This window comes from Numenius arquata, chromosome Z (genome assembly GCF_964106895.1).
Source record: "Numenius arquata chromosome Z, bNumArq3.hap1.1, whole genome shotgun sequence".
NCBI classification, from domain to species: domain Eukaryota; kingdom Metazoa; phylum Chordata; class Aves; order Charadriiformes; family Scolopacidae; genus Numenius; species Numenius arquata.
In genome coordinates this window covers 74,234,450-74,443,809 of record NC_133616.1, presented here as the reverse complement: position 1 = coordinate 74,443,809, position 209,360 = coordinate 74,234,450, and the positions used below count along the sequence as shown (strand labels likewise).

The window sequence follows — 209,360 nt, the reverse complement described above, 5'->3', positions numbered from 1 at the left end:
CCTTTCCCCCCCACCCCCCTCCGTCCCCGCCCCATGGCGCGAGCTCGGCTTCCCCTCAGCGCAGCGGCGGCGGTGGGGGCTCGGTGGCGGCCTGCGAGGGGCGGGCGGTCCTCGCCTTCCCGCCGGCTGCCGGGGAGCAGCCACAACAGTTACCAGAAAAACTAAGCAACAACAAGCCCCTGGGCTGTGGGAAAAGTGCTGTGTAACGCCGAGCAGGAAGTGTTTCGGCGGCGCCGTCCCCCATCCCGGCTCGCACCGTGTCCCTCCTCCTCCTCCATCCCCACCGCCGGGCCAGGCCCGCGTTACGGGAAGGAGGAGGGCTGCTGCTTCTCGTAACGCCGAGAGAGCACGGCTGTTGCGAGGTTGGGAGGCCTGAAAGGGCCAGATCGGAGGAATAAAGCGGGGGAGTGCTTTTTTTTTTTTTTTTTTTTTTTAATTTCTTTTTCACTCCCGTTTCCCCCAAAAGCAGAGGCCAGGGCTGCAGGGCAGCTCTGTTTCGTGGTGGGTCGCAGGCTTTCTGCAGCACAGAAGTGCTGGCTGACGTGAGCCGTGAGCGATGCTTTCCCGGTGGCAAGCGCCAAAATTAATTCAGATGCTTAGAGACCCTGTGAGCATTTTCAGTAGTTCCCCTCTTGGAGGGAGTCAGCCAGGACCAGAAACAGTCCTCGAAGCAATACCTTTAAGCTTTCCCAGCCATGGGAACTCTGTCATGGAAGGAGAAATTTCCATTTCTCTCATTTATATCTCTTGTGCTTTGGAGAGGTTCTTTGTTATGCTGCACACTGCTGCCCTACTGCCCGACCCAGAGCACGAAACGGGGCTGTCGCAGCCCTTCTCTCCTTCTGTTGGGCTGGTAAGACTTCATGTTGGCATACAGGGTTACCGACTCCAGCTCCTGCTGCGCTGAACATGGGAAAGACGACGTTAGGTTTTGGGATACTTGGTGCTGCCTGTGTCATGACTGGGGTATTTCTGCAGGCTTAGTAGCCGGGTTGCCAGCCCTGAGAAAAGTTTGTTCTGGGTTGCAACTGAGCAGAGGACGGGTAGAGGAAGGAAGGAGCAGAGGAAGACTTAGTGGAGGCCCTGGATAAAAACATGCTTCTTCATTGAAAAAAAGAAAAAAAGGACAACAAAAGGCAGTTTGTCCTGGATACAGGTACCAACTCATCCCAACAGGATGTGCCCTGACGTTGCTTTGCTTTGCTTTGTGGTAGACATTGAAAAGCTGGTAACACCCCTCACACTCTCAACACTTGCCCCATGAGACTTTTGTTGGAGATCTCTTGGGTTAGAAATTTGTACTGAGAATAGGACAATTTTTATTTTGGAAGTATATGAAGTGTGTGACTTACTACCGTGGCAAAATTACAACAAGCACTAGGCTCTGTTTTCTGACCCCATGGTGCCATCCCCTTTCCTTTTCTCCCTGCTTGTGGGTGCAACTTTTGTGTGCACCATGGTGCACTTCCCACCTAGCCCTTTCCCAACCTGGTTTTTCCTACCTGAAGTGCTTCGGGTACTGCTTTCCGTGTTCTTTTCCGTGTTCTTTCCCCTGCCTGTCCCATGCCATGAGCATCCCCTTTTTTCTTTGGTGGCAACACCGGAAGAGCTAGGATGTCCACGGGTAAGAAGCAGCACCAGAAGGGCTTGGTAGCTCCTGCTGGCTTTTGCTTTTTCTTCCTGCTGGTCCCCGCTGCCCTTGTGTCCGTGTGCCCCTGTGGCAGACAGAGGCAGCTGGTGCATGTGCTCTGTGCTGCTTTGGGGAGGTTCAGCTGCTGTGGCTGGCTCAGGAGAGGGAAAGCAGGAAACCCTTATCAGCCAAGGCACCTTGCTTTGAAACACGCTGCCGGGCAGGATAAAATGATAGATAAACTCGGACTGCCTTCAAAACCCAGCTCCCAAATGCCTCCGCTCAGCGTCACACGGCTCTCGCAGAAGCTAGTGCAAGCAAAGGAAGGAAACAACCCACCCAGATAATAAATTCCTTAGTGCCCCTTTCTGTAGGCGAGCGTGGATGGATAAACCCTCTATGAACTTCGAGGAGAGGTGCCTACGTGCCCCCTGTCCTCAGATCGCAGCTGCAGCCATGTAGTCCAAAAATGTTGCTGTGGGATTGTTGTACGAATGCCTAAAATAACTGAACAGTAATATAATTTATATGAGCTGCACTTGATTCTTAGAGCGTACTAGTTAGTATCATGACAGCATGTAATAAAAATCATACAGAGGAATGTGGGTCCTCTGGCTGGGAAAAAAAAAAAACCACACACACCCAAAAACACACCCTGTTTTCTTATTATTTCTGTCTTTTTTCTTTTTTTTTTTTTTTAAACTATGGAGTGTCTTGTTTTTTAGCTCAACAGTGCTGTAGCTGTCCCACGCACACAGTCACTCGACTGTGGGGGCCTTTGTTTCTCATGTGCCCACCCACCTTCCTCACGGCCAAAAATGCAACATACTTCTCTCCCTTGAGCCGTCAGAGAGGGAACGTGGCTGTTAAAAATAAGCAAGTTGACTGTGGGGAAGTTGGAAATTAAACCAATTTTGTGCTTCAGCAAATTGCTATATGCCATGTCATACCCAGGAGTCACTTGATAGGACGGCGAGCCAACAGAAGTCTCTGAGCAAATGCAGGGGGGAACCAGGAAGCACTTTTAAAGACACGTCTTTGCCCTTCAGGAACATGGTTTTGCTTGCTCCGTAAAGTCAGAGAACTTGGCTCGAGGAAGGACAGAGTAGAAATGCAGTGAAGACTTCAACAAGCAGTCCTTAGACAGTTTCTCTTGCAAAAGCTCTGGAGGCATTGATGAATGCTCATGCCACCCATGCACGATTGGAATGAATTGCTACACTCCTTTGATGTGTGGAAAGACTGTGGGAGAGAAAGTTGGCAGGTCTAAATTTAGGTGCCCTGAAGTGAATTAATCAGCATCACTTAGATGTAGGCCAGTAAAAAGGGCTGTGTTTTTGGAGAGCCTACACATCCCATGACCCTCACAAACATCCAGGTGGGAATTCAATGAAAATTTGACCTCTTTTAATCATCTTTAAAGCTCCTGTGACAGAAGTCACCCGTTTTTGTTTTGATTTTTTCTTTTTTAAACTCTGCTTGTGGTGATTTATGTCACCTGTTAGGTGAGAGCAACATGGACCAGCAGTGGGGACGGACTTTGCCCGGAGCCGGCGGGGAACCTCAGTGCGCTCAGGGTCAGGCCCGTGGGAGGTTTGGGAGGCTGAACAAATTACATTTTCAGTTCTTTCCAAGCTGCTGGGAAAGGTGGGAAGCAGTGATCCATGGTAGGATGACCAGTTAGGTATGGCTTAAATCATAGCGTCCATCTGAATGAATGAACCACAGCCGTGTCCTGCAGTCCCAGTGTAATGCTCCTGCAGCTCTGAGTGTCCTTCCACCAGTGGCTTTCCAGCTGCGTTTCCCTGTTGGCAACAGAGCGAGCAAACCTGCTGGGCTTTGGAGACGTGGATCTGCTTCCCAGGGCTCACTTTTGTCTTTTCTGCTTCATGAGCCACTGAGCATTTGTGGCTGGAGGAAGCACTGTCGAGCACTGAGACCCAAAGTGGGCTAGGGGTCTGCGGCTGGACATCCTGGGGGTGGCATTGCAAAGCATCCACCAACAGAAAGCTACCTCTTGCAGGCTTTGGGCTCTGGTGCACAGTTAGCCACTTATGTTCCATTTTCCCATAGGCCTGTGATGGAGAGTGAGAAAACCTGCAAATAAGGGAAAAAAAAAAGAGAGAGCAAACAAAAAGAGAGCAGGGACCTGGATCCAGCACCGTCTGCTAACTTCTCACAAGTTAACCCCTCCAAGCTCCTGTGAGCATATCTAAGACCAGCTTCTGCCTCCCCAAACACTGTTAAGTCAGCCAACCACTCAAATGTGTGATGCAGTAAAAGGGACTGCTACAGAGAAAATACTACAACAGCCATGGCATAGGAGGTCAGTCACGTCCAGCATTAAGCAATGGTGTAGAGAGTTGCAGAAATGAGGAAGCTGCTAGAGGCAACACCACCAGGCAGAGCTGCATCAGATTTTACCATAGGAAGGCCGGGTTATTTGCCACTCCCTTACAATAGAAATTAGGAGAGTTGCACCTGGCCCTGACAGTGCGACAAAGCAGCAGCCTTTAATTGTACTTTCCCTTTCCTTCCAGCTTGCTCTTCTGGAAGATTTTGCTTTTGTAACTGACCTATTAAAGGTGCAGTAAATATTTAATAATTAGATAGGTGTTGTGCCAGCATAAGTCATGGAGCAAACACACTTCTCTCTCCCAAGAGGATGTACTACCAGTGTAATTACCCAGAGTCTTTTCAAAAGGTGAGATGGGAAGCTGAGGGGAAAAATAGGAAAACAAAGATCTTGGCCACAGTTCTTCTCCCCTTACCAAGCACTTGGTTAATGAAGCACTTCCTCCTGAGAGGCAAGAAAAAAATGCATGTTACCTCCCTCCCACTCATTATTGCTCCATTTTCAGTAAGTTCTTTGGACAAAGGATCTCAAAACCCTAGAAATGCTGAAGGTGGTAGTTTTGGGCCTTGTATTAGAAGGAACCTGTTCATTTCATTTTAAAGAAACTTTCTGTGAGCTCAGCTGGTTTCATGGACAAGAGGAAGTGGCCTCAAGTTGTGCCAGGCAAGGTTCAGATTGGATATTAGGAAAAATTTTTACACTGAAAGGGTTATTATGCATTGGAATGGGCTATCCGGGGAAGTGGTTGAGGCACCATCCTTGGAGGTATTTAAAAGACAGGTTGACATAGAGCTTAGTGACAAGGGTTAGTGATGGTTTTTTATCAGAGTTAGGTCGATGGTTGGACTAGATGATCTTAAAAGGTCCCTTCCAACTTAGACAATTCTATGATTCCATGATTCTGTGATTCTATGGCATGCTCTGGGTCTCCAGAAAGGAAGGTACTGCTGGCACAATGTTTGCAAACACGGGAACACTCATTCGCGATCTCTGGTGTGAATGCACTTCAGGTCTTGAGCTGAGAGACTTACACTTGTTTTATAATTGCCTTAAATATCTCAAACTCTGCCTGAGATTTTCAGTCACCTCCTCCATGCTCACAGCCTCCATCCTTCCTCGGGGAGCAGGGTGCGCTGGAGCAAGCAGACCCGTGTTTTTCCTGGGGGACCCTGCATTTTTTCTAGGGGATGCTGCCTGATTTGTCTGTGCCCCGCATCCCCCAGTGCGACACAGGAACAAGACCCTTTGAGGGGCAGGAGACTAAACGCCCAACAATATTGCAAGATACTTGTGCTGGAGGGCAGCAGCACCAAAGAGAAAAAGAGAAGTTCAAGGCCTGGCCAAAGCATGAAGCTGGAATTTTGCACTTTGGGGTTGCTATGCTTGTGCTGGGTGTCTGCAGAGTGGGACATCAGGGCTGCACCAAGAGACTCCTGGACAGAAGACAATGAGAGATTTTTGCCTTTTTTGGGGACGTTTAATTGTCACAGCTTTTTTTCTGTGGGAAAATATGTGCTGGTTTTGCTGATTATAAGCAAACGCTGGCATATCAGGACAGCGTATGTGGAGATGTCTTTTAGGAAGGGAGTCGCGAGAAGAAAGTGCACGTGAGATGTCTGCAGGGAGGACTGAAGTAGCCTGGTGTGTGTTTTGCTTCCAGGTGTGGTGGGTTGGCCTTGGCTAGCTGCTAGGTGCCCACCAAGCCGCTCTATCACTCCCCCTCCTCAGCTGGACAGGGGAAAGAAAATAGGACGAAAGGCTTGTGGGTCGAGAGAAGGACAGCAATTACTGTCACGGGCAAAACTTGTGGAAGTTAATTTAATTTATTGCCAGTCAAAAGTCAGTGTAGGATAATGACAAATAGGAACAAACCTTAAAACAGCTTCCCCTCACCCCTCCCTTCTTCCCGGGCTCAACTTCACTCCCAATTTTCTCTACCTCCTCCCCCCAAGCAGCACAGGGGGACAGGGAATGGGGCTTGTGGTCAGTTCATCACACGTTGTCCCTGCCACCCTTTCTTCCTCACGGGAGGACTCTTCACACCTTTCTCCTGCTCCAGTCTCTCCTTCCATGGGAGACAGTCCTCCACAAACTTCTCCAACATGAGTCCTTCCCATGGTTCTCCACGAACTGCTTCAGTGTGGGTCCCTTCCATGGGGTGCAGTCCTTCAGGAACAGATCACTCCAGTTGGATGCACCATGGCATCACAAGTCCTGCCAGTAAACCTGCTTCAGTGTGGGCTCTTCTCTCCACGGGGCCACAGGTCCTGCCAGGAACCTGCTCCAACACAGGCGCTCCACAGGGTCACAGCCTCCTTCAGGCATCCACCTGCTTCAGCATGGGGTCCTCCATGTTCTGCAGGTGGATATCTGCTCCACCATGGACCTCCACGGGCTGCAGGGGGAGAGCGTGTTTCACCATGGCCTTTACCACAAGCTGCAGGGGAATCTCGGCTCTGGTGCTGTGAGCACCTTCTCCCCTTCTTCACTCACCTTGGTGTCTGCAGAGTTGTTTCACACATTCTCATTCGTCTCTCCAGCTGCAATTGCTGTTGCACAGCAGTTTTTTCTCCCCTTCTTAACTATGTTATCCAAGAGGTGCTACCACCATCACTGATGGGCTCTGCCTTGGCCAGTGGCAGGTCTGTCTTAGAGCCAGCTGGAGTTGACTCTGTCGGACATGGGGGAAGCTTTTGGCAGCTTCTCATGGAAGCCACCCCTGTAGCCTCCCCACTACCAAAACCTGGCCATGCACACACAGTACACCAGGAAATCACAGAATCATAGAATGATATGGGGTTGGAAGGGACCCCTGGAGAACATCTTGTCCAACCCCCCAAATCAGTCCAGTGCTTTTCATTCAGAGTTTGTCTGAAATGAGGTGAGAACCTAAAGGTGACTAATGTATGTATTCCACCCGAGATAAGGCTGCTTTTTATTTTCTGGGTGGGACCCAGTTCATCAGAGGGTTCCTAGGAAATCAACAGGGCTTATGCAAGGACTGACACATCCCGCTCATCATCCGTCAGCACAGTCTGCTGAGTCGTCCTGATTTTCTTCATCTTAAATGGAAGTTCTGTGAATTAAATGCACTAGGTTGGTGTGTTATCAATGAAGTGACACTCTCCTCTGTGTTAAAAGCAGTGCACAGGATCAATGTAATGGCCGGCTGCTTTGTAAAGCAATGTAGAGAAGTTGCAAGCTGTATTTATGCTTACGTGCCTTCTAGAAGCTTGGTAACCAGCAGAAAAAATTCCGTATGCACCAGAGGAGGTCCCCTGCAGTTTCACTGAGTGTTTGCTCTGGCTGCAACCGTTCAGATATCCTCACATCGAGCCCAGGTCTGATGTCCCAGGTGAACGCTTACTGGTCTAATGCCTTTTGGCAGCCTGCTGCGGCAGAGCACGCCGTGCTGCCTGCAGGAAGCAGCATGTGAGAAGTGGCGTGGGGAAAATGGAGGTTCCGTTCTTCATTTCGCTTTGCATCGCATTCAAATTACGAACTGGTACCAATGAGAAACTTTGCTTTTGAGTACCCGATGCTCAAAGTTGTTCTGCTTTGTTTCTCTTCCCTTCAAGCTTCCCCTCCTCCCCTGCCTTGCTTTTTTCTTCATTCCTGACGTCTCCTGGGATTTTTTTCCCCTCTCCTCACTGTGTTCTCTTTCTCTGGAAGTAAAATACTGCACTTCTGTGTAGTTCTGAATCTGCTTCACACACCTCTGCCTACCTGCACAACCTGCAAGCTGAGGGACCCAGATGCTGGGCCTCCAGGCGTTTCTTCTGCATAAGCCGCAGAGATAACTGGTGACTTTGACCTTCAGCAGTGATGCATTTGTCAGGGCTGATGTAAAAATATGTGATGTGGTTTGTACGCTGAGGCCAGAGAGTTGTCCAGGGCCTTGTCAGGAGGGTGTGGGGCTCACATACCCCCTTTCCCTCCGATGCTGTGCACTTGCTGGACCACTGCAGAGACAAATTCAACACAAGGGTCCCTATGCTGAGGACCGCTGCAGTGCATTCTGTGGGAAATGGCAGCCCCCAAAAAACCGGATTGGATGCTAGGCATTGGGTCATCCTCAATAGCTTCAGAAGGGCGTGTGGTATCTTTCTTAGGACCTCCATACAGTTCTTCTTTCATGCTCCAGTTGGACCATGATTTGGGACCCCGCAGTGGGGTGACCTGGTGTCTAGGAAGATTTCCACAGTCACAGTGAGGGACTGCCAGCAAGGTGGAGGAAAAATGATGGAAAGAGAGGGGCAAGCTAGCTCTGGGTCTCCATCCCAAGATGTCTCAGGGCCTCCACATCACCTTATCTCTAGGGTGACATTTCATCCCTCCTGCAAGGTGGACCTCAGAGCACAATAACATTGCCTCAGCACTGCTTTCTGCCCTTGCACCCTTGGCTGTCCCTAGGCTGGGAGGTTGGTGAGACTCTCAAAACACAGATATATGGTTGCCTCTCCAGTCCATAAAACATGAGTGTTTCGTTTCCTTATCCAAAAATGAGAGTGTTCCATCTCTGGTGCTGCCATGGTTCAGGGGATGGTTGTGTGTGGTATGGAGCTAAGTTTAAAAAACATAGCCTGTGATTTCCTGAAGGTTCATTAGCAGAAATGTAATCCTCACTGAAGGGAGATGTGCACAAGCTCCAGTTTCCAAAAGTACACATGCAATTGCATTTCTGTGCCTGAACAGGTGATGCTGACAAGCCCATGTTTATGCTGCAGGAGTGCTCCAGCTGACAGTTTTCAAAGCAATTGTATTTTTGGTTGTGAAAATTATGCAGTATCCAACAGTGACCAGTTTTAGAGTGCAGGGATGGGTGGGAAGACAGTCACCACATCCTGGAAAAACTTAGGCTCCTTGAAGGTACCTGTAATAAAGCATTTGAAAAACAGGGCAACCAAAATCGCTAGCCAGAACAAAACAAGTTGAGGCCTTGTCTTGTGCTGAGATGCCCTAAAGCAGACAGGAAGAAACAACATGAGCTGGCTGCCTCATGAGACATGCATCTGCTCACTTGCCTCTTCCACGTGCTTGGGGTGGCTGTGATTCATGCAATGACAGGAAAGCTTGAGGAACCACACAGCCAGAGCCCTAAGATGGAGGAGCCTCCCCTCTAGTCTGATTTATCCATCTCAAGCCACTGCTAAATCTGGGCAGAAGAGATGCTGTAAATGGTGTCACATCCACGCTGGTGGCAGGTGTCATCTACTTTGTAAGGCTTTCACAGCTGCTTGGCCAATGCGTATGTGGGGCTTGTGGGTCTGTCCATATGACCAGGGTGACCACCAGTAGGCGGTCCCCAAGTGTATGCCTGGCCACAGGTCATGCAAACGCCAGTGGTGCGTTTCAGGCATCTGTGGGCACCAGGTGTCTTGTCTATTGGTGCAGAGGAGGACGGGGGCCCTCCTCCTCAGCAGCCTGCAGGGCATGAGAAGACAAAGCCTTGGCTTTCCCCACCACGTATGGAGCCCTGTAGTCCAAGCCATCATTCTCTGCTGGGACCCTCAATAGCTATGGCAGTGCCTGATGGAGATCGGAGCACCGGGTCACTCTCCAGCCTCCACTCTCCAGGCTGAACCTCAACCTCTGACTGGTATAGGCTTTCAAGTTACTTGGCCATGCTGTCAGCAGACCATGGGCCTGCCAGTCAAGCTGTGGTCGTGTGCCCAGTGAAGATGCAGGGGAATATGTGGACCTTCCCTTCATTTTTTGTTCTGTTGGAAAGGTGAACACTGCCATGGCCAGTGCTGTCATGCCAACTCCCTGACCCACAGGAGGGCAAAGGATGTGACAGTGATTAACGATGCAGAGAGGTGTAGCTGCTGCTTCTCTTTCCCGTGCTGCACATATAACCCCCCACTCACGCATGCTGCCATGTCCTAGAGGATGCACGAGACAGCCCACCTCCAGAAACCTCCAAATGAAAAAAACCCCAAACATTCAGCTGAAAGGGGGACTTGAACATCTGTATGCATCACCTGATTCTCATGGGTAGTTAATGTTCACCACCTTTCTTGCTAATTAACAGGAACCAAACAATTCTCTTTTATTACCGTGCAATTTCTTCTCCTGGCAACACCACAATGACCTATGAGGAGTTTCTGAGAAGTCTGACACTCATTAACAGCCCTTGGGCACCCCGGACCTAATGAGAAATGCTTCTGGATGAGGGCAATGCTACTGCCACCAGAGACAAATGGGTGGGACACCCCTGCCTGGGCTCGGGTGCCCTGCTGCAAGGAGAGGCATCAACTTCATCCATGGCCACCCCATGGTTGGTGTCGGTGGATGGTGTTGGCGCAGTGGAGGTTTCTGTAGCAGGTTGTCTGGGGAGTGGCCTGGGGGAGATCCTGCCTCAGTCACAACTGCTTTAAGATTTGGAGATTTTCTTCAGATTTGACCCAAATTCACATTGTGAACTTGAACCTTGCTGTGGAGGTCAGCAGGGGCCCTTCACTTGTGTTTGTGTTGCACAACAGCAGCATGGCAGCCGTGCTGTCCGAGCTTCCTCTGTCCTAGGCTCACCCTTTAGCATGGCATTTATGCATTTTCCTTCTAATGCAATCACAGCCCTAGATTTTTCCCAGAAGCTACCAAGCACAGAAACTTAGCAATACAGAAGCCGATAGAAATGCTAAAGTTTGCTCTTTTTTTTTTTTTTTTTCTTTTTGTTAAGAACTGAACGAAGAAAAAAGCTGCAGGCAGGAAACAGGGTGTTGCAACATAAAGAGAGGAAATTCAAAGTTCTTTTGTGTGGTCCCACTCTCTAATTTCAACATTTGCAATAGAGGCTGCAATGACAGCGTCCAGACGTGGAGTTGGTCTAGACAGGCCAATTATTGGAGTCCTCCGAGCTCTTAACAAGATTAAGGGCTCTCTTGACTCACTTCTCCTTTCAGTATTGGAAAAAAAGGCCCAGTTTTTGTCAACAGCCTCTTACAGAGAGCATGCTGTCACCGCAGCAAACTGTTTTATTTTGGGGGGGAGGGTTGTGTACAGAAAGAAGCTGGTCCAGTGGGGACTCCCTGCTCATGTCAGAGGGAAGCCTGGCCCCATTCCCAAGTGTTGTTACTTGGCAGCTTTGCTCCCCATCTCCTGCTGAAAATCAAGTGTCCGGGAGGGAGGAACGGGGCTCCTCCAGCCTTTCACTTCTCTGGGCACCAGGCTTGCACGGAGAGGTTTGGGATGCTGGTTTTGAGGTTTAAATTGGTGGGTCATGGCAAACACACTTCTTTTGGCAGCTTGTTGGGGCAGGCAGAAAGCAAGGCCATGGTTTGCTGTTGGCTTTTGAATTCTCAGGACCCAGGCCAGGCTTGCTTCTCTGAAGAGCAAGGCCAGAGGGCAGCTGGATGAGAAGGGTCAAAGGAAGTTTGCTGAAGTAGCCAAAATGGAGAGAACAGGACTGTGAGGGCACCCACATCTGGGCTGCTGCTTGTCCAGTGTAAAAAACAACCCAGATGATTGCAATACCTGAGAGTATTTCCAGCCTTCGGCAATCTCTGGACCAGCCCTGCCCACGCCGGGGCAGTCGGTGCGAATTGCCTGGTGCATGTTGACTCAAAACAAAGCTGGTGTTTCCAAGAGGAGCTCTGCCCTTGATTTACATTGACTGGTCACTGTTCATTTGTGTTTTTGAACAGGGCAGGAGGCAAAGGCTACTGAATTGTACCCTGCTCTCCTTGTGTGCGTACCTATTCTTTTGTCGTGGCTGGGTCACACTGCTTTTGGCTGCCATATAGGTTGGAAACCAACTGATGTACATAACTTTGGGCTGAAAGGTGCCGAGGAATCTCTAACATCTGCTCAGGGCTCTCATTTCTGCAGCCCTCACACAATATTAAACCATTCCAGACCCTGTGAAAACGACTCAGTCCTCATTCTTTTTTAAATTTAATTTAGTTTTTTTTACATAGATTAAACCCTCAACATCAACATTGTAGCTCAGGCTTTCAGTAGCAAAACGGTATTTGTTGGGATGCAGTCTCATTGAAAGGTAGATAAGAAAATTCCTAAAGTGATGCCATTTAGTTCTGGAATTAAACACTAACCAGGCTTGGAGCAGGACACCCCAAGGTTGTGCGTGACCCTGCATGTAGACTTTTGAGTTTCTGGCTCACATTGACCCAAAAGGTAGCTTCCCTTTTCCCCCATGGTCTGTTTTTGGTCCCTCAGGACTGAAATAGTAGCAAAAGAGGTGTCTGAGCTGCATGCAGCTTTCTGTCAAGAGAGCCAGGTCCGGGCCTGGAGAAGTTGAGGCTCCAATTACTCATTGACACAGGTAGAAATAAGTGCCCACTAAATACAGAGACCATGAAAGGTTGCTGCAAAGCGTATTTTGGAGAAAACTCACCACCTTCTCCGAGTGCAAGATGTGTCCACTTCCAGCCGTAGAGACTGCTTCCCCACTCCCAGTAAGAGACTTGTTTTTTTTCTGGTTTCTTCCCTGTTTTGCTTGTTTGGCACAATTAAGAGATTTGCCCATTACAAGAAGCAACCAGCTCTCCCAGGTGTATACCAAGGTGGAAATTAAAACAGCGATAAAAGTTCAGGGGCTCTGAAACAAGAAATGCCCAGCTAATCCTACGTTAATTTCCTGGCAGCTGGCCCAGAACCCTCTCCTATTTTCAATAATAAAACATGATGGGCTGTAGTTGATTTGGATTTGCTTGGCCCTCTTTATTAGCTGATGGATCTGGTGACTTGAGTAGAACAGGGTTGTTTTCCAGAAACTAAGGATTCTTACCAGAAAACCAAAGGAAAATTTATTGTTTTTTATTTGTTTTTTATTTGGTACGTTAATATTACCTGTTTAGTTGCTGTACACTCTGTTACCACTAAACCAAAGGGGGCAAAGATTGGCAAAATTATTACAAGTGTGTATTGAAATCCCCCTTTGTTATGCATACCTGTACCAGGAATGACCTCTACCAAGTAGGACCTAACTTTGATGGAACTTCCAAGGACGTGAAACAAACTGCGCATTAGATGCCCAGTGTCTATTTCCAACAAACCTGAATCAGTGGGTATTTTGGGGTGTTTGGTGCTGGAGTCACATCCCAATATACATGAGGTTTGGGTCATGCCAGGATCAAAACCAGGAGCAGTTTGATTCCCGTTTTCCTTTTATTGCAAGGCTCAATTGCTGGAGGACAGGGGGTGCCTTTAGGAAGAGGAGGCAGCCCATAGAAATGCCTCTTTCTTCATGCCCTTACATCTTTATGCCCAAGTTGCTAAATATTACATGCAGAAATTATTTTGCTTATTGGACTGACCCTTGAAAAGGCAGCCTTTTGCAGTCAACAGGACTGCTTTACTTGGATGAGTTGGCGATGTTTTAAATTCTTACAGTCTGGGGAGGGGGGCTTAAGTAGTTTGTTTTTTATGCTTGATATCTAATGTTGTAGCACTTTATAAATAAAGATGACTCAGTCTCTGTTTTCTGTCACTTAACCACCGCCAAATTGACTTCAAAATTACAGAACATCGTGTCGCTCATTCCTCTTGAGTAAGCAGAATAAATGGATTTGCCACAATGACAAGTAATAAGCCCAGCACTTGTCAGCGCTCTGTCTGTAGCACAGAAGCTGTGCTCTTTTATCTGCGTGCCCTGTCTTCAGTCCATAGACTCGTAGGCAGAGGAGAGCTGCGGGGTGTCCTTGAACGTGGTGCATTTGGGCAGGCTTCTCCACTGCAATTAAGCCCACAGCACTTACAAACCAGCTGCTCCTCTGAAGCGCATTTCCTTGATTTGCTCTGAGCTGAGAGGCGGAACTTTATTTGCTCCCCAGGAGAGAGATGGTTGTGGCAGGGTGTTGCTAAAGCTAGCTAGTGAGACACAGTCAGGAAGCTTCTTGAGGTACCACTTGTGCTGTGCCTTCTAAAGACAGAGGCTCCTTGCAGCTCTGTGGTGCTGGCAGTGATGGTTTTCTCTGTGAGCAACACACCCAGGTCCATACAAATGCTTGTCCTGCCTTTGGGTGGGAAGGGGGGGCGATTACTGGTGAAGAAGAGAGGAAAGCCTGAGCCAAACCTCTTGGAGCAGTTCCCTCCCCACCCCCCGCCCAAACTTTGGGGAGCTTCAGAGCTTGGTCCTGAATCCAGGTGCTGCGTTTCACCCTGCATTTCCCTTTATCTCACCCCGTAGCCCCAGAAACGGCCTTGCCTCTCCTGAGCGCTCAGGGTTTGGGGTTTGCTCTGAGAAGCTGCCCGCAAGTGAGACCCATGTGGTGCTGAGGGATGACCCAGGCCAGGGTGATGAGCAGTAACCCCAGCTGCTTCTGTCTGGATCAGGGGCACCACACCAGGGTTCCTGCTGCTGCTGGGATGAGCACTGCAGCACAGTGCCCTCCCCCTTTACCTCCTAGAGCAGCGTGAGCAGCCAGGGGTGCTCTCTGGGGTCAAAGCTGATTACGATGGCTGGACTTCCCTCTCCCACCCTCTTCCTGGTGAGAGGGGACCACTCATGGCCTTCCCAGCTCAATGCAGGTTTGTGGACAGCAAGCCAAAAAAAGCATTTGCCCCGTCAGCTTCCTTTTCTGCTGCTTTAAACACTGCACAGGAGGCCCCAGCTCTTGTCTTGACCTGCCTGTTAGCAAAAGAGCAGCAGCAGGAGAAAAGTCCCAATAGGTCCCAAGAAATCAGAGATTTCCCCAGGAAATGGCACTCCCTCCACCTGATCCCACCTTCTGTCCATTGCTTACTGTGCATCAGCGGATCTCTGCCTGACCCCGCAGCAGCTGGTGAACACGGTCCAGCACAGCACCCACCATCACAAGGTGCTCCCAGGGGCCCAAGTTGTCCTTCTGGTGCCCCCCACCTCCTATGAGGTGAGCAGACCCCAAACCTCCCCCCAGGTACAGGGTGCCTGGAGGAGACCCTCCTTCTTCAGGGAGGTGTAACAGCGCAGCAACATCCAGGGACAGAGAGACAAGGATGAAGCAGTTTAATCTGTTCACACAGTCACAGAATCACAGAATGATATGGGGTTGGAAGGGACCTCTGGAGATCATCTAGTCCAACCCCCCTGCCAGAGCATGTCCACCCAGAGCAGGTTGCACAGGAATGTGTCCAAGTGGGTTTGGAATGTCTCCAGAGACGGAGACTCTACCACCTCTCTGGGCAGCCTGTTCCCATGCTCTGCCACCCTCAAAGTAAAGAAGTTCCTTCTCATGTTTAGATAGAAGTTCTTATGTTCAAGTTTGTGCCTGTTACCTCTTGTCCTGTGATTGGGCACCAGTGAAAAAAGACTGGCTCATTCCTCTTGACACCCACCCTTTAAGTATTTATAGGCATTGATCAGATCCCCCCTCAGCCTTCTCTTCTCCAGACTGAAAAGACCCAAGTCCCTCAGCCTCTCCTTGTAAGGGAGATGCTCCAGGCCCTAATCATCTTTGAGGTCCTCTGCTCTACCCTTTCCAGAAGTTCCCTGTCCTTCTTGAACTGGGGTGCCCAGAACTGGACACAACACTCCAGATGGGGCCTCGCCACGGCAGAGTAGAGGGGTGTTCCCTCTGGAGGACCCATTTTAGGTAACTTCACCTCTCCAGCATGCGGTAGCACCATGTGCCCCGAGACGTCCCTCTTAAGAAGAGCCAGTGGGTATTTTCTGAAAAGGTGCATGCTTTCCCCTCATCCCCCTTCCACAAATTTTTAAACCCTTTTTACATCCTTTGAACCTTAAGCACGAACACAACAGCTTGCTGCAAATAGCCAAACCACCCAGAGGGACTTGGTTCATGTGAGATATTTCCACTCTGGGCATTGCTTTAATTGCTCTGCCAAAAACCCATCATTGCGCTTTGAAGCAGGGCTGGAAAAATATCCATTAGTGGCATTCTCAGCCTAACTGATGGTTGTTTTACTATTTCGTAGCATTAATTGTCTTTATTACAGCTGGTTATTAACCCTGGAGAGCCGGGACTCTGCTGGGCTTTCATCCTCAGCAGCAAGCGTGGTCCCTGGCTAATGCCCCGAGAGGGGTGGGTTGGGGGTCTCTGCTCCTGCAGGCTGGTGGCCACGCAGGGGTTCTGCTGGGTGCCTCCACGCTGCAGCTCGGCTCTCTGCTCCTGGGGCACAAACCAGCTGGTCATCGTGAGTCAGCAACCGTCATGTTCACCCGGAAATGAGCACCACCCGCGGGGGGAGAAAGGATGCTAAAAGCCGCTGGTGCTGCTCAGCTAAAGACGGCTGGCAAACACACGCTAGGTGAACAAAATACTGGTCTGGGAAGAACTGAAGCGGGACACAGTGAGGGACGCAGACACCCTCCCACATCCCTCTCCCTTTCTACGCTTGAGCACATGAATCCGCAAGCCCCGCCAGTGCGGGCACAGTCCTGGCAGTCACCACAGCCACCGCTTTGCTTCCTGCAAGCCTTGGTCAAACATTATCCCCTGCCATGCCATACCACCTCAAAACCGTCCCGTAGCCTGGAAAACAAGCCTCCAGCCCCGGCAACAGCGTGCTGGTTGCTGTAGGGAGGAGAGTGTGTGTTCACCCCATGCCTTGTTGCTGAGCACAAGGCGAACGGCAAAGCAGGGAAAACACAAACCAAGTGCGTTATGAGGAAAGATTGCAGGACAGCATGTGATGGGAGGGAGCTGGGAAAAGTTTGCTCAGGAAAACCCGCGCTGCTCGCTCGCAGATGCTCAGGACACGCACGAGGGCTGTTGATGTGACAGCGTTGCCCACCTGTTCTCGAGGGGCGAAGGAGCCTGCTGGGGATGTGCAGGGTGTGCAGGACAGGTCCCCAGCATCTCCCCGCTCTCCACACCCCTGAACCTGAGGGTTTGGTAGTCCACACCAACGGCTCTTTGGGAATCTGCTGTATTTGCAGGGTTAGTTTGCTTTTACCAAGCAGTAGCATAATCCTAGGACAATGCCCCAGATCTAAAAAAGGTGCCCTGGTACAAAATCTTCGGTGCTAGCTGGGCGGGCTTTGCAAAATCCCAGGCAACTGGCTGTGATTGTACTCCACTCTTGTACCAGCTCAGCTTTATTGCCAGTGCAATGGCTCTCTTCCTCTGTTGCTGAGCGAGATCAGAAGGAGGGCTTGTGTAAATCCACAGGAATGGTGTGCAGCACACACCCATCTACCAGTCTGTTCCCAACAGCCTTCTCGAGCCTGGCAATCCGCAAAACTACTGAGTTTTTCTGTTTAAGTAATTCAGTATCAGCAGAGTTAAGAGATAGTCAAGGTATGTGATTTTATCGGGTGACTCAGAAGTGGGAGTGTTTATTCCTTCTGAGCACCTTTACATCATCCTGACTCAGCAAAACAAGTCCAGTTCAACGTTTTTGGGTTTTTGTTTTGTTTTGTTTTTTGTTCTTCTCATTTAGCAGGTTACCTGGGGATGTTTGTTTTAATGAGGACCCCATGCTCCAAATCCTGACGCTCTCACTCAGCAAAGCTCCTGCTGCAGGCGAGGCGCTTTGTCCAGGTGCCGACACCAAAAAAAAAACGAGTCACAGTTTGAGAACAGGACTCGGCACAGGGTTTTCGGGTGCGGAGCCTCCTTGTGCCAGCAGTCCATGCCCCGCGCATAGGTGTGCCTCCACACGTCTGCCCCTGCGTGCGGGTTATCCAGTGCGTGATGGATGGTGTGTGCCACAAACACCACTGTACCAACACCACTGGAAAACCCTGAGCTGGGACACTGGACCAAACAAAGCTTTTCTCAGTGATTACAGCTGGCTGTCATTTACCAGGAGAAAGAATTTCTAACCCATGGTGAGATATGAGATATTTCTTTTTCCTTTACTTTAAAGGTTCCTTGATAACAATCGGTTCATTATTTGCTTCTTCCCCTGCCAGGTCAATAATAAATTATTCAGACCTTTTTACATTGTGACCCACCCAGCATGTAGGTCAGGATCAGTGAACTAGGAGGTGATGAGATACCAGAGGAGCTTGTGTCAACCACGGGAAAGTACAAACCTGCAGGGAAAAAAGGCTGATCTTTCTTCCCCTCCTTCTGGTTTTGGTTGTTTTAACAGCACTGAAATCTCTTGTGATTGACAGCCCAAGAAGTCAGCTCAGGTATTAAAGAAGCCCTTTTCTGAGGGCTTTAGGGTAAAACATTTGCAGTGCTGACACATGCATCCACAGTGCATCCTGCAGCCGCTCTGATTTTGGGGACGGGGTGTACCCTGCTGGGGTTCTCAGACCAGGGGACGACCTGCACCCCGGGGCTTGGCAGGCAAAACTCCCTGTTTTTTGGGTGGACTTTTTTTTTCTAGAGTTCCTGCAACTTCAAGAGGGAGGTCCCAAAGCCTGTGGGGTTTTGGAGTCGGCCTTTCTTAGATCACACGCTCTCGTTCGCACCACAGCAAGATGTACTCACGATAACCCCCCTCGGGCCTGGGACGTGGGGCTGCGAGGTCTCCAGGTCTGGGGTGTTGTTTTCTGCTGAGTTACAGGCTCAGGAGGGCTAAGGCTTTTCAGCCAGGGATCTTTCCACATCCTCATCTGACCATGCATATGCATCTCTGGGTGTGTGCACATACGTATATGTATGTATGGGTGCGCATATGTGATCACAAGACAAATTTACATGAGAGAAAATGTAAATGTAAATGGCTGAAGAGAGGCTTTTTGGCTCCAGCATCTCCTCTGGCATTGCATCGGTGTAAGGGGGCTTCCTCACCTGGAAATCCAATTTGATTGCAAAAGGGAAAGAAAACAGCATTTACAAACTGAATCCAATACAAGTCTAATGAAAAGCTGGGGTCATTAGCCACAACAAGTGCAGAGCTGGAGTTAGGGAAGCCTGCCCTTTGATTAAGGCTGCTGAACACGTGGACATATCTCTGGCAAGCAGGATGTGAACAACCAGAAAGACTCCTTAAATGCAGAGTCACACAGTGATGGGGCGGTTGGGAGTGGAAAAGGGCTAAAGGATGGAAAATTGCTAACTCTTACTGAGAAGGCAGAGGTGCTCAGTCAATATTTTTTTTTATACTTGTCTCTTTGGTGTGCTCTGCAGCAAGAAACAACTATTTTCCATGCCACCACACACTGGTGGTATTAAATAGGGGAATACTAAGGGTGAACAGGGAATGGGTATGAGATTATCTTTGCTAGACAACTGTTTCTGGCTTCTCCATCTCCAGAGTTCCTAGAAAGATGCTGAAAAATGGGGAGGTTTCAAAGGGAGCTGTAAGAGTGACTTGATGTCTGCAGCAATCCTTTTTCTGAGGTAAGGGGCACAGAAATGGCCATGCTGAGCCACACCAGAGGCCTGGCTACCTTGAGGTCCTATTGCCAGCGGTGGCCAGGGATGGTTGCAGACAGGGACATGCAATGGTGCCTCAGCAGGTCAGGATGGGACCATGCTGGTGCTGGGACTGAGGGTGGGGAGTTGCAGTTACAGGTATTTCTGAGGGTTTCTGTAGATCCTTGGGGCTGTTGTGGCAGTTGAGTGGCAGCAGTGGAAATGATCCTTTCATTGCTCAGCTGAGTTAGCTGTTGCCACTTCAGCCATCATCCAGGAAAAGGCTGGATTCCTGGTACAGCCTAGCCAGCTGTGGGGTGGATCATGCACAGGGACCTGTCCCTGTCGGTATAGGGCCAGTTCTCACCACAAGGCTGCGGTACCGAAGGTTTTAGGTGAAAGCTAATTTATCACCCCAAGCCTTTAAGATCCCACAGACAGGGGATGGTGGGATACAGGATGGTTCATCTGGGTCTGCAGGCAGCAAACCCACCGGCAACCACCCAGCTGTAATTCACTTCATGGTGGAGACTTGAAAGCCCTGTAGCAGAGAGATAAAAAAAAAATAAGAAAAAAAGAACAATTAAAAAAAAAAAGGCAAGAAAACAAGAGAAATTAGCAAACACCAAGAAGGATTCCGTTTGACTGGCAGAGAAGCTGAGCCCCTGGGACTTGGCTGGAGAAGCGGAGGCCCTAACCCTTGTGCTGCTGGGGTGGCTGTGTGCAACTGCTCCCACTGCCTGGGATGGGGCAGGTTGCGTCAGCCCAAAGGTGCACCTCCAGCCCTGGCCTCACGTTAGGAAGGAAATAGCTGTTCTGCCCCATGGAGAGGAGTGCTGTCTTCTGCAGGAGCTTTTTTGCCCAGGGTTTTGGCGGGTGAGTACTCCTTGGCTTGGGAGCCACATCTCAGCAGCTGATGCTGCTGCAGTGTGACACCTGAGGTCACACTGGTTTCTTCTTTCTAAACTCTGCTTGACATTTTTGCATCTGCCAAAGGCCGATGATGCCAGCAAAGGGCATCGCTTTCCATTGCCTTCAGGCCAGCTGCGTGGGTGCCAATGGCCATATGCATCAGGGGATTCCTCAGGAGACCATCTATCCTTGCAGATGATCCTGTCCACTTTTGTCAGAGAAACAGCAGTCCAGCAGGGATGGGTGGTGATGCTGGAGCTCCCCATAGTGCTGGGCCTATCGGTGGTGCCTGAGTGGAGGTGCCCAGCACTTTTGCTTTTGGTAGAAATGTTTAATTTCTGCCTTCTTGGCATTGCGGTGGCCCTTGCTGAGATGACTGGGGGGGGAAGCAGGGTTGCCCCACCCATGCAAGGAGGAGGGAAGGTGCCACACATTGTGAAAATTGGCAAGCAAAATAATCTCTTTTCATGATATAGGCACAAAACCACAGCACTGTACAGGTGAGAAAACTGGGCATTGGGCAGACAGGACATGTGACTGAAATAAAAGGTGAAAGTCACCATTTTGGATGATTTTCAGCATCTTTTTTTCAGTAGAAACTCTCCAAGTTAAAGCCAAGATGGTGAACATTTCTCATTTCCCTCCTGTCATCCTTATTCACCTGCAGTTCTTGTTGTTTTGCTACCAAAAAAATTTAAAAAAGCAAGCCCCTTCCTCTTCTCTCGTACAAACCTCACTTTGTGCTAACTTCATAGATACTTGGTGGTGCAAGAAGGTGTCACCGTCACCCACAGTTACACCATCACTATATTTTTATGTGGTTATCTGAATATGTCTGCCCAGCGTAGCAACACATCTTTATCCTTCAGTGACAAAGTCCTTGTAAACCCAGGTCACCTTACCCTACTCGTATGGACAACAAGGCGGTGGCTTTGTATTTATAAACCCAAGTTCTGCAAATCTCTGTTCTTTTACAGCTGAATGGGTTTTGGAGATGTGCTGCTGCTGTGCACGCTCCCGAGCATGCACATACCTTTTTCTGGCAGAGTGGTTCACAAAATTGGAAGTCCCAGGGCTGAGTTTTCAGGAAAATGGCCAGCTGAGAGCACGTCCCCCCCATGCCATGCAGCCACTGGGGTAATGTCCTTGTTGCTGGATTTAAACAAGACCATGCAGTTGATCTGGCTAGTAAGGAAGCGACTGCTGGCCAGCATCTCAGAAAACACCGGCCAGATTTTGCCCGTCACTGGGTTTAAATGTGTCTCTTAAATATTTGGAGTCCTCTGCTGAGATGTGCTGGGCACTGAGGGCTCTCGATTAATTTGTCAGCTCTGTGCATGATGCATGGCCCGAGCTGGTTTAGGGAACTAAAAAGCAAAACCATCTGGGGGTCTGCTCTCTCCCACCTCTGCCCGGGGCTGCACTGTGGTCCCCCATGAGGGGCTGCCTTTTGGTGCACAGAGGTGGTCTCGCTGAGGACCTCTGGAGCAGGAGAGGAGTGATGGTGCCGGGAGGTGGAAACTCCCTTCATGGGAGGCGTGCTGTGGGGAGGTAAAACATGGGGTGCAGCCCAGGGGGGCTTTGGGGGTGAGTGCTGCCTTCCCAGGAGCTGCTCATGGCCGGGCAGGCTGGGGACAATGCTCTGCATGTTTTTAAGGAAACAAAGCTGCTGCTTCCTGAGTGGGTGGCCTTGATGGCGCAGCATCTCTCCACATGCAGGAGGTGTTTTAGATAGAATTCGGCAGTGACCAGCGGTCACGATGAGCCCGAACAACCAGCTTAGACCAGAACCCTAGGCAGCGTAGGATGTGAATTTGCCTTGCATTTAAAAAACATTTCCTTTGGAGGATGAGTGGCTCAAAAAATGCAGCTTGATGGGGACAAAGATTTTTAAAATGAGGCATAGAGATTATTTTTAATACTGCTTTTTTACTAACAACAGGTCCAGAAGCTCAGTTAACAGCTTCAGGAAGAGCCTTGTCAGGTAAAATTGCAGACCTATTTTACAGCCCACAGCTTTTCTGATGCTTTGACATGTCACTCGTGTTTGTAAGGAGCACAGACAAACTTTTCACTCTCGGGAGGAACTGCACGAAAGCCCCTCGAAATGGGCAGGTACTGGGCTCATCAAGATGCATCCCAGCCCTCACCTACGAGCAGGTGTTCCTCTTTTGAGCCTGTTTCATTGCCGAATGCCTCGGGCAGACCCAAAACTTAAGTTTTGTGCTTTCTGTGCTATTTATGTGTTTGTGTGCATGCCAGGAAAAGACCAGTTTGTTGCTACACATTGAAAGTGTATTTTCCATAGAGAAAAGAAATTTCTAAGAAAAGCGTGGAAGCTCTTTCTTTTTCTTTTCTCTCTTTTTTAGTCTTTAATACGTGAATGGTTTCAGTACCACAGCCCAAGCAGATCCACTGCCAGTCCTAGTCAATATAGTGGTAGCCTCCCATGAGACTCAAAGCGAAAAAAAAAGGCAGCAATGGTTTGCCCTGGAAGGGCCAAACTGGTTAGTGCTGTTTTTGCATCAGTCTTCATTTTGAGGTGCAGGCTGCATTTTTGAGCTAGGTATTACAATGAACAGCAATAACGAGCAACGAGATCTCAGGCAGGAGGAGGAGAAGAGGAACCCACAGCTGTTAAACATTTACAGGTTGTCATGGCCAGAAAAAAATTAATCTTTAAACAGTGTAAGAGTTGGCTCAGTCAATCCCAGAACTGTTTGTAATTACCACTGAAAATTTGTGGAGGGCAGGTAACGTACCAGCAGACTCAAAAAGTGCATCATGGCACCTGCACAGCAACCATGACAGATTGTACTACACCAGTCTAATTTTCTCCTGTAACGAGGCAAGGGGTGATGCTGACAAGTGGGAGCAGGACACGTGGCACATCGCTAGGCTCCACCGAGGCTTTTTACACCTTCACACACGTGGTTCGCTGCCACATGGTTTAAATGAGATTACTAGAAGGTGGGTGCACACTTTGTTGGATGGTTACATCTGGTGCCAATGGCTTGTGGCCACATTGCAGAGATATTTCAAGCAAGGTCTAGGGTTGTTTGTTTTTGTTTTTTTTTCTTTGTCAGCCTGGTCCCACTTGGTATTTTTATAATAGACCTGAATGCTGTACTGTGGCATGTGATTCTGACCTCTGCAGGTGACGACAAACTGGGAGACACTGCCCTGGGGCACATGAGTAGGACTGAAAATGATCTTGGCAAACTGGAAAAGTGGTTTGGAAAATGAAAGGGATTACTCTGGAAACTGAAAAAGGACAGGCACAAACACTTGTTTGTGCAAATTATTCCTTTGCATCCCTGCAGCATGTCTGGGAAACTTCCTTCTCTTCTGATGGCTGACAAGCTGCTCCTGGGCACATGGAGTAGAAAAGGAAAAAGATAAAAGCCACCCTTACCAGCACAGGACATGAAAAAATGGTGTCTCATACTGCTCATACCTGCTGGCTGGAAATGGCCCAAAGATGGCCTGGAGGTGGTCTGGGGTGAGGGGTTGGGGGAATGAAGGTGCCCGTTCAGGGTGCTCAGCTGTGTGTGACAAGGGAAAACACAAGAACACTGTTGTATGTCAAGTCCTTGAGCGCTGGGTGGCCCTGAGACCACCTGATGCTGGAGACCTGGCCTTGGAAGTGCTTGGGCTTGGAGGTAAGTGCTGGGGAGGGGAAGAGCAGAGAAGTTTCCCTTCTCCCTCTCTCCTTCTCTCTCCTCCCTCCTTTCCCCTCCCCTTGTTTATGTGCAATTAAAATTAAGACAAAGAGGAACAAAAACACACTGGGGGACCACGAGCAGATGTGATATAGAGGAGGAACATAGTAAACACAGATGATTTTGGAAGGGATGGGACCCCTGCCACCCTCCTTCTCACAGAGACTGGTGTGCCGGGGGAGATCGTGGGACTGGGGGGCTCTTCCCACCACACCGTACAGGGGCACTGAGGCTTTTAAGCACAAAAAGCTCTTGGGTACTGCACAAAAAAATAGCAGAAAGTGGAAAAGTGTGTTGACAGCTAGTTTTAGGGACAGGATGTCACATCCGAACCAGGGCTTGTGTGCTCTGGACATGGTAGCCATGGAGGGACACCAGCACTGCAGGCATTGCCAGGGGCAGCAGGAGGGGTGGAGAAGCAGACCAGGAGCGTGGGTCAGGCTTTAGCCTTCAGCTGGGGCTCTGCTGCCATCAGGAAAAAGTCTTTTCTCCGGTGCAAGCCCCCATGTGACCCACACTTTGGAGTGGGTCTGTCCATGCCCACCCACCAAAGGCGGCTCGTGCCCAAGGTCCGCATGGAAACCGACAGGGGACGAGGGATTTGCCTGGACACACGCTGTGAGCCCTTAACGGGGCTGGCAGGAGCCTTGTGAGCCCCGTCCAACTTGCCCGGCTGCGTCACTGCCCTGAACAGCGGCTGCTGAGGCATTCTGTGGGGACCCAGGGCTGCTGACACCACATGTAAAAAAGCTTTGGCTGGATACGGTTGCTGGGTCTCCTGGGGAAAGAAAAGCAGAAGCAGGATAAAAGAAGGGGACAAAAAGACCCAAAAGCTGTATGAGATGTTACAGAGTTGAGGACAAATGTACAGCTCAGCTACACACAGCGCAGAGAAAGCCAAACCATGTCTTGGGCATCCCCTCCTTGGCTGCAAGGGCAGTTCAGCTGTGGCACAGACAGACGGAGGCAGGGGCAGGGAAGGGGGTGCTGCAGAGAGTGGCAGGGCACAGGCAGCAGTTTTGGGCTCCCAGGAGAGTCCTTGTCCTCCTGGGAGATTGAAGGCAGGGTCCAGGAATGTGACCAGCTCACAGGACCATTTTATTTGGACATATCAATCAGATCACGTCAAATCCCGGCCGAAACATCACAGGGTTGACAGGGAAACAGAATCATCTTCATCTGGCTTTTGGCCAAGCTGGAGCAGCGTGCGCTTGCTGGGTTCCTATCATAAAAGCACTCCTTCCTCCCAGAGGATGCTCTGAAGAAAGAGCCTTGAGAATAGCCTGTTCTAGGAAAAAAACAGCAGCTGAATGTCAGACTGTTTTCACCAAGGCCAGAGCAAAAAATCCCTCAGAAAAGGACCCTCAAAGGACTGTTTTACCCCAGGGAGCAAAGCTCCTCAGGGTCCCCTTTCGGCCCAAGAGGACCCAGCCCAGCCCTGATGTCCCTCTTTTGCCCTCTCCGGGGTCAGCTGCTGGGGCTGCAGGCAGAGGGTATTTTGCCGTCTGCCCTTGAGATGACGCTTTGCTGGAGCCCACCCCAAAACTGCAAGCAATGGGCTCACACGGGGACGGCTGATGCAACCCGCTGTAACTGTAGCCTGGCAGCTCCCTGGGGAGCCCCTTCGCCAACCATGCCGGTGTGCAAGCACCGCTTTCGGGGGGAAGGCAGAGGAGCCTCCCCTTGGAGCCTTCTCTCCTCTGCGCTTCTGTGGGAGCAGTTCATTGCTTGGGTTGGGTGCAGGGTCCGGTCCCCCACCAAAACTCTCCACAAGCAGTGCCAGCAGGCAAAACACAGGACCCCCAGCAGATGGGTATGGGTTTGTGTGGCTATGGGAAATAGCTGCGGAGCTAAAAAGCCTGTTCTCACAACTGCCACTGTTTCTCTCCTGGGGGGGAGGGGGCAGATGGGGGGTGAGGGCGGCTGCTCCCCACATGCCTCCTCCCAGCACGCAGGTATACACCAGGTCTGATCTGGATCTTTCCAGACAAACCTGAACATCACAAAACAAACTTCTGATGCATCTGGCTTCCTTTGAGGTTTTTTTTTTTTTTTCTTTTCCTTTTTCTTTTTCTCCCCCACCCTGCCACCCCGCCCATTCTAATAGGTGTCTTCTTCAGCAGTGGATATGCAGTTGCAGTACTTCCCATCTGCTTGCATCAGTTTCACAAACTGACCTGGTGGGCAGTGCTGCTGATGCAGTGACTAATGAGTACGAGGGAACCTGAAATCCTGCCACTTTCCAGAAAGTTTGAGAAGACCGATCTGCCAAGAGCCCACCCTGGCTGTCAGTCTGCAGAGCTGCACCAGGGGAGGGTCTGCATGCACTTCCAAAAGGGCAATGATAAGCCTGAAAACCCAAACCCACCACTTCTCAAGACTCATTTCTTTTACCTATTGCAGATCTTTTCTATTTTTCCTTTTTGTTTTAGTTATTTGCTGCTTTTATGGTCCTGGTGAGCCCCTATGTAATTGGACATGTGGCACTCCCAGGGTTTCTTGCATGCTCCCCTGTCTGCCTTTGAGGCAGAGGGTACCCAGCTAGTGGTGACATGTGGGACTTTTCTCCTGCATCCTCAGACACCCCACCACACCTCTGAGAGCCCCAGCAGCTGTCGGGTGCAAGCTCTGCTCGGCAGACATGGGCAGGCAGCAGAACAGCCTGGGAGAGGAGTTGCAAGTCCCAGCTCCAGCCCAGACCGTATCTCTCCAACTCCAGCACACGGCTGGGCAGATTACTCAGTGCCGGTGCTTTAATTTCCCCGTCTTTGTAGATGACATCAGTACCTGCAAGCCTTGCTATGGAAATTAATTACACGTGGCCATAGTCTGCAAACAGGCCAAGCTCAAGCCCATCTGCAGAGGATCTGATGAGTGGCACTTGGGGCAGCAGCCTGGCATCGCAGCGAGCGACAGCCACGTGTTGTGTTGGCAGCAGAAGATTGTCAAACCAACCCAGCTGCAGCGATGCATTGGTGCATGCAGCAATAGAGAGAGACAGGAGGGTCTGTCCCATCCACCCACCACATCTAGCAGAGGTGGCAGAGGAGCCAGAGCTCCTGGCACCCCTGTGTAAAAGCCTGGGCTGCTACCCCGGCAGCCAGCTCTGCCTTGGAGTGTGGGGGGACAGTGGAGTTGTGTAGTCCCAGCATGGGATACCAGGATGCTATACAGGACGAGGCAGTGCTCCTGGAGGCCAGCCCTGGAGTTTGACGTGACAGCTGCATGCTAGTTTGGGGGGTGTGGGGGGGGGGGGGGGCAGCAGCTTTTTTGACCAGGGGAGGCTCTTGACTTTCCTCACGAGACCCACCAGGGTGTCTGCTTGGAGTTCCACTCACCCTGCTCCCTACCAGGAGCACTTTTGGCCCAAAAGCACCTCTCTGGGAGGCTGGTTGCACTATGGGGATATGCACCCCAAATACAGGTCCTCCGAGGCAGCCAAGACAACATTCTGGGCATTGCTTCTCTGTGTGGCTGCCCCCTGGAAATGGTCTCACCATGGGGCAGAGCAGGGCAAGGCTGCTGTGGGTCTGGCTCAGTGCTTTGCAGCCCTGGAGATGCCTGCCTGCCTGCCTCACCGTGCCTGCACAGGCAGGGCATGAATAAGCCTCCCACCAACAGGCTTTCGCTGTTTTTAAGTTAGAAGAAGTCACTTTGGCCATGGGCAGCTGATGTGGACCGCCCCTTGCAGCCCACAGCCCGTCCAGCCCTCGGTGCAGCGCGGGGAGACGTGGAGCCCGCACAAGCGCAGGGGCTGCTTCCCCCGGCACGGAGATGGAGACACTGCCCCTCTGTGTGCCTGAGGGATGTATAGAAACAGCTCATGGCATGGGGATTATCAGCCATGAAGGTTTTCTCATGGCAGAGATTTTCTGTATTAAGTGACGCCCAAGTTCGATGGAAATTTTTGAGGTGTTGGACAATGTGGAAAATCCAGTTGTGCCCTTTGTTGTCCTTGGGCAGGTACTCACCCCAGCTGTTATTTCCTGCTCTAGCCCACTGATGCCTCAGATAGATTCTGATCCTCTGTTTGATTTGAATTTCATTAAACTCCACAGAAGGGCCTTCACCCAACGCCAAACATCGATCGCCAGGGATATCTGCAGCTGCTTTGGGGTCCAAAGGCACCCACCAGTGATGAGAACAGGGCCGAGGGAGATGGTGTGTCGAGCACGTCTCAAACGTGACAGGGTTCTGAGCCTTTTTTGAGTCGGACTGGGAGCCTGAATCTGGCAGCAGTGAAGGAGAGCTCTTGTGCAAGCCTGTACCTTCACTTTTGCTGCTCAGCTTTTATCTCTATTTCCCTAAGGGCCAATTATGGATTTTCTTGGAAATGTAGGTGGAGGGACATGGCTCCTGCTGCTAATCCTTGGTGCTTAAGTGTTTGATGGTTTCCAAAGTGCCATTGTCAGTGTAGACTGAGTCACGCATCCCCAGGCAGACTGTCTGCATTGTTCACTACTTTTGCATCTTTTCATGAATAACCTGAAAGACTCAAAAAGACCCAGTAGCTTCTTGAAAGCAGAAATATAAGCAGCCTGTTGGAGTGAGCTCTCTGGACTGTATGGCATGTTTTATCATGCTGTAGCATGTCTACTTTTACTCTGAACTGATTTCTCAGAGGGACCCCAGCCCACAGGTACCCCGAAAAGCCCATACGCTTTTCGGTGCAATGGGATATCTGCTCTATTTATCTTCAGTCCTGTTTTTATATATATTTCTAGAGTCACACACAGTGACTCCTCTCCAAAGTGTCCTCAGACACAGATCTGTACATGGCAGCCACTCGTGTCTGGCTTATTAGCCCTGCCAGGGATGAAATTAGGAGCACCCCATACTTTCAGAACATTTAGGTTGCAAAATCACGCTCTGAGCAGGAGGGAAATGCTCGAGCCAAGGCTCCCAGCAGGAGCCAGCTCTCCCAGTTGTGCTGTGCAGTGCGATCCTTGGTGGCACGGCCAGGATCTGCTCCCTCCGCCTGGCTGTATTTACCTTCCCTTATTTATCTGCTCTTTCAGAGCCGGGCACCTCCAGTCCTTGGGAGAGTCCTCCTCCTGTGGGGACACCAGCTGCCACTTGCTTTATGTGCCAGCACGAGCAGGAATGGCAGCATCATCATCCCCCTGGTGCCAGCCAGAGAGAAATCGTAACCTTGCTGGCACCAAAACCCACACAGGCTCTGTTGCAGCCTCACCGCTGCGCTGTGGGCTGGTCTTTGTTGTACTCTCATCTCTCATGCCAGTATTGCTTCTTCCCAGGTGGGAAACCCACACCTGCTGTGGGTGGGAATAGCCAGGACATCAGATGCCTTCACACCTCCCTCCCTCCCTCCCTCCCCAGGGGCACATTCATTTTGGGTTTTTTGCTCAGGAAGCACTGACTTGTCATTTCTAACTTTAATTTCACGTCATTTCCCCTTAACATGATTACTCTTCCTTTATGTAATTTATTCCCACAGGTGCTTACAACACCTCCCTGCTTATTAGCAGCAGGATTAATTAATGAGCTGTTTATCCCTTACCCCAGATTGTTAACCAAGCTATTTAATAAAATCAAACCAGACATCTGGCCTAGCAACACCTGACTGGGCAGCCACCTCTTTTATCAGCCTTCTGTATTCAGCTGACGGCAAATATCCAGTGCCAGGCACTTAGCAACCATCTCAACTGTGTCTGCAGGGCAGGCACAGTTTTTCATATTTATCATAATCCCATAATGACTAAGGCTGCAGTCCAGAAAAATGCTTAAGCTTGTTTTTAACTGCATGGGTGCAGCTAAGTACCCCTAATGGATGTATGACATGACCATATACTTAAGTGCTTTCTGAACTGCAGCTTTATTGAGGTTTCCGGTCTTGTCATACCACATATCCTCCCTTTTGCCATCCTTTTTTTTTTTTTTTTTTCTAGTGTGGAAAAAGGGCATTGGCAGGGCATTGGCTCCCCTTACCAGAATTCCTGAAATGATAGGTCTGGAGTTGTGCCCAGGCTCTCCCAAGCAGCTGGGAGGCTGACCCTGTCTGACTGTGGGGTTTTTTGTCCCTTCCCGACTCCCGGCGGGGTGGGAGACAGCCCCTCCTGGGCTCCCACACCTGGTGCCTGGTGTTAGTTCCTGACTGGACCCTTCTTCTTTTCCTGGGGTGGACAGGCAGCGGCAGAGCCAGGACCAGGTTCCCCTGCAAGGTTTTGTTTTTTGCAGAGTGTGCTGCGAACCTGCCCTTTGCTTGGGGAATCCGCTGCCTCCCTGGCTCAGCCGGGGGTGGCCGTGCAGCCTGGCTCCCATGCCGTGTGTGGCTTGGGGGCTCCATGTTGACGTGACAGCCCTGCCGAAACAGCCGAGAGCAGCAATTCCCTTTACCATTCCCTTGGCGCTGAGCAATATCTGGGACCTGCCTGGGGGTACGGGTGTGAGGCAGACGCAGGAGGTCTCTGCACATGGCTGGACCCCTATGCCCATTGCAGCAGCCCAGGACCCTGCCCGTGGTCCCATCCATCACCCAGTGCCCCCCTGCTCAGAGCTGCACAAGCAGAGACTCACAGATCTGCCGTGAGCCAGCCAGCAGAGCGGGGTGCCAGGGAGAAGGGAGATGCCGGGCTGCTGCGGAGCGGGGCGGGGGGAAGAAGGCAGCAGCATCTTTTCCCCGCCTGCTGCAAGCCCGTCTGGATAAGCCTCTGCTCCAGGCTTTCCGCGTCCGCCTGGCAAGCGCAAGGGCCCGTCTCCACCTGCGGCAGCCGCCAGCGCAGCCTGTGCCCGTTAAAGCGGCCAGGGGAGCGCAAGGGGAAGGCACAGCACGCCGAGGGAGGGCAGCGGCAGCCGGAGGAGAGCTCGGCCCCCACAGGGCTGCGGCTGCCTGCTCTGCCAGCCCTGCCTGCACACACACGCCCCCCCCCGGGGCAGCGAGGCCGCTGGTCTCACGTCGCTTCTGAGCTAGCTGCAAAAAAATCACAGACGCTCCTCTTCCCACCGCCGTGGCCGTACAAACAGCCAGGGTACGGAACAACAGCAGAATGAGCGGAGCGTGCTGAGGAAGCAGGTGGGAGGGGAAAGGAGGGTAAGGCACGACTGAGAGCTGGCGGGGAAAGGATTTGTTTGCAGGGCAGGGACAAGCAGGGAGTGGCGGCTGCAGCGATTGCTCTCTGCCACCTGGTTGCATAAGGACAGGCTGATGTCCCGAGGCTGCTGGGATGAGGCACAGCAGCATCCTCACGGAGGAGAGGAGGGCGCTGGGCGGAGGCGCGGGATAGGTTCTCGCCGTGCTCCTGGCCTGCTAGATGGTGCAGCCCAGGAACATCACAGCCACAACCTGTCACTCACCAGCAGCCTCCGTTTCTGGCCTTTGCTGCGCACGCAGGCTCTAGATGCCACCAGAACTGGTGCTGGCCTGGGCTGGCTGACATTGCCATAGCCTCAGAGTTTCTGGAGATAAAAAGAGGACTCCCGAGTTTCCAGGACAATCTGCTCAGCAGCTGTTGCCTGCAATCGACAGCCTGAAGGAGGAAGATTTACATTCAGCAAAGGGACTAGACTGGGAAGACTCAGGTTAGTGCTCATCCACTGGGCTAGCAATGAGGTGTATGGATGACATCTGCAGAAGGGCTGCCATTAATAATGATGATAGTCACGCTTAAATCTCAGCCGTCTACTTTCACCTGCAGCACTTTGGTGAAGAAGGAACGACTCATCTGACCCGTAAAATGGGAAGACTTGAAGTGACTTTCTTACAGAATCATAGACTAGTTAGAGTTGGAAGGGACCTTAAAGACCATCTAGTTCCAACTCCCCACCAAGGGCAGGGACACCTCCCACTAGAGCAGGTTGCTCAAAGCCCCATCCAGCCTGGCCTTAAACACCTCCAGGGATGGGGCCTGCCACTGGCTGGGAGAAACTGTGTCATATCCACCAGGCCATGCATGGTGCTTCTTGTAGCACAAGGTGGTCATGCTGGTCCACCCATGTGAGCAATGCCTGGCAGGATGGACCAGCCTGCATGAAAGAACCGTGTCAATCAGCTTGTGAAGCGCACCAGCTTTCACAGTGCTCCAAGGTTGGGTGGGAGAGGTGGCAGGCCCTGATATTGGCAGGAACTAGCAACGCGTCAGCCTGGAAAGCAAAGGTAATGGAAATGCAGCCCTGGTCCTGGGAGAGGAGCTCGTCGTAAATGGGCCAGAGATGTGAAGAAATGCTCTGCTTCATGTGCATGAGTGGAAATAACCTGAGAGAAAGAGATCAATAATGGTGCTGCATATTCCACCTGGCCTGCCTCTGGGTACTGCAGTGCCCGTCTCTCACTGCTGGAAATGTGTGGTCAGGGCTTGTTCTCCCAGAAAATCATCTGCAGTGTGGCAAAAGCAGCAGGGATCCTTCCCGCCTGAGGATCCAAACTGCTCTGAGACAAGTCTGAGACGCACAGACTGTTCCTGCGCTGAGATGCAGAAGAGATCGCTGCTCAAACTGTCCTCCAGGTACAAAGGGAACTCCTCACGGTAACATCCGCTGGCACACATGAAACCTGTCCACTGCCCCCCAAGACCAGAGTCCACACTCGTACCTTTCCCACTGTACTTCCACCAGCAGAGACACCTGGGTGTCAGCAGGCTGCCTTCAACGCTTGAGCCTGTGCAGTTTTCATGGCAGAGGACAGGGCCAGGGAAAGAGCCCTGTTCTTTCCACACTTACTTTCAAATAAAGTTCCTACGGTACGTACAAGATCTGAGTCCACATCAAATTTCAGGGCTCCATTAACAGCACTGTCTGCAACCTCACACCACCTTTGGGGGTGCTGGTTTAGGGGGAAGCTTTGAAGCACGGATCACCTTTTGCACTTCAGAGCCTCCCCTTATGACGATGTATGAAAACACTGACAGGCTTTACCAATATTACCTTAAAAAACGCCACACCCTAAAACTTTTGACTGCTATGTCATTTATATTCCTTATTTGGAGGAGTGCTGCTGGAGTTACAAAGGTTTTTTGGTAACCTCAACTGTCTTTGAATATGGGTGTCTCCATAGCTTTAAAAATTCCAGTACTGGTGCAGAATAAAACAAGCTGTGTCTTCATCTGGTGTGAGTAGTGAGTGAAGCAGGTTTTAAGGCATCTGTTTAAGCCAGTGGTAAATGAGTTTTAAAATATGCTCCAGCAGAAAGGACTCTGAAAAATTAGGTGCTAACTGCATTTTTATCTGAGGATCAAACCTGGACGAAAGCAGCAGAACCTTTTAAGATTACTAGCAGTTACTTCGTCTTTTCCCTTGAGTGGAGTCCCATTCCCCTGATACTTGGGCTTTGCCAGCAGGTCCTAAAGGGTGGGTTGATATTTTTGTTGGGAGGCATTAAGAAAAGAGTGCAGTGTTGCCTCTGTATGGGTACTAAACAGGGTGCAACTTTATTTACAGTGTAAAGTGCATCACACAGAAGTCGTTTAAAACACACAACAAGCAGTGACATAAATGACAATACAGTACTGGGTAGGGAGGGGAAAATGTTCCAGCAAGTATCAAAACATCATCAACAGCACTAATATAACAGCCTCTAGTTTCAGCTACTCTGTCCTACCACCACATTTCCTTACAAAACATCTCGACTGGCTTGATCCTGGGATTCCATGTCCTAGTTACCAGTGTGACACTGGGGTGCTAAAAGCCATCCCGCAGCCCTAATGTCTCTTACAATGTCCTGCCAGCTCTAAACACTGTCCTCCCTGCTGCTGTTCTGCTCTGGAGAACACCAGGGCAGAGTCAGGGCACACACCAGAGGAGCACACTGGAAAAGGGACCAAAACACGAGAGTGACACATAAATAAAGATCTGCTTTTCTCACCCATGAACTCCTCTTGAGAAGTCCTGCAGCTTCCATTCATATGCTGTTAAGGCAGCAAGGAGGTCAAGGAACAATGTGCCTACAGATGGTGGTGACTCTGGGTTGAAATGCGGACATTATTTACTGAGCACTAACTTCAGACAGAGCTGTAAACATCGATGGCTGTGGAGCAAGCTGGGAGACAGAAGATTGTTGCTACGTGCTAACAGAGTCCATTAGAAAAAGAAGGTTGTGGGAGCTGAAACGACAACTCTTCAGCTGGTTGCAGCTCCCACTGGGAAGGAATCTACATTCACATTAATCTGATCCCCTAATGACTCCTTTACCTATTTGTTTTTCTTTTAATTGGATGAAAGCCCTCATTGGCTCACAACTGCATTTGTTTCTTTCTTCCCCATTTCTGGTCTTGGGCTAACAGCCATCAGTTATGTGTCAGTATTTACTAGTGCCCTATTACTGTAACTGTTAGCTCATTTCGGTGTCATATCACTTTCCTGCGTCCAAGTTCATGCATTCATAAAGGGAAGATAAACTATAAAGGAGGGAGGGGTGGGGCAGGGTGTGCACACTCTTAATCCAGAGGGTAACTAAGCAAAAATGCTATGGAAGGTAAAATTTATTTCTCCTTCTTCTTTCCCAGTGCTGACTGCAAGTCAGGCTTTTCTATTATTACTGGGAAAAATGGAGCTTCTGATCAACGACTCTTAGGTTCTCACTCTTACATATTCTTTCATAGATCAGACTTTTTGGTAACTGACAATACTACCAAACATTTGACCTCAAAAAATGAATGTGATTTCCACCTTGTAATTCCACCACCCTGCTTAATCATAGGTAGACCTCAGCATCTCAGTTCATTAGAGCATGACTTAATGGTGGCACTCAGGTGTGTGTTATCCTCAGCTGCAATGGGATCAACAGTGTGAGAAAGAGAAATCTGACAGCATGTGTGCTCTCAGTATTTCTCACTCAGCCGAGCACTTCTGCCTGTGTGTGTGTACTCAAGAGAGGCCTTTTCCAGTTCTCTGAAGGTTCCGCACAACATAAATACAACCTTTCTGTAAGGAAATAGCAAAGTTTCACCTGTAAATGTAACTGGTGCTTTGTCTTTCCATCTTAGGGGCAGTCAGACTTTGGGACCCAAACCCCATGTACCAAAAGCATCCACTTGGCAGACAGCTGCTAGACACGTATTTCATAATTTACACAGGAAAGGGATGTTGGTTACAGGCAGGTGGTTCGTCCCATGGCAAGCGGGGAGCACAAGTTTCAGTGGTCCTCCTGCTTCCCACTGCTGGATTATCCAGCTTTAGAGCTACACCTGAACTGCCCGTAAGCCAAAAAGCCTCAAAGGCTCTGGCTGGCTAGACTTGGTCCATCTTTCTCTGAATGACACGATGTTCTCTCATCTCTTTCACATTTTGGACTATTTTACCAATAAATCTCAGGTAAAATTCATGCTGATGCCTTCCATTAAGTCACTCCCTAATTATGTTAATGCCACATAAAATACTTTACAGAATCTTCTTCTTATGCCCACCAGAAACTGTGGTTACAGCATGGACTTTATCACATGGTACTTCTAATTTACATCAGCATGAGTTCAGAAATAGGCCCAATGCAAAGTTTAGCGGCTCAGTTAGCCTTGCGTAACTATCCTTTACTGTTGAGTTGCCGGACAGCAGTATGCTTTGGCAGATGGTAAGCGGAATTGCCACATTCTGTTTAATCATGATTGGCAGTATACTATTGTTTAATTAGCTGACAGTATGTAAGAAATGGGAGCGGCCTCACTGTACACAACCACTTCCTCAGTGGACAGTAGGAATCTTTGTATGTGTATATGGTGTGTGTTTGTAGCAGCATATATTTGATAATACTTTTGTAAATGAAAAATACAGATGAATTTCTTTAAAAATGGAAAGGTATAGTAAAAATGTATCACAAAATAAAATACAAAACAAGGGAGCTGGGGGGGAAGGGAAGCAATGGATTTGATTTACGATGCATTAGATTCCAAGTCCTGGTGCCTAGGCTGAAGAAAGATATCTGAAGGTAGAACTGCTGCTCTGATGTTAAAAGGGAGAGAATCCAGCCTTCCGTTTCCTGCGTCAAAAAACCCAAACAAAATAAAATCAGTGCTGTACTGAACATATCAAACAAGACCAACAGTGAGGCATGAGAGGATTGAGTCTGCTGGTACACCAGGGATTAGGGTGCCACAGCTGGAGATGGCATATTGAAAGGGAAAAAGGGGTGGGTGTGGGGCATAGAGATATCTGGCATTTAATGTATGTCATGACTCATCACAGAGTGGTTTGGGGCTAATCTTGCCCTGGATGCTGACAAAACCTTTTGGGCCTTTCAGCTTCCCCTTATAATCACACCTAGTTAACCTGCAGCAGTGAATCTTTGATAACATGGCATTTACTCCCGTTCTGCCTGTATTGTTTTTGAGTCCTCAGCACAGCATCATAACCCATAAAGAGCCACCAGTGGCTGAGGGCAAACCTTAACAAAATATGAAACAGATCTTAGCGCTTGTTTCTGTGCCCTCTCCTCTACCCACCCCAACCCCAGTTCTGTGTGGAAAACTTCCTCTCAAAGAGCTCTTGAAGGCATCAGCTGCTGGACCGCAAACCTGTAGGGCTAATCATCCACACTCTCTCAGACTTCACAATGCTGCACAGAGCTACGGACTTGGATGAAAAAACAAGAAGAGTCCAGTTTGTCAATAGCCTGAAACTTTGCTTTGCCTCAGTGATAGATTCCGTATTTTTTGGCTGCTACATCCACTGGATCTGGGCTTCTCTGCTTCATGTCCTAAATGGAAATGCTATCAGACTTTATAGGTGGAGCTTACATTCTAAAGCTGGATACTGTTTGTTGGCAGTACCTTTGAGTTGCTTCACTTAGGCACATATAATCACAGCTGACAAGTGAAAACTATTCATGTTGGACAATGTAATTTCTCAAAGAAGCATCTTTTCTGTAGCGTTAGGATAAACAGCATCTCAGAGAGACAGGGAGGAATTTCCGTCACCACTTGTCCAGAAAGAAGAATAGAAAAAATGTACAAGGTCTTTGGCTGTGTCTGTATCCCAAAGAAAAATAGTAATATTCAGCTGTTATTTATTTAGCTCTCCAGGATAATGACCAATGTGTTCAGTAGGAGCCTGTGTGAGTTGAGGTATAAATATTTTTGCTAGCATGTGTTTCATGGCCCTCATTAATATTCCATACAGGGAGGAGGAGAGCTCATTCTGCATGTTTTGTTATTACATCTGATTCCTGACCACAACAATATCATCACTGCCTCCCATCTTCAGGGCTGTAAATGGCTCTTAATAGCAGCATGAAATAAAATAGCTTTCCAAAGAAAAACTGCATCCTGTTCAGACCAACCTCAAAGGCAAACACCCAAAATTCACAAGCTAACTTTAAAAAAAGCTAAAGCTACGTTTAAGACTTGTAAATGCAGCCTTACATGTGACGGGGCTCACTGATTTGAAAACCTAGTCTGTTATGGGCCTCATTAGATGTGAATCAGCAAACCCAAACACAAGCACTGGTGAAACTCTCTAAAAGAGAGCACACGTGAACTAGATCTAAGCCCAGTCCTTGGGCCTCTTGATACAGGGACTACACTGCCAGGTGATGTGAACTGCGACTTGACTCAGAGGCACCGTGTTGTACTCTTTAAATGATGACACCACTCAACACTAGGTGTAACAAGAGCTATTATTTATAGCATCTGTTGCATGACCCTAGTCTTGAACCTGGACCCAGCTGAGGTATACGCAGTTCAAAATGCACACTTGTACACAGTAGGCCACCCAAACTTCCTGAAGAACTTTCTGTATTTCATCACAACAACCATTTTGGTTTACACCATTAAAAATAAGGCTAAACCTTGCAGGTTTGCCTGTCTGCTTACATGTAAATGTACCATTTCCTGAGTTTTCTAGAAGTTTGGCAATCATTTTGCAGACTACTCTCTAAGGTCTTTCCAGATTGCCCATAAATCACAAGCCATCCAATGACCACTGATTTACAGGACCTAGAGATGCTCAAAACATGCAAAATTAGCTGCACATTCTTCAGATTGAGAGTTCAGCAGGGTGTGATTCAGCCTACCTATGGGGCAGCACTCAGCAGCACTTACCTGGAGCAGTCATGGCCAGTCCATGACGAGGGACAATAGCACCGATTTGGGCGTATGCACTTCCCTCCATTTAAGCAAGGCAACTGGCAAACAGCTGGGTACAAATAGACACATAGAGAGTCACATTAATGAGCATACCCACAACAAGCGGACTGAGGAACAGGGCACTGAAAATCCAGCCTGGGAGATTCTGTTAAGAACAGGCTACTCTCAAAACTACAACATTAAATATCAGCTGTGAGTCTGTTATAGAAGACGTCTTGCTCTGCAAAGGGCAGACTCTGAAGCACATCTCTGCTGAATGGGATTTGACACTCTCTGCTGCTTTTGCTGCCTGCTGCAGTGTGTGAGCTGCAGGAAACAGCTAGTGTGTTATTTTATGTTGCCTTAAAAATGCTGTTCTTTTTGCCTCAAGTTGAGGCAAAAAAAGGAATGCAAGCGGAAGCAGGAGGAGGAACTAGAAGAGCAAGAAGATCAACAAGAGAACAGGCCTTCCCATTTCTGGGAAGAAAATGTGGGTTTATTTGAAAGGAATGTGACAGCTAAACAGCAGCCAGGACAAGCAGACACCAGATGTGGTAGAAAAGTAAAGAATGAGGCAGAATGAAGAGAGAAAGCTGAAGGTCAGAAACCCATTTACAGATCAACAGCTGGCAAGGAGTAAGACTTCACACAATGGCAACCTGTATGGAGGCAAGGAAAGGAAGCAGAGAATGACAGTAAGTTCCTGAAAGACACTGGATAGCCATAAGAGCTGTGACTAGGTGAATGTGAATTAGAGAACAAACACTAGGCCACATGGCAGGGTTGTGCTGGGCCAGCTGTGAAATGGCTGCATTTGCTTTTGGGTGGCAGCCTAACCCAAGGACAGCAAGTAGCCAAACAAAAGTCAAAGCTTCAAGTCTTCCTACCAATTTTAAGACTAGAAGATAAAGCACCAAACAATTTAGAGAACAGAGTTAGAGACTCTCTTAATGAGGTCCTTCAAACACAGACATTTGTATCAAAGGAAAGCTGAAAGACATGAAGTCTTTTAATCAGATAATGCCATATCTAGAAGACAGATCTAAAGATACCAGTGAGGACAAATGCTGGGTAGTATTTTTCCAAGGGATATGCATCAGGAAATACTGATTAAAATGACATTGCAGGAAATGGAAATGAGTAATCACAGGAATGCGAAAGGGGATGGAAATACATTACTACGACTCCTCTGGGCCAAACACGAAAAAACAATGGCAGGAGGTTATGGAGATGGACCATCCCTGTGCAATTAAGTGCACCAACTTTGTCACGTTGAAAATGACTTCTGATTCTGGAATGAAACATCTTTAGCTCTCACTTTATGCACATAATTATTCCTGGGAGACCAGCAGTTAATCGAAATATTTCTCATTTCACTTTGGTCTGTCATGGCAAAAGGTCATGACCAGTAAGTAAAATGGGAAGCGGTTTAGTAACTTCACAAGCAGCGCTTTTGAGCTTTTATGAATTGGCTTTGACACAGATGCAGTTGCTCACTGGAATTTTTTATTCAGCTACCGAAAAGCAAGTCAGCCTGAACAGGTTTGAATTGCTGGCCCAAAAGTGAAAAAGACATCTATCCTCCTCAACCAGCTATGCTGTTATAGTAAGGTTTGTGAAACACGAGAGGAAATGATGCATTACATGCTGGGCAAGTGTCCCTTCGGAAGACAGTAGTTCTGAGTTAAAATGTTCACTGTGGAATCTCAATTTGCTGAAAGATGGTTGGGTTTGCTGTGTATCACACAGCTTATCCCCCAGGCTCATTATTCTTATCAGTTGAACAAATAATATGAGTATTCATTAACAAAAGCACGACTTCCTCCTCCAGTTCACCCAATCAGCCACTGCAAAGCCTTGCAGGAAGGCAAAACAAGGTTTTCACATTAAGGCCCTGTTAACAATCAGTTAAGGTGCACCTGGACAATAAAAATACAGTGAACAAGCTGTAAAATAATTTTTAAAAATAGTTAACATTTATTAGTGATTGCGATTTAACAATGATTGAAAGATCTTTCAACGATTACTCAGTTGTTCTGAGTTTTACTGGCTATTTTCACAGGGACAAGCCTTTCAAAAACTGACGTTTGTTTAGTCTTGATGTGGAACCATGCGAACTTGGGTTCAAATATTATCCCCATTTGCAAATCAGCCTCATCTGACACAAGCTGACATGCCAGGACATAAGTCTGGAGCCTACAGTCACTCTCCTCACTACCCCTCACTCTTTTGGTGTGCTACATGCCTTTCAGCTTCAGTTAGGTGCATGCAAGAGATTTAGTAAAACGTAGCACACAAGAGAACTTAGGTGATACCCAATGTAAGGTACCGATGTACCATGTACCCATTGAACTCAACTACCTTTAAGCAAATCCTTGCTTTGCTCTGCCCTGCCCTCTCGCCTCGCTCAGCACTCAGGCTGTGAGTGGGAATCCCCCAAACCAGACAGCTATGTGGTTAAAAACCTCTGTAGTACCTGCAGCTAGTTTGTGAATTTAATAGTGACCTCCATGTGCTGAAGATGAAAATGAAATTTTAACTCTTCTTGGAATGGACAGTCTAGTTTTATTCTTCTCTTTGGAAATCCTCTTGCCTCTGCACTGCTTTTTGCAGAGAGCACTCTTGTGAATGCTGTCTGTCCTTTCTGGGAGCAAACTTTTCTGAGGATTTTAAAGATCCACCAGGGACTACTCTGAAAATAGTTTGCAGCTGGGCACAGCAAATCCTCCAGGATTATTATCGCAGGCCTGGGTTTTCCTGTGAGCAGCTCAGTAGTTCTACAGAGTTCTTAGTGAACTGTGCTAAGTATTGATAATAGAGTCATAAGAAGTGAGAAAAAATACACGTGAAAGGAGTTTTACCTGTATGGCAGCGCGATCCAGTCCATCCAGGGGGGCAGTCACACTGGTAAGGGGCCACACAGCGACCTCCATTGAGACATGGCAGAATGCATATTGCTAAGCGGAGGAGAAGAGAACCAGTGAAAAGAATTACCTATGTAAGCAAAGAATAAAATGTGCAAGAAAAGAACTTATGTTTAATTAGAAACTCTGCTTCCCCTTGAAGTGTTTGCATGCAGTATCAGCCGAGCTGAGTATGATCCACCCACAAGGCATGAGGAGCAAATACAACTGGCGTGACAGTCAGAAATGAGAAGGAATGATGACAAACATATGGACAATGCTGGAGTCATTCTGATGCCTGTAGGCTCTGTGCTCACTGGAAATGAGCAGGGCTGTTTGCTTGTTTTGTACCTGTAATATCCGCAGACATTGCCCACTTCTGTGACAGCGGCTAACAAAATCAGTTCATGCTTTAATTAAAAACAACTGGATTGTTTGTGGGTCCTATAAAGGAACATCCAAACCAAGTTACTCTATGCACTGCCCATAGAAAAGCACTTGGTCTGGGACAGAAAAAACATGCTGAGACAGGTGACACCACAAAGTCCCCATGGAAAGACAGCTTTGATCCAAGGCATTTTGGTGCAACAGGCTGTCTGTGGCTGGAAGCTTTGAGAAAAAAAAGAGCAGATACAAGCAGCTGAAGGCCTCAGGAGTGAGCACCAATACACTGCTCTTGTGAGCAGATCTGCAAAATTGTCCAATGTGCACAGTTATGACTTAAGTACCTTCACAAAACTACCATCTCCATTACCCTAACGGAATGAAGTATTGTGTGAACATGCTCTAATAAGAGCAAGAGTTGGGCTGGGTCTCAAATCTGGACCCCTGAGTGGCATTTCCAGTGGAGTTTTTTACTGGGAGGGTGGATGGAGGTTGCAGAGGACTGATGCAGAGGTTCTTCCTCTTCCCCTGCACAGCAGAGGTCAAGCTAAGCAGGTGCAGTCAGCCTGCATAAGAAAAGAACAGTGAACTTCCACAGAGCACCTGGGATTAACCCGTATAACCCAGAATTACTTGTTTATATTGTTAAACTAGTAGTGCTCTGCACGTTTCTCAGAGTGGCCAGGCCTCTCTCAGGAAGATGAATCTATCTTGTTATCTGTGAAATGTACTGTGAACCACAAGGTGACTGAATTCAGCCACAGCTCTGTGGCCTCACTTGTAGCCTGATCATGACAGATCAGTGCTCAATGCTAGCACTCAAAAATCCCTTTGACTTCCAGAACAGACACCCAACTCCAGAGACTAAACCTATCTTTTCTGTTTAATGGTGCACCCTACTTGACAAGCAACACTGCAAAATTGAGGTGGCACTAACCAATTGTGGGTATACTTTTCCCCACTACCTATGCCAAAGTAAAGAAAAAAAAAAAAGAGAGAGAGAGATAGTGCCTGTATCTGCATGAAGTGATGAAGTGTGATCTGGCTAGTCAGCTGCCTGTTCATTTTCCTCATACAGGAAAACAGGGTCTGAATTGGGATGACAGATCAAAACGACTAAGGGCAAAAAATTTGTCCTCTGGTCCTGAAGAACGCATTAAATATCATTACTAATGGTAAGGTAAGGAAATCAACTGTGGCATACCAAACACAGTTCTGCCAGACAGAGGCTCACCCCTCTCCTGCTGAAACTGTGAAGCATGCAGGGCTGAGTGTGCACGTCTGGCTATGGTGGCAGTGACAGACACGGGGACAGCAAGGGAGGGGCTGTGTGAATGCACAACATAGCTGGAGTTTCTGTAAATGCAGGAGGACAAAACTTGCTGAACTACTTCTCCTCATTCTGTATCTACAGCTAATTTGTGCCATGTGGGACTGACACTGCCAGAGCAGACTCGAAAGGTGCAGAGGTAGATTCAGAGGATCATTTTAAGATGTGATACACCTGCTTAGCAAAATGCGTGAACTGCATTCCTCTCCATGAACTACAGGAGGAGGTGCCACATTTTTCTGTGGGTCTCCATGTATACTTGGAGCTGTGACAGTGACACCACCTCAGCTGCAGGTGTTCTTGGACAGGCTAAAACTTTTAAGTCAAGGCCATACTGAATACTAAATACAGTAAGGGTTCTTTCCTTTTCTACCCACATAGACCATGCCTAACTATGTGTACAGTAATGAGGCTTCCCATGCAGCAGCTACACCAGCACGAGAGGGTTAGCTCTCCCAAATTCCTTGTGCTAAGATCATCACGAAGAAAACGGGGAACATGGCATAAACTGGCATCCCCAGTGTCACTCAGGGAATCTCTGACTGACTCAAGAGTCAGATTTTGTTCTTTTCAACCAGAACAGATCCAGTTCTTTAAATATTCAGAGACCAAGGCCACAAAAGGCCAGCCCAGAGTTTGTGGGGTACAGGTACGCAAGTCAGGAAGGACGGCATGGAAAAGGTGACACAGTTGTATTATTTGAACATGAATTGATCCAGTTCATAACCACAGAATGATAAAAAAGGAAGCCAAGAAACAAATGCATCCACCAGCAAAACACTCACATCTCTTCTGTTCTAACTCCTGTTCTTTCCCCCAAACTACTATAAACAGACTTTGGAGAACTGAAGCAGGCTGTTCTTCAACTGCAAGTGAAAGAGCACCCACAAACAAAATCACATCAATTAAAAAAGTGCTTGTTTTGGTTTAGAGATGTCAGGGGATGGTCATTTGTCCAGAAACAAGCAATCAGTTCATCCCTTCTGTTCTCTCTAATTCGTCAAGCAGAATAAAGTAATGATTTTTATGGTTTTGGACCTTAGGCCTTTAATTTTCCCACCCGGTTCACTGCAGTAAATTCACCTGTCTTTCCTACAACATCCTTAAAATTACACTTAGGGATGGTATACATACGCTCTTCACAGAGACGACCCATCCAGCCATCTGGACACGAGCAGGCATTTGGTCTCTCACAGATGCCACCATTCTGACATGGGAACCGACAGACAGCTGAAAACAATACAATTTCATGACAAACGCAAGACAGCTAATTAGAAGCTTAGTAATTCAGCATCTCGCACATATCTTCGCAGTTGTAAAGTTTAGAGTAGAACGAACAAATGCAGTGAGGTTCAGAAACATAACTTGACTTCGATTTCAAGGGCTATATTGTTTTCTGGCTCTGTATGTCTGAGTAGGCACTGTGAGCAAGAGCAAGGGAACAGAGGAAAAAATCAATTACCTCTGTGCCTGGGAAGATCATGGAACAGATCCTCCTTGAAGCTATGCTAAAGCACATGGAGGACAGGGAGGTGATTTGAGACAGCCAGCATGGCTTCACCAAGGGCAAGTCCTGCCTGACCAACCTGGTGGCTTTCTATAATGGAGGGACTACATCAGCGGTCAAGGGAAGAGCTACAGATGTCATCTATCTGGACTTCTGTAAGGCCTTTGACATGGTCCCCCACAACATTGTTCTCTCTATATTGGAGAGATATGATTTGTATGGATTTGATGGGTGGACTTTTCAGTGGATGAGGAATTTGTTGGATGGTTGTGTCCAAAAAAACTCCACCCCAAACAAAAACTGTTACCCCTTTTTTTTTCTCTCTTCTAAATTAACTCTAAAATAAAATCACACTTTCTTCTAACCTTGGTATGAAATACCAAGATAATGCTGTCTAGCATAATATAGGGTTTGTTGACAGTAAGATTAAACACTGCGGTAGAACAAGCAATTTCAATTGCACTATCATCCAGCGTAATGAGGAGTGACCAACAAGGGTGCAGCAGTGGCACAGTGAAGTGTTTACCCGTGGAACCCAAAGTGTGATTATAAACTTCACTTAGCATCCACGCCAGCTGGTGCTCCTTGGCTCACCCACCTGTTAATAAGCACCTGATCATAAAAGTGAGGAATTTGAAGTGCACTCTACCAGGCTAGCCCAATAGGTTACCTGAACGGGACAGTCTTTGGACTTCATCGTTTGTATCACATCGCACAGTATCTTGGCTAATACACCCAGGGAAGCCAGGACTACTTTACAAAATCAGGTGGCAAGCTAAGTACAAACATATTAGACTTGAAGATCATTGGAGGAAGTACAATCCTTGTCATGTTGGTGTACATACTATATACAGAAGATCAAAAACTGTGGCTTCGAGACGATACTACAGAACAAATAAGTAATCAGACTAACTTCTAATTAGTGGTAGTTATGTACACAGAGCAACCTCGGGAAACTCAGTGTGAACTGTTAATTGCATCCTATCTTTAATTAGTTACTAGGTGAGCAAAATAAGAGTTTAGGCTTTGAGTGTTTCAGATCTTGTCCAATGTTAGTATTAAATACAAGCAGTGGTTTAGCATACTGAAACACTGTTCAGACCTGAGCCCCACTTTGGAAAGAATGTAAATCTTCCCCTGATAGAGCCAAACTTGAGTCACTCTTGCAGTTAAGCCATGCCAAGCTGCAAGCTACAGCTTGGAGTCTGTTGAAATGAGGCCAAAGCTTTTGCCATTTTATTTTTCAGTTTCAAGAGCCTTCCCATCAAATGTCTGCTGATAACGAGAATGGGAAAAGACCTTAGGCCCTGGCAGGTTCGCAGAAGTTGCAATATTTTAACAGGATTTTGTACGATTTTTTTTGTAAAAATACCTATGGCTATGCGGACAGCTTGTCTCTGTGTGTTGACTAAAGCAGAATAGTGTGCCAACCAGACTTCCTTTGTGCAATGAAAAATTATGGAAGTTGAATCAAAAACTATTTAAAGCTTGGTGTGATCCACACCACTTTAACAATATCCCGTGAACATATAGTGGGATGGGAGGTAAAAGGCTTGTGTATAAATGGTAACCCATGTTAAATTCAAAGCCCATGAAAAATGGTCTCTGAAATGTATTTTTTCTCTCTCTGTCAATGGAGATGATGTGGATATTTTCACAAAATTCACTTTGGATGGCAACTCCATCCTGCTCAGCAATCCAGGATCTCAGGCACAGATAGGTTTTTCCTGGATTTCTGCCCAGGCCCTGGTTGTGAAACTGAATGAGTAAGTATCATTCCTAGGTGTGCACTTGTTATACACCAATTTAGGCAGGCAGAGACTGTGTGTCTGTAGCTGTGGGGATTATTCTTCACTCGACAGACAAGACTCGAGAAAGGCTTGGGGCAGGAAGTTAGGCTGGGATCTCATTCTCTTTTTTGCCATTGTAAAAGCAAGCAGGGCAAATGCAGTCCTGATGTGCTGGAGAGAGAATGGGAACCATTAACCGTGACTTCGGTTAGTGGTAGCAGATCTCACATCCATGGTATCAATCTTAATCTTTGAGATCCTCTTGTAAATCCATGCCTGAAAGTTATCTCCACAGGATACAAAAGCATTGCACCACTGCAAGACAAACATGGGTTCTGCTCTCAGCTTTGCCACAAAGCTTTCCTGTGGTTGCAAGTGAACAATTTCCTCCATGTCTCAGCTGCCCTCACATAATCCTCTTGTTTGCTGATGGGGTACAAACTGTTTGCTTGGTGATTTTAGAGCATTTGAGAGAGAAAAAAAAATTGCCAGCCAGACAAGCCATGTGCATGTGTGCAGCCTGCCGAGTCCTGCGGGTGTTTACAATCGGGAGATCCAGGCTAATACTTCTCACCCCTGAAACTCAGATCAGAATCTGGCCTGCAACCTCTAACCAACAGTGATTCAGGCAAGTGCGGCTGTGGTGAGAGCTCTCCCAAAGAAGCTAACAAAGTCTGCTTTTTAATTATAATATTTATGTTAACTAACCTGTTCAACTGGGCAAGAACGTTTCAAGCAGGCTTAGGACACGTTAATAATCAACTCTCAGAGCCAAAAACAAGAAATGCAGCATGAATCATTACAAAGAGTGCTTTCATGTCGCTTCTGATGTAGACCACAAAGGCTTGGGTCCTGTAGGCCTTTTGTTAGGCAAATCCCTCAAATGAATTATAAAGCAGTTTTGAAGGATTATTTTGACATGTGTCATGAAAACTCAGGTCAGTCCTCTCAGAAACATCTTTAGTCCTTTTTAGTTCCCCTTTTAGGTGAAAGAAGGGGGAGAAATTGTTATTCCTCTCCCTTAACACACCAAAATGCAGGTTATTCTGCTTTGTTTTCCTGCCCTACACCCTGATCTTCTATCCACTCATCACTTTGTTTTTTGAAATAATTTTCCCTAATACTTATTCTTCTGGACAGTCCCAGTAGACCATGGTGTTGCAAACAGCACACGTTTGACAGTGCTTTGCAGATCAGCCCTTCCAGGTTGATACTAACCAGCGGCAAGAACCTCTCCTAGCAGAAAACTACATCCCTTGGCATAAAGTAGGGTTCTGTGTATCTAATAAATATTAAATAAAAAGTAAAGCTAGCAATATTAAAGGGGAAGCTGAAGAAGTGTTACAATCTGAAGAGATAATATCCAAATAATTTTGCTAATGAATTCTATCTTAGGTAGAGCAGCTATTATGCAGAGATGCCTTGATCATAGTTTAGAAAGAAATGACGAGATACTTGGCAAACTTTTCAGAAAGGGCTCAGTGCTTTGGGGAGTGTAAATTTCTAACAGGACTTTTGGATACCTCTTAACATCTGAAGTAACTCAGTGCTTTCACTGTAAATCTTCTCTATTTGGCTACTCAAGAGGTGATTCTTCATGCCAATGGCAAGCCATGGTCACATAACCAGGAGAAACCTGCTTTTCAGGAGCCGTCTCTCTATTCCTGAAACATGCAGAAGTTACAAGCCCACTTCTTTGGGCTCTGGGTCTCTCTCCTCAAAATGATCTACTGATCTGTGATTTTTAGGCAAGGCAATTACAACTATCAGATACAGAATTTTAACAGAGTGCCTCCTTTCATAGAGTAGGGCAACTCAGCTTGTTTAGGTCTTCACATTTATAATATTTTGCTGTCAAAATTCATATAAAAAATTGATGAGGGAACCCTGAATACCCAGGCTTGGCCCAGCATAGAATTCTGCTGTTCCAAAGGGCTTCTGACCTAAACAGAAAATTGCCAAGGAGGGAGGAAGTATTGTTGCTTCTATTTTCAACATAGGGAGCTGAAACTTGCAGGAAGAGAGGCAGACCTGACAACTTTGATGATGGCGGTAATGTTCTCAAATGAGCGTTCTGGCACCTTTCCTCTTCTGTGGGAGTTCTCGAGCTGAGCGAATGGGGCTGCTTGTAACTGGCCACTGATATGCCCTCAGGTTTTCCCCTTTTAATACTCACATTTCTAAACAAAAGACCTAGGGGTCAGTTTGTAGCACGGTTGCTGTTACATCATCTGAGATAAGACTTCAGAGTGCAGCTACCGCCCTGCTCTATAGCTACCCAGCAGCAGCCAGCTAGTCAAGCTTCTGATATGGAAATGGCAGATGGCAAGCTCTCTTCCATCAAAGCCCTGTGATCCTGGAACCCTTTTGCTATGCCTCATCCTTGGTTTTATTTAGTGTTTGAAGATCCTTATATCTGTTTTTAACTGTTCAGTTTATCATCTCTTCTACGTTTTGTGTTGGTTTCCCACATTTTCTGTTTAAAACTTCTTATTCATTTGAACCTTCTGTGTAGAAGAATTAATTCTATAATTTAAACAAGTAATTTTTTTAGCTCAACAAACCAAAAACTGACACTTTCCTGCTAGTGGAAAGGCTACGCTTTGTCTTTGGTAATTTGTTAAAACTATGAATTTTCTGCAGTACTTAGTGTGTATTATTTAGTGAGCTGTATCAACCTATCCTTAAGTATTTTATTGCAAAACTATATTCAGGAGCTGCCAAGTTCTAAACACAGTGGGAGACACTAAGCACCCATTGGATCTCTTGCTTTTGTTTTCTGCTGTACTTGATCTTTGACTGTGAAAAATCGACTGGCGGTGTCTATGTGAAACAGCTCAGCATGTCAGAAAGATGACTGGTTCTGTCATTTTCTCACAAAAGATGTGAGAAGAGAGGATCTTGGGTGTGGGATACAAGGTTGTAGCAAAAATACCTGTAAGATTACGAGGGACTAAAGAGAAAAAAATTGTGGAAGCCCTCTCTTTCACTTGGAAATAAAGCAATACTCTGCACTTTAAATGCCCTGGGTGAAACCATGACTGAACTGAAACTAGCAAAAATTTCACTTTCATTTTTACTGCTCTAGGATGACATCTCTATGCTTATGGCAAGTTAAGATGTGCTTCTATTCATAAAAAAGACTTACCTTTGCAGGTAGGTGGTGTTGTCCATGTTCCATTCTCTAAGCAAATGCTCCGCAGAGGCCCCTCCAACATGTACCCGCTGTAGCATGAATAGGTGACCATGTCTCCATACTGATAGAAGCTACCACGAATCAGAGCATTCTCTGTGTGAGCTGGGGGGCCACAAGATATCTCTAAAGAAAAGAAACCACCCTGAGGCTGGTAAGCTGCAATGCCTACACGATACAATTTCTAACCCTGGACACAGCACTTTGCACAAAGGACTTGGGAGGTGCCAGAGAGACACCTCTGATGGGACATCAGTAAGTAGGACGTCTTCATGGTGCAGACACTCACAGGGAGAACCTGTACGTACACCCAGTGAGCAGGGAGATGGCCAGGAACAGCAGTTTTAGGTAAGGCAACAATGGCTATATTCACCAAATAGACCAGAAGCTTTCAGATGGTCCCAGCATACACATAAGACTGGGTTTGTAGAGTGAGGTGATGTCATTGTCTGAACTAAACAATATCGCTTGCCAGAAGCCAAAAGCTTTCATATATGCCTGCAAAGGGACACTATGCATTCTGTTGATTTCAATAAACACAGTAAAAGGCATCACCTCTCCCTCCAACCCTCGCCTCATCACCCATAATTGCACACAATCGTTCTTGGGATATTTAGGGTATCCAACAAACAATCCCAGCTCCACTGTTTGCAAAAGGTAAATTGAGAAGAAAATTACAGCAGGGCCTACTAGACAGTAGGACGAATGCTCTTGGGGCATCAACCCACATAGACATATACTGGATCCTTTTAAACAACTCTGTTAGAAAGAAGAAATAGTTCTTCTGTAAAGCTTATTAGGTCGCCTTTATGTGCCTGAATCTCTTGGAGTGACCCACTTCTCCAAATGGGAATAGCAGACAAAAGCTCTCTTCTTCTAGAATAACCGCATCTACGTGGAGAGCTATGTTGACACATCTGTGCTGTCACACTCCTGTATGATACAGCTGTGGCCACCAGCCCTCCGGAAAGTACTAAGCCCCTGCAGAACGTTACCTTGTGTACTTACTTTCACACTTAGCTGTTGCTGGAGTCCAGGTCTCATCAGCGTTACAGGTGATCACAGACTGCCCTTTCAGCTGGTAGCCTTCCCTGCACCTGATGGATATGTTCTGACCAACATAAAAATCCACCTCGGACAGAAGGGCGTTCTCTGGGATTACGAACGGCACAGGACAAGGGTTTGCTGTTCAAAGAAATGATGTGGAGAAAAAGGAGAAGGGAGGAAAAAAGGGACGGAAGGAAGAGAATACTTTAGAATAGTTTCTGCAAATTCCAAGATCAATTAATATGAAAAACAACAGAAATGGACGCTGCACACAAGTTCAATTTGTAATTTGATTAAAGTTATGACATTTGGGTCGTAAAATAATAACAAAGGTTTGATTCTCTGCTGTTACATGGCTTGCTACCTTACTCTACTGATGCCAGTAGAAGATATACTAAGGATTTAAGCTGGGAATATCTTACTTGTTACTGTCAAACCATTCTCTTGTCCTTCCTGTTTACCATAACCTTACAGTAAAAAAGAGCCAGAGCTATCCTACTTCTTTTTCTGCAGGGCTGAACCAATAAAGAGTAGCAAAAATCGAGGTGTTTGAGTAGAGACTTACAATAATATTCACCAGAGTTTAGAATTTCTCTGACAATCTTATTTATTGCTGGCTGTAAGCTTGCTGAGCTATATTTGTACAGTCTATTGATCTTGTCATGAATGTGGAAAAGATTGGACTCTATATACAGCAGAGATTGATGCCAATTTCCTGAAACTAAAATCCTATGAGTCCTTTGTAATACAAAAATGAAATGTCTCAGTTAGTCACCCTAAGACTGCTCTGGGACCTGACCAGCTGAAATTTGAGTGTCTCCAAGATGGAGATTCCATGTTCTCTCTGGGTCCCTGTTCCTGCCTTTGACTGCTATGATGGTGAAAAGTTTCTTCAAATACTTAATTGAAATTTCCTTTGTTGCAACTTGTGTCAATGCCTCTCATCCTATCACTATGCACCTCTGAGAAGACTCTGGCCCTTTTTTCTTTATGGTCTCCCAATAGTCAATTGTAGACAACACTAAAGTCTCCCTTTTGTCTTCTCCTCCAAACTTTTCTCTTACCTGCTCCTCATATATCAAGTGGTTGACTACTATTGACTCCATTTCATGTCACCTTTCCAACTAAAGGGAGCTACACAGAACACAGCTTGGTCTTTTACTGTCGCAAAAATACACTCAGACCTAAGTTAAGGCTTTAATGTGTCTCAGTAACTGCTCCCTTTATTCCTCTCTAAAAATGGGATACACACCAACAGATCTCCCAATGTAGACGAAACCAATTTTTTAAACTACAAGTGACAATTTCTGCTTATGGCCACTCCAGAAGAAAATTACAGTACATTTCCACAAAGATCTGCAGAAGTTGCTCTTATTTACTGTCAGTTTAAATGAGGAGCAGCGTAGCCTTTACTGCTTACAAATTGAGATAACTTTTTCATTACAAAGTGAACACACACGTTTACAGAGAGGCAAGGGGTTACTCCATCTTCCATCTCTTGTGCACTCTGCCGCAGGTTCCCCTTCCAAGCTGTATCCCCTCTCACAGAAATATGCTATTGTACTGCCAACCGTATTGTTTTCATAAACTGCCTTCCCATTGAGCAAGGAAACTGGAACTTTGCATCTGGTCTCTGCAAAGGAAGAGCTCTCATTAATTCAGCTTGATATTAGACCTGGACTTCCAACACTTCGTGAATTACTCATGCAGTATGTTTAACGTAGCAGCCACAGACTAATAAATCATGAAGAGCATTGAGGGAGAGTTCAGTAGCCCTGGGAAGGAAATGTAGCCAAGCTAGGGAAGGAGCACCTCCAAGTGATAGAAAAAAGCCACAGCCATGTGTTTTCAGATCAGCAAGATGTGGCAGTGCTGGGGAGAAGAGGACACATTTATGACTTCATATTGGGGTCAGTGGGGCAGACCATGGAAATGCTTCTTTCTTGCCACTGACAAGACACCCCAGAAACTTGCAGCCCTTTGTGCCTTCCTTTTCACCTTACAATAAATCCAGATGAGGTGCGGGACCAATTTGGTGCAAGATGCTGACACTTATATTAATAATTGACCCCCACAAGATTCTCAGCTGGGTTTCTAAAGGCAGCAGATAGACGGTCCAAGTGGGGTTACCACTGCTACACAAGAGACTATGTTGTGTCCCCCATTTTCTTTTTGATTTTCCTACATGGTCTGTGTAAGGGATGACTGAAGATTAAACTATCAGACAGACACAAGGCCGTCAGGCAAGAGGAAGAGAGGAGCCGGTGAAGTGGCTGTGCTCAACCTTGTTCAAAATGTTCTTCTTGACATCTGTTCAGCGATGCTAGCGTGTGACTTTTCTTAGGTGCCTGACTAGGTACTAGAGACTTCTTTCCTGATGTGAATATCCCCTATCAACATTCCAGGGTGCTACTCTAAGGTCTGCAAAGCATTAGGGCACAATGATCTGTGCATTGTGTAGTTGCCCAACGTTCATGCAGTTTTCATGGCTCTGGTGACAGGAACCTAACATCTGCCTTGAGTGGAATATCATTACCTGTCTTACTTCGGTGAAGCTGTCACAGTACACTGCTTCTCCCTGAATCTGTGTGTACAGCTGAGGTTGGAGACATCAACATGTCAGCTCCATGTAAGAATGCCAGGAGCAACTATGAAAAGCAAGGAGGACGCTGGGTCTAGAGCTTGTGAGACCTGGAGTATCTGCAGCAGGGACAGGACACAGGCTGCCCAGAGAGGTGGTGGAGTCTCCGTCTCTGGAGACATTCAAACCCGCCTGGACACGTTCCTGTGCAGCCTGCTCTAGGTGGACCTGCTCTGGCAGGGGGGTTGGACTAGGTGATCTCCAGAGGTCCCTTCCAACCCCATATCATTCTGTGACTCAAGAACAGCCTGAAAGGAAGTGTGATGGGAGAAAATGTAGTGTGTTTCTGAGAGAAAAGGAGAAGCATGAAGTCCAGACTTGGTATTTTCATGGCAAAAAGGCCAGGAATGGAGAACACTCATACTTAATGATATTGCAATTTAGTAAGTTTCTGTACGCTTTGTATTTTCGAACAGAGTCATTCAACAATACAGGCTATCTGTTCAAACTTGGGATCTTAAGTTTTTGTTCTCTTTTTGTGTTGACAGCCTTGCTTCCACCCACTACTGTGCACTCTATTTGACACAGACACTTCTTGCTCAGCTCTCACTCTGCTTTGTGGCATTAGCAACAGGATCTACTGAGGGAGCACCCGAAAGCAGTGATTAGCAAACCAGTATATATCATGCATTTGTGGTGTTTGTTCATGTGAGAAGTGTGGAGGTTAAAGGCTGAGCTGCTGAGACTGTTCTTGGGGTCCAAAGTTCAGAAAAAGAACATCTACTTAATCATTGACTACAGACGGCCGCTGGGAGAAAAATCACTTGTCCTCACAGTCCATCACCATTTGTTAGGGGTTTGATTTTCTGAGATGGCAAGTAATCTCATCTCTCATTAAGCTTGTTAAACTGCAGTTTAAAATCTTAGGAAAAAAGATGTCTAAGCTCCTTTTGGCTTGTAACAGGCAGCGAGTGCTTCTTGTGATGCATTTTGTTTTTCAGGCACCATTTTTAATGCACATCACAGAATCGTTTCCCCAAAGCAGGTCAGTCCCTGTATCATATCGTATGCAATGCATAAGGAAGGAGTTACTGCTCATCCCACGACAGAATGTGCCAGGCCATGAAACCAAACAGTTACCTTCACACGAGGGTAAGGGTTTACTCCAGCTCCCATTGGCAAGACATGTGATATTCTGGGGCCCAACAAGATGGTATCCAGAGTTGCACACAAAGGTTACATTACTTCTGTATGTGCTCCCTGTAGAAATGGCCTCTGCTTTTTCTATTGAGGGATGTATTCCACAAGTAATTCCTAGGAGGGGAGAAAACCTTTTCGTTTTATACAGACAAGAGAGGCCATTATATCTGTTACACACTGTCCGACACCTCTGTTCAAACACTGAATTATTGGAAAGATGGGTCGAAAGAAGCTGTGAAGTATTAGATGGAGAATGGTTATACAATGCCTTGCATGCCCTCTCTTCTGGGGTTCTGGCTGCAGACATGTGAGAGAATGTGCCCAAATGTATCTGATGGTGTTGTAAGCTATGAGGTGTGTTCCATCAGAGTGATCCAGAACATTTCTTCTGAGCAGCCGAGAGGTTGCATTTGCAGTCTCCTTTGCTGCCTCTACAGTGGAAGGTGATCTCAATATATCCCCCAGAAAAATGAGTGAGAAAAATTGCCCCTATCCCACACGTACTGTGGAGAACAGGAAAACTGGTAAAAGATGAGAGAGAAGAATGCAAGGGGTAGGACTATGACATCACCATGAGAAGATGTGAAATGATTTATTGGTAAAGACTATAAAATCTTGGCATTTTATTTATAAGTTGTATGAAATAAGTCATAATTCCTTCTTTCCATACTCCCATAATTAATCATCCTTCTGCTGCACAGAGAGCCAAGATTTGGTCCTAAGGAGCAGAATCTTAATCCCCAGATACATACAGCAGCCAGGATATATTAGCCTTGGCATGGTAGAGATGAACCATCCAGCACATGGTGTCCAAGGGCCTGCACACCACAATGCAAGGAAAATCAAGTACAGCAGGCCACACTCCTCCCCTGCTGACCTGAGCACGACTCTATGCTTGTGCCATTTTAATGTGCCAAAATGAGCTCCCTTCAGATCAGAGAGGAACTGCCAATGAGAACTTCTCTGCTGGCTTTTCCTCTGGCTCCTTCTGTTACAGCCCTCCAGCTGGAGGGGGAGACTGTGAGGGAGCCAGCAAAAGCACTCTCTCAGTTTGTTCCCTGGCTCTCCTGGAAAACTGCCGCGGTGTTGTTCCCTTGCTACTTACGTGTGCATGAAGGGGCGGAGGGGCTCCACTTCTTGTCAACGTGGCAAATCCTTCGGCTCGGTCCCTGTAGCTCAAAGCCAGGGTCACAGCTGTAAAAAACCTCACTGCCAAACAGGAACTCCCCTCCCTCAACAGATCCATTTTCTATCATGTCTGGGGGTCCACATGATACTCCTGTAACATAAGGAATATGTTCCAATCAGGCACAATGTATATGGCCTCTCTTGTTCATAGCTCCTCCACAAGTTTCACTCTGAGAAATAGGGAAAGAACAGAGCATTTATCTGGATATTCACAGATATTTGCCCCTGAGTAGCAGAACAGTATCATGCTTGGTGCTTCCAGTTCCTGCTAAAAGACAAAATCTATTGTGGCTGTGCTGGCAGGAAGCCTCAGGAAATTCCACTGTTGCTACTTACAGCCAACAGCTGAAGTTCAAAGTATTTAGGTAGACAACTTCTATTTTGGCACTGCAGTCAGAGTGCATCAGACATCTCACTGAAGTGAGAACATCTCACTGTGCCTTTGAGAACAAGTGTCCATAGAGTTACATTTGAGGATGTTAACTGCTGAGTACCTGCGACTCCTGACAACGTGTTCAGAGGTCCTCAGTAACCCCAGAAATCATGGCCTCAACCATCAGAACTATTTAAACTTGGAAGCTGTCTACTCAGCTTTCTGAGGGGTACTGGAGCAAGGCAGAAAGGTGTAGTGATTTCCCTCACACTATTACCTGCACACACCAGCAACTCTGCAACTCTTCCAGGCTGTTATCAGTCGTACTTATCAAAAATGTTTAGGCAAATGCAGGCAGTATGATTATAAAGCAAAAAGAACATTAGTGTTTTCTACTGTGTAAAATTAACCCCAACCAATATTAAGTGATAAACTCAGGTGGAACATACTTCTGCACGCTGGCACTGTGCCATTCCAAAGCTTGTCTTCTTGGCAAGTCCGTTCTGCATCACCCTGTGAAACAAAAGAAAATGCTCAAAAGAACAACTTCACTTAGTCAACAGTTTTCTCCCATCAACTCCAGTATCCTGCAAGGCCAGGACGTTTCCCCTCCACATGTAACCCATGTAAATAGATAGTTAAGTGCTATAGCCCAAGTCTACTGGCAGAGTTTAGGGAAGAACTCTTTCCTGCAAAGTGATGGGTATTGTTTATAAACCAAAAATTTATTGTTAAGTTAGTCAGTTCTCCTGTCCTTCTCCCTGGAGTATCATCTTTCTTGTCAGTTTTACCACTCGTGTTCCCAGGAATGTGTATTGATGACAAATTTTCTCCTTCCAGGACTGACTTACATAAAACCTAACTCGCTTTTTTTTCAACAACAGTGCAAGCTTGTGTTTTATAAACATAACATACTGATTTTGACCACATCCCAAAGACTCATGCTTTAAATGTGCTTATAAATAACGTTATTTCTTTCTTATGTATGGGCTTTACAGCCAGATTAATAGCCCAGGATTTATTTCTTTTTTCATTCCAGGACATAGAGAACAACATCTAAATTTGTCTCTTGAAGTAATGTACTTCCATTACAAAGCAAACCCACTGACAAGGGCAGCTGTTTGACATGAGTGTTGTATGGCATCACACCCAACAGACTTTGCTTCCCAAAGGAAAAAAAGCTGGACTTCTCTTCAACAGCAGGGAGACAGATTGGCGCTAGGTGGCGAAGCTAGAATACAAAGCTTGGAAGGACTTTTTACTGCATGAAAGCAACGGCTTATTACCTCCAGAAATTACTTGAAACAGCAATTCTGCCTGTCTAAATACCAACACATCCCTCCATCCCCAGTCATATTACATACACGGCAACATAATGCAAATTAAATTTATTGTTACCTAAGCATTCTCTAAACTCTCCTTATTTTCATACTGAGTGACTGAGTGAATTCACTCCTGACTGGGAGAATTCACAAGTGTGAAGTTCTTAATTTATTACCGGTGTTATGACAGTACAAAGGAAGCACAATACTGCATTCTGCTTGGTACTCACAAAACACAGCATTAAGAGCCAGCCTTTGTCCTGGAGATACCTCACCACTTCATACCTCTGGACACGACTGTGCCCTTCTCTGCCATCATGTGGGTATGGTTGAGGCCATGCTGTGACACAGCAACGTACTTTCATTTCTGAACTCACTGAAGCTTTTGAAAACACACCTGAGGCAGCTCCGAACTGGCTAGCCTGGGTCCTGATAACTGGACAGCAGTGCTGCTCCTGAGCTCAGGTGGGGATAAGAGCCCAGTGATCATAATAAAAACAATGGGTAGGTAAGAACTTTGTTCCCTTCTCCATCAGGAAATAAAGCTGCCATTCAACAAACTGGAATCTCTTTGCCTTACTAGAACAAGAGATATAACTTTCATACCATCTAGCAATGCCATAGAACTGAGGGCAATGGAGTTTATCAGGAGTTTTGAGGCTGAGCTTTGAGTCTGAGAGCCTGTATTTGCAGAGGACTGAAAAAAAATAAACAACCAACACCGAAAGGTATCTGCTGAACATATATCCCTGAAACAGGTTGCTTACATTTGCTTCAATTATACCCTTATTTTATTATTATATACCCTCATTCAAGGACTATCCCAAATATACCAGGAGTGTTCAGACAGTACAGACAATACCAACAACAACTGCAACAGATATCCAACTTCCGTGGCAGTTAAGGGAATATATCGATATGGCCCAGACATAATAGATTCTCACAGTCATCATATAAGAGCCGAAAACGACAACTAAAGGTTTAGAGTGCTGGAGATTTGAGATTGCTTACTTGTAATTCATAGCCAGAATCACATTTATAAAGAACCACGTCTTTGTAATTGTATTTAGTGCCAACCACAAATCCATGCTCTGGAGACTCTGGGGTCCCACAGGACACAGGAATGCAGATGTCATCAGAAAACAGTGGCACCCAAATGCCACTCTCCTGAAAAATAAATGTAATTAGAAGTGTGAAGACACCACTTTATATACTTAATTCATATCTAAATGAAAAAGCTAGGAAAATCATAGTAGAAGTATCCAATGGCTGTGGGTGTTTTTACATGTGATTTACTGTGTGATTACATTAATCACACAGATGTGATTAGCGTAATATTATCTGTGCAATCCTTAATAAAACTCAGTAATTTAAGTAACACTTTCATGATGTCAACATAGACTGGAGCTCAGCTTTGGAAGGAATGTTCAGCTTAGACTTACAAGACAGAAGGAACAAAAAGTAAATGGGGAAATACCAGCTTGAAAAAACCAAAGTTCACGTGTACAAGATCACCTAATAGCTCAGGGAACACATCAGGAGAATAGTGCAAACTACAGCTGCCCGATTCCATGTTCTTTATTTCTCTCCTGGCTGAAAGTCTAAGACCATGACTAAGTGCTTCAGCTGCCTTCCCAGACTCTCTAAGGGAAGTCCGATACCCAAAAGAGACACTCATCAAACACACCTACTCCTACCTCCACACATCTTTAAAGCAGCAAAATAAATGGAAAACCTTTCCTTATGAAGTGCTGCTTCTGCAAAAACATGCATTCTCAGCTTTTCTCATACGAGCAGAACTTACTGACTTTAAAGAGTCTATTTACAAACCTAAATCAAGGTTGTCCACAGCTAATGCAACAAGAGGTTACTAGCAGAACTGATGAGGATGCTTGCTCTTTAATGTACAGGTTCATGTTTCTGCAGCTGCACATGTGTGCTGCCTGTTATTCAGGCAAAAAAGAGCTCTGCACAGAGTCCTCAAAATACATTAGAAATTGCGGACATAATTTTTTAAAATCTCAGACATGACTTTTTCTCTGAAATGTGATAAAAGGAATTAGCATTAGTTTTTGATGGAAGAAGAAATCAGTAATTTCTAGTTCTGAAAGTCTATACATGGAAAGCTGTCCCGGTTTGAAGTAAAACCGAACCAATTTTCTGTTCTGTAACTTTACACCCCAGCTAGGCCTCCTCTAACTCTCTGAAATTAACGGCATATTGTGGAGAAAACTGCTCGTTCTCAGAATGATAAGCCCAATGTTTGTGCTCCATGCCAAGGAATGGTATGCAGGGAGGCCCTTGCTTATACTTATTGCTATAACAACCAAGGTCAGCCAATTTCGTTATTTGCCCCCTTAGAGGGTCGGAAACGGAAAAAATGTAGAGGGGTCACATCGGTGGGGAGGAGTGGACAGGACAGGTGACCCAAACCTGACCAGCTGGGGTATTCCATCCCATCTGCCCCATGCTCAGTATAAAGGCTGAGGGATCAAAGGGTCAGCCCCCTTCCTGCGATGGCCGATGTCCAGAGAGGACTCTGTCTGTTCATCTGCCTTTGATCCCGATCCGTGTGTTCCTGACTCCAGAGCTGGAATCCAGTTCCCATTTGTCACTGAGTCCAGTCTGGGACTTCCCCAGTGCCTGCCGGTGATGTGACTGTCATCCTGGGAGCTTGATACGGTTTTGTATATATTGTATCTATTTCATTATTTTTCTTCTTTATTTTTATTTTAATATTAATTCTTCATTAAAGTAGTTTAGTTCATTCTAAACTTCTGAATCTCCTTATCTCTTTCTCCTCCTCTCTCCTCTTTTAGGGGGGGGGGAAGTGGGGGGAAGGGCCATCTGCCGGTCCGGTTTTGGTAAATTCAGCCGAAACCACAACAAAAGCTAATAATTGCTCTTACCAGGCAACAAGGAAACATTATATTTTGCAGGACATGCCTTAAATTTTTTCTTGTGTGCAATTAAGGGCCAAAAGCTAACAAGGGCATGAGGAGGACTATTGAATTAAACAAAGCTGGCAAAATAAAACAGTGCAAGTAACACCATACCTTGCACGTAGATGTGCTTGCTCCCATCAGAGTATAGCCTTCTACACATGACAAAGTGATGTTTGCATTCACAGTGAAGTTGTCCCCAAGTACGATTACACGGGTGATATTTCCTGGGAGGGGACACTTTCTGGGGCAACAGGAAACACTTTGAGGAGACCACTGTCCATCTTCCTGGCAAATGCATACATCCACCTCTGTTGCCATTGCGTAGCCCTCCAGGCATCTGCAACACAGCATGAATAGCCGACCACACAGTCACAGCTAGGGAAGAGCTAACCCATAAATTACAAAGTCAGACAGTGATTTTTCAGCAGCAGTTGTTCATAAGCACACCTTGGGATTTCTCTATTATTTCAAGATAACCCTGTAAGAGGCACGCCTGGACTGAGTTTATTCTGTTGCAAGAACTGGAAGCTTCAGACTTCATCTCCAGCTGCTTCATGCTGCTGCAGCACTGCAATGGAAAGTGAGTTGGTGGCTTTAGTGCTTGGAGGGTACTAAACGCCTTGGTGCAGCTCCTGCACTGCCCTTCCCTTTGCAAGGAGGGCTTTTGGTTAGGTATACAGTGTGTGAGTGCCAGGCAATTCTGAAGATGATCTCATTTCTTCCAAGAACAAATCAAGCCTTAGGCTGACCTCAGGCCATTTGCTTAGACACTTAAGGCTGATTCATTCTTTCCACACAGTGCTTCACCTAGAGCAACTCAACTGGCTTGCACTAGTGGGTTCACTTGTAGAAAGCCAGACACAAGCACCCCCTTCACCTTGTTAAAGATGCATGGAAATGACTGATACTGTTAAAGTCATCCACATGCAATCTCCCAGTCCTGTCCTATACTGTTATTTGCTTTTACTGCCAAAAACCACCTCCCCTTCTGCCATGGAATTCCTCACCTTGGAGAAAGATTAGCACTGTGCACACTTCAAGAAATTAACAAAAACCTTTTTCATATCTGACAAAGGAGTAACTTTGCATCAGCAACACTTGCTGACAGTGCAGTGCTGCAGTACAGAAAATGGGATAAGAGAGAGATCAGCCCTTCTGTATTACAACAGGCACCTGAAGCAGGAGAAAGACAAATGGGGTGCCCAAGAGGGGAGAAAAATTGCACACCCTGCTGACTGTTGCTGCCACCTGCTAAGAAAGCCTCAATGTCCAGACCAGTTTCTCAGAGCAGAAGAGGAATGCAAAGGGGAATGGGAAACTAAAGGTGGTGGAGGAGTGCAGCCCAACAGGCTGAAATACCTTGCTGCAATTTTGACTGTGGTCCAAATTACATTCATATGTGCATCAGAACATGGGCTTTGTCAATCTGAGCATGTGATAGGGCATAACTTTTCTTCCAGGTCTTTTAAAAACTTGCACTAACTGAGGGTGCATAAGCCTTACATCTTCATTCCTTCAGAGATTTTATGGAAACAGAATGGCAGCAGCATTCTTACCTGTACTGGACCTTGCTCCCATAGGTGTAAGTGTTCCCAAGAACCTCTGCATTTGGGACAGAAGGTGGTGGGCCACAGCTTAACAGCTCACAGCTTGGGTATGGTTCCTTCCAGACACCAGTCTCCACGCAAGTCAGTTCTGGACTCCCTGACATGACAAAACCTGTCAAGCAGGTATAGATGATGGTGTTCTCATCTGTAGCGCTGCTCCCATTGATAAATGTGTTGGGGATGATGGGTGGAGAGCCGCAGGAAATCTGCCCGCAGCGAGGAAACCCAGAGCTCCACCTGCCAGCTGCCTCACAGGTGACTTCAGAAGGCCCCAGCAGTTTGAAGCCCTCCAGGCATTGAAACTGGGCACTTTTCCCACAGCTGAAATCTGTACCAAGAACGACCCCATTTGGAATCTGTGGTGTGGGACACAGACAGGGTAGGCAAGATGGAAGGCTTCCACTCCAGGAGCCATTGGCCAAACATTGCCGCAGAGGATTGCCATGCAGCTCGTAACCAGGGAAGCACACATACTCGGCAAATTCCCCATAGGTAAAGCCTGAGCCATTCAGAAAGCCATGGGAGATGTCTTCAGGAGGTCCACAAATGACCAGCTCACAGTGTGGAGCTTCTGAATCCCAGGTACCATCACTCTGACAAGTAAGCACAGACACTCCTTGCAGGTTATATCCTCTGTTGCAGTGATAGTGCACTTCTTTCTTAAAGCCAAAATCCGAGCCACTAGTTCTCCCATTGGGAAGAGGCAGTGGCACAGGGCAGGTCACTGGTTTGCAAACTGGAGCAATTCCACTCCAGCTTCCGTTTGCAAGGCAGACTCTACTGCTGTCCCCATCTAACAGGAAACCTTCATTGCAGCTGTACTCTGTACGTCTCTGGAACGTGTACTCCTCTCCAGTCACCTGACCATTCTCCAAAACTGGTGGTGGGCTGCAGGAAACAGGAATGCAAATTGGTTCACTGCCATCCCATTTCTGGTTCTCTTGGCATCTTCTCTCTGTGGGGCCATTTAACTGGTATCCAGGATCACAATCATAGTAGACAACACTCCCATATGTGTAGTTTTCTCCTCTTATGTTCCCATTCATAAGCTGGGCAGGAGAGTTGCATGTTATTGCTTTGCAGTATGGAGCAGTGCTACTCCACTGCCGACTTGGCAAACACAGTCGTGTGTCAGAGCCAACAAGTGTGAACCCCGGCTTGCAGGTGTATTGCACCGCGCTGCCGAGTGTGTTCTCAGTGAAATGTAAAAAACCGTTCTCTGGGGGTGACAGCAAGGCGCACTCTATTGAAATGCAGGCTGGGGCAGTGCCGTTCCAAGCCCCGTCTTCTTGGCAAGCTAGAACAGGGTTTCCCAGCAGCTCGTAGCCAGAGTAGCATGTGTATAAAATGATAGTTCCAAATAAGAAAGTGGTGAGCTGCATTGCACTGTTCTCCTTCAAGGAACTTTTGAAGTCTTTCAAATTGTCAGCCAGTAACATATGCAAAAGGGAGGGACTCTCTGTAACACTCTCCTGGTCAGAACGTCTTTCCCCATGTCTCACCTGCACGTACTCCCCAAAGTCAATGTGAGGAGGCAGGCCACAATCTGTTGGGAGGCAGGTTGGCGTGGAGCTAGACCAGCCCGATTCTTCACAGGTCTGCATGGCAAGGCCAGACAGCTGGAAGCCTGGCACGCAGCTGTAAATGACCATGGCCCCATAGCTATAATCTGCACCCTCCACAAAGCCATTCTCGATGGGCTGAGGGGGCTGGCAATTAATGGCTTTGCAGGAGGGAACCTCTGTACTCCACTCCCCTGTCTCTAGGCATCTCAGCGTTTCCTCCCCTTGGAGCTGGAAACCCCTGTCACAGAAATACCTAACTGTCTGCCCATAATGGAAGTTTGTGCATGAGTACTTGCCATTGAGGATCTTCTTAGGCCTTGGGCATTGAATAGGTCTGCAAGCTGGCCTTCCTCCAAGCCACTGGCCATCTTCTCCACAGAGGATCGTTGTATTTCCCACCAGTTCAAAGCCTGGTTTACATGTATAGAGGGCTGTGCTAAGGAAGGTGAGGCCCTGCACATCAACAATGCCATTCTGAATTTCTTCTGGTTGGGGGCACTCCACAGGAATACATTCTGGCAAAGGCAAGCTCCAAAAGCCATCAGCCAGGCATCTGATGGTAGACTCACCCTTCAGTAAAAACCCGTCCACGCAGATGTATTTCACAGTGCTACCAAAATGAAGGGATGATGTCAAGGGGTCACCGAAAGGGATGTATGGAGGTGCAGGACACTGTACAACCTTGCAGAAGGGAAAGGAATCATTCCACTGTTGAGAAGGCAAGCATTTCAGCACAGATGAGCCATGCAAAACATAACCCTCCTTGCAGGAGAACTCTACAACACCGACTTGGTAAGCCACTTCCCTCAAGACCAGCTGGTTTTCTGTCAAGGGTGGTTCTGGACATTTTGTTGGCACACACTTCGGGCTTTGCTTTTTGCTCCACTTCCCAGACTTCTGACATGTCCAAGACACATCTCCAATCAGCTCATAGCCTTCATCACAATAAAACTCAACTTTGGAGCCCATATCAAAAGTTTCTCCCTTGGAGTAGCCGTGCTGGATGGGTGGCGGTTTTCCACAGCTGAGGGGAACACAGGAAGGAGGTGATTCACTGTACCATTGCCGATTGGCTTGGCAGATAAACATGGAGCTCCCAACCAGCTGGTAGCCAGACTCACACTGGTAATTTGCCTGATTCTCAAAGAAGCGTCCAGTTGTCTCCTGCAAAACAGATAAGATGGAGACATGTTTGAAATGAAGATGCATGACTGGGGCAACAGGAGGTTGATTTCATTTCTTGTGTTCTCTTGGTCTGCCTTCTAGCTGAATCCCAGACAGCAGTAAAGGCTGTCTGCAAAGGAATGAATGCAAATAACTGACACAGAATGTCTTGCTTCAAATGATGCACTCTGCTGTCAGGAAATCTGAGAGCATCATCCAAAGAAAACAGAAAAATCAAGGCTTACAAGGTAAATGCTAGAAAATATTTCCCCTGCTTTCCCCCTTCCTGACCCACGAGGCCAAAAAATGTCTAGACAGGGAGACAGAAAAGAAATGGGTCAGGAGAAGCTGCCATGAAATGGCCTATTGTTGTTATGATTCTTTAGCTTTCAGGTGTATTCAAGCCTGGAGCCTTCAGATGTACCGCTACTAGGAGACATTTATGTGCTCCATATGCAACTGCAGGGCCTTGAGCAGGCTGAGCTCTGACAGAGGTATTAAAAAATGTCTCTAACTGGAAGGAATACCTGGATGAGTGATTCTACCTATGGAAAACAACACAGAGTGATATGTAGTAATTAAAGGATGCATCTGTGTGGGAGTCCAAAAAGAAATTACTGCTATTACTGCTGGAAGCCCATGTAGGAACCGGGATGCAATCCCCTCCCAATTTTTAGCAAATGAAGATTCCCTGGTGGCTAGATTTAAGGAAGGAGGGGGGATGTTCAGGAGAAAAATGCTTTAAAAATTCGAAGTTGAATCTTTACAAAAGTGTTTTTGAACTTCCTTACCACAATATACCCCTTGTGCAACAAAGCACAACACAGGTTAAGTAATTCTTACAGGTCTGGGCTGCCACAAGGAGATTTTTAACTTCAGGTATTGTTGCAATGTAATTTGATAAGAGAAGTTCTGACTCCATAAAGAAGCGTGCTTGCATTGAAAGGAGAGAAATTATCCCAAGATGATTTATCTATTGCAAATCAGATTTTTTTTGCATAGCAGTGAAAAGACAAAGGCTTGTGAACCAGCAACAGTACTTTGAATGTCTCCAGATGGCTCTGAAAACCACCCATGGACCAAATAAATGAAGATTAAGATATTAATGAACTGAATTGATTGTCATATGGCACCTCGAGTCTCTTAAATGAAAACCTTAAGACAGGAAAGCTTTAAGACAGGAAATCCCATGAAAGTGTCCATGCTTTTCAGACATCATTCTGCTGCAAATCCACCCATTTCTCCCTCTGGTTATTCTATCCAGTCATGTGCTTCCTCAATTTTAACAGGAGAGCAAAACAGAAGAAAGAAAACCCCAACAGCAGCAATTGTGAAGACATATTCAATTCGCAATGGTATGAGGCAGATGAGAAAACTCATTCTGTACCTTAATAAAGCCATTCTGAAGCTGCGGTGGTTCTCCGCAGGACACTGGGTGGCATGTGGGCAAACTGCCACTCCAGTTGCCAGTGGCCTCACAGGTCCGCTTCTTCTCTCCCTTGATGTAGAACCCCTTGTGGCAGCTGTAAGCCACCACTGCTCCGAAGCTGTAGTTGGCCCCACTGGCATAGCCATTGCTAATGCGGGGAGGCTCTCCACAGCGAACAGGGATGCACTGGATGCTCAAAGGAGAAGGGTTCCACTGTCCCCCTCGAAGGCACTCAATCTTGGCTGACGTGTTCAGAACAAAACCTTCCATGCACTTGAAGCTCACGATGGAGCCAGCTGCAAACCTGGCTTTACTAACGGACTCCAGGATGCTGTACGAGACAGTGGATGGCTTTTCACAGAAATCAGCGATGCAGTGGGGCATCTCTCTGCCCTCGGGAGGCACCCACTTCCCTTCTGCATTACAAAGCAGCTGAGAGTTATCAGCCAGGCTGTAGCCATCTGAGCAGAAGTAATAAGCTATGTCACCAAAGAGGCGGTGGCCACTCTCTGGTGATGCGTTTTCCAGATGGGGTGGTTCATCACAGTTTACTGCCAGGCACTGCTGGTGGCTCACACTCCACTCGCCGCTGGCTAAGCACTCTATGGTGGCAGGGCCATGTAACGTGTAACTGTAGATAAGGAAACCACATAAGAAGTCAAAAAGACAAGCATTGTCAAACGCTACCTACAGTTTCCTGAAGCCCCTGCGGTACAAGCTTGCTTGCTAGCACCCTGGAGGAATAGGATCCTTTACAAAAGCTATGATCAACTTCAAAAGGAAAATCTTAAAGCCTACATGTCCACAAGTGAGGTATCACAATGAAGGATACCCTAGTACACCCTGTGTATATTGCTCCTCTCTCACCTGTCCATCTGACGACCATTCCTGAACTTCCTTTTTGGTTGAAACTTCTACAACAAACCTAGTATTGTGCTGCAACAGTCCATACAATCCCCAAAGAAACTATCCCATCTAGAAATTCTTCTCCTTTAGTGGAACTGAATGGAGAAGAAAGAGATGAAAAGCCCATAAGGCCTTTTGGGCCCCTGTATCAGCCCTATCAATCTATTTTCACACTTGCAAGTAATGAGAAACTCCTTAGTGAGTTACCCTAAGACGTTCTTGCCAGTAATGCACACGGCAATTTTGTAACAAATTCTTCCTAAAAAAATACTGTAAAAATTATTATGAAAGCCAATAAAAAAATTAATGGTGAGCAGAAAAAAGTTATCATCTTTTACAATAAAATTCTACCACATGATTACTGGTAGTGTAATTTTATTTCTCTATTCTGTCTCCGGGATGCAGTGATCAGCATTACTCCATGCTGCTCACCACCCCACTTAAAACCCTGCTGCTTAAATATGCAGCAAGACAGTCACAGTACCTGTGACCACCTTTTTCCTCAGTTTTGAAATCTCTGTGGTGTACTCTCACAGAAAGCAAAGAAACAATAACTACTGCAAAGTTCCCAGTGACTCTTTCCAGCTGCATGCTGGAAACTGATGGTTCAGATTTTGATGGCAATGTTTGTAAATATCATGTTTGTAAAAATCACATTCGCAGGATTTGTTTTCAAAGCCTCATTACTGGACTCCAGAAAAGGAGCCTATTATGTTTCAGTGTTTAATATGATCTACTCTATTCATTGTCACAGACAACTGTGACATTCTTTAAATGCTGCTATCCTATCCCAATCAAAATGCTTGCACAGGAAAAAGAAGCAGTTTCTTAAATCACACTACAGTTAAGAAAGAAAACAGAACAAGGATGCTTTACTTCAATTATGTTTCAAATGATACTGCAAAGTCAGTTTATAAGAAAAATGCTGGTTTATCAATCTAACTTTTTACATCAAGAAGGAGCACAAAATCCTTCAGTAACTTAGGTCCCAACCTGGCAAAAGCTCTGCATACCTGCTCTGCCTTTTGGACAGAACAGTTTCAAGAAATTCAGTGGGATTGCTCACAGGCTGTAAAGATAAGCATGTGCAAAGGTTCTCGCAGGATCAGAGTCCAGCATTATTACATCCATGCTTGACACCACCAAAATGGAGCCCCATCTTTGATGAAACTTGGTCTGAAAAGGTCACTACACTAAGCAGATGGAAATAAAATAACGCACCTCAATAGATGAGGAGTCGAGAGTTTTAAGGAAACAGAATTTTAAACACCAGATTAGACAATTCTCAAAACACAACACACAGCTTTCTTATAGCCTGAAGAGATGTAGGGAATTCTTTATGATCCAGGCCTTGAGCTTACCACAGAAGCACTAGTTTTGTAGTAACTCCAAGGGAGAGGGCTTCCCATTGAATTAGTCTATCATTCCCTGTGACTCTCCATTCTCCTCTTCCAGAGTGAACTCAGGTGCTGTGAAACTATTTTAAGAAATGCCTATGTGTCTTGGACTAACTTCACAGCCCACAAAAATTACGCCACCACATTTAATTTCCAGAGTTAAGGCAGAAGCAGTAAAAATGAATTAGTGTGCAGCTATAAAGGACCTGCGAAGCAGTGCACCAGATTTACTCATCCTGACTATTAGTCCAGTAATGCTAATCTACATACCCTTCCTTACACGTGTAAGAGACCGTGTTTCCAAAAGTAAAGTTATCTCCATTGATGACCGCATCTTTGATGGCAGGAGGGGATCCGCAAGAGACGATGTTGCAAGCTGGAGGTGTGCTGTTCCAGTTCCCCGAAGACACACAGACAAGTACAGAAGGTCCCTGAAGGCTGAGACACAAAGACCGTTATTAAGGCTGCCATTTCCGTCCAGGTGAGGAACAGAAAGGGAAAGAGGTGCTTTGCTTCTCACTGGCTTCTTTGCCCCAGTGAAACCAAGGGTAGTCTCTCACTGACTTCAGTAGAGGCCAGAATCTCACCCTCTGTTCATGAAAAAGCACTCTGATGCTGTCAAAAAAGCTCATCTTCAGATTATTCTAAAGAGAGAGCTGGTGGCATTCATGTGGGGCCTCAATGCACTGTGTGGACACACATATGACTTCTGCTGTAGCCTTCCCCATCTTTGAGCCATAAAAGAGAGTCACGGCGTGCTAATATACTTACTTAAGCTTAAAAATTTACTTGTATGCCATTAACACCATGCCAATCTTGAGACTTGCAACCAGGCCTCCGTTTGAGACCTGATTCACTCTAGGACTTAAATGCTATCTGCACTCAGAAACCTGAAGGAAATTCTCCAGTTCAGGTGTGTTTGCAAAAAGGCATTCAGGTCCTTCAGGAGGTAAAGGATTTTGCTTGAGTGAATGGCCACATACATTTGAAGTTGATGGTATAATTTGGTTTCCTTAGCTGAGGAAACAGCAGTGCATTGACACAAAAGGTGCGAATCAGCTGTCTAAGCAGAGGTATTCAACACCACCCTGAGATGCCCTGACATTGCTAAAAACACTGTCTGGTTTAGTGGGGTACAGGTAAGCCCACACTGTGGATCCATGACTTAACATTGCACTGGACTGCAGCCGAGGTATCCATTTGTATTAACACGATTAAAATATTCACCAACTGAACACACCTCACCTACCTGCCTGCATCTGGACAAGGGAATGCTTGTAGCAGGAACATACAGAAAGAATTCAGACCTAAACAGGTCTATATGAGACTGCTTATGTCAGAGTAAATCTGCTAGAGGTACAAGCAGGTATCAGGAGAGGCAGAAACTTGCACTAAAAGCCACATCCTTGGACACAGCACTACTGTATTGATTTTAAATTGTAGCATTTTAAAAATGTATTTCCAATATAATTGCTTACAAATGTAAAACAGAATAAAAGCCTAGAATAAATAACTACTACAAAGAGTTCAAGAAGTAAATGAGTAATTTCCAGAAGGTTCTTTCACCAAGGGCACTGTAAAACAATAGCAAAAATAATATTGGTTATGCACTAAAGATGTAGGGGTATGATAATCTTTAAAGACAAATGAGAACTTTCAAAAATAGTAACAACTATTTTTCTGAATATTCAAAATATGTCTTTGAGCTTGATGGCAAAATGAAAGCATTAAACATATATATAGGAAATCCTGAATGACCTTCTTGAACTGCTCCAATTTAGGATGAAATACTGAAATTACCTTCAAGATATAAAGACGTCTTTTAAAATTCTACTTTAGTATTTTATCTTTCTAAGCAATGATCCCAGCTTTGTCTCCTTCAGACGTAAGTTAGTCTTTCCAGCAAGCCTGCTGCCTGCATTTGGCTCAGGAACGTTCCTGCACTTACCTGTATCCATTGTCACAGGTGTATGATACAGAGGAAAGGTAGGCTGTGCCAGTGAGTGTGTATTTTCCATTGCTGATATCCTGTGGGCTAGGACAAGTCACTATTTCACAGGAGGGGGGAGGATGATTCCAAACTCCACTAGCCAGACACAGAATTTCCTTTTCACCCACTAAGTTGTATCCATCATTGCATCTGAGTTAGAAGAAAAGAAGTGCTATCAAACACAGAGCCGTTTATGCACATCATCAGCCATTCCTTTTCTCTCTTCACCCACACCTGCATACACCAACTTTCTCTGCAGGGCATGGAGAAGCAGTACTGAGTGAACATTCTGCTCTGCTAGTGAATATTACTTTAATCCTGTCTAGCTCCTCTCCTTCATTTCAACCACTCTCTCAATTCAGCCATACTCTCAACCAATTTGTTGCCAGATTCTCAACCAATTATTAATGTAGCACTTCAAGTGTACTGAATTCCTACCTGTACACCACCTTATTGTGGTATGTAAAATTTGAGCCCAAAATGGCACTGTTCTCTGGAACAACTGGACCGCCACAGGATATAGCTTTAAAAAGACAGGATGACAAGAGAGGTTGATACAACGCAAAATAAAAAAGAACAGAAAATCAGGATTTTCTCTGGTTTCTCTAAATAGGTCTGAAGAGGCAAAGCCCTAGGTAACACTGGGTTCTTGACTAAGCTATAACTTGACATTTAAGGCTCTTTATCTGACTTCACCTTTCTGAGAAATTTGACTATCTGTAAATAGGTAGTTGGAACTGTTCTACAAACCACACAATTGACTGTCAAGAGGACTCCATATCCACCCCTCCCTGTGGACAAAGTAATTGTTTTTTTGACATTGTCTTTGTCACCCCTTCATTCTACCCTGTTGCTTCACCTCATTAGTTCTGGTTTTCTTAAAAAAAAAAAAAATTATACCATGTATATGTACATGCACCAGCCTGCCCTCTTTGGTTGCTTTTTATCCACTGAAACACAGTTAATGATCTTTAATACATTAAGTTCCCACAAGCTCCTTGAAAACAGGAGGTTGGGTGGAGAAGAAAGACACTTTTAATGTTTGCATTAAAATGAGATGAGTCACTGACACTTTGGAGAATCTGCTTAAGAGAGTAACACTATGAATATAGACAGCTGTTGGAAAAGATTCAACTGGTGCTTACATCTCCTAAGACAACAGAGACTCCAACACTGAGACCCAGGTCTGCTGGGACAGGGTTTCACTAGCTGCCATGGTCTCTACCAACTCTACACTACTACCTTCCCCCTTCCATCTCTCTAACAACACACATCACAATGTGCAATCTACCCAGGAACCACACCTTCACAGTATGGTATTGGGTTGCTCCATTCTCCAGACTCCATGCATGTAAGTTTAGTCGCTCCCATCAGCTGAAAGCCTTCTTCACAGGAAAACTTTACTTCACTGCCAACGCTGTAAGTGTCCCCATATAAATGGCCGTGCTCTGGATTTCCTGGATTGCGGCACTTCACGGGTTCTGAGAAGGAAGAGAGAAACTATAAACAACAGAACAGAATACCAAGTTTTATAAACAAGTTGCAGGAGATATCCTTGAGAATTTTTGAAAGTAGGAAGGCAAAGCACGTGGAAAACATTCATAGTAGATAACTAAGTGGATAACTCAAGTAGATAACAGCCTTAACATCTTTTCTCTGTTCTGTATGTAAGTGACAGGCACTGGAGACTTGTGTAAGCAAGCTAATCTTGGTATAGAAGAGCCTTCTGTAACTGAGTTTGCATTCACTGTCAGAGCCAAACATACCCTGCAGTCATTTTTCCCTCTATGAGGGAAAGCCCACTCCAGCATATCCAGCCCTGAACATGAAATCAGCTCAGGTGCCTTTTATCCCAACCTATGCCACTGTCTTGTCATCTTTACACAAAGTTACCATGCTTAGTGTTTCCACAGGCAGCTCAAGCCCTACGCAGATGTCTCCAATTAAGTATTTCTTCACCGCACAGCTCTGCTGTGAGAAGCGACACATTGAAGACCTTCCCAGGTCTTCAGCACGCTTCATCTATGTGCAAGAGGAATTTGCATGTGGGTATGTCTCGGAGCAGAACCCCAATGACAGTTGTCTCCATAGGGAGAGGTGAGTTCTCAAGAAACAAAAGGAGACACATCATCACAGCCTCATTCAGGCCTGGAGATGAGAGCATGCCTGCTGTGTACCTCCCTAGATATCAGTTATTGGCAACTGTCTTCCACAGCAGGAGGCAGCATACTGGCATACACAGAACCTTGGGAATGCTTGCCTGATGTTTTTCTTTCCCGTACCTGCACATTTTTTACCATCTCCAATGTAAGGAGGGATGCAAGTGCAAACGTAGGATCCATTTGTATTGAGACAAGACGCATGCTCATCGCAATCTGATCCAACAGCACATTCATCAACATCTACAAAAAAAGAAACACAAGAAAGATGTCTCTAGGGTGGTATTTGTAATAAGCATCTGCTTTAAATTTCTGTCTCACTAACTGTCAAGAGGAATCACTTTAATTAGTATAATTAAAAATCACTCTTACTTCAATCACGTTTTTGACACACTAGTAACAATAATTAATATTTAATATTTATGCTTTCTATATAATTTACTATACAATATTGTGAAATGTGTGAAAATCAGAGAGAAAGCCTATTAACCTTCAGTCAATACTTCCACAAAAAGTATCTTGTTTCCAAGTAGTAAAAGAGCAGACATCATAACTCATGTGCTGTTACTACTAGTTTGGACAGACACTATGAGGGAGGACTTTACATTAAACAGTTGCTTGGGAAATCCGCTATATTTCAAACTTCCCACCTGTAAGAAAGGAAAACTTAGCCAAGAGGGGAAACACTCTCAACATAAAATATGATTAGAGCCCCTCATTCTCCTCATTCAGCTAGAAATGAGGAAAGCCTGCAGTTGCCAAAGAAGTTGAAATGAGTTCAAAATATATTAGTTATTATAATTAACCATTTATATGATAGGAGTGCCTAGAAATGCTAACTGATGATTTACACTCCATGTGTCTTGGTACTGTACAGCAAAAAAAATTTCCCTTGGTCCAGAATACTTCCTTTCAGCTTTCATATCCTGACTGCATGGAAGTGTTCTTGGTATGTAAACAATGAGTCACAAATTGCAAAGGCTCAATTTGTAAGTATCAGGGATTATTTCTCATATAAACCAGACTGTTAGGGATAGATAGAACAACTCTTCATTTAAGAGCCCTCCTACAGGACAGCTGATGAACTAGGTATACCATGCAGACACACAGACACACAGCTGCAGTTCTTTGCCCATCTCAAGGCAAAAGAAAAGGCAACTTGGTTAAAAAAGCAACAAAATGTACTGAATTGGTGTGTTCGTTCTTCACTGCTGAATGAGTCTGGCCACCACGAAAAGAACCTAAAAAAATGTTCTGAAAAGAAAAGGGAGTTTCTTTCTGGCATGCAGGATGGAAAGTGCACATTCAAATCAAAACAGTTGCCAATTGCACAAGCATCAGGGGAAAGCAAAGTGCTACCACAGCAGAACTGGAATGACTGCTCCTCCTGTAATGTCTTGCAAGGCAAGGAAGAGTGGAAGGACACTATGAATCAGATCCATAACAGCAAAAGGAATGCCCCAGGGCATAGGTGTACCAGGCTTTGTTAGCACCTGCCTGAGTATGAATCAGAAAGGTAAAGGGTGGGTCAGGGTGCCAAAGCCATGCTGGTTTACATTTTCTCCTTAGTCGACTCTACTTTATGAGAGACAAGGCAAGTTCGAAGGCAGGGCACGGGGCTTTTCCTTCTCAACATCATGCTGCCTACTGCACAGACATCAGCTATTTGGACAGCCTTGTAGTATCTGCTCTGAGCCTGTTGATCTTTAGGCCTTGGTATAAAGTGCAAAGGAGAAAAGCAAAGAGAGGAAAAACAGACTGGATGGCCTGTTGGAGGTTCTGAAGGCGTGCCAGTAGACAGGATGCTATGAAACCAGATGGATCCTACTCCAAAGTGAATTTTGTCAGAACTAAAAGCCTGTTGGCTTTGCTTTTACTCATCTTGACTAAAAAAAATACGTGCTACACCTACATAAAATAAAAAGTCACATCAAACACAAATCTTGCCAGGTTGCCCACGAAGCTCAGGAAATAATGGAGGGTGACGGATCCCTGCTGTTACAAAGAAGCTGACCCAACACAAGGGGACGGGAAGGTGGCCTTTGTTCTAGGTTAACAGTGATCAACAGTTGAGTGGATCAGCTGCTGGTGTAAATGTCTCTTCAGTGTGGGTTCATTAAAGGAGTGTGAATGTCTCGCTGAGTTAGGCAGACCAGCATGGAGGAGAAGTGAATACATGGCTTAGGCTGACATAGAGTATAAAAACCGGACAACTAGCAATGGACTTGAGCTAACTTCAACCCAGGCAGTCATTCCTGGCTACTGGGGACGCCCAGTGTCATGACAGTAAGCATATTACAGCAACTGGTAATGGGAAACACTGTGGTATTGTGACTGAACTGTGCATTGCAACTGCTATATTTTGCTAAGAGTACTTGCATTTATTTGTGTTGTATTATGCAGTATATTTTGTATCACTCTGCTAAATTAGAAATCATGTGCGGCATTAACTATCTTCAAATAAGTAAATTTGACAATATTACAACCTCCAGGCATGGAACATCTAAAAGAGTCTGGTTAGAGAGCATGGGACACTGACAGTGTGCTGAAACACAAGGAAATGCACAGGTTAGAAGCAGAGAATGCAAGGACTCCAGGGCTAAGTGAACCTGGAAGGAGAGAGGCTGTGACTGTAGTGCAGGGTTATAGGATGTGGGGCCTAGAGGACTGATGGAGAAAGGTGTCAGAATATAGTTTTGGTTTCACATAATGCTGAGCACAGTATTTCAGAAATGTGAATATCTTGGGTGTGATTTCTGAGACTCTGGTCAGGCTTCATAATTTCAGAATGAAATCCCACCCAAACCCAAGGATAAGTGCAAAATGGCCAACCCATGCAGTCACATGTAGGGCACACCTCACCAAGGCAAGATGGTGAAATGCTGTTCCAGCTCCCATTGTCCTGGCACAGCATCCTGGAGTCGCCCAACAAATAGTAGCCATTGTTGCAGTGATAGGTAACAGTACTGCCAGCAAAGAAGTCCTCTGCTGAATAAAATCCATTTTCTAAAGGTGGAGGCACTCCACAGCTGATTCCTGCAACATGAGTGAAAAGAGAGCACAGACATTAGCAGAGCAGACACAGATCAACTTCAGAGTAATCCCACATGACAGCGAACACTGGAGATTTTTTCTCTGCAACTGTGGAATCCTATCCACAAGAGGGCCCAGACATTTTCTGATAAGTGATTCCAGTTCTGGCGGAGGGTCTTGTTTTATGGGCACTTGTCAACCAGAGAATGAGCAGGACTCTCCAGCTCCTGCTATTCTGCTAGCTCTGGAGGAGACATCTGTGACTAAGATCTAAGCAGATGCTCTTCAGTCACAGGACGCTTCTCCTGATAATGAATGAAAAGGAAAACTAAGTTTGCCTCCATGGACGTTTCTCTTATTTTCCTTCATTGAAAACCAAGCTCAATGTTACTGTGTTTGAACACTGCAAAACTAGCTAAGAGATTACTGCCAAGAGGTTACAGTACTGGTCTGAGACCAGGGAGTGCATGAATGATGGAGAGGTTGGAACTGACCTCACACACAACTGTGAGCATCACTTTGACTTTGACTATAGCAAATAAGCCCTTCTGACCCCGCCTGTACCAGCAGAAGGCATTACTGTACTTGCCTGCCAGAGGTTACCATTTATTCCAGCAGAGCTGCTTCTGGTCATCTTCATTTTAATCAAGATGACACGAACTTATTCCAACAGCTACATAGCTCATCTTTCTAACTACATGGGCTGTAGCAACTCCTTGCTCCCCAGCCACATGCAAGGATCAAACAGTAAGACACTGTGAGTGTTTAGAGCTCGTGGTAATGGAAGCCAAGTACTGGCTATAGAGGGATAGAACTGAAGAGCCTGTAACAAAGACAGGCTTTCAGGGGATGGGCACCTGTGGTTTTGGGGTTCTTTGGCAGCCTGAAGAGGAAAAGAATCTTGGGGGGTGAAGGCAGTGATTACAATGAGCCTGATTCAGTCAGTAGAAAACCCTTTTCTACACTACACCTTTCACCCTAAACCCTGTCTTTCTTTTCTTTATGCAGGAAACACCTATCTTCAACTCACTTTCATTCATCAGGTACTTGTGGAACAGGCTGAGACAGGCCAGTGGGAGAACCTGGCCTTCATTTTTTCAGTGTGTTTGTGGCAGGTCAACCCTGGTCTGTCTGACCTCTGTGCTCAACAGGTAAAACTGCCTGGCCCAACAGAGAAAATTCAGGTGACAATACTAACAGGATTCTGGTGGCTAGTCAGTGATAACACACCAAGAAAGAGAAAAGCTGTCTCTGCCAGTGAACTTCTGCTCTGCCCAGCAGAACTTACTTTTGGGTAAGTTCCCACAAGCATGCTATTCTTTAGGCAGAAGAGGAGAGATCCTGGATTCATGCTATGAACAACTGAATAAAGAGGAAGACATTGAAAATCACATCAAATCTAGATTAAACTATTTTTAAGGTATTCTTAACAAATTTGATGATTTTCCCCAAACTGCTGATCAAGTTTGGGATTGTGCAATACCTGCTTCTGGAGTTAATTTACTATTCTGCTGAAATGAAAAATCTAGTCAGCTCTACACATGCAACTGCAGTCACATGTGCAGTCACAGCAGAGGAGAATCAAAGGAAAGGAGAAGGCAGGGGCAGGAAAGCAGGAATCAAAGAACTCTGGCAACCTGAATGTATACAGCCTGGTTTCTTAGAAGAAATTCTGTAAGTCTTGGAGCACTTCTAAGTCCCAATAGAAATATATGCATTAAAGGAATTATAACATACTAATGCCAGGGCTTTTACTTCATACCAGGTGCTCTCAGTGACACTTAAAAATCACAGGGATATTCTAGCATTTCCTGTGCATCCTCCTAGTGCCACTGGGGAGGAAAGTCTGAAGTATCAGACTGCTGATCCAATTAGACTCACTTCTAATGAGTCTAATGCCATAGGCATTAGAAACTGGCTGAAAAAGGCAGAAGAATCCAACTGTGGTGTAGTTCCTGCTCAGTAGAACAGAAGTTTTGTTTTAAGCATATATGTATGTGCTGTAATATGGATGGATTCAAATGCATCGCAGCTGCAGGGATAAACAAGCCACGAATAGTGATAGGATCCAAATAAAAGCTGGGGTTTCCTAATCCTGTTGGACCACTGAGACAACTCACTTTCACAGCGGGGAAAAGGCCGTGTCCACTGTCCCAGGTTAAGGCAGTGTTGAACAGAGTTTCCCACTATCTGGAAGCCTGGGTCACAGGAAAGGCTCACTTTTGACCCTGGCTTTAAATCAGCAGAAGAGGCCCGCAGATGTGGTATGGATCCTTGCAAAGATGGACAGTCTGTGGACAAAATATATGCATACAGTAAGAGATACAGCTGTGTGTGGAAACAATTTTTTTATCTAATAGTTTGATCTTGTATAATTTTATCCATGAGAAAGCTTTGGGAAGTGTTATATATGCTACATCCTGCTCAGGTTCAAAGGTTTTTGAGAACCATTGACATCTAACATCAGAAAAGGAAACTGTAGGAAAAGATGTGAGAAGGCAGTAGGTATTTTAGTACCATACAATTATTTTTAGAATAAAAGACAAGAAACACTTCTTTATGACCCAACACCATCTTCACTCTTTCCCCATCTCAATTCAGGAAGCAATAAATCTCTGTCAGAGATTCCAATGAACTTTTATTACAAAACCTTGGAATTTGAGGAATGAAGGACTGAATGTTCTAACTGTCAAATTATCAAAATAATTTATTCAAGGTTAGTAGGGCAAAGGCTGCAAGCTAGCATACTTGACCTCATAAAAGAGTCTTATAATATTGTTCAGAAAAAAGGGGTTCTAGGAAATAAAGGTCTAACCAGCACAAAATATACTCTTGTAATCTATCTTCACTCTTCCAACAACTCCTGGCAGGAAATCTGGCCAGGCTAGTACATTTCCTTTTTGGAGTTCTTCTGGACAGGACGTAGCCAGAGATTTTACCTATGGATTTAAAACAGTTGATTAGGTGCTGTTGGAGGACTGTGTAGGAAAAGAATGTAAAAAAAATATTCCTTCCATGTCTGCATGCAACACTAGAACAAATCACTGAATAAGCAATGTTCATCCTTTTTAGCACAAAAGGCTTCTGGCTGAATGACTTGCTATTCTGCACTTACAAGGCAGCTAGCTGTGGACAGGCATGTACTGAGGAAATACCTGAAGCAGTATTTGTCATACAAACAAAATATAAAACATAGTTCTTGAAACACAATTGTATTTGTTAGTGTGAAAGAAACATGTATTTATACCACAGAAAAAGGCAGATATGACGATGCAACCTGAAGAGAAAACTTGATGTATTTGCAGAAAAATGTCAAATAGGAGCCAGAAGGAACTTAATGTTGAAGATCTGCATTCCTCAAACTCTGCTAGCACTGCACCATGTTTAAGAAACGGGTTTGTTGTTTCCAGGATGTGAGTTTTGTGAACTCAACGGACTAGTCTATTGTGTGGCTTTTCAAAACACTGCAGGCAAGGCCTACCCATCCCAATATTAACATTGGCTATTGGTATTGGCATTGACCTCAACCAAAGCAGGACAGGGCCATAACTAACCATGTACTGAAACAGGAATTATATAGGCAAACTAAGGATAGGAGAAAGAAAGGAACACACTGTTAGATCATCAGCAGATTAATATCTTGAGAGCAGATCTAGTCAAGTACCTTTGATGGAACATTTTCCATTTAAAACACAACTCCTTTAATGGCACTTTTTTTGCATTCTTACTACAAGCAACTGAGATGCCAATGGACTCCTTAAGCTGTTTCAGTACTGTATTTTTACGTAAAAACAAATATTTCAGTAAGGTAAAAATATTTTTACTCTTCACTCTGACCCTGTGACCCCATAGTAATATTACTATCCCAGATAGCACAGAACTTTTACGATATTCACACACCAGTGTAAACTATATGAACAGTAAGAATATGCAGACAGACCCTTTATGACGGGATGTCACGTAAATATTCCACAATGGTCTCTTGGAAGGAGCTCAGATGCCCTGACCCCAAAATTTATGAAAAAGAAGACCATCTAGTTCCATTGGATGCTCACGGAGATTTCTACTACATTGAAATGTTTTAAAACTGCAGATGAAAAACCAGGGCTTGGATTCACTCTGCATTGCCTTAATTCACTATAACTCCAGGAACAGAAAGGAAACACAGCCCCTGAGGGTGGCTGGGACTAAGGTGTATTATTGACACAGTACTCCCCATTACATTTCTCCTTGTCAGGGCAGATGCAATCATATCTCAGCCACTGAACTGCTGAAAAAACCATATGTGCCCCGAGAAATATAAATGCGTAGTAAAAGGGTAATTAAGGATTTCCTCTTCTTTGAAGATACCAGAGAGGGAAATAGTCTATGGAGAATAGGTGGTTATTCAATTAAGAGAACACGTTAGTAATTAGGCTACTGAGACTACTTCCTACTCTTTGACTTTTCTGTGCTGGAGGGTAATTCCAGTTATTCCTTGTTGGAGAGAAAGGAATATTTCCTTCAGCACTGTGAAAAAATGAATTAAGAAGAGCAAAGATGAGCAGGTCAGTGGGCTGTGTACATCTCAGCACAACCAGCTTACCCATACAACACACGCAGCATGGCTTCAGGGTACAGCTAGCTCGTTAGAAAGCATAGGTGTGCCCAGTTCATGCCCAGCCATTGGGAAACTGCCTTTCTCAGAAGGGTGACCAGCTTCTGACAAGTCTCCGGTGGATAAAATCAGCTCCCAAGAATATTGTACTATACTGTCTTTGTGAGAAAGGAATGTGTGCCATGAACCTCAGGCTGAATTATTCTCTCATTCTCCCTACCCTGAACTCCAGTGAGGCCGATCAGACTCTTCTAGAGTCAGCTTAGCTGGAGAAGAGAGCAACCTACTCTGCTTATTCTGAGTCCATTTCAAAGATCTCACTTCAACAGTATGCGCTGATGGAAACTGTTTAGGCCAGGGGCTGCAAAAAAGCTGCAAGGAATCTGCAGGCAAAAATTTCCAATGTGGAAAAGGCAGGTTTGGGAATCGGCCCTTCCACGCCATACCATGGAGAATGGAAAGCTGGAAAGGACCTCACAGCCCCATATAGACAACTCATATTTCTACTACTGTCTGCTCAGCAACCGAAGAACCAGACTGCTGGTTTGCTTCTACAAAACTAATGTGCAAGTGGATGAGCAATTAAAGCACACAAAGAAAAATCTTTAAGAGTGGACTTTGCCCTACTTTCCTTTATGGCTGAGAATAGGAAGGTAAGACTTACTGAATAGTTCCAGCTGGCCACAACAAAACTGATAGTAACAGATTAACAACAGTGATTTACTATCCCAAGCTCTGAAATGAATGAGGTAAAAACTTTAAAGGAAGCTTACTTGGCTCAGCTCCCTGTCTGGTCTCACATCTGTCTTTTCAGATGAGTAATATGGATGCCAAAAATGAAGGGCAGGATTTTCTTTCTCGTCCTAACTACATTGCATTTGAAGCAAATGGGAATTTTATCAAGCCTGTCATTAAAGACCAGCAACTGCTGAGAAAGACTCAGAAAATTGCACTTAGCCTCTTCACCAGTGTGTCCTGTAAAATCACAGGTTACTTATCAGCTTCAAAACTGATAGTGAACAAAAACCTGAAGATTTAACTTGGCAATGCAGCAATTGGTGACCCCAAAAGCCAAGAAGAGTAACACATTCCTGGGCAGTTCAAACCTTGCAGAAAGCCAAAGTAGCAAAGAAAAGGAGAAATAAGCAGAGGAGACATGTTGGATACTGGAGACAAAGATTCTACTTTACTTCTGGTTTCTGTTCATTTCATTATTTCTTATTTGGATCATGGACAACAAAAAGTGACAAACCACTAAGTAGTGGTAAAACCTTAAAAAACCACCAGCCAAAGAGCAAAACCTTTTAATCCAAAGACTCTTCCTCTAAGAAAAGCCTCTAACTTTGAACATTATCCCTTGCTGTTCAAGTGTAACCAACAATTTCATTGTTTTTGACCTTCACAATTGAAATACTGATGTCCAGGAAGTCGTGATGGAGCACACTGTCATCAGGTTTGCAGATAATATCAAACTGGGAGGCCCAGTCAGTATGCTTAAGGACAGAGCTACATCCCCAGGGACTTTGACAGGCTGGAGGAATGGGCCAACACAGACCTCATCAAACTCAACAAGAACAAATGGGAAGGAAAAACCTCTGAATGGTACAGGCTGGGGAAAGCCTGCAGAGGGAGCAGCTCTGTGGAAAAGCACCTGGGGGCTCTTGCAGGCACCGAGCTGAGTATCGGTCAGCTGTGCGCCCTAGCAATAATGAGGACCCACAGCACTCTTGGCTGCGTGAATAGGTTCACAACCAGAAAACCAAGGAAGGTATTATTCCCTCTTCTCAGAGCTTATTAGACCACATCTGGAGTATTGCAGTCCAGTTTGGGCTCCTCAGTACAAGAAAGACATTGACCAGCTGGAGCCAGTTCAGGTGAGGACATCAAAAAGGTGATGGGCTGGAGCATTTGCTCTGTGAGAAGAGGCTGTGGGACCATGACTGGTTCAGCCTGGATTGGCGACAGCTTTGGGGACACCTAATAGCAGCCCCTGGTAGCTACGGGGAGATAATCAAGAATATAGTCAGGCTCTTCACAGCGGTGCATGGTGGAAGACAGAAACAGTATTCACAAACTGAAGACAACTAGACATAACTAAATAGCTTGAATTTTTCACAGTGTCTAATGCATCAACAGAAATTCTGATGCAGCCCCTCTGAAGTTTTACCGGTGCACACAGCAGGATGAAGGACCTATAAACTGTAAAACAAGCCCTGAGCTCATTTCATCGGGTTTTCTCCCTCTTCTAACAGGACTGCTAGATTATCTGTAGGCCTTCTTTTCTCTTTCAAAGCTACATAATACAAAAAGGCTCAGTCAAAACAGAAGGTGACTTCAGTGTTGATTTTACCACACCTAGTTTTGCTTAAAGCTACTCTACTTACTAACCTAAGCTTATTACCCTAAGCCAGAGCTTCATCTGGTCCCCAGTGACTTCCGAGGGAACAGAGGTCTATCCAGCATGCTAAGTTGGAACGCTTTTTCAAATGTTCATCCTATGCTCAGAGCCCTGTGATCAAACTCTGCCGTAAGGACTTACCTGCTGCGGAGACAGGACGTGGTCCCAAATGTTGAGCTGGCTGATGGAGCCCACAAAAGATTCAGCTGGGTTGAATCCTTCTCCTTTCTGATCTTGCTCTTGACCCAGTACAAGTGCACCACCACCTACGCTCAGAGAGAATTAGAACAGGCATAGGAAGCACAGCCTTATAGCAGGGATCCCCGAAGGAAGATTAAAACCTAAGCAAAACAAAACTTTTTGCTACATTATGTTAGTAAGATTTTGTAGTGCAGGACATCAGCCACCTTCAACAAATTCTCTCAGCAAACCTCTGGGAAGCGTTGTGCTAGACTGAGGTAAGTGAGCATAACAATTTGGAAATGACTCTCGAATGTGCATTAATGCTAAACTCATGCTGATGAGAGCAGAAACTTTACACGGCTGCTTCAGGAATGGTATTGGCTCCAAGAGGCCACTTCTAGCTCAGTATCTGAAGCATATTACAGAGCAATGCAAAATGCAGTTTTGAGCAGGTGGGGGCATATTTTACAGTGCTAGCTTGCACTTCTTGCTTTAAACAAAAGCTTAGAAAGTCAGATAGAACAAATCTGATTCAAAACCTCAGCAGCACATCGGTGGTTGGTCAACAATCTGACAGGCCATGCAAGTTAAATTTCGTCTCCTTGACAATAACACAGATGATGCAGACATGCATTTTGTATGTCACAAGGTGTATGGACGAGGGCAAAAGTAATGGAGACTGCACACTTCCTCAGATCTTGTCTATGGAGATAGTTGCAATGTAACTGGGAAATACAGGGGCAAGCATAAAGAACACAGACTAAAATGCTTCACTATTTTTTTCTTAATATGGGTAGTTTTTGAAGCTGTGTAAATTCAGACGGTGGTAGTATGAGAACACTATCAAAACAAAATCTCTTTGCAGCAATCTAACATCAGGCCTTTCACAGCTCTTCAATGCTGATGATACTCCTTTTCATGTTTTCTGATACTACTGGAAAGACAACTGATTACAAGAAGCAATGAAATAGCAAACCCCACCTTTTTAGGAAAAAATGCAAACAACTTTAAGAAAGGGTCTGAAAGTAACAGGAGAAGGCTAATTCAATCAACTGAGTACATATTTGTAAGGAAAATGCCATTTGAACTTATGTTTATTGTATGAGAAACCTATTCCCCATTCCAAAATCAGCTCAGCACAGGCTCCTTTTTGGACTAAACTCTGTCACCCCCAAAACAAGTTACCTACTAATTTATCCTAGAAATGTGCACTTTGTCTTCAGTGAGGCTGAGGGAGCTGTCCCCATGAACAAGAATAGCAAATATGAGCCCTGCATAAATGCTGAAAATGTGAAAATATGCTAAACCCACAAAAATAAACATTTCCTTGCAGGCACAGCAAATTCTGCAATAAAAACAGAATGAAGGCAAGAGATCTGGTGTAATATAAATAAAGCATACCAGGGATTTTTGAGCCAACAGAGAGCCCGCTGCCTCCATCAGACAGTTTTCCATCGATGTACACTTTCCATGCCCCATCTGTGCATGTCCACGTGACTGCAATGTGATGCCAGTTACCGTCGTTCACTGAAGGACAGTCTGTGATCCTCTCCTTCCCATTGACATAAAGAACCCAGCTGCACAGAAGGAAGATGAAGGCATACTCATTTGCACACAGCAACTTTAAAGCATTGTCTGTCCCACATTACTCAAAGACACGTTATTTGCCAAAGGAGGTAACTGTGTCTACATCATACAAGAAATCTCTCTTGAAAGATCATCATACAAGATATCTCTCTCTCAGATGACTTGGAAGTCACAGTTATGATGTGCAAAATGTGGTGAAATAAGTGATGTGCTTTTGTACCAAAACACGAAGACTCAGATCATGCCTGCATAGTGGATTCTTAAACTTGCCCCTTGGATCTACCCCTGCTTTTGGAGTCACATTAAAAGTACTCTGAGTGCTGAGCTCCATTTTATTCAATCATTGTCTGAATGCGTCATTTAAATACGATGTAAATGTAGTCCAGAAAAAAATATTCTGCTTTCTAAACTTCACTGCTTTCTTGCCATTACTCTTCTACTTGGCAGAAAGTGAAGGAATCAATGCAAGCAGAAGAACAAAACAAAGAGGCAACTCCAGCGATGGAGTTTGGATGCAGATTTTTCTACCCCAAAGTAGATAAAGCTGATATTTGGACTTCTGGTCTATGCTTTCTTTATCAATTCAAGACATCTGTAAGCTACAGAAAGGTAGAACTGTGATTTACCCATTATAATCAGTCAGAAGAAATGCATTATCACTTCCGTTCTCCACTGCATAAGAAATGGGAGTCCCATAGTTTGTGGTGTCAGTGGATTTCATCCAGAATGTACAGGTGATGTCACCAAGAGATGGGAAGATACCATCAAGCATGACGTATCCATAGATACCAGAGACTTCAAAATCAAGATTGAAACCAGAGGACTGTTCTGCAACAAAAAAAAAAGGGTTTGCAGAGCTACACTCCTGAAAACCCAGAAAGACAATCAAGTACAATCTAACAAATGCAGTAAAATGGAACGCAACCCATCTACAGAAATTATTCCTTTTAAATTGATCAGAGGTAGAAAGAATGTGTAGCAGCCTAACATCAGCCACCATACAGAGCTTTCCAAGGCTAGAAAACACACAGGGTTTGAAGAAAAATGACTGGAAAATAAACTGATTATCTAACAAACAATGAACATGAACCTTGGTTTTCAGTCCCCTGTCAATGAAATGACATATCCATCTGCCATCCAGCAACCCAAAGAGCTGTGATCAGCGCTTCCATTTTAGTCACAAAAGTCAAGATTTAAAAAAAAAACAAAACAAACAAACAAAAAAAAAAGAGACTTTTTTTTCTGTTCTGGACTTACTGAAATACACTTCACTCATATGCAACAGCACTTCTGTGCTGCTCTTTGATGCAGACTGACAGGCTTTGCAAGCATTCTACATGTATCCACTTGGTAGTAGAGCTCTCCTGAAAGCTGGGTGTTATTAAATTCCAACATAGGATGGCAGGTCTAAATGACCTGTATGCCCTCTACTGTCTGCAAGACCAACACGGGTTCTTCAGCTTCTGTTTAAAGATTCAACAGTTATTTGTATAACACTTCATAATTTTCATAGAGTGGCTAAAAGATAAATGGATTTGAGCCTCACGGTTGTGTGGCCCAACTCCAGCATTATGCAAGAGGTTGCACGATGCACGACCCATTTTGCCTGAACACGCAGAACTTCATGCCCTTTTGCCCATAGGGAACTTGATGCCTTTAGGACTTCTAAAGCTGCGACTACCACATACTAATCTCTACCTCTGTGATGCAAAGCCCTACATGAAATATAAGAAAGAGAAAGAGCTAATTAACTCAGATACACAAAGCAATACATATCAAACTCGATAGACTGACTAGGTATTAAAAAGATAGAACTGTGCCTTAGCAAAAAGAAATGAATATGACATAGCACACATGCTGCTACTTGTCTGCAATTACACATATTAACACTGCAGTCACACAGGCTCCACTCAGCCTCTCAAAGTCCCACCACCCTGGCTGCTTTCTGGGGAAGCCATGTGAAATCAGACCACCCAGTGCAAATCTTGCCCAGAGACTCAGTCAAGCCATCTTTTTCTGACACTTGGTCCTGTGTACCTGTTTCACACCTGCTGCCTGTAAAGCCAGGGGGACATTTACAAATGTACGAGTTCAAGGCATCCACACAGGTGGCTTGGTTTAAGCAGGGACTGGAGTCACACTCGTTAATGTTCACTTCACAGTTTGGTCCTGTGTACCCTGTCACACACAGGCACCTGCAGAGAAAAAGAGAAGCACACATCAAAGGTGGCTGCTGTCATGACAAAGAATCCCGGCCAAGACACCAGGTCTGCCAATGAGAACGGCATATACTGGAAAAAAAAAAAAATCAATAGAAGAGACACTGGAATCAATGGAGTTTTAGTTTGGTTGTTCCTCTAAGTATCCTTGAATTCTATTAGCTGTATAATATTTCTTATTGATCGCGACAACACAGTATTTAAACACAGTGTCTGCATTTCTTCATATGAAATTGGGAGAAGCAATCATTGCATTCTTGTGAGTGAAGCATGCCTTTTAGAGTCAACAGAATTATAGATGAGAGGTTCTTGACTTTTCAGGCAAACATGCTTACGCAGAGGAAAAACCAAGGAAGTTGAAAGGCACCAAAACCTCTGGTACTTGGAAAACTGAGGTATTTGAAAGGCACCAAAATTTCCAGGGCTTTGAGGAGGGAGAGTTACTAAACCTGGACAGTAACAGCTGGTCCATCTCTCTACAGTGATCTAGGATATGACACTGCTATTAGTATTTTTAACTTATAAAAACCTCATGAGGTTCAACAAAAGCAAGTGCAGGATTCTGCACCTGGGAAGAAACAATCCTCAGTATAAATACAGACTGGGGGATGAGGTGTTAGAAAGCAGCCCTGAGGAAAGGGACTTGGGGGTGCTGATGGACGAGAAGCTGGACATGAGCAGGCAATGTGCTCTCGCAGCCCAGAAGGCCAATCACATCCTGGGCTGCATCAAAAGAAGTGTTGCCAGCAGATCCAGAGAGGTGATTCTGCCACTTTACTCTGCTCTGGTGAGACCTCACCTGGAGTACTGTGTGCAGGTCTGGAGCCCTCAATATAGAAAGGACATGGACCTGATGGAGCGGGTCCAGAGGAGGGCCACCAAAATGATCAGGGGGCTGGAGCACCTCTCCTATGAGGACAGACTGAGGGAGCTGGGGTTGTTTAGCTTGGAGAAAAGGAGGCTCCGGGGAGACCTCATAGCGGCCTTCCAGTACCTGAGGGGGGCCTACAGGAAGGCTGGGGAGGGTCTGTTTACAAAGGCCTGCAGTGACAGGACGAGGGGCAATGGTTTTAAGCTGGAGAAGGGGAGATTTAGATTGGATATTAGGAAAAAATTCTTTACCGTGAGGGTGGTGGAACACTGGAACAGGTTGCCCAGGGAGGTGGTTGAGGCCCCTTCCCTTGAGATATTCAAGGTGAAGCTCGACGAGGCCCTGGGCAACCTGGTCTAGTAAGGAGGTGTCCCTGCTGACTGTGGGGAGGTCGGACTAGATGACCTTTGGAGGTCCCTTCCGGCCTGGACCAATCTATGAATCTATGAATCTATGAACTTCTGATCTGAGTTCAGATACCCTAAGGCATAAAAATAAATATTTGGAAGATACTATAGGTGTTTGTATTTTAATCTCTATATTCTCAATATGTACAGCTATCTGCGTCTTCCAGGCTATAGAAATATAATATTATCATGTACATAACTGGTCATCACCTATTCTTCTAGTGGAAAGCAAGACAAGACCCTGAAGCTTGGGAAAGCGGATTTGTTTTGTTAAGATCACTATTAAAACCATGCAGTCCTACCTTGCTTACAAGTCAAACTCTGCATATTTTCTTTGCTGTCTACTTTGGAATTTTTTAAGAGTGAAGACACTAGGATTTATTTCCTTGTCTTTTCAAATCTCCTTTAGTGTGCATAAGGGGACAATTTATATTGGATCTGGCTGCCAAATGCCTTGCTGAAATCTAAGAAGGCCGAAGCACTACATATCTGACTTTCCACATTGTATTACATCAATCATCTGTTTTTCACCTGAAGCTGTTGATACCATCTCTGCACGAAGCTCCATTCCTACAGGGTCTGCTGAGACACTCATCAATGTTTCTTTCACACAAGACACCAGTAAAACCTGGGAGGCACTTGCAGGAGAAACCGCCAACTCGATCTTCACAAAAAGCCCTATTAAGACACGGGTTTGAAAGGCATTCATTGACCTCCATTTCACAGTGAGCACCTGAGAAGAAAAGAACAAAGTCACAGCTCCACTTTGAATTAACCCAAGAAAGAAGATTACTCACCCATCTCTGTTTTTTAAGGACTGTTGCCAATCTTCCAGGAAATGGGAAACACTGGGGTGGCCAGGCAGGATTTACTCCATTTGGGATTTACTACACTAACTGAGGCTGTGGTCATAGAAGAGTTCAGGAACCATCTTTGCAGTTGCAGAAATTAACACACAGAAACTGTGGGGAATTTATATGGATATTGCCCATCATGTGAGTAAGGTGCACTAAATCAGGAAATCATCTGAGACACTATTCTGAGCAACTAATGAAAAGATGCTACAAAAGGTATTTAGCTAGAACCTTAACTCTAAGGAGAAACATGAAAGCCAGAAACACATGACTGGGATTTCTGCTGCGAAAGAGGCTCTATGTCACAAACACCGAAGAATGAAGAAATTGCATGTGATTTTATACTGAAGCTCTTTGGCAACACGATAATCAACAGATATGTCTAGTTGTTACAGAAATCTACAAAAGCAGTAGAGAGCTGAATATGGGGATGGGAAATAGTTTTAATATACATCATCTTGGCTACTGTTATAATATTTTTCTTTTCTTTTTTAAACAAAATTAAAAATAACAGTTAGCACCCATGTGAATGTCCTTATTCCTTCCTCAACGCCACATAGTAGCTTCATGGCAAAATCAGGAATAGAAAATCAATCACTCACTGAATCCTTCTGAAGCCACCCTTACACTACAGGGACTCCGAGAGATTACATGGACCTAGGGAATCTAATACACCCATGTGAAAGTATAAGTACCTAGGGAATCTAATACACCCATGTGAAAGTATAAGTAATACATAGAAATGAGATTGAAATATAGTGGACAGGGTAGGAACACATCTCTTTTGGTCAGGAAGAGTGAAGGCTGATTTAAACAGAAAAAGGTGTACCTGTGAACCCTTTCGCACAAGTGCAGCGGTAACCGTTCTTGCCATCAACACAGTGGGCTCCATTCAAACACGGACTGGAACTACATTCATTTATGTCTTCCTCACACAAGAGACCTTCAAACAGCAAGGGTTACAAAGCATGATCAAGATATCGTCAAGGTGTGCATGCTGCCGTGGCCCAAGGGAGAAGACAGAACAGCACCACATTGCTTGCATAACAAAAGTCTACTGAGATCAGGTGATAAAATTCCATGTTTGACTGCACTACTGCAAACATCTATAGAGATCATCTGCATTATTTAGACGCCAGGATGTGAAAGATGTGAAGTCTATGCTTCGTCTTTATGAAGTTTAATAAATAGCCAGCAAGTGTTGCAGTTGATAAATGTATAGCCATAAATATGAAAAACAAGTGACCCGACTTCTGGAGGAAAACACCAGGCCTTTTTTTTCAGTCACACAAAATTCCCTCCTCAGTAGCTTATTTCAATATTTAGAAATTAGGTGCTGTTTTGGCAAAGTACTCAAGCATGTCAGATTCCCCACAGATTTCAATACCTTCAACACAAAAAAGACTGAGAAAAAAAGAAAACGCCCACTCTCTTACTCATAGGGCTGGAGTAAAGCAACCGCATAAATGCTTTGTCTAGTTATGCTATATTCAGTCTCACAAACATTTCCCCTGTAATTATTTACTAATTCCCTAAAATTCATTCCATTTTTTTTTTCAGACCAGCAATGTCACAAAACAGAAGCATACATGCACACACACACAGACTGTCCTTGAACGCTCATCCTTTTATTTCAAAACCTATTCACGTACAGTTGAACCTTACTCTAACCTGTAGATCAGGCTGCTTTCCTGTTGTAATTCCATGGATGTGAAATTATATAGCCCTTGTGTTTTGTGTTATCTACTTGGCACAGAAACAATGCCCGTCTGAAGAAGAGCTATGAAGTGAAACAAATTACCTGAATAGCCTGGTTGACAATGGCAAACAAAGGTCCCAATGCCATCTTTACACATCCCTTTGTTGTGACAAGGAGAAGACTTACACTCATCAACTTCTGTTTCACATTTCAAGCCTAGAATGCAAAATAAAGGACTGAAAACACGGAGAAAAATTTGAAATTGTTCAGAAACATAGCAGTCATGACTACTCAATGTAGGAAAACATGATTGATTACTTGCGTACGTTACCAGATGTTCATGTTTATTATCTTCTCTTTAGGTTGTGTTTTAACACCAGACCTGAGACAAAATGCTATTAGAAAGGTAAGGTGCACATCAGGCACCAGACTGATTGGTCCAAATAGTGGCACTTAATACCTATGACAAGTAACAAGAGATCACTCTGTTGTAGTAAAACTGATATTAACTAGAAAAATTAAACATAACATGTAATCGAAGAAAACAGGGGAAGCTGCCATTCCTGCTGAAAGTCCTCTATATGGCCCCAACATCATTTATAGAGAAACAGTAACTAGACATGATTGATCTAAGAACTAATTACTAGAAAATGTAGCTTTGTTGATAAGCAGGATATTCCTGTCAAGAGAGTGATGAATTGTAGGCCTGGTCAGCAAACCATGAAAACCACTTGGAACTGCCAAGAACAGAGGAGAAACAGGTAAAAGGTAATTTCTTCAGGGGGAGATCGCGACCACCAACTCATTGACCAGCTACCCAAAATTATACCATTTACTCAAAAGAGAACAATGGAAGAAAACAGAGTCTGTGCACTACTTTACATAGGAAGCAAAGAAATCTTGACCAATCATTACAGAGAATAACAATGAATATGTATTAACTGCTAGAATATGTAATAATAACGTATAAACAGGGTAATTTTTGAAACGAAGGTGTGCTTCCTTGGGACGACCACTCCATTTCTGCACATTAATGGAATGAACTCTGAAATACGTCTGCTCTGTGTGTTATTGGCTTGCACACTGGGTAAAGAACCCAGATTTGTAACAACAACTTCGTGATAATAGCTGAACAGTAAATCATCTATTCGCTTTGAAGCAATGTGGTGGTGCAACTCCCCCCACACCTCCTTTAGGCCACTCGATGCTTTGTGTGATTTGCCCCCCAGCATGGAACACTTAACAGTACAATGGACCAGAATTGTTATGTCAGCCCATTAACACCTAATGGGACACACAATGGTCCAAAATAAAAGAAAGAAAGTGAAGGGTGATGGACCAGAACGTTATGGCAACCCCTTAGCTCACCAGACTCCTGTGCCTCCTATCAATAGTGGTAATTGATCACTCCTGACAATTTATGGATTGTGGCCCAGAGAAGGGAGTGATACCAGAACTTCAAGATCTAACAAGTTCTGGGCTTGTGCAACTGGTGGAAAGTACCAGAATATCCCATTGTCTGAGTTGGGCTGAAGTGGAAAAGTACCTGACAAAAGTCAATTACCTTGGACCCTGTAAGCAGCGATTCTAGCAAGACCCTTTGAGCTCTTCTGGATTGCAGTGGGCTGTGACCAGCATCTCTCCTGAGCTGGGATGCCACTGCGGCAGATATCTCAAGGATTAAAAGGCCAGGGTGAGTCAACCGTCTCAAGTCTCTGTTACCATCTACTGACGAATGTCGATGCATTGTCAGTATTTACTCCAAACTCTAGAAGAGGGAAATTTTAACTATAGGCTAGCCTCTCTTTCACCTACCTCTCTATCCACATGTCTCTAATATACACATGAACTTTTATGAATGTGGGTGTTCTTATACTTTACTGGATCCAAATACTTTCTGTCTGTCCATTTGTCTGTGCACATGTAAGGAGTCAAAAGGGGAACCCATTGGCTCACTGGAGTCACGCACTGCGAAGGGATCTTTGGTCCTAGAAGTTAAAGACTCGTGTGTGTGTGTGTGTGTGTGTGTGCACGCGTGACCCCCTTGAGTGGTGCATGCTTGTATGTTTGTGCTCATATGTATATGTGTTGATTTGGGATACCTCACTGTAAGTTAGTGTGAACCTTGTCATTTTTTGAATCTTAACTAAGTTGCTGTTCAATTATTTTGTTAAACGATCTTGTAAATCCTTAAATCGGTTAATGATTAAGTGCTGCTAAAATTCAACCCCTTGATATGCCTCAAATCATTACTAAATTTTGAATTGCTGCTAAATCATAGTTGTGTCAAATATTTCCATTCGTGACAAGCAACTGGGAAGCTAACAGTAAAAAGGAATACAGGCAGATCTGGTGGAATTAGCTGCTAAGAGTGCATATTTCCAGCTTTTGCTAATCATAAATATTGTCAAGTGATAGGATTTTCAAATCCACTTACTCAACTAAAAGAAACTCCATTCAAAAGCCTTTTTTGCCAAACACAATATAATTCAGTGAGAACATTTATTTTGAGGAACTATTTCTTTTCTTACTACTTATCTATGGTAAATCTGTGATGGATGTTGCAATTAGTTAGGCTATACTCTTGCACTGAAATATTTTGCTCCCTTATGCTTGCTCATGTTAAGGTATGCATAGACATGTTAGCTCCTCCACTTGCTTCTCAATTTTCTACCTGTATATCCACGTGGGCATATGCAAATATATCCAGTTCCCAACTGTTTGCATGTCCCATTGTTGTGGCACGGTTCCAGGAAACACTCATGAAAGACCTGCTGGAGGCAAGAATAATACAATTACAGTGACGGTGGAAATACAGACGGAACAAAATATTGTAATTTTAAACTGCACACCCTATAGTCATTTTGGAAAACTGGGAAAATAAAGTCACTGATATTAACTTCTAGCTCTTCCTCTGTGCCTCCTCAGCCCAGCAACCATTCTTTTTTCTAGAGAAAAATACCAGGAATCTGAATTATTTTTTTTTAACTGACCTTTTACTTAGCAAAATGTGATCATCGCAGTTGTTCCCTTAGAACTTTCTTAGCTATGATTAACTGGTGACGTTTTACATACTATCTTTTATATGACAGTTCTCCACTTTGCATACTTCTACACTGGCTAATCACTTCCTGCTACTGGTCATCAGGTGAACTGGTGGGGAACTTCACTGTACAGCATTATTTTTTTTCTAACATAGCAAACCTGAATTCAGCCCTTGAGTAAATGGTCAACTAAAACCACAGGAAATTAGTTTGCCACCTCCCCATATATTTTATAAAGGTTCAGGCCAAATTTACCATCAGTCATCTTTGCTCCTGTTTACACAATATCCTAACTTTAGACTCAAACAAAGCTGTCTTGTCAGAGTTACAGACTCGGAGGTAGATGGCAGGGGAAGGGGGGCATCTCTGGCAAACACTGTCTCTGGAGCAGTTTCTATTACATGAGGAGTTGCCTGTGTTTCAAAGGGGGTACTCACTGCATAAGGGAGCTCTGCTCGCCTCCCCTCAAGTGTACCTATGTTGCAATATGTAAAACAAAGATTTTACAACGGGGACTCAGATGCCTGGTAAGATTTTCTGGAATTCAGCATATGGAAGATATCAGATGACTGACTGTGGTAAACGTACTTTCTATAGATTGGCTGAACGTCCACCATGGAGTTTACACTTCTTTTATAAGAAGTGTGATATATATTTCATGCATCAGGTGAAGGCTTCAAGCCCAGAATTTGAGATTGCCAACAGCTGATGCAGCCTGCTTTGTTCAGCAAAAGTGCTTCTATGACTAGAAAGAGAATAAGTCTGTTCCCCTCATGACCATCGCTCTCATCTCTTCAGAAAATACAGTCAGCATAACAATTACATTTAAAAAGGTCTTAAGTTATTTACAGCTGCATAAGGCACTCTTTCTTTCATTTGAGATAACACTGGAAAATATATCTTGTCCTTGCCTGACTGCTGACTTTGTACTGCTTGCTGATATTTTCTGGAGAGGCTGGTACCATCATTACACTTTCCTCAGCTGCTGAAAAAGTAGAGCCAAAACCTAAAAAGGAAAGACACGAAAGTGCTGTTAATAATACTGTATGGCAAGGTCCCTCCCTATTCCACGAGGGTGTAATAATTGCATGTTAGTAATGCAGCTAAAGATATGCTGAAAAAAGTGAATTTGTGGGAATAAAAAACAAACTTTACAGTAACCACACAGTATTTTATATATATTTTACACATATATGTATTTGTAAGCACACACGTTTCTAAAACAAATATATGTGTGTGTACCTATAAAATAGATTTTATGTGTATTTATACACACATAGATGCACATAGATATTTGTATATATATATTTGGATGTTATATAACTCCCTCTATAATGTATATATCGCAAACACGAACAATGTGTGTGTGTATATATACACACTCAGTACATGTATACTCTGTTATTAAGCTTTGGTATGTATCACAGAGCCACTCCTACATAACACAGAGGCAACAACCAGCAAGCAAAACCAGCTGCAAACTTCACTGGTTGAAATGGGAAGTCTGCATCTGTTAGGAAACTGAGAGAGATGTTTTCTGCTAAGACTACTGCCTGGCCACCCTTTTGGTGTTCCCTTTATTCACTTTCTCCAACAGAGCTAATTTGACATACTTGAACAATCTGTGATGGACCTGGCACCAATGACAGTTGTTGTTCCATAAAAGGGACAAGACAAGCAGTAAGACTTTCCCGGGTCTGGTTGATAGTAGTCTCTGGGACAAGGGTAGCAAGGTGTCAAACCTGTGCGAGAGAACTCGCCTGCAAGACATGGTACTGCAAGAACAAAAGAACACTTTTTGAGCGGTCACTTGCACCTCCACTCTACCTCCCCTCTACCTCTTACTTCTCTCCTCCCCCCATAGTTCCTCCTCAGACTTAAAGGAATAGGGTGAAACCTACCAGGAATTCACAGCTCTAGGAAATGCTTATTTAAATTGTGCTGTTAGGTGACAAGTGGTTCTCAAAGAACTATGGAAATATCTGGGAAGTATTTCTATCTATCTATCTATCTATCTATCTATCTATTCCCTATGCTGCTCTGGGGACAGCTTTCAAATGCAACTTTCTTTCCCTTTTATTTCTCACACCTTTTTTTTTTTTTTTTTTCTAATTTTTTTTTCCTTCAAGACTATTTCCCCTGGGAATCTTTCTGACAAAGCTTCCCAAAAACAGTTGAGGACAATTTCTTGAAAAAAGTTACAGAAGAAATTGTGTAAAAATTCAGTATTTTTGTACAGAAGATGTGGAAGCTGTTCCAGCGACAATAGTGACAAACATCCCGATATACCCTTTCTCTTCTGTAAGGAAAAAAGTTTTATTTTCATGTATCATATATCTTATTTTATTCATCTTTAGATGAGAATCCATCTTGGAAATGAGAAAGACGGCATTTGAAATAATCAGGGTATCAGGAAACGACCCACAATTTTGCTTGGAAATCCTGCTTGGTCCACAATTAATCAGAAGCGGGATTCAATCTTAGGCAGATGGATTGGATTAGATTAGATGATGTTTAAACAACATCTAGAAATTCCTATAATTTAATTTAAAAAATTTCATAGCCCCTTTTGTTACAAACCTCCACAAGCTGAGATATCCACTGCGCCTCTTTTAACTGTTGATGTGTTTTCTGGACAAGAGATGCAACTCCTGGATCCAAATGCTGGCTGATACGTGCCAAGTGGACATGTTTCACAGGTCTCAAGACCATTAGGTGAATATGTTCCCTGCTTGCACTGAGCTATAAGGCAGAAGAATTCGTAAAGATTAAGCAATGTCCAACAGGAAACAAGGCTCCTAACCTCTGAAAATAATGCTGCAATCACAATACATGACACAGGGACTTTAATTTCTAGAGTTTACTCTACTCTGAAGGACTTCATGGGTACAGAGAGTCAAAAAAAAAAAAAAAGGAATTGTGGTACATTACTGAGAGTGCATTGTGAATTATTAACCAGCTAATTATATTTGTATCAGCTTCACAGATGATTTATTGCAACTCAGTTACTCATTTTTAATCAATAAAATTAATGATAAGACAATACACATGAAATAAAACTAGAAACTTATTTTTCAGAACAAGTAACAAAGAGATAGTGGTGCTGAGGTGCTCCATGCCAGAGCACTGTGGTGCAGGATGCAGAGATTTCATCTTTGACCATGGGAGGATGGAGAGAGGCTGGCAAGGAAAAGAATAGCATTGCTTTAAGTGTCTTAGTCCATGCAAAATAGGCTCAATCTCACAGAATGAAGACAGAAATGAAAAAAAGCTTCAAATACCAGCTCTTCTTCAAACATCTGCCCAGGTATCCTGCATGCCACAGCAGCGGTGAAGACCCGGATTTTTCTCTTTATATATGTATCAAGGGGCAGTTAGGATTGCACATTTCACAGGCTAACGTCATTCCAATGGTCTGACGGACCAAAAGGATGCCACCAGGCACTCAGATGTGGCTGTTGGAAGAAGACAAAGTTCTTACCTTTGCATTCAGAGACGCTCCTAGAGTGCAGATACTCTGTATAGCTACCAGATGGACAACTTTTGCATTCCAGCTGCCCTTCCTCATCTTGGTAGGATCCAGTCCAGCAGCTTTCACACGTATGATGCTCCAGGGAATAATAGGTACCCAAAGGGCAGTTGACTGTAACGTTGGAAACATAAGGGTCCCCTCAGAATGCACAATCATACACACTTGTCTTGCCTATAGAGTCCCCACTTTGTCATATTTCACATAACCCTGTTGTGTCATTTTTCACATAACCCTGTTTATGTGAAACGTGACTCTGTTCCTCAGCAAATGGGGTACCTCTCTGGAACACTGCAAAGATCTCACTATGCACAGAAAATGGAATCCAATTCCCTATCTTAGCTACACATCACCCACAAGACTAATAGGGTTAAAAGACCACATACCAAGCACTGTTTTCCTGTGTATCAGCAAGTGTGGATATGCCTGACTTCCCCATGGGAGCGGAATCCTGGGTACAAAAGCATCCCTTTTCCACAGGCCTTGGTTAGGAACATAAACATTCTCTGGAAGTCAAACTGCGCAAAGCATTTTTGCAGTTTATTGTTCTGGGAGACCACAAGCCCTGGACTGTGTCAAACCATAACCCTCTGGAAACATCCTCTAAAACCTTGCTTTTCAAAAGGATTCTGAATACACGTAAGGAGCAAGTCATCTGGCTTACCACACATTCTTCCTCTCAGCACAGAACCGGGCCTGCAGAAAAGAAAGGCCTTCTCAGTCTCCAGTGAGTTGCTGTCAGCTACAATGAGTTCGGATGCAAACTGAAAAGAATACATGGGTTCCTTATTGAGAGTCCTATTCAGCCTGTTCGTGATCGTCTCCAGAGTTTTAAGGAGCCGCTGCTGGTTTTCCAGTTCCAATGTATCATTCCTTTCATCAGGCAGTGGCACGCTAGCTGGGATATGAACAGAAAACACAAAAAGCACCAAGATTGTACAGTCAGCATTTCCAGTGTACTCCGGAGTATATCAAGAGTGCGACACTCAAGCTTGCCGATGGAAAGTGGAAAGGAGGCCATGTGCACAATGCTCTCCATGAACATGAGACTATGAACTTGCCCCCAGGCAGAAAGTCTGTGATGAAATGGGGCTGTGAATAACTCCAAAAAACTGCCTTCTGCGTCTCCAGCAGACTTTGTGAACTGAAGGCTAAGTTTTACTGAATGCATTAGAAACATGTTTCTTAAAAGGAAGCAATAAGAGAAGGATGATATTTTGACTCCTCTCACCTGTGATGTTAAATATTAACTTGATTTTGTGGTCGGTCATTGGAACATTCAACTTATGCCTTTTGACTCGAGCAGGTGCTGCCTTTACTGAGGCAGAGAGATGCTTGTATAGATCTTCTTCTTGCGCTGCATCAACAAAATCATCATAGGAATAATCCAACTGGTTTGCTGTCCCCCAGCCAGCAGGTCCTGTGAGGCATTAAGAAAGAACAAAGAAAGAAGCAACATCATGTGGAAAACAAGTGCCTGTACGTATTTCTAAAATACATCCCCAATAGAACAGGGTCTGTTTAAAGCTCCAGAGGCAAAGCGTGCTGGCTTTGCCTCCACACACATGTCTCTTGTACCAGTATTTTGACTAAAGAAAAATGAAAAACCAGTCTCACTCCTTGCTGGTATCCTAGAGATCCTGAATCTTGTGCAGTTAGCCAAAGCTTTAAAGAAATACTACTCTAAAATTTACAGGCTGCAACTCTTTCTCTTCCCCTATCTTGCACAGATCCTCCCATGCCAGCAACATCTTAAACAATTCCACTTTGCTCTCTCTTCCTCTTCCTGCTCAATTACAGACAACATGGCCTATGCCACATGTCTCCATCGCTTCTTCTTCTCACAACTCCTGAATAGTTCTACCATTACTTGCCCTCTCAGAAAAGTTGGTAGCATTACCTTATGTCTTTATTCCCCCCAGACATGCACTTCCTGTTATACGTAGTGAGTAAAATTCACCCCCTGTATAACATTCTTCACCTATAACACGCTTTCAACCAGAAACCATTAAACAATTGTAAATGTAAAACACAATCTACCTTTTCATAATGACTAAATCTAGAGCTGCATGGTCTATTTCATTCATCTAGCTCTTTCAAAAACATGAAGATAAAAAAACTTCTGTCAATTACTATTAGCAGTAACCTAGATTATGCTTAATTTACAGTGGAAATTAATGTCACAGCTTTGCTGTTAACACCATGTGAGTGTTCCACACGTAATTTTCTAAACTGCTGCCTCATATAAACTGAGGAGAGTTCTCCTCTCCTGCCTCCCCAGTGTAAGATCATGTGAAACTCTGGCAAAAACAGCAACAAGGTTATTCTGATAAGCAGTTGACGTGACCCAGAAGAGAATAGGACCCTACACCCTGTATCCTCAACACTCTTTCCTCCAAGAGCTTTTACAAGTTAGCTCCAGCTGCCATCAGTATTCATCCTTACCATGATGACAACTGCAAACTGAACACCCAGGCCCTCCTTCCTCCCAGCTCCCCCCATGCCTGATTACAAACAAATGTGCTTTCAAACTCAGCGAAGCATGTCTAAAAGGTGAGAATAAGCAGGAAGGTCTATCAAGTAACTCTACCATAAACCTGTGAAAGAGCCACAGTCCTATGACAGATATGTATTCTGATGCTGATCTGCCAAAATGCCTCCTGCTAAGATAGATAATGTAAGTTACCTGGTTTTAGCCTTTCTACTCTGAGCACCCCCATGGGACTCAGAAACGCCTAGAGTAACAGCAGTACAAATGTGGACACTAACATGTCCAAAAATGGACTGAAAATGACAAGTTACTTGGCATAAAGCAAAGTGAGAACAATCACCAGGACTAGTCACAGTTTTCACTCTGATATAGTGTCAGTCATCCTGCAAAACCTGCCCTTGCAGACAGGAAGCAATTTCATAGCTAATGGGCAAACTTAAAATTGTACAGCTCTCCACTGTGAAGGTTCTGAGCTGATCTGAACCAGCATCAACGATGGTCCTGATTTTCTTAATAATATCCAGAACCATCTACTGTACTTTTTCAGTATTTTGAAACTGTATGTTTTAAAAAAGATACTTTCCTCCAGGCTAACCAATCAGGTTTGTGCTTTTTTAACCCTTCCCATCATGAGGCATCTCAGTAAACTTTTCCTCTACACTATATAGGAAGCAGTATCAAAACCAAACAGCAAATATTTCCATAATATTGTTATAAAACCTATTATGTAATTGCTTAGTATCTTAAGAGCTCTATAGTTATTTTAAAAAAGTATCTCACACAACACATTGTGTACTTCAGAACAAAAGGAATTATACTGTGTTAAACCTGGATAGCTAAGAACCTGGGCAATAAATAATTACCAATGGCAAATCCATTTTCGTAATCATAATTATATTCCAAGCAATGCTTCTGTGTCTGATCTTCCAATCTGCAGTCAATATCATCAACATCATTACAGAATGATGGGACCTTCCAACATAAAGAAAAATAACATTAAAAAATAAAACCACATAGACCCCTCCCCCAACTTATAAAAACTTCTAGTTACAATGTAAAGTACTGGTCCTGCCAGAGACACTAGATTTCTCCTTTCATATCTCTTATAACCCTGGCAAGGTCTGCTGAAGGAAGTATGTTCTATTGATACAGCTGGGAAATAAGATGGCAACTTGTAGGCATATAAGCTCTTTGTTATAGAAGATCTTTTTTTATAACATGTTTCTTCAGTTAACTACTCTTACATGTGAAGTCCCAAGATAAAGAATTAAGTTCAGGCTTGTTTTTTCCTGCTGAAGATGACAGGAGAGCTGACACCTCTGAAAACATCTGTGGTTTTTCCAGCTATGCAACTTGTAATTCTGTCAAGTTTAGGACAATGCCGTCACTTTGTTTCTAGCCTTACTTATTCGTATCCAACTCTCCCTACCCATGGAAAGGGACGTAATGCATTCCACAAGTGACCTCAGAGGACGAGGGAAACCATCTGAGAAGGACAGAAATTACAGAACAGAAAACTCGACAGAAACCTTTCTGGTATTGTTGATTTCTTCTCTCCACAAAAGCAGTGGAGATTAGATAAGAACAGATGAATGCATGGTTTTTGATAAAATCTGTGTTTCTTTGTTTTTCCACAAAGATTTCAAAAAAGCTGGGCTCTAGGTCATGTTTTGGAATTGCTTTGCTTTTTCCGTATCAATTTTCATTGGAAAGATGACTCCTGCTGATTCCTCCCCTCTTTTCGGATCTCTGCTAGAATTTCAAATGCTTGGGAATAGGAATAGGCCTATTCACAACAACTTTTTTGATTGTTTTCCCAGATTGTTGCACTTTGATGTAATTGCTTGGGCAGGTCACTAAGCATTTTTTTCCTTATTATCTTTTTCTTGCTGATAGTAAAAGTCGAAGCACTGGTACCTGGTCATAGCTGGCTCTTAGGGGAAAGGAACAGAAATAAAACCAGCCAGGATTTCTCTACTGGAAGAGAACAAACGTGAAGCAAGGCAAGAAAGTAACAGATATTTAGGCCCGAGTGTCAGAGATTGCCTGAAGCATTATGTAAGTTTTCAGCAATTTGACAAGGGCTACTGACATATATCCCAAAGTTGTAGGAGTTTGTCCATTAGCTGCATTTGCTAATAGTGCTTTTTAGTTAGTAGAGAAGCTGTTAGCGTGTGGGCCTCGACCTGCAAAAAAGTCTGTAATTGTCCAGTGTTCTCTTCTGGAAGGATGCTATCACACTAGAAATTGACGCCCATTCCTGAAACCACAACTCAAAGTCCTGCTGCTTCTGCTTTGCAGCTGAGGACAGACAGTAGATCAAGAAGGCAGACAGTGATATTGAAGTGAAAAGCAAGAGACAAGATAGAGAAGGAACATGTTACTCCTTCAAATTCAATGCCTTGTAGTTCTTAATGATAAGAGTGAGAACTTAAAAACTCAAGAAACTCAAGAAATCTAAGCAAATTATTTAAATCACTACTATAGGATTTAAATGCCTGGACCAGATGTGGAATTTATCACGTATATTCATTTATATTATATGGATATGTTATACATATTTATATAAAAAACAGATATTGTATAATCACATCCAACTTTCAAAAACAACACTGAGGTTAGGGGACAATTGACTGGGGTTTTCAAAACTGTAGAGGTTCTCTTTGGAAGTCTACTGAAAATATATGAGTGCCAGGCACTCCAAGTTCCACACACAGAATTGGACAAATCTATGAATTCTGTCCTATATAGTTTCATATTGAAGATTGAACTGAATTACATTAAAATGCCAGTGAATCATTTATTTTTAAAGGAGACTTGTCATCTACTGAAAAACCACAAATTTCATTTAGTGGTTTCTGTTTTCATACAAGCATTTTAGCGGTTTCCATCTTTCATACAAGCATTTTCCTTGTATGAAATTAGTTGGCAGGGAAAAGTAACAAAAAGAGGTACATTTTTTAAAAAGTATGTAAAAGGAAGGAGTATTTACTAACCTACCATTTTACCAAGTGCACTCTGGAATGCATCAGTAAAGCTATTTAGAAGACTGTTGTCATCACATCGTGTTGCTTTGTAGAGCATCTCAAATGATTTGAACCCATGGTTTGCAAAACGATTTACTGAAAAAATGTTGGAGAAATAAACTTTTACTGGTCAGTGCAGGAGTTTCACAGCTAAAAGCAAGATCATTAAGGCTAAAACTGGAATACACTAAGTTAAGAAGCATTGTCTTTAAATCAGCAATCTGCATTCCCCGTGTTTCACACATCAAAATGGATCACGCACACCTCAGCCAATGCAGCTGAATATGACCATTTGACAGGTATCAAATTTATTGGGGAAGCCAACAGACATTTAGAAAAGGTCTGTCATTGATCTACTTCACCATTTTGTTAATGGGAGAAATCAGTAAACTGTCAACTAAACTCCATACTTACTTTCTACTGAGACAGAATAAATAAATATTAGACCTATCACTAATGCTGCTAGGCTAAATAAGAAAACTCTCATCCAGAATTTAAGCAAATCGAAGTCCCTAAGTGTCCAAGTAACAGATTTTGAATTGATAGATAGCTCTGAAACATAACTCTCATTTGGTCATAGCTGAAACGCTGCTCTCAATTGCTGCAAGCAAAGAATCCACTCTGATGGAAGTAGATGCAACATGGTGCCAAGACTGGCTTCATATGTAGCTTTAATACATTATTAAAATGTCACCAAAGCTGGGAAATTCCACAGACAAAGTTTTGCAAATATTCACCTCAAAGCAAATACATAAATGCTTCTGATTTGGTGATAATTAGCATGTAAGCGCAGCAAGCACTGTGCGTTTGGACCAATAAGTTGCAAATACGGTTGAAATTCCTATTGAAAAGACACTGCTTGTGTTTGTAAACAAACTGTTTCAAATACCAATTCAAAATAATGACAGACCTTTTCTACTTTACCATATTTGTTATTTTTTGATTCTCAGGATTCAAATTCACAACTACTTTTGTGTTTTAGACAGCTTCTGAAATAATACATTTAGGGACTTTCAGGCATTCTTTCACAATATTTGTAACAGTTTGGGGGCAGAGGACAGAGATCATTAAATAGAAGACATAATTTCTAAAATATTTTCATTTACTTCCTCAGTAAACATAGCGTTTGATGAGTTGCAGATTCATTTTAATAACTGTAAGACATACAAGAGCAGCCAGGCCACTCTGGAGAATAAGGCGGCTTCCAGACACCATCCTCATATGCACAATAGTAGTTTTCACTCGATCCTTCTGAAAAGCTATAACCCTCTGCACAGTGCAATGTGCAATTAACTCCTGCTTCATCTGATGTGCATGTAAAATCACCATTCACAGGCTCAAAGGAGATTTCACAGGGTGAACCTATGAAAAATACAAAGATTTATATATTGATGAATGTGGTGAAGTAAGAAAGCACACAGGAAAACAGCACTGATAGGATTTCCAAAAGTACCTAGGATCAACCTGATCTTCCCTCTCTTGAAGTCTGTGGAAGTATTATTTGTTAATTCTATGAAGGCAGGATCAGGATACTGAATAATAAATTATTCTCAAACTCTGCCACTGGAATTTGAAATCCAGAAACGTGAAGACTTAAAAAAATTATGATACATGTGAGAAATGAAAAAAAAACACCCAGGAATGCAAGGGCCAACCCTTCTGTACTTCTTCTTCCAAAGTATGTACTTGCTAAGATAATACAAAACATTAATCTAAGTTTTTACATGAACTACATTACGTCTTGAATTCTGAAACTAAATATCATCCATTCTGCAACATTGCAACAACACATGGACTTGTCAGAATCATCTTAGGAGAGACTGTAAAATTCCAGTTATGATTTATTTTACAGACCAATTGTGAAGGAGATTGTGAACATTTGAAAACATTATGTCAAAAACACCGAACCACAAAGTCTGAGGTGGTGTAGAACTTAAAATAAAGCCAATTTTAAGCACTGGCTTGCTCTTGCTAAGATTTACAGCAAATCAGAAATCAGCACATCCATTTGCAACTTACCTTTTCTAAAAGCTATAACCAAAGTACCAGCCTGCATGATTTTAAATTCTTTGTTCACTAGCAGATTTTTTTATACAGATGTCCAACTGAGACATAAGCACCAGAGAGCAGAAATGAAGTAGAACTTTCATCCTTAGTACTTCATCTGCCAAATTATTGTTTGTCCTTTAAAGAAGAAAGTGAACTGTGGGGGAAAGGTGCCTATGCAATAAACACAAATGCACCTGAATATCTACAGGTACAGACAGCTTTTGAAATCTAAAGAGTGTACTAGTATCTGCTACAATATTTGTAGCTGATTACAGAAATATTTCCATAAAGTTTCCCTTTTTAACTACAGATTTGACGTAAGACTTCAGTAACACCTATTAATTCATTTCACATGACATCTGTCACTGCGAAAAATGTGGATCCACTACTGTAAGTTCTACTGCTTAATGAATCACAATTTCAGCGCTCTTGCACCTAATTTGAATGTATAGGACCAAACTCACTGCTTTATTCATTGGTACTAACAAATATCCTGACTGCCCTCAAGTTACCCCAATATAAAACAGGAATACATAAAAGAAAAGGTGGAGACTAAATGAAAAAATGGAGTCACATTGCATCCTTTATGATATCCAGTTGAAACAATGCCATACGCTCTTGACCAGAAGATATAGACAACAAACCTTTGATGACAATGTGGATCTCACATGTCCTGTTATTGCCAGAGGGATCCACAGCTGTGTATTGAACTGTTGTCTCTCCTTTGGGAAAGAGATCTCCAGGTGCATGAGTTCTAGTGACAGTCAGTGGAGCACCTGGAAGAGTTAAAAGACAACCTAAAACATCAGTGCGTGATAGAGGGTTGCTCACACCCAACCTTGACAAATGGAGAAGGAAATGACAGAATGTCTTCCAAATTATGTGTTCTTAAAAATAAGTAAGTAAAAAAAAGGTCAAAAAATCCTAAAATCCAAGGGATCAAGGGTGAACGTGTTGAAGTTCCCGCAGCCTTCCACTGTTGTGTGCACTATCTCACCTGAATTGTCTGAAAATTGTGGTTCTTCCCATGTTGCTGGGTACTCATTCTCTACTGCTTGCATCGGTGGTGGAGATCTGCATCTGTCAATTACAGGAGGTTCTGCATCTGCAGAATTTGAAGGGATAGCATGATATTAGCTTACTGAACTGCCACCATAACTCAAATGAAATCTATAATCAGAAAATGCCAGGTAAACAGCAGTTGCAAGTTACATCAGAAGATATAACAGTTAGGTGCACACTTGTAAGCTGCTACAAGTAGTAGATGCTCAGGGAATGGACAATAATTCTTCCGCTGAACTCACAGTTTCTGCATTTGTTTGCTTCTTACACAGCAAACCTTGTTTAACAGGACTGCTGAATAACACAGCTGTCAGACATACTTGAACAACGATTTGCATCAGCAATGTGTGAGAACCTTGGAAATTTTGTTGGACTCTTTCAAGAAAAAAAAAAAATATATATATGATGAAGGCAGTAAGTGACAACACAATAAAGCATTTAATCTACCAATATGAGGAGAAATCTTAGCATTCAGAATGAACAACAGAACAAAACACAACCCAAACCGAAGATCTGGGGGCAATGACTGCATACTATGCAAACTGTGACCCAAGATCAGCTAGGCATTCATGGAGGTGATATTACTCCTGGGCTTATACCTGCACACATACCGGCCACAGTGACTCATAGTCTCTTTCTGCACAAAATCAGTTGTTTTCAACCATGACAGACTCTTCCCCAGTGATTTTTACCAGCACTTACCAATAACCTTGACACTGAACGTACAGCTTGCCTCATTGCCCGACTTATCAGCCGCTGTGTAAGTAATGGCAACTTCGCCAATTGGCAGAAGAAATGGTGGTATGAAAGCTGGGGTAACGCGAACTGAGACCTTTTATAGGAAAACACTTGTTATTTAAAAACCAAAGCTGTTTAGTAATCACAACATTCGTGTTTCAAGAAATGGCCACAAAATAGTGTTCTTCAATGTCAAGCCTACTCATTCTTAATACAAATAGCCTCTTCAAGTAATGACGGTGGACTTTGCAACACAGTGCTCCGTTCCCCTTCTCAAGACTTGCCTCCTCTGTAGCCACAGGGATTTACTTAGTCAGGATCTGGACCCTGACCTGCTGCAGTTTACAGCACTGTGCATTCAGAAAACTCAAAACTTACTCTTGTCTGTCTGATTGCACTGACCACATACTAGAACACACAGCTCAGAACCCGCGCTGCCTGCAGTTCAGCTCTCCAGATGCAGGGGCAGCAGACCTGGGAGGTGAGTGGGGCAGGCAGTTGTGGGCTCTAAGTACTTGCATATCCAGTTTTAATCTACCTATCTTTACAAGTCAATAGCCCACAGATGCTTCAAAACATTCTGGCACAGCCAAGGAACCCTACATTTGGAGTAAATGACATTTACATGCTGTCTACGGCTCTTTCATATGGGTTACAACTGTCTTAAAGAACTTAAAAGGACCGCTAAGGCACCTGGTTTCTACAGTTCACTGAATGACCCCGTGTCAGCAGAGCGACAATACCTGACCATGGCTATGCTACAGTAAAAAATGTGTGAATTTAAACCTCTTTTACTGGGATAGCTCACAGTTTCCAAGTGCAAGAAAATCTTGTGTTTGCAGAAAATTAGAAGCACACACACAGTCACTGTTCCTCTGCTGACTCATGATAAAGCATTCGGCTGCTGTAACTTGATCGTGTCTGAGCCTGTAGGGAATGTTACTCTTTACAAAACAGCTCTGGAGCAAGTTTTCCTTATAACTCCATTTCCAGACCTCTGATACCCATAGTAGCCAAAGGCCCACATCTGAACTTTGCATCAGATTGGAAAATGAGATTTTTCTTTCTCACTTGGGAAGCTGAAACGAGCTTTTACTTATCACAGTGAGTTCTTGTTAGCCTTTTAGATTAATGAACTGGTTTACTTCCTTCTGAGAAGAGTTTATTAAACTTCTTCACATTCTAAGAGCTCATTTTTAAAGCAGCTGTCTCCATCTTATAAACAAGGGCACATTCTTTCTTTTGACTGCATAAATTAACCATATGAGATTTCATGCACTTAAACACCATGCAGAGTGTCCTGTGACTGCATAACCCTAACCAAGACAGAAAATACTGAATTCTCAAGATACAAACTTTTCAGCAGATTTTTCTTCTACTCCTACTTATCAGAAGAAAGAAATTCCAGTGGTTCAAAAAACTAATTGGAAATAGCTAGTTATAGAAAGACTTCCTCCAGTGAAATGTATAGATTTTAACTTGCCTCATCTCCAGAGTTATCCTCAGCTGTTGGTACCTGCCAGCTGATATTAGCAGAGTTATGGTGTTCCAGAGTCTCAGTCTCAATATTTTCTGGACAGTGGATCCGAGGAGCTTCAATATCTGATCCAGAAAAAGACAAACTACTTTTATCCATGGGATTATAGAAATAAAACCTCTATAATGGTTAGACTGCAACTTGTTATAACCATTGTTTTTTGTGCTGCCTGGAATACAAATGCACATAATTTTGCAAACTTCCTGTCACTGACCCGTTTTAATTTTTGCCTACACACTCATACATAAACAGTAAATTCTCCTGGGGAAGGGACTGTGTTTTGCTATATTTTTTTACATCACTTAGCATAATGAGACTCTGGTTTCTACAAGCAACCATAAAAGAAGAAATAAATAACACAGAATGAATTTGTTTCTCTTACTCATCCATTCGTTACACACATATACTCATTAAGAAAGAATGGCTTTTCTGTCCTTTCACTGCCCACACACGACAGGTACAGATGTAAACACTTGTTTCTGATAATCAGTGACTTAAAAAAAACGGTATTTGCGACATGATATATGTACAATCAACAAGAGAGTAGTGACTCTCAAATTCCCTGGAGCATGGGGTGGAAGCAACTTGCAAGAAACAATGGTAAGATTTCTGGCACCAGTTGGCGGAAACGTTCCTTAAAAAACTCACGGTACGAGGTATTACGTAGGACAAATGTAGTCTTCTTGTGACATATGTGACAATGCTGGATCGCTTCAAAGGACTGGTGGTACCACATGGGTAACATCACCACCAACATTTAAGCCTCAAGGTTCTCTGACATACTTAAAGTACTTCTTCATTTCCCTAGCACAGGGCCTCTCAAAACATTTGTGGTCAGGTTATTTTATTGCTGTAGTGTTGTTTGATAAATGGCCTCTAGACTCATGAGACAAGGACAACAGCATTCAGCTCTGAACTCATCTATGCCCCGGAGGCTTTACAACAACTCAGAAGTGGTATCACTTATATTTTTATTGCTAAATAGTTCCAGTAAAGACATAACTTAGGCAATTAAACCTCTATAATTAAAAGTGCAAAGCAATAAATACAAATGCTTTTGCCTTCCTCTGAACTCATTCTGATGAAAATTTTATTAGAAATGCACTCTTTTAAATAATTAACAGTTATAGTTCACACTCCCCTGACCACAGCCTTCAGGCTGGGTCAAATTCCACTTAAAAGTGAAATTCTGTAAAAAGACTAATAAATAAGTCAGAAAGAAAATGGCTATTTTGAACTGGTCAAATATGTTGGCAGCAAAATAGAGAGAGACAATAACAAGAATTAAAGCAATTGAAATGCAACTGTTCATTTTTGCTAGAGAAGAATAATCTTCAGAGTTTCTTGGTGCCTCTTATTTCAGGGTTTTATGCACTGGTGATATCTATAAGCTTGAATCCAAGCCATGCTGCTTTATCTTGATCCAAACACTTCAGCTTGCAGCCTTGTGCTAGGATCCCATCAAATATTAAAAACTGTGGTTTGGCACAGGTTTACACAGAAGATTCAGAAAAACAATGTGGTACATCACAGAGTGGGAAATAATATGTTTAAAGAGAGGGATAAAATCTTCCTGGTCATTACAGAGAAAAAAGTTCCCACCTCAGTTTCTGAAGTGACCTGGCATGATGACTGTCATTACTGTTTTCTGTACTGTTCTTTCACCCAGTGGCTGGTGAGGGCCCCAGTTTGGGGTGGAAGCATTAGTTCTAGGAGCACAATAATTCACGAAGATGTGAATAACATATTCTGAAACAAACTTTTACTTCTATCCTCCTATAATCTAAAGCCAAACTCCTTCCAACCCAGTATACACGTGCATAAGGGAATAAATAACATTTCTAGAAGAGATGGGTAAACATGGCAGAACCATACTCAAATGCACATAACCATCTTCTGCCCATCTTTATATTCCTTGTACTTGTTTCAGGCAATTTTGGCCTTAACTTTTAAGCACTGTAGCTCAGGGCATGTCAATAGCCATAGTTAGTTCAAAGACAATTGAAATGAACCATCCCTCTATAGTCTGTCTACCAGCCAGGGTTTACACAGTGTGTACAGATTTGGTCTGACTACAGGGCTTACATAAATCCGAGCTAAACCAGTAGTAGTATTATCATTGTTGTTTTACTAGGAGTATTATCATTGTTGTTTTACTAGGAGTATGGGTTCCACTTTGACTTCTTTAAGTTAAGAGCTTTAACTTCTACTTTGAAATTTCGAATTTACCTGCACATCAGGCCTTTTAGCAGGCAGGTTCCCAACAACAGACTGATGAGACTGATCCCAGGAGAGACAGCTGATGATGAGCACTGTAAGACGGTACTCAAGCAACATCTGAATTCCACATTTTTATTATAAACTACAAGTCAATCTGACAGCCAAGCTACAATGGCACAGGCAACACTTCTTACAGACTGTTTAAATCATGCTTTCACCAGTTCAAACCTGTCCTCGCTCAGTTATTTGCTGTGTGCTTCCCTTCGATCCTGCACGTGTACACAGAAATGATTTTGTGTGGGTCTCTACCTTTACACAGAGCCTCCTGGATGTTTGCACTCCATCTTCCAAACGAAATGCACCTTAGTTCTTCTCTAGCTCCAGACAAGATGAATCCTTGAGGACAGCTCAGCTGGCACACAGTCCCAGAAATGGCAGGCTCCAGCCCACATCTGGGAGGGAGAACTGTTACACCTGCTGGTTTCTGGAGGACTGGGCAACGCATTTCTACAAAAGAACAGTAGGACATGTCTTTTGACTTACATACACAAAGCATACATTTAAACAAATCTGCAAATAAAGGTCATACGGCAATTCAGAGGGAATACAATACTTTTAAAGATTCTGCATGTGCTATGAGTGCATCAAAAGAGCAAGCCCTTCTGAAGCTTTGTACTCCATGGCTGACTGAAGTAAACAGCACCCCGTATATCAGGTCTTCTGTTTTCTTGCTCATGCTTTTCAGTGGGACAGAAACATGGTATTTTTCACGCAGCTCCACTATATCTTACTCTCTGTCTGTTTTTTTGAGGTTTTGGTTTTTGTTTTTTGGACTTGGTCTTGACTGTGTTCAAACCCAGATGTGAAGACTCGGGGTGATGGTAAGTGGCAGCTGACCACCTCTGTAAAGTCAGGAAGGGCTGATGGTGGCTAGAGGCCATCATCAAAGCCAGATTTGAACTATTTCATGACTAGCTCAATTGTCACAAAAGCTTTGTTGAATTTTTGAGCTGTTGTTTTTAACATGAGAGGCAAGAAATGATATTTTTAATTCAGATGTGGAGGCATTAACAAACAGGGCAAAAAGGGGTATCCCAGGAATGCAGTTTGTAGACTTTCAGCAGTGTTTGTTACAACCGATAATAGAAACACACACAAGAAAAATACTTCGTTATTTATAGCAAATGAGAAGACTTGTAAATCTTTAGCCAGGCAGCGAGAAAGCAGACAGGTTTTTACACAAAGGACACACAAAGAACAACCCAACCCAGCTACAGAAGGGAAAGCCCTGTTCATCTCTTAGCAATGTTTTAATGACACAGAAGTGATCCACATTCAGAATGCTTCATATCACTTTCCTCTCCTCTCCCAAGATATGCAGCAAGTAACTGAAAACTCGTTCTTCGGCATGAAACAAAATTAAAGAGTCTAAATGTTCTAAGTATTTCCTGCCCTTTAAACTCTCAATACCAAAATTGTGTTTAAAGTCCCAGCAATTAAAAACTGCACTTCATTTTAACAGGATGCAAAGATCACAAATGCTAACAGATTTCTTCACTTCAGGCAGACACTGTTGGAGAATGCAGTATAAAACAACTCCACCAGAAAAAACACCCCAAACCCTAACTTTTTGTTTCTCACCACAGGAAGGTAACTGACAAATAGCAGAAAGATCAGAAACTGGAAAAAGCAATATTTGAAAAGACAAGGTAAAAGCATTAAAATGCATACTTCTCAGGGAAGAAGTAGAAAAAAATGCTATGAAAGGTGCTAGCATGAAAACCAAAGAAAACTGCAGCTTTTGGGGAAGTAGTACCAGACCTTCTGGTTGAGACACTTCCAACTATACCGGTAAAATCCTAGTAGAGCACAATCCTGAAACATCTGACAAACATTCAGGATAACCTTTGGTATACCTAGCCCGAGTGAATCTCTTCTAAGTGGGACAGTTTTTTACCAGAAAAAAACCTGTAATAGTGTCCTTAGCTTTTTTATCTGTGTTCAATTGCAGAATTTGATCAAACTGACTCAGGAAGTCTGGACTTCATGAGGAGCAGAGTGATAGTCATATGCATAGGAAAGTAATAGAGAGACAGGAAAAAAGTATTTCTAAGGACAGACAAGAATTTTCTTTCATCTGCAACTGCCTGTCATGAATCACAACACTGTATTATAATTCTTACCATCAAGAGGAACTTCAATATGGTAACAAAATAAAAGATTACCAAGCAAATCACGCCCCTTTCCTTTAACCCCTTTGCAAACACAATGTTTCAGGGAAAGAATTGGCCAACTCCAATTAAAGTGTAGAGAAGAAATTATTTCAACACTAGGTGGCATCAACACTCTGGATGTCATCTATATTTTTACCTTTACTAAGCTTTGAACAAAGCAAGGAGAACAGTATCTTGCAAAATCCATTAATTTTAACGTGCTGGATAATAATCGTTTGCCGGGGGGGAAGGAAACACAAGAACATGACTGTGGAAATATTTTTTTCAAATTAGACAACTGACAAGGCTTTGCTTTTCAGCAGATACATAAAAATGTAAAACATATGTAATAGCCAAACTTGCATTAACTTCCAGTCTATTGGAAAAAGATGCATATGACAACAGACCTCACAGAATTGACTGTAAACAATCCAGGCTATGTTATGGTATAGTGTCAGTTATGGTTACAGATGGTTGTAGTACAGTCTCAGTGAGCTAACTTTTAAATATGGTAAATTTTGCACTAATGTACACTCCCAACTGAAGAGCATTTAGAAAGAGAGCTAGGAGAGTACCCCAAGGTCCAACAAATCTGTTTCAAGGTAAGAAACTGAAGGCAATTCCACTTTATTTTTCTAACAGGAGAGTAGGAAATGAATAAATCATCAATTAGAAGTGCCTAAATACAGCAGGATTTCTGGTATCTTTTATGTAGCAGATGATAAATAATAGTCAGGAGCTGTTCAGACTAAAAATAAATGGAGAATACCTCCATGATAATGCTGAACATCCAGAAAATAAGTACAAAGGGTAGTTTGAGGAGGACGAGATACTAGTCTTCTGATTTGCACCCTTCCCTGAATAAAACTCGACACATCTATATTGAACAGGAATGTTAGCAAGCTTCTTCTAGACACCAGTCACAACAAGAAGCAGCAGAGATGTCTTCCAGCTAACACTCTTCTCTCTGTGACAATCAAAGGTAACTTTTATACTAGATTTTCAGACTCAGCAAAAATAAGCTATTGCCATGGGTAATCCAGCAATGGGGGCAATATAGTATGGTGTGAAGAAATCTTCTCATACAGAGCAGAGCTGAATTTTAATAATCAAAATGCTAAGCTAGGAAGGATGAATTCAACTGATGAATACAGTTAATCTTCCAATTATAATCTTCCAACAGGATTTCAGGGTCCCTTCCTTTTGAAGTTAATTGAAGTTTTTCCAGTGACTTCAACATAAAAAAGATTAGGATCTCTTAACGAACTCTCTTGATAAACTAATACTTGTGGATTATTTTCATCATTTTAGAGAACATATCTACAGTTAGAAATTTATTCTTGTCTTGTGCAAAGTCCACATTTTTAAGCCTGCAGTAAAACAGTAAAAAAACCCCACAGGTTCAAGCCAAGTCACTGTACAGAAACCACATTTACCAGACCCAGGCGACACATACTTCACCCTGACTTTAGTCAGCTTCTGAATTGCTGGACTTTAAGATTGTGCGCTTTTTTGGCAGTCTACCCTTGGAAGTGTTTCTACTGTATTTTTTCCTCTTACCTTTCTACTGTATTTTTACCTCTTACCTTAATTTTCAGGTTAATTCAATACCTGTCACTAGTCCTAAATGGGTACTTCTGAAATCTACAATTCTTTGGTTCTGGAACTGGAATATATCCTTACCTATCCCTGCGCAGCTGGTATGACCTCTGAATCCTGCCTTAGAGGTACTTAGTCCTTAACTTGCCTAAACCCTTCTTTCCTGCTGGGAGTTCAGCAAAAGTGACAACTGCCACATCTCTACTTGGCACTGACAGTGCTTGGCTAACATATCTTAGTCCTTGTCTGGAGGTCATCTTTGCTTTAAGATGGTAACTTAAACTCCTGGTTGTTCCCATTTAACCTGTAACTTGCATGTTTCCTACAACACATTGTGTGACAGTGCCCTAACACTCACCAGATGCAACCACCACGTATTGAGAGTTATTAGCTCTCCGTGCTGGATTACAATGATAATATGCCCACTTCCTCCATTTACAAATTCCTTTGCCCCTCCCCAACTTCTAAAACTTGTATAAAACATCCACAGGCAAATAATTTTTATCTTAGCTTCACCAGATATTAGGGAGAATTTCTCACTCGTGTCTGCATGTCAGAAAAGGCAGCACTCTGACACAAAGAGAATGTGATCAGATACCTACCCACACACTTTGGCTCCTTGGAATCCCACTGTGAGGTTCCCTGGCAGATGAGTTTGCTGTTTCCTTCTATTTCATAGCCCTCATTGCAGGTCACAAAACATACTGTCTTATAGGAGATATCAGCTGTTGAACAATTAATTTGTCCGTTTTCAGGGGCCCGAAGTTTGGGACATGTTCGAACTGCAAAGGGAAAAAAACACCAGTTCACTCTGCAGCACTGAGAATCAGTGGAACTACACTAATTTGTCCAGTTTTTCAGGGGTGGGACAGGTACTGGCTTGTACACTAGTTACAATAGTTTGTATAAATTTAGGGAATAGAGCTGGAACAGGGCTAAGTTTTTTTCAGAGGCTTGATGCCTTCCTCTTCCTGAAACAGTCTTACATAGCATGTATGAGGTTGGGCACACAATTCCAAGCTCACCTAAGTTCTAAGTCCAGGCTAGCAAACTAACTGTGCTCAGAAAAGTTCCTACCCATTGAAGGCATCTGGCACACAGTACGTGGCCTGTGCTAGTAATGTCTACCAGTCTTCAAAACAGGGCAGCCCCAGGCAAATGGCATCCGGTGGAAAAGTGTGTGTCTCTGGAAGTTTCTAATCCCCCAGCCATGCCTGAGAGTTCTTTGGGGGATTTCCAACTGGCAGCCTGGTGCGGGCTGACTGCACACCAGGGAAGAGGCTAAGAGCTTATTAATAGGGCAGGTGACAGTCGCAGAGCTCAGAAACATTCTCAGGCACTCTGGAATGTATTGATGTAGACACAGACACCTGTGAGTATCCACAGATCAGAACAGCAGACATTCAGCAGACATTCTTTCTCCCATTATGGTGGAGAGAAAGAGAGAAAAGGAATAGAAGGCATTCATAGACAATAGGATCACTGGAAATGAAAAGGAATAAGTTAGGGTGTTGCTGAGAAAAAAAAGACCCTGCCAGGTGTAGGGCTTCCCACGAAGGCAGTCCTAACTGCTGCTCAGCGCAGGGGCCTCTCTCCTGCCATGTCTCACAAACACTGCACACAGCATGACGCCAAGGAGAATGCAGTCCTGTGCAGGACTGCAATTTTAACACAAAGCTACTCTGTAATTAAGACTGATCCCCAAATAGCTGATAGTAAGAAGAAAGAAGTAGTAGCACTGGTCTGACCTGGATTTATGTTCTTTGTTTCAGTGTCATAACCTCAAGATCTTCTGCAAGGACCAATTTCCTTTGTACCGCCTCCAGCTCTGCTGCTCTTTCTGCCAGTATCTTATGCTTCTGCATTTGTTGGCTGAGGGGCTCTCCAATGCCCCTTCCAACCCCTACTATTTGTGATTCTGTGGTCCCCTCTGGACACAGCTCTGAGCTACATACATACTGCCTGGCACTTGGGTCCCTCGAACAGCCAAGCTGTACACACCTACTGCCTGGCCATGATTACGGGATGATGATACATGTATGATAACTGGGTGATAGCAAACCCCAATATGCAGATGCCTGCTGGGGTCCTAGACACCTTTTCCTTCAATAATCAATGCCTCTCTTCAATAACCAGCTACTGATTTACCAAAACCAGTGGAAAATTCATATGGTTGAAAACTCTGCTCAGCTGAAGCTGGCAGATACCGCTCAGTATGTTCAATAGTTATTATGGGGAGAAAAACACAAGAGCAAACAGTGTGTCTGCTCAGAAACATAACTAAGAAGACTGCAGTTCCCTAAACTCTCTCTCCCTGCATTGTCTTCCACAGCTCCTGTTGATCTTGCTGGCACGAGGGCAAGCTCTGGTGACAGGTGGCTTCAGAGACCTGGACGACTTCTTTGCTGTGGTTTGGGATGCCGATTTTACCAACTAACCCATCCTTGCTGCCACCACGTAGGAGGCAAAACATGAGCTCCTCTCTAAATGCACTCAAAAGTAAGCCAACTTGGCCACTTTCTCAGTAGTTGTTTACTTTGCACACTGATGAGACAGGACATGCCTACACAGACTGAACAGATCAATCGCTATACACCCTCACCCTCAAACTAACAAATAGGCAGATATCCTCAGCGCTGCTTCAAATGAAAGCCAGCTGTATAAATGCCAATAACTACAAGGCCCTCAAAGCCACAGAAAGAACATGTTAAATAATGTCTTTTTTGAAAACAGTTATAGTGGTACCTGAGTGGAAAAAAAAGCCTGTAGCAAAACCTATGTATATTGCAAAGGAAAGAAAGGAAAGAAAGGAAAGGGAGAAAGAGGAGAAAGAGGAGAAGAAGAAAGCCATTCAGATGCACTTCATGTATCTTGGCATTACCACTGTCTCATGTTTACTATTCCTCTTGTGCTTGCATATACACAGGTATCCTCTAGGAGGTGCATTTAAGAGTATAAAAAAGATCTTGAAACTTCCATTGTGTGAGAGGTGCTCTGAGCTTCAGAGCATCTTAACTGTATCTTAACTGTAGTAGAGTCAGTAAGAAAGACTCTTTTACAGCTGAATCCCTAATGCTTTATACAGAAGAGAATCGGTTTTCTCTTTTAAGGTTTCTATGAAAGCCTTTAATACCCAATCTGTGGCAAAAGGAAGTAAATGTTACTGAACTCTACAGCGTTATTGAGGAAACCTGAATGAATTGAGAGCACTGAGGAGGCCCTCAGCAATATTAATGTGCCTACAGAGAAGGTACTGCCACTACCTGGTAAGTCTAGCCACCTGTTCTGGAAGGATGGCACAGTTGTAGTGCTCCTGTCTCCTCAGCGTTTCAATGTTCACGTTTACTCAGTGTCTCAGTATGGCTCTGGCAGAAACTTTTAATTGAGCTTGTGTTATCCTGGTTATGGTTCCATAAATTAAACAGAAAACCATCCACTTGTCAATAAGGCATTTTCCATGACCAAGAAATGTTTTCATAAAGCTAGTGAAAACAACAATAATGGTATATTTTGCTAGCTCTCGGTTTTCTCCCAATACACTTTTCTGGATTAAATACACGTTTTGTAGTTGGTTTTTTTTTCATGGGTCACTGTTAATTGCATGACATGACTGCATTAATCACTTTCCAATAGCACAGCAGATTTTAGCTAGCAGAGCAACTGAGGAGTGTTTAATGTCAAAATCCAAAGCAGTGCAAAGGGATTTTCCTTCACTCTCCCTTCCTAATTTATGTGATAAAATAGTCCTGGGATTAACAAGACAGATAGAAACTGTGCCTTTGATCTTGCTCCCTTTCATAGTCTGAGCGAATCAAGACTAGCAGATCCAGCACATGTAAAGGTAGGATTTTAATATATTTTTTTAAAAAATTAGAAGTCTTCAGTATGATGGAGAATGGCACAAGAAAAATCAAAAATATATCCTTTCAATGCTTCAAACGATATTAATTCAACATCAAGATAATATCTCAAGGCAGACTTCGCTTCCCCCACCTTCCAGACAAATTCCCTGTTAAAGGAAGATCATGCATCAACATCCAATATGTGAATATTTTTAAATCCTCCAGAAAGTTTTTCATGTTTCAAGTTTTTCAAACCTTCCACTTCTCTGTAGACAGTGACGATGAAGGATCCTTTCTTTGTGGCTGACTGCAGTTTTCCCCAGATTTTTTGCACTGTGTGGGAGAAGCTTTGACAGGCAGGTCCTCTTTCCCATATCCCAGGCTACCTGGAGTAGTCTTCAGCCTATGTTTTGACTGCTGGAAAGTCAACAGCTCTAAATCTAACTTCTCAAGATACCCTCATGGTACTGGTCAGCAATTTATTTTCTATTGGAAGCTTCTCCTTCCTGCCTTCTGTCACTGGAAGCTGCAAAGTAAGTCTAAATTTTCCAGGATTATCTGAAGAAGAGTCGTGTAATGTAAACAGAAGTGAGCTGCAATAAAAGAATGGCCTGAGGAACCGATCTCTAGCTCAGACTCCTCCTTTCAGAACCATGACTTGCTGTTTCTTTAAGGGCTGCAGTGTCTGCTGTATTGGCATGAAGTGTTAATGCCTCCAAGGATCTATCCTACCTCTTTCCCTGAACTCAAGCGCCAGGGCAAGAGTTACAGAACAAGCTGGTGACTTTTTATTTACTAGCTTTCAGTGCAGCATACTAATGTCAAGTGGATCCAGCTCAAGTTAAACATGTGGAACTACAACCTGTGGCTGCTGAGGAGACGAGGGCTGCTACCTGTTTTTTCAGGCCCTCCTTGGAAGACATACCATACAGGGCTACATGGGGATGCAGCTCCCCTTCAAAAGCATCAAGAACGCAGACTCAGGCAGAGACAAGTGATCACAAAGGAAAACTGTGTTCTGTGTACTTGTAAGAGCTCCAGAAGTAATGTTTTTGAGGATGCTCTTTCCCATCTCTCCTCCCTTTCACACCTTCTATTTATTTCTTCTCCAGCTGTCATTCTCTTACAGTGAACTTCCAGGATACTGCCAGTTGTTCCTTAGTGAAACTCCACTCAAAATTCTTCTGAAGACCATGCCCAAGGCCCAAGCTTTCCTATTTTTCATGAGAAGGAACTGTAAGAATGTAAAACTGAATTCTTCCATGGTTAATGTCTACCAATGCCAATACCCACCTAAGCCTGGAGTCTGCTGGATAGTCTCAAACACCCATGTGGCAAGGTCTTGTTCTACATTTGACTACTTTGTATATTCTCTGGATTTACATAATGTAGATAAAAAACTCATAGAAATTAGGTGGAGAGAGGTTCAAGGAAGGAGAGTAGATTCACTTGCAAAAGACTGTCTGCATAGTACATGTTGCTCTGCATTTTCTAGTTGTCTTCCTTCCACTTGAGGAAGGAGGGAAATGGAGTGATTGGAGTGGGAGTTTACCTTTGGAATATTCTTTCACCCAAAAGCTAACAGGATCAGATCTGCATGCCCAACTATTTAGTGAGCAGAGAAAACCTCCGTTAAGAACCAACTAATCCAACAGAAAAAGACTTTTCAAACACACAATGTCCATACCTCTGCAAGTAGCCTCTGATCCAGACCACTGGCCGTTTGGCTGACAAAGCCGGATGCTGCTTCCCACCAGATCAAATCCTGCTTTGCATCGGATCCCACAGGCAGCGTTAAAGTAATTGTTGCAGACATTCTGGACAAAGTACCCATTTTCAGGGGGCTTAAGTTCAGGGCAGTGAACAGCTAAATAATTAAACAACCACAACACAGTTATGATGCTAGCTGGAGCGCAATAGGCTACTGAAGGAAAATAATTTTTTTCATTTCCTACTTGACTTGCATCTTGGTACTTTTGTTGTTTCAGAATGTCACAGAAAACCTTGCATGCAATTTGACATGTCCTTCACAGTGCAAACACAAATAACAAAATTACCCGAGAACTGCGTTGTGCATTCCAGGGGTATTCTAGTCCTGTACAGAAACACTTACCTTCACAGGTTTGTCCTACAGCACGATATCCCTCGCGGCATGTACAATCCTCAATGGAGGTACTTCCTGGTGGAGAAGTATGATTCTTATCGGGACATGAGATGCAAGTGCTGATTCCACCTGGTGAACCTTCAGGTTTGTATGTTCCTGGAGGGCAAGCTGTTGAGCAAAAGAAAACATGACAGAAAGGAGCTCAGGACATCCACCTTTCACAGCTGGCATCATTTTTCAGGTGTTTTGCTTTACTTTTTTACATTATATTTTTCTACCTCATAAATCAAGTGTCACTTAGGGCATGAGCATTCTCCACTTAAAGCGCTGTAGAGTTCTTACAGGGGTGAACTAAAGCCTACCAAACTTGGTGGAGATCTCTCCAGTCTGGGGGACTGTCTCCCCAGCCTGGGGACTGATTTTATCTGTCCCTGACTAGTCCCTGATTAATCTTCTTGAAAAGAAGCCCAGTCCCAGAAGACATGCTTGATTTTCACTGATAAAACCTGTGCTGACCTCACAAAGACACTTTTGATTTAGAGGTGTAAAATATTAGTTCAGACGTAATCCCTGCCATTCAAAATTACAACAAAGTTTAATACATACAAATTCTTAGTAAGAAGATAACACAAGCTAGCAAAAAAACCTGCCCTTGACGCATCATGATTATACAAGATCTACACACTGTATTTGCTAAAATGTATGAACCACAAACAATGAAGCAATTAATCAAAGCAGCTGCTTTGCACTCATCCATATATCATTTAATATTTTTAACTCTGTGCATCTACATGCACAAGCCTTAAAGAGATTTAGGAGATGTCTTCAGAGACAGGGAAAACGCATACGGGAGTCACCTCTCACCTGAGAACTTCAGATTGGTTGGATAAGGCTGCGTCTTATCTCTCTCTAGCTTGAATGCTGTTCTTCAGGAAACCACCATAATTATCTTTCTTATTTCACAAAGATGATGTGGGCAACAGGGGAGTGAGTAATCAACAGATACTGCTAAAGTGAAGTACTGATTGATCAGATTACCACTTGAAATAGAACTCGAAAACTCTTGTGCTGAAAAACACACCTCCTGATGTAAAGGTCAGTAAATATTTTAAGCAGGTTACGTAATATTAACACTGAAAATCAGACAAAAAAGCTCTCATTTAAAAAATTTCACTTTCTACAAATTTTCCTAATGGCCACACTTTCTCTTGCAGACTGCCAGTCAGCCTCTATTTTCCCCTCCTCAGTACAGTCCCTTTGTACCACCTGATGTAGGTCTGGATGGTACAACCATGTCCTGGTTTGAGGTAAAGCAGAACTAATTTTCTGTTCAGTAATTTTACTTTTTAGCTGGGCCTCTTCTAACTAACTAAACTCTGAATTTAACAGCATTTTGTTCAGAAACTGCTCGCTCTCATAGTGATAAGACCTGATTATACCAAGGAATGGTATGCAGAGAGGCCCTTGCTTATCCGTATTGCTATAACAACCAAGGTCAGGTGAATTTGTTATTTGCCCCATTGGAGGGTCAGAAGCAGAAAAGTGTAGATGGGTCACACCTGTAGGGAGGAGCGGACAGGACAGGTGACCCAAAACTGACCAACAGGGTATTCCATCCCATCTGCATCATGCTCAGTATAAAAGCTGAGGAATCAAAGGGTCATCTCTCTTCCTTCAATGGCCAACGTCCGAGGAGGACCCTGTCTGTTCGTCTGCCTTTGATCCTGATCCGAGCATTCCTGACTCCAGATCCGGAATCCAGCTCCTGTCCATCACTGAGTCCAGCCTGGGACTTTCCCCTGTGCCTGCTGATGACGTGATCATCATCCTGGGGGCTTGATACGGTTTTGTATATACTGTACACTTTTTTTTTCTCTTTTTTTATTATTTATTAATATTTTCATTAAAGTAGTTTAGTTTTTTCTAAACTCATAGATCTCTTTTATCTCTTCCTCTCCTCTCTTTTCCTTAGAGGGGGGAGGGAGGGGCCATCTGTCGCTCTGATTGGTCAATCTGGTCAAAACCATGACAAACCATAAACACCCTCAAGTGCCTTCCTCCTTACATAGTCAGGTGTGCTCTGCTTCTGGAGCAAATGTCTCCTATTGAGGTGTATTTCCTAGAGTTCAGAGATTCTGGCAGTATCAGTCTTTTCTTTGGTAGATACTGAACCAGCTCTGTTTGTTCTGTGAGTTAGGTGCTAAGAAACTCTGACTCTTGTCGTATTATGAAAACAACTTCATGCTTTCTAGGCAACTGCAAAAAAAAAACAACCAACCAACCCAACACAAAAACCAAAATCAAAAGAAACCTCAGCCTCCTTTTTCCTCACCTGTCATGGGAGATTTGACTTTCATAAACCAAATGTTACGGATCCTACTCTAAAAAATCAACCCATATGAATAGTTAGCACTTCTTCTTTCCAGAAGGAGCAGGGTCTTTTGAATAGCTTCCAGGGACAATATTTTTGTTTTCTTTTCAGAAAAATTTGCAGTTTTATTTTGATGAAAGCAACTAATTGGCTCTCAGCTAAGAGGTGGTTTTGGGTGCTGTAAATCAGCTTCACAAATCTGTATTTTAAATAAACCTTTAAAAATACAATTAAAATAATATTTAAATATTTAAATATACAATTAAATAATATTTAAAAATACAATTAAAAGCATTAAAAGATATAACTACAAATTAAAGTATTTCTGGAGGGAAAAAGGGAAGAAAAATCCAATCAGAATTAGTATTTTTCATTTTTGTTTTAGGACTTTCGGAAAAGCATTTGCAAAAAATATCCCTTTCCTATAGTTCACCTGCTCTTCCCATCCAAGACATTCCCCTTGGACTCTTACTGCTTCTTTCCTCTCTTCTGTGCAGAAATCCTCTCCTTGGACATTAGGTCTCTCTGAAATATTCTCTCATGCTTGGAGATAATAATCTCCAAAAAGTATCAGAGGTATGACTCTGAAATCTCTGAAATGGATCCCTCTGGCACTTTGTGGAAGTCTCTGTGCATCTTTATTAAAACTAATCAGTATCCAGCACAGAGTGATGAACTGCATCTAAAATGATACAAGAAAGAAGAGGCAAATTAAGCATCACAAGGGACCTGCTGTATGACAAAGCTGCTTTCCATGTGCCAGCAGAAGTAAATTAGTCTCTTCTGTTCTATACAGGGCATATAAAATGACATCTAAAATAAGTGTTTAATTTTAAAAAACCCAACAAAAACCCAACCTAACTTCTCTTTTTCTTGCAACCTCACCTTAGATGAAGAAGCAGCAGTTCTTTTCTGTTTCTGCTTTGTGAACTATGGGATAAAAATAATCACCCATTTGATGGTGTGAACATTTTTAACAAACCCAGTAATTTACTTCAGGCTTTGAATCAGTCTGGATTTGATAAAAATGGTTCATTCTCAAATTACACTTACAATTTGCTCTTTCCAGTGAAGCAGCAGGAGGTAAATAATACTGTTAAAATGGTTTTTAATGTCTCTACTGGGAAAGACAAGTTTCCCCAAATGTCCTGATTCTTTTTGTATGCTTCAAATACTTCCCAACACCTTTCTGAAAGTTGAACTACACCCTATCTTGGCTTTCTATGTAGAACTTTCTCCAAGCCTGAGTCCCTGAACTGCTCATTGACCCCACATCTGCCCTAGATGTATTCAGCTATTAAACTCCACACAAGCTACACTCAAAATTTCCACAAGATAACACTTGGTTACGGAGCTACTTCCAAGTGTGTTGAGAAGAGAGAGTCTATCCCTTGATGTCAAGAGATGGTTCAAGAATGGAGCATAAGCATGCAAACCTCTGTGCATTTCCATCACAGCTGTAGAGTTTAACATGGCCACAGCCTACGTTAAAACTATCCAAAATTAGCTGTGGAAAAGCAGAGCTTCAGCCATCTACTGTAGACTGGACTTGTCCATATCTGACCCAGCTAGACCGCAGACCCATGCCTTCCTGCACCAGATAGCACTACGGCATGGCCCAGGTCTACACACAGCGATGCATTCAGAGGCAAGAGAGATCTTGATGGGCAAGCACCTCTGAAGAGCACACATGGCCCCATCCATGACTGATCATAACAATGTCTCTCTGGAGTCTCTTCTGACAATCAAGCAGTGCCAAATTTTCCCTACATTCTAGTCACTAGTGTGTCTGCAGTCACTGCCATGCCCTCTGTACCTGCAAAAACTAACTGCAGGGAGGGATCATCTTCTCCAATGATAATCTGTAAAAACAATTCAATTTTTTTTTTCAAGGCTTACTTTGCCTTGCCAACAATGTGATGGTACAAAAAGGTTCAAAACAGTATGTGAACGAATGCTAGTGTAAATAAGCATCAATCTGGCACTGCCAAGAATGAAAAAAAAGGCAAGAATTTTAGAAATGGTAGGATGTGGTAGGATGCCAGGTGCCCACCAAACCACTCTATCGCTCCCCTCCTCAGCTGGACAGGAGAGAGAAAATATGATGAAAGGCTCATGAAGGTTGAGTGAAGGACAAGGAGATCACTCACCAATTACCATCATGGGCAAACCAGACTTGACTTGGGGAATTTAATTTATTACCAATCATACCAGAGTAGGATATTGAGAAATAAAACCAAATCTTAAAAATACATCCCCCCACCTGCCCCTTCCTCCCGAGTTTAATTTTACTGCCGATTTTCTCCATCTCTTCCCCCCCCGAGCAGCAAAGGAGGACAGGGAATGGGGGTTGTAGTCAGTTCATCACACATTGTCTCTGCTGCTCCTTCCTCCTCAGGTTGAGGACTCCTCACACTCTTACCCTGCTCCAGTGTTGTGTCCCTCCCACAGGAAACAGTTCTTCATTAACTGCTCCAGTGTGGGTCCCCCACAGGGTACCAAGTCCTGCCAGCAAACCTGCTCCAGCGTGGGCTCCTCTCTCCATGGGGCCACAGGTCCTGCCACGAGCATGCTCCAGCGTGAGCTTCCCACAGAGTCACAGCCTCCTTCAGGCATCCACCTGCTCCACCATGGACCTCCATGGTCTGCAGGGGGACAGCCTGCCTCACCATTGGTCTTCACCATGGTCTGCAGGAGAATCTCTGCTCCAGAGCCTGAAGCACCTCCTCCCCCTCCTTCTTCACTGACCTTGGTGTCTGCAGGGTTGTTTTTCTCACATATTCTCAGTCCTCTCTACTGGCTGCTGTTGTGCTGCAGTTTTTACCCCTTCTTAAATACGTTATCCCAGAGGCGCTACCACCATCACTGATGGGCTCAGCCTTGGCCAGTGGTGGGTCTTGGAGGCGGCTGGCATTGGCTCTGTTGGACATGGGGAAGCTTCTAGCAGCTTCTCACAGAAGCTGCCTCTGTAGCCCCCCTGCTACCAAAACCTTGCCATGCAAACTCAATACACAATTTTAATAGTATCAGCCTTTAAAAAGAGAGGACACTTATATACACATCTGCATGTATGATCTCAAAAAAAGATTTAAGTACTGCCTATATGTGAACCACATGGCTGCCCAGGAGCAAGGGGAGGAGAATGGAAATGCTTTTTTAAAAATGTAATTCTCCTCTTGAGACCAGAATAGTGAATATTGAGTTACAACAAAGGATTACCTCCTTGTTACAAGAACAAAGGGATATCTGGAAGCAGGGATTAGTGTGCTAACTCAAACAAGCATGGGCCCCGAACTCCCCAAACACACGAAGATGGCTCACATCTTGTCAGTTGTCATCAATAACAACCTGCTTTCACAAAATGGTGGATATTCACCAGCGATTCCCATTCAGATTCTATTGCCTGTGGTAACGACAGCTCAATAACCTTCAGATCAGAAATGCGAATGAAATAGTACATGCCTACTTCAGCAGGCCTCCTGCATTTTCCTCTTCAGTTATGCTCTCCTAGGATATAAAACTAGCTGAAAAAATGTCAGAAAAAACAGTCTCTCTCTTCTGTTGATGCCTTGATGACTTCCTAAGCTACCAATGGAACACATTTTCTTACTCGTTTATCTAAAAAAAAAAATAATCAAGTGGCACATAGAAGAGAAATCAGTAGAAAGGAAATATGATGCAGGTTTGCTAGAAACAAAGACTCACAGGGCAGGCAGAAAAACATTTCAGTCAATGTGTAAGTATTGACAGCATAACTGTATGTCCATATACTAACATATCAGCATATGTTACTAACATAACAGCATAACATTATGTGAAGCTGAACAATGGACATGGAAAGTTAGGAAAGTCCATCAAAAAAATCAAAGGACAGACTTTGAAATTCAGTAGGAATTATTCTTCTCTGCCTGCCTACAGTAATCACAAATTTGATATTTTAATTCTCAACCAGAATAATTTAACATTGTAAAAGTGACAACATAAAACAAGGTACATTTCAGAGATTCACCAAACACTTAGCACTTATTTTCCAGTTTGGCTTTTTTAAATTGCAAATACTAAAGCCACTGGCAAAGTTAAGCCAACTGGTATTGAAACCATACGATGGCATAAAGACTCTGAATTTAAACAGGTAGAGATCATGTGTCAAAGGGTTCTACTCTGTGACACAGGGTCACAGTTTTTCCTTCGAATGTACAAGTATAAATTTTAATGATAAACAATTTTTCCTAAAAATGTAAATCTTAAAAAATCCTGGAAGAGCAGACAAGCTCAATTTCCTCTCCAACTATACTAGTCTAAGTCACTGAAATGGAATTATTCTTCATTTATTCCAGTGTAAGAGAGTGGAGAGTCAAACTCCATGTATTTCAAAGATTAATTTGAGGGATTTTGTATTTTCTTCAATGCATAATTTATCCCAGTAACTACACTTACTAAGTAATCCCTGGCATGAGCTGTTTTTTCCACACTTGATGCTAATGAAGGATCCGATTAAGGGTTTATCTTTTTGGGATATGGCAGGAATCAGCTAGGCAATATCCTGCTCTCTCTTGCATCAACCTGAGCTCTATTCGTACACTGCTACTGTGATGATTGTAGTCTCCAATTCTCATTTTTTCTCCATATATGTAAAGCCTAAATGAAATGACACCTTGCTGCAAATCACAAATACATAAACAGTCTTTATAACTCAATCCCCAAAATTCTTAAATGAAGAAAGGCAGACTAGTTTTCCATTTAATCAAACTGGTTTTATGCTACCATAATTACTTTTATGACACTGATTACATGGTTACACATTCAATGTAATGAAGTGATGAATCTGTCTCAGAATCAGAGTATATCATGAATAACTATTCTTTTTTTGGTTTGCTGGTTTCTGTTAAAAATGATGCAATCCATAGGTCACAGAATCTCTAAACAACAATCACTGGATGTTTGTATTAAATTCTTTACCTTTTTTCTCAGTTTTTGTTATTGAGTATACACTGACAGGAGATTTTTGGTTATGTGGATCTTTGACCTGGCTTATGCAGTCTTGTACTTTTATTAATTCATTGGAAGTTGCATGGAAAATCCAGTGTGTGCCTAGAACTACTTCAAATTGTAGTCCACAACACTGGGACAACCAAAACCTCAAATTACCTCACATTTATGCCCTTGCAGAATTACAGTCTGAAGCTGTGGGCTCTCTCTCCCACTGCTTTACTTCATCTACGATTCCTGTGCCTTGGCAACAGCAAAATTTATGAAAATTAGAAAATACGTCACCCTGACGTTCATGCGTGTGAAACAAGTACTGTGGTAGCTGTCTTTGCCATCAGTCACATTTTAAATTGGCCACCATGAATGGGTCAATGGCCTGACAAATAAAATAAGCTTTACAGGGATAATGCATGGTGTCACGGAGGAAAAGGAGATCCCTGTTCCACACCAGGCAGCCAGAGACTTCCTGACGCTTTCCCACTCACCGCTGCAGCACAGTAAGAGTTTGGGGTGTCTTGCAGTACTTGCATGCAGAGCTGCCGAACACTCCCTCCTGCCTCCAAAACTCATCCTACTGCTGCACCGCTCATTCGTGAGTGGCCTCTGCAAGGGAAACTCCCTGGTCTCCTGCCCTCTCCATCTATTTCACAGTGGTATCCTCTTGGCTATTGCTTTAACTATTGTATTCTGCAAATGTGGGGCACCAATATGCCCCAGGATTCTGTAATTTTCAAGTCTGTTCTACTAAACCGAACGACAACCCACAATTGTGGGTTTCTCTCCTGCTTGTCTTTTCCAGCAGAAAAACCGACTACCCTGGCCTCTGAAACGTACCCCACTGGACCTGCACATGAAGATCTTTAAGCCTGCTTCTCAAAGACTTTACACACCCTGGGTCTCTACCCTAGAGACTGCCTCCTGGAGTTACTGCTTTTGCTGTCACATTTAAGTTATCCGGGAAGATGTTTGTTTTTTTTTTAAATCATCTATATCATAGGTTTGTCAGAACAGGCACTATGTTCCCATGAAATGCCTTTGGAAAGCTAAGGAGAAAAAAATCTAAATCTTTGGCAGATACTGTAATCCACCTTTCCGCAGTTTGCAACATGTATGGTGCCATAAAAAAAATACATGAGCCAGGAGCATGCCAGGATTACAAGAAATATGCAAGGAAGTGGCTTTAGTTAAACATTTGACATGTATGACTTGTACAAAGACTGCAAAAGAAAACCTTGAGCTTGCCTTTAAGTGTAGGGATCAGAGAAGGATTTCTGCTAAGTCTCAGCATGTTCTCCAACTCTTTAATATCTCCTGTTATCCCCAGCATGTGCTCTGCATTAATTTCAGACAGCATTGAACCTGCTCATCCATCTGCTCTTTGTCAGTATTCCTTAAGCATCCTTCTCACAGCAACACGATCAGTAATTTAACAAGCTAGATGTCTTCTCTGTTCCTATTTGATGTATTTTGCTCCATCTCTTTATTAGATTTACAATTTTCCTCTCACTGGGGAGAGCAGGCTGAAACAAATCAGAAGTTTAGCTACTTCTGTACATGATACATAGGTAGGGGTTCACTCAAACCTTTTTACTGAATTTACAGACATCAAAACTGCAATATTCCACTACCAAGCAGGCTGCAGCATTTGGAATGACACTTTGAGATGATCTAACTCTAGACCTTTAAGCACTTCAAACAGACGTAACAAACTTTCAGCAGAAATAACTTGTTCATGATAAAAATGAGAATCTTGGATCCTCTCCATGGGGCAGAAAAACTAGAAAGCTGCCTGGAAGGATATGCAGCCCCTTGGGTGACCATCCTATCTCAGTACCCCAAGCACACACAGTGCAGGGGAACAATCTGCCTGGTGAAGAACATAAGCCCAAGAGCTATCACAGCTTGTAAAAACTGGGATGCCTACAAGGACCTTCTTCCACTGGGAGGTCTGGTTGCGAGCCACAACTGCGCTGAGAAGCCCTGGGTAGGCTTGGGGCCAGCACATTTAGATAGGATTACTGCAAAACAATGATTCTGACTGCAGAACATCCTCCTTTGTAATAGCAGCAGTACTGAAAATATATATAAAATTGATTTATGCCCAGTTTTAAAACTTTTTTAGAAACCAGACCAAATACTGTATGTTAAAAACATGGTGAGTGCCTTAAATAGGTTCATACTTGAACCACACATGTGCGTTGCAAGGACACAGAGCTTTTAAAAGTATTTTACATGTTTTACAATCATGAAGACTACAATATGTGCTTTTACAGAGGGTAACTTCTCTCTCTGTCTCAAAGCATGTGGCTTACTGAGGAATAAAACAAAAAAATCCTGATTCCATGTACTGTATTGTAACTTAAAAGAAGCCTACCCATGCTTCATTCAAGCTACAAGTTCACAAAATATATCCTGACGACTTGCGTAATTTGTATACTCAGAAATGGCATTCATGGACTGAAATGAAGCTTTTTTGGTTTAAATCTCAGTGGCACTTCAGAGGTTTGCTCTTTGTATAGACATCAAATCTAGCCTTGATACCTTTAGAGGCAAACAAACCCAAAGCAAACATAAACACGACTTTTAGCTATGGATATCAGCTCATACTCTTTTGATTTTTAGAGCTTGGATGTTGATATATGTCCTCATGCCCCTGCGTATTTCTAAAATGTATCATGAAAAAGTGTACAAAACCTCATGAAACGACAAAAAGGTCTTCCTAGGAAATTAACTTAGTTGATTGTGTGAAGTTTGACATGCAATTAGAGATTATTTATGAATGTACTTATGTGCAAGTGAAGGTTTTGTGTCCAAGACTTCACACAGAGCAGACCCTTACTTAAAAGAGGAAATGAAAGCAATTCTGAAAATGCTTTGCTCGGAGCAGAACTACTATATAGTAGGCTTCTCTGGAGATGGTCTTCACCATAATCAGAGCCACACACTCCTCAGTAAACCTTGGTCACTGCTGACGTCACAGCACATGCTACTCTAAATAAACTAAGTGCCCTGGATCCCTAGATAGCTTCCTGCTATTTGAATACATGAACACTGAAAAGGAATGTCACCATCCTGTCCTAGGTGTGTTAATTTGCCATTTTAATATACTTGCTGGGAAGTTGTATTTTTGCTTTTACAAAACAGTAAAAAAATACAGACAGGCTGAAGTAATGCAAATTCCATTAAAAAGAACCCCAACATTTTGTTTAGTTTGTGCTACATGCAGATGAGTAAATACCTGTTTAAGAGATCCAGTATTTGTCTCATCTGAAAGCACTAGAAGCCCAGTTTTCTCTAGAATCATAGAATCGTCTAGGTTGGAAGAGACCCTTGGGATCATCAAGTCCAACCATCTACCCTACTCTACAAAGTTCTCCCCTATAACATATCCCCCAACACCACATCTAAACATCTCTTAAACACATCCAAGGATGGTGACTCAACCACCTCCCTGGGCAGCCTATTCCAATGCCCGACCACTCTTTCTGTGAAAAATTCTTTCCTAATGTTCAGTCTAAACATACCCTGTTGGAGCGTGAAGCCATTCCCTCTCGTTCTGTCGTTCTAGGCCTGGTCAAACCATTGTACCATGTATCAAATAACTCTACCCTTCCTTTTAGCTGGGGCAAGAAGGAAAAGGGAGGGCCAAGAAAAAGACACATTTGCAGAGGGGGATGCAAATCAGATGCAGGGACCACAGTCACTCCTTACTTTCTCTTTCATTACTCCTCATTGTACCAATAAATCCACCAATCCATCACCTCCCTAATGGGACAGACTAATAAGCAGCTTCTAGATGCCCAAAATGCCCAAACCACCCCTAGACCAAACCCCAAGTGATGGCAGTTAGATGCATCAGAAGAGTTAAAAAGATCCATCTGGGCTGCACTGTATGCTGCTCGGTTAACTTCTGTGTGAGCTAGAGGCACACACAGGAAAGCAAGAAATAGTCCTCCTTTATCCATAACTGGAAAGAGGGACTACTTGGAAAGAGAGAGGTCTTAGCTGGGGGGAAAAAAAAAATGCTTCCTTAACAACTCCTGATGTGTTACACCCAGAGGAAGCTGGACAGAAGCGAGGATCTACTCCACTGCCTGTGACTTTTGGGACACGCTGAAACCACCTCAACCCAGCCAGCACTTGCTCAGCACAGCCTACACTTTCTTCCAGAAGCAGGGAGCAAGGCTCTTGTGTTACATGCCTAACTCAACACATCACCTTCTCTGGGGATTCCTCAAAGGTAATTTTAATCAAAATAAGGGATTGGGCTTTAGAAGTCAACCAAGCATGCACTCCCAGCTTCACAGCACTGATAGGTTTCTGCAACAAAAAACATGCATGAATGTTGGTTCCAGAATGGTGGTTCAAGATTCATTTCCAGATTCTTGGGACTTAGGTGTGTAACTAAAAATGACTCTGGTCAAACTGAATGACCAAACTGGCTTTCCTCAGAGCAGCAAGTTGCATGAAGAATACAGGAGGAGTCAGAGACTGCATCCTCAGATTTTCTCCTTCTGACTCGGGCAAAAATTGTGAGTTTGCTCTCTGGCAAAACATTTACAGAACCCTGTATAGTCCTGAATTATTTTACTAGTCTAAGGTGAAAATCTCCCTTTCCGCTGTTGCCTTCAACACCCACTCCCAGCAGCTGTTGTTGCATATGATCATGAAAAAAAATAAATAAATACCTATTTCTGCCTCCTTTCTCTGCAGATCAGAGTAGTTTGAGTTGCTGAGTCACAGATGGGGAATGCAGCAAGCAAAAGCTATTATAAACAGGAAAGTGAAGCCATTTCTGCCAGACCCTCAATAAACTGTCACTACTGCATTAGGTGCCAAACTTGGCCTCTTTTCCACATCCCTTATTTTTATCATTAAATATACTTTTCAACAACAGTGATTATACTCCTATTAAGTAACATTTCTGAGCACTGAAGATATAGCACATGACTGTGCAGATGGAGAACATATGTCACTATTTCCATGTTTATTTACTTAGCAGCCCTGGGTGAGAGTCAGACAGTTTTTGGTTAACTTAAGTGAGCTGAAGCACAAGCAATGGCTCAGGCCAGTAATCAGACAATAAAAAGTCATCGTTTTGCCAATTATTTTTTTTACATATTGTGAAACTAGCTCAGCTATCCCTGTGCAGAGTTCAGTAAAGTGTTGTAATCTTGATGTTATAGTTTCTACTTAATTCCTGGAATCACTACTGAAACCCATAATTTACTGTGAAAAATGCCACAAATCCCATTCTCCATTCCTCATGCAAAACCGTTACGGAAACTGACAGGATCTCCTGAATCCTTTTAAAATGATCTAAATATGTAGATCAAAAGGAAGTCTCTTTTTTGGAAAGCAAGAGTACTGAGAGAACAACTAGATCACTATGCGCACCATTAACTGCTGTTTGCTCAAGGAACATTTGGAGAAGTGACTGCTGCTCAATTCATTTCCCCCATTTTCCTTTGTCCTTCTCCACTTTCATTTCTTTGCAAGACATAAAGGAAGTCCTTAAGGAGGGATCTGACTCTTACTAAAGATACGTCAGCTGCAAACAAAACGGTCACCTCAGATTTGAACTGAAGGAATGTGTTTTAAGTACTACATCCTGTGCCTGCCAAGAAAGTGAACTTTACTACCACAAAAGCTATGGTAAAATAAAGATAAAAAAAATTACTTTGCAGTACCAAAATCAAATACTCAGCCTTAGTCCTCAGTCTAGCAAAGTTTCCTTCTGTGAAGAATCTCCGTTAAAGCATTTCTGAACGCCTCCATCCCTTAGCCACTCTGCAAAGACTTAATCTTCTACAATGCAGGAGTTCTCTCACAAAGCAGGAACCCCTGGCTAGTTAAGTCATGTGTTTGTAAGGCCCCTTCTTGCTATCAGTATCGACCAAACCGGTGCTAAAGTAGCAACCTCTAACATCCAAGGGATTTACTGAAGTGCTGTTGTTTAATCTAGAATGAAATAGCCTGCTGCTGCTGCCAGAAAGCGAGCAGGGAAACAGCGGAGTGAGATTCTTTCAAGAACTATAAGGTGCTCAGTCTCTCTGTACATTGAAGTGATGTACAGATGGTCTGAGTCCCACTTCTCCATCCTCTTCTCAGCTTCAAGGGTATTTTTTCCACCTTGAAAAAGCAGAATCTCTTGTGCTCTTTCTAAAGGGCAGTGTATTTGTACTATTTGGGAGGAAAAATGTTGGTCACACTTTCTGTCCTACCTTATTCTTTAAATGCATGCCCTTTTCCTGAGCTCTTTTGCCATAAACAAGGCCATCTATACCTGCAGACATGGAGAGTAAGAAGGGGGGAATGTTCTTAACTGCAATCCAGTTAAAGAAAAAAAAAGGTAGGCAGAAATAATGATTAAATCACTGCTTAATGGACCCAAGACTTATGATTATTAAACCACTGATTTTTAGTTAGAAAATCTATTCCTAAAGACCACTTGATTCTAATTAGTTAGGTTCACAAGATAATTAACACTGTTTAAAAATATCCCAGTTTCTCCTGAGTTGGAGCCAAGTTCTTGGCTAATTTCTTGCACTCTTAAAGACTGTAAAACAGTGAAGGATGCAAGTGACAGATGATAAACTATCTCTCTGATGTAGGAATGTATGAGGCACTGCACTTTCTATTTCAACACAGGAGGTCTCCAAAAAATTACCTTATTAGTAGTGAGAATAAATCAATCTCTGACATCACTGGTAGTGAAATTTAAGATGTTACAGACAGCTTTGTGAAGGATCACATTCACAGACCTTGAACTTGTTAGCTTTAATAGTTATGTTTGCTTCAGTCTTGAGGCAAAGACCAGACAAGCAACAGCTGTGATCCACCACATGCATCTTGAGGGATAGGTAACTAAAAAGAAGTAGGGGAACAAGAAGACAGTAAGGGGCTTCCCACATGTTCTCAAGGTGCAAGCTGCCTTGTTCCCTGTGACATAGTAGAAAGTGCCCAGACAGTTGCTGAAGGACTGCTGGTGACGGTGGAAATCTATCAGGAGAGCAAAGACAGCAGAATCCTGGAGGCTGGCACCTCATTTGTTAAGTGGAACTGACGGTCATGCAAACTGTGCTCTTGGGGCCACAGTACAGCTTAGGAATGCTTCTAGGCCAAACTCCTCTTGCACCTAGGCTAGCAGAGCCATTATTGTGGATAAATACTGAAAAGAAGCATCACTGCTAAGTTGTGGAAAAGGCAGGAACGAAGGTAACCCTTGGCTACTGTTATATTAAAGAGATAGTGGCACCCTCGCCTCAGTGTCTAAGCCTGGCATGCTTCTTCTCAGTCCAACTTTTGTGATCACATTACTTCTGTTCTCATGGGTTTGGACTGTAGGCACAAGGTGGGCTACTGGTCCACCTAAAAAAGCCATACGTGAATATAGCTTTGCTACTGTCATTGCTGAAATCAAGTCACTAATGAAGACCTAGAGTTCTTGCCTTTGTGTACTCCTGTGCCATGACCTAACCACCTCGCTTGTGATGCCATTGGGACAGTTTTGTGAAGTGGTTTTTGCCAAGCAGGAAGAAGGTGCTCATAGAAGTGACACGTTTTGAAAATGGTGTTGCATTTTGTAAGGCATTGTGTTTTGAATTTCCATTCAGAAATAAAAGATAGAAAAAAATATGTATGTATTTTACTCCTCTAAAATTCACAAAGATAAAAACTGAGTAAAGAGATTTTCAAGTGACTGCATATTTTGATCCTCATTATGCTGAGGCACAGGCTTAGACTCTGAAAAGAGGGAAACTGAATATTTGTATTTCAGGTGATATTCTTTGCAAAGCTGAAAACAGAAATAGGACCAGAGTATTTTTAGGTATACAAACTAATGCCTCTGTGAGATAGATAATAATGGAAGTCCAAAAGAAACACCAGCTTAACTACACATAGCTTTTCTGCTGTTCAACCATGAGGTTTGGCAACCATTCCTTATGTTCTGTGTCAACACCAAGACTCCTCAGAATAAGGCAACTCAGCCTCCCACTCTCCTTCTTGTACTTAGAAAAACCTAGTCCTGTGAACTGTGTTACTTGAAAGAGCAACTTTTGCAGCACTTCATATTCCTGCAGGCAAACCCCTCCTCCATACTGCCAGTCTTAAGACCTATGGCACCTCTGTGCCACAGAGGTAAAAAAGATGCTGCAGAAGATTTCAACTAGTCAGATGCTGCATTTAAAGGCACTAGAGCACCTCTGCACTGGCCTGGACTCCCCACAGTGAGCACACACAGAGTCACTGCTGTAAGAGGCACTAGGCTTGTCTCCTATGCTAAAGTTATTGCAGCAGGCTTTAACAGACTGCCATTCCTGGGCCCACGCAGGCTTCATGGGATGCTCTGAGGGCAGCAGATGGGCAAAGCATGAAATAAGGGACAGGAAGAGAAAACAGAGTAACAGGCCAACATCTCCTTTAAAGCTCCAGGCATTTTTACACAGACATTAAACTCAGAATATAAATATATGCCTTTACATTAATGTGACTTAGAGTATCCTCATCCCATGTACATACAGATGTTTCTGCGTTCCACCAGAACAATGACATTTCCTCTCTCTTATGTTGGTACAGTTTTCAGTAACACCTAAGTGTACTTGCAGGTAAGAGTTTTTCTGGGGGAGCACATTCAGAATGCAGCAAGCACTTTTCTGTCATAAACCTGGAGCTGAAGGGAAGCCTGACAAAAGTAACAGGAATGTTATACTCTGGACTACTCTGTGAAGACCTAACCAACAAAGAGACTGGAATTAATAGCAATAATCTGTGAAAAAAAAACCATGCAGCACTAGCAGCCATGACGTAGGAAAGTTCTTGTACTTCATCTTCTGGTATTCTTGTTTGAGAAATAAACTACACACCACAGGGAGATGGGAAATTTGCATGGGTGTTTACTATAGCATTTACAAGGGAACACCTTTTGTTTGAATTTTTTGGGCCAAAAATCCACTTATTTTTTTAGCTATCCTCAGAATGTTTCTTTTGCTCTCATGCGAAAAAACCCTAGCAGATTTGCCTCATGGCCAGATGAAGGAGCCAGATCTTAGGTTGTTAAAATAGGGTACAGCTCTGCGTAAAATCAGTACAGCTGCATACACCTACACAGATGGAGATTCCATCCATCCATAGATGCCATTATTCTATGCTTTACACTAATGAAAAGCTGCAACTTAGTGCTTAATTGCTTTGGATTTTGTTTCAAATCTGTCAGGTCAAACTGTAACTAAACAATATGACTACAATCGGACTATATGATTAACTATATTATACACACTTCTGTAAAACTAGTCTTTCTCAACTCCTCCACCTCCCAAAGATCCCATTCGTTCTTCCCATTCTTGTGGAGGAAAACACTCCATACTTAATAGATTTCAGACTAGGGAGAAAAAATTCAACTCTTCAAACTACCTTCAGACGTCAGTCCTACTAAAACATCTGCACTGGAAGTGTGATCTGCTGGTCTGGCTTTGTTTTGCATGGTAACAAATTAAACCCTAGGGTTTTGGCCTGAAGAGGTTCCCATTTCTGTGTAGAGTCCTGACTTCTGTTTTCATCAAAACACCAACAAAACCAGGAGAAACCAATTTCCTGTTTGATGAAACTGATCTGTGTTGCTGCTTGCTCATTCTCAAGGGACCCAGCCACACTCCACCATGCAGTCTGCACTGTTTCTGGGTAAGAAGCTTGGGCCATCTGCAGTAGATTTTGGATTGACAGAAGAAAACACGGCTGCTTACAAGACAGAAGACCAAACTTCTCCCATCCACTATGGCTGTTGAGTACCTGGCAAAGAGATTAGGCTTATCACAAAATGTTTGCAACCTATTTTCCCTGATTCTGCTTCTAAGTTGAGTGGGCTTTTGCCCCCTTTTCATCATGGTGTTTTTTCCCAGCATACTCTTGTTGCTGCCTGCTGCCTTTGCTGGAGTGGTACCAGAGTCTGAAGTACTTCTGGACCCCTGGGGCTGAAGAAACATAGAATGTTGCACACAGCGGGAGGAAGTGAGGAGCATAGCTGCAGAGGACACAGAGAGAGGGCTTCCTCCCTGGAAGTCATTGTGAAATAATCTGAGGAACCTCTCAGACAATTTTCCACAGACAGCACAGAGAAGGCAGCTGGACAGAAGTGAACAGGAGAGGCAACAGAAAAGCCATCTCATCCCTTCTTGCTACTATCTTCCCTCTCTTATGATGGTGGTAGCCAAATGGGCAGAAGGTAGTGGAAGTAACATAAGGAACATCTATGTTGCCTTTTGGGTAAATATCCCTTGGAAGACTTTGTTTAGGTCAAAATCTGCAAACAAATTACTTGTTTAGCTGTGGGTTATGACCTGATGAGCTTTGTGCACCTTTGCTTCTACATTTTCTTTTCCCTCTCAGCAAACCCAGGGCAATTAACAGATGACCACCTCTGAACACTTGAGAAACAATGCAAACTGCATATTATACAAAATACTCGCTTCATATTGGAAGAGAAGTAAGCAATATTGTTTAAAATGTTGAAAGCAACAGTACTTATTCTTATAGAGAACACACATTGCAATATTCCCTGGCCTGGGTGGAGTGAATATCACAGCATAAGTCAAGACAAGGACTTAAAAATAAAATTAAAATAATCCTACACTCCATGTTCAACTGGAAACTGATTCTGAGAGCCAAGAATCAAATTTGTTTGACGAAGTGACAAACACACCATGCACAATCCATCAAATTCCAAATGCAGAGACACAATGACTGCCTGATTTTGTCACATTAAGAGCGCTATGCTCCTGTCTGGTTAAATGAATCAGCTTTGACAAGACTTTGGGAGCAAGTTCATGATGGTAGGAATCCCGATGCCTATTCACAACCTCACAGGCACAGGCACTAAGGCTAAACCTTACAAATTAATTGTAGCACAAATTATATCCTGGGAATGACTTAAGTACTTAAAGGTGATGCTCTGGTGCCGTAGAGAGCCACTGGGGACACAACAGTTAATTAAAACAAGCTCTAAGTCTCTCAACCTCTTTTCTCATTTCAATAATTAACACTCTTCTTTACTGTCATCTTATTTTATCCCTCATGCACTCTTTCAAGAATTTTAATTTTTTCTTCTCTAAGACAAAAGTTACTTAAAGGCTCATAGAATGCTAAGATGTCTGCTTTTAATTTGTGAGATTGGCACAAGTTCAGGAATAATATGTATGCACGTGTGTCTATGAAAACATCCTGGATATGTGTTTCTGAAAAGGTAGTGAAGGCAAGATGACACCGTTTCATCCATAGGGGTACCAAAGAATGTTGCAGTAAAAACCTTTTCATTAAGGGATTCAATGCGCAGACAATTATTCCAATAATTGCCTGGTATGATGCAAGTCCCAATCATGAAAAGGATTCTCAAATCTTTACTAGGGGCAGGTCCTGCCTGACTAACCTAGTGGCCTTCTATGATGAAGTGACCAGGTCAGTAGACAAGGGGCGACCTATGGATGTGATCTATCTGGACTTCTGTAAGGCCTTTGACACAGTTCCTCACAACATCCTGCTTGCCAAATTGGAGGGATACGGATTTGATGGGTGGACGGTTCGGTGGATAAGGAATTGGCTGAATGGTCGCACCCAGAGGGTGGTACTCAATGGCTTTAAGTCCAGATGGAGAGCAGTGACTAGTGGTGTCCCTCAAGGGTCCGTCCTGGGACCAGTACTGTTTAACATTTTTATCAAAGACATAGACAGAGGGATTGAGAGCACCATCAGCAAGTTTGCAGATGACACCAAGCTGTGTGGTGTTGTCGATACACCAGAGGGACGGGATGTCATTCAGAGGGACCTGGACAGGCTGGAGAGGTGGGCCCAGATGAACCTCATGAGGTTCAACAAAAGCAAGTGCAGGATTCTGCACCTGGGAAGAAACAATCCTCAGTATAAATACAGACTGGGGGATGAGGTGTTAGAAAGCAGCCCTGAGGAAAGGGACTTGGGGGTGCTGATGGACGAGAAGCTGGACATGAGCAGGCAATGTGCTCTCGCAGCCCAGAAGGCCAATCACGTCCTGGGCTGCATCAAAAGAAGTGTTGCCAGCAGATCCAGAGAGGCGATTCTGCCACTTTACTCTGCTCTGGTGAGACCTCACCTGGAGTACTGTGTGCAGGTCTGGAGCCCTCAATATAGAAAGGACATGGACCTGATGGAGCGGGTCCAGAGGAGGGCCACCAAAATGATCAGGGGGCTGGAGCACCTCTCCTATGAGGACAGAATAAGGGAGCTGGGTTTGTTCAGCTTGGAGAAAAGGAGGCTCCGGGGAGACCTCATAGCGGCCTTCCAGTACCTGAGGGGGGCCTACAGGAAGGCTGGGGAGGGTCTGTTTACAAAGGCCTGCAGGGACAGGACGAGGGGCAATGGTTTTAAGTTGGTGAAGGGGAGATTTAGATTGGATATTAGGAAAAAGTTCTTTACCATGAGGGTGGTGGAACACTGGAACGGGTTGCCCAGGGAGGTGGTTGAGGCCCCTTCCCTTGAGATATTCAAGGTGAAGCTCGACGAGGCCCTGGGCAACCTGGTCTAGTTGGGGGTGTCCCTGCTGACTGCAGGGAGGTCGGAGTAGATGACCTTTGGAGGTCCCTTCCGGCCTGGACCAATCTATGAATCTATGAATCTGCACAACCAGTCAAAGGCTTATCAAAGGCCTATGATAAAATAGTATGAACCTAAACAGTTCAAAAAAACACATCTGTGACAACTGGCTGATGAACGTTTCAGGCAGTTAGGGAAGACATTTTCAGCACAAAGTTTGTAAACTACCCCTTTGCCCAGGATTGCACAACTGGAAAAGGATGTTTTCAAACCACATACAATCTCAACGAAGCTAAGACAGCCTGTTTTCTATCCTGTCTAGAGACTCAAGGCAAAGCCCAGACTTAACAGTGAAGGGTTTACAGTCATTTAACTACAGGCTAAACCTATCTGGTGCTGTATTTACACTTCGAGCCTTCTTCATTGTGATGGCCACCTGCAAGTGTTATACTGTGGCCAAAGGACAGCTTGGGCGCTCCAGGGAGAGCCTAAGTCTGATCAGCACGGAAAGCTGGAGACTATTTCTGTGTCATGTCTATTTCTATTCAGAGCATGGTTTCTGCTCCTCTCAAGCCCTCCAGATAGTTGATTTTTCTCCTCTAATTGCACATATGAACTTTGGCCAAAGGCTTTATTTTAATGACATTCTGAGGTGACCACGACAAGCCACTTCCAAGATAAGGAAAAAAGGGTAACTCATGCATCACTTTCCAACTTTCCATCAAATTTATTTCAGAAATAGCTCTGTACTTAATATAAAGGAAAAAGTCTGTTTTGGCATAGAAACTTATTTTCTAAAGCCTCAGATGACATCTAGTTGGAAAGGATGAGATGTTTTTCAATACTGCATACAGACATAAAATTACACCTCTGCTTTTCTGGTCTGCACATGTCAAAATTGAATCTGGGCTTTCACCTTTACCCTACAACTTCATTTTTAAAGAATTTCCTCAAAAATTGAGCTGATATATACAGAAAACTTTTCTGTTGCTGGTTTTTGGTTAGTTCTAGGGTTTTCTTTCTCTGTTACATTTCAGCTTTAAATGCAAAGGAAACAAGCTACATGGTGCAGAGTTAGAAAAATTCTATACCAAAGCATCATTACACATATTAGCTATCATGTTACCTAAAAATGTTAATTTTGCAACTGAAGATGTATATAAATTGATACATAAGACCTGGAGAAGAGAGAAAAATGAGCCACTCATTTCCAAGGACTTGATCCAAAATTCATTAACAGTACTGGAAATATTCTTATTCACTTCAACAGGCTTATCGAAACCATCTAAGCTGCACACGTCATTTGTTTGGGTGAAAAAACTTGTACCACATTGACCAAGAAAAGCTCCTTTTCCACAACTTTGCAAGCAAAGCCATTAGTTAGATGTTAAAACTTTCACATTTCTATGATGCTTGGAAACTCACTGTCTGACTCTGGAGTTTGTTAAAGAGTTTTTCTGATGGACTGAATCTGGGTTAAAATTCCACCTTGGAAATGATGAGGTTCACATCATCTTAAAACAACAATCCTCCACCAAAACAAAGGAAAAACCCCAAGCAAGTCTGCATGATCTGCCCCACCTGGGTTGTGAATACTTAGATCCCAAAAGAAAGAAAATAAAATCCCAACCCCGTTAGGTTTTTTCCCTACATATATTTATAAAATGTATACTTTAAAAAAAAACGGTTGGCTTCTATCTCCCTTCAAAGGCCTCACATGAGGAAAGCAGATCATAGAGGTTTTACAGTTCTGTAAGAAACACTTCAGTAATTAACAAAACCTGTTATCTTTTCATACACACTGTGCCTTATAAAACTTTTCGGTATTACTCTGCGGATACAAGGTGACAAGGCTTCCAGGGGTAAACTCAGCAAAAGAAACTTCCACTGCCATAAATGCCCCATCTTCATAAAGCAGGTTGTACTGGTGGGAAACAAACTACTTTGGTGCCGTAAGCCATTTAAAATGCAGGCAAAAGTACTGCAGTATCATGCAAGCTAACATTCACCTCTGCCAGAGTCATTCCTACAAAAAAAAAACTTGACATGAAGAATTTACTGACAACATGCTTTTAAATTATCAAATCAAAGGATTTTATCTCTATTGCATGCTCCATTTGAAAAATCTTACAGCATCCAAATCGTTTTTTACTCAGCCTTTGCTTTGCTTCCTATAGCAACAAGCAGGAGAAACTCTACCTGAATTTTCAAAAGGAAAGCAGGAAATACTGGGCTTCAGGGGACAAACTTTTGAGAAAGCAGACTTCAGTGTAAAAAATCTGGAATACCATGTCTGCGTGCTTCCAGATGTATTTATTTTCCACACAAAATATCTGTAAAAGCAATTTTCTTCAGTCTTTGTGCAAACAACAATTACAAATGTTTTTACATTGGTTTTTGAAGTCTTAAAAAGATTTTTTTTAAAGATAATTAACTTATTCCATAGCCCTGTCTGTAGCACTTGCTTCCTATATCCACCTTCCTCATCCACTTGTCTTCTGTACCCTCAGTGAAAAACCAGATCAATTTACATTTCTCTTTTACTTACCATCATGATGTTATGATACCCTCACTGGAAAAAAACACTCATTTACATTTCTTCTGTATTTAATCATCACGATGTTATGTTCAAATTGTTACCCATAAAAAGTCAAACAAGATTTATAAGAAAAGAGAAAACACACAGAATGACAACAAGGAATGTTTTTGCCAGCATGAATTAGGCATCAATTCACCGTTGCTTAGTCATGGGTGTTTTGCATCTTTCTTGTTGGTTTAGATCCCTGCTTTCTTGTTTTCTCTTCTCCTTTCATGTCAGCCATTTTAACACAGGATATTCACAATAGAACCTCTGTGTATTATCCCAGACAAAAAGCCACTGATGAGAGGCTGTTACAGAAGGTGGCTCCACTTGGGAGAAGCATTTTTTAAAATGAATGAATTAGAAATAAGAAAGTAAAGTATACAAAGGTATCTCATCCCCTAAATGGGTTACGAAAAAGGGTTCATGATTAGAGAGCTGTTAAGCAAAAGAAGAGTACTACTGACTGACAGGTGTTGTCCACAGAGCAAGGACTCTCCAGTCAAGTTTTTCTGTCTCTACAGTAGATGAATCCACATCCACGTTTCCCCAGACTGCTCTGGTTTTGTAAGCATTAATTAATGCTTCATTAAGCCTGTACATCCCAACTTTTTCTCATTTAGAATTGAAAAACAAAGAAGAGGAGCCAAACCAAATTCTTTTCCAGTTTTAAGATGCATATTCAATTGACAAAAGCATAAAATTGCACTGCCTTGTAAGACAAGAAGAAACTAAGTTCTAATAGCCTGAAAATCTGCAGTTCTGTTAACTAACTCAAACCTTCAGATTCAGCAGGCAAATTTAGCCTGACATTTTACTGTGGCTGGAGACATTTTGTACACTTTTTCACACTCCCTTTCTTGCTCTTTTCCCTCCCTGTCTGTCAATTATGAGTGGAATCTCAGAGTGCTGCTGGTGGTTCTCCTCCAGATCCAAGACAGGCACCTCCTGAAGAGTATAGCGTATGTTAGGATCTGTGTTACTAACTCTGGATGCCTTGGGGCTTGGAGGGATCTTGTAAACTTTGTGAAAATTTCCACGTACAGTATGACAAGTTCAAGATGGTTAGCAAGGCTTCATTAAGCCAGTAAATCTTATAGGGTAGCTAAAGAAACACCTCCCAGAAAGGAATATTGAGATAGGGTGACCCAGCTTCCAGGGGGGCAGAAGTTCCTATGAAAAGGAAGGGAGGAAGGACAAACCATAGCAGAAGAGATGTTTAGCTTTCTTTGACTAGGCCATTGGAATCACCATTGGAATTAAAGTTCTTCCTGTCTGACTAAGAAAAGAACTGCTAGTAATATACATTAATTTTTTTTTTTTTTTTCTAACGAGAAAGCTATCCAACTAACGAACATCAGGTTTTGTTTTGCATTCTCAACAGGAACAATCCTGAAAATCCCATGGAAAAAAATGCTCAGCTGAAAATTAGGTCCAAAATCCAAGAAACCACAAAAGGCAAATCTCCCCTGCCTTGCTGGACCTACTTTTCCTCAAAGTTTAAAGTCTTTTCAGTGGATGTGTTCTGAATTAAAATTTGTAACAAAAAAAGGTCAAAGTTTTCACGACTTCAGGTTTCAATGGAAAGTCTCTTTACAGATCTAAGCCATGTGCTGTTTTGTAGGCAAAATTGTTGCCCTAGTGGCTGTGCAGATGGTAACTGATATGCTGCATTCTCCTAAATCAAAGCTTTAGCAACCTATTCAATACTCAAACATATGGTGAAATTCTACACTTCAGTAATTATACTGAAGTAGTGGACCAAAAATAAACAAAAGAAGGAGTAACTAGCATAGACTACAAGTATTTCATTTATTAGCTCTTCCCTGCCAACTGCACATCATCTTCATGGATACCTTGTGCTGCAAAAAATGGGGTCCACATGCTGTATAAAAGAAACTACTGGTTGCAAGACAACAGTTTCCTGACCTCCCCCAATAGCTGTGGTTCCGCTTAGGAGGTAACTGATGAGATGAACATGACAGGTGTCATCCTTTTGTTGCATCATCATGAATCTAAAAGCTCATGCAACCCAAGAGCTCATTTAAAAAAACACTTTCTCAGGAGGCTCCTGCTGAAAAAAATATGTGAGAAGGCTGTGTTAAAGACATATTCCCTAACTTCCTAAGACAGAGAAGATACAAATGGAGATCTGGACATTTGTTTTACTTTTCTGTGGAACAAGCAGCTGACTTGGACACCCACCTTATTACTGGTGGAATGGAAGACATAGTCTTAAGATAGCAGAAATCACAGGTTTATTTTTGCTGACCTCTGTACTTTTGTTTGGTTGTCTCTAGTTTGAAACTCAACATTTGTAATCAAGGAAAGGAAGGAGAAAAAAAAGCGAAGCATTACTGAAGAGGAGGTGTTTATGTACTCTTGGGACCGGTTCTGATATTGCCTCTGTTCTTCCTCTTTCTTCCTTCCTTTGTCACAATTGTCATGAATGTCTCTGGCTGCTTGAGGCTGCTAGTGTGGGCCAAGAAGCGTTTGTTTGGTTTGCTTTTTAAAGTAGAGAACAGTCAGTCTGTTCTTCTTTCTGTGGCACATCATCAACAATATTACAAAGAACAGGAGTGGGACACTGAAGCCAATTTCTGTTCTTCAGCACAAAGCACGTGGCTCCTATTTTATTTTATGGAAGCTTTCTAGAGAGTGTTTTCAGGTAATTAGGAAAATAAAGAACTATTAACATTTTTACATAGTTATTTTGATGCCTCACATTTAAAACCATAAGCAGTAGTAAGGTGGTATGATGCATAAGCACAAGAGCATGCAGAAAATAACTAAAATAACAAAAAGAACAGATACTTTGCAGAAGAACAATCTCCCACCTTAATGAAAACTTTTTTTAAAAAGCCTTAGTGTGTTAACTAAACATAGGCTAGTAGAGCATCTGCAAGTTTAACAAATGAAAAGCTAAAAGTAGTCCAATTAAAATGTAAGTCCTGTCACTGTAAACTTGCCAAAAGTCCTCCTGTGTATTATACAGTGAAGAAAAGTTAAGATGCATTCTTAAGATTTCTTATGCTTTACAAATCCACAGACATGCTCAGCTGGGAAATGTTAAAAAAAAGGTTGGAATCCTATTCAGAATAAATGATTTCAAAATCTGCTGTTTTTCCTTTAAAGAACACAAACATGTGTTGCCTTTTGTTTCTGTATGTCTTAAAGAAGAATATAATAGTTGAGCAGAGCAAACATATTTTAAAGAACAGACTTGAGTTACCTTGGTCAAATTCTCCCTAAAATATATGTATGCCTCTTCAATTATCTTCACATACAGAGCAGATACACTGCAAATAAGCTGGTGATTGCAGCTATCTAACACCAACCCCTTCAAAAACTTTTTTTACAAGCACCTGCTGATGATGTCAAAATGAGACTTTCCTCTACAGCTGTGAAGTACCCATGTAAAGAAATCATACTTTTATAATTTTTGGTGGTACTTGAAAGGTATGCTCACCCTATCAAAAGATCTTTCACGTAGAGAGAGTAACTCAAAAATGATAGGCCTGCTATCTTTAGGAACAGATCAAAACAATATTTGATGATGCAAGTTATTGATAGAGGCAGAAATGCTGTGTTTATTTTGTTTATTTTGTTCAATAGTTTACTAGAGCACTCAAGGTGAGGGAAATTGAATTTAATTACAAAAGAAAAAATTAAGATGAAAATTTGATTTTGTCTGAAACAAATTAGAATTACAACTGAAAAAGCAAAATGGAATAGTGTATCTTCGTTTAGAGTTAGTTGAGCACACAAGGAAGCTGCACCCACTTACATAAAATAGGATTCTGATCCAATGTGCCAGTGTTGACATTGATTCTAACTACATTCCTTTACTCATGTTGCACTCAAAACGCAGTGAATTCCTGCTTAACTACTTCTCTTAATTCAGAATAAAGGAGAGATGCTCCAGAGGCACAAGGTGAATCACAAGGTGATAGCTGGCAGGAAGCATCATCTGATAAACTGATCAAGTTCCAACACAAACACTGGGGTATCGCAGTCCTTTCTTGCACTGATGAGATACACCACCTTTCCCCAGTCATGTGCTTATATGTAGTCTGGATTCCTCCGTATATCCTTATAATCCTCCTCGTGCAGGCATACAGCCATCACAGCCTCTGTCAAACCTTCACCTGAAGGGATTCTTTAGATTCTAGCGACAAACCTGCCTGTGTCTATTCTCTGAACAGAACTACCAAGTCCCACAAGTTACATCAAGAGACTCTCTACATGTCATGAAAATCACATTTAAAAAGGCAGCATGGCCCTCATAAACAGCTATACAACCATGATCCATATATCCACCACACTTAGATCATATCTCACGAGGAAACATCTCATGAGAACTGTGATATGCAGAATGTGAGAATACGAGACTACAAGCAAGATCGATATAAATACTGCATTTTGTTTCTAGTTGAGAAATATTTATTATCAGTACTTCTTTTGTCCAGCTCACGAAACAAATATAAGAGTTCAGATATGCTCTGACAGCTTTGAAACTTTTTTCCTAGAAAAATCAATGGAGTTGGATAAAATCTGCGTACCTTCTCTGACAATAAAGACCTGTAAATTGTTATTTCAACTGTAGGCTTTGAATGCATACTAGTAAAAGGACTTGTCCAAAAAACAGTAAAAACAACAACAATCTTAGCAGAATGTGATGACAAGTTCCTGTTTGGTGACTCAAATGCTTTTTTCCTCTTTAGTAACTGAAAGTCAACATGAAAGAATTAGAGAACATTTAATTGATCATAAGTTTCACCAAGGATTTATCCTGCAAAGACCCAAATATACAGCCCCCCTCCAAACAGGAAAGTTTATGAAAGTTCAAAAAGTGATCAACAACATTCATGAAGGAAAAACGTACTAACAGCACTTGAGTGCAAAAGACATTACTTCAGACTCAGTAAACTCTAGTCACAAATTGTTGGTGAGCTGCATTTTAGGGAAGTTTTACTGTGCCAGAATATTTGCCCTATTCTTAACTCTTTCCTTTGGGCTGTTGCTGCAGACAAGGTACAAGGTGAGTTTGACTGATAAGAGCTATTCTATGTCTTCAGCCAGAGAGAGTTCTCCAGCAGCTTCAAATGCATTCTGATCCAGGTTCATCACCATAATCCCAAACAGAGCTTTTTGCTCTCAACTCCATTAGCCAGTGCATACAGAGAAACACAAGCACTGAAACATGAGACTCACCTGTGCACTCATGCTGCAGTCCTTTCCCATAGTACCCTTTTTCACAGATGCACTCGAACTGGCCAGTGTGAGTGCCGCATTTGCAGCTTGCCATGATGTCGCAGCAGTTTTCATTTGACTCACAGAGATACGAACAATGCGATATATCTTCTTGGATGTAGCTGCCAGAGGGCAGGTCTGAAATAGTACCAATTTATTAACAACAAAAAATCTCCAAACAAAAGGCCCCCCGCAGATTCACATTCTGGTATTAGTGAAATGTTTCTTAAAAACCCTAGGTTCAGGTTCTAGCAGTAGCGATAGCAGCATGAAGCAGAGCCTTGCTACACTCAAAATGTAAAAAAAAAAATAATGGTGTTCTTATTCTGGAAAAGGGTTCACTGAAATCCATGGTGCAAAGTTCCTCAAATTTCTTCACTTGGTTTCATTTGAGTCTAACACTGCCAGAATGCCAGTCTAATTCCCAACAGAAGCTGCTGAAACAGTTTTTCCCAGCTTTGGTGGATACCATCTTTGGCATCAGGAGAGCATTTGGTCACGACATGTATTATCAGTTGGTCACACTGAAAAAAGACTATCTTTTCTTTGGCACATTCACATAGACCAACTAAACCTTACCTGGAACAAACAAAATGGCAGCAAGAAACACTTATGTAAAAGTAGCATGCTTTTAAAAATTAAATGTAGCAAATAAATGCTAACGGCTAGCCTGATGCACATTCTAAGTCTCAATCAAGAAGCACTGTCTTACAGACAAAGGTCTAGTCATGTGTTCTCACTTGCTAGTCTAAATTTTCTCTATTTTTCAGGAAGAACTGTTTTTTAAGAATACAGTAGATTAAAAAAGGATAAAACCACAGTCCGAACTCTTTCCACCCCTTGCTCCTTCCAGTTTTACTGAATGTATAAGGTCATAAACATAAAGCGTATTTACTCTTATTCACAGTGGTCAAAATCAGTTCTGAACAGGCTAGCTTTTGTTGCTGTGTAAAATGCCAATTTTAGGCTAGTACACTAAGTACTAAGTACACTAAGTACACTAAGTAGGACTAAGGCTAGTCCTAAGGTGTGTACCAGCTGCCTCTTTTGGACAACCATAATTTGACTACAGGGTTCATTTTTTCAAGCGAAGTTACACTGGGCCAAGATCACAGCCTGTTCTTCACAGGCAAAATGAAGAGTTGAATAGATGTAACTATGTGTATATCAAGGAGGAGAGTTTGGCTCACATTTTGTTAATGATGAGTTAGTCAAACAAAGAGTTTATCCTTTTACCTGAGGAATGAACACCTCTGATAGAAAGTAAGAGGAAAAAAAAAGGGGAATCAACACTATATGAAATATAATTACAAGGCAGTTCTGGAGATCTTTCTATTCAGAACTCTCTGCTCTCTGTAGACTTCTGAGGTTAGTATATTAATACCTTCATGAAGAGCCCTGCGTGCCAGAGCTTCAAACTCAGTAAAACTGTGAAGAAGATAACAGTGGTCTTCTTTTGGATGGGATGCCATGTCATTCAGTTCTCGGATATTCCCCTGCCAAATCCCGAAGGTGAAGATCTCCACTCCAAATTCACGCAAGGATGCTGCAATGGGTCTTGGGTCTCCCCCATTGGAATATCCATCAGTAATGAGAAATATCACCTTTGTGGCATTTCCACGGGCATGCCGTAATATTTGCTGGAAGAGAAAATGAAATTGCACACTTCAGCAAGGGCTTAGCAACAGTTGATATGTACACTACTTCCTCCATGATATGGCTCTTTTCATTTGAATTATACAGCTAGATTAAGTCCTTGCAAGACCACTCACTATAATGAAGATCAACCATCTGCAAGTAGAGTCTGTGGTTAGACAAGTCCAAACGCTAAGTCACACTTCAGATGGCCACAGTCTGCACCATCACAGAAATCCTGACACGATTTAAAATAAGACACTTTTCACACTGACTGATAAAGTCACCCACATGTCAGACAGCAATGATTCCGACCAGTGCTCTAGCAACTTCGTTCAGACTGTAGTTTGAATTGGTAATACAATCACTGAAAATTTCATGCAAGACCCATTACTCTTGAAGTATCTTTATTCTTGGACAACAGGCAGAGCGCCTTGAAAACACGATGTTAACGCCCTATGGACTAGAAACCACCCTGTGGAGTTACCACTCTCATAATTAGCCACAGTCTGTCAGAGTGTGAATAAATACTGGACCACCTCCAATTTCCCCTTGGTGGCCAGGTGCTGTCTGTGGCCCTAAGGCAAGCGATTGTGAAGGTGCACTTTCTCCTTCCCCTGTGAACTTAAGTAGAAGGAATTAGATGCAGATTTTCAACTTGGTAGCATGCAAGTTACTACCATGTTTAGTTCAATAATAGATTGTACCTGCCACAACAGACCACATTTGACAGACCTTTAATACTCCAAAAATAATTCATTGTCTGATAAGTAGTAAATGTATTTAAGTGACCCTTACAAACATGAATTCTGAAAACTGCGATGAACTGAGTTGAGTAGTTTTATTACAAAATTTTAAAGTAAGACTTATAAAGTAAAATTGTCTGTCTTTCAGCTCAATCAAAAGCTTACAAATTAGGCCAGTCCAAAGAACCTGCAGAGATTTCATAACCCTTCTCAGTAAGCCAGGCCACATTTCAGGACAATTTGATTTTGAGTTGGCAATTCATTGATTTCAGGTAGATACTAAACAAAAACAAGCACATGCACCATATATCAAAGCACAGACCATTGGCACCATGGTCTGAAAGACTGCCAGCAATGCATTGCTATTGGGCTTGATTTTATTACTACTTGTATGCAAAACCCAAAGGGAGTGAAACCAAATTCTCTTGCAGACACAAATACCCTTCGTAAACCAAACCTATTGTTCCTCATGTTGCTTATGCCATAAGTGTGGAAAACCAGAATGAAGTGAAAAACCAGAATGAAGTGGAAAACTAGAATGAAAAGAATCAAGAAGATAAAGACAATGCAAAAGACAATATGAAGACAAATAGGAGGAAAAAAATACAAATGCCTCATTTCAAAATACATTCTGAAATGGATGCTCCAAGACAAGTGGCATTGCAGGCATAGAGGGTAGTGCTCTTTACGTTTAGTGCATATAATAAACATATTTAGCGTTAACTGTGATATTTTAAAATTAAATGTAAGCAACTTAAACTTCTATCCAACTTCTTAAGCATTCAGGCTGAAATTTTCCACTCAGGATGTTTGTCTCAAGCTGCTTCAGTGAAAATGGCTTTTATTTTGAAAAATATGATGAGGAAAAACATATGTTCCATCCATACTTATTTGTTTATTTTTTGGAACCGTAGCATCTCTGAGCTTTGCAAAAGGAACTTTCAATCTCCAAATAAAATTTATGATAAAGGTGGAAAAATAGGCCCCAAATTGCAAGTTGTGGAACTTACGTAACTGAGAAGAAACCACAACTTTCCCAGGGTTAAGAGACATAATGGAGATCGCTAGTGCAATTCTCTGAAGATCCCACCTGCACGCAGCTTGATCTGGCAGAATAAGACTTCAGTTCATGATTATGTCATAACATGTACAGAACGGGCAACAAAGCTTAATTTTGGCAGGACGTGGCTTTGCAATTTCAATAGCCTTTCAGCACTGTTTCCCTCTCTGCATAGCACAAAGCTGCACAAACTTTGCAGATGAAGGTAGTAGGCGGCATTACACATTGCCCTAGTTTTTCAGCAAGTGATACAATAGGTAGCAATCAAACCTCCGTATTTTCCCCAAATACAGGGACATGTCTGCATGGCCAATGAACAAACTAGCTGGAGTTCCAGTAGTCTAGCCAGGACAACACAGATCTCAGGATGGACTGTTTAATTCTGATTAGTAAATTAGTAGGGATCTCTGCTTTACAAAATTAGACCGCCACCAATGCCCTCTGAAACTGCTGTGCAGAGTACACAAACCCTCATGTCTTTCCAAGAAAGGTTCCCTGGTTGTTGGTCAATAGCTTACCAAGCCCTCTTAAAAAACATGGGTCATCAATTAGAGTAAGTGGCAAGCATCAGGAAAAGACCATTTTCTGAGGGGCAAATATCCGTTAGCTACGTAAGTCTGAGACAGACAAGCAGCCAACAGCTTTTCTGTCCTCTGCATCTGCGAGGGAAACCTCCTCTTTGGGGCAGCACTTCTGTCACACACAGATACATATGGAGCTAACAGGTAAGAGAGCAAGAAGCTGTCTTCCTGCGACCTGACAGGCTTAAATATTCAGGCACCAGTGGATCTGAGTAGAGAAGCAGACAGAGGAACAGACAGGATTGCTACATATTGCCCCTAGAAATCAAAACAAAACAAAGCCACTGAACATCCTGGCCCTCATGTCTTGCAGCTGTAACTCTAGACACAGAATCCCTGCTGTATAACAGCAGAGGAAACGAACAAGGCAAAGAAACATTCAACATTTCAGGGGGGAAAAAAAAAAAAAAAAAAAAAAAAAAAAAGAGACATGTCTATTTTAAAATCATCTGTGTATGTCTGGTAGTCCAGTTAGTGTTTTGTTTCCTTCTATGACAGCACAGTGACTTAAGGGACAGGCCACCACTGAGAGCTGCTGACAGTCCAAGTAACAGTCTGCACTGCTCTGACTCTTCTCTCCAATATTTGCGTGCCATTTCCCATCAGTTTAGTTTCCTTTAACCCTGTTTCACATTTATTGCAAGACACCTCTTTCCTTCCCACTCCAGAAAGTCCTTCTGAAAGCTGGGGTTTTTCCCAACAGAAACTTCATAGATTTTAAAATGTTTGTTCACTTAATCCCTAAACTTGTAAGCATACACAGAGGTGGTTCCATGATTTAACCAGTCTTCATCAACTTCATGGACTGTATCCATGTAAAGATTACTTCTTTTTTCATGACAAGACTCTGCAGTCCTTTCATAAATTGTCAGGTTCCTCAATAAATAATGCTTTATAGCCCACTAAACATTACTTGAAAGTTAAAAGGAACCTGAGAACCTGCTTCTTTCGTATGAATATTCACATTTGGTTCTGATTTTACCATCAAATGAAACTAAGCACCAGCAATAACTCAAAATAAGGTGCTGAATGACCTGTTTAATTGAGAACACAACTCATTTGGTCAGTACTATAAATTAATAATAAAGGATAAGTACAAACAAAACAAAATAATTAATGTTCTTGATGATTGCAAAGAAATGTATGGGGCCACTAGAAACACCCCATCTTTGACTTTTTCAGTACCTATTTTCTTGTCTACGCTTCTTTCACAGGAGTGATAGATCAGTCAGTTTCAGCAATCCTTCCAGATCTTAAACAAAACATTCTTTTCACATTAGCAAAAAGTTATTACCATCTGTATTGTATTCAGTCTCTGTTTGGTGTGTACAAATATCTGGCAGGCTCACCATTTACTTTGTGCCAATAACAGTCCTTAAGAATTAAAAAATGAAGTCTTGTGCAACAAAAAAGTTGTCGTACAAAATACTCCTCTAGAAATTCACTACTGCAAGGCAAAATGAAATCCTATCAGTACAGTCACAAAAACAGTTAAACCTCTAACTTCTGTGTTTTTAATATTGAGTTTTTAATACAAAATCAGGGGATGAGTAGCATCTAAGACCAAAGACTTCTTCAGCCGTTTGACAACCACAGCAATGATGTTGTTAAAGGTTCTTTGTTACTGCCTTGATTACATGTTCTGCATCTAATCAACAAACATTTGATCTTAGGCTTAATCTCTGTCCTTACTCAGTGTTTTGCTTTTAAAGAAGGTTCTGACCATACAGAATTGGCTATTAATGTATGTCTAAAGGGAAACAAACTGAAATGGGTTAATCTGTCTCACTTTACAAACTAAGCCTTAGATAACATCAGACAGCCCCAGGATCGTTGCCAGGAGAAGCTTGCCTTAAAAGGTTTAAGTTGGAACCCAGCTTTCAAAATAACCTTATCCAAGCATTCATCACAAAAATCACACTGCTACTTGTATACCTTGTAGGGAATATACTACCTAAGGGCTACAGAAGGGATGTTATTTGTCATAGGTCAGGGGGAACCACCACTGCACCTCAGAAGCAAAACAGAAAGCCCTCCATTAAAAAGCCATTCAGCTCTGCTGTAACAGTAGACCACTTACACAGAATTCGTTTTCAACCTGGGAATTTCGTAAGACCTATACACCATGAGATGAGTTCTGAACAGAACAAGATAATTCTTTTTCCCAGAGGATCACTTATTCCCTATAAAATAAATAATTACCCTTTTATAATATTACAGAATTAATATAACTATATATAATGCATCACAATAACTATTAAATTTATATTAAAATGAATAAATTATACATTATTACAAAAAAACACTGCACAGACTTCAGCTATATATTCAGCAGAATATTAAAACAGTATGTCTTCATTTCTCACGGATGGCTTCAGAAGGGGATCTGCATGTCATTAACAAAGGGAAATGGGCAACAATAAATCCTTCTGCAAAGCTCATCCTTTGTTTCAAGGTTCCTTTGCTTTCATCCTTCCTGCAGGTAAAAAAGTCCAAATCTGGCAGGAAATTTTACGTAAATAAATATTCTGGAAATTAAAAAAAAAAAAAAGTCAGTACTGAGATCAACTATAGCTTTTGGTGGAGGTAAGGCATCTTATCACTGAATCCTGAGGAACCCTAAGGAAGTTGGTGATCTCACATCAATAATGCAAAGCTAGGGGGTGAGAAATATTGTTCCCCTTAATGATGATACAAATGTTGTTATTCCTCTACATAAAAGAGATGGCTATACCTCCTCTGCCCCTTAAAGGTCTGATTTCTCTACCTTCTCTTTCGGTCACAGAACAGTGCTACTTTCACTGTTCCACTCAAACAAATCTTATCTCCTCTGTAGGTTTTGTTGCCCCTTTCAAGAGAGGAACTAAAGGATATTCCACAGTTAGAGGTTTTGGTTTCCAGTTGTTACCTCACTACCTTCTTCTGCACTGCTGCACAAGCTCTAGAGAATGAGCTGTTACCTATCTAGAAGAAATTAACTAATATAAAAGCTTTCCTTGAATGTTTCCCTAGCAGGAACTGCACTCATAATTCAGGGAAAATATATTTCTATAGGATTAATCTGGATATTTAAATAGTGTTACAAGTAATGGGCTGTTGAAGATAACAACCAAAAAGAAATTTTAGAAAAAGGGGAAAAGAAAGGTTATTTAAAATACAGTGATTTCATGCTGGTCTAGTCTTGTATTACAATGATTTTCACTTCAGTTAAATAATGTACTAGCTCTATCGATATTTTGCCATGATTAATTTATGCAACAATGTGATCAAAATCATGTCGTTAATCTATGCATGTATCTTTTCATCTTTCCTATCCTTCTCATCCCCTTCATCTTCAACCTTCATCTCTTCTTTACAGTGTCACCCTCTCTTCCACTTGTCTTTTATCCTTTTCCAACTTACATGTGTTTTCTGCATAATTTATAATGAACTTTCCAATCTCTCGACAATATCAAAGTGCAAGAATCCTAAGTAAGTTGAGGGGTTTTTTTAAGCCACCACACTTACCTACCAAGCATACTTAATAAGGTGGGGGAGCAACGAAGATGGATCCAGACCCTTCCAATTGGTAGCATGAGCCAAGAGGCACAAACTGAAATACAGTTTGTATACGAACTGAAATAAATGGAGGAAACAACATTTTTACTAAAAGGGTGATCAACCATGCAAACAGGTTCCCCAGGGAGGTTGTGGGATCTCCATCCTTGGAGATACTCAAAACCCACCAGACACAGTCTTGAGCAACCTGGTCTTGTAGACCCCACTTGGAGCAGAGGGATTTGACTAGCTGGTCCAGAGGTCCCTTCCAACCACAATTCAGTAATTCTGTGGCGTTGTGATATGGAAGGAACATATTTGACTTCCAGTTCTTAGCACTTACTATTAACCTGACCTTTTTCCCTCTTTCTACAGCATGGACTCTGCCTGTAATGCCTGTGCTACATTTTCAATACTTCAAGTACTGGTGCATAGTTAGAAAGTGTCATTTCATGGATATTGTACAGTTTGAAGCATGAGTCAACCATTCTTATCTCAGAGAGCAAAGCTATGCTCTCCAAGTAGAAGACACTCATCTTCACATTGCATAAAGGCTGTTTCTTCCCTCCACACCCTACCGCTCCCCTTAAAAAACCCCAAGCCACCACTGACTTTGCAATGACAGGAGCTACTACATAGAATTTTGACCTTCACGCTTGTTTCATACAAGTGCTAGGACTGTTGGATCTGGTGACTTGAAATTGGGTGGCCTGCAGTTTTGAGCTCTGAATTAAAACAAACAGAATGCATCTAGTCTCCAGGGAACAACTAACGCTCCTTCATCTTCTATCATTCTGAAGTCTTCTAAACTGGACATTAAAAGTCAAGGCACGTTATGTACATAGTCATTTCCTCAGCTCTCGGTGCTGTACAACCTTTTAACAAGTTTATCCAGACTTTGAAAAGTTGCTGAAGGAGGCCTTATATGCTGCTATGCTGTGTGCTATATTCAAAATACTGTCTTGCTAATAGAGCCCAGGTTGATTTGAAAAATTAAAAATCCTTGCTTTCTTCACGCAATTTCCATCATTAATATAACCAAGATGTTACTTGATTTCTCTAGTACCACTCTGGTCTTTTGCCAGTAATAAAAAAAAGAGCTCAAAAATATTTTACTGAATACGTAATTAATCTTCATCTATTTTCACACCAAGAATTCACACCACTATTGACCAGTGCATCTGCCAAATATTTGTCTCTTTTGTGTGTGTTTTAAACATTCATTACTTTAAAAAAGGCAGGAAAAAAAGCTGAACAGAATAATTAATTCCAAAAGAACAGACACAATTCATGACCTGGCCCATCTACTGCCAGCTGTCACTGCTCAATTTTCTTCTGAATATCTTCTTTTGCTCCAGGACTGCTAGAATTGAGCAACATGAACACACAGTTATCACTGATAAGAGCTGTCCCAGGCCAACTGGGTGTGGGGTAGTGTTTGGGAAAGAAACAGGACAGACAATTGGACACCCTGCTTCACTGTTTATACTGCATATGCTCAGCAGAGCACCACAGCTCTGAATGCTAAAGCTTTTTACAGGCTGTCGGTCAGATTTAGGGAAGCTCTTCATCTTCCTGGTTGAGGTTACCAGAGAGACCCTGAAACAGACGGAACGTCCTTATTTTAACAAGAGCTTTTGTTTTGAATTATGTTAACATCATAGAGAAGTAAGTAGCTCAAAGATTTGTCTTGGTCACCCAGAAAGCCTACCTGCTGCTAAAGGCAATAGTGCTTTTAATTTCTGCACTTAGGACAGTCAGAAAATTCCGAGCACCACAAACACTCTGTCTCACCTGCACAGTCTAACTTTCAAATTCCAGTAACAAATGGAACTGGTGGCTATAAATGTGTCACAGAACATTTAAAATATATTGCATACAAAATACTAATGCTAAAGTCCTCGTCAGGAAATACTGCTAAATAAGATGTATTTTGCTTGAAAGGCTTCTCTAAGTCTAGGAAATGAATTTAAAATACACAAAATCCTTTTGTCCTGCCTTCTTAAAAATTTTAATGCCTGGAATTTATTTCTTACTCTCAGAAAAAAAAAAAGGCTCAGTAGCTCTTTTGGTTTGTCTTCGCATTTCTGGAGCAAAGCATATGGTAAGACTGATTTATCTGTGAAGGTGCTAACTCCAAAGGGCTGGGGATCAGAGGCTACTTACTGTCAGACCCCTCCAGCAAAGACTCTGAGACAAAAGGACAAAAAATTGTTTTCTCAGGAAAAATAATCTCTGTTCCTGAAACATTTATGAAAACATCATCCAGACACCATAGTGATGAAAGGTTTCATTCACTGTGCTGTTAGTTCTGCTATTGTATCAGCCAGATTTGTGCTCGTTCCTGCAGCAATGTCTCATGTTTCTCACCTTTCCTCTGCCTCTGTATGTTACACTGGGAAATGACTAAAGAGTTTGTGGTAGTATGCTATAAATAAAGAGTGTGCCTTCTAATGGAGGCCTGTCTTGGCAGATATGCAACAGGGTGGATACTGGCAGACCTCTCTCTCTTTGCATCCCCAAACCTCCTCTCCTGCTTACTCCACACACGGAATCACAGAATCACAGAATCTTCTTGTTTGGAAGGGACCTTTGAGATCATCGAGTCCAACCTCAAAAACAAACAAACAAACAAAAAAACCAACCAACCAACCAAAAAAAAAATGAACAAAAAAAAACCCAAACAAAAAAAACAAAACCAAAACAAAAACCACACAAAACACACATGGCTGGTTGACAGAACAAAGTTCAGGAAGGCTGCTGTACACTACGCAGGGCTGATCCTTCCAGGCAGGAACATCCATCTCAGCTCTTAGAGCTAGAAGTTATGAAAAATGTCAGATATGCTCTGATCATATGACCTTGTAAGATTTAGGATTAGACCAGCTTCCTGTAGCCCAGGGAAATGGGCTGAAATAGGTACATGATGGCAAGACAAGGAACAACTACCCAGTAATAGGAGTTTCCCTTGCTGGCAGTGCCCAATTCAGCAACGACAGACACAGAGCACCCTTCTTTGTGCCAAAAGGAGCATGTTCTCCTACGGTTGACCCCTTTTTTCCAGAAAGTTATAGTTCTTTGCCTTTGTATTTTATGCTTAGCACATAACAACAACTTGAGAACATCAGCAAGACTAGAATATGTTAACACCAGTTGAACAGATCAAAATGAAAGGGTCTTTCATACAGATGAAAAGCAGACTTCAGATGACTAATTTCCAAAACTTCAGTAAAATCCACACCATTACTAAAATACACTGAATATTTGCACAGTTCTTTGGGATCTCTCTTAAACACTGTTAACAGTTTTCCTGTTTCTGAAAGGTTCCCAATGTGTGTGGCATCTCCCATTCAAAGCAGATGGGAAAGTCAGAAAGTATCAGCTCATCACTGTTATCATTCAACTATATCCCACACAGCATCACCAACAGGTACTTTTTACAGGTGGAATTCATAAAGCACTCTATGCAGTTATGCAAGGAATCAAACACTATACCCATAATGATAATTTCAGCCTTTAAACTTCATGAAGGACATTCAGAAAACAGTCAACTGGAAGCTAATAAAAATGCATGCGCTTTCCACGGAACTTCACGATTTTCATGGAGACCATGATTTAGATTAAATCTGCCATGTCTTCAAAGTTCTTCATTCTGCTGTTAGAACCACAAACACCTTTGAATACTGCCGATCAAACTCATAGTAGTGCAACAAGCAATAAACAACATGCCATAGTGAGCATCTCAACAACTAAAGAAAAGAGAACTGTGACTTCAAGATCTTTTGTGGACTCATATGCCATTCTCTGAGCCAAGTTGCATGAGTAAACTACTTGGCCAGGAGATGTGCAAAAGTGTAAGCACAGATGGGAATTTTGAATGCCTTTGACCCAGGTTTTAGTAAGCCATAAACTTTGCATGAAAATATTGTAAACCAGTCCATCTGATAACAACTCTTTTTATACAACATTTTGCATTGCCGTTACTTATCCCTAGTACTAGTATGAACATATTGTTGGAACATGTTCAAAGGTATAAAAACTCTAATTTGGGAGGGCACACAGTCCAAAGTGTTAAGGAGAACTGACAAGTGACTTTTCAAGCCATGAAAAACAATTCTTTAAAAAGCAATGAAGAACAGAATATTCACTAGTATTTTTTGCCTTTTTTTTTCATCAGAACTACCGATTGTATTGCTTCTAGGGATACTGGAGAAGGAAGAACATGGTGAATAAGGGAGAGGAAGCAGGTGTTTAATTCAGCGTCTAGAGACAGGCAATGCATCTATGCATCTGCAGTTTCCTACATACTCAGTGGAGAGGGAGACACTGGAATAAAGCGCTTCAGCACACCTAATGCAGAACTGCCATAAGGGGGCACTGCACATGGGGACGACCCTACCAGTGGTCTCTACTGGGACATAGACTCCCGGGATGAGGCATTTCAGTCTGTGCCTGAAGCTAGGCTGTCTCTCTTCTGTGCCTCATACTAATGAACTCAGTTTGCCTCATTGAACTCATGAAGCAAAAGGGTACGTAGCTGTACCCTTCAGTGCTTCTTGTAATATATATATTTTAACATTTTAAAAACAAATTACACTTAAGTGAAAGGGAAGATAATAAATGGCTAATCTGCTAAATACCAGACTTCCAAATCACATACTTCTGCTTAGACCAAAATGCAGGACACAATTTTGGGAGCACAAACTGGCCAATTTCCAGTGAACAGATTTTCTACCAAAAAAATCTTAACTCTACTTAGTCCCATATATGATGATAAACAGAGCCATTTTTGCCTGTCCTGGCCAAAAAAACAGAGACAAAATGAACTACTTAATAACTTCTTAAGGAAGCCCCATTTCTGGCCAGGTCTAAAGACAATGAACAATGTGCAGACATGTATCTTGCTTCTGACCCTACTGTATTAATCTTGTGAGCAAAACCTATGCAAGACTGCAGTATGCAGGACAAGTACTTTTCACAAACACTAGACTGATTAAAAGTGTTGATGACCGACAGGAACTGCATTCCCAATTTCCTCAGTAATCGTTAAGAACCAGCTCTGCAATTTCAAAGGTGATCACAGAGGTAAACCAGGTCGACTTCAGGTTTTTTCACCATAATCTTCAATACAGACCCCAAGGCTGTATCAGAACTTAAGAGAGGCCTACTGCTGCTAACTAGCCAGCTAGCTCTATCGACCTAAGCCACCATCAGATATTTAGACCACAATGCCAGAGATAGCATAGAATCTGCTGCTCTCTCATTATAAGCTGCTGATTTTGCAGAGGTCATAGGAATAAATATCCATAAACACATTCCTGATGAACAGACAACACACATAACTCTAAATGCTTATCTTCTCAGTGAGAGGGTACTACTGTTTTCAAATAAAAAAAATTTAAACCACTTATATGGTAAGAGAAGATTTTAAATTTCCTTTGCTTCAACAATTTTTTGTTTTAAAAAAGCCAATTATCCTAGTGGATAACAATGCTGAATTTTGTACTTTTGTGCTTTTGACATAGAGAAGAAACAAAGCCACCATTACTTATTTAAACAAGCATTAAATAAGCATTAGAACTGTTTACCCTAAATTGATATGTGCTTACATTCTTTTCAGGGCCTTTTTTTTCATGTTTGTTAATTGGATGACAGAACATGGAATTCGACATGCTGGTTGGCCATTCGTCATGCTCCCTCAAGATCAGGTTAGATACAAAAGCCTGATTTTGAAGACCAGACGGTCAGAAGATGTGTCACAAAATTCCATACATTCTGCGACAGACCTTCCACTTACATACGCTGCTGACATCTATGGAGTGAAGATGAATTACAAAAGCAAAAAACCCACCTTTTAATGTAGCAATTATTACAATAACACAGAGCAACTCCCAAAGCCTCACTCAGCTACTGCATTGTCAAGTTGTTGAGAGCAATTGACTAGTCTGTTTAAGGGTGCCTCTGACTTCAGCTCAAAAGCAGTGCACACCTACAACTTCCAAGTCCAGTTTCCCATTTTACTTCCACTGGAAGACAGAATCAAGTCTGTCTTCTTAGAAGCTGCTATTATTATTTTGTCAAGAGGCTGCCCCACGGCATAGTTTAAGTAGTTTGTATTTTCGTCTTTTTTAGCTACAACAATCAGTGCAGCTTCAGGACATTTAAACTGTAAAGACGGTACATCAGCGCTGGCACGTATGTAACTGTGACTCTTGGGTGCTAAGATAAGAACACACCATTAAACTTCCACCACTTGTATGACGATCCCTCATTTCTATTTCATGATGGGTCTGGCAACAAATGCACATCCCTCCCACAAGGCGCAAAGCGTGCTGTTAGCAGTGGTTATTTCTCAGGATCAGAACTTCTAATCCAGGTGCCTACAGCTGGGAGATTCAGCACTTCACCCTGCCAAGCTCTTTGCGCTTTAGATGCATTCTTTAATTAGCAGCAGTAACACTTGCTCAAACCTGTTTGTACCTTCTTCAGTTCTGCTTCAGTTCTTCATCACTGTCACAACATCTCTGCAGCTTTCCATAATACAATAAACAATTTGCTTAACATAAAAGGCATGTAGTTTGTGCTGTCCCACCAACTCTGTGAAAAACTTAAGCCAAAGAATTTTGAATGAGCTTAGTTTCTTCCCCTTTCTTAGACTGTTTACATGTGTCTTAAAAGAGAGACATGAGCAGAAGTTAATACCTCTAAATAACTGCTATTACAGATATTTTGTTATGCTAAATATGTTTTATATAACTCAACACCTGTTCTTCCTAAGATCATAGAATGGTTTGGCTTGGAAGTGACCTTAAAGATCATCTAGTTCCAACCCCCCAGATGCACAATCTAAACACAGAGCAAGAGTCTCAAGCCACATATGTTAATGTCCTTTGAGGGATGTTCTGTGGATCTGAAACTGGATTTTGAAGAACTTCATGCCTTAACTCTTTCCCTATTTTAAAATTAACTACTGTAGATCACAGAATCGCCTAGGTTGGGAGGGACCTTCAAGATCATCTAGTCCAACCTTAAAAAAAAAAACCAAAAAAAACCCCACCAACACTAAACCATATTCCCAAGCACCATGTCAACTCGTCTTTTGAATATCTCCAGGCATGGTGCCTTAACCACTTCCCTGGGCAGCCCATTCCAGTGCTTGATAACCCTTTCAGTGAAGAAATTTTTCATAATATTCAACCTGAACCTCCCCTGGTGCAACTTGAGGCCATTTCCTCTTGTCCTATCGCCTGTGACTTGGGAGAAGAGACCTACTCCTGCCTCTCTACACCCTCCTTTCAGGTAGTTGTAGAGAGTGATAAGGTCTCCCTTCAGCCTCCTCTTCTCTAGACTGAACAACCCCAGCTCCCTCAGCCTCTCGTCATAAGACTTACTCTCCAGACCCCTCACCAGCTTCTTTGTCCTTCTCTGGACCCGCTCCAGCACCTCAATGTCTTTTTTGTGGTAAGGGGCCCAAAACTGGACACAGTACTCGAGGTGGGGCCTCACCAGTGCCGAGTACAGGGGGACGATCACCTCTCGGGTCCTACTCACCACGCTGTTCCTGATACAGGCCAGGATGCTGTTGGCCTTCTTGGCCACCTGGGCACACTGCTGGCTCATGTTTGGCCAGCTGTTGACCAACACCCCCAGGTCCTTTTCTGCTGGGCAGCTTTCCAGCCACTCTTCCCCAAGCCTGGAGCGCTGCATGGGGTTGTTGTGACCCAAGTGCAGGACCTGGCACTTGGCCTTATTGAAACTCATTCCGTTGGTCTCAGCCCATCAATCCAGCCTGTCCAGATCCCTCTGCAAGACCTTTCTACCCTCCAGCAGGTCAACACTCCCACCCAACTTGGTGTCATCTGCAAATTTACTGAGGGTGCACTCGATTCCCTCGAGATACTACAAAAGATATGTAAATAGATACCACTGATAGTAAGTAAATAGATATGTACTAGATACCACAAAAGACATGTAAACTATGCATGATTTCATTGCATGGAAGATACCATCAAATAAGTTGTCATTCTTACCCATACTACAGGTTTCAGCCATAAGGTGAAAACTGTAGCATCTTATATTTCACAGTCAGTGAACAGTACTAACATCTTGGGAATCCAAGATACAGGAAAAAGTATCTGCAACAGAGCTGTTACTTACTCTGACCTCATGAAGCAGACCTTGATATATCTTGTGGTACGGTCAAAGTGGTCTACAGCTGTCATCTAGTTTTAGAAGCAGAATACAAGGGGTTTGACTGGTACTTTCTAAAGGTCCAGATTCAGTACTGAGTTTCCCACTGTTCTCTATATCCCTGCCTCACATGCTAACAAGTGAAGTGAAAACCACAGACTTCTTGTCACCTGTAATTATGAATAGAAGTAGTCAAATACAAAAATGAAAAAGTTATAGCCGCTGGAAGGTTACCCCGGAGGCCATAAAACTTTACTAGTGAGCAGGAAAGTGCAAGTAGTATTTCTTAAGAGATGTTAAAAACTAAATTTTGGTGAAAGTATACTTACATTTGAAAACATTCTAGTACATGTGTAGGTGAGCTTAACAGTGATAAAATGTCTAAATAAAAATGACCATGAAGTGCTATTAAACCTGACTGTCAGAATGCAAGCTTGAAAAAATTCCCTTCACTGGGGGTTTTTAACTAGCAAGCGTGACAAACTCACCATCAAATTCCAGCAATCTGATGGTAGCCTAAGAGGTTTCTGGGACATGTAGTTGCAACAGATTTCCCTCCTGCAAAGTAGGGCAAAATGGTCTGGTACCTTTTTTTTTTTCCCCCCAAACCTGCAATTAAGTCCTGACTCTGGAGCTCTGGAAAAAGACCTTGGCAGCAGAAACACTCTCTGTGACACCTTGCTCACTGAGGAAAGTAACAAAAACACTAGTTTTTTTTTTTACATCAGCAAACGTATCTAACACTTGCTAGCTCAAGTGTAGCGTGAAATCCCAAACAAGGCTGCAAAACCTAACATAGGTAGCAGTTCATCCTTCCTCATCAGGGTGCTGTCTCTTGCCATGGACTCTTGTGGTACATCCTTCACATTTCTATGTACCTCATAGAATTTATCTTTAATCTGCTGGATAGGAATGCCAAAGCGTGGCCCACATGGCAAAGGAAAGCACAGACAGCTTTGACAAAACACAGAAACTCCACAATAAACTCTTCTGCGAAGCCCCTTTGGAGAGGATGCAAGATTTCAGTGGCAAGGAGAACCCCCTTGTTTCTTGAAAGAAGATGGGCATGACATGGATGTGCAACAGCTTGTCAAACTCGGTAGCTGTGCTTTTAGGATGATGTTAAACGAAGAGTTTTGCTGCCACAGGTTCTGAGACAGTAACTGCTAAGTGAATCTTGCTCCAGTTCACTGACCTTCCCAGGTCAGCCTGACCTGATGACCTTGCAGAATTCGCTTATCTCTCTGCCTCCACGGTTTCCGTAGAACTGTAACAGGCTCGAATGAATCACTTTGAGACCCACCAATGAAAAGTACTGCATGACGACTCAAGTGCTGGGATTATTCTAACAATGCACTTTCCTTCATTTTCTGTTACTACAACACATAACTGACACTATTTCGGGGAGTTTGTCATGCTTTGCAGACATTTTTGGTTTTGGAAAAGGAGCAGAGAATTCTGGTTAGAAGCAGAAGAAACCCCACATTAAAGTGTAAGAATTAAAAAGAGACATTTTAGGAAAGTGAAAGGAGAAATAATTACGGTTGTACCAAAAGACAAAAACAAAGGATAGCACTGTAAAAGTCTAGAGGGAACAACAATTTTGTTATACTTAAAATACTTCTCTAGATTTATTCCAATAGTAGTATTTTAAACTTAGAACAGTCATTTTCTGAAGAGTCCCTAGAAAGGAGAGTATTCCCTGAAGCTGTAATTTGTCTCACATGAAGAAGAAGTCCTGAACAAAACCACAGTACACTATCTTTAACCAAGAGCCAGCAAGCAGCCCGAAATTTAATCTTGTCATTCCAACACAATTCTTCCTGCCACCATGTGAATATTTTCCTTCCCACATTCTTACGAAACCACAGTGTAAAATGACAGTGATGCTGTTGTAGCCACAAGGTTTAGCTGGGCTCATAAAACTAAACTGTAGGTTTCTGAAGGCAATTTTTGTTTATTCCATTTCAAAGGTATGATTAGTCAAGACTCCCTAACAAGAAAACAGATGGTATTTCTTAAGCTTATGTTTTGTTTGTAATGGTTATTTTTAACTCTTACCATTAACTTTTTCACACAGCACCCCTAGGAAGAATCTATATTGAAACCTAACTTCACAGTGGAAGATCTAACATAGGGATGTGTTTTCCTAAAGCAGGTTTTCCATGTGCAACTCTGGGCACATTAGAAAATGGTCTTCCTTTCTCCTGCCAAATGTGAAGAAGAGAATAATCTTTGCCTATTTCATATGCCCAGCACTGATACACCTCTTGCAGTCTCATTATTTTTTTTTCTTTTTGCAGTCTCACTCATTTTTTTCTTGCGGTCTCATTTGAAATGACAGTGCTTAAGATGTTTCAACGTATGTACACCCAGTGCTCAGCTACAGGACACCACCAGAAATTAGACATAGAAATAACAGAAAACTAGATGTGCTTTGGGAATGCTCCTGCACACAGAGGCCAAATGGCAAGGAGCAGCCCAGTCTAGACTCGTAAAAAAGCTTCCAGAGTAGACTGGCTGTCCACAAGCCATCTACTGGGAAACCTCCCCAGCAGACTCAAGTGCCAACACATGGCCAGGAGTTGCCTGGACCAAATTTGTGCAATGGGACTGTGCAACAAATTAATGTGACAGATGATCGCGTTCCGGTGTCTGTAAATGTTCCTGGACACGCTTCTATTTATTGGTATACTACACACTGCCTAAGGGAACCTTTGTCAGTCATCAGCAATTAAAATAGTCACCTGCCGACAGTATGTAGATATCTCTGATTGCTGACAGCTATTGGGCACCCAAGTCCCGCTGCCAAGAAACGAGGCAGACGTTTCAGATGCCAGACTTGACTCATATGTATCACTTCTGAAATCGGGACACTGGCTCCATTCTCCTTCAAAGAGTGAATTTCACACATTTGTTTGCAAGGGCAGCAGGAAACATGGGAGCCGCAGGCGCAGGCAGCACGGCAAGATGGTGACTAGCTGCCCTAACCAGACTATTCTGCGTCCCACACCACACGGTTCCACATCCCACCATACAGCCCTACACCCCTTGACACTGAACACCCTCGCACAGCACGCAGAACCGCACTCCCACACCACACACTGCACCAAGCCATTACACCTCACCCCCCGATGCGCGCCTCACCACGCCTCATCCCCTCGCTGCCGGGAGCTTGCCACAGTGCACCCCATGCCTCACCGCACTGCCACACGGTGCACATGCACCTCACGGCACCACCGTGCCCCTCACCACACACCTCACGCCTCATGGCACCACCACACACCTCACCTCAAAGCCACACGCACACAGCACCCTTCACACACCTCATGGAACCACTACATCCCTCACCGCACACCTCATGGTACCACCACCACACACTGCACCTCACCACCACACACTGCACCTCACAGCCACACGCACACAGCAGCCTTCACCACCCACCTCACAGAACCACTACATCCCTCACTACACACCTCATGGCACCACCACACACTGCACCTCATGGCACCACACGCCTCACGGCACCACACACCTCACCTCACCACCACACACCTCCATGCACCACCAGGCACTGCACCTCAGCACCACACACCTCATGGCACCCCCACATATCTCACCTCGCCACCACACGCCTCACGGCACCACACACCTCACCTCACCACCACTCACCACATCTCATGGTGCCACACACTGCACTTCACCAGACACCTTACCTCACTACACACCTCACCTCACCACCACACACCTCGGTGCACCACCACACACCTCATGGCACCAACACACATCTCATCTGGCCACCACACACCACACCTCACCAAATGCCTCACCTCGCCACACACCTCACCTCATCACCACACACCTCACAGCACACCTCATGGCACCCCACACATGTGACCTCGCCACCACACACCTCACCACACACCTCATGGCACCCCCACACATGTCACCTTGCCACCACACGCCTCACGGCACCTCACCACACACCTCACCTCACCACCACACGCCACATCTCATCAGATGCCTCACCTCACCACACACCTCAACCTCACCACCACGCACTTCCATGCACCACCACACACCTCACAGCACCACAACACACCTCATGGCACCACCAACACACACACCTCACTTCGCCACCACACACCTCACAGCACCTCAACCTCACTCCGCACCTCATCACACACCTCACGGCGCCACAACACACCTCACGGCACCCTTCACCACAAACCCCCACACACACCTCACCTCACCACACACCTCACGGCCACGCACCCCCGCCCACCGCACAGCCTGGAGCCACCCCCCGTCCTCCCGCCCGCGGCGCCGGGCTCACCGCCGCCTGCTGGAAGGCGCCCTTGGTGTAGGTGCCGCCGCCGCGGTAGGCGATGGCGGGGATCTCGCGTCCCAGCAGGGCGCACTTGTGCTGCTGCGGCCGCCGCCGAGAGATGTAGTCCACGCGTGGCACCACGTTGCTGCGCGAAGAGAAGGTGACGATGGCGACGCGCGTGGCCGCGGGCACCACGGGGAAGTCGGAGAGCAGCTTCTTGACGAAGCGCAGCTCGCTGAGGAAGTTGGCCGGCCCCACGCTCGACGACTCGTCCACCAGGAAGACCAGCTCCAGCCGCCCGCTGCGCGCCCGCAGCCGCCGCACCTGGCGCTTGAAGGCGCGGCCCAGCTTCTCCACTTTGCTCTCCGTCGTGTCGGGCAGCGGCGGCGGCGAGGCGAAGGCGGGGGAGCGGGAGAGGGCGCCCGGCGGGCCGCCCGCCCGGCCCTGCCCCGCCGACGGCGACAGCGACAACGACAGCGACAGCCCCCCCCAGCAGCAGAGAGCCACCAGGGGCCACATCGCGGGGTCGGCGGGCGCGGGGAGACGCCGGCAGCCGCGGGAGGAGAGCAGCCGGTCGCCCCCTGACGCCCCACCTCCTCTCTCCTCGGAGGGGCGGCCTGCCTCCCTGCCTGCCTCCGCGCCGGCCCCCGCAGGTATCCGCGCCCTTTAATCCCCCCGCGGGCCTCCCCCTCCCGGGTTGAGGCGCTGCCCCTCGCACGCCCCCCTCCCCGGCCCCTCGCCTTTCGGTTACGAATCGTGTGTCCCCCCCTTCCCGCCCGCCGCTCCCTCCCCGCCTCCGCCCCCCCCCCCGCCGCTCCGCTCCGGAGCCAACCGTGTGGGACCCATCGGGGTGGGACGGGGCGGCGGAGAGTGGGGAAAGGCGGACACACGCACACACCCCCCCAGAAGCGATGAGCGCCTTTTCCGCTCCCCCGCCGCGGGAGCCGCTGCTCGCAGGGACGGAGCGAAGGTTGGCACCGACACGTGCTGAATTAATCGTGGTTAATTGAGCCCTTTGTTTTGCGGGGAGGATGCGGTTGCGGCTGGGAGGTTTGGGCTGGTGGTGGGGAGGTATGCTCCGGTCCCGCTCCCGGCTCTGTCACAGCCTCCCTCTCTTGTTCAAGGGGAGACTTCGTCTGCCGGTGGGCTCATTTTCCCAACTTTGAAGATGCAGCAATACCTTACTGATGAGCGTCTCGCCGAAGTGATGGCGAGGTGTCTGCATACATAGGGTGAGTGTGCACAGGGATATGTGCGTGAAAGGCAGGGACAGCACCTGCATACGTACATCTACATGTGTAGGTAAATATTATGTGCATGGATGTACCAACAGTGACAATCATCTTCTGTGCTTGTCATGAAAAATTCCCCGTAGCCAAGTGTGGGATTACAAACCATCGCTTGGAAGAGTTCCCGTGCTGTCTTGCTGTCTGTGAATCACTTTGGGAGAGAAACACTCCCAAAGAGACCTCCTGCCCGAATTCAGAACCCACTCCCCTTTCAACCAACCTCTGTACAGATTTAATTCCCTAGACCGTTATGAGGCAATAACTTGGGTTCATTGTAGCTACTAGTTTAGTATTAAACAGTTCTCTAGCTAATCAACTCCATCTCCAGGATTAACTCAGTCTTCTTCTCCCAAGTGAATAATGACAGGACCAGAGGAAATGGTCTAAAGTTGCGGCAGGGAAGGATTAGATTAGATATTAGGAAGAATTACTTTACTGAGAGAGAGGTCAGGCACTGGAACAGCCTGCCCAGGGAGGTGGTAGAGTCGCCATCCCTGGAAGTATTTAAGAAACGTGTAGACATGGCACCTCAGGGCATGCTCTAGTGCCCGAGATTGTTGGTTTGTGTCTGTTTGTTTGGTGTGTGTGGGTTTTTTTGTTTTGGTTTGGTTTTTGTTTTTTTGGGTTTTTTTTTGGTTGGACTCAATGATCTCAAAGGTCCCTTCCAACCATGAAGATTCTGTGATTCGAAAAATTCCCTTGGGATAGATTAGCCATGTAACTTTTTGGCTGCAACTCTTTGCCTTTCGTTGGTATTTTTTCTTTATTCATTTTCTAGTCCCCCTCTCTGCTTTACTTTACTTGTGTTGACATTACATGCTGCCATGGAATACACAGGTACATTGGTGCATTTGCAAGTCAAACCCCTCATTTACATTTAATTGAATTATTTACTTTTTCTTCACTGGGGTGCCAGCTGATGGAAAATTGATCCAATACTGTCCCTATGACTTTCCAGCAATACTCAAATTCCACTGCAAATGGCAAGACACTAAGTGACAGAAGATATTATTTAGTTAGGGAAATGATACATTTGATACATGGTTCAAAGACATTTTTACATTTATATAGTAGTCTAAGCGCTTCACAAAAATACGTTTCTTAGGTATACTTTTGCCACTTAGTGCTTGAAGAGAAGATAGCAATCAAAATTACAGAGGCATATGTGAAGATTAGTTTTGGTGCTGAAGGATGTGCAGCTGGTGCGCTGGATCAGTAAACTGTTTCTGCTCATGTGACAGCAAAATAAAGGCTGCAACATCACACTTGGGCTACTCTGCTTTTCCTTTGTAGTAACAGACAGCCTTTTTGTCTTGAAAGGGGTAGCTGAAAGTTGCTACAACCACCGAAATCCTCAGCAAGTTGATTTGCACTGTTGGTCTTCGGAAGATTAAAGAAATGATGCTGCAATTGCATTCACTGTGGTCTGAGTCACGCCAGAGCACCTTACAATGCTCTTAGTTTTTGCTGTACTGGGCTAGAGAGTCAGTATTTGCACAGATTAGAGTGAAAGCACAGAAAAGTATAGCCAAGAAGAGGACGTGGAAATGTAGGAAATGCCTGGTTTCTGCAAGGTGCTCCTAGCTGAAGTGGATCATTGCAGGTATGACGTGCTGCTGTTACTCCTGAGTGTTCAGGTCATAAAAAGTAATTTTCTCTAGGCTCTTTTATTTTGTTGGAAAGCTAACTGTTGGCTCTCTTGTGTTCCCCATGATTTCATAACACCAGATTTAGATTTATAAATGACACACATTTTAGGACTCAGAAGCAAAGGAAAGGAGAATGAATTGGAAACAGTTCTAGCAAAGGAAGAACAATTCATGTCAATGGCCAGTTTTCATATGCACATCCTGTACTGCCAGCGTGGGAGATTGCGATCAGGTATGACTAACTGTGAGAGCACAGCAGTTGATTTCAATCCTGGCGATCTCATCAGAATTGTGAATGCAAAAAATAACAGGGCAATTATAAATTAGTCCTTGCTACATGCATAATTTGTGAAAATACGTATTCTCCTAGGTCACGCGGGCCTTGCAATCATGCTGCACAGAAGCTCTCACTGGTTCAAGGGAAAGCTGTGTTTGTATGTGTAAGGACAGCAGAATGAAGTCATCAATTCAAGATGTAAATGTATTTGTCACACAGGGAGTTCACAGTAGAAAAGGAGTAAACAGGTGAACAGCTAAGCTCTGACTGTGGATACAAGACTGAGACCCTATCATGGTACTGATGTGAAGCAAAATCCAGGAAAATGGAAGTGATGAGGGGAAATTTCCTTTCAATCCATGGATAATTAGCATGCAAAAGACTTTCAGAAAGAATCAGTGGCCTGTAAGTAGTGAATAACTCTCCTCATATAGTCTCCTTGTGTACTACACAGGTAATGCTTTAAAAACATTGGCATTCAACCTAGTTGTGCAGAGAGGAGACACTAAATAAAGCATTACGAGATACTGCGAGAAGTTAGCTTCAGCATCTGAAGTAAACAGGATTTAATTGTGTGAGGGAAGGGCATCAAAGTATTCCAGTGTGTTCCCAACGTGATTTGAGAAAAGTATCAAATAATTTCTGGGTAAAACCTAAACTTAAAAAGCTTGAATTCAGCCTGGGAAGTCCTCAGGAAGGTATTTTATCCATGGGATTTAGCCAGCAAGAGAAAAAGTCATCTTGCAGATGGTGGAGGACAGTGTGTGTATGTGTTTGTAAGCAGCAAGCATTCTTTTCAATATATGTTCACTAGGCTTTTCTGAAAGCACCATTTCCAGGGGAAATCTCTGTTGTAATGAAATTGCCTTCTCCAAGCCTGCCTGCCAGCTCTTTACAAATCCTTTCCATGTTGATGCGCTTAAGCCCTCTGCTTTTTGATGATCTTTTCCCTGTTGTATTCATGCATATTATTTGTGCTTTGATTCATACTGATCTGTAGCAGATGGGGAAGTGGAGAGCAGAAGGAGTTTTTCCCACTTTAAGCGTCCCTGAAGGTGAAAATATCTGCCCTGGGCTTCACTACTTGAACAGAAAACGCAGGTTTCGTGTGGCTTCTGATGGCAATGTGCACAAGGTGATGCTGGACTGTGACTCTATTCCATTACGAAACAGCAGGTAACAAAAAACATTAGGGCTTGTGAATAAAACTGCCTTTGTTGTGTGACAGAAGAAGGCTGACTGGTCCTGAAAAGGAAAGCTTCAGAGCAGCACTTCAACTGCTTTTACAATCACATTCCTGTATCTCTTTAATTGTTTTATTAAAATCCACAGACTTCATGAATTCCAGTAATTCTTTACTGTCTCCCCGCAAGATCATATGGTCATTTAACACCACCCTCCTTACTAAACAAAAGGGAAATCTTTAGCCCCGGTTAAAAACCCTTCTGCAAACAAACAGTCTGAGGATTGCTGTCATTTAGCCAAATATCTTTTTGGTTGAATTACTCAATGAAACATGGCCAAGCATCTTTCCAAATATGGAGAAGAAAAGCACTATATTCCCCCCCCCCTTTGTGTTCCCCCAAATACAGCTGGACAGAACACATCCTTGTACTCAAGCCACACAGTAATTGTGCCTGCAGAGACAACGCCGCAGTATCACATACCCTACAATTTTTGGAGGAATGCAGGTCATTTTTGTTTTTACAGTAAAGATGTTAGCAACACTTCATGCCACAGTGCAAACGCAGCCGCAACTGAAACGTTAAGTCTTCTGCAGAAATCCTGCAGCATTCTAAATTTTATCTAAACTAGAGATAAAATGGCAGCTTAAGAACAGAAATCAGAACCTGACGTTACTTAAGCTTCTTCTGAGCCTCTCTTTGTCCTCAAGAACACAGTGTCCACCTGGGGAAACCTCACACAACACGGAGCTGGCAGAGCCAGACTCCTCTCTTCCACTTCAGCCATTGGCAGGGTACACCCCTTGCAGATGTCAGGCAGTATTTCAACCGGGGGTGTTTAAGACTCTGTATGAGGAGAAAAGCTTGCAGGAATAGTATTTATTGAGCGGGAGGAGAAATACTTACATTCTCAGAAAACAATCTCTGAAATCTGCCACCAGGGAGCCATTAATATTGTACCGGGGAAGAAGTGCCGGTCCTTGGTGGGTGGCATCCAAAGTCTTCATGGTTTAAATGAAAGCAGCAGAGCTATTCTAGGAGAGGGGGAAGAAGAGGAAGAAAGGGCTTTGCGAAGTTGCTTCTTCCTTTTTCCTGCTGTACCTTTTGGGAGGAAGAGCAGAGAGAACAGGTCTAGCTCCCGAGTCCTGGAGCATGAGTTCCGTCCCCACCCCTGAGAACCTTCACCTCCCAGTGCTGCCAGTTTCTTACCTGCCTACAGCTCTAGCTACGTTTTTCATTCACTGCCCCTAAAACATGACTTGCTGCAGAGCAGAGTCTGCCCTTGAGAGCTCCCTACAGTGTTGCTGGAACATGCTGCCTCAGCAGTTTCTGACTATGGAATATTTTTTTTAGTGGCAGTAGTGAAAGAAGCATGGAGGAGAGATCAGGATGTATTTCACATTCAGTACTGAGGTACCACAGCCAGGCAATCAAGATCTTAGTCATAAAAACTGAGTGGGGTTTTTTTTGGACATTTTAGGCCTCAGCCCTTGGCTTAAACAGAACATGAAGAAACATGCAAGGAGGAAATGAAGAATTTTCTGTAAAAATAGGAGTGCTTTTATTCTGTAAAAAAACGAGAAAAAGAAGAGACTCCTCTCTTAAATTATCACTTGTTTTATCATTAAAAAGCTAGGATGGATACTTTGCAGTCCTTTAGAATAGCAGTAATTCACTGGCATTAATTATTTTAAGATAAATTGTTCAGGGCTAGAAACTTTAAGTTCTGACTTCCCACATAAGTTGTTTAAACACACACAAATTGAGGGCAGTCAGTTTTGATTTATGCATGCAAATCCCATTGACACCTCTGGGAGTTCTGACACAGACTGAAGAGAGTACTTGGCCCTTAAATGAGGGCAAAACGTCTGTCCACATGACTTTGGAAAAAGATTATTTTGTAGGAGGAGAAGACTCAGTCTGCCAAAAGTTTCTTCTTTCAGGCAGAGGTCTGGGTGTTTTAGTCTTCAGCAGAGCAAACAAGCATTTGAATGATCCAAGCTATGGGTTATTAGTTCAAGCTATAAAAAAGAAAAACAAGATTCATATTGCTCTGCAGTATTCAGACAATGAGAAAGTTTAGTCACAGGAATTTCATCTTCACTTGTGGACAAGCCCAGTGCACACTAAGAATATCATATGGCTAGCTTCCAAGTTAAAAAAAAAAAAAAAGGTAGGCAAAATCAAAACATCTGCTGGTCTCCGTCTGCACAGCAGATGTTGAATATACTTTTAAGTTAAGCTCAAGAGAGTTCATGAAACATACTTCGTCCGTAAGCACAAAGTCAGTCTGTTGTTGGCCTAGTACATTCATGCTAAAGTGAGTATATTTTGCCATATTCTACACCCCAAAGTATGTGCTGTATGATTTTTGTAAAGACCTCGGTGGACGTTAAATGTGAGAAAGACATGAAAGGCTTCTTTGATTGTAAAAGGCAGGTTCAAATAGTGGAAAACTGGAGACTGTGAAAGCTCTGGTGTGACAGGACAGAAGATACAGGCAAGGTCTGTATGGGGAGTCCTGTTAAGGGCATTTTTTTGCTCCTGAATAGGCTGACATAATTAAAAACCGTGTTTGGTAGACAGGCTGTTGCAGGTCGCTTTTTCAAAACTTGCTGTGTGTTGTAGCCTTGAAACACAGCAGCACTGGCAGCCTTTGATTCTGCTTGCTTACAGTGCACAAGTACCCCTCATAGTGAACTTCTGCCCTACAGAGTGTTCAGCACTAACCCAGCAAAGCGGGACAGTGCTCTGGAGGAATGGGAGTAAACTTTAAACTCAGTTCCCTATATCAAAAAGCCCCCGAAGAACCTAGGAAATGGTCTTGAAAATTGTGTTTGGAAAGTGCTTTTCTGAGGGAGGACCTTGGTCCTGTCATTTCCAGAGGTACCAAAGTTTAAGGAGTCAAGGAGAGGAGGTTTAGGACATGTGGAGCAGTTCTTCCTGTTTGTAAAAGTCACAAACAGGAGTTGTCTGACTTTTCTCTGTGGATAAGAAAGGACTCCAGTCTCCAGGGATATAGCTTCCTCATTAAAATTCACACCACTTTTAGTATTGCCCATGAATATCAAATATGTTAGATATGCATTTAGGATACTATGATGAAAATTCTGCTCTCAGACAAGAAATTATCTTCAGCCTGGAAAAGAGATAATGGAAAAGAGATGTGATAGGCAAAAGAATATGCTAGATAGTAAGCCGTGAGGGACAACAGAGGCGATGAGTAGGGTGTGACTCCTCTATTGTTTCCGATGCAAAGATTACATGGCATGAAGTGAAAATGGCAGGGGCCTTTTTCAAAAGGAGATGCTTCACACAACAGTGTGTGCCTGAGCAATTGAACTCCAAGCAATATAATAACGCAGTGGATATTGAAAGTCTGCGTGCAAAAAAACTGTGGAATAAAAATCCACCCAATGGTTTAACACTGTACAAAGGTACCTCTTCCATCTCTGAACAATTGGAGATGCATATCCCAGATTTCAAGAGAGTATTAACTACACTTGCCTAGCTTTAAACTGTTCCCTAAAATGTGGGAGTTAAAAAGAAGATTCAATGTAGACAGATCCTTAGTCTAGTCTCATATGGCTCATATTATATTCATATAACCTCACTCTCCCTCTGTATGAGAGTTCATATGCACGTTATTCAAAATATTATTTTGAAATTAAGCCAACCCAGGACTGAAGACATGAGAAACAGAAATGCTTTCTGAGTTACTGTGATACACATCTAGGACAAAGAACTCTTAAAAACACAATGCCAAGAGAAGGAAAATATACAAAGCTGGAGAGAGAACATGCTCTCTTTTCTCCTAGAGAAAAATGTGTGAGTTCTGTCAGTAACTTCAGGGACATCAGGAATAATTAACACTGAGCTCAGCATGTTACAATGGGAGCAGGAAAAAGTTGAAATGAGAGCTGGAGCAGTAGGAAAGTCCAGTTACCTCTTCCTTTACACTTTAGCAAGGACAACATTGGGACATCCCAGCCAACAGTCATGTCACAATACTGGAAGGGCGTCAGCCTCCATCCTCTCCTTTTCCAGACATCTGCTATATCTTTGCTGTCCTAACAGCAGGTACACTCAACACCTCAAGACCTTACAGACCCGTGTTTGAAGTCACAAGCCTACCATGTCCACTTCAGCAGCCTATCAGAAGTTAAGGCAAAGAGAAAGGAGGGCTCCCTCGCCCACTTGAAATCACACTAGACTTATATGTGTTTGCAGCAGTTAAACCGAAAAAGCATTTGGAGTAAACTTAGCACTTCTTTTAGCAGCCTGACCCATTTGGTTCATGTGACTTTGTTTCTGGTTGAAGTGACATTCAGGTTATATCCTCTTATTGTTAACAGTACAAGGTGTCTCCTTTCCTGTCTGGTTAACAAAAGCTAGATAATACTAAAATTTCAGCAAAACAGAAATAAACATCAGGGAACTCAAAACTGAGACTGAATTTTCTGGGCCTAATCCTTCCATACATATTCAGGCATAATTCCCATTTATTACCGAGGGAAATTTTGCCAGAGTAAGGGCTAAGAAAGACCCCAAAATTTGGACTAACTCCAGAAATCAATGAAAGCAGTGGGGCCACGGCAGTTGACATCACTTCAGAGTCCCAGATTTGAGTATGAAGCAAATTGTCTGAATGTTATACCTGTGTTCTGTTGTATAGAGGAAAGAATTGTCTTTCTGTCTTCACATATACATGTCCATGTGAGTGATGGCCCTCAGATTGTCCACCTGGTGCATGGTGAACTGTATGTTTTGTGTACTCCCCTCTCTCGTTGTCTGGACTCTGTACAGTAATCATGTCTGGCCCTGTGTCTTGCTATTTACCTTTTCTGTGGTCTTGTATTTTGTCTACTTGTCACAAAGATTTGCTTGCACATGTGTCAGCAGATCAGTATTGCATGACCACAGAGGAAGAGGGAGTTAGATAAACCTAGTTCAGTCGACATATGCTCTCACTTCTATAGCTTTTGATGTTTGCCATTAGATGAACTTTCTTAAGAAGTAAAGCATGATCTTCAACTAAAATAAAGAATCTGACCATTTTTTTTTTAATTTTAGTTTCCATGTTTTTATAGTCTATGACAAATACCTTTTCTTTTAGGTTTTATTACTTACTCCTTTTTCATGAACTCTTGAATAACTTGGAAATTAATTTGTAATATTTTATTCTTCTAAAGGGTTGCACAGTGAGTTTCTCACATATTGTCTGTATTCCCAGTCTTCAGAGAAGTATGTTAATAGATATTGTGCTTATTAAACCTGCCTACCTCTGCTTCTCATAATTTCCATTAAAGGACATTCAGGTCTTTCTTTTTCTTCATGATGCCGACTTTTCCTAATCCAAAACCTACATTTCATCCCTTCTCATTATAGGGAATGAAGCAAGGATAATTATGACCAGAAAAGCAAACAATGACATTAATTACTACCTGTTTACAGCATGTAAAGATAGAAGGTAGAAGACGAGTTGTGCAGTTTTTGTCAATGGACAACTTGTACTAAAAGCTCAGATACTACTCTGAAAAAATTGCTGTATACTTCAGTGCTATCACTACTCATAGACAAATCTTGGGGAAAAGACATAGAATAAATTTCGTGGGTATATTTTACTGTATCTTGTACAAAGCCTAATTTTGTCATAGACAGGAAGAAATCATTTTTTTTTTCCAACTGAAATTACTAGAAGTGTGCAAGAATTAAGTCATGTTGGAGAGTCATGTCTAGTCAACTCAGCGCTAATACTCTTCCATTTTATAAAGCTGTTCTACTTATGCGCACCTTGGTGCTCTGTTCTTGTTGTAGGCACACTTAATCAAAACTTTGTTTTAAAGAAATTGTGATTTCATTTTGGCCTTCAGCCCTGTGTTCACTGAAACTTGTGTGACTTCAGCTTGTGTGATTTACTTTGTATTAGACGCAAGGTTTTTGGATAGGTTTGGTCTAAGGTTCTCCATTCTCTTGCTGTGATGTAGTCTTCCTCATCAGTGAAGACAAAGGCCTTCCCTGTACCAAGTGCTGTGGGGAAGGAGAGGGAGGCTTAGGGAGGCTGAGGGTGGCCAGCAGAGCAAACCTTCTTTCTGCTTCAGCAGTGTCTCATTCTCAGACACTCCAGGTTACAGAGCTTTTACCAGGGCCACGCACTAAATACCACTGCATGGCCAAACTGGGTTCAACTAGAATCTACTGCTGCTTGTGGCTTTGCGGTCTTCATCATCAGGGATGTTACAGTCTCATTTTCTAGATGAGTTATAACATCCTGGTGGATCCTTATGAAAGTCTCATGGACTTCTAAGAGAATCAATCAACTTCAAGTTGGCGTAGATCAAGCCTCTTAAAATCATAGGAGTGAAGCTTTAAGCACACATTTTTACCAGAAACGTGTGTTGGAATTGCTTAGGGCAGCGTGGAGAAGTTGTTTATATCCAACAGGATACAAATAGCCTTTACAAATACCTACTCGCATGTTGGGAGGGAAACGCCAGGGCTTGCTAATAGCCATTAGGTAGGAATTGAAGGTCCTGGATCATGCACTGTGTGTGAAGAGGTACTTTGGTTCTCTTTTGTTATTTTCTTTTCTGCTGGTTGGTGGTTTCAATTCTCCTTCCAAACTCAATGTTTGCATTTTCCCTCCTCATCATTTGTATGTACGCACAAAACATGTGCCCTTGATTTTGCCCCTTCTTTTAAACATAACAGTGCCATACCCTGGTATATTCAATATATATATTCAATAACCAGGTTGCATTCTGATCTTTCAAAGAGCTCCTTCAGGTCTCCAAATACCAGATGGCATCTGTAAGGCTTCTACTTGGAGTAGACTCAGACTATTCTCGTATATACAACAAACAAATGAGGACAATTTCTGTTCATCTCTTTAAGACACCATTATTCACTGAAGGAGCCATCAAAGTGACAGGATTCCTTGTGAGATACAATCCCTAAAGTGTCTTTCTTGACATCAGCAGAAGTGTCACAAGGGAATGTAATTGGTTTGAAACCTCCCTTTGTGAATGAAAGCATTGGCTTATTTCACTCTGACTTAAACCATCTTTTACACTCAAAGCTTCTTGTTTATAAACACTAAGTATGCCTCTTTATTTAGAATTAATTGCACAGACTTGCAAAATTATTCCACAAGGAACACATTTTTTTCCTCCAGAAGAACAAGAGTTGCTTCCCTTTTTGTTACTATGGTTTTTTGTTTGTGCATGTGCAAGTGCCCGCCCATGGGTCACTCCTGTTTGATACAGCTGATTAACATGTTTACAGGTTGTATCACATCACAGCATTTCAAAAGGAGAGCGAGATTTTTAGAAGCAACTATTTTATTACTTTATAAAAGTAATGGGGGCTTGTCTTCAATGTGATTATCTTCAAAAATAGACTCCCAGCCGTGACTGTCCCTGCCTTTCTAAATTAACACAGTATATGTAAACTCTTTAAAGATAATTGGCAGAGTTGGTACCCATCGCAGCATTTATGTAAACTAAACACCTTAATGCACACCAGCTTTGCTAGGACCCAATCATAAAATGATGCTTTTTGCTGAGGATAATATCCCTTTTTTCCCCAGCTTCTATGTGCTCGAGCCATCCCAGCAGAAGTTTGCTTTCTCTCTTTTTCCCTCTCTTGTCACTGTAGATGATAATTTTAACTTCCAAGGAGACATGGTGATTTGGATAAAACAATTCAGAACAAATCCCACTTACTTAAAATCTGTGGAACAAAGAAATGGCAGTTGGGTGCCAAACATATTTCCAGACCTCCTACCACAATCCCTGAAAAAAAAAAAAACCCCTCTCTTTCTGTGGAGTTTTCTTCTCATTAGGTGATAAGCCCTTCAAGGACTATAAAAAGTTAAAGTCCTTTGTTGTCTCTAAGAATTTTCCAGTTTCTATGACCAGGAACTTCTGCAGGTTTTTGTGTTCCACTTGCAGAAATAAACTGATTAGCAGTGTACCATTGTTGTATTTAAACAAATATAAGGAAAACGAATACAGTAAATCACAAATCTACATTATTTATTACAGCTTGGGAAAGTTCTAATGTTAAAAAATGAAGTGTAAAGTACATTCACATGCTTTTTTTTTTAAAGTTCCCTGAATTTGTCAAATACTGAAAAAAAGGCTATGTAGACAAGATGGAAGAGAAATCCTGATGCCGCATGAACTCTAAAAGTGAGTTTTACTACTGCGGTGTCCTTAAGAAAATAATTAACGATGGTACTGCACAAGTTTCTTAAAGTCCCATAGATTTATGAACACCAAAATTATCCATTTATTTTCTTTCCTTTGTTCTGTCCTATGCAATCTTGGGTTCACAGCCGCAGGAGTCGCCAGCACACCTACAGAAAGAAATTGCTATACATATACACATCTAATCCTCCAGTCCAGGTATGTAACCCTGGTCAGGAAAGACACGCATTACAAAAAGTTCAAAATCAGAGCCAAGTTCAGTGACAGCTCAAATTCACACCGAAGTCATTAAATAGTTGGATTCAGAAAAAGAGTGGGAAGTTTAAACTCCCAAAGTAAAGCTTTCAGATCAGGAAGGGACGTAATAATTGAAATTGCTTTTTGTCCTTAATGAAAGGGTAAAGGTGTACAAAAATGTTCCTTGACATTAAATAGAAGTATAAGGCTTAAAACTTGCTAATTTCATGTACTAAGTTTTGTTATTTATTACCAGCTGCATGCATTACAGACCAGCAAGCAAGAACCTTTTAAAATAAAAAATGTAGCTAAGACCTAGTTAAGCACTAGTTTTTCCTCCACCTCCATTAAATAGAAAGAAAAAAAGTGCCTTTTCTTCTTCGTTTCGTCCCTTCCCTTTCATTATTTACTTCTGCTTCTTTCTCCTGCGGGCACATTTAAAAGTTTACAGTAAGGCAGCATCTTTCTGGAGTGTTAAAACTTTGCGTCCCCCCTCCCCCTCCCCTCCCCTAGAGCACAGCTCAGAAAGATCTGGAGTAGAAGAAGGATGATGAACTCTTGGAAAGCTGTGAGGGGTAAGGGAAACAGTTGCCCTTAAGTGTGGAGGCTGGTTTTCTTTCCCCAGATGACAGGGAAGAAGGGAGGGTGCTGTTCCAGTTTTAAAGGCTAGGGCCAACCATCCTTTTTGGTGTTGAATATACCGTTATCTGTGGAGACGATGACGACTCATGAACTATCCGATGTAAAGCAGCGGGGCTGGAGGCGCTTTCTAATGTAAATACTGGAAAGGAAGAACATGAACTGAAGTGTCTATTACAAAAATAAATACTGGAGCATTTCATCCTCTTCCTATGTCTTTGGCACGACTGCCTGTCTCAAGCCACCTCCCCAGTGCACAGCTGGAGTGAAGTGGACTGTCCACTGCTATACCTATGGGAAATGTGTGCTGTTTCCCTGCCATCTAACCATTGCCTCACCTTAGAACCTCAGGGTGAAGAGGGACCTGTTGATGGCTTCTTTGGATTGTTGCTTCTTAAGGATGGCCAAATGCAGAGACCTATAAGGTCACTAACAAAGGTTAACATAAAGAGCGTGAGGGCATCTGGAAAACAGAAAAGGCTAAGGATTCCTTTTTTCAATTATGTAAACCTAATCATGGAGGCTACAGAGGCAAAACCCCCCATCCCACTACACTATGCTTAAGCAAAGCCAGATCAATTGCAAATAAAAACAGATGAACTTTATCTGAACAAAACAAGAACGGATTTGAAGCTTATCTAGATAAATGGGATTTTGATGATAGAGCATGGCTTTTCTCATGGGCATCATTTATTTTAATTATCCTACACATGGAAAAAGAGGATGCTTTGGACAGAAGGAATTTTGCTCAGACATCTTGACCTAATTAAGAGTGCATTGACATTTTATATTTGAATTCTGTCACTAACATGCACATGACCTTGGAAAGTCACATTGGTAATTGTTTCATAAAACAATCTTAAGCATGCAGATGAAGCAAAATGGGAAAGCTCATTTATTTTTCTGGGCTTTGAATATAGAAGGATTTGACCACTTACATATTAAAATGCCAAGATCACTGTACAAGTATGCCTAGAAACTTTAGCTTCCTGGGCCTGGGTTGTTAAATAGTCTGCATAGTTGTGGCAAAAGGTTAAATGGCAAAATGCTTAGTTCACCAGTAAAGGTTCTGGCACAGCACAGGCGAACATACAGAACATACAAAATGCATGTGTTACTGCGCCCTACACTTGCAGAACAAACAAAAGAATCATCAAGAGCATGTGTCTTTCTGGGAAGCTTATGGCTCTGCTTGTCTAACATTATTTTTCTGCATGTTCTCCTCATCGCAGGATTTGGAGGGCCTTTTTTGGCAAGAGGAAGAATTGTATTCAGGAGATAAATGTAGGACTAAGAAAGTAATATAACTAAAAGACTGTGTAACCTAGAAAAGTTATTAAGAGTGTTTCTACTGTCACCTTGGCCTTTGGGTTGGGGCTTGTGTGGTGGAGCATTCAGCGTCTGTCAGATCTACAAGGTGACACTTGGTTTAGAGCTGATAGACCCACTAGGTTTACACAGAGGCTTTCAAAATAAGAAAAAATATTTAACATTTAACAAAAATTAACTTTTTATAAAGTCTTACATGCAATTCAAGAGGATTCTTGAACTGAATTTGACAGATTTGCAGCTGAGAGGTAGAAAGTGTGTGCCTTGGATCTCTGTGTTTGGGGAGAGCCATTTTGTCATGATTCCACTTCCTGAAAGTGTTGGAAGAGGTTTGTTTTTCCTCTTGCACACATTGAAAACAAGTTTTGAAACCTTGAGAACTGTTGTGAAACAGTCATCCTCTGGCAAGCTCTGCTACTTTTGCCTTCCAAATATTTTAAAATTTATATTGTGTCTAGCACACCATTTTTCCGGAGAGCCATGGGAAACATGCAATCTCTGTCTGCTACCTTAATCCTGTATTTAAGACCACTTGAAAAGTTTGAGGGATACACTCAGGTTGCAAAAGCGGTTGGTCTGAGGCTGGGAAATAACACAGCTAGGTTGCCTTTTTGACCCTTTGGACACAACTGATTGCACTGAGCAGGGCAGCAGTATCATAAGTAAGGAATGCTGACATAATTAGTCTTGCTCCATACAGGCACACACCTGGATGAGTCTGGATGAAGTCTCACACGGCCATCTACTCCATACAAGTATTTCTAGATACTTTAAATGGACCAACAAGTATTCTTGGTAAATAACCAAACACTTAACAAGCATATCTGTTGATAGAAACCGTATCAGGGGCTTGCAGGTCTGTTGGCTTCATGCTGTTCTTCTGACTTTGTTTATAAACTTATTCTTGGTGAAGATTCAGCATTACGTGGATTTCCAGAGTCTTTTAAAGTCAGTTTAAGCTGAACATCAGGTTTACTGTCTTATATACAAATGCCAAATGCACTGTAGTAAGTAAGCATTTACTAATTTTAAAAAGTTTCAGACTTAGCTCCAAATTAGAAAAGGGATCAGCTTTTTCTGTCACATAATTGTTTCGAAAAGAAAATCCAACAGGAATAGAAGAGAGATAGAGAGGAAGCATCTCATTACCATTCCACAAATCCATGAATTTTGCACTAATTAGTGCAAACAGGTGCATCTATAGTGCTACATGCTACTCAGACAAGCTCTGAAGGTTACCTACATCACAGAAAGTAAGGCACCCACCACTGCAGCTTACTTCAGCAGAAAGAGGGCAGTATTCAACGTTTTAGAACACGGCCCCCACTTCCGTATGGTTATGCCAAATGAAACCCTGGTGTGCACCTGAAAAGTAGGTTTTCATAATGTATTGTCCACAGTTTATTTAGAGAAGAAATGCTAATGCTGGGCCTAAAGCAGAACTGCAACTCCTGAGCGCGGTCTGACACCACATCCATCAAACTTCCTGGACTGCTGCTTTTTCCTGGCAGTCTAAATTTTGCTTGCAGGTTGAAAAGGTAAAACAACACCCACTGCAGCTGACACAGCTCTTGCAGACTGTTTGTTTTATGGCAGTACCTCTTTTTCTGGCTGAGCTGATTGTCTTTTTCCTGCTCACTTAGGAGCCTCGTGAGCCAACTGACTCCAAAGAGACAACGCAGGAAATTGCGTGGATCAGTTTATTATTCTGAGCTGTTTGTTTAGTTATACGGGGCTTTCACTATCTCTGGCATTCCAGAGCAGCCTTACTTTGAGGACTGTGCTGACGCTAGTCAGCAAATACGTGAATTAAGCTGTCTGTTCTCTTCTCTCTCTTTTGCCTGAAGTACATCTGAAAGAATCAAGACAAGGTGAAGCAGTTGCACTCCAGGTTAGAAGTCCAGCAGTTACTCATTAAAGCGGAGTGTCAAAAGGTAACGAACCAGCAAATTTACGACATCTTCTTTAACGTGCTGCAGTCAGTTTAATAGGATGGATGTAGAATTGGACTGGCTGCAACGTACCCTACAGACAGCATTCCTGAATGGGCGAGTGAAGAAATGAGCCTGAGCTGCAGACGAAATGAAAATCCAGAAAACTACCAGATTTGTATTTTTACATCAAGTGTAATTTCCACCTGCCTTCTGCTTTTATGGTCCAGACAGAGGTCCAATCCAAATGAAGGAAAAACAGTAGAACAGAGCCCACTGTGCATTATATTGTGATAGTATTCTTGCACTCCATGAATTTTGAGTCCCTGTATATGTTGGGAAATTCAGCTTCCTCTTATAGCTACAGAGAGAGAACAGAATAAAAAGCACTGCATCCCTATATAAACCTGTCATCGATACATCAATATTATTATATATGCCTGTTCTCTTGCCTCACCTCAAAGTCAAACTAAACAAAAGAACAGAAGAATCATCAAATGTGTGAAATAACTCTCGCTCACGGGAACACGATGATTGAGAATCATAGAATCATGGAATCATTAGAGTTGGAGGGGACCTTCAAGATCATCGAGTTCCAACCCCCCTGCCCTGGCCAGGGACACCTCCCACTAGAGCAGGTTGCTCAAAGCCCCATCCAGCCTGGCCTTAAACACTTCCAGGAATGGGGCACCCACAGCTTCCCTGAGCAACCTGTTCCAGTGCTTCACCACCCTCACAGTAAAGAATTTCTACCTGATACCTAATCTAAATCTCCCCTGTTTCAGTTTAAAACCATTACCCCTCATCCTATCCTTCTACTCCCTGGTCAAGAGTCCCTTCCCATCTCTCCTGTAGGCCACCTTTAGGTACTAGAAGGCTGTTATAACGTATCACTGGAGCCTTCTCTTCTCCAGAATGCAACTATAGAATGCAACCATAGAATGCAACCATACAAAGCATAAGTGCAGAGGATTGAGAACTACTGCTGTTAATAATTCAAGGGCTGGAGGCAATAGACTTGAAATGTGACGCAGCCAATTTAAACCAACAAAAAAAAGTTATTTCCCCCCTTTTTTGACCTCTTCTCTACATACTACAGAAGTTAGACTCTGAAACTCACCTGGGATGGAATATTGTAGAGGACAGTGATACGAATGGGTTAAAATAGGTTCAATAGATTGAGAGAAGAGAACTACATATGGGTATTAAACTCTATTGAACTCAGTAGCTACCATGCCAGAAAGTTCTTACACTGTTAGACACAGGAAGCTGTGACTTTTTACAAGTAGAAGAAAAATAAGATGTTTTAACTTGTGCTGTTGTACTGTTTTCTTAAGCTGTCATTAGCCGCCACTGTTGGAAATGAGTGCTGCTCAAAGCAGCATTTTGCCTCACCCAGCATGGCAGTTTTTACATCTTTTAGAAATGCATTTTGGAGCCAGTCACTTGATGTTTTTTCAAATCTTTTGCTGGCTTTTACAAGAACATATTGAAACCCCGTGTTTCAGTGGCCAATAGCCTGTGGTTCTGAAGAAATCAATTTATGTGTGTGGAGGCAGCAGAGAGAACAGCACACACAGAAGTTGTTATGGACTAAGCTAAAGCCAACTTACTCTAGGAATGCAGGGGAAAAAAAAAATCTCTGCTGTTTACATAACTGGAATGTTTCCCCACTTGTAAGCAGGTCAATACTTTTATCATGGGGGTTCAACAGTGCCAAGATGGAAAATCTTGTTTCCTTCAGGTACCTCAAAGTACAATAAACATGTGATAGAGCAGCTTTACGGTTTATCAGAGAACAAGCCACTTACTAATGCAGCAGGACATGTTTTGTTGTAAGCCATATCTAGCTTGTCACCGCAGGACTTGTGTTCTTGAGTGTGTTTGTGCCTCCTGCTAACCTGGACAGAGTCAGCGAGAGCAGAGTGCAGTGCATATCTGAGAGCTGAAAGTCTGTTTCCCACCCATCCTAAAGGCAGACAGAGAGGGAAAGCTCACTCCCAGAGGCATTGTTTAAACATAACAATTGTTAGATCAGAGTCTTGGAACAGCAGACAGACCTCGAGATACCACCCAAGAGATGGGATAGCCTGAGAGCCCTGTACAGAGAGCAGAAGAGATTTGGAAATGCCTGACTGAGGAGGAACCCCACCCAGCTTCCAAAAATAATGCAGAACAAGCCTCACTATGCAAACTTATGAAAGGGTTGTATACAAAGTTATGAAAGACTGTATGCAAGTTCATGGTAACTCGAAACTGTCATTGTTCGTGTTTGCAGGGGCATTTCTTAATCTGGTTCCCTTTGCTCCTGCTTCCTTGATTGCAAAAAAATTTCTTAAAGGAGCTTTCTGTTCAAGACAAGGAACGAGGAAAAGTTCACGCTAAGAGGATATTCAACATCCATTTTGAAGAGACAAATTCTTATATATGCAATCCAGACAACACTTCAGTTAAGATGGCTCTTAGTGATGCTAGTGCTTACATCTGATAAGACAACGCATGTGCTTAGAGCGCACACTCTTACTAAAGGCTCAGCTGGATCCCAGCCATGATACTTGGCTTAGAGATTTTGAGGTGCCAGAGAACAAACAGATTTTCACCCTACTAGTGCCAGTTAAATCATAAACTGTCTTTGCATAGAATTAGCTCATTCTGTCAAGCTGACAAGGATTTTTTAGACAAAGCATTAGCAGCGCTAAGGCAGAGGATGGATGTGCAAAATCCTCTAGATTTCTAAGACTGTGATACAGTTAATCCCCATGATGAGAACCATGAGATCCAAGGGCTACCATACTGCAATTTAGTCAGCCCCCTTCATTTGCAATTCAAGTGAGGGAGCTAGTGGTCCTTTCTTTGGCTGTAAAAATGATCCAGCACCTATCGCAAACCCTTCTTTGAATCATGCCCGTTTTAATCAAGTTCAGACAATGAAACTTCAGATACAGTGCAGTTGCAAACCTAAAATCAGGGCCTTATGTTAAAAGAACTCACTAGTAGTGTGTTGATTTGCTTTCCCGCATGCCTGTGTGTAGATCCCATGTTCCACCCTGGTCCACAGCAGCAATAATCAGCTCTCCTGACTAACTTCTTGTATCATGAGCAGCTTTGAAGATCAGTTTGTTTTTTTTCTACATACATACATCTTACAGCTTTGAGAACTGAACTGCTAGCACTCTGGTTATAAGCAAGTCAATAATTAATTATCAAATATTGTTTATTGCCTTTTCAGTGTAAGGAAGCTAAGTGCAGGTGAATACATAACGTGTGCATCCCACATAGCTTTGAACCTGAGGACAACGCTCCATAACAGAGTATTAGAGAGTTTCAAGGACACTGACAGATACTGAGTTACTGTAAGCTTCAAACCAGGCATTAGGAAGAGCAACACTGTAGGAAGGAAAGGCAGCTGCACAACCTTAACCATTACTAGACATCAGGGAAGCCAAATTGCACTGAGGGAACCCCCAGCAACACAAAGCACATGGCGGCTTTAGTGGGCATTTCTTAGGTGCTGGTGATTCTCTCCAGAGGACACAGAGCATGAGGACAGTGGTTCTTCAGCTCATCGAGCACCTTGTTGTATGCACTGTTGCAGTACCGCTACCACCAAATCACTGACATGTAAAAGCAATAACATAAAAGGTGTGATTTAATTCACTTCAGGCAGACACAGGCTGATATTTCCCTTCTGTTTGCTGTCTCCCACAGGAATTCTGTTTTGACTAGATACTCAGAAACCTTTTTTACATCTGTGCGTGGTCTTGTTGACTATAAGGACAAACCTGATGGACAGGCAGTGGTTCTGGCTTTGATTGTTGTTTTATGAAGTTTCCTTGTTCCTTTCTTTTAAAGGAAGGAGTCAGGCAGGTAGGGAAGGGATGGCACAGAGACAGTAATGTCCCCCCCTTGGGGGTCAAGTGGAGAGAGGCTGGTGCAGGGCTTTTGCCTCCTGTCGTTTAACCAGCCACCGACCTCTGTCCTGTAGAAAGCACACAGAGGGATGAAAAAGCGATGGTGGTTGACTAGGATGTATGTAACCCTCAGGGGAGACTGAGGGCTCTCTGAGCACTGCTTTGGCTGTTTGTGTGGAAGCCTCACTTGAACATGCTGATCTTCTCCAGTTATGCTCACAGTTTTGAAATATTATTTCTCCTTCCCATTTGTCAACAGTTTATTCAGGAACTGGTAGCTCAAAGAAGGTAATTCGCTTTCACTTGAGTTCTTCGCTTTTTGCAGCTGCATGAATTGGAGCACCAAGAAGTCATGTATTTTTGTCAAGATCAGAAGGAGTTTATACATCATCAGGGATTGTCAGCCAAGATCTTCACAGCTATAACCAGACCCCAAAAGTTGCAGTACTCACTATGTGATGTGGCCAAATATGGATCTAACTACTCTCTGTGAAGTACCCAGAAGGCCTAGGACAAAGCAGCCATCATAACTTTGGTGAAAACGCATTTTACTTAGTCTCAGACGCTTTGAGAAAAGAAGAGGAAACAAAAGCCACAGTCTGTGTTTCAGAGGGCAGTTATATTTTGTGATGTAAGTGTGTGGTAAGAATAATTCCTTAATCAATCTGTAAAGGCAGAATAAATACCACCAACGCATACTGAACAGATCACCGTAGAAAAAGGAGGTGATCACAGGGTGAGAAACTGAGGACTGCTTCTTCAAGAGTCCAGCTACCCCATACACTGCATCAAAGCCTGTAGCAGTTTTTGTGATGCTGGAAATGAGAACCGTTAATTTGATCTGGTGTACCATTCACTCATATGTTTCAAGTCCACCAGCCTGGCTTCATGTGCCCTACCAAATTCATATCTATTGCCATCCAGGCTTGAGTTCTCTCAGTCCTAAGCTGTGTGTGGCCAGTCTGGGCTGAAGTAAGATTCTTGCCTTATTTCTCTTTTGAACCTGCTGGCAGTGCAGGACCAGCTCCACAGATGAGAATTCTGTAGAGCAAAGCCTTCTCCACTCCATGGCCATGTAACTGCATCCATGGGAGGGCAGTAGGAGAGACCCTGGGCTAAGATGGAAACTTGGCAAGGTATCTTTTATTTTTGAGATGTTGTACTGAAGCAGGCTGCCTGATGGAGCCATTGGCAGGCTGTTTCTCACATTTGGTCTGTGTGTCACTCAGCAAGAAGAGTAGAACAAGTCTTACTTTTAGGTTGAGTTGCTTGTGATTAATTCAGACAGATTTGACAGCAAAAAGTAAACAGCATTTGGCAGAAGTCACTCCTAATGAGACTGTCATTAAGAAAGTCACTCCACAGAGGATGTGTGTACAACTTCCCTCCCTCTCATTTATGTCCCAACCACTACAACATAAAAGATGATAATTTGGCTTTGTTTTCCTAAAATTATGATCCCCATTGCTACCACATCACAGATTTACCAGAAGACTCGTTTGAGCTTCCAGCTAAATGAGGCAGGGTTTTTGGACATCTGCCCTGCTTGGCTGCTGCAGATGTGCTGCAAATAGACCACTGAGCTCTGATGTTAGGATAGTCTAGATAATGTCCCATGCAGAAGAAAGGAGCGGAGAAATAGAAGAGAGCTGGAACTGCAGGCCGGCACTGGAAGTCTGCTGCCACCCAGGCTTGGTTATCCTCAGTGTTTAGTAGCGGGGTGGCCATCTGGGCTGAAACTGCTGTTGTTATATATGCAAAGCACCTTGCTGAGAATACCCTGAGGTACTCAACTGAAGAGTAGGGTCTATCTGGGTGTGAAGTGATGAGCAGAAACAGTGCCTCAACTAAATTTGTAGTTAAAATTAAGAATGTATTTTTTCCCCTTCTAACAGGAACAGCCTCTGTTCCGTGAAGTGGCTACAGCATCATCTAGTGGAAACTGACCAAAACTTTTTGGGTCATGGTTGTATGATCCAGTTGTCAAACACCAATTCATGCCTATAACATTTTTCACATGAGGCAGAAAATATTATCCCCTTTCCTCCAGGGACAAAAGGTTACCTAGGAAGAAGAGCAGGACCATGAATTTGGTCCAGCAAAGCCAGACACAGCCTGGTGTTGTAGCTGCTAGGTCAGCCATGTATCTCTGCCTATCCTGGTCCTCTTCTTCTGCAGAGCTGTTCCTGGACACCCCCAAATTTGGCCTGCAAAGGCAGCAATGAGGAAAATGATGCCAGTGCAGCTATGAGCACTGTGGTTCTCTATGTCCCTGCCAGTGAGTGGAAAGCGTTTCAAGTGCATTGAGGTTCTTGGAGGACATACACGACTTTCTCTTTTGCTCGCTTTCTTACTGTCTTGAAAAGAACCGCTTTGGTCCTTGCTGGGAAGCCTCCAAAGGCTATCAATGCCAAGAATAAAGAAAAGTCTTCACTGTTGTGTAGAAGCATGCACCATGGGTCCTGTAAGAAATCACAACTAAGCAGCAACTGTACAGCAAAAGCTGTGGCAAACTGCATCCTGGAAACTAGCATTTTAGCAATTGCTGTCCACACAGGCAACACTGAACTGTGTAGAAGGCAGGGTCCTGTTTCACTTCATTTTGCTCTTGAAGCTAGAAGGTCGGAGAAGAGTAACTGCTATTGCTAGTGTGTGAGAGGAGTGAGTCTTATCTTCCCACTCAATCTGAGCAGCATTGCACAACTGCCATGCAAGAGTGACAGATAAAGCGCTTCTGGTAGGGATTTCAGTCCCAATTTTCTGTGTTGTGTTTCAAAAGAGTAAAGACAGTAAATAACGTCTACTGTTTCAAGAATTTGACATCCCCTGTGGATCAAGAGAACAAATGCAGGGCAAGGGAGGGTCTGTACAAGCTGAGCACGGCGAAAGCTGCATCACACCCCCAGGGACACCGGCCGCAGCAAAGCGTCCTGCTACCCTCTGGTGATGCTCCGGTGAAACTGCAGACACCTCCCAAACCACAGGGGCTTCTTGGACGGTCTCAAACACAATTGCTGTCTTAGAACGCGATCCAAACCTGAAAAAGACAAATTTCTGTGATTTCCCATCTGGTTCTGTTGAACAGAGCGTACTTGAAACTACTGGTGAATATTGATTTAAAACTAAGGAGTAAACCAGAGCTGTGCTTTGGAATATACCTGGAAAAAAAAAAATTAAAAAAGGACGCATTTTTAAGATATTGCCACATGCTGTATGATCTTTTTGCATATCCAGGACTCAAGGTGTGAAGATGGATACAAGAAAGGCTTATAGTTATGCAGGCTACAAATATTTACGTACCATTGATGTAATGATATTTGAACCTGCTCTACTGGCCAAGGGCTCTGAGCAGAAAATTAACACCCACCAATTACTGAGATTTTCAAGCATTTTTATTCCACCCACGAGTGATTTGAAATAGGCAGCACAAATGAAGAAAAGGAAGTCAATAAAACAAGCAGCCAGTCTCTTCTGCCTGCAGGCATAATCTCATGTCACTTGATCATTTGGGAGGCAGGGAAAAGCCCCACACTGCAGAGCAGGCAACAATAAATGACAGTTTCCTGATGAAGTCCTTTCCAGAAACATTAGTCTGTTTTGACACTGCATGAAAATAGACGGTTTAAAGCAACTTCCTCAGAAATGCATGTTGTTTGAAATGTCAACTTATGCCATTTCAACACTTTAAAAAGTATGTTTATCCAAAGGAAATCTAACTCCATAAATACTTGGTTAAATTTAAAGATCAGTAACATTTTGTTTCTGTTTCAGCCCAATATTGCTGTTTTTTTGAAGTTCAAGATCTTTTCCTCTCTGTTTCAGGATGGTAGAATAGTAAACAGTCTTCAGCTGAAGAGGCAGGAAAGTAATATTTTGCCCCGCTCTTTTCTGATCCCCTCTTCTGTCTGCCCGGTTGCAGAATCCATCATCACTTGCATCACGACTGAGCCACAGGAGATGGCCCTGCAGCAGAGCCGTGGGCAGAGATATCTGTCAGAAACACTGGTGTCACAACATTTTAGGTGAAGGGACAGAGAGTGATTCTGAAAACGATGAGGACCAAAATCCATCGAAGCAGATAAGATCTTTTCCCAGTCCCAATTTTGTGTGACTTATATTTGCTGCTCTTATTTTCCCCTTATCAGGGGTTTTATGAGTTGAATCAATATTTTATAGTAATTTTACTTTGATCCCTTCCCTCTCAGGACTTTGAGATCACTTAGGGAAGGATGAGAGAAACTACATTACAGGGCTGAGGAGAGCACCTCAGAGATCCAAGAGAGGCCAAACCTGCAGGGTAGCCTCTCCAGCCGGGTAAGCAGTCCGCTCCCCACAAGGCTTATTTCTGGCTAGAGCTGACAGAGAGCTTGACATTTGCTTGTTGCTCCCCCTGTCACGAAGTCTGCCCACCATCCAGATCAAAGAAGCCCACACATGGCAACCTTTGCTGTGGGTGGCCGTGCAACCCTGCCAGAGCTGCTCCTGTGTGGGCATCACCAAGGTTCAGCCAAGCTAGGAAGGAAAGCCAGAAGGAGGGGCTGGCGTGGATTTTATGACACGTTATAAACACAGATTGTAAACAGTGAAGTCTCACATGTTTTTGAGGGAAACTTCCCGGTCCTCTAAAGGCTGCTCACATCTCTCCAAGCCTGCAAGTTCTTGTACTCTTAGGGAAAACCCATCACAAAATAACTAAAGTGCAGCCGAGGTACTGTGCAGATGTTACTGAGGAGTGCAGCATGGGTCTTGGAGAAAAACACTCTTCACAACTTCTGAAAGGCTGCAGTTGAGAGCAATATGCCCTAAGCATTAATAGGAATGGCCAGAGGTACAATCTCCAGCCTTTTCCTCTGGCATAAGTACTTTCAGCTTTCCAGAGATGATTAGTTAATTTTAACTCTGCCCAGCTGGAATACACTTTTCTGGGGAGGCAGGCAATGTCCTCTGGCTAATGAAAGATGTAAGCTACCATTCAGTGCAGTATCATCTGTGAGTTCACGTGAGAACTGGAGTAGTCTCTCTCACAAGATGTCAGCTTTTTGTCCCTATTTTTTTTTTTTTTTTTTTTTTCATTTTCAGGAGGCACTGATGTGAGCAAGCAACAGTTCTTCCCCTGTTGTACCACACTGTACAACCACTCTGGCTCATGCCGTTTGCCTCCTGCACTGTGTCCCTGGCCGTAACAAGGGTGTCTCTGAGGGAATTTAAGTTGCACTCTAACAGGCATCGCTAAAGGGACCTGGGTGATAATTACAGGCTGAGTGCCAGACTCATCCTCACCACTAGCTGTCCACAAAGACTTACTTGGCTTTAGGCAAGACATTCCTGCATGTTTTGATGAACAGGGATGAACACTGGGCCTGCTCCCCCGCATACTGGTTGGTCCCAGTGCCTCCAGGTTACCTTCCTCAAGCAGAGAGAGGGTTCAGAAACATCAGAAACTTTTAGAAACTTTTTGGCCTTATGTGTTTTGGATGCTGGGACCAGTGGTGGAGGCCAGCCAGGGAGAGGGCAGGGCAGCTGCCGGTGTGCAGGGGGCACTGACCCACGAGGGAGGCACTATGCCCTACGGTGGGTGGCTGTAGGCTCCCCAGACCGCTCCCATTACCAAGTGCTGCTGTTCAGCCACAAGCTCCACGTGTGGACACGGCAGCTGTTGTTACCTGGTGTTTGCGTCCGTAATGGATGACTGTTCTGTGAACACCTGATCCAATTTTCACTGCGGGACAGAGCTATAAATTTGTCATATAATCTTTGCCTGTGTGAAGAGCATCCCTGTTTCTTGTTTCCCCCATTCCCTGAATACCACTCTCATGGGGAAAAAGGTCTTTTTCCATGAAGCCCGCAAGAGACAACTTGCATGGCTCAGCTGGTGTAGCTCCATGACAAATCAATACCATGTGAACAATCTCCATAGCCAAGCACCATATCTGCTGGTGTTCCTCTTCACATCTGTCTATTCCCTTTCACGTCAGCTTCCACTGAGCTGCCTGCAGTACAGCCTCAAAATCACTTCCATCACTCTGCTCAGCCCTCCACAGAGTCCCAGTTCTGCTTATTTATGGCTTTGTGGTGGGAGCAGATATGGCTATCTTGGTCTTCCCTCATTTTCCATAAACCTCCAGTACCACTGGGACCCTAAGAGGGACAACACTCCCCCCTCAGACATATGGAAGATGATCAGGGACCATCTCCCAGGGTTAAATTTCCTTGAAAAGGTTAATTAACTGAAGCTTGATGCAAGAAGATTTTCCACTGTGCCCTTCACCAGGGAGGTGGTGACTATGCCTTGGTGAGCTCAGACTCAGCCCCTGCTCTAGGCTTTTTATATCTTACACAGAATGGCTGAGAACAAGCTACATGAATGCGACTCACCCTTATATGCAGAGAATTGGGTGTTGTTTTTTTTGTTAATTACATATCTCACGTTCTTTTGACTTCTAGTATAACTGTTGTGTAACAGACTTTCATTGACTAGAATTGCAGAATATTCAACAAAGTCAGGCATAGTTAGAAGGTTTAGCCCTAAGCGATGCTTTACTAAAAAGCTGAGTATATTTACTGATCAAATAAATATTACAAAGCAACTGAAAAATACGGCCATTTTTCTTATCAGAAAAGCAGTTAAAGATCAGTAAAATCTCTGCTGTGAGGAACCCAGAAAGAAAAGGAAGGACAAAAAGTCAGACCATCTTTCAGTATTTTTGAATAAAACATTTCAGGTGTTCACACTCTAGAATTTTGGTTTTGCCTGGAGTCTCCTGAAACAAAAAAACACAATAAAATTGCATCTACATACCAAACACAGACTTTGTTAAAATCCTTGTCTGGAGAAGCTGAGATTGTTAGTGACAAAAGAGATAATTCGTGGTGTGATTTTCACATATCACTCAGCTGTCCTTTGTCCTGGTTCAGCAATCTTTTTGGAGATGCTCTCTGGCACGAACACAGCTGATCTAGGCATGCATGGTCACACCAGTGGTCTGGGTCAGTGCATGTGTAAGCGCACCTGGAGGGGTTAGGGGAGAAGGACAAGGCTGGGTTACTCTGGGTCAGCATCCCCCAAACAATCACTTCACCTACCTCCGTCTGAAGAAAGTGCAGTGAATGGTGGAAATGGATTTGAGTCCTGCCATTAGTGGCTCTGCCAGGAACTGTGCATCCCTGGACTGAAGTTCTCCAGGCTTCAGAGTCTGTTCGGGCACTTTGGAAACAGCTGGCTGAAAAAAAATCCCAACTTCTGCTTTTCAAGTTTCACATCTAATTTTTTCCCCTCTTTGAATGGTCTACCTTCCTGGATTCAGTCAAACTAATTCAATTTATGTTAAAAAAATTAGAATATCCCTTGCAGAAACTAATCTTTTGCAGAGGAGCTGGCCACAATTTCAGATGCAACCAGGAGATGTCAGTATGCTCACAAAGAACAAACCGCTGGAGGTGGTTTTAAGTAACGCAGAACACACTCTTAAGGAACAGATGCTTGGTTTCCCTTGAGAAGTTAATATTTGGATGATATCTTTTACATACGACATGGCTTAGGAGAAGGATTCTTCCTGGAGAATTAAAATTCTTCATTATTCACATGGGAAAGCTACTAGCATGCCTGCACCTGTGTTCTACTCACAGACAGTATCAGGCAGTGACCACCCTATTTCTATAATATAACAGTTTGCTCCCCCTCCATAGTTCATACTCCATGAAAGGGCTGAAAGTAAAGACACGAGAGAAGAAGAGATGAAAATCAGAGCTGATCTTTACTGGAAATGCCCACGACCTCTAGGTTGCTGGCTCACACCTGTCTCAGATTTTACTGGTTGGATACTGTTAACGTTTGACAAGTGTTTTGTGCCTTTGATTTAATGATCTCCATGCAATTGCTCATAAACAGGCATTCCCTGTCTCATAAATCGGTGCTGCTAACAACACCCGAAGCAAGCACATCAAAGAAACCAAGGAGTGATGGTCACAAAGAGCAAGATGCTTGCTTACGGGCAGCTTGAGGAAGCAATAGGGACAATCACAAACCTTATTCATATTTTAGGCAGTTCTCCCATTCTCCCTCACCCAGGAGAACATCTTCTAAGTTGATGAGAAAAAGGGTAACAAATAGGACTTAGTTATTTGCCTAGTCAAACTTGCAAGAGAGCTCTCCTTGACTTGAATCACGCACTGGATAGCTTTCCTTATATCATTCAGTGATAGCACCTGTACACCCACAAAAAAGTAAAACACCTCTGAAAAACAGGTATCTCAAGACCTTCATGACCTATCTCAGGCTGAACACGCTCAGCTCTACTGCTTAGGTTTGTAAGAGTGGCTAAACTTCTCTATATTTGAAGGAGGCAAGATGATGTAATCCTGAATAATTTACTAGGAGCCAAACCCTGTTTGTTTCAAAGTTCTTTGCTGCAGTCCATGTCAAGTCAACAGAAATAATATGATCTACAAGAAGAATCCAGATTTTCTCATTTATGTAGTTAAGCAAATATTCATGTGTTCATGGAGGCAGGCTGTTGGCTTCCATCAGCACTGCAACATAGCATTTGACCTGTAATGGGTCCAGATGCTAAAATACAATTTGTAGCTTTCCTTCACTTCTGCTATGTGTTGTTTTGCCAGATGATGAGATTCATCAATTTTGGAAAAGAAATGCGAGTGTACGCTGTGAAAGTCATGGGTCAAGAGACTAAAGGTCTGAGAGATGGAGGGAGAGATAGGAAGCAGCCAGGGTATGACGCCTTTTCAAGTTTGCTACCAACTATTTGGCATCTTCTTCAGTCAATCTGAGAAAATGCCCCCCAGGTCTTAATTTGTGAGCTCTGTGAAAGCTGTGGATAACATACTGACACTGTGGTCATGCTTTTCACAGGCAGTGGTTTGAGAAACTTGTGTGGTTTAGGGAAAAAACAGCCAGGTCCAAACATCTTCCAGTAGAACTGAATTAAATGAAGCTGCTGCTGGGATAGAAAGAAGTTATGCCAGCCTTTCCTAACCCCCAAGGTGAGCAGCCGTGTTTGGCATGTTTTAGCCTGTGTTCCCCTCCTCAGGTCCTTTGCTGATAAGACCCCTCTGCCTGATGCAAGAGAGAACTGTGTTGTTGACCAATATTCCATGCTGACTGTCAATGTTCTGTTTGTTCTCAAGTCTTAAATATGCATCTGTATCACTGCAGTGCTAAAAACCAGACACCCCCGGTGAAATGAGGAAAATGGTGTAGTTTACCCATGTTGTGAGGGGGGTATTGTATTGTTTCAGAACTTATGGAATATGCATCAGACTGACAGAAAGCCCATTGGAAGGAGTTTCACAATAGGATCTGGTTTCAAGAGCTGAAATTTCACCTGAAAAATGGAGTTTGCAGATGGAAAGCCCACTGTTATTTCCTCTGTGTATTGTCAAAGCACATCCTGGTATAATGAAACATTTAAGTGTTAAACTACATGTTTGAAGCAATGAAGAGAAGTCTGACATTTCCTATATCCACAGGTGCTTTCACGGGTGGATGCATATGCCCTACGATGCTTATGCCCTATGTGCAAACTGCTGTGAGAGTATAGGAAGGTGCTGAAAGTGAACCATCATTTTCCCACAGATGCTGGGGCCACAGAGCGGTGCACCAGCCCAGGTGAAGGGAGCAGATGGAGGTGTGCTGTGGACTCAGGTCTTGCCCTTGAAGTACAAGGCCGAAAATCTCTTGGTTACGATTCATCATCGGTCACAGAAAGTAGAAATCCTTTCCCAGGGACAAAGCTGGATTCCTGCACATGTGGATGAGAGCCTCAGGCTTCCTCAGACCTCACTGCTGGAGTCTGTTTTCAAAAGAAGTTGTTTTTCATCATAAGTCTAATTTCTTCCAGCTTTTCTGACTGCGTCACTTTCAGACATTAAAACATCACAAAACCCCCCAAAGTACGCTCCTCCAACTTACCAAAAAAATCAAGTTACAGTAAAGGCTAAATTTAATATATAAAATAAAATTAACAACAGAGAAAGGCTTCTCTGAGCACTGGAAATGAGTAAAAGCTCCTCAGTCAAAGCAGTTTAGCATTAGCGCTCCTACTTATTCACTCTTCAGAAAGAGAGTTTGGAAGAAGATTTGGAGAGTGCCAGGTGAAGTCAGTGAAGTCTGCAGCTGGCTCGGTCATACTCCACACCAGGAAATGCAGGTTATGCCACTGGCTAAAGACTAAACAGGCTGCTGCAATCTAGGTGTCTTGCAGAAAGGGCTGAATGTATCCAGAGATAATGGCAAACCGATGCACAAATAGAAAAAATCTCTGTTTCAACAGGCAAAGGAAAATTGAAAAGGAATTTCCTCTTTAAATATTTTTGTCTAGGAATTTATCTATTTTCTCCTATTGAATTTTTTAGAATAAAAAACCCTTATATGGAAAGCCAGTTAAAAGCTTTGTTTGAAACATTGTGAGTCTGCTAAATCCAAGGCAGAGAAACTAGAAGCGTTAGAAGCCAGTTCTTCAGACAAAGAAACAAACCAAGAAACTTTCCAAAGACTTCATTAACTCAAGGAATAATTGAGGTGGGAAGCAATGTCTGGCTGTCCAAACCCCTGCATGAAGCAGGCCCTGTTAAAGCAGGTTGCTTTTTTTGTGTAGTTAAAACTTGAGTATTTCCAAGGCTGAAGATCCCGCAACATCTTCAAGCCCCTCTTCCAGTGACTGACCACCCTCATGGTGAAAAACTTTCCTTAATAGGTAAAGCAGAACGATCCTTTTTGCAAATGGTGTCCTCTTGCTTCTTATGCACCACAGAATCGCTGGACATAAAGTCTGCCCTTCCCCTCCTCTTCTCTGGGCTGAACCAGCCCAGCGCCCTCAGACTTCCCTCATATGCCCTATGCTACAGCTTCAACCATTGCAAGGACCTCCTGTGGTCACCAGATAGAATATGCATTTTCTTGCTTCTTGTTTATTCTTTATATAGTCTCACCGTATTTTAATTTGTCATCAAGAAGCCTTTGAATCACAACAAGGCATCATCCTGGAAAGGATGTAAAGGAATGAGGAACCACAGCTGGCTGCCAAGGGGACCACACGGGCTCCATGCACTGCCATGCTGCCAGGTGAGTTCGGGTAGACAGCTTGCTCTGCTGTGAATTGATAGGAAATGAGTTCCACTTTTGTCGAGGCACAACTTTTATACCACAGAGTCCTCAGAAGCAGATATTTTGGTGAAGACTGTAAAAAAGCACCTTTTCAAAGGCTGAAGGAGTCCAGAGCCTTTCCGTGAATTTCAGAAGTGCCTCCTCCAGGGCCTCAGTTTTCACACGACTGTTCCATTACCTAAGCAAAATGACTTTTAAAATGCCTTGGCCACGGAGAAGGCAGCACGTACAAGGATGTTCAAGCATGTTTTTGGTTTATTAGTTCTTTTACAGACACTCGAGCAGATGATTGTAAGAGGAGAAACTGGCTTTATAGTAAAGAAAGAGACCTACAGCAGTGACAAATTAATTTCCATCCTGTCATGACTCATGAGACAGTGCTACAGTAACATTAACAAAACGTCAGTTAAAGTGGTAGTAATTATTTCCATTGCTAATACTGACTCTGGCTTAACAACATTTACAGGCTTTGTTACACTGTCATAAAGTAAACAGTAATATAGAAACAAACCAGATTCTCTGCTTTTGAAAGAATGGACTTTTCCCCCATCTGCGCCTGTGACAGAACCACCGCCTTGTGAAGGAAATCAGAGATGGAGGCATGAAAGCAGCTCATGAAAAATCCTGGTAAGGACTTGTGCAAGGTTTTCAGCAGCATTATGCTCAGTGTCGGAAAGCCCATGGTCTCGTTTGGCCAGGCACACCGCAGATGGAGGCTGCAGGAGTAGGATCCAAACAAAGTCCCATCCAGTCCAAGTCAACTCTGTGCGGTTTTTCCTGTGTGCTGTTATAATGGCAGACTGGGAGGAACTGGTACCCTGAGAGTCAAGATTTTAGTTTTCCTGTTAGACATGTCAAATCGTGTTAATTTCTCACAGTTTTGTGTGCTATTGGTACCCTGGCTCTTCAGCCATGAGCAACAGCATTATCTGCCGCAGCCCGTGGATGGATTTCCTTGTGGTTTCATACCAGAGTATGCAGGAACATCCAGCAAGAAATTAAACAGAACATGCCCAGACAAAGAAATTGTCATAGGAAAACAGACTTCCTTCATGAAATTTCATAATAATGACCAAATCTGAGACAGACCAATTTTGATTTAATAGTTGTATTGTGTATGCCCAATATTATCCAGTTGCCAGATGCTAGTTTCTAGGACTACTTGAGGGTCTTAAGACTACATGTTCAAAATAGAGATTTATGACACCCACCAGACTGTACGTAATTTCACATCACAGAAAAATATTTGTTAAAGGCTGTGATCTTCAACAGAGGGCAAAATCATGGCCAAGCCTGAGTGTTCCCCATGAAATGTCTTCAACCAGCTCAAGCTTAACTCTTTTGGAAATGGATGTCTTTCTCTCTGGGACCTTAATGAATATTAAATAACATCCAAGGCCTATTCCTGTCCTTTTAGTGGAGGGCGTGGGCAAAGGAAACCAATTATTCTACGTCTGTGTTTTTAGCCAACATAGGAGGGAACTCACGCAGCAATGGCTCTTGTTGGATATAGACAGAATTTTCCTTCCAGGACAACCTTATTGCGCAATTGAACTTTTCACTTGCTTTTGGCTTGGTGGTAACCTCCCAACTCATCCTCAATGTTTCTTAAAATGGTCTTTGATTCAGTACTTTGCACATCCCCAATATACTGCTCTTATGAGCCTCTGTCCCTGGAAATTCAGATACCATGAACCACAGAAGTTTTTGCTGAACAAGCAAGCTTGTGGGGGCTAAAAAGGGTGCACAATTTCAGATATGTGCCTGAAGTGCTGCCTCATTGTGGTGCACAGAGTGAGTCACTGCAGTCTTTGCACTTGCCATTGCCAGGGACTAACTTTGAAAACCAAACCACAAGGCATGTTGCATTTTGTACCAAGTGAGGGTATTACTCATATCAGCAAATGGACATTGCACCACAGAATCCCATTCATGTTGCCTTTCCTCAAACCTGAAACCCCCCCGCAGATGTTTGAGTAGTCTGAACTCAGTTAGATTTGAACAACCATGAATCAGACCATAATTAAATCAAAGAAAGATTATCCATGGCCTATTCCTATGAATTATCAGTACTTTGAATCTAAGAGAGGCTCTGTCTGCCAAAAATCTCTTGGGAATTAGTCCCAGACTGCATTTTTCTTTTGAAGGCCTCACTTATTTTTCCTCGTGTTTGGGAGAGTTTCACTTGACAATGTTCAATGATCAGTGTTAACTGACTTGAAAAAAGTAATAGCTTTTAGATAAAATCAGACACTTCACACAGTATTAAAGAATGATTATCTGAAGATTGGGTAAGAATCCGACTAAAAATCAGGACACTTTTTTAGATTTCCAGTCATTGCCAATTGTTTATATAAGGATCTATAGGAACAAAAAAACTTATGTAGGAAATCTTCTCTAGATGACTCCCAGTTGTAATTCAAATCCTTTTAAAATTAATGCATATCTCTGCAAAAGAAGTGGAACAGACTTTTATAATCCACTTTGAACAACAGCTTATCTTTTTTTTTTTATTACAGTTGTTACTTAATTTGTTTTTAATATGCTCATAATGAATGAAGACATCAAAATTAAGGTGCATGACTAGAAGAGGATTTTTGGCACCTTGGCAGTCATTTTAGGACTATCCCTTTGTCCAGATGTCAGGGTTTGCTCACTACAAGTGCTTTGGATGTGGTATAGCTCCTCCCACGCTGACTGTGGTCGATGTGGATGCTTACAGATTAATGCCTCTGTACTGGAGCAAGGGATTAAAGAGCATTACTAAGCTAGCAGGCTGGCAGCACACTCAGGCTGCCAGCACAAGGATGGTGAGAAAGGCACAAGGTGTACTGTAGTTTGTGTTTTAACAGACTTTCTACTGATGTCAAGCACCCTTGACTGGTCCTGAGTTCCTCAGTTTGAGATCTGAAGCTTATGCTTTTTCGCTTGTGTGCACCTCCCTCTGAACTTCTGATAGGAAGAAATTAAGCTGTTCTTTTTGGGGTAGTGTTTAGCATGGGTTTCCGACCTCTCCTAGTGTAGGTAGCATTGGAAACATGCGATGTGCAGCCACTTGGTGGGAAAGTCTAGGTGAGCCTGCTTGCGTTGCAGTGATGCCATTTCTGAACAGAGCAGGCAGGTTGTATGCACTGGTGAGGTCAGGGTGATCACACCAAGTCTCATTCAGCCCGATGTCACCACTGATGTCTGATGCTCTGATTCTCTCCGCTAGCGCAATCCTCCTTGGTCTATGAGACCTCCTTCCAGCCCACCAAGTGCCTTCATCTCTCAAGGCCAGCCTCTGCTTCTTCCCACACCCTTGTCCAACTCCACATCTTTTACGATCCAACCCTTCCCCTTCTCTGCCTGCTGTGTGAACTCCTTCCTTGCCATGTATAACTTGTGCTATGCCACTGGCAGTAGCAGTAGCTACAATCATACCCAGTTTCATCTCTGGTTACGTGTCCCTGTTCCTTTCCCCCGACACTGATGTTAAGGTCAAGCAGTTGCAGGATGGAGGCAAAAGAGTGTTTCCAGTCCTGCCTGGCCATGAGGGATGGCTGTGCATTGTCACAGACAGGTACCACAGCCTCAGAGAGAACAGCAGGGTCACTGCCACAAGGCAGCAGGTCTTCATCAGCCCTCGCACCAACTTCTCTTACCTAGCTGAAAGTGAGGTAATATATGCGACAGCCTAAATCCTGCTATTGCTGGAGGACAGGATTGATGAATGTTAAGTTCTTGGCTGGCACACGGGGTGGGTCACAGATCTTTTATCAAGCCTTGTAGGAGCTTACACTGGGGCAAAGCCTGTGTCCATGATTCCTCTGAGCTCATGTAAGAGAGAGGAGAGTCTAGACATTACCACAGTTGCTTAAGTACAAGCTGCACAGAAAGGATTGTGTAATTCTGTGCTTCTGACAAGCAGGGAGCAGCAGATGGGGATGGCTTCAGCAGAGAGTGCTATACTGGCAGTGCCGTTGCTTTTAAGGGCAAAGTCTGGTGAGGAAGAGCCTCTTCCCTTTCCTTAGCAAATGAATATGGTGCTCTGTCTTTTGTAACAGAGCCATGGCCAGATGCAGCATCACTTGGCAAATAAATTGTAATGAAGTGCACTTGCTGGAAATGTTGATAGACACTTTCTGACAAACATGCTGTACATTTGGTCACTGTGTGACGTATGGTAACAAACCAAGGGTGGGTGGATCTGTGGGGGTGAATGAAAGGTCTGGCAGAGGACTATAGTTACCCATGTTTCAGAAAAAAACCCACCCAAACATGCAGAGTATGTGACATTCAGGGTAAGTCTGTGTTTCTGGAATTGTTTCTAAATATGGATTTGTCCCCAGTCAAAAATGGGAATTGTTTCTCCCTGTGAGAAGGGCATTGTCACATCCTTAAAGACTGGGAACTCATCCCAGGTCCATCCTCAGTGTGATGGTAGAGGCTCAGGGCTCTCAGGCCACCTCCCAGCATGAGGGGCTGGTTGGTGGGAAGAGCTCTGATCTGTGCTAGGAGAGGCCAGGCATCTGCAAGGGCTTCTGCAAGTGTCAGAAGCTGAGACTTTTTCTTGCTTTTGAACCAAACTTTAGGTCCCCTTAAAAGTCAAGTTGTTAGCAAATAAATAAATGTATTTTAGCCAAACCTTATGCTACACATAGATTTCACCACAATGTGATACACAGGGGACGAGTTTTAGAGGAAGCCAGTGCATCTATTGAAATACAATAGACTCGTTCTCCTAGAGTAAAGCCCCTAAAACCTCAGAAGGTCCTTTGAAACTCTACACTTTGTTGTGCTAGTTAATTTGTCACTGCAGAAGTCTGTCCCTCAGGGGCTTTTCTTTTCTTTTATTCAGAGAGGCTTTTTCCATTGACTGGAACAGAGCTATCATGTAATTTCTGACAGCCACCACCTGAAAACTGCACCCTGAAAAAATTATGGCTGTGAATCACTCCACCAGAGCACACTACTCCTGTGGATGTGGGGTTTTGACCCAGAGCACACTACTCCTGTGGATGTGGGGTTTTGAACCAGGTCCCAAACCTATTGCTAGGGCTACACAAGTCAGCTTTGCTCCAGCATTTCCAGCCGCTGGGATTTTATCACATTATCTGATGTTCTGCTTAATGCCTCAGCCTCTAGGACTATAAGATTATGTAAGAATATCTGCTTTTATTACAAAATAAAGTTCATTTTCTAGTTTTTCCAGAAGAACTTAGAAATGTGACCCTTAATAGTGCAGACAACGCAAGGTTACTAACCCCCTTCAACTATTATGTTTAAGCCAACTATGATTTTTTTTAAGACCTGACTCATGATTTTTGAATGCCCGAGGGACACTAGTGTGTTTTCAAAAATACAACTATTGTTCAGCTTTTCAGCTTGATTTCTTATTTCCTTAGCCTGACAGCATTGCCTAATTGAGGGATTTTTGTTTCTCTGAATGTTTTGAACACTGTAGTTCTGTAATGCATTTCTGACATTCCAGAAGCAAGCCCCCAGGAGCCTCTGTCATGCATCTGTCTTGAAGGTGCCTTAACAAATGTCCTGCAGCACGTTTACAGTTTCAAAATCATACTTGTCTGCAAAAAAAAGTGGTTGCCAGATATATCAGTTTTGGCACCATTTCCAGGATGAAACTTTCTTCAGGATGCAAATTCCACCAAGGATAGATAACAGGGATCTTTCTTTTTCTGTTGTCTAAAGCACAGACTCAACTGCTGTGAAGTACCTGTGTGTGTGCACTTTGACTCCATACTTGACTCTAAGCCCATCCCATGTGCTTTTGTGAATTTACAGGTGCAATTGATTCCTCCTTTTGCTGGCTCAATATGGGAGATTAAGTTGGCTATTGGCCCAGCAGCATGTCCTCCTCGCACTGAGGTGGCTCCTGGAAGTAAAAGCATCCCCTTTTGTTTAACCCCTGACAATGCTAGTGGGTGGTGTTGCCACTTGCAATCACTGATGCACTGTGCAATGCATCTCCCTGCTTGAAGAAGGCAAAGGAGAGAACTGGGTGGGAAGAAGACAATGCCTCCATGGAAGTGTGACACTGTGAATTATTGGGCTACAGCTCTAGGCTAAAGGGAATGGGCAGCAGTGGTTGGGAGGGGTATGCCAGGACGAGTGCATGGCCTGGGACAAGCATTGCCAGCTGGCACTGATGACAACAGCCCCCAGAGCTAGGGCTAGGCTCTCTGCAGAGAGCTGTAGACAGTTGCCTAATAACTGCCCTGCTCAGCTGGGCGTAGGAAGGAAAGTGACCACTGTTTGTGAAAGGCTGTCCAGATTGTTCCTGCTGCTGTGAAAAGCACACTGGCATGAGCAGGGAGAACTGCTCTGGGATCTGCATATGTTGGGGAAGAGACAAACACCCAGATACCCCAAAGACACTTTTTTTTTGCCTTGACTAAAATGCTGGGCTCTCCTTGCTACACTAAAAAGAGGTCCCTGACTTCAGTTGGATGTTGTAGCCCTGTGTATACCTGTATATAGCACAGCAGTGGGAAACACTCCCAGCACTGGAAGATCAAGGTCCTTAGTATTCAGTGGTTTATAAGCACTTTGGCACAGTTTTGGGCCATGTTAAAATAATTCTCAGGGGTGGCTTGGGTTTTAGGATGGGTCCTTGCCAGCAGGCGGTCGGGAGACTATCCAACTCATGTGGTTCAACAGCATGGATGTAGGCTGGTGGGTGGTGGTTGCTGTTATAGACAGAGTCTTCTCACTTCTTCTAGGCCTGGTGGAGAGAAATTGCATTTTGCCTTACACATGGGATTATCATGTTATAAAAGATCCAGGCTTTTAACAGAAACTTAACATTCAGAATGCAGGATGTGGCTCCTCTTATGAGTTTGTTAAAGTAGGAAGATACATCCACTGATGGCACAAGTTTTCACAGAGGCTTAATTTAAAATGTCTCCATGGGCTAAAATACTTCTTTTTCATCTGAAGATAAGGCATGGGAGAGCAGAGTGGTTTACAGAGCATAGCAGCTGCACAGGGAACCTCTGATGTGCAGATAAGACAAACAGCTGAAGTCTCAGTGATGTTAATCAAATATGAAGTACAGACCCAGTTCTCCAGCAAGGGCAAACTGGCACAGCTCCACTATTGCCAAGGGAACGATAACAATTTACACCAGTTGGAAGTCTGCAGACATTTTGTGGAAATTCCAGTCCATCCTGATTTTTCTGTCTTGCATCTTCAGCTGTCTTATTGACACCAGTAGGAACTGCCTGGTGTCAGTGAAAGTGGGATTTCCAGGCCCTGCCTTTGCACATCCCTCATGGACCATTTCCTGCATCCCCAAATGGCTGGGGAAGAGTCATGGATTTGGGATGGGATGATCCATCCCTTGGCATAGGGCAGGGAGGGCCCTGGGGCTCAGGTGATGGCACCCCATGGAGCCGTGTGGCATGTCCAAGCGCTTGTGGACAGGACTGCAGTTCGGTGGACCTGGTCTGCACCGAGCCGAGGAGCCTGCCATGGGAAAGCCCCTGTCCGCTCCAGACGTGCCGGCAGGCACCGCTCGGCAGCTGCGGCACATTAAGTGCAGCGTTGGGGAGGGGGAAATCCAGCCCTGCTGTATGCCTGCTGTGGTCAGAGGAGGCACAAAGGAGATGAATTTGGCTCAGAGCATTTTTTATTCAGACCAGAGCTGCCACTGATACTTAGGGAAAAAAGGCAAATACTATGAAAACACCTCAGACAAAAGCTTTCTATGGAAGCACTGACAAAACCAACTGATTGCAAGCTGATTTGGAGCCCAGAGCCCAGTGCTTCTTGCTGCTGGTGGGGGAAGAAGGTCCAAAGTGGACATGTGCTGAAGGAGTGGCAGAAACCCGCTTTCCATCTGGGGTGGGATGGAAGAGGTGGAGGGGAGAAAGGACCCTCACCTGGGCAAATGTCCCCCTCCAGATGCCCTCTGGGGATGGCACGTCAGGGTAGGTGTAGGTAGAAGTCACTCCTTGGCAGCAGCAGACGTGGCTCTTAGGAAGGGCTCTAAATCCATCTTCTGAGTCTCAGCCTCACAGAGTTACTCAGAGTGACTTCTACCCTCTATGTTTTTTGAGTCAGTGTTTTGCATTAACACCATCTTTTCAGGGCCTAACATGAATTCTGCCCTTTGCCACTCCCTCCCCAACTGATGGATACCGAATGGTGAAGCAGTTAGCCACACGCAACTTCAGTTTAGGTTTTGGTGCAACCCCTTGACCTTGACCTCCATCTGTATTATTTCTTGACCAACTGCACTGCTGATCCACCATTCTTTAGTTATTTACAATATCTTAAGTGACAGAAGCACATCATGCTGGCCAAACGCTTGGGCTGTAGGGCCAGGCCCACAGACTGTGCACATTGTCCTTGCTTCAAACAGGTTTAATGACGCTACGACAACAAGAGGCAGGGACAGTAGCCTCGGGCTGAGTCCACTGAAGTTAAAGGACTAATCCTGTGGATGTGTCAGTGTTTTGGATCAGGTCTTCTATGCTCTAGCTCTTTTTCAGGACTAAACCCACTCCTAAGGAAAAATACTGCGCAGCGTTTATAAATATGGTGCAGGAGAGCTTAACATCTCATTGATGGTCACAAATGCCACCTGCTATTCAGAGCCAGAAGGCGCAGAGGTTTCTTCGCACTGTCCAGTCCTCTTCCCTAGGCTCATCAGGCATGTGCGAAATCCCATACCTAGCCCTCATTTGTAGCGCCCTAGGGACTTCTGGACTCCCTCCTTCCAAACAATAGGCAGCAGTATTTAAATGGCACCTGGTGAGACTGCTGTAGGAGGTGGATATTGTGATGGTCCAACACACTATAGCCAAAAGCGCTGCACTGAATTTGCACTGGGACCCAGTTCGCACTGGGACCTGATCTCTGCAGTGCAAACCTGTCTCCCATAGAAATGACTGGGATGTCACCGAGGATTATGGCTTCAAACGAGCAGCAGGTGAACTCTTAAGAAATAAAGATCACAGGCAACCTTCTGCTCTCAGTTACACTCCATTGACGTCAGTGGGGTTGCCTGGGGTTAACTCGGAGCAGAATTTAGTTCCTTCTTTTTAATGCATATAGCTGAAGCCCCCCAAAATGTTTCTCAGCATATGGTACAGTGTCTAAAAATGCTACCAGTTAGTCCTGGGCTACACATGCTGCAAAGTTCTTCTTCCTATCACAGCAACAGAAAAAAGCTATCTCGTCCAGAAAAAGCTCTTTCGCGTGTTGCAGCATGCTGCGTGCGGTTCAGTGAAATGAAAGGGGATAGGATGCCCCTGGGACTTGTGCGTTGCACACCTCCTGCAACCGGTTGTGGCAACCTGCCATGGGCTGGCAGGACGCGGCAGCTCCGTTTCAGGTGTCCTGTTCCACTGGCAGACATGCTATTGCCTGGGTGCAGGTACTTTTGAAACTTGAGTGTTTCCTCATATCACGTCCATATGTCGTAACGCCTCCCAGATCCCATTTGGCCCCGGAGGGATGCTGTGGTGTTTCAGAGATGCCATAGTGATGGGTAGGAAAGGTATTTAAGGGCCTATGAATACAAATCACTTAGGACAGCTAATTTCTACACCATGTACAGGGCCGCAATCTTCCACCCGAAGCCAGTTGTGCTGGAGGCTCAATATTTGAAATCGAACTGGTTGTTTGCTTGTGGCATGCCTATCAACTCCTGCTTCTTGGATTTTGCTCCCGCACACACTAAAACAGCAATCAAGAACAACAAATAACCAGAGCCAAAAATTGAAAATCGAACATTTTTCAGTCTGACGTGAGGCATCACAGTAGACAGATTTATTTCATTGTGCTTTTCCTTCATTTTAGGTTTGATTTTTTAAAAGAGGTTCTGACAGTAATTAAGACATTACACACAGGAGTTCTGCTATGAAATAACCAGATTCTATTCTGTAGTGCCTACATTCATGCAGTAACTGCTAATGTTACCATTGGATCAAGCTGAGGGTGAAATTACTTCTTGGTGAGAGTGAGATTCTACAAGGTGCAGTATTCTGGGATCGAAGTCAACATCATATGTTATATCCCTAACACATTCCTGTCCTGAAGCACCTCCTCGTTTCTGCAAGAAGGGATTCTGTAGGGAGGTGTTCTCCTTTGCACAGTCCCTGTGGCCTGGAAATCCACAACTTGTCCCTCCTTCCCCGCTTCCCTGGAGGCTTCACTCAGGGCTCTGCTATAACTGTTTCTAAATGCAGGTCTTGTTTCTCGCTTGCTTGGTTGTGGAACCATGTGATGGAGAACAGGTTTTGTGCACTGGCAGCCACCCTGCACTTCTGACGGCAGCCAGAGGATGGAGGACTGAAATCAGAGGCTGGGGGAAAAGGGGTGTTCTTGCCTGTGGCATGCCTGTTTGGGGAAACGTGGGCATCTCTGACTCCCCCCAACTCAACACAGCAACAGTATTATCCTTGCAGAGAGGAGAGGGTAATCGAGGGTGGGAGCTTTGCCCACGTTACAGTGTGGGGCTGGTTGCTGTGGGCAGTGAAGTGAAATAAGGGGCAGGTCTCCCAGCAGAGAAATTAATTTCATATATTATGAAAAACCTGCATTCAGCTCACTCTCTGTACTAGATACATCAGTTAGCTGCATACAAGACATTTTTCTCTTTCATTACAGTATTT

At 43.3% G+C, this 209,360-nt stretch overlaps 1 protein-coding gene across 1 annotated transcript; it reads right to left on the bottom strand.

The window, feature by feature from the left end:
- Positions 1–35,730: 35,730 nt before the first annotated feature.
- Positions 35,731–167,479, bottom strand: SVEP1 (sushi, von Willebrand factor type A, EGF and pentraxin domain containing 1). Its single transcript, XM_074165874.1, has 50 exons — positions 166,967–167,479; positions 148,266–148,521; positions 146,843–147,019; positions 119,136–119,294; positions 118,710–118,889; positions 113,783–113,962; positions 109,678–109,875; positions 107,095–107,213; positions 105,576–105,705; positions 104,809–104,916; positions 104,456–104,587; positions 102,930–103,124; positions 101,737–101,858; positions 99,600–99,708; positions 97,477–97,665; positions 96,910–97,143; positions 96,198–96,359; positions 95,297–95,458; positions 94,330–94,491; positions 93,628–93,722; positions 92,347–92,443; positions 89,775–89,888; positions 88,803–88,916; positions 87,651–87,852; positions 85,660–85,817; positions 84,249–84,450; positions 83,437–83,612; positions 81,994–82,118; positions 77,673–77,796; positions 76,978–77,148; positions 74,687–74,860; positions 71,948–72,067; positions 70,970–71,146; positions 70,104–70,188; positions 69,624–69,815; positions 67,946–68,113; positions 65,331–66,003; positions 61,164–63,943; positions 59,719–59,944; positions 57,674–57,829; positions 55,790–55,853; positions 54,885–55,058; positions 53,720–53,893; positions 51,458–51,631; positions 49,960–50,136; positions 48,907–49,077; positions 43,596–43,691; positions 40,706–40,801; positions 37,821–37,914; positions 35,731–35,761 (listed from the first exon to the last, which is right to left on the bottom strand). Exons 1-50 carry the CDS (start codon positions 167,477–167,479, stop codon positions 35,731–35,733), a joined length of 11,067 nt encoding a protein of 3,688 aa, XP_074021975.1.
- Between the last annotated feature and the right edge of the window lie 41,881 nt (positions 167,480–209,360).

What these genes read in the sequence shown, in the direction of transcription:
- SVEP1 (XM_074165874.1), bottom strand. Translation starts at nt 167,479, where the DNA reads ATGTGGCCCCTGGTGGCTCTCTGCTGCTGGGGGGGGCTGTCGCTGTCG. An exon ending in GGGTCGTCTCTGTGAAGAGC is followed by an intron (nt 40,802 to 43,595) that starts GTATGTATACCA and finishes TCCTCCGCTTAG; the next exon opens with CAATATGCATTCTGCCATGT. An exon ending in TGGATCGCGCTGCCATACAG is followed by an intron (nt 37,915 to 40,705) that starts GTAAAACTCCTT and finishes ATTTGTACCCAG; the next exon opens with CTGTTTGCCAGTTGCCTTGC.